Source organism: Lucilia sericata, unplaced genomic scaffold (genome assembly GCF_015586225.1).
Source record: "Lucilia sericata isolate MDLA Ls3-8-SP2 unplaced genomic scaffold, ASM1558622v1 Contig000190F_arrow, whole genome shotgun sequence".
Taxonomy (NCBI): domain Eukaryota; kingdom Metazoa; phylum Arthropoda; class Insecta; order Diptera; family Calliphoridae; genus Lucilia; species Lucilia sericata.
In genome coordinates, this window is record NW_023994218.1 from 176,383 (window position 1) to 453,728 (window position 277,346).

The window sequence follows — 277,346 nt, forward strand, 5'->3', positions numbered from 1 at the left end:
AAAGGCAGCTTATCATCGGCTCGTCCCCCATGCATACGTTCTGGCAATGTGACCCTCAAGTATGTGACTGAGGTCAAGTACTTGGGGATTACTATGAGCGAGAGGATGAACTTTTTGGTTCATCTTGTTCGTGTTAGAGACAAGCTTTCCGTCGTTGTGGGACAGATCAGACGCATCCTTAGGAGTGACTGGGGTCTCAGCAGACGTGCCGTTCGTATTATATACGAGGGGTTATTTGTTGCCTGTGCAACGTATGGCTCGTCGGTATGGTACGAGACGGTTATGTCAGTTGTAGGCAGAAACAAGGTCTTATCGTGCCAGAGAGTTGCTTTGCTTGGTTGCTTGCCTGTTTGCCGAACGGTCTCAACTGATGCTCTTCAGGTCTTGCTGGGTGTAGCACCCCTTGACTTGGAAGTAATACGTCGTGGTATTGCGTTTAAGATCAAGAAGGGACTACCACTTCTAGATCGGGATTGGCTTTCTGCTCCTGATGTGGTTGGAGGACCTAGAGACATCAAGGCACTGCTTTGGGAGTGTCTGATCACTAGGTGGCGGACGAGATGGACTAATAGTGACAAGGGGCGGGTAACGTATGGTTTCATACGTGACGTGACGTTCGTACAGGAACACCCATCCTTCAGCTTCGGCTTGAGTTTGGGTTTCATACTGACGGGACATGGCTCTCTTAATGCATTTTTGCATAAGAGAGGTCTGTCCGAAACAGCGGACTGTAGGTGTGGGACAGGTATAGAAGACGTGGGGCACGTGCTTACAGCGTGTCCCCTGTACAGTGACATTAGGGATTTAGCGAGTATGAATATTAATCGGACCGGAGATAATTGGGAGTACAGTAGGGCCTTAGAGGACGATAGGACAGTTGCTAGGTTGGGAGAATATGCTAGGCAGGTATTCAATAGGAGGAGGACTGACATTAGTGGAGGCAACCCCTAATGCGGTTACCCGTTGGTGGTGTTCCTTGCCAGGTGTCGTGCATCCTCGGCACGCTGGCTTGGCCTAGGTTGCACATAGGTATATGGCCGTTGGTTAGTTGTTTTTCGTTGTACGCAGTAGCTGCTTTCCTTCCCCAGCTTCGTTTTTGCTGTATTATTTTTGGATTTTCTCTCCCTGTCCGACTTTTTGTTGTTTTTGTTTTGTTTGTTTTTTTTTTTAGGACTTCAGCCACGTTGCCTCGCTGGTTTCTTCGTTGTCGTCGTTGTTATGTTTTCCATTTTCGTCGTTGCTTCCTTCGTTGAATCTTTCGGCTATCTTGGGTATCCGTGAGGGTGCTCTGTTCAGTGTTTTGTGTGTGCTGTCCTGCTGCTGGTGTTGAGAATATGACACAAAGTATCGCTCGTGAGGGCGGCTGTTTAATGTTGGTGCGTCTTGTGTACTTTCGCTGTATGTTATGTGTTGCTGTTAGCCACCAGTCAGGTCCTATTTGGAGGCCAACTGGTAGTAGTTTATTTTAAACTACGAAGTCCGACCGGAGACTTAAAATCTGGTACCACGGGATCCAGGAAGCCCCTGAAACTGGTTTTCAGCCTGGATGATGGTGCGGCCATTTATGGAGTATCGTGGTGGCTGTGGTTTAGACCCAAATCGCGGGAAGAGCGCAAGCTCGGTGTGGAGTTGCATTGCAACCGGGTGCCGTGACCCATAGATCGGTAGGAGTTTAGATAGTCTCCGCCCCAAACCAAGGGGGAGGTCATGTCCAAATGCATGACTTCAATTCTGGTACTCTTGCACATCCCGTCGTTATTGTACGGGTTGTGTAGGGGGGCGCTGGTCGACGCATTGTATTCACCCGGTGTTAAGAGCACCGTGAGCTTAGACCGTCAAGGTAGGCGCTCACGTTAAACACGGACAAATCTGTCCGTGGCCCGTGCATTCTCGGCACGCTGGCTTGGCCTAGTTTGCACATGGGTGTATGACCATTGGATAGTTGTTTTCGTCGTATGTTGTGAGCTGCTTTCCTTCCCCAGCTTCGTTTATTTGCTGCATTATTTTCGATTTTCTCTCCCTGTCCGACTTTTTGTTGTTTTGTTTGTTTTTAGAACGTCAGCCACGTTGCCTCGCTGTTTCATCGTTGTCATCGTTGTTATTTCTTCGTTTTTCGTTGTTGCTTTCGTTTTTCGGCTATCTTGGGTATCCGTTAGGGTGCTCTGTTTAGTGTTTTGTGCCGGTGTTGTGTCCTGCCGGTGTTGAGAATATGAGACAAAGTGTCGCTCGTGAGGGCGGCTTTTCAATGTTTGTGCGTCTTGTGTGCCTTTCGTTGTATGTTTTGTGTTGCTGCTAGCCACCAGTCAGGTCCTATTTGGAGGCCAACGGGTAGTAGTAGCCCCTGAAACTGGTTTTTCAGCCTGGATGATGGTGCGGCCATTTATGGAGTATCGTGGTGGCTGTGGTTTAGACCCAAATCGCGGGAAGAGCGCAAGCTCTTGACCCATAGATCGGTAGATCGGTAGGAGTTTAGATAGTCTCCGCCCCAAACCAAGGGGAAGGTCATGTCCAAATGCATGACTTCAATTCTGGTACTCTTGCACCTCCCGTCGTTATTGTACGGGTTGTGTAGGGGGGCGCTGGTCGATGCATTGTATTTACCCGGTGTTAAGAGCACCGTGAGCTTAGACCGTCAAGGTAGGCGCTCACGTTAAACACGGACAAATCTGCCCGCGGCCAGTGCCCCCTGGCATGTTTCCTTGATGACAGCTCCCATCTTGGTGTATTGCCATCCGGGGGTAACAAGGTGATAGGCCGGGACTATAAATTGGTGTTTACAATTTACAGCCTGGCCTAGTCCTTGCATAAATTGGAAAGAGGTCTAACCAGAGAACCACATAATCTGGTACTACGAGTTGTAGTGAACGATTCTAGATGACCGTAATAAATTCATATGCTACTAATTTGCTTATTATTGTTTATTTAATGACGGCCAAATACTGTCGAATTTACATTTATTGAAAATTATTTTATTTGTATTGTATTTCGTAACTTCATTGATTCGATAGAATCATCAATTTAGATTTGAAACCACCTTAATGTTTTAGTTATACAAAAGAGCTTTTACAACCTTTTTTAAATGTGTATGAGAATGATAGTATAAGAACATGTGTAGATTCAATGTTGCTGGAAACATGTAAGACTACAATACAAATGATATTTTGTCTACATTACATAGGGGTACAATAATTAATTAAATAAATGACAGGGAACATAAATTAAATTATATAGAATTAAACAATTTTATTTACACTAACTTAAATGCATTCTGATCTCTTTTATTTGTTTCTATGACACCTTAGTTTTTCTAAAAAAAAAACTAAGTTGTAAAGGTTTATTGTAAATTCGGCCGGTCATTTTAAAGTGTTGCCACTTTAAGGGAAAGTAGCGAATCACATTTAGTGATGTTACTAGCGATTTTATTCGTCCTCTTTATTAAAATATTTTCAATAACTTTACTTGTTTGAACACGAGTTTTGGAACTTCCTTTTTCTTTTCAATCTCAAAGACTTTCTACGTACTAAGAAAAACTCAAATACCAAATTCAAAGTAAATGAAGTAAAAATTTTTCTAATGATTAAGGTTATTTTAATTAACATAAATTAATGAATCATTATATCAAGGAAGTTCTTAATATTATAATATTTCCTATTTTGTTGGAAATTTTGTTTGAAATACTTTAAATTAAATAACCTCAACTTGGGTAAGTGAACAAAACTTGTTACAAATTAGGCATTGTACTTAGGTAATTCGTTTTTTTATATTTTTCAAAATAGTCGATTAAATCTAATAAATGGTGCATAATCTGATACTCCATATATTGTCCCAAGAAAACATCAATTTCACCGGCGATATATATTCTATCCAGAATATTTCGACAAAATTGTAGAACGTACCGGGGACAGACACGTGAAGTTTACGGATACCATAATTGAGTTCGAAAAAAAAAGGAAAGGAAAAAACCAACACCACCAACTGCCACGGAGTCTATCCTGTGAGCAGAGGCTCAATTTTGGGAATGTTCTAACTTCTAAATTGCAAAACTTCCTTACTTTCAAGTTCCTACATAATTTGGCGAATGAAAACGAATAATCAAAACTCATCATTGTAAACCATATCCTCTTAGGAAAATTAATGAAAACGAATCTCTCGAAAGTACAAAAAGTTATATCGTCAGTTGTTACCACCTCATTATACGTACATCATCAATTTAAGAAACTAATTAATATCAGTTTCACCAAATAATTATACATCATTAGCTGTCTAATTCATTTTTTTTATAATTTCCTTTTTAACAAATCACGCATTTTAAAGTTCCTCAAATAACTAAAACAAAATCTAAATTAAAAACTAAGATCAGAGCACTATAAATATGCAAGAACTATTATTATAATTACACTTCATTTATAAAGCATCAAACACCAGGTTGCATTGAAAACGAGGAGGCCTCAACGTCGTCGCTGCTTCAGTGGGTGAGTGAATTTAACACAATTAATTTCTTTAAGTGTAAAATATAGTATTCTTGCATATCATAAAATAAATGACATACATGCATGCAGTTTAATCAATGAATATCATTTCTTTTCTAATCAGTCATAAAATACTGGTACGTTTATACACCAAAAATTATAAAAAAAAATAAGCTAGGTGTCAAATTGTGGATTCTATTGCACATGATATTCACTGATAAATTTGTATGTTTGGTGGCAGGTAAAAGACAACAAGAATCATTTAATAGAAAACCTTATTCTCGTCGTTTATAATAATGAACACCTTAATCGTATAACAAACAAAAAAAAAACATACATGTGATTAAATAATTCTTGTTGTGAACAGATAAAAAAAATATTTAAAATCACTATCAATTATTATTAACTATTATTTATTAGTAACTATTCTTTAAACAAAATTTTTTTTAACATTTCATTTTTTTTGGTATTTTTGAAATCAAAAGAAAATTGTAAATTTTATATTATTGATTCATAATTGCGTAGGGAAAAGTTTATAAGAGCAAAGTATAAAGAAAACAAGAGAAGTGATGTTAAAGTATATCGATTATTGAACATCAAAAATTTTCTTAATCTGTTTTGATCTTTGATTCGTTCATACCTCTGATTACGACCCTGCTTATCTATAATTTAAAAAAAAGTAGTATTTAATATTAAATAGAATCGTAACCGTTAGCAAAATGTACGTATAATTCCTCCTGAATATTTTTTTTTATAAATTAAAGGAATTTAGTAAGGAGCAAGAACATTAGAAGAAAGTAATAAATAAAAAAATAGCCTTATTTAAAATAGAATATACATAAATATATAGATATAGCCATATATACAATTATAACATAAATTGTAAATCCAAAAATTATCTTAAAATGAAATCATATATTTATATTATATTTTCGATATATATCAGTACTTTCTTAATTCAGATTTATAACAAAATTTTTCATAAAAGCATTCTAAGAAATTACTGTAATTTATTCAGTCTACGAATCAAATATTTCTTTTTGTATAATTTACAACAAATATTTTTATTTTGAATAATTTTCTACAAAATTTTTAATAGAGTTTATATATATAAATATTAATGAAAATTGAATTAATAACTAATTTTGGAATTTGCAAAATGAATTGCTAAGATAATTTTGTCGTGTTTTCAATCATGAACTGAGTTATATTGGCTTAAGGATATATCAAATTGGGATCCTTTAAATATAATTTACACCCATAGGATCATAGGATCAGGGTGGGTTAAGAGGAGATGTTTCTGTACTACCATCTAGGAAACATATCTAGACATCTAACTAAATCAATCATGAAAACCGTTATATTTAACTAATCATTTTAGCATAGTAAGGGTGTTTTTTTTAACTATGTTATCTAGCCCATTTAGAGTAAATAAAATGTTCATAAGGGAGTCTTTATAAAACTTCGTAATGAGACTGAGACAAGGAGGAAGAGATCACGAATCCACCCGACCGGCTGCTAGCTAGTTATTATAGGCTCCCGCAGATCTTTTCAGCTTTCGCTCTTTATTAGAATTTTTGAATCTCCAAGGTTTGATAATTTCATTAAAAGCAAAAAAAAAAAATGTAGGAAACTTCTGAGTTTTACTACTATTTTTATGTTCGTGTACATTACAGAGTGGCCCGAGGGACTATATCCTGGCTGGTCAGTTGGTTGAGATTCCTTCGGGATCCACGTCGTGGCTGTGGTTTAAACCCAAATTCGCGGGTAGAGGATGCTTGGTTAAAAGACATACACGGTGAAATATAATTTTCAAGACACGTTTCTGTTATCGTTTCTAGATGCTGGAGCGGTACAAATTACAGAGCATGACTGTGGATTAATAAAATGTTGGATTTGAGCTGATAATGCAAATATTGGGATAGGTGGAGTTTTCTTGTGTTCTGATGTTTTCTGATATCTACTCTGATTCTATAAAGAAAATGGGGTAATTGGTGGATTTGACGGATGGAGTGATGGTGTAACGATGTGTTAGACTATAGTCTAGCAAGAGGGGGAAGATGGACGTGGTGCAAGGTCAATACTGCCCTTTCTTTAATTTATTGGCGATTTTCCATCATTGTTGAGTGCATGCTCAACTTATCACAGTGAGTCTTTGTGACCACTGAAATAAAGTCTTGTAAGTTAATATGATCCGTGTTTCGGACTACCAATTACGTACATCTAGGTGCTGTTCCCGGAACAACAGAGCCATAGGTCATTCACGGTTTGCTGGTTATCGAAGTATCAGGTTTTTTATTTTTAGGACCCAGAGATTATTTTTAAAGCATAAAAATTTTTTCGAACATTACTTCGAATTTTTGAACTTATGTTATTACGAATATTCGAACATAATGTCGTATTGTAACCAAGTAGATTTATGACTATCAAGTTTCAGCAATTTCGGCGTACGGGAACTGTATTTAACAGCTTTACAAATTTTCGAACATAAGTTCGAAATTTCAAAAAAAAAATTTAGTTTTTATGATCCAGAGATTATTTTAAAAGCATAAAAAATTTTTCGAACATTACTTCGAATTTTCGAACTTAATTTCGAACATAATATTGTATTTTCATCAGGGTACTCATCACTGAGAAATTTTCTGCAATTTCAAATTCGCGGGTAGAGGGTGCTTGGTTAAAAGACATACACGGTGAAATATAATTTTCAAGACACGTTTCTGTTATCGTTTCTAGATGCTGGAGCGGTACAAATTACAGAGCATGACTGTGGATTAATAAAATGTTGGATTTGAGCTGATAATGCAAATATTGGGATAGGTGGAGTTTTCTTGTGTTCTGATGTTTTCTGATATCTACTCTGATTCTATAAAGAAAATGGGGTAATTGGTGGATTTGACGGATGGAGTGATGGTGTAACGATGTGTTAGACTATAGTCTAGCAAGAGGGGGAAGATGGACGTGGTGCAAGGTCAATACTGCCCTTTCTTTAATTTATTGGCGATTTTCCATCATTGTTGAGTGCATGCTCAACTTATCACAGTGAGTCTTTGTGACCACTGAAATAAAGTCTTGTAAGTTAATATGATCCGTGTTTCGGACTACCAATTACGTACATCTAGGTGCTGTTCCCGAAACAACAGAGCCATAGTAGTGTGGTTGGGCGACATTATGTCTGGGTAAATTGAACTTGCTCATGCCACCTGTCTTTCCCCAACGTGACTACTATGGAAAAGATTAGATAGTTCGAGTACTTGAGCAAAGTGCTTGTACATGGACCGGACCATCCATGCACAAAAATTGCAAGCTGCGTGTAAGATACACAGATGGGCAGTTTATTTTTTTACTCAGTGATTGAAAAAGTACCACCGTGAGATGGGGCTACACGCCAGGTACTCACGTAAACCACTTCGACATACTTGCCCGTGGCCAATATCGAGCAGTCATCGGCGTAAGATATTATTTGGACGCCGTCCGGGGTGTTGGGAGTTTAGACATGTAGAAAATTAACAGGATCGGCGAAAGGACTCCACCTTGGGGTACTCCCTGTTTAATTCTACGAGATTTAGATCTCTTGTTCCTAAACTCCACAAATGACTGTCGTCCACACATGTAATTCACAAGCCATCTCTTGGTGTTGTCGGAGAGATCAGATTTGAAAATTACAATTAAACTGCATTAATATCAGGTCTATGGGCAGCAATTTGAGGTGTTAATGGCTGTGCGTTTATTTGTTCTTGTGGATGTTGTTGTGGCCTGTGTTGCTGTTGGGTTAGATGCTGTTGACGAGGAGGAGGTGTAATCATGCTCGATTGCGTCGATGTTGATGACGTTGAAAGGCTGCGTTGTCTATTGGTGCAACACGGGATAACGAAACTATCACTCCACTCCCCAAGATTATTTAGACCGCTGCAGTTACGGTTGACATCTTTCCTGAAGTGGACCCTCTCGTTGCAAACGGTGCACCTAACTGATGGTCTGTTAGAGAGCAGAACTCCGTGGCAAACAGAGTAGTACCATGGTCCTGGATTTTGTTCAACTCCATCGAGCGATTAAAAAATCGCTATAAGCCGGGAAATAAAATTGAAAATTATACAGAATTTTTATTATTAATATATTTTTATATCCATTAATATAATAAATAATTGTTTAAATAAATTGAGTAATAAATTAATTAAATAATTTATAATTTTTTCTATAAACAAGACTATAGGGTCATTCACGGTTTGCTGGTTATCGAAGTATCAGGTTTTTTATTTTTAGGACCCAGAGATTATTTTTAAAGCATAAAAATTTTTTCGAACATTACTTCGAATTTTTGAACTTATGTTATTACGAATATTCGAACATAATGTCGTATTGTAACCAAGTAGATTTATGACTATCAAGTTTCAGCAATTTCGGCGTACGGGAACTGTATTTAACAGCTTTACAAATTTTCGAACATAAGTTCGAAATTTCAAAAAAAAAATTTAGTTTTTATGATCCAGAGATTATTTTAAAAGCATAAAAAATTTTTCGAACATTACTTCGAATTTTCGAACTTAATTTCGAACATAATATTGTATTTTCATCAGGGTACTCATCACTGAGAAATTTTCTGCAATTTCGGTCTGGTTTTAACGGCTTTCAAAATTTTTCGAACATAGATTCTGTTTTTTTCGTGCTTTAAGCCTGGTACTCTGTTCGAAGTTGCGAAAAATTATGGTTTTTCATGCGAAAAATTTGATGTGCAACAAATGAAGTCTATCTCGCGATTTTGGAAAGTTTGTAGCTTTTATTGCTATGCATACTTTATGCATCATTGCTTTAAATACGTAAACAAAAACCATATGCTTTTTGAAAGCTGAAAATAAAATAAATCTTAATAATATAAACTATTCAGTGTTCTTTTATTTAACATGAATGAAAATACATTATTGACCGCTTGTGCAGTAAATTTATTGTTTTGTTTATCATTTTTTAACGATTTTGTAATTTTTTCATTTTTTCGGCTCGAGAAATAATAATTTTGGGAAAAACATTAAAATGTAATCAGCTGTTTGTTTTAATTTCGTGCGGAAGAAGTCCTGCTGATGTTATTTCGTAAGTTGGAAAACAAGGTTGCCAAATAAATTTCACAATGTTTTTCACAATAAGAACAGAGTACTGCTTTTGCGAAATTATTTCTCAAATATTTCATACCAAATATTTTACATGTAGTTTGACAGCATTTCGCACGAAATTTTGAACAGAGTACCTACACTGAAAATAATCCATGCCTAATATACACGAAAAATATTGTACATTGTACGAAATGCTTCGTGGTTTCGCACCACGAAATTCTTTCGTAATATATACGAAATTGTACGAAATATTTTAGTAAAATGCAAAATAATTTTATATAATTTTAGAAAAAAAAATTTGTTCATTTTACGATTTTTTAAAAGACATAAATATTTTAGTTCTTTTAAAATAATTATTGTAAATTTAGAAAAATATTGCGAATTAAAAAAAACACAAATTTTTTATGTTTTTTAAAAAAACATAAAAAATTAAAAATTACGTTTAATTTAACTCCCTTAAAATTACGACAATAACAAAAAAAATCGTAACAAAATAATTTTTTTGTGAAATCAAAAATAATTCTTGTATATTACTAAATAATCTTGTTACGAAAAAAAATTCGTTACTTTCGTTAAATTTTATATGTCTTTCTTAATATATACGAAAAAAGATATTACGACAGGTTTTCGTACTTTCGTAAAATTAGAAAAGGGGTTGATTAAACAATATTTCGTATTATACACGAAATTTTCATATATATTACGAAAAAAGTAGTTACGAATTTTTTTTCGTAAAGTTATGCATGGATTATTTTCAGTGTAGCTTTACTTTGAACTTTCGAATTTAGTTTCGAATATATCATTCGCTTAAAAATTAGTTTTTTGTGTATTATTATTTAAAAAAATTGTTTACCAACACTGAAAATAACCTGAAAACAAATAATTTCTATGCCAAGGGTAAGGGTTGGGCAAACTGGGTTATTTTTATACTCAGGTACTTTTTGAATTTTCTATAATATTGAACCTAGAAACATTAAATTAACAGCCTGTTTTTCTAAAACAATTTAGTTCTTCGCTTAAAAATTAGTTTTTTGTGTAATTTTATTTAAAAAAATTGTTTACCAACACTGAAAATAACCTGAAAACAAATAATTTATATGCCATGGGTAAGTGTTGGGTTATTTTTATACACAGGTACTTTTCGAATTTTCTATAATATTGAACCTGGAAACATGAAACTGCCTGTTTTTCTAAAACAATTTAGTTCTCACACGAACATTTCATTTTATTACGATCAATTTTAAAATTAGGTTTTTATAAAACATTCGAAAGTTTCCGTTTGAAAATGTTTAAAATGAAATGAACTTTTTCTATCGTAACAGAAAATTATTGCCGTATTTCATTTCTGAAATTTGAAATATTTTTTTCATGTTAGGTTAGGTTAGGTTATGTTGATAGGAGGATGTATACTACATCAAATCCGAAGAAATACACCTAGGCCACTATCGGGCCTGTTGTGCGCTCCAATTCAAGAAGAAGAAAAAAAAATTGTTCACTGAATGTATTATTTTTCCATGTTCAGAAACTCAGTTTCCTGGACGTAATTCCTAAGAATCTTCCAATCGGTTTTGGTTAAGAATGTTATTTCCGGAATAACATCACTTCCAAGATACTTGGATCTAATTTCGACGAATGCCTGACAATGGCAAAGAAAGTGCTCCAGAGTTTCACTGTCCTCTCCACATGCTCTACATTCGTCTGAATCCGCACGTCCAATTTTGTATAGATGTGCTCGTAATCCTGTGTGTCCACTCAGAATACGTACCATCATACTAACCTCAGACTTGCTCATTTTGAGAAGATTTCTCGTCTTGCTCTCATCAGGGTCACCCCATAGAATCTTTTTGGTTCTACCCACCATTTCATTATTCCAAGAGGCCTTATGGGATTCTCTCATCCATATTTTTAATTCAGCTTTTGTTGCGTCGAATGGTTTTGCGTTTGTCAGGTTAACTACATCGAGCTCCCTTCCCTTTAAAGCTATTACATTCGCCCTTTCGTTGCCGACTACTCCCGAGTGGCCTGGTACCCATATGATGTGAACCTTACCTCTGGGAGAGTATTCAGTTAAAGCTTTCTTACAATCCAATACGGTCTTAGATTTAATTCTATCACCTGATATCGCACAAATTGCCTTCTGGCTGTCGGTAAATATATTAAGCCCTGTGGGCGCCATATTTATTCTAATCCAATTTACACATTCCGTTATTGCTCGTACTTCTGTAAACGGTGGTATATTTCTGTTTCTGGGTCTTCAATATAGAACCCCAGGCCCACTTTGTCCCCTAATTTAGAGCCACCCGTGTATCAACGGATTACTACTGGTTCCGCTTGACCACGACATTCTATCTGGGATTAGCGTTTCAAAGTTTCCGACATATTCAGTGTCTGGTATGCGATCAGGCACGTCCGATGAATATGTATAACCTTCCAATGTGTCCAGTATACATTGATTACGTGTCCTATAACCGTTTTTGGCCAGTTCGCCTAAAGTAAAGAGCCGTTCGGCTGTAAGCGCCGCCTCATATCTTATATATGTTTCAATGGGTGGAATATCTAGCAACGTTTCCAGAGCTTTGGTTGAAGTAGTACACATGGCACCACTTATACCCAAGCAGCATGTACGCTGAACTCCCTGTAGTAGTTTGATATTACACTTTTTGTCCAAAGCAGTCCACCAGATTATTGAAGCATAAGCTAGAATTGGTCTAATTACACTTTTATAAAGCCAATTTGTCATAGCAGGACTAAGACCCCATTTCATGCCCATGGTTCTCCTACATATCGCCCAGCACCGATGTGCCTTGTTGATCCTATCCTCTATGTGGTGCCTCCATTTTAATTTCCGGTCAAGTATTACACCTAAGTACTTAACTTTGTCTGTCACCGGTATCTTCTTGCCCAGGAAGCAAGGTTCAGTATATGTAGAAACTTTTGTCTTTCTTGTGAAAAGACAGATTTCCGTCTTCGCCGGGTTAACATTGAGGCCTCTCGGTTGAGCCCAGCTCAAGGCCGTATTCAGAGCCTCATCAGCTCTTCTACACAAGTAATTTGGATCCTTTCCCTTTAAAAGTATTACGACATCGTCTGCATAGCAGACAGGTCTAAGTCCTTTCTCGGTTAGGGTCCTTAGGAGGCTATTAATAGTGGTAACCCAGACTAAAGGTGACAAAATGCTACCCAGTGGTATACCGCGAAATACCTTTTTCCTGATAGTTATATCGTACATCTGGCAGCTTATCCATCTGTTCCTTAGCATGTAGTTGATCCAGTTACGGAGCACCCGGTCAACATAAAACTGGTCTAGGGATTGGATAAGGGTATCAGTGTGCACGTTATTGAAAGCGCCTTCGATGTCAATGCATACCGCCAGTGTATACAGTTTGCTATCGAAAGATTCACCTATGTAGTGGACAACTTCGTTTAAAGCGGTTTCCACCGATCGTCCCTTTACATAAGCATGCTGCTTATATTTAAGGTCTTTGTATGGTATGCTGCTTTTAACCATGCTATCGACTATACGTTCCAAGGTTTTAAGTAGGAAGGACGTAAGACTTATCGGTCGATAGGTCTTAGGTGTCGCATAGCTAGGTTTCCCTGGTTTGGGTATAAATATTACCCTTGCATCTTGCCATTTAACTGGGGTATATGCCAATTTTAAGCATGCAGTGAATATCTGTGACAGATGTACGGAAACCAGTCCCGCCTCCATCTGCCAAAGTGCCGGGAAAATTCCATCCGGCCCTGCAGCTTTATAGGGAGCAAAGCTCTTGATTGCCCCTTTAACCATGTTAGTTATAATAACTATTTCCGTGTTACCCTCCCCTTCCTCCAATATCGGTTCATCTATGTTATTCGATATACCGGGTGGGAAATGAGAATCCATTACGAGTGTCATTGTCTCCTCCATATCCTCAAGCCTCCTGCCCGTGTCATCGATCATAGATTCCGGTTAGACATGAGTTTTGGATAGGAATTTTTTTATCTTCGATACGTCATTTACGCTATCTTCCTGTTCACAGAAAAGTTTCCAGGAGTCTCGTTTGGCTTTTCGAACGATTTTCTTATATTCACCAAGTTTATTACGATATTCATCCCAGTATACTGCGGTCTTTTTACGCCGTGCCCGGTTAAATAGTTTGCGAAGAGTCTTTCCAAGGTTCCGGATCTCCCCAGTTACCCAGGGTTTTTCCTGGGCAGATCTCCGCTCTCGCAGAGGGCAGCTGTCCTCGAACGATTCAACCAGGGCACTCCAATCCTGAATTTCGTTTATAAGCTCTTCTGAACATATAGTTATATCTAATACTTCTTCTCTGATTCTATTGACGAACGTAGCTTTATTACCTAAGTTCAATGTTATCAAGTCTTAAGTATTAAAGAAATCCATGAGGGCTTGTCCCCCGCGATTGGTGTTTGTACTACCCCAAGCTACATGGTGCGAGTTGGCATCACAACCTATTACAATTTTCTTATTTTTTCTTTGTGCCTCTTCAACCAGTTTCATCAGATCCGACGTTGGTGGTAGTGTCGAAAGGCAAGTAAATAGATGCAAGGAATATGTTGCCACGACCTTGCTTCAGGACCGTTACATCCGATGTTGATAATCCTGTTGAGAGGAGAAAACATAAGTTATTGTGACATAAGATACATGTTCTCGGGCGAGATCCTGTATCAGCGTAGAAAAGCTGGAAATTTACGTGATTTATTTTTTTCATGTAGTTATAAGGTATTTTGTGTTAACCCTAAAAAATAAACAATAATTTTACAAAAAAATTTTAAATATGAAAAAATGTTTTTTGAAAAACAACATGAAAATTGTTTGCAATGTGTCAAGAAATTTAAAGGTTTGTATTGCAAATTGCATTCAAGTTCAAGTGGCCACATATTATTTCGTATTTTGGTATCATTTTTGTTGTTTTTTGGGCAAACGAATGGTCTTTGCCTATCGTCTATTTTTGACATTTTCTTTGGTATATTGAAAAATAAAGCTCTTTCGTTGCCACTCACATGAAAATTTACAGCCTGTTTTTCTAAAACAATTTAGTTCTCACACGAACATTTCATTTTATTATGATCAAGTTTAAAATTAAGTTTTTATAAAACATTTGAACATTTTCGTTTAAAAATGTCTAAAATGAAATGAGCTTTATCTATCGTAATAGTACATTATTGCCTATGTATTTCATTTCTGAAATTTTAAATATTTTTTCATGTAGTAATAAGGTGTTTGGTGTTAACCCTAAAAATAAACAAAAATAAAATAATTTTACAAAAAAAATTGAAATCATAAAAAAATGCTTTTTTTAAAACAACATTAAAATTGTATGCAATGTCTCAAGAAATTTAAAGGTTTGTATTGCAAATTGCATTCACGTTCAAGTGGCCACATATTATTTCGTATTTTGGTATCATTTTTGTTGTTTTTTGGGCAAACGAATGGTCTTTGCCTATCGTCTATTTTTGACATTTTCTTTGGTATATTGAAAAATAAAGCTCTTTCGTTGCCACTCACATGAAAATTTACAGCCTGTTTTTCTAAAACAATTTAGTTCTCACACGAACATTTCATTTTATTATGATCAAGTTTAAAATTAAGTTTTTATAAAACATTTGAACATTTTCGTTTAAAAATGTCTAAAATGAAATGAGCTTTTTCTATCGTAATAGTACATTATTGCCTATGTATTTCATTTCTGAAATTTTAAATATTTTTTCATGTAGTAATAAGGTGTTTGGTGTTAACCCTAAAAATAAACAAAAATAAAATAATTTTACAAAAAAAAAATTGAAATTATAAAAAAATGCTTTTTTTAAAACAACATTAAAATTGTATGCAATGTCTCAAGAAATTTAAAGGTTTGTATTGCAAATTGCATTCACGTTCAAGTGGCCACATATTATTTCGTATTTTGGTATAATTTTCGTTGTTTTTTGGGCAAACGAAAGGCCTTTGCCTATCATCTGACATTTCTTTCGTTTAATACGAACAAATTCATTTTTTAAAAACCAAAAATATATGGAAAAATAAAGCTCTTTCCTCGCCACTCACATGAAAATTTATTTTTTCGTTACAAAAACGTAAAACCAATTTCGTTCGTTATTTTTAAGAACGAAGACAAATTTTAATTTTAGAAAAACGGGATGTTATTTTTTATACCCTTCACCTTCGTGAGAAGGGTATATATAAGTTTGTCATTCCGTTTGTAATTTCCAAAATATAATTTTCCGACCCTATAAAGAATATATATTCTGAATCCTTATAGATAGCGGAGTCGATTTAGCCATGTCCGTCTGTCTGTCTGTTGAAATCAGTTTTCTGAAGACCCCAGATATCTTCGGGATCCAAATCTTCAATAATTCTATCAGACATGCTTTCGAGAAGTTTCCTATTTAAAATCAGCAAAATCCGTCCATAAACAACGGAGATATAAGCAAAAATCCGAGACAACCTCTGAAAATTTCATAAAAAATAAACAACAACAACACTGCTTATTCATTGCCTTTGTATTTTGTTTTTGTTTTTTTGAGTATTTCGTTTCGTATGTTTGGATGGCTGTGTGTTTCATTGCCTTGTGTATATTGTTTTTGTTTTCTTGGTGTATTGAATTTCGTATGTTTGGATGTCTGTTGGTTTCATTGCGTTGTGTATTTTGTTTTTGTTTTTTCTGTATTTCGTTTTGTATGTTTGGATGTCTGTTGGTTTGCCTGCCTTGTGTATTTTGTTTTCTGTGTGTTTATTTCGTTTAGCGTTGTTGTTGTTCATTATGTTTTGCTATTGCTATAATAATGATATAGTCGGGAAAATGAAATATGTAAATTAAAATTTCATAAAATTTATTTTTTTTAAATACACTATGGTGAAGGGTATATAAGATTCGGCACAGCCGAATATAGCACTCTTACTTGTTCATTACAGAAACATAAAGCCAATTTCGTTCGTTATTTTTAAGAGCGAAGACATATTTTCATTTTATAAAAACAGGCTGTAAGTATATAGAGCTCGGATTAGGCGAGAACACATTAAAAGGGGACTTTTTGGTACTTTTTCGTTCTAGAAAAGGTACTTTTTGAATTTTCTATAGCATTGAACCTAGAAACATGAAATTAAGTATTTAGAGCCCGGATTAGGCCAGAACACATAAACGGGAACTTTTTGGTACTTTTTCGTTCTACTAAAGGTACTTTTTGAATTTTCTATAATATTGAACCCAGAAACAAGAAATTTAGCATGTAGGGCTTTGATTAGGTAAGAACCTATAAAAGGGGATTTTTTGGTACATTTTCGTTCTACAAAAGGTACTTTTTGAATTTTCCATAATATTGAACCTAGAAACATGAAATTAAGTATGTAGAACCCGGTTTAGGCGAGAACACATAAAAGGGGACTTTTTGGTACTTTTTCGTTCTACAGAAGGTACGTTTTGAATTTTCTATAATATTGAACCTAGAAACATGAAATTTGACACGAAGGGCCTTGGTTAGGTAATAACCTATAAAAGGGGACATTTTGGTACTTTTTCATTCTACAAAAGGTACTTTTTGAATTTTCTATAATATTGAACCTAGAAACATGAAATTAATTATGGTGGTAACACCCTTTATCAGAAAATAAACAAAGAACAGCATTTGACGCTGATTGATCTTAAATTTGGTTTGGAAGTATCAAATAATTATTTTGCCAAAATGACGTAAATTATTTGACTTTTGGTGTTCACATTGATGAACCCAGCGGTAAATAAAACAAAGTACTTAGATAATATTCGATGACATCAGTATGACGTTCTAAGCGAGCAATCTAAAGGTGGAAGTACACAACACGCGTTGAGGCGGCAACGCGTTTCACGCTTTTTAAACTTTTCGTGCTTTATAAGCGGCAAATTACGCATCACGCGTCATTTTGATCTCTCTTTTAATTTTTTTTAAGACTATTACTGTTTTAAAAATAAAAATTTTAAGTTTTTGTATATTTTTTAACATTATTCTTCTATTTTTGAAGAAATTTATTTCATTTTAGTTTATTCTTATTCTATAAACAACAAAATACAACCCTGATCAGCTGCCGACGCGTTACAAACTACAATATGTAACTTGTTAAATGAAAACACACTATTTCAACTTTTTTTGACAGAAGCCTATAACGCGTTGCCGCGTACAACGCGAGTTGTGTACTTTCACATTAAGTACTTAGAGTGCAATGTAAGCGTAATCCAACATATCATGCACTTTAATTATAACACCGTGTAACAGTCATTTTCACATAGAAAAAACTCTATGTGTACAGGAAACTGTGGACCATTAGTATTAACTCTGTGTACTCAGTTTTCATAATCAGCTCTTATCCTTCCGTAAAAGGACTTTAAAGTTTAAAGGACATACGATTTCAAAAGATGAAATTTCAAATTTATGTAAAAAAGTTGGTTTTAATATTAATATCAAATGAAGCTAAGAACCTCTGCTTCAAAATAATATGATTTATTTCAATACATCAGGATTAAAAAAGAAACGGAAGCTTAAAGAAAATTTGTCACAAAAGTAGTTAAAAAATTTTGTCTTTTTAAATTTAATTTCTTTTTCGATTTTTTCTCTAAGAGAGTCATATAAATAATATAGATAGAATGTGCAGATTCCCAGCTTTCATTTGATACCAATATTGGCTTCATACAATACATATAAATATTTTAAATATTCGTTTGAAATTGTAAGTCCTTAAAACTTTGAAGTCCTTTTATAAGGACATAAGAGCTGATTATAAAAATCGGGCTACGCAGAATTGCTATAAATGGAATCTAGTTTCACATGCATATCAACTTTTTCATGTGTGAAAGCTTTTTTCAAAATTGTTACAGGGTGTAATATAGATTACGATTTAAGCAGAGAGTTAGCTGCTTTTTTCATGTTGTTTTTTGTTTTTATTTCTTTAAAAAAAAACAGAACTAAAGTATCGTTTTATTTTTATTTTGTATACTACATGAAAAGAATATTTTTTTTTTTGTTTCAGTTTAAAGTTGATCTTTTGTAAATGAAGTTGTGTTTGATCTAAATGGCAGAAACGGATTTAAAAATTGGGGTAAATTTACTTCATACATTCTAATTTTAATACTGACAATTTCCTCTTGATTGTTTACAGGATCTGTAAAAGAATATTGCCTAAAGTTTCAAAAGAAAATTAAGATTCATTTCATTTATCTTCTTTAAAATTGTTTAATTATATTTTTATTGAATTAACTATAATACATGTTTATTATTTGATGATCATTTTTAAACAGGGACGTAACGGTTATATGAAAAATGACGAAAAGGTCTCATTTAAAATTAATAGTGATGGATTTAAAATAAGTGTTATAATTAAATATTATTATAAGATATATTTGACTTTGGTCATCGTAACCAATACCAGAGAAAAATATACTTTTATCGTTAAGAATAACATTTATCGTAACCAACAATTTTTTATTGGTTATATTTTTTCAAACATATTTGACAAAGTAAATAAAACGGCCAGTTTTGCAACAAATGTCTATTAATTTTTTAAATAAAATATAATTTAAATGGACCAAAAAATAGGATTTTGTATATTCTTCAACAAGTATTAAATTTGACGTATATTTTCTTAATTATTTATCCGATTTTAATCGTTTAGTCCCCAATATTTTATTTAAAATATTACATTTTTAACGTGAGGATGATGACATCAAAAAACGTCCTTTAGTCAAGGATATGTCAAAAAATTTACCTTCCATTTTCTTTATTCCTTCACATAAGATTGCTTATTGTGTACTCAACAATATATAAGATATAGAAATTTTGGAGAATTTCAAATTCCGTATTTACATGAAGAATGTGTGTACCGAATTTCATCGAAATCGGAGAGGGTAAAGTACAAAACCTGCTCGAAAATTTTTGAAATGCCCCTCTAGTTTATAGTCTAGTCTATAATCTATTCTATAGTCTAGTGACTAGACTATAGACAAGACTAGACATTCGACTAGACTCTAGTCTATAGTCTAGTCTAAAGTCTAGTCTAAAGTCTAGTCTATAGTCTTGTCGTCTTTTAATTTTTTATTTTTTAATTTTTTTAAGACTATTACTGTTTTAAAAATAAAAATTTTAAGTTTTTGTATATTTTTTAACATTTTTCTTCAATTTTTGAAGAAATTTATTTCATTTTAGTTTATTCTTATTCTATAAACAACAAAATACAACCCTGATCAGCTGCCGACGCGTTACAACCTACAATGTGTAACTTGTTAAATGAAAACACACTATTTCAACTTTTTTTGACAGACGCCTATAACGCGTTGCCGCGTACAACGCGAGTTGTGTACTTTCACATTAAGTACTTAGAGTGCAATGTATGCGTAATCCAACATATCATGCACTTTAATTATAACACCGTGTAACAGTCATTTTCACATAGAAAAAATTCTATGTGTACAGGAAACTGTGGACCATTAGTATTAACTCTGTGTACTCAGTTTTCATAATCAGCTCTTATCCTTCCGTAAAAGGACTTTAAAGTTTAAAGGACATACGATTTCAAAAGATGAAATTTCAAATTTATGTAAAAAAGTTGGTTTTAATATTAATATCAAATGAAGCTAAGAACCTCTGCTTCAAAATAATATGATTTATTTCAATACATCAGGATTAAAAAAGAAACGGAAGCTTAAAGAAAATTTGTCACAAAAGTAGTTAAAAAATTTTGTCTTTTTAAATTTAATTTCTTTTTCGATTTTTTCTCTAAGAGAGTCATATAAATAATATAGATAGAATGTGCAGATTCCCAGCTTTCATTTGATATCAATATTGGCTTCATACAATACATATAAATATTTTAAATATTCGTTTGAAATTGTAAGTCCTTAAAACTTTGAAGTCCTTTTATAAGGACATAAGAGCTGATTATAAAAATCAGTTTTTAAATAAACTTTCATAATTTTAAAATAAATATAAAAAAAAAAATATTTTTTCTATAACAAAATTGGAAGACATGGTACTTTAACTTAAAAATGCAAATAGGATTGTAATCTACATATGTACATTACATTCTTATTTGAAAGCGTTTATAGGCGTCTCATTAACTTCGATTAGAACTCCACACATTATGTAAAGCTACGTTCACACCTGAAAAATATTTGGTCCAAATATTTGTAATAAAATATTTTTGAAGTTGCGTCAAACAAACGCAATATTTATTTCATGTTCAGACTTGAACAAATATTTGGTGGTATTGTTTTATCAAAAAGTGCAAAAATAATTTGGTTCAAATACACACATGTTTTACAGCTACAGTATATCGTATAATTTCATGCTTAAAAAAAACAATTTACCAATTTGTTTTAATTTTAACTATTTTTATTAGGTTTAAAATTAAAAATATATAGTAAAATTGTATAATATTAATATAAAACACGATTGAAAAAACTTTGTTTGTCGAATCTGAACATAAAATATTTCATGTTAACAAACAGCAATGCGGACGATTTTCATAAAACAAATTTGATCAATTCACAATCAAGTTGTATATTGTACCTACTAAAGTGTAGTAACAGTGATTGTGAACAGATCTTTGCAGCAAGTCATAAGTTTATGTTTTCAATGAAAAAAAAAAAAAAACAATCAAAACAAATATACATAACAATGTCAAAAGATAAAAAAATCAAAAAAATATTAAATTAATTAAACATGCGAAATAAACCAAATTAATTTCTTTGAATTTTCAATGCTTTTATATCCTTTATTCCACATTTTAAACTAATAAATAAACAGTTTTTAATAAAATTTTACTTTTTTTGTTTTGGTAAACAGCTGTTTGTTTTTGATTTCAGTGCTACCACTTTATCGTTTTTTATGCTAAAATCGTTTGAATTTTTTGTTTATATGTCGAAATAAACAATTGGCAACACTAATCTTTCTTACAACATTCGAAAAACATATGAAAAATTGTCGTAGGAGTTGTATAGTGCTTTTGCGTAGAAAATACCAACAACATTGTTATGACTATTGTAGCAGCTGCTGACATACAACGCATACAGCGCTACAACATCGATTGTGAATTGAACAATTGATTTGCTGCCAAATAAATATTTTCTCATTGTTTCATCAATGTGAACACCACAAGTCAAATAATTTACATCATTTTGGCAAAATAATTATTTGATCTTGCAAACCAAATGTAAGATCAAACAGCGTCAAATAACAACTGTTCTTTGTTTATTTTCTGAAAAAGAGTGTTATTACCTCATACAAAAATGTCAATAGTCGCTAAAATGACTGGTTTTATTTTATTATACCCTACACCACTATAGTGGGGAGGGTATTATACGTTTGTGCTGATGTTTGTAACATTGGTCCTACACCCACCTTTAAGTATACCGATCGACTCAGAATCACATTTTGAGTCGATTAAGACATGTCCGTCCGTCCGTCTGTCCGGCTGGCTTGCTGTCCATGTAAACCTTGTGCGCAAGGTACAGGCCGCAATTTTCGAGATAATTTGATGAAATTTGGACCAAGCATGTTTTTGGCACAAGGACGGAGCCTATTGAAAATGGTTGAAATCGGTCCATTATTTCACCTAGCCCCCATACAACCGTACCTGCCGATTTGGGCTTTTTATGCCATAATTATGTCAAATATACTATTATCTCTCTAAAAATTGGCACAAATAAGTTTCATATAAGTATAAATGACACTGCAGATTTTCGTAATGATCAACCCTTATTTGACCCTAGCCCCCATACAAACCCCCCTTCAAAAAATGTCTTAAACGTCTAAAATTGACTTGTATCCATTTGTATCGCAATGAAACTCAACATAATTAACTATTATTTAAAAATATATCCTTTTCCCAAATTTAATGAGGATCGGCCCATGTTTGACCTATACTCCTATATAAAGCCTCATTTAGAAAATTTGTTTTTTATCAATAAATTGCTTAAATACTTTGGAATTAACGTAAAATTCAACATAAAAGTTTCTTTGTGAAAAATAAAAATTTTTAAAATATACTTATGGTGTAGGGTATTATATGGTCGGCCATGCCCGACTTTACTTGTTTTTTTATAAAATAGATATTTGAGACAAAGTAGTTATGACATTTAATAGAAATTTAAGCAGTTGCCTAAATTAAATATAATTATTATTTTTGTTGTTTATTTTGTTATTAATTGGTTGACAACAACATACTATATAGGGTAATTTCAAAAATTTTCGAACAAAAAAGTAGGATTTTGAATATTCTTCAACAAGTATTAAATTTGACGTATATTTTCTTAATTATTTATCCGATTTTAATCGTTTAGTCCCCAATATTTTATTTAAAATATTACATTTTTAACGTGAGAATGATGACATCAAAAAACGTCCTTTAGTCAAGGATATGTCAAAAAATTTACCTTCCATTTTCTTTATTCCTTCACATAAGATTGCTTATTGTGCACTCAACAATATATAAGATATAGAAATTTTGGAGAATTTCAAATTCCGTATTTACATGAAGAATGAGTGTACCGAATTTCATCGAAATCGGAGAGGGTAAAGTACAAAACCTGCTCGAAAATTTTTGAAATGCCCCTCTAGTTTATAGTCTAGTCTATAATCTATTCTATAGTCTAGTGACTAGACTATAGACAAGACTAGACATTCGACTAGACTCTAGTCTATAGTCTAGTCTAAAGTCTAGTCTATAATCTATCTAAAGTCTAGTCTATAGTCTTGTCGTCTTTTAATTTTTTATTTTTTAATTTTTTTAAGACTATTACTGTTTTAAAAATAAAAATTTTAAGTTTTTGTATATTTTTTAACATTTTTCTTCAATTTTTGAAGAAATTTATTTCATTTTAGTTTATTCTTATTCTATAAACAACAAAATACAACCCTGATCAGCTGCCGACGCGTTACAACCTACAATGTGTAACTTGTTAAATGAAAACACACTATTTCAACTTTTTTTGACAGACGCCTATAACGCGTTGCCGCGTACAACGCGAGTTGTGTACTTTCACATTAAGTACTTAGAGTGCAATGTATGCGTAATCCAACATATCATGCACTTTAATTATAACACCGTGTAACAGTCATTTTCACATAGAAAAAACTCTATGTGTACAGGAAACTGTGGACCATTAGTATTAACTCTGTGTACTCAGTTTTCATAATCAGCTCTTATCCTTCCGTAAAAGGACTTTAAAGTTTAAAGGACATACGATTTCAAAAGATGAAATTTCAAATTTATGTAAAAAAGTTGGTTTTAATATTAATATCAAATGAAGCTAAGAACCTCTGCTTCAAAATAATATGATTTATTTCAATACATCAGGATTAAAAAAGAAACGGAAGCTTAAAGAAAATTTGTCACAAAAGTAGTTAAAAAATTTTGTCTTTTTAAATTTAATTTCTTTTTCGATTTTTTCTCTAAGAGAGTCATATAAATAATATAGATAGAATGTGCAGATTCCCAGCTTTCATTTGATACCAATATTGGCTTCATACAATACATATAAATATTTTAAATATTCGTTTGAAATTGTAAGTCCTTAAAACTTTGAAGTCCTTTTATAAGGACATAAGAGCTGATTATAAAAATCGGGCTACGCAGAATTGCTATAAATGGAATCTAGTTTCACATGCATATCAACTTTTTCATGTGTGAAAGCTTTTTTCAAAATTGTTACAGGGTGTAATATATATTACGATTTAAGCAGAGAGTTAGCTGCTTTTTTCATGTTGTTTTTTGTTTTTATTTCTTTAAAAAAAAACAGAACTAAAGTATCGTTTTATTTTTATTTTGTATACTACATGAAAAGAATAATTTTTTTTTTGTTTCAGTTTAAAGTTGATCTTTTGTAAATGAAGTTGTGTTTGATCTAAATGGCAGAAACGGATTTAAAAATTGGGGTAAATTTACTTCACACATTCTAATTTTAATACTGACAATTTACTCTTGATTGTTTACAGGATCTGTAAAAGAATATTGCCTAAAGTTTCAAAAGAAAATTAAGATTCATTTCATTTATCTTCTTTAAAATTGTTTAATTATATTTTTATGGACTTAACTATAATACATGTTTATTATTTGATGATCATTTTTAAACAGGGACGTAACGGTTATATGAAAAATGACGAAAAGGTCTCATTTAAAATTAATAGTGATGGATTTAAAATAAGTGTTATAATTAAATATTATAAGATATATTTGACTTTGGTCATCGTAACCAATACCAGAGAAAAATATACTTTTATCGTTAAGAATAACAATTATCGTAACCAAAATTTTTTATTGGTTATATTTTTTTCAAATATATTTGACAAAGTAAATAAAACGGCCAGTTTTGCAACAAATGTCTATTAATTTTTTAAATAAAATATAATTTAAATGAATTTGCCTTTTAATTCCGTTAATATTTATATGGACCAAAAAATAAATTAAATAAATTTTGGTTATATATAACCAAAAAGATATTGGTTGCTAAATAACAGTTATTCATAACCAATAAAATATATTTCTTATGTTAATTGGTTACGGAGACCTAAATAATATAAATCATATAATAATAGTTAAAAAGTCCCTAATAAAATAAAGGGATTTTTTGCGTAACCTTTTCTTTCGAAAGAAAAAAATAACAATTATTTTCGTACCCAGTTTTTAAATAAACTTTCATAATTTTAAAATAAATATAAAAAAAAATATTTTTTCTATAACAAAATCGGAAGACATGGTACTTTAACTTAAAAATGCAAATAGGATTAATCTACATATGTACATTACATTCTTATTTGAAAGCGTTTATAGGCGTCTCATTAACTTCGATTAGAACTCCACACATTATGTAAAGCTACGTTCACACCTGAAAAATATTTGGTCCAAATATTTGTAATAAAATATTTTTGAAGTTGCGTCAAACAAACGCAATATTTATTTCATGTTCAGACTTGAACAAATATTTGGTGGTATTGTTTTATCAAAAAGTGCAAAAATAATTTGGTTCAAATACACACATGTTTTACAGCTACAGTATATCGTATAATTTCATGCTTAAAAAAAACAATTTACCAATTTGTTTTAATTTTAACTATTTTTATTAGGTTTAAAATTAAATTTATATAGTAAAATTGTATAATATTAATATAAAACACGATTGAAAAAACTTTGTTTGTCGAATCTGAACATAAAATATTTCATGTTAACAAACAGCAATGCGGACGATTTTCATAAAACAAATTGATTTGCTGCCAAATAAATATTTTCTCATTGTTTCATCAATGTGAACACCACAAGTCAAATAATTTACATAATTTTGACAAAATAATTATTTGATCTTGCAAACCAAATGTAAGATCAATCAGCGTCAAATAACAACTGTTCTTTGTTTATTTTCTGAAAAAGAGTGTTATTACCTCATACAAAAATGTCAATAGTCGCTAAAATGACTGGTTTTATTTTATTATACCCTACACCACTATAGTGGGGAGGGTATTATACGTTTGTGCTGATGTTTGTAACATTGGTCCTACACCCACCTTTAAGTATACCGATCGACTCAGAATCACAATTTGAGTCGATTAAGACATGTCCGTCCGTCCGTCTGTCCGGCTGGCTTGCTGTCCATGTAAACCTTGTGCGCAAGGTACAGGCCGCAATTTTCGAGATAATTTGATGAAATTTGGACCAAGCATGTTTTTGGCACAAGGACGGAGCCTATTGAAAATGGTTGAAATCGGTCCATTATTTCACCTAGCCCCCATACAACCGTACCTGCCGATTTGGGCTTTTTATGCCATAATTATGTCAAATATACTATTGTCTCTCTAAAAATTGGCACAAATAAGTTTCATATAAGTATAAATGACACTGCAGATTTTCGTAATGATCAACCCTTATTTGACCCTAGCCCCCATACAAACCCCCCTTCAAAAAATGTCTTAAACGTCTAAAATTGACTTGTAACCATTTGTATCGCAATGAAACTCAACATAATTAACTATTATTTAAAAATATATCCTTTTCCCAAATTTAATGACGATCGGCCCATGTTTGACCTATACTCCTATATAAAGCCTCATTTAGAAAATTTGTTTTTTATCAATAAATTGCTTAAATACTTTGGAATTAACGTAAAATTCAACATAAAAGTTTCTTTGTGAAAAATAAAAATTTTTAAAATATACTTATGGTGTAGGGTATTATATGGTCGGCCATGCCCGACTATACTTTCCTACTTGTTTTTTTATAAAATAGATATTTGAGACAAAGTAGTTATGACATTTAATAGAAATTTAAGCAGTTGCCTAAATTAAATATAATTATTATTTTTGTTGTTTATTTTGTTATTAATTGGTTGACAACAACATACTATATAGGTTAATTTCAAAAATTTTCGAACAAAAAAGTAGGATTTTGAATGTTCTTCAACAAGTATTAAATTTGACGTATATTTTCTTAATTATTTATCCGATCTTAATCGTTTAGTCCCCAATATTTTATTTAAAATATTACATTTTTAACGTGAGGATGATGACATCAAAAAGTCCTTTAGTCAAGGATATGTCAAAAAAATTACCTTCCATTTGTAACGACACGTTTTCGCTCTAGGCTGGGGTATACTCGCCGGTGCCAGGGGTCGGTACAAAAATCTATTTTTTTTGCGGGTTTGTGAAAAGTAAAGTGTGTACACAAACGATTTCAAAACACGTTATAAACTTTATTTTCTCTTAAATTATCTCTTAAGCGACTCTCTTTCTAGCAGATCGCTCTTCGCCACCGCAAATGTTTTGTAAACGGTCCAACCACCGTACAAACGATTTGGATGCTTAGCCGACAGTGCATCAATAGGCAAGGGCACCGAAGCGGTATAACCCCCAGACGCTCTTGCTTCTCGATAGCTCTGGGTGTAGGGCTACAAATATTATTAGGCAAGTACAACAAAGCGGTTTAACCACCAGATGTACCTGCTTCACAATATATCTCTGCTGTGCCGACAGAGTATTGATTAGCTAAAACAATGAATCGGTATAACCACCATGCGATCTAGCTTTTCAATTACTCTGTGTGTTGGGCTAGTGAAGATTATTAGGCAAGAACAACGAAGCGGTATAACCACCAGATATTCTTACTTCACAATCTTTCACCTCTTAAATCAAATCAATTGCAGGCGGTTCAACCACCTTACAATGATTTGGCTTATTGCCGACAGTGCCTTAATAAGCAAGTACAATGAAGCGGTTTAACCACCAGAAGTACCTGCTTCTTAATGACTCTGTGTTTAGGGCTAGTGAGTATTGCTAGGCGGGAACAACGAAGCGGTCTAACCACCAGATATTCCCGCTTCACAATATTTCACTCTATAAGATTAATCCAATGCAGGCGGTCTAACCACCAAACAATGATTAGTCTTACCTAAGCGAAAGCTGGGCGCAGACTGACTTTCTTAGAACAATGCTCTGCCCAAGGCGAATAGATTATAAGGTGAAGTCATTTCAACAGCTGATCATTTTTTGCTGCGTGTTTGTTTACATCCCGAAACTGTCAGAAATTGTTTGTTTGTTTGTTTACATCAAATTTTGACATTTATAAACTAAAATTGAAGATTGAAGTAAAAAGAAGTGTATATTTTTGTAAAAATAAATCAATTTTAATAAAAAAGTGTAAAAAAAAGTTAAAAAAGTGCCTTATGGATCAACGTTACCAAAAATACAATAAATTAAGTGCTAATATTTTCATAAAAAAACTATTTTTTTAATATGATGGTGGAGATATGGAATAGTAAATGTAATTGTGCTTCTAAATAAATTGTTAAAATATTGCGATATTTCCATGCTGCCTAACTCTATTTGTAAACTCGAATATTATTAATCGATATATTAAAGTTTGTTCAATTCCTATTCGTAACGACCATCACAAAAAGTGTAGAAACTGTCACAAACTAAAAATGCGTTGTGCTTTTTGCAAAAAAATGGTAGTTGGAGGGGATACTTCCTTCAAACTTCCAAAGCACAGTGGGGCAGAATGGAAATTTTTTGGAAATAAATCTGGCATTTCTAAACGGCTGATCCGATCGGGATAAAATTTGGCATGAGCGTAGCCAAGGAGTATTCGAGTTTAAGTTTTGAAGATGAACCCTGCAGATGCCCCAGGGACGGCGCTGTGGCGGCTCAAAGTGGGGTACCTACGACATGTAAAATTTTTAAACTCGTGCCATTTTTTTGTTTTTCACCCAAATACAAAGATTTTTATATTTTGTGAAAGCGCTCGACGAGATCTTGAAAAAACATGCTTAGACATACTACTTATCTCTTATAATATCCGAGTTATAGGCATTTAAAAATTTAGTGATACAAAATTTACCATACCTTGGTCCGCCTTTTTTTGAATACCGGGCGTAATTTTGGACCAAATGGACTTGTTAGTTAGACAACAAAATTTCCAATAATATACAAAAAATTTCAGATCAATATCGTTTACAGATCCAAAAATATACGTTTTTTAATTTAAAAATTCAAAAAATTTTAGATTTTTGGCGTTTTTTTGCCAAAAATGTGTCTTAACTCTTTTATTAATAAAATAAAATTTTCTTTAAGAACATATAACAATTTTATAGTTTTCTAAAAGGTATCTTTACGCAGAACGCTTTGGCGTAAAAAACTTGTCCTATTTTTTGAAAATGTTGCCACTGCGTCTTTCCGAATATGACCTATTTTTCATCAAAACTTCAACTTTGGGCGACATGTTCTAAAATCCCAAAGCTGGGATCAGAAAACTGAAAGCAGTTTTGGAAACCTCAATATGTTTTCTATTTACTCCAAAAGTATTTTCCCAGCCCTGAAAGAAATGTGGACCCTATGGGCAAAAAAGTAAAAAATCCCATTTTTGGGATTTTCATTCCTATTTTTGGGAATTGCGGGATGCCCTTTGACCTTTTCAATTTTTTTTTTGCATATTCTTATTTGAAATGACAAATTTAACAAGCGTTGAAAATTTCATTGAGTTTTGTTCATAAATAAAGATTTTGTCATATATTACATATTTGTTTAATTTCTAAAACTATGATTTATATCAAAATTTTAATAGGATCGCAGATAGCTACAACAATTTAGTCCATATTTATCCCTTAATATCATTTTTTAGTTAGATATGGAAATTCTCGACCCTTTACAAAAAATTTCAAGCCAATATCTCAATTACATTCAAAAATATGTTAATTTAAACCTGTGTCCTTTAATTTCATCTTTTTCATATTTTTATGACAGAACATACATTTGGTGTTGAATAAAATATTTGGACAATTTTTAAAAATTATTTAGTTAAATATTTTATTATAATATTGTATATACAATAAAAAAATTATAATTTTATTATGAGCCACGCACAACAACACCTAAATCACCCCACACAAATTACCTTTCCCGCCCACCGAAATATAAAACACAATTTAATACAATTCATCAGTTAGTATAATAGCTTTTTTTATTTGAACTGTTTATCTTAAACATAATACAATTAATTCTTACAACCTACTTATATAGTTAATTCCTAACACTACTTATTTTCTATAAAATAATCTGTCATATCGGTATACATATCCAGAAGGTAATATAAGTCCTTTAACCCTTTCGCTACAAGTTTTTATTGGCTGGTTCAAAAAATCTAATTTTTTGGATTTATGCTACTATTGACCCTAGAAACAATAATCAATAAAAAAATTTTAAAAATTTTTACCCCAAATGTGTTTTTTAGAATGTATCCATATGGATACAAATTTACTATAAGGGAAAGAAAAATGCAAAAATTTTATTAATTTGATATTAAAGTTTTTTTTATTTATTTTTTTATTTATAAACATAAGATACATTTTTGGTATAAAATAAAAATAAATAATTCATGCAGTTAAAAAACATAAATACAATTTTGATTAATACATAAAATATAATAAAATATAATAAAATATAATTTATTCCATCGATAAATAATGATAATCCTTAAAACAATTTCTGGATCCATTCGGTACACATAGAAGAACATCACACTTGGAACATTTATATCTTGTTTGACCCTTACAGTCCTTATATTTACATCTGCCTTTATCAGTCACATGTTCCGGCCAATGTTGGTTTCCGTCATATCGCACAGAATTTGCTGGAGTTATTTTTTGACTTTTACCGGATGTTGAAGGACTTACTGAAATATCATTTGAGCACGCTTTCGGACGCCCACGTTTACGAGAGCATGCTTGCTGATTGGATCGAGCAATGAGGCCATTTGCAACGTCATTGCGAAAGCTCAATAAGTCCATATATTTATTGTGTTCGTTGTCCTTTTTGTACTCTAACCAAGAGTTACAAATAGCCATATCAATGAAATGATCATAAATTTTTAGAGTCCACTTTGTAGATCTAATCGAAATTCTGTACAAAGACAGAAGGAAATCCATTTTGTCTACGCCACCCATATTTTTGTTGTACTCGGCTACTATTTTTGGCTGTGTTATTTTAATATTTTTTTTTTTCTACGACGGAAAATCGGCGCACTGAATTTAGGGGTTCAGAACCATGAATTGAAGACACTAGTTGAACAATTCCTCCGTCAAGCCACCTCAGAAGAAATATATTGTTCGACCGCTCTATGCGATAATCAAAACTTCCACGGCCTTCTTTTTTTTAAATCTTTTTCTGATTGTAGATCAATTTTTCCAAATCTATTTCCTCTTATGCACAGTGGGGCAGAATGGAAATTTTTGGAAATAAATCTGGCATTTCTAAACGGCTGATCCGATCGGGATAAAATTTGGCGTGAGCGTAGCCAAGGAGTATTCGAGTTTAAGTTTTGAAGATGAACCCTGCAGATGCCCCAGGGACGGCGCTGTGGCGGCTCAAAGTAGGGTACCTACGACATGTAAAATTTTTAAACTCGTGCCATTTTTTTGTTTTTCACCCAAATACAAAGATTTTTATATTTTGTGAAAGCGCTCGACGAGATCTTGAAAAAACATGCTTGGACATACTACTTATCTCTTATAATATCCGAGTTATAGGCATTTAAAAATTTAGTGATACAAAATTTACCATTCCTTGGTCCGCCTTTTTTTGAATACCGGGCGTAATTTTGGACCAAATGAACTTAATTTTTTCTTGTTAGTTAGACAACAAAATTTCCAATAATATACAAAAAATTTCAGATCAATATCATTTACAGATCCAAAAATATACGTTTTTTAATTTAAAAATTCAAAAAATTTTAGATTTTTGGCGTTTTTTTTGCCAAAAATGTGTCTTAACTCTTTTATTATTAAAATAAAATTTTCTTTAAGAACATATAACAATTTTATAGTTTTCTAAAAGGTATCTTTACGCAGAACGCTTTGGCGTAAAAAACTTGTCCTATTTTTTGAAAATGTTGCCACTGCGTAGTTCCGAATATGACCTATTTTTTATCAAAACTTCAACTTTGGGCGACATGTTCTAAAATCCCAAAGCTGGGATCAGAAAACTGAAAGCAGTTTTGGAAACCTCAATATGTTTTCTATTTACTCCAAAAGTATTTTCCCAGCCCTGAAAGAAATGTGGACCCTATGGGCAAAAAAGTAAAAAATCCCATTTTTGGGATTTTCATTCCTATTTTTGGGAATTGCGGGATGCCCTTTGACCTTTTCAATTTTTTTTTTGCATTTTCTTATTTAAAATGACAGCGTTGAAAATTTCATTGAGTTTTGTTCATAAATAAAGATTTTGTCATATATTACATATTTGTTTAATTTCTAAAACTATGATTTATATCAAAATTTTAATAGGATCGCAGATAGCTACAACAATTTAGTCCATATTTATCCCTTAATATCATTTTTTAGTTAGATATGGAAATTCTCGACCCTTTACAAAAAATTTCAAGCCAATATCTCAATTACATTCAAAAATATGTTCATTTAAACCTGTGTCCTTTAATTTCATCTTTTTCATATTTTATTATTAAGTATGACAGAACATATTTAAATCTTATATTTACCTATTTTCTATTTGCTTGCTTATCCTTATAATTGAAAGGTCCTATTATGCTTAAATTTTCTAAAATTTATAACTATTTTTTATCTAAATTTTTTTGACAGATCATTTCGTTCTGTTTCGTTTATGATCATGTAGGTAAAAATATACAGGTAATGATAATTTCGATTCATTCACTAATAAGAAATATCAATGACTGAATTACAGGATATAGTAATATAGTCCTAAATGTTAATAGGTAGACAATTTGTAATTTTTTACTTTGAAATACCTGTATCGGAAATGACAAGAATTGGTATATAAGTAAACTTCTTAGATTTTAAGTACCATATTTAATAAATCTACAATGAAGATTACATTAAAGTACGAAGAGTTGTGTTCCGTTTTATGGAGTGTATCTTCAAAAGGGCCAGAAAGAATTGAAGACATTTCAAATTATATAAAAACTACATATAGTAGAAAAGTAGACAAAACAGGCATATCAAAAATTGAAAACTTTTTAATGTAAAAAGTAAGTCTGTGGATGGAAATCAAAAGAAATTTCGATTAAAATTTTGTAGTTGGATGGAAACTACTACGGAAATCTCAACTTACAACACATCAACAGGAGCGCCTTGCAAGTCATACGAAGACATATGTTCAAGGTCAAAAAAAGAGGGTCACACAAAAACTTTTTTCAATCTCAAATGAGGAAATTGCTGATACATTTAACGAAATGCTGAAAAAGGAAAACTAACCTATGGATGTCGTACATATTGCAACTATTCTTCCTAATGCATCACCAAAACGACTTAAGCGAATTGTGGAAAGTATACCAACTCCAACATCATAATCAAATTTTACTGAAGAGGAAGCAATAGCCCTTATGTTGGAACTGGGTCTCAGTCGAAATAAGTACCAAATATTAAGGAAAGCTCTGCATGAAAAAGGACACAATATATTACCATCATACAAGGCGATCCAGGAAAAAAAAACTATCCTACTAAATCAACAAAAAATAATGAAGAATTGAAAGAACTGAGAGCTGCGGAAAAAAGCAGAATCCAAGAAGAATTTAAAGTTCAGATGGGATTAAACATCGACAAACCACTTTCAAGTTGCGGTAGTACAAATGACGGTAATACGGCGAGAAGGTTTTTTCGTGATTTTGAAATTACTTCAAAAATAACTGGAATCGACAAGGAGTTGCTTCGAAGAGTTAACACTATTTTAATGGCACTGAATAGTAAACATAAAATTAATGGAAATCGATTTGGGGAATACACATCTGAAATTTCTAAATTACTTGTATCTCTGTATCCATGGAGGGAACTAACACCAACAGTACACAAAGTATTATGTCATGGTCAAATAATAATTGAATCGAATATTCTTCCACTTGGAGAGTTAACAGAAGAAGCCCAGGAAGCGAGGAATCGAGATTTTAAGCATGTTCAACTATTCAGCTCAAGAAAATGCTCCAGGCAATCACAGAATGAAGATATTTTTAATAGTTTACTTCTATCTTCTGATCCTGTTCTTTCAACTATGCGAAAAAGATGGATTTGTTATGAAACTCTATCATCTCAAAACAAGGAAGATTTAAAGGACTTATATTACCTTCTGGATATGTATACCGATAAGACAGATTATTTTATAGAAAATAGGTAGTGTTAGGAATTAACTATATAAGTAGGTTGTAAGAATTAATTGTATTATGTTTAAGATAAACAGTTCAAATAAAAAAAGCTATTATACTAACTGATGATATTGTATTAAATTGTGTTTTATATTTCGGTGGGCGGGAAAGGTAATTTGTGTGGGGTGATTTAGGTGTTGTTGTGCGTGGCTCATAATAAAATTATAATTTTTTTTATTGTATATACAATATTATAATAAAATAATTAACTAAATAATTTTTAAAAATTGTCCAAATATTTTATTCAACACCAAATGTATGTTCTGTCATACTTAATACTAAAATATGAAAAAGATGAAATTAAAGGACACAGGTTTAAATGAACATATTTTTGAATGTAATTTAGATATTGGCTTGAAATTTTTTGTAAAGGGTCGAGAATTTCCATATCTAACTAAAAAATGATATTAAGGGATAAATATGGACTAAATTGTTGTAGCTATCTGCGATCCTATTAAAATTTTGATATAAATCATAGTTTTAGAAATTAAACAAATATGTAATATATGACAAAATCTTTATTTATGAACAAAACTCAATGAAATTTTCAACGCTTGTTAAATTTGTCATTTTAAATAAGAAAATGCAAAAAAAAATTGAAAAGGTCAAAGGGCATCCCGCAATTCCCAAAAATAGGAATGAAAATCCCAAAAATGGGATTTTTTACTTTTTTGCCCATAGGGTCCACATTTCTTTGAGGGCTGGGAAAATACTTTTGGAGTAAATAGAAAACATATTGAGGTTTCCAAAACTGCTTTCAGTTTTCTGATCCCAGCTTTGGGATTTTAGAACATGTCGCCCAAAGTGGAAGTTTTGATAAAAAATAGGTCATATTCGGAACTACGCAGTGGCAACATTTTCAAAAAATAGGACAAGTTTTTTACGCCAAAGCGTTCTGCGTAAAGATACCTTTTAGAAAACTATAAAATTGTTATATGTTCTGAAAGAAAATTTTATTTTAATAATAAAAGAGTTAAGACACATTTTTGGCAAAAAAACGCCAAAAATCTAAAAATTTTTGATTTTTTAAATTAAAAAACGTATATTTTTGGATCTGTAAATGATATTGATCTGAAATTTTTTGTATATTATTGGAAATTTTGTTGTCTAACTAACAAGAAAAAATTAAGTTCATTTGGTCCAAAATTACGCCCGGTATTCAAAAAAAGGCGGACCAAGGTAAATTTTGTATCACTAAATTTTTAAATGCCTATAACTCGGATATTATAAGAGATAAGTAGTATGTCCAAGCGAAAGCGTTCTGCGTAAAGATACCTTTTAGAAAACTATAAAATTGTTATATGTTCTGAAAGAAAATTTTATTTTAATAATAAAAGAGTTAAGACACATTTTTGGCAAAAAAACGCCAAAAATCTAAAAATTTTTGATTTTTTAAATTAAAAAACGTATATTTTTGGATCTGTAAATGATATTGATCTGAAATTTTTTGTATATTATTGGAAATTTTGTTGTCTAACTAACAAGAAAAAATTAAGTTCATTTGGTCCAAAATTACGCCCGGTATTCAAAAAAAGGCGGACCAAGGTAAATTTTGTATCACTAAATTTTTAAATGCCTATAACTCCGATATTATAAGAGATAAGTAGTATGTCCAAGCATGTTTTTTCAAGATCTCGTCGAGCGCTTTCACAAAATATAAAAATCTTTGTATTTGGGTGAAAAACAAAAAAATGGCACGAGTTTAAAAATTTTACATGTCGTAGGTACCCTACTTTGAGCCGCCACAGCGCCGTCCCTGGGGCATCTGCAGGGTTCATCTTCAAAACTTAAACTCGAATACTCCTTGACTACGCTCACGCCAAATTTTATCCCGATCGGATCAGCCGTTTAGAAATGCCAGATTTATTTCCAAAAAATTTCCATTCTGCCCCACTGTGAAACATTACGTTTATTATTATTTTTTAGCAAAATATTAATTTTAAGCAGTAAATTAGAATTCTTTTGTATTAAAAAAAGTAAAACTCTGATAATAATACAAAGTATTATTGAAAGTATTTTATTGAATTTATAATAGTTTTTGTATAATTTGTATAAATTTTCATTGATAATTTTTATTTTTAAAATTAATATAAAATAAACGTCAACGAATTTTTCATGCAAAATTAAACTGAAGTTCAAGTATGTTCAACTTTTTTACAGAAGTTAAATTAAATTTTTGTACAAAAAATGAAAGGAAAATATAAGATAGATAGATAGATAGATAGATAGATAGATAGATAGATAGATAGATATTTTTAGGAATTTGTAATTATTATACAAAAAATAACTTACCAAAGATAAAGCTAATCAAAACACTCGGTACAGTACACAGTGGGGCAGAATGGAAATTTTTTGGAAATAAATCTGGCATTTCTAAACGGCTGATCCGATCGGGATAAAATTTGGCGTGAGCGTAGCCAAGGAGTATTCGAGTTTAAGTTTTGAAGATGAACCCTGCAGATGCCCCAGGGACGGCGCTGTGGCGGCTCAAAGTAGGGTACCTACGACATGTAAAATTTTTAAACTCGTGCCATTTTTTTGTTTTTCACCCAAATACAAAGATTTTTATATTTTGTGAAAGCGCTCGACGAGATCTTGAAAAAACATGCTTGGACATACTACTTATCTCTTATAATATCCGAGTTATAGGCATTTAAAAATTTAGTGATACAAAATTTACCTTGGTCCGCCTTTTTTTGAATACCGGGCGTAATTTTGGACCAAATGAACTTAATTTTTTCTTGTTAGTTAGACAACAAAATTTCCAATAATATACAAAAAATTTCAGATCAATATCATTTACAGATCCAAAAATATACGTTTTTTAATTTAAAAAATCAAAAATTTTTAGATTTTTGGCGTTTTTTTGCCAAAAATGTGTCTTAACTCTTTTATTATTAAAATAAAATTTTCTTTCAGAACATATAACAATTTTATAGTTTTCTAAAAGGTATCTTTACGCAGAACGCTTTGGCGTAAAAAACTTGTCCTATTTTTTGAAAATGTTGCCACTGCGTAGTTCCGAATATGACCTATTTTTTATCAAAACTTCCACTTTGGGCGACATGTTCTAAAATCCCAAAGCTGGGATCAGAAAACTGAAAGCAGTTTTGGAAACCTCAATATGTTTTCTATTTACTCCAAAAGTATTTTCCCAGCCCTCAAAGAAATGTGGACCCTATGGGCAAAAAAGTAAAAAATCCCATTTTTGGGATTTTCATTCCTATTTTTGGGAATTGCGGGATGCCCTTTGACCTTTTCAATTTTTTTTTGCATTTTCTTATTTAAAATGACAAATTTAACAAGCGTTGAAAATTTCATTGAGTTTTGTTCATAAATAAAGATTTTGTCATATATTACATATTTGTTTAATTTCTAAAACTATGATTTATATCAAAATTTTAATAGGATCGCAGATAGCTACAACAATTTAGTCCATATTTATCCCTTAATATCATTTTTTAGTTAGATATGGAAATTCTCGACCCTTTACAAAAAATTTCAAGCCAATATCTAAATTACATTCAAAAATATGTTCATTTAAACCTGTGTCCTTTAATTTCATCTTTTTCATATTTTAGTATTAAGTATGACAGAACATACATTTGGTGTTGAATAAAATATTTGGACAATTTTTAAAAATTATTTAGTTAATTATTTTATTATAATATTGTATATACAATAAAAAAAATTATAATTTTATTATGAGCCACGCACAACAACACCTAAATCACCCCACACAAATTACCTTTCCCGCCCACCGAAATATAAAACACAATTTAATACAATATCATCAGTTAGTATAATAGCTTTTTTTATTTGAACTGTTTATCTTAAACATAATACAATTAATTCTTACAACCTACTTATATAGTTAATTCCTAACACTACCTATTTTCTATAAAATAATCTGTCTTATCGGTATACATATCCAGAAGGTAATATAAGTCCTTTAAATCTTCCTTGTTTTGAGATGATAGAGTTTCATAACAAATCCATCTTTTTCGCATAGTTGAAAGAACAGGATCAGAAGATAGAAGTAAACTATTAAAAATATCTTCATTCTGTGATTGCCTGGAGCATTTTCTTGAGCTGAATAGTTGAACATGCTTAAAATCTCGATTCCTCGCTTCCTGGGCTTCTTCTGTTAACTCTCCAAGTGGAAGAATATTCGATTCAATTATTATTTGACCATGACATAATACTTTGTGTACTGTTGGTGTTAGTTCCCTCCATGGATACAGAGATACAAGTAATTTAGAAATTTCAGATGTGTATTCCCCAAATCGATTTCCATTAATTTTATGTTTACTATTCAGTGCCATTAAAATAGTGTTAACTCTTCGAAGCAACTCCTTGTCGATTCCAGTTATTTTTGAAGTAATTTCAAAATCACGAAAAAACCTTCTCGCCGTATTACCGTCATTTGTACTACCGCAACTTGAAAGTGGTTTGTCGATGTTTAATCCCATCTGAACTTTAAATTCTTCTTGGATTCTGCTTTTTTCCGCAGCTCTCAGTTCTTTCAATTCTTCATTATTTTTTGTTGATTTAGTAGGATAGTTTTTTTTTCCTGGATCGCCTTGTATGATGGTAATATATTGTGTCCTTTTTCATGCAGAGCTTTCCTTAATATTTGGTACTTATTTCGACTGAGACCCAGTTCCAACATAAGGGCTATTGCTTCCTCTTCAGTAAAATTTGATTATGATGTTGGAGTTGGTATACTTTCCACAATTCGCTTAAGTCGTTTTGGTGATGCATTAGGAAGAATAGTTGCAATATGTACGACATCCATAGGTTAGTTTTCCTTTTTCAGCATTTCGTTAAATGTATCAGCAATTTCCTCATTTGAGATTGAAAAAAGTTTTTGTGTGACCCTCTTTTTTTGACCTTGAACATAAGTCTTCGTATGACTTGCAAGGCGCTCCTGTTGATGTGTTGTAAGTTGAGATTTCCGTAGTAGTTTCCATCCAACTACAAAATTTTAATCGAAATTTCTTTTGATTTCCATCCACAGACTTACTTTTTACATTAAAAAGTTTTCAATTTTTGATATGCCTGTTTTGTCTACTTTTCTACTATATGTAGTTTTTATATAATTTGAAATGTCTTCAATTCTTTCTGGCCCTTTTGAAGATACACTCCATAAAACGGAACACAACTCTTCGTACTTTAATGTAATCTTCATTGTAGATTTATTAAATATGGTACTTAAAATCTAAGAAGTTTACTTATATACCAATTCTTGTCATTTCCGATACAGGTATTTCAAAGTAAAAAATTACAAATTGTCTACCTATTAACATTTAGGACTATATTACTATATCCTGTAATTCAGTCATTGATATTTCTTATTAGTGAATGAATCGAAATTATCATTACCTGTATATTTTTACCTACATGATCATAAACGAAACAGAACGAAATGATCTGTCAAAAAAATTTAGATAAAAAATAGTTATAAATTTTAGAAAATTTAAGCATAATAGGACCTTTCAATTATAAGGATAAGCAAGCAAATAGAAAATAGGTAAATATAAGATTTAAATATGTTCTGTCATACTTAATAATAAAATATGAAAAAGATGAAATTAAAGGACACAGGTTTAAATGAACATATTTTTGAATGTAATTGAGATATTGGCTTGAAATTTTTTGTAAAGGGTCGAGAATTTCCATATCTAACTAAAAAATGATATTAAGGGATAAATATGGACTAAATTGTTGTAGCTATCTGCGATCCTATTAAAATTTTGATATAAATCATAGTTTTAGAAATTAAACAAATATGTAATATATGACAAAATCTTTATTTATGAACAAAACTCAATGAAATTTTCAACGCTGTCATTTTAAATAAGAAAATGCAAAAAAAAAATTGAAAAGGTCAAAGGGCATCACGCAATTCCCAAAAATAGGAATGAAAATCCCAAAAATGGGATTTTTTACTTTTTTGCCCATAGGGTCCACATTTCTTTCAGGGCTGGGAAAATACTTTTGGAGTAAATAGAAAACATATTGAGGTTTCCAAAACTGCTTTCAGTTTTCTGATCCCAGCTTTGGGATTTTAGAACATGTCGCCCAAAGTTGAAGTTTTGATAAAAAATAGGTCATATTCGGAACTACGCAGTGGCAACATTTTCAAAAAATAGGACAAGTTTTTTACGCCAAAGCGTTCTGCGTAAAGATACCTTTTAGAAAACTATAAAATTGTTATATGTTCTTAAAGAAAATTTTATTTTAATAATAAAAGAGTTAAGACACATTTTTGGCAAAAAAAACGCCAAAAATCTAAAATTTTTTGAATTTTTAAATTAAAAAACGTATATTTTTGGATCTGTAAATGATATTGATCTGAAATTTTTTGTATATTATTGGAAATTTTGTTGTCTAACTAACAAGAAAAAATTAAGTTCATTTGGTCCAAAATTACGCCCGGTATTCAAAAAAAGGCGGACCAAGGTATGGTAAATTTTGTATCACTAAATTTTTAAATGCCTATAACTCGGATATTATAAGAGATAAGTAGTATGTCCAAGCATGTTTTTTCAAGATCTCGTCGAGCGCTTTCACAAAATATAAAAATCTTTGTATTTGGGTGAAAAACAAAAAAATGGCACGAGTTTAAAAATTTTACATGTCGTAGGTACCCTACTTTGAGCCGCCACAGCGCCGTCCCTGGGGCATCTGCAGGGTTCATCTTCAAAACTTAAACTCGAATACTCCTTGGCTACGCTCACGCCAAATTTTATCCCGATCGGATCAGCCGTTTAGAAATGCCAGATTTATTTCCAAAAAATTTCCATTCTGCCCCACTGTGTGTTTATTTTTGTTGCACTTAACACAGACAGTATTTGGAAATGGAAAGCAAATCAAATACATCTACATATAAATAAAAATAAAAAAATAACTTTCATCTTCAGTTTAAAAAAAAAAAAAACAAATAATCTAATTGCTTGTCAAAATGTATTTTCTATGTATTATGAAAAATGTTGTTTTTAAAAAATTTGGATTATTTTCAATTTCTAATGGTTTGCCAAAGAAAATAACCGCGACAAATAAAGGAAAACACAATTTAAAATAAAAATCCGAAAGAAGACACCAAAAATAATTTGTATTTTGAAAAATAATAGAAATTAGAAAATTTTCAAACGCTCAAGACTTTTTATAATACAAAATACATTAGGGTTTCAGATTGCAATACATTTTCAAATAATACTTTGTATTAATACAAAATTAATGATTGTATCATAATACAATTTTCAAGTCTAAAAATAATTTGTATTGTGAATTTCAAAAATATTACTGATTTTTTTGGCATACGGTCGGTATTGATACATTTTTTAAAACAATTCAAAAAGTTTTCATTTTTAAACATATTCTGTATGTAGTGTAAAAAACGTTAAAAATAAAAACGAAATGTACATAATCAATTGAAAATTGGATAAAAAATATTGCAGATATTATAGTGTAAACATAAAAAGTATTTTTCAGATTTATTTTTTGAAAATCCGAATTATTTTCATAATATTTTAAATTTGAAGTGTGTTCTCAGTATCGTATTCTGAAACTTACTTTTGTCAAGTACAATAAAAAAAGTTTTTGAAATTTGCCAAACACCTCCAAAATCTTGAGATACAGGTAAAAAACGGGTTTTCGTACCTTTAAGGATTTATAAAAAAGAAGCTGAGGCCTTTACAATAACATACATACAGAAAAACGCAGCTTTGTTTTTAAATATTGTACTACCTTAATAAAATTGTTCGGACGTGTTTTTGGATCGCTCTTTATATAAACTCAAAATTAAGTTGTTTACTGATTATTAAAATTGTCTTGTTCAACTGATTTGAAATTATACGATTGTGAAATATTAGTGACATTGAAAGCAGTGCAAGAGCCACACTAAATAATAGTAAAATTCTTATAAAAAAGTTAAATTAATATATTTTGTTTTTGTAATATACATAAATCATCTACAACATACAATATTTTGCATCTCTTTAACATCTGATCTCATTAAACTACATATAGTAATATTTTTTACAACGTTGAAACATCTGATCTTAATTACATTCACTTACGTTTAAATACAACCAATATTGGTTTGTGACTTCACTAAGTAATTTTATTACCGCCATCTATTGGATTTTTCTTGATTCTATATTTTAATAACCCAACGAAACATTCGATTATAATTATTATCATGAACTGTCTAAATAAAAACTGTACCATTACTAGTGATGAAGAGAGGATGATAACCTGTTGGCTATGTCATGGTCTCTGCCATTTTAAGTGCAGTGGGCTACCTGTCCTTGTTGCGGAATCTCTTTTAAAACATAATGGACTTCATTGGTGCTGTACTGCCTGTAGAAAAATTGGTGTTAGTTTTTACCGTTTTTTTTTCAAGGAACCAAAACCCATTTTATGGAAATTCAAGACGAAGTTGCTAAACTATCTGACCGAATCTCTAAGTATGGGAAACTTTTCGAAGATTTTAATTCTTTAGATACTTTAAAATCTCCTGCTCAATCTTCCCCTAAAAGGCGAAAATCGTCAAGGAAAATCAAAGAGAAACAAGACGACCCTCAAACTGATAATAATAGTCCAGCTCAACAAAACAACCCTGATATAGCCACTACTTCTGCTACTACACGTCCTGCTGTTACACGCTCTGCTGTTACACCTTCTGCTGTTAAACCCACTGTTGCAAATCCCTTCGGTTCATCATTAATACAAATCCCAAACGCTAATGTTATCTATGGCCCCGAAATTGATGCTGCTTCATCTATACATAATAATCCTGCTCCTGTTATTTCTGATACATCCAATCAATTAAACCAACATAATCTAAACTATGCTGAAGTTGTTACGAATAACGGAATAAATCCTATTGTTAATAGAGAATTGAGAGTTATTCCACCGAAAAAAACATATCTTCATATCCCGTTTTGCATTTGATACTTCTGCCGAAGACATAAATTATTACATAAAATCCAAACTCAATCAAGATGCTGATATTAGTGTTTACAAATTTAATTATTCGCAAGCAAGGAGTATAACATCTTTCAAGATTACTGTTCCGTTTGATATTTTTAACTGTGTAGTTAATGCGTCATTCTGGCCAAACCACGTTCTAGTTCGGGAATACGAATACAATCAACGGTCAAATAATATTGCACACCTTCCACCTCGTCAAGTAATGAACCAAAAAAACTGATTAAAATTATTGATAACCAACTTTATATTATATATCAAAATGTGCGTGGATTAAAAACCAAATCGTCTAAGCTTTATCAAGATAGCTTTGGTTTCAACCATCATGTGTTCTGCTTTACTGAGACTTGGCTAAATAATACCTTTCTAAACTCAGAAATAATATGTGACAATTTTCAAGTTTATCGACGAGATAGATTTACAGTAACAACTGGTGGTGGAGTATTAATAGCTATCTCTAATAAATTTTCAGCCGAAGAAATAAAAATTAATTTACCCTCTAATATTGAGTTTATTGCAGTGATAATAAAACTTAACTCCATAAAAGTCTTCATTACATGTTCATACATACCTCCTCAATCAGACTTATCAATCTATCAACAACACATTGATGCAATAAAAATGGTGTCTCTTAAAACTAATACTAATGATTTAATGTTTGTTCTTGGTGATTTTAACTTACCACAAATAGCATGGCAATTTTCCACTGAATATAATAATTATGTACCCATAAGATCGGATGATATCAGTGATGATATTTTTAATAATTTCTCAAAATTATGTCTTTATCAAATTAACGGAATTTACAATATTTTTGGTAAACTGTTAGATCTGGTATTTGTAAATGAACCCAATGAATGTACAATAAATCGTGTTGAACCACTTACACTACCCGAAGATCGTTACCATCCCACAATTGAAATAAGCTGCAACATCCAGAATACTTATACTCACAATGATAAAAACACTGTCAAAAAAGATACACTATTTTGTTTTAAACGAGCTAACTACGTTGAATTTAACAACCTTCTAAAAAATACAAATTGGCTTAAATTGTTATCTACTCCAAACGGTCTGCCAAATTCTATTGATAAAATTATTGGAAAGTTTTATGAAACCTTGTATCAATATATGAGTGAGTGTATCCCGAAAAGTATACCTAATCCAAAATCTGGCCCACCCTGGTCTTCTAAAGAATTATCTTCCTTAAAAAATATGAAAAACAAACTCTATAAGAAATACAAAAAATCTGGCACGGCTCTTGATTATACTAAATACTCTCTCCTCAGGGCGAAATATAACTTGCTGAATGTTAAATTATACAATAATTATTTATATAAGATGAAACGAAATTTTGAACAGGATCCTCGATCATTTTTCACTTTTGTTAATTCAAAAAGGAAAACATGCGGGACCCCGAAAGTTATGAAGTATTTAAATAATGAGTCTAGTAATGAGTCGGAAATCAGCAATTTATTCGCGGATTATTTTGCCACTACTTACTCTAATTCCCAATACGATGATAGCACTATGCATCCACTTAATATTCAGTCAAATCAACAAATTTCATCATGTTTAATTGATACTACCCACATCGTTAAATGTTTAAAAAGTTTTAAATCATCATTCGCATATGGTCCGGATGGTATACCAAGCTGCATATTAATAAATTGCGCACATTCTCTGGCATTTCCTTTATCCATTTTGTTTAATAAATCGTTAAAATATGGTTATTTTCCTAGAATTTGGAAAAAATCTTTTATAATCCCTCTATTTAAGTCTGGAAACATATCAAATGTAATGAACTACAGAGGCATAGCTAAACTTAGCGCAATCCCAAAGCTGTTCGAAAAATGTATAACCGATTCACTGGTTCACCAAGTTTCTCCCCTATTGACACCCCTTCAACATGGTTTTCGCAAAGGATTCTCTGCTATGACAAATATTCTACAGCTAACAACTTTAGTTAATGAAGGATTTGTTAATGGTCAACATACCGATGTTATTTACACCGATTTTAGCAAAGCTTTTGACAAAGTAAATCACCTACTCTTGCTAAAAAAAATGGATGCTTTAGGATTTAAAGATAGTTATCTAAGCTGGTTTAAATCGTATCTATTATTTAGAAAACAATCCGTAAAATTTAAAACGTCAACCTCCAAAACTTTTTTGGTTACATCTGGTGTTCCTCAAGGAAGTCATCTTGGCCCAATTTTGTTCTTAATCTTCATCAACGATATGCCAAAAGCTATCAAATATTCTAAAATATTAATGTTTGCGGATGATGTAAAAATATTTTCAAGCTTTAAACATCCATCAGATCGTATTTACCTTCAGAACGACTTAGATAATTTCTACGTCTGGTGTAAGCAAAATTTAATGGATTTAAACTTAACAAAGTGCAAACACATACATTTTTCAAGAAAATTTGATACTAGCATTTTTTACACCATTAATGGCTCCAAATTGGATTCTGTTGACACCATTCTGGATCTCGGAATTTTGCTGGATGCAAAATTGACTTTTGTTCAACATATAACAATGATTGTTAATAAAGCCCGTAGCATTTTAGCCTTCATTAAACGATGGTCAAAAGAATTTAATGATCCATTTATAACTAAACGACTATTTGCTTCTCTTGTACGGCCGATATTGGAATATGGATCAGTCGTATGGGACCCGTATTACAATGTGCATATTGATCATATTGAATCTGTGCAAAAACAATTTTTATTATTTTGCTTAAAGAGCATATATGGGAACTATTCTGAACTGCCACCGTATGCAGCAAGACTTGCTTTGATAAATCTACCAACACTGAAAAGTCGCAGGACAATGCTTAATGTGTCATTTATGATAAATCTTCTAAATGGAACTGTATGTTCTGAATTTCTATTAAGTAAAATTTCTTTAAATGTTCCTCAACGTCAATTACGATTTAATAATCCATTATACGTCAAAACGTTTCGAACAAATTTCGCTATGGCAGATCCGTTTAGAAAGTTATGTTGCTGTTTTAACGAAATGTTTAACTTTGTTGATTTTTCTTTAAATGTTGATGTTATAAAAAGAAATATATTATATAATCTAAATAATTAACGTTATTCTATGTTTAAATTTAAATAATTTTATAAATTGTTAAATAGTCTGTAAGGAATATTTCCATAGACTAAAATAAATAAATAAATAAAAAAATAAATAAAAAAATAAAAAAAAATCCGTTAACAATTAAACAATTTTGTATTTAGAAAAAGATCAATAACTTTCTCTTTGTCTAACTTTGTGCCTTATGATTACGCAGGTCTTTGGCAAATTTCAAAAATAAATTCTTATAGCACTCGAAAAATAGTACCAGGTATTTCTATTTTTGTTTATATTGTCTCACTGTGTGTGCCCCTCCCGGCATGTTTCCTTGATGATAGAACCGCATCTTGGTGTATTGCAATCCGGGGGAAAACAGGTGTTACCAATACCTCTAGTCTGCCGGGACTATAACTGGTGAAGTCACTTCACTCCTCGGCTAGTCCTTGATATGATTTGAAATGGCGTCTAACCAGAGAACCACATCATCTGGTACTACGGGTGGCCAGTTGCCTGCAGGACTATGTCCTGGCTGATAAGTTGGTTGAGGTTCCTTCTTTGTCCAGATATGTTCAGAGTTAACTCTATTCATATCAGAATTACCACAGTGTGTCACTGTGAGTAAGAACAAAGTCTCGGCTTATTTGATGGATTCGTACTTCAGTCTACCGGTTACGACTTTAGGTGCTGTTGCCGACTCAACAGAGGCCATCCCATTGGCGTGGTTGTAAACGGAAGTGATGTGAAATGGGCCAACACGGCAGGCACTTCGACATTAAATGTCTCACTGAGTAATTGATTGCGATTAAAAATAATCTAAAATAATGCATTGACTTAAACATGATCAATTTAGGTAATCCCAAAACTACTCCCTTGTAAACATTATGGAAGTACATATGTAATGCCATGCTTATTTTTTTTTTTTTGGAAAATAACATGGTCCATAGCCTGCATTACATAGGACCATGTTGTGGATCATATACTCCCATAATTTTAGCAACGGAGTAGTTTTTGGATTACTCTGATGTAATGCATGGATGAATCCTGGTCCTCACCTAATGTTAAATGCAGTATGTTTTTTCCCATATATTTGGATTAGTTTTGTGCAGAGTAGCCTCAATTTTTACAGAGACATAGATTATAATTGCAAATATATGTTCAATATTGAACTCTATATTTGCACATCGTCGATAATATACAAAATCCTTTACAAAATCTGCTCTAACACTTAATATTCGTCAGATAACATTTTTAAAAGTATTTTTTTCACTTTTATCACTTCAATCAACTTAAATTTTCCTTGCTTTCTGTTTACGTTTCAGTTAGCTGTTTTTGACATTTTCGGTATAATTTAACAAAAACAAAAAGCGTGTTGTTTTTGTATTGTTGTATTTGTTGTAGAAATGACTTCACCTTATTAGTTGCATCATGGCTCTGCCTTTTATACAAATTCTACTACATTAGTTGTTGTTGTCTTAAATTATCATCTTAGTTGTAACTAATAGTAGCATCTTAACTTTTAGGGTTGTATTTTATAGTATGATCATTTATCCTTGCTTATGCTATCTACCAGTAGGTGGCGCAACTTATCAAATACGTTAATTTAAATAATACGTTAAATCAAACTAAACTTATATTCTATTTTAATCAAGACTTCGAATGTGATTTAATATCAATACAATAAATAATAAAGTAATAAAAATAAACAATAATAATAAAGTAACATTCAGTGTTATACTATAAAAATGTAATATAAAAACGAGGGACGACTTTTATTCCTTACATTCCCCTCCTTTCTTTGCCAAAAAAAGTTAATTTGTCCGTTGGGCTTGAATTTTTCCACTCTTGGCCACAATTATTCGGTATGTAATATCACCTATTTGGTAGAGGAATTTGTACCGTTGACCAAATTTTCGGGTTTTCTTCAGTTCAGCTAATTTGTCCTGTAGTTCTTGGGGTACCTCTTCTAAACCTTCGATTTTCTCGAAAACGCTAAGCTCGTTTAAACGTGTTGATGATGTTGATGGTCCTTCTTCACTTACAAGGCTCTGTGATGTGGTGTTCTCGTAACTGTCATCTTTACGGATGTTAGGGGGTGTACTAGTGGGTGTGTATGATGATGGAGATGTAGCTGGAGGTGGTGTTGGTAATGAAGGTGATGGTGATGATTTTGTTGATGAAGAAGGTGGTGATGGAGAAGAAAATTATGATGAAGAAGATGACGACGAAGAAGATGATGTTGAAGAAGATGATGTTGAAGAAGATGATGATGAAGAAGAAGATGATGTAGAAGAAGATGATGAAGAAGAAGGTGATGTAGAAGAAGATGATGAAGAAGAAGATTTTGTTGATGATAATAGAGATGGCTTTTCTATTATTGGTTGGTTTGTTGAAGTTAATTTATCGGTATTTATAAGTGGCGACTATTTGGGTGTAAAATATAGGATGTAGGTAGAATCTGATTTGGATGAGCTCTTCGAAGATAGATTTATGGACAACATATCTGGGGATGCAAATAAGCTGATGTAAGGGGTAGCAGGTGACGTCTGTTCGGCTGTAGTTTGGGACAATGTCGTCAAACACTCGAATTGGTTGCAAGTGTTGGTGGGAAGGGGTGATACTTCTATCCATGATGTATTTGATGATGGAGATATATCATTTTTTTGTGAACTTTGACAACAACCTTCAATTGGAACTTCAGTCTTTGGGTATTTCTGGCTTACCCAAAAACGATATGTGATTGTCCTTTGGAATCCAATATGACCACAAAAGTCATGGCATCGGCTGTCATCCACATCAATGGTGAACCATCCTCTTCCGTTACGTGGGGATGTACTATTTTTTGTTGGTGATGGTTGTCTTATATCGACAGTCGTATCAAACGCACCGAATGTTGATCTAAATGTTTCTTCCATCTCATCAAAGTCTATTGGGTTGGAGCTTAGTGGTGTTTCTACTCCGTCGTCACTGTTTGACTCAATGTCCTCATTATGGCTTGGGGGTGAATATCTCTCAAATGAATTTCTTCCTGGAGTTGGTGCTAGTTCGGCCTCGACGTAGGTTGGGCTGAACCACGGGATCTCATCAAATTCACTATCTTCGATCTCTTGGTTTGGAATCAAATTTTCAAAATTATTTCCTGGTGTAGGAGGCAGCATATCTTCCATCTCTTCTCGCGCTGGAGTGTTGGGGACGAATATAGATGGTACATCGTTCGCCTCTTCATCTGACAACAAGTCAATTGTGTCTCCGTCTCTAAGAAATGATGCAGTAGTTGGAAGTGTTTTTGTTATTGATGTTTTAATTGTGGAGTGTGACTTGGCTGCACTCAACCGATAAAAAGTGGTTGTTTTTCTTTGTGGTTTTGTATTGTTGTTGAATTTACTCTTTTTGCTGGTGGTTGGAATATCATCATCAATAAAGATCGCTCTTCTTCTTTTATTATTTTCTTCCTCAACTCTTTTGCGGAACTTTTGGGATGTCGCCTCGAATCTCTCTTCAGTATTCATTTTTTTCTTTATTATTTCTAGTTTTATTTCTGTAAAATAGTTAAACAGAAAATAAAATGTAATTAGTACTAAGAATTGTTAATTTACAAAAGGTTTAATTTCGCTTATGTGAACATTTCTTAAAGTTTTGTTTCTCAAATCTTCTATCTTCAGTATAACTGGTGATATAAAAGATTTCACAATATACGGGCCCCCAAACTTTGGAGCTAACTTTGCAGCAAAGCTGTCTACCGCTTTGGAAAGAGGATGTTACCTGATTAAAACAAGGTCGCCTATTTTTGGTTTCCATACACGCCTTCTCAAATTGTAATAACGCTTTTGATCTTCGGATGATCTGGCCAAATTTCTTCTTACAATTTCGAAAACTTCTTTCAATTCATCATGGCGTTCTTCTGGACTCAATCTGGTTGCACCTGTGCCAATCGTGACTTCGTCATATAATGTTTTAGGTAGCCTTGGCTCTCTTCCTTGGGTGATAAATGCTGGTGAATAACCGGTAGTGTCTGATACACTTGTGTCCATGGCTAGCATTATTTCTGGTAAAAGTTCATCCCATCTACTGTGGTTTTCACTCGAGAACTGAGCAATCATTGTTTTTATAGTACGATTCAGTGTTGCCAGAACTCCCTCAGAATAAAGTGCAAAATGACGGTCAAAAAAGTGCAAATTCGTTGAAAAAAGTGCTAAATTCAAATCAAGTTTTTAAAAGTCCATTAATCCATGTTTTCCCGTCTGTGCGGCTGGCTGTCCAGGTATAATGTACAGGTCGCAATTTTTCACATAATTCAACGAAAATGCAAAAGACTATTTCAAATTGGTCCATGATTTGACTTTGCCTATATAAATATCCCTTTACAAAATCGATGAGGGGTAATTTAAAAAAAATTCAAACAAAAAAGTAGAATTTTGAACATGACCCTCCCCGATTTCGATGAAATTCGGTACACACATTCTTCATGTAAATAAGGAATTTAAAGTTCTCCAAAATTTTCAAATTCGTTATCGATGTTTAAATTTCATTTTTTTTTTTTTTTGGATTTTTTTCAACAAGCATTAAATTTTACATCGTATATTTTCTGAACTGTTTATCCGATTTTAATCGTTTTAGTTCCCAATGAAAGCCTATGTCTTGTAGCTTGAAAATATTCAAGATATTTAAAAATTTAATGTTTTATTTGATGATGAACACAAAAAAGTTTAAGAATTTGAAACAAAAATTAAATTGTTTATGAACAAAAAATTAAAATTTTTTAAATTTGTATGGAAATGATGTGGATTATTTTACTAAAAGTTGATTTACTTGAGATCCCCTAATTGTCCCATTCTGAAATTTTTATATTTTATTGAAAACACTATAAGCAATCTTATGTAAAGGAATATAGAGATATCATTGATTAAAGGACGTTGTTTGATGTCATCATCCTTAAGCGACATGGCCACACATCAAATTTGTTGACTCAAACTGTAAATTTTTGATTGTGTTAGTAAAAAAAACTAACACCACATATATACATGAGAGTTTTTTCACTAACACAATTAAAAAATTTACCGTTTGAGTCAACAAATTAGAAACTAAAACGATAAATATTTTATCAAATTTAATGCTTCTTGAAAAAAAGTTTAAAAAATTTGAACTTTGAACCTTGATAAAATCTAAACCGTAATGAATTTTGAAATTTTGAAGAACTTTAAACTTCGTATTGATACAAAGAATGTGTGTACCAAGTTTTATCAAAATCGGAAAGGGTAAGGTACAAAACCTGTTCGAAAATTTGTTTAATGCCCCTAAGAATAAGTATATACATATATATGTATATTAATTAACTAATAACACTAGGTAACAGCGATTTTGTTTAGGATATAAAACCTATATGGTTTTCTTTGTTTAGGACGTCTAAGACCAGAAAAGGTATGTATTTAAAAAATCGAGGACGTCAAAATAAATCTAATAAATGAGCAAATCTTGGTCAAACGTCTTGTGTTGGTGCGTATGTAATATTCGGCATTCCTGAACTTTTACCTGTTTTTATATGTTCATACATGTTCATACATGTTCATACATTTTTATTTTATTGTATATTTTAAATTTTAATGATTTTTTTTTCAAAAAAATGTTTTTGGAAGATATTAGCCGTTTTAGCATGTAGTCACTACATTGTTAACAAAACAAAGCTCTTTTAGCTTATTTTTTCAAATATTTGTTACGATTATTGCATAATAATATTTAAAATAATTCACTTCTTAGTTTAATTTATAGTGTAAATTATAATTTACAATAAACATATACAAAAAGTTTTCGTGAGGATTTCTTAAAATTTCACATCTCAAAACTAAATTTTTGCAGTTCTCTAGAGAAATTAAACTTTAAAGTTCTTTAATTATAAAAAAGTGCAAAATAGAAGAAAAAATGCCAAAAATGCACTTTTAATGCTAAAAATTTGTAGCAAAAGGCGAAAAAGTGCTAAAAAGCATCTAGCACTTTTTTCTAAAAAATAAGTGCAGCCGACGAAAAAAAAGTGCTAGAATTGCACTTTAAATGCCGTTATGGCAACACTGGTACGATTGGCTCGTTCTGTTGGGTTCTCCTGAGGAGTATATGGTGCTGTAAACTGTTGTTGGATTCCTAGTTCATTTAATAAATGTTTTAAAATTCTGGAGGTAAACTGGGTGCCATTATCCGTGATTAGGATTTTCGGGACCCCATATCTTGCAAGTATCCGTTCACGAAATGCTTTAGTGACTCCTTCTGCTGTGGCCTTTCTCATTGGCACTAACTCTGTCCACTTAGAGAATTTATCGAAGAATACTAGTAACATTGTATTGCCGTGTTTAGTTCGTGGTAATGGACCTACGAAATCCGCGCAAATGACAGACCAGGGTTCGTCTGGTATTTTGGTTAACATTTCTCCGGCCGGCTTCTGTTGGTTTAGTTTATACCTTTGGCAGGACTGACAACGACGAACATAACGGACGACATCTCTGCTCAAGCCAGGCCAATAATAACGACTGGCAATGCGGTTAATAGTTTTCCTTATCCCCAAATGTCCAGCATCCAGCGTTCTGCAGGATGTGGGTACACATAACTTCCATGGATTGTCTTCGGTATTTGTTGAACTTCGTTGAAAACGTCTATATAGTTGATTATCAATTATAGTGTAATCCGGATATTTTGCTGAGTTTTGTTTTATCTTGTTGATAAGTTTCTGGATCCAATTACACTCCGGGGTTTTTGATTGTGTACAGTTTGCTATGTTGGCAGTTTCTATGGGGTGACGCGATAACGCATCTGCGACGACGTTATGTTTTCCCTTACGATATCGTACCGAAAAATTAAATTGTTGTAACTCGAGTGCCCATCGTGCTAATCTTCCTGTAGGACTTTCAATCGAATTAAGCCATTTGAGCGCCAGGTGGTCTGTAATTACAATAAATTTATACCCTTCAAGCTCGCATTTTTCTTATGCCCCAAATTATGGCCAAACATTATTTTTCTGTTGTTGAATAATTCTTTTCTGCTGCATTTAGATGGCGACTAGCATAAGCTATTACATGTTCTTCTCCGTTGACTTCTTGAGTTAGCACTGCACCTAGCCCATAATCACTCGCATCGGTTTGTAAACTAAAAGTTTTTGTAAAATCTGGACATGCTAAAACTGGTGTTTCTGTAAGTTTGGTTTTAAGTAATTCAAAAGACTGTTGCTGTTCAGTTTTCCACATCCAGTGTTTTCCTTTCTTAAGCAATTGTGTTAGGGGTTGAGATATTTTTGAAAAATCTGGCACAAATCTCCTGTACCATGAAGCCACTCCTAAAAATCGTCTCACATCTAGAATGTTCTTTGGTGTTGGTATTTGAGCAATTGCAGCTACTTTATCAGGATCAGTTTTTATTCCATCTACGCTCACAACATGTCCTAAATATTTTGTTTCACGTTTAAAAAATTTGCATTTATCCACATTTATTTTAAGGTTTGCTTTCCTTAATCTACGGAAAACTTCTCTTAAGTTTTGTAGATGCTCTGAAAGGGATTTACCAATCACAATAATATCGTCTAGATATGCAAATGCATGTGGTTCCATGTCAGCTCCTATTACGGTATCCAATGCTCGCTGAAAAGTTGCTGGTGCTGAATGCAAACCGAATGGCATCAATCGCCATTGGTATAATCCTCGACCTGGGACTGCAAACGCTGTATACTTTTTACTATTTTCATCCATCGGGATTTGCCAATATCCATTCTTAAGATCAAGACTGCTAATATACTTGGCATCACGTAATCGATTCAAAATACTATCAATACGGGGTAAAGGATATGCATCTGGTACTGACCTGAGGTTTAACTGTCTGAAATCCATACATGTTCTCCACGAACCGTCCTTCTTTTTAACTAGGGTAATTGGGAAGCTGTATGGGCTCTTGGATGCAACCTTGTGCGATCAAATGATTGATTTCCGCATCCACTATTTTCTGCATTGCTGGATTTCTAGAACCATAACTAATTTTTATTGGGCGAGGATCGGTAATAATAATTTTGTGTGTTGTGATTGTAGATAATCCATGCAGTTCTTGAAATTTAGGTAACTCAGTTTCTAAAAACGTGTTGATGTTTCGTTGGTCTTCTTCATTTATTACGGGATTTACATTTGATTCTCGGTCTGCTGCTTCATCTACTGTATTAAGTTTAGCATCTATTTTAGAACAATCTAAGGTTAAACCGGCCATTTGAATTTTGGTATCAAAAATACGTAAGAAATCCATTCCTATGATGACTTCTTCACTAGTTTCTGGCATTACCAGGAAACGACATTTTTTTTGTGAATTTTCCTAAGGTGACTTCAAACTCTACGGCTTTTGAGATTGTCTTGGTAGAACCATCTGCTAATATAACATCAATTTCTTCGTTGATATACAATGGTTTATTTGATACAGTTTTAACATAATCTTTTTGCATAAAACTTCTACTGGCTCCGGTATCAATTGTTGCTTTTAGTAATTTTCCATTAATATATAACGATGCGCTTAAACGGGTATCTTCACTATGTAAACTGGTTCTATTTGTTATGGGCTTCTTTCTTTGTTCTTCATTAGATATACTGGTTATACTTTTTGAGGGCTTCTTTCTTGGAGACTCGACCTCCCTCAATTCCGACGGCCTCCGGGTACGTTTCCCGAACGATTTCTCTCTTCATTAGGACAACTTGATGCAAAATGACCATAATTTCCACATCGATAACAATTATTTTGTTGTCCATGGCGTGTGTTGTTAGACATTATTCGTGGATTTTCAATTCGTGATGTTGAGGCCGTATTTGAGATACTCTCTAGGTCTTCCGCTAACGAAATCAATTCTGCTAATGATGAAAAATCTTTTCTCCGAATGTAAAGTTGTCAGTCTGGAAGGGCATTTCGAAATATTCTTTCTAGTTTTTGTTCCTCTGACAAATTTGCATGCCGCATCAAATTTTGAATAGCTAATACATAAGTTTTAAAGTTTTCCCTAGATCGTTGAACTCTCTTTCGAATTTCGTCCTCTAATTTTTCAAAATATCTTGCAGGGAGAAAGAATGATAAGAAGTCACTTTTAAAAGTGTTCCATACTTGCCAATGTTTATTATTGTTTCTGAACCATTTGAGGGCATTTTCTTGTAAGAATTCGGGCATAATTCTTGGTAACTGGTCTAATGGTATTTCATAGATTTCAGCGAGTTCTTCTATACGCTCGACAAATGCTATGGGCTCACGATCTCCATCGTATGAAAGGCCCCATTTTCTGACGTGCTCAATTAAATTTGGCTTAAATTCGTTTGATGTACGGGATGGAACTGGTACTGCAGCAGGTTGATGTATGTTCGCTGATTTATTTTCCATTTTAACTGGTGACGGTGTTGATACGTTTCTTGTGGTTGGTATTGATAGAGTATTCGACACATCATATTTTTCTTGAATCTCCAATAAACGTTGTATTCTATCAGCATCATGTTCACTGCGTTTTAACGCGTATGCCCAACTTGTTTTCAACATTTTTTTTTCTTTTTTTTTGGATATATATTTTTTTTCGTAAAGCGACACAATTGCTTCCTTTTTTCTATTTTACTTTTTTTTTTTTTTGGATGTCCACTTTTTTTAATGTTTCTCTATTTGTCTTTCACAATTTATTTTATTTTGACTCGTGTTTTATTTATTCTCATACACAGTTCTCTTTATATATTTTCACAGTCCCTGCTCGGGCGCCATTGTAACGACACGTTTTCGCTCTAGGCTGGGGTATACTCGCCGGTGACAGGGGTCGGTACAAAAATTTATATATTTATATATATACAATAACCACCAGACGCTCTTGCTTCTCGATAGCTCTGGGTGTAGGGCTACAAATATTATTAGGCAAGTACAACAAAGCGGTTTAACCACCAGATGTACCTGCTTCACAATATCTCTCTGCTGTGCCGACAGAGTATTGATTAGCTAAAACAATGAATCGGTATAACCACCATGCGATCTAGCTTTTCAATTACTCTGGGTGTTGGGCTAGTGAAGATTATTAGGCAAGAACAACGAAGCGGTATAACCACCAGATATTCTTACTTCACAATCTTTCACCTCTTAAATCAATTGCAGGCGGTTCAACCACCTTACAATGATTTGGCTTATTGCCGACAGAGCCTTAATAAGCAAGTACAACGAAGCGGTTTAACCACCAGAAGTACCTGCTTCTTAATGACTCTGTGTTTAGGGCTAGTGAGTATTGCTAGGCGGGAACAACGAAGCGGTCTAACCACCAGATATTCCTGCTTCACAATATTTCACTCTATAAGATTAATCCAATGCAGGCGGTCTAACCACCAAACAATGATTAGTCTTACCTAAGCGAAAGCTGGGCGCAGACTGACTTTCTTAGAACAATGCTCTGCCTTTTATACAATTTCTACTACATTAGTTGTTGTTGTCTTAAATTATCATCTTAGTTGTAACTAATAGTAGCATCTTAACTTTTAGGGTTGTATTTTATAGTATGATCATTTATCCTTGCTTATGCTATCTACCAGTAGGTGGCGCAACTTATCAAATACGTTAATTTAAATAATACGTTAAATCAAACTAAACTTATATTCTATTTTAATCAAGACTTCGAATGTGATTTAATATCAATACAATAAATAATAAAGTAATAAAAATGAACAATAATAATAAAGTAACATTCAGTGGTATACTATAAAAATGTAATATAAAAACGAGGGACGACTTTTATTCCTTACACTCAACAATATATAAGATATAGAAATTTTGGAGAATTTCAAATTCCGTATTTACATGAAGAATGTGTGTACCGAATTTCATCGAAATCGGAGAGGGTAAAGTATAAAACCTGCTCGAAAATTTTTGAAATGCCCCTCTAGTTTATAGTCTAGTCTATAATCTATTCTATAGTCTAGTGACTAGACTATAGACAAGACTATAGACTAGACATTAGACTAGACTCTAGTCTATAGTCTAGTCTAAAGTCTAGTCTATAGTCTAGTCTAAAGTCTAGTCTATAGTCTAGTCTAAAGTCTAGTCTATAGTCTTGTCTATAGTCTTGTCTATAATCTACTTTATAGTCTAGTCTATTGTCTAGTCTATAGTCTAGTATATAGTCTAGTATATAGTCTAGTCAATAGTCTAGTCTATAGTCTACACCATTTTTAAGTGAAATTGAGAACATAACGTATTAAATCGAGAAAAATCCACATGAAATTGAGAATTTCCATTTCATATTAAGAAAATTCCAATTAAAATTGTGATTTTCAATTTGATATTGAGAAAATTCTAAATCAAATTTAGATTTTTAATTTAAAATTGGGAAAAATCCAAATAAAATTGAGAATTTTACGTTGATGTTGAGAAAATTCTAAATTAAATTGAGAATTTAAAAAATGAGAAAATTTCAATTGAATTTGAGGTTTTCAGTTTCAAATTGAGAATATTCTAAATGAAAATACGAATTTCCATTTGAAATTTAGAAAAGTACAATTGAAATGGAGAATTTTAATAGAAATTGAGAAAATTCCAATTGAATTTGGGGAACTTTCGAATGAAATTGAGAAAATTACAAATGATTTTCAGAAAATTTTAATTTGCAAATAAATATATATGTACATATACAGTAGCGAGCACAAAATATGCAACGCGTGACCATATGATCTTCGATTTCGTCTGTTTCGAAATAACGGTAATGAATCCATCTCTTCTTTTTCCTGTTTATTCTCTTAACTCTGGGCTTCCAAACAAGCGAAATTTTGTTTCAATTTCTATTACGCAAAGTGAAATATTTTATATTTGCTGAAAAAAGTGAACTTTTTTCGCGAGCACAAAAAATGCAACACAATAAAATAACAGTAAATTTATGATTTTTATTGCGTTTTGAATGAAAGTTTCTTGAAGAAATTAAACAATACGAATATTATAATAGTAGTAATTATTATCTAATCAAAAAGAACTATTATTAAAGCTCTAGAGAATAAGAATCCATGCTTGAAATTGGTTCGTTCTTTTGAGTGAAAAATTTGGCGTAAATCGATATGAATCACGATTTCACTTCAGAAAAAGCATGGAAAGGGAACAGATAGTGGTTGTCTATGGAAAACTTTTAAAGACCACTTTTAAAGACCGTCAGGTGATTAAATTGTTTAAAATCGGCTCACGAAAGAAGATAGTGGACGTTGCTAGTTTCACAAAGGAGCATATGGGTGACTCTATTGGAGTTCACATTGCTCGCGGACGTTTTAATAAAGTGTAATTTGCTTGGAAAACATTTTACTAAGGAACCATTCATCAGTAGAGTCAAGAAAAACAAGCCCCGTTATTTTGCGAAACGTATCAGCATTGGTCAAGTGAACAGCGGGTTAAGGTCTTATGTGACGACGTGAGCAAATAAAATTTATTTGGCTCCGATACCATAAATTTCTTACTAGGTGGCCTAGACAAAGACAATATATTCGTCTAATAGTCACATATGTCGAAAAATCCATTTTGGAGTGGTTCAAGAAGCGAGATTTTCGCAATGAAATCACTGATTATATGTCAAGCATTTACAGTACCACCTGACCAATGCTTAACACATTTCTCAAACTCAAAGCGGTACTTTTTATTGACTCTACTAATCTGGGATTTCTTTGTGAATCATTTTCCAAGCAAATTACACTTTGTTAAACCTTCTGCGGGCAATTTGAACTCCAATAGAGTCACCCATATGCTCCTTTGTGAAACCAGCAACGTCCACTGACATCTTTCGTGAGGCGATTTTGAACAATTTAATCATGTGACGGTCTCTAAAAGTGGTAGTTTTCCAAAAATAACCACTATCTGTTACCTTTCCACGCTTTTTCTCAGGTGAAATCGTAATACAGATCGATTTACGTCAAATTTTTCACTCAAAAAACAAACCAATTTCAAGCATGAATTCTTATCCTATAGAGCTTTAATAATAGTTATTTTTTGATTAGATAATAATTACTACTATTATAATATTCGTATTGTTTAATTTCTTCAAGAAACTTTCATTCAAAACGCAATAAAAATCATAAATTTACTGTTATTTCATTGCATTGCATTTTTTGTGCTTGCGAAAAAAGTTCACTTTTTCCAGCAAATATAAAATATTTCACTTTGCGTAATAGAAATTGAAATAAAATGTCGCTTATTTGGAAGCTCTGAGTTAAGAGAATAAACAGCAAAAGAGATGGATTGATTACCGTTGTTTCGAATCAGACAAAATCAAAGATCATATGACCCCGCGTTGCAATTTTTGTGCTCGCTACTGTATATGTATGTATGTAGTGCAATACATACATACATACTTACATATACATCGCTTGAGTGGTATTCCTACATAGTATTCATGATAAACCAGCCATTGTTCCTCGACAATCGGGGGATTAACATTGGAATTTCTTTATTATTTCTTTTTAAAATGTGTTATATAAATAAAAGGTTCTCAATTTCATTTGAAATTTTCATAATTTCATTTAAAATTTTATCAATTTCATTTGAAACTTTCCCAATTTTAATTGGAGTTTTCTCAATTTAAATTCCAAAATTCTCAATGTGGGGAGCTTGAAGCCCCCACATGAATCAAATAGAAAAATTCGTATATCTGAGAAACTATTAGAGCTAGAATCTTCAAATTTTACATGAAGAACTTTGAAATTCATGTGAACATTTAGAGCATAAGGGACGGACTTTCAATGGGTGGCTTGGCACAACATATATAAATTAAATACAAAATTTCGTGCATCTTGGAAATTCTTCTATTATTAAAATTTTTTATAGATAGATAGAAATTGGCGATAGATAGAAACTGGCGAACTCGCAATAGTTTGCTTGACATCTCTCATATGTAACGTATTATAAATCTGGAAAACTATTGTGGTTAGAATATTCAAAATCGTTAAGTGGGATTTTTATTTATATACATATTCCTTCTAGGGTAGCAAAGCACACTGGGTATAGCTAGCATATTAATAATAAACAATTCTCAATAATTTTAAATTTTATAGATAATTTAATGAAAATAATTTATAATTTGGTTCTTTCCCAGCTTATAGCGATTATCGCTATAAACCGTTCCAAACAACCAAGGTTTTTCGCTACATTGACTATAATAAATAGCAACAACATGACAGTGCAGGTTCACCATCTGTCTCTTTTCCACTTGCACAAGGTATTGAAATGTAATTTGTATTTTTTTGTGATAAAATTTTATTGAAAAACAACATTAAATGAAATTTTAAAATAAATTGATGTTATTATTTAATGATAAATCTTTGTAGTAAATATAAACAGATCTATTTTTGGCTTTTGGTTTGGTTGCGCATTAACCGTTCTTCTTGTTATGTTCTTCTTTGCCTGGAAACAAAATCTTGTTTTTTCACTGTTTTATTCGTCAATTGTTTTAAGAATTTATTTGTTGTAGTGTGAACATCGGGCAAACAAATTTTCACTATTTGTACTAAATTGTGTTTGGCATTGCTTCTTCAAACAAAACGTCAAAACAGAAATACTCATTTTAAGCACATTATGAAATAAAAACGTATTTAATTTTTGGTTTTGGGCAGAAATTTCTATGAAATTGTAAAAAACTATTGTAATTTAATTAAATAATTTTTTTAACGTTAAACAAAAATGTTTCGTGTTTGGTGTTCACATTGTGTTCATATTGGGAAAATATTTGTAGGTTGACAAATAAAAATGTTTCACAAAATATTTTGATATTCTTTTGTTTGCTCTTCAAAAATATTTTGTGTGCACATTACAGCCAACAAATATTTGATAAAAAACGTCAAATATTTGATAGGTGTGAACGTAGCTTAAGTGAAATTTTAATTTGTCTTAATGATATTGTGGCTTACATTCTAAGCGAGAGCACATCGAAGAGGCAGCCTAGGACACTTTTATGTTAAATATAAGTGGAAGAATAAGTGAAAGCAACACCACTGACTGCCACGAAATATCACTTAAGCTACGTTCACAGCATCAAATATTTGACGTTTTTTATCAAATATTTGTTGGCTGTAATGTGAACATAAAATATTTTTGAAGAGCAAACAAAATATCAGCTGTTTTTCGTGAAACATTTTTATTTGTCAACCTACAATATGAACACAATGTGAACACCAATCACGAAACATTTTTGTTTAACGTTAAAAAATTATTTAATTAAATTACAATAGTTTTTTACAATTTCACAGAAATTTCTGCCTAAAAACAAAAAATTAAATACGTTTTTATTTCATAATGTGCTTAAAATGAGTATTTCTGTTTTGACGTTTTGTTTGAAGAAGCAATCCCAAACAAATTTTGTACAAATAGTGAAAATTTGTTTGCCCGATGTTCACACTACAACAAGTGGAAAAGAGACAGATGGTGAACCTGCACTGTCACGTTGTTGCTATTTAGTATGCGAACAATGTAGCGAAAAACCTTAGTTGTTTGGAACGGTTTATAGCGATTTAAAAAAATCGCTATAAGCTGGGAAAGAACCAAATTATAAATTATTTTCATTAAATTATCTATAAAATTTTAAATTATTGAGAATTGTTTATTATTAATATGCTAGCTATACCCAGTGTGCTTTGCTACCCTAGAAGGAATATGTATATAAATAAAAATCCCACTTAACGATTTTGAATATTCTAACCACAATAGTTTTCCAGATTTATAATACGTTACATATGAGAGATGTCAAGCAAACTATTGCGAGTTCGCCAGTTTCTATATATCGCCAATTTCTATCTATCTATAAAGAATTTGAATAATAGAAGAATTTCCAAGATGCACGAAATTTTGTATTTAATTTATATATGTTGTGCCAAGCCACCCATTGAAAGTCCGTCCCTTATGCTCTAAATGTTCACATGAATTTCAAAGTTCTTCATGTAAAATTTGAAGATTCTAGCTCTAATAGTTTCTCAAATATACGAATTTTTCTATTTGATTCATGTGGGAGCTTCAAGCTCTCCACATTGAGAATTTTGGAATTTAAATTGAGAAAACTCCAATTAAAATTGGGAAAGTTTCAAATGAAATTGATAAAATTTTAAATGAAATTAAGAAAATTTCAAATGAAATTGAAAAACTTTTATTTATATAACAGTCTGAATTTCCCGCTGATTAGGTTAAAAGTTCAGATCCCAGTATAAAGTATAAAAGGTTTCGCAGAATTTTTCGAAATGATTGTCAAAATGTTCAAATTTTAAGCTTTCACGGAACATTCATGTATTGCACTACATACATATATATGTACATATATATTTATTTGCAAATTAAAAATTAAAATTTTCTGAAAATCATTTGTACTTTTCTCAATTTCATTTGAAAGCTCCCCAAATTCAATTGGAATTTTCTCAATTTCAATTCAAATTCTCCATTTCAATTGTACTTGGAAACTGAAAACCTCAAATTCAATTGAAATTTTCTCATTTTTTTAAATTCTCAATCTAATTTAGAATTTTCTCAACATCAACGTAAAATTCTCAATTTTATTTGGATTTTTCCCAATTTTAAATTAAAAATATAAATTTGATTCAGAATTTTCTCAATTTCAAATTGAAAATCACAATTTTAATTGGAATTTTCTTAATATGAAATGGAAATTCTCAATTTCATGTGGATTTTTCTCGATTTAATACGTAATGTTCTCAATTTCACTTAAAAATGGTGTAGACTATAGACTAGACCAGGGGTCGGCAAACTATGGCTCGCGAGCCAAATGCGGCTCTTTGGATGTGGAGCTGTGGCTCTTTAGTTTCATACACACATTTTATTTATTTTATAAAAAAATATTTATATATTTAAAAATTTTTCGGAATCGGTTAACGAGCAGTGTATTAATACTAACAAAACAATTCGCAAAAGTTTCTACAATATACATACACAATTTTTTAACTTTGCTTAATCGTTCTGTACATGAACGAAACAAAAACATATACTTTTTGAGTGAGAAAAAAAAGAAAACAACACAATTAGCTTTTCGCTCATTTCCTTGCTTTTACAATCGTACATTTGAGAATAAATCCTCATTGAACCATTTGGAATTGGTATTGGATCTCTAGAAATGCAAAGTTTAAAAGCAAGTTGGAAGTGTTAGGTAAAAAGCCAACTAATAAATGAAAATTTAGAGTCATTTTTGAAACTTTTAACAACAAGTTATGATCCAATCTTTCTAAAGCCATACAAACCTATCACTCCCATTGAATTTGTTCCATGTACAAGTTAATATTGTAAGTACATTTTTAATTCTTTAAAGTGTTAATTGAAAAGTTCCTAAAAACAAACAAACTCCTACGAAGTGCAATTAAATAAGATGTAGAACATGATCATACATTCCGAAATTTTCATGTTTTTCCTTACAAAATTTGGTAATGAGATTTTGCATCCTATGAAACTTGTTTGTTTTGATTTTCATCACTTTACTTGTACTTTAGACTGTTGTATGCAGTGTGACCATTTTGGCATTTTTGCAGCTAGATTTAGCATTTTTATTTTGATTTAGCTGTAAAATTTTAATTTAGCATTTGGCATTTTATTTAGCATTTTTATAAAATATTTTTAGCATTTTCAGCTTTTTTTGCAATTATAGTATGTAAACGAAAAAAGACAAATTTTTGAAAAAAAGATTTATATTATAAATAGGTTTAACCGGAAAAAATCAGAATTAAATGTATACCCAAACACAAGCAACAAGAAATATGAGAAATGTAATAATTTACACTGTAATTCAAAATAATGCAAAAAGATTCATGAAGATAAATAACTTAAAATTACGCCAATACAAGTAAATACTTTAAAATGTTGTATTCTAAAATATTTTTCTTTTTTAAATTCGAGGTGATAGAAATAATTCAAGAGATTTCATATATTTTTACAAATACGTTCAGTACGAAACATATAATTTTGGAAAAGGCTGTGTATGACGGTTAATTAAGAAATTTTATTTTTTCCTATACGAAATAAAGAGGTTTTAATTTTTATCATCCTTCAGGAGTTCTTGTTAATTTATTGAAAATAAGTATTGAAAAAAAATCAATAATATATAATTAAGACTTTCTCATCCTACTTTTTGTTCTTTTTATTTTTACCAAATTTTTAGTAATTTCGTTGTCACGTTTTTTTTTAATTAAAAAAAAAATACATAAATTTCGAAAATATTATTGACAATTTATTCCAGAATTACAAACTTACGGATTTGAATATATCTCTCAATTTATTTCATACATTCTCATATATATTTTTCCGAAAAAAATCTTGGAAGTATGAGTTATAAACCTGACATCTATTCACCGAGATTTAAAATTATTTCAACGGAATTTTCAATATTTTTGTGACATGAAAACCATTTTTAAAGTGTTTTGAGGAAGACAAATAAAATTGTTTATATAAAAAAAGTAGCCCCTCATTTTATAAAACGAAACTTTCGTTAACGTAAAAAATTTGTATAAAGAATACAGGGAAATTTTTGAAAATATGAATTTTTTCCATAAAAATTTTTTTGAACGTTTGTCGTTTCGTTTTATAAAATGAGACCCTAAAACTAGAAATATTATACTTTTCCTTCCGAAAGCACATATAGGTTTTATACCATGAGCAACTAGTGTAATTAATAGAGTTTTAATGTAATTTTTGCATTCAGAAATATTTTAAAGTTAGAGACATTACATATTGCAAAATTTACAAAAATTTTGAAATAATTTTTAGCATTTCTGTTTATCTTAATACCACGGAACTTAATTTTTTACCCTACTCCACTATACTACGTTTGAGTATACTAATCGGTTAAGAATCATTTTCTGAATCTATTAAGCCATGTAAGTCTGACCGTCTAGTAGAGGTTGAAATTTTCAAAACAATAAGCACGTATGCTTTTTGATCCAATGACAAAACCTTTTAAAATGGTTAAAGTCCGTCCTTTATTTTACCTAGCCCCCATACATATACAAATGTATAAAGCCTTTCTCAGAAAATTAGTTTAAATATATCGGAACCAAGGTTCAATTCAACATAAATGCTTTATTACGAAAAATAAATCAAATTTTATACTCATATGGTCAACCACGGCAGAATATACTTTCTTACTTGATATAAATTACAATGAATTTCAGTTACAAATTAATATGAATTGTTCATAAAAACACTTAAAAAATTTTAGCATTTTTTTTGGCATTTTAAAATCAATTTAGCATTTTTTCTAGCATTATTTTGGATGGGATTTAGCCGCAACATTTTTTGAGACCTGGTCACACTGGTTGTATGTATTTTTGTTCTTATAAACTTGCAAAGTAAATTAATAAAGTAGCATCACTTGAACAGCTGACTATTTTTTTTAAACTAGATAAATGAAGCAAATTGTCAAAGTTTGTTTTGAAAATTGTTAACATTGTTTACGTCGCCATTTTTAAATTGTGTTTTGCTATTTGTTAAAATTTGTGAAAAGTTGAAAAAGTGAATTAAAAGTGGTTTTAAAGTAGTTTAAAAGTGTAATAAATTGTATAATATATAATAATATAATTAAATCGTTAATATTTTTAACTTAAAAGTAATATTTTTTATTTATGTTTTGTTCACATTGTTGTTCAAGGAAATTTTATTTTGACACAATCTTAAATTATTCCAAAAACAAAATACATGTGGTTGTTGTAGATGTTGTTGTACAACAAGAGATGTCGCTACTTTATTAATATACTTTGTAAACTTGTTTATGACGAATTTCACCACTACGCTAGTATTGCCTGTTTTGAGCGTTAAAGCATGGGGAGCTAATATGGGGGATAGGATCAATTATGAGCCGATCATCACCAAATTTGGTAAAGTTATTTTTGTTACTGTTTGTGTTGAATTTCGTCATAATACTGCTATTATTAATTCAGTTCTGATTGGTAAATTAAAATTTGGAAGATAGATTTTTGTTCTTATACAACTTGTTCTCATACAACTTGTTTATCTCGAATTTCGTCGCTATACTGCTACTGTTAACCGTCTTGTCTATACCCGACCAAAATTACGTACATCAATACGCAACATACCCGCGGGTATGTCATACAATTTATATGGCTATTTTATCTTTTTATACATTTCTAGTGTATAATTCAGATAAAAACTAATTTAATAAAACGTCTGTATATATAAATTAAATAGTTTTTGATTATAAACCATTAAATTTTAGCAATTCTTTTTAGAGTTTTCTTATTGCTTTCCTATTAACAAAAATATCGTATGCAAAAAACATAAAGAAAAACGCCTTCATAACGTATAATGTACATTATGCTGAATTTGTAAAATTTTGACTTCAAGAAGCTATTACTCAGTGACCGGGAAAGATAATTGAACAAAACTTTTTATATATTATTTATTAAGGTGTGTATAATCGACTAGCTTTAAAGAAATTGTGTTTGCTTTCGTAAGTAGGGAACTTTTTTGCAAAAAAATATTCCTAAGTCATGGTCAGAAATTAAAATTTTAAAATTTAAACTTAAATATTTTTGTTTATATGAGAATAAAATTATTATAATCAGCATAATTTTAACTAAGTCATATACAATAAAAAAAATTATTTCATCAAAATCGGCGCATATTATTTTTTTTCATAAGATACAAGAATATATATAATTCTAAAAATAAAACATAAAATTTATAATGAAACTTAATTTTTTTCCAATAACTGACATATAATTTGTATACATACCGGGGTATGTTGGGTATTGATACACAATGTAAAAATAGAAAATCGGTCATAAATCGGTTTAAAATATATATATCTAACTAATTTTTGGAAAATGTATAGAAAAATTTACTCTGAAAGCATAGTCCAAATTACAAGCCGATACGATATATAGATCTCGAGATATATCACTTCAAAAATGAAAAACATACCCGGGTGTGTGGGTATTGACATAACGGTTAAGTCAATTATGATCGTTAGAGTAATTTTTTTAAAGAGGCCTTATATTGGGGTTGGTCAATTACGGTTCGATGTTCGCAATACATCACATAAAAAAACTTGTGCAAAATTTTATCTCGATTGCTGCCTTATTAATATACATAACTATGACACTTTATACTGTATTATGGCAAATGCCTTTTAAATGATATCACTGTCGCCCCACTCTAATAAACTTTTATATCTTTATATAACAAGTGTTAAAAACGCATTCGAGTGACCCACAAAAATTCATTTGTAATGTTTTAATAAACAAACATTTTGTGGCTCTTTTAAAACCAATGTTTTGTAAACTGTAAGTTTTGGCTCTTCCGACTCAAAAGTTTGCCGACCCCTGGACTAGACTATTAACTAGACTATTGACTAGACTATATACTAGACTATAGATTAGACTATAAAGTAGAGTATAGACAAGACTTAAAATCGTATAAATAATTAAGAAAATATACGTCAAATTTAATACATGTTGAAAAAAATTCAAAATCCTACTTTTTTGTTCGAAAATTTTTTAAATTACCCTATATATAGTATGTTGTTGTTAATTCAATAACAAAATAAACAACAAAAATAATAATTATCTTTAATTTAGGCAATTGCTTAAATTTCTATTAAATGTCACAACTACTTTGTCTCAGATATCTATTTTATAAAAAAATAAAATAAAGCCAGCCATTTTAAGCCCCTTTCACACGAGCACACAAGTAATATGATCTGTCAAAATTTTGTGTAGAAGTTAACGGATGGGATCGTCTTAACGCAATATGTAATGAAACCATCACACATTGAGAGAAAATACGGATGGAAAATTTGACATTCGTATGGCACTCTTCATTTTTTGAAATGATTCAAAAAACAAGCAAGTCGCATTAGATCAGGGATGTATTTTTATGTTAACACATACAAAAAAAGTGAAACAGCTGTTCCATCTTACTTTGTTATTGTTTTATACCAATCGTGTAAACACAAAAAATTTAATCATACGACTTTTATTCTCTTTTTTGTCATACGGATGAAATTTCATTTTACTTTTTCATTGGACTTGTCGTACGTAAAGTGTGACCGTGTGAAGGGCCCTTTAGCGACTATTGACATTTATGTATGAGGTGATAACACTCTTTTTCAGAAAATAAACAAAGAACTGCTGTTATTTGACGCTGTTTGATCTTACATTTGGTTTGCAAGATCAAATAATTATTTTGCCAAAATGATGTAAATTATTTGACTTGTGGTGTTCACATTGATGAAACAATGAGAAAATACTTATTTGGCAGCAAATCAATTTGTTTTATGAAAATCGTTTGAATCAAATTATTTTTGCACTGTTTGATATAACAATACCATCAAATATTTGTTCAAGTCTGAACATGAAATTAATATTGCGTTTGTTTGATGCAACTTCAAAAATATTACAAATATTTGGACCAAATATTTTTCAAGTGTGAACATAGCTTTAGATAAGCGAGTACATGATGTGTATTTTTGCACAACAATGAGAAAATATTTATTTACCGGCAAATCAATTTGTTTTGTTAACATGATATATTTGATGTTCAGATTCGACAAATAAAGTTTTTTCAATATTATAGACTTTTATTATATAAAAGTTAAAATTAAAACAAATTGGTAAATTGTTTTTTTTCTTGCATGAAAATATACGATATACTGTGGCTCCAAAACACGTGTGTGTTTGAACCAAATTATTTTTGCACTGTTTGATAAAACAATGCGTTCAAATATTTGTTCAAGTAATAACATGCAATAAATTTTGCGTTTGTTTGACGCAACTTTAGAAATATTTTATAACAAATATTTGGACCAAATATTTTACAGGTCGGAACGTAGCTTAAGGAAAAAGTATAAGAATTATTTCAGAAAATTTCTGACAACAGATATGTCTGAAAAAATTGTTTACTGGGATTAGACTCGTCTGCACATTGCCGAAAGGGAATTTCAGTGTTACGACCAAAGAATACAAAGAAATTTGGGGCTTGTCAGTTGGTACCTAACTCTAAGAATGTATTGGTAGAATTTTTGTATTGTATTGGAGCTCCAACCACTTTCACCACTCTTTCCAAACATACGTACTTGCATAGAATCGTACATAAACATTTTAGTAAAAATAAATAACATTTAAATTTATACATTCGCAGATTTTTCAATTTATTTTGCCCATATCTGATGTAAACATTTAATAAATATATTTTATGGAATTTAAATCTCTTTTTTGGAAGAAAATAAGATTATTTTAAATAATTTTTTCATTTTCAATACCAAAATTTACAACTTTATTTTGTCAATTTCAACACACAAAAATTAATTGTCAAAAAAATTAAAAAATATATTTTTTTAGTTTGTGAAAAATAAAAATATTTCGGGCTGTTAAATGCGATAAAATTGTGTAAAAAAAATAAAAACACGTTACAGTATTTTTCGCTTATAGTCTCAACCCTTAATTGCACACAAATTGAGAACTATATTGCTGAAGTGATTATAAACAAAAATTTTTGTAGATGCCAGAATGAGCTTATAAAGAAAATCGTATATATTAATTTTTCGTGAATATAAAAAAAAATTAAATTCATGTTTATTAAAGAAATAAATATTATTTTTATAAATACATTACATTTAAAAAATCAATAATTTTAGTCTGTGTGTTAGCTTGGAGATGTTAGTTACAGTTGTATCTTCTATTTTTTTCAAATAAAAAAGTTTTAATTTATATCTTGCTCTAAGCAAAAATGTCGCAAAATATCTACTGCATTTAAAAATTTTTTAATCTTCTTCAACAAAAACTTCTTCATTTAGATCGTTAAAAGTTAATTTACGATACATTATTTTGTTGTAGTAGTTGTTTGCGATTTTGAAAACTAGTTTTGTATAAAAAATTTCGTGTGTGACAATATCGTAAAGTTTTTTCATATAACATGACTTTTAATAGCCACGGGTAGATGGTATGTATGTGAAAAGTGCTTATATCAAAAATGGACTATAAAGTAATCTTTTTATATGAAGTTGATCAACAGAGACATTTAAATCTAATAAAATTGACAATATAACTAATATGACTATAACAGTGATGGCTATAAACGAAAACTACTGTATATGTTTGTGAAAAAATCTCTTTCAAGTCCTATTATCCAGGTATTTTCTCGAAAAAGTTTTGAAGCATTGTGAGAAGAGAGGGAAATGTTATTGTTGTAAAACTATGTCGCACACTGTAGTGATTTCATATAACAAGTGGTCAAAAATAGAAGGAGTTATCATAGAATAACGAAATTTGGCACACATGTTTTAATTGACGAAAAAAATTTAAAATTTGGTCAATAAATCTTCAAGGATTCGTGTCCTTCCCATATATCCTGAAATTAGATATTACCATAACTGGGAGAAAAAAACTCATATCTTAATGAAATTTTTGTCCTTTTTCAAATAATCTAAAAAAAGCAAAAAAAAAAAAATAAAATATTCTTATCAAATCACTTATAAAGAGATAGATGAGTAATTAATTGACGAAATATAAGAAAATTTAAAATTTGGTCAATAAATCTTCAAGGATTCGTGTCTTTCCCATATATCCTGAAATTAGATATTGCCATAACTGGGAGAAAAAACTTATATCCTAATGAAATTTTGTACAGACTTTTGTTTTGATATACTTAATACAACCTCCAAATTTCGTTCAATTCAGACCAAGGATACGCCTACCTCAAAAATGTCCTTTTTCAAATACATAATCGAAAAAAGCAAAAAAAAAACTAAATTTTTTTATAGAATTACTTATAAAGAGATAGATGAGTAATTAAACACATTAAATTTTTTGTTCCCCACCTCCTATATATCCTTAATGAGGATTCCTTTTCAACCTTCAAGGATATCCTTTTCATTTGATCTGATCTGATGCTCATAACAAATAAAAAGTATTTATTTGTACTTGTAATGGCTTCCTAATAGAACTTTTGTTTAAAAAATTATCATTTCTAAAAGTGTAAATTTTAGTTTTTCCTACTATGTTTCCACTAGTATTATTCATATCAAATTTCTTACAAATTGTTCAATATTATGTAAGACATTATATGTATTTCTTTCCTTAAACTGCAGCCGCTTATAAAAAATATACCAAAAATATAATGATGTGGACAGAAAAAAATGTATATAAAACCCGTAAAAGCACTCAGAAGCAGTTGAAGTTTATATATGTTAAAACACATACTTATAGCAATAAAATATCAAAATATTTCGAAAGTGATATCGGGTGTTTTTTTATAATTCACTACAGAAGTTGACATTTGTATCGAAATCGTCGTTATACTTAGGAGGTATCCTTTATCTAACGGTATTTCGAGAAGGATCAATATTTTTAAACCAAAACAGTGTTACAATTATCGTTATATATATACCTTTCAATTGTATTACAAATATATTAGCTACAATAACTAAAAAACTACACAAAATTTTTAAATAATATTTTGCATTTGAATTAATAGGAGTGTTTTCTATACAAAAAGTAAAAAATAATAAAATTTCCTACATTGACTTTAACCATTTTTGGCCACGCTCGTGACAGTGTGTGTTGCAGTTCAACTTCTTTATATTCTCTGGTTAAATATTTGCCATCTATGGTGATAAAACAAATTAATTTATTTTAAAATTATTATGGTTTTGTTCTATGAATACAAAGCATTGCCACATTGAAATTAGCTAAATCCAACTATTTTTTTAGATCAATCATTTATTTATTTATTTATGCAGCCTTAAATATTTTGTGTGCTTTTTAAAAACTACAAAGGAAACTCTTTTCAAAACAGTTGAAATATTTTAAATCGGTTAAGAAAATTTTGAGATATAATTTTTTAGCCTGTCAAGTAAAAAAAGGCGTTTTTTCCAATATCTTTCGATTTTTAGGGTATATTGAAGATTCTTAAAATGGTAAAATTATCTACTCATCTAGGTCTATAAAAAAGCATTAAATCGCGTAACTGCCGCTCCACACTAGGAAACTTTTTTTGGAAACTTTTGATTTTGCGTGAGCGAGAAAAGAAAGAATATCATTCATCTCTGTCGCGGTACGGAGTTTCTCGTACTCGGAAACTTGTTTTGTTTTGTTATTCTTCTCATTCGTACAACAACAAATCAATGCAATTAATACGTAGTTTCTGAAACAGAGAATTAAGAAAATGTTTCTCAACAAAAGTTTCCTAGTGTGGACAAAGTCTAATGAGTGTTTTTGAGTGTCACACAGTAACTAAAATAATAATTTATATACATATATCAAAATAGTTTTCATCAGACTATGATCAGAATAGTCAGCTCAATTTCTTATACTCTTTTAAACTTTTGTACGAACTTCGGAAGAATGTCGGACATTTTATCAGACATTTATCCGATATCAATCAGACTTTTGTACGAACTGTCGGACATTTTATCAGACATTTATCCGATATCAATCAGACTTTTGTACGAACTGTCGGACATTTTATCAGACATTTGTCCGATATTAATCAGACTTTCTTATATTCGATTATTCTGAAAAATGTCTACGGGAAATTTAGAAATTCGTTAAAAATTCTGATAATGTATAAGAATTATTTTAGAAAATTTCTGACATCAGACATGTCTGAACAAATTGTTTACTGGGTATTAACAAGTCAATTTTTGATTTTTTTATTACTTTAAAGTTAAGAAGTTTTAGGTTAGTGCAAGTCATTATTGTTATACTAATAACTGTAAATGACATTTTTCAGTCAAATTTTCCAGAATATTGCTAATTTTAGTTGAAAAAATATGAAAAAGTATTATAAATTTTAGTCCTTTCATCATTTAAAAGGATATTCATGGATGTCCTTGAAACATTAGAAAATTGTCCTTCAGTCTCCTATATTGAAGCTGTCCAAATTAATCTATTATAAATATATAACAAGTTAGAGCGCTAAATTCGGCTATGTCGAATTATAAGTACCCTCCATCAGCAAGCTACTTTTTATTTTTTTAACTATCTAATTTTTAGATAACTTGACAAAATTTTTGTTTCCGTAGTGAGGGTACTAACATTTATGCATATGTCGAACAAAATTTTAATTAGGTCCGGAAAAAGTTATATTAATAGGCCAGTTCAAAAACATTTTAATAGAGTGATTTATCTATGCACAGTGGATGTTTTAAATCGCTCTCACGAGAAAATAACATTGTGAAAATAAACTCTTAATTAAAATATAAAAAAGATAAGTAACAGCGAATGGACGCTAATAAAATACATACTTTTAATATTAAAAATACATTTAAATCAAATAAATTGTCGTTTTTGTTAATGCAATTATTAACAATAACAAATTGTAGCAAAACAAAAAGTATAAAAAACAAAAAAAAAAATAATAACAAAACTTTAAATAAAGTGTAGTGTTTGTGCTATTGTGCATGAGTTTCCCTAACTCTCCAACAAGTGAAAGGAGGCTCAGTAGCAATGGAGAAAATGCATACTTTGTTATGAGCTCTCCATACAACAACAACAATAACTATGATCCAAAAATCATAAAAACTATTTAAGTTTAAGAACAACAACAAACGAGAGATCTCCTCTCTCAAGTGCGCCAAAACAAGAAAATTGTATGGAAGACAACGCAAAAGAAAAAATAGGAAAACAAACAAATGATACAATGGTTGATGAAAATAGTAATGCTAATGTGAACAATATCACAAATAATATCAATAATAATATTAACACTATAAAAACCATTAATGATAAGGAAGGTCACTCAAGCCCAATGTTAAAGAATACTGGTGTCATACCAAAAAACAAGCCAAATACATTGAGCTCGCATAAAACGGAAAAGACGCAAACGGGAATGGACCGTTATGTCACTTATACAAAACGTAAGTCCAGCCCTAGGACTTCAAAATTGGAACCAAATCCAAAACAGGCGAAAACAAATTCGGTAAATCAAAATCGTTTTGCACTCCTTGACAAGCAAGAAAGTGAAAAAGGAACCATCCATGCCTTTAAGAGACCACCTCCCTTCTATTCGCTCGAACCTACCACAAATCTATTGGTTAATAAGTTGTCCCAACTTGTAGGCAAAGAAAATGTCCACGTAGTCTCTCTACGCACAGGAAACATTCAGGAAACAAAAATACAGACTTATTCAGAAAAGTCTTTTAGAACAATAGTTGATAGTTTTGATTCTGATAAAAGAAATTATTACACATATCAACTAAAAAGTGCATAGGGTTTGGCAGTAGTTATCAAAGGTGTAGACAGCTCTGTACCTACTGATGACATTAAAAAGGCGCTAGAGACTGAAGGTTATGAAGTGAAGTCCATTCACAATATATTTATAAAGGACAAAATTCCTTAACCAATGTTTAGAGTTGAAATTACTTTTAACTCTTCACAATTGAAGAAAAAGGGTGATACTCATCCAATATATAGTTTAAGATATCTTCTTAATCGCAAAATAACTGTAGAGGAACCCATTACGAGCAGAGGTCCTCCTCAATGCCTAAATTGCCAAGAGTTCGGTCACACCAGAACTTTCTGCAAATTACCATCTGTTTGTGTGAGATGCGGAGACATTCATAAAAGCCAAGATTGTCCCCACCCAAAAACAGATAACAATAAAAGAAAATGCAGTAACTGCTAACTATCGCGGATGTCCAGTATATATACACATGCAACAATCAAATAAGGCCAGAAGACCTTTATATGCTCAATATAGAAGTATCACAAATAAAAGCAATCAGAATAAATCGTATGACCATACGACAAAAGAGGGTTCCGTTACCCAAATGAATGCAAAACAAACTTCTAGTGCCCAATATAGAAGTCGTACAAATAAAAATAATGAAAATTTGCAAACAAAGAATAAAAATAATACCACGTTATTTTCATATGCACATGCTTAAAAAGAGGGTGTACCCGCACTCGAAACAAATTCTCAAAGCTCTATTGAGAATCTAATTCAAACCATGAACAGTTTCATGGCAAATATGCAAAATATGTTTCAACAATTAATGCAGAATCAAGCATGCTCATGCAGATACTGCTAAATAAAAAATGAATTCCCCAAGAATTTGTTTTTGGAATGCTAACGGCGTTAGCCAACACAAGAATGAAGTAGAACAATTCCTGCTACTTCAGGAAATTGACGTACTACTCATCTCTGAAACACACTTTACCCTAAAGAATTGTTTCAGAATTAACGGATACTACACTTATGATACAAAACATCTTAGTTGCACAGCCTGTGGTGGAACATCCGTTTTAGTGAGAAAAAATATTAGACATTTCCCAATGCCAGAATACAAAAAGGACCATATCAAGGCCACCTCTATAAATATACCTGATAGCAGAGTTACAATATCTTCAATATATTATCCTTCTAGGTATAATGTTTATCGATAGCAGTTTCTCGATTACTTTAAAACTCTTGGCCCAAGATTCATAGCAGCTGGTGATTATAATGCCATATCTAGTGGCCAACCTACCTATTGGCCTACAGGCCTCTGATAAGATTCCCGATCTAATTGACTTTGCTGTATTCAAAAATATAAAACGAGAATTTATCTCAGTGATCCCTTTACTGGACCTCTCGTCAGACCACTCGCCTACAGTTTTAACGTTATTAGAAACCCCAAAGAAATTGGAAAACTATTGTTCTTGTTTCCCTAATAAGAAGACGAACTGGTTTAAGTATAAAATGTATGTTAGCTCACACTTGCCACAAAACATTTCATCGCAAAATGACCATGAAATACAATCCGCTGTCGATATATTTACGGATATCTTACAAGATGCTGTCAAAGTATCTACACCTCCAGTCACCTTGGGATACTACAAAAATTCGAAATGCCCTAGGAACATTGAGTCTCTAAATTAAGAAAAGAGATCAGTCAGACGTCAATGGCAACAATCGCGATCTCCAAACATTAAGGTTAAACTTAATCAGTGCAAAACAAGACTTCACATCGCCTTAAAAAATAATAAGGAATCTAATCTGAGAAATTATCTCAAAAACTTAGACCCTACTAAGAAAACAGAATATAGTCTCTGGAAAACTGTTAAACATATACAATATCCTATTGCATATGAGTCTCACATACGCCTCCAGAATAATCAATCGGCAAGAAATACGTCAGAAAAACTTGAAGCAAGTTAGAGTGCTAAATTCGGCTATGTCGAATTATAAGTACCCTCCACCAGCAAGTTACTTTTTTATTAACCCATTTAATCTTATTTTTAGATAACTTGACAAAATTTTTGTTTCCGTAGTGAGGGTACTAACATTTATGCATATGTCGAACAAAATTTTGATTAGGTCCGGAAAAAATTATATTAATAGGCCAGTTCAAAAACATTTTAATAGAGTGATTTATCTATGCACAGTGGATAGACGTGTTTTAAATCGCTCTCACGAGAAAATAACATTGTGAACATAAATTCTTAATTAAAATATAAAAAAAGATAAGTAACAGCGAATGGACGCTAATAAAATACATTCTTATATACATTTTTAATATTAAAAATACATTTAAATCAAATAAACTGTCGTTTTTGTTAATGCAATTATTAACAATAACAAATTGTAGCAAAACAAAAAGTATAAAAAACAAACAAAAAAATAATAACAACAAAACCTTAAATAAAGTGTAGTGTTTGTACTATTGTGCATGAGTTTCTCTAACTCTCCAACAAGTGAAAGGAGGCTCAGTAGCAATGGAAAAAATGCATACTTTGTTATGATCCAAAAAATCATAACAACTATTTAGGTTTAAGAACAACAACAAACGAGAGATCTCCTCTCTCAAGGGCGCCAAAACAAGAAAATTGTGTGGAAGACAACGCAAAAGAAAAAATAGAAAAACAAACAACTGATACAATGGTTGATGAAAATAGCAATGCTAATGTGAACAATATCACAAATAGTATCAATAATAATATTAACGCTATAAAAACCATTAATCACTCAAGCCCAATGTCAAAGAATACTGGTGCCATACGGAAAATATCCAAACGGGAATGGACCGTTATGTCGTTCGTTAGTCCAGCCCTAGGACTTCAAAATTGGAACCAAATCCAAAACAGGCGAAAACAAATTCGGTAAATCAAAACCTTTTTGCACTCCTTGACAACCAAGAAAGTGAAAAAGTACCATCCATGCCTTTAAAAGACCACACCCCACCTCCCCTCTATTTGCTCGAACCTACCACAAATCTATTGGTTAATAAGTTGTCCCAACTTGTAGGCAAAGAAAATGTCCACGTGGTCTCTCTAGGCAAAGGAAACATTCACGAAACAAAAATACAGACTTATTCAGAAAAGTCTTTTAGAAAAATAGTTGATAGTTTTGATTCTGAGAAAAGAAATTATTACACATACTTCTAATACTTCTAGTGCTCAATATAGATGTATCACAAATAAAAGCAATCAGAATAAATCGTATGCCCATACGACAAAAGAGGGTTCCGTTACCCAAATGAATGCAAAACAAACTTCTAGTGCCCAATATAGAAGTCTTACATATAAAAATAATGAAAATGTGCAAACAAAGAATGAAAATAATACCACGTTATTTTCATATGCACATGCTTTAAAAAAGGGTGTACCTGCACTCGAAACAAATTCTCAAAGCTCTATTGAGAATCTAATTCAAACCATGAACAGTTTCATGGCAAATATGCAAAATATGTTTCAACAATTAATGCAGTATCAAAACATGCTCATGAAGATCCTGCTAAATAAAAAATTAATTTGTTTTTGGAATGCTAACGGCGTTAGCCAACACAAGAATGAAGTAGAACAATTCCTGCTACTTCAGGAAATTGACGTACTACTCATCTCTGAAACACACTTTACCCAAAAGAATTGTTTCAGAATTAACGAATACTACACTTACGATACAAAACATCCAAGTGGCAGAGCCTGTGGTGGAACAGCCATTTTAGTGAGAAAAAATATTAGACATTTTCCAATGCCAGAATACAAAAAGGACCATATCCAGACCACCTCTATAAATATACCTGATAACAGAGTTACAATATCTTCAATATATTATCCTCCTAGGTATAATGTTAATCGAGAGCAGTTTCTCGATTACTTTAAAACTCTTGGGCAAGATTCATAGCAGCTAGTGATTATAATGCAAAACATATATTTTGGGGCTCTCGCCTCATTACTCCCAGAGGCAGACAATTGTTAGAAGCAATATCGCATAACAGACTAGATGCCATATCTAGTGGCCAACATACCTATTGGCCTACTGGACTCGATAAGATTCCCGATCTAATTGACTTTGCTCTCAATGTGTGATAGTTTCATTACATATTGCGTTTAGACGGTCCCATCCGTTCTCTTCTACAATAAATTTTGACAGATCATATTACTTGTGTGCTCGTGTGAAGGGTGCTTAAGCAGTTTGTGAACATTCGCAGGTAGTAATGTGATAATTTTGTGTATTTGCCCATCGAGCCAGACTTTATCGAAAGCTTGAGAAATATCTATGAATAATGCTGAGCAATATTGCTTGCTCTCGAAGGCCTTCCGAATAGGAGTAGTTATTCGATATACCTTTTCGATAGTGATGTGCTTTCTTGTGAAACCAAACTGATGGTCAGGAATAATGCAATTATCGTTAAGGTGTACTATAAGGCTTTCAAGCTATATCTTTTCAAAGAGTTTTGAGAATATAGACAACAGGCTAATGGGACGGTATGATGTAGCTTGAGTGACATCTATTCCCGGTTTTGGTATCATAGCAATTTCGGACTCTTTCCATGGGGTAAGGAAATATTCAATACTTAGCATCGAGTTAAAGATGAACAAAATATTTCTCAGTGCTGCATTGGGCAGGTTACTTATCATCGTGGTAGTAATTTTATCTATACCAGGTGATTTTCCTGCCTTTAGACCTTTGATTGTCGTCTTCACGGTAGAGAACCGGAATTTTATTGGGCGTGGAACCACATTATTTATAATGCTAGCACTAATAGAAGAATCTGTATCATTTTCAGTAGACACATTCTCCAAGTGATTGGCGAATGTTTCAAGTTTTTCTGACGCATTTTTTGCCGATTGACCATTCTGGAGGCGTATGGGTGACTCATATGCAATAGGGCATTGCATATTTTTAACAGTTTTCCAGAGACTATATTCTGTTTTCTTAGTAGGGTCTAAGTTTTTGAGATAATTTCTCAGATTAGATTCCCTTTTATTTTTTAAGGCAATGTGAAGTCTTCTTTGGCACTGATTAAGTTTAACCTTTATGTTTGGAGATCGCGATTGTTGCCATTGACGTCTGAGTGTTATCTTTTCTTTAATTAGAGACTCAATGTTCCTAGGACATTTCGAATTTTTGTAGTATCCCAAGGTGACTGGGGGTGTAGACACTTTGACAGCATTTTGTAAGATATCCGTAAATATATCGACAGCGTATTGCATTTCATGGTCATTTTTCAATGAAATGTTTTGTGGCAAGTGTGAGCTAACATACATTTTATACTTTAACCAGTTCGTCTTCTTATTAGGGAAACAAGAACAATAGTTTTCCAATTTATTTGGGGTTTCTAATAACGTTAAAACTGTAGGCGAGTGGTCTGACGAGAGGTCCAGTGAAGGGATCACTGAAATAAATTCTTGTTTTATATTTTTGATTACAGATGGAATTTGACAGTCGTATGGCTCTCTTCATTTTTTGAAATGATTAAAAAAACAAGCAAGTCGCATTAGATCAGGGATGTATTTTAATGTAAACACATACAAAAAAAGTGAAAGAGCCGTTTCCATCTTACTTTGTTACTGTTTTACACCAATCGTGTAAACACGAAAAATATAAATCATACGGATAGAATTTCATTTTACTTTTTCATTAGACTTGTGTGATCGTCTGAAGGGCCCTTTTAAAAATTACATATATGAAAGATCTTGTCAAATCAGATCAAAATATGTGATCTCTTCACGTCGAAAAATATCTGCTGGAGTACCCCAGGGGAGTATTCTAAGTCCGTGCCAACGAGCGCACTGACTTACACATCTACATTTGCGGATGATACCGATTTTGTAAGCATACATGATAACCCTTCAATAGCTTCTGAAAAACTCCAGTTTTACATCGGCGAATTGGAAAAGTGGCTGGACAAATGGAAAATAATGGTCAACGCAACAAAATGTACTCACGTTACATTTACTTTAAGACGAGAAAATTGTCCTCCCGCACAGATAAACAACATAAAAATTCCTGAACAAAGCCATGTGAGATATCTTGGTATCCACGTTGATCGCCGCTTAACATGGACTCACCACATGGAAGCCAAGGTTACACAAATAAAATTAAAGTCAGCCCAAATGTACTGGCTAATTGGACCACGGTCAGCTCTAGAATTGGAGTACGAAGTGCTTTTGTACAAAACAGTTATAAAACCGATATGGCTATACGGCATTCAACTGTGGGGAACAGCCTCCTCATCTAATGTTGAAAAATTACAAAGAAAGCAGTCAGCACTGTTAAGGTCAATAACAGGTGCCCCGTGGTACATTCGCAATAGTAATATTCATAGGGATCTCAATGTCCCCATAATACGCGAGGAGATCAAATTCTCTTGTTTAACCTACTTGTCGAAACTAATGGATCACCCGAATCCCCTTGCCAGGGAGTTGTTGTCATATGACTGAGAAGAACGGAAACATTGGATTTTGCCCGATAATCAAGTTGAAATTGCATTGGCAATAACAACGTTAGTTATAATTTAGGTTAAGATTTTAATACTTATTGTAAATTTCTACATAAGAAGTAAACCTTATATGGGAGCTAAGGCAACTTATGGACCGATCCGGGAAAAATCCGTATTTATATATACAAAATACTCATTTATATCGAATTTTATCCCGATAACTTTGATTGTCAATGTGCATTTTAGTAATTTTCGAAAATGGTCCTTATATAGGAGTTGTAACCAATTATGGACCGATCAGAAAAAAATATAATGATTTATGTGCAAAAAAAAAAAAAAATAAATCGAATTTTACTAAAAATTTTTGGGAAGTGGACTTTTTATAGGACCTATGACCATTTACGGACCTATCCGGAAACATTTCGTAGGGTGATTCATATGTACACAAAACATAATTGTGTTACATTTTATTAAGATAGCTTTATTCGATAATGAAATATGTGCGTTTAAGTAATTTTCGGAAGTGGGCCTTATATGGGAGCTATGACCAATAATGGACCGATCGGAAAAAAATTTCGTAGAATGATTTGTATGTACACAAAACATATTCAACTCGAATTTTATCACAATAGATTTATTTATCAATGAAATATGTGTGTTTAGGCAATTTTCGGAAGTGGACCCTATATGGGAGCTATGTCCAATTGTGAACCGATACAAATCTACGTTGGTAATATGATTTCTGTTCATATTATATTTGCATTTGATCCCTGAAAAAAATACTGTGTGACAAAATTCATCAAATATCTTTGGTAGTTTCTGAGAAAACTAAGAATTGGAAAAAAATTCATTTTTTCGAGGTAGTCTGACAATTTTTTTTCAGTAACAAACTGTTTAGGATAATAACAAATATTTCTGGTGAATTTGGTTGATTTCCTTTACATAGTTTTAACGTGAGCGTGCTTTACACAGACAGACTTTTTGATATTATGAGGGCGGCTTAGAACTTAGAAAGTCAATTTTGCTAATGTAAGCTGTATACACTTGTTGAATGACTATAGTTCATATTTAATTGTTGTGCCATTTATAAGTAAAGAATTACGTGGTCGCAATGTTTTGAAACCAAATTTATACAATTTTACAAAATATGCAGTTTTTTGGATAGAATATTTGCTCTTCGGCTATGTAAAATGTATAAATGAGAAAAAGTAGACATTGTAATTACACGTCGTTTGATGTATGTATATCTCCAAAATGTGCTCTAGAACGTATCACTGCGGGAGAAGCTTAAATATTAGAAAACAAACTTGAAAGTTTCGAAAAAAGGGCTTTTTCGCGAGGCACACTTACAGCGTAACTTCAATATACCCAAAATGTCGCGTGATCGAAATACTTTTAAATTTTACATGTTGAAATCATAAAGCCGCGATAAAATATTAGCATGCAAAGATCTTAGAACGAATACAAAAAAATTGCGAATTTTTCATTTTTTACTTTAGCGAATTTTCGCATTATAAACTAATTTTAAATTCTTAATTTTGTCAGTAACAAATCTTTATATAGAATGAATTGGTTTGCATCAAAAAAATTTAATCAAGGCCTTTCGTGGACTGAATACGCGGGGTTTCTTTCACAACATAAATCGATGAAGCACACCTAAGCCGCTAATTTAAATTGGGGACTTTATACATCAACCGGTAGCTGACAATGATGCTTATATAAAAATCAATAAGCCGTTTGAAAAAATGCACGTTTTAGCATTAAAAAAGTATAAAAAAGGTTATTGATGTAAATATATAATTTCAAAATTTCTCTTTAGAGGAAAATGCGGTGTTTCTTGAGTTACAAGATAATTCGACGAAGTACACCTAAACCGCTAATTAAATTTTTTATTTTTTTTTTTTTAATTTAGCAATTATGTAAAAATATTTCTGAATGCAAAAATTACATTAAATGTCTATGAATTACACTAGTTGCTCATGATATAAAACCTATATGGGTTTTTGGAAGGAAATGTTTGATATTTCGAGTTTTAGTTTTTTTATATAAACAATTTTATTTGTCTTCCTCAAAACACTAAAAATGGTTTTCATGTCACAAAAATATTTAAAATTCCGTTGAAATAATCTTAAATTTCGGTGAATAGATGTCAGGTTTATAACTCATACTTCCAAGATTTTTTCGAAAAAATATAAATGAGATTGTATGAAATGAATTATGAGGGATATAATAATAAAGCATTTATGTTGAATTGTTCCTTCTGAGAAAGGCTTTATATATTTGTATATGTATGGGGGCTAGGTAAAATAAAGGACGGACTTCAACCAATTTTTATAGGTTTTGTTATTGGACCAAAAAAGCATACGTGCCAAACATAATCAAATTGTTTGGAAAATTTCAACCTGTCAGACTTACATGGCTTAACCGATTCAGAAAATGATTCTTAGCCGATAAGTATACTCAAACGTAGAATAGTGGTGTAGGGTAAACAAATTAAGTTCCGTGTCATTAACATAAAACAACAGAAATGCTAAAAATTATTTAATTTTTTTTAAATTTAGCAATTATGTAAAAATATTTCTGAATGCAAAAATTACATTAAAACTCTATGAATTACACTAGTTGCTCATGATATAAAACCTATATGGGTTTTTGGAAGGAAAAGTTTGATATTTCGAGTTTTATTTTTTTATATAAACAATTTTATTTATCTTCCTCAAAACACTAAAAATGGTTTTCATGTTACAAAAATATTTAAAATTCCGTTGAAATAATCTTAAATTTCGGTGAATAGATGTCAGGTTTATAACTCATACTTCCAAGATTTTTTCGAAAAAAATGTAAATGAGAATGTATGAAATGAATTATGAGGGATATATTCAAATCCGTAAGTTTGTAATTCTGGACTAAATTGTGAATAATATTTTCAAAATTTATGTATTTTTTAATTTAACTAAAAATTTTGTAAAAATAAAAAGAATAGAAAGTAGAAAGTCCAAATTTTATATTATTTATTTTTTCAATGCTCATTTTCAATAAATTAACAAGAACCCCTGAAGGATGATGAAACCTCTCTTTTTCAAAATTTTGGCGTATAGGAAAAAAATAAAATTTGTTATTTAATCATCATACATAGTTTTTTCCAAAATTGTGTGTTTCATTCCATGAACAAACAAAAAGTATTAGTTTGTAAAATAGCGTTATTTACATATACTTATATTTGAAAATACTGAACGTATTTGTAAAAATATATGAAACCTCTTGAATTATTTCTATCACCTCAAATTATTTCCATTAACAAAGCATTGGGTTCCAGAAAAATATTTTAGAGTACAACATTTTAAAGTATTCACTTGTATTGGCGAAAATGCCAAATGCTAAATTAAAATTTTACAGCTAAATCAAAATAAAAAAATCTAAATCTAGCTGCAAAAATGCTAAAATGGTCACACTGGTTGTGACTTGAATTTTGTTTCTGAAATTTTGCACAGAGGCAGCTATTAATTATATCTATCTAATCATATTTAAAGAAAAGATACAACTTAAAAGTGTTGTAAAATGTTTATCGTCCCCTGTAATAGTTGTCTTCCAAATGATTTATACATACGTGCTTATTCGGCACCGTGTTAATATGTCAGGACAAAAAATTATAGAAATGGTATCTTAAAATGACCTAAATTTTCATTTTCGGTGGAAACATCATCAACTTCCATTTTTGGGCCACCCTAATGTATGTACATATTTTGATTATTTATAGAATATTTTATACATGTTCTGCCTTTTTCGTTATTTCAGGTATGAAACAATCATCTATTTTTAGTACAAGAAAAATGTAGAAAGCTAAAATTTTTCGTAATATATTTAGTACAATACTGATGTTAAAGAATTGTGGTGAAACAAATAAAACAAAATTAGAAAACTTATTTGTTCCTTATATTACTACATCAATACAAAATTAATCCTACTAAGTAAAGTATATATACTAGGTGTACATTATGCTTAATTCGTTTAAACCCGTAATCAATGTTATTTAAAATAATACACATTTTTATTTCATTGCATTCATTTAAAATTTATTTAATTTTTTGTAATTATTTACTTTTTTCATAAAATGAAACTTAAAGAAGTGAAGTGTCCGATGTACTTATATAGTTCTAAATAAAGTGAAAATTAACCCTGTCCCTAATTTTAAATCGATATTTACTAACATACATATGTACGTATGTACTTTTTTTACATTTGATTTAAACTTAATAATACATACCTATTTAAAAAAAACTAGCCCAAAAATTTAATTTCGAAAAAAAATAATAAGGTGTTTATGTTCGATTGGTTATAAAATTAAAGATAACATCTGAGAACTGGAACACGCTTTTATGTTGTCTTTTTTTAAATGTTTATATGTATTTATTTAAAAATTTTTAAGTTCAAAATTGGAAAACGGTTCTAATTAACCTTAATATATTGCTGTTAAACTATCTACTACTATGTTTTAACAAAATTGAATTTCATTTATTTTACAAACTAAAAAAACTTCAAACATTTAAGAAAATATGCACCATCTAAACTCGGATATCTTCAAATATATATTAATTTACTTATAATAATTATAAAATAATTATTTTATATAACGTAATTTATTGTTTATAATAAAATTTAAGGTTGTTAGTCACATCTATTTAGTATGTACTTTAATGGTACCCAAAAAGTACCGATTTTGTTTGGATGGAGCTTATTTTTTATTAGTGACTAACTGCTGTATTTATAAAAACTTAATTTAGGTTTATTAAACAATTTTAAGCAAAATTCAGGAAAATCGTATATCGAGCCTTCTTCAAGCCAACAATAAGATGATTTTTAAAAAATTTTCAGTACTTCTATGGAGTTAATTCTACTTCCTTTTCGCTTCTTTAGAAGTTCTTTTTTTGCTGGGTATTCCAAAAAAAAAGAAAAAAAAAAAAAAAATACAAGGAAAATAAGTAAAAATAAGAAAATGTGCAATAGTGATGTTTATTTTTGCGCAAAATATCCGTTATTCGGATACTTTTAATAATAATTAGAAATTATATGTTATATTTATATATTTGAACTAAATAAACATTTATTAGAGCCATATATACACACCTCGAAATATTATAAAGTACAAGAAAATTAGGAGCATGGCTTTACAACTAATTTATTTTTATACCCTTCACATTCGTGAGAAGGGTATAAATAAGTTTGTCATTCCGTTTGTAATTTCCAAAATATAATTTTCCGACCCTATAAAGTATATATGTATATTCTGAATCCTTATAGATAGCGGAGTCGATTAAGCCGTGTCCGTCTGTCTGTCTGTCTGTCTGTCTGTCTGTCTGTCCGTCTGTCTGTCTGTTGAAATCAGTTTTCTGAAGACCCCAGATATCTTTGGGATCCAAATCTTCAATAATTCTATCAGACATGTTTTCGAGAAGTTTCCTATTTAAAATTAGCAAAATCCGTCCATAAACAACGGAGATATAAGCAAAAATCCGAGACAACCTCTGAAAATTTCATAAAAAATAAGCAACAACAACACTGCTTATTCATTGCATTGTGTATTTTGTTTTTGTTTTTTTGATTATTTCGTTTTGTATGTTTGAATGGCTGTGTGTTTCATTGCCATGTGTATGTTGTTTCTTGGTGTATTCAGTTTCGTACGTTTGGATGGCTGTGTGTTTCAATGTCTTGTGTATATTGTTTTTGTTTCTTAGTGTATTCGTATATTTGGATGTCTGTTGGTTTCATTGCGTTGTGTATTTTGTTTTTGTTTTTTTGTGTACTTCGTTTCGTATGTTTGGATGTCTGTTGGTTTTACTGCCTTCTGTATTTAGTGTGTTTATTTCGTTTAGCGTTGTTGTTGTTTATTTTGTTTTGCTATTACTATAATAATGATATTGTCGTGAAAATGAAATAAATTTAAATTTTATAAAATTGATATTTTTTAAATACACTATGGTGAAGGGTATATAAGATTCGGCACAGCCGAATATAGCACTCTTACTTGTTCATATTCTTGTAACTAAATGAGGAGATGAATTTATTTTATAAACAAGTGAGAGTGTTATATTCGCCTGTGCCGAATCTCATATACCCACCAACAAACCGTATGCCTTAAAAGGAATGCTACCCTATAAACTTCAGGGTGACCAACTTTGGTTCATACAAAACATCTTTACATCGAATATCACTTCCCGACACTTTCCGCATGAAATTCGGTAGGAAGATTTACGTTCCTATAAATGTTTCTTATATAAAATTTCATAACTGTTCACGTATTTTTAAGTCAGCAAAGATCGTTAAAGTAATTTTCTTATGGACCGATCCTCAATACATTTGGTAGAGAGGTTTTAACTCGTATAAAAAATATGTGTGTCGAACTTCATCGCTTTTCTGTATTCTGTATTTTTAAGCCAGTAATGATCGTTTAATTAATTTTTTGAAGGGCTCCTTCGATGGGGAGTAGGGTCAATTATGGACCGATCCACATAAAGTTTGATAGAGAGATTTTGGCTTCATTGAAACTTATGTGTGTCGAATTTCATCACTATACTTTATTTTTAAGCCAGTAATGAGCGTTAAAGTCATATTCTGAAAGGGACCTTATATGGGGGGTAGGGTTAATTATGGACCGATCAACATAAAATTTGGTAGAGAAGTTTTTGATCTTAAGAGACTTACTTATGTCAAATTTCATTGTTATACTAGTATTTTTAAGTCAGTAATGAGCGTTTAACCAATTTTCTGAAGGGGGCCTTATATGGGGACTTGGGTCAATTATGGACCGATCCTCATAAAATTTGGTAGGGAGATTTTGGATCACATGAACAACTGTTTTTAGCGAAAATATCGCCATAAACCTCCTTAAACTGTTAAAAAGAAGCTATTTACATGCATATTAAGATCGCTGTCAATTTATACCCTATAATTATTTATGAACTTTTTAAATTATTTGTTGTTACATCGAATATTTTTATTCAAATAACTTGTACACATAATTTATGAAATAGTACATGTTGTACGTTATAAGTTGTGTATATTCTAGGGTGATCGACTCGATTTTTCAACCGGTTTTAAAACCGGTTTTTTCTGCTTTACCAGTGTCGGTTTTTTCTTAATGTTGATTTTTCGAATATCGAATAACCCGGTTTTTTCACTTTTTAAAAACCGGTTTCGAGTACTTTTATTTCCTTTGTATTCAAAGATTATTTAAATGAAATTTTTAAGTAAATAATAATACAGCTAAATTTTAAAAATATTTGAGTCGAGGAACTAGCGTATATTTTTCTAAAGCTCCTTTGGTTAAACTTTTTTGATTTTCCTAATTAATTAAAAAAATTTATTTGTAAAATTGATAACTGTTTGATAAAATTTTATCAATCTTAAGATTATATTCCAATTACAATAATTAATTTACGGCTGAAATTTTATGGAAGTGTTGGAATGCCTATGCAAATTTCATAAACAGGGCTTTTAAAATAAGCTAGGATTACATAGTACCTTATGTTTAACAGAAGTGTCCCACTTTTTTCCTAATTTTTATACCCACCATCAAAAAAGGTGGGGGGTATATTGATTTTGTCATTCCGTTTGTAACACATCGAAATATTGGTCATAGACCCATAAAAGTATATATATTCCGGGTCCTTATTAAATTCTAAGACGATCTAGCCATGTCCGTCCGTCTGTCTGTTGAAATCACGATAGGGACCACACGAGAGGAGCTAGACAGTTGAAATTTTGCATAAATATTCTCTATTGTTAAGGTTTGTTTGATATTGAAAATGGGCAATATCGGTCCACTTTTTCGGATAGCCCCCATACAAGTGGACCTCCAAAAAACAGCTTTAACGGGCATAACTGTTTTATAAGTAGGAGTATAGCGATGAAATTCGACATAAAGAAGTTTAATGTGAGCCAAAATCTTTCTACAAAATTTTTTGAGGATCGGCCTATAAATGACCCTACCTCCCATATAAGGTCCCCTTATGAAAATTACTTTAACACTCATTACTGGTCCCAAAATGCAAGTATAGCAATGAAATTCGGTATATGTATGTTTCTTACGAACCAAAATCTCTCTACCAATTTTTTTTAGGATCGGCCCATAAATGACCCTACCCCCTATATAAGGTCCCCTTTAGAAAATGACTTTAACACTCATTACTAGCCTAAAAATTCGAGTATAGCGATGAAATTCGGTATAAGTATGTTTCTTACGAACCAAAACCTTTTAACCAATTTTGTTTAGGATCGGCCCATAAATGACCCTACCCCCCATATAAGGTCCCCTCCTGAAAATGACTTAAGCACTCATTACTGGCCCTAAAATGCAAGTATAGCGATGAAATTCGACATAAATAAGTTTCATGTGAGCCAAAATTTTTCTACCAAATTTTTTCAGGATCGGTCCATAATTGACCCTACCCCCTATATAAGGTCCCCTTTAGAAAATTACTTTAACACTCATTACTGGTCCAAAAATGCGAGTATAGCGATGAAATTCGGTATAAGTAAGTTTCTTACGAATAAATAAATGATGCTATCCCCCATATAAGGTCCCCTTCTGAAAATGACTTTAGCGATCATTACTGGCTAAAAAATATGAATATAGCAATAAAATTTTACACAATTAAGTTCCTCGCGAGCCAAAATCTTTTTAATAACTTTTATGTGGATAGGTCCATAATTGGCCCTACTCTCCCTATTGGGTCCACTTCAGGAAATAGCTTAAACGCTCATTACTGTCTTAAAAATACGAGTAAAGCGATGAAATGCTACACACGTAAGTTTCTTACGAGCCAAAACCTCTGTACCAATTTTTTTGGATCGGCCCATAAATGACCCTTCCCCCATATAAGGTCCCCCTCTGCAAATAACTACAATGCTCATTACTGGCTTAAAAATATGAATGTGACGAAAATTGACGCACATAAGTTTAATGCGTGCCAAAATCTCTCCACCAAATTTAGGGAGGATCGGTCCATAATTTAATTTTCAGAAAATTACTTAAACGATCATTACTGGCTTAAAAATATAAGTTATGAAATACGGTTATGAAATTCGTCCGAATTTCATGCGGAATGTGTTGGTAATATACAAAAGGTTCCCTTCAGGAAAGAGTTTTGGTTAATAACTACGAGTGTTCCTTATTTAAAATACGAGTATAGCGCTGAAATTTTGCATAAACAAGTCCTATACATAATCTATGTACAAAATTTTATGAGTATCGGTTCATAATTGACGCTCACGGTTTAAGAATTGAAATAAAATATTTGTTTTTTTTTAAATTAATATTTTGGTAGTTCAAAAGAGCTCTGGCCATAATTGACTTAAGCCATATTCCAAATATCACCCTGATGTTTATAGGGGAGCATTCCTTTTACGGCATACGGTTTGATGGTGGGTATATGAGATTCGGCACAGCCGAATATAACACTCTTACTTGTTTTATATTAATGAAATAATGTAAATCAGATGACTAGATCTATAGTTATAATCTTTTAAACTGTTAAAATCATTTCGGGCCATGTTTTATTAATCAAATTTAAACATAAACATTAAGTTTTTCAAATTAAAATATATTTTTTTATTTATAATGAAAAACCGGTTAACCGGTTTTTTCTGAATTTGAAAAAAATCAACCGGTTTTTCTTAAATGTCAACTATTCGAACTATTCGAAAACCGGTTTTTGGAAAATGTCGAATAATCGATCACCCTAGTATATTCATTTTTCTTAAAAGTTCGTTTTTATTGTCAAAAATCCATTATAAAAAAATATGAAATTAAGAAAACCGAATCAACGAATATTTTCTCCTAATTGTACGCAACACTAACACATAAAATGACAGCCAAATTGTACAGTGCTGCCAAGTTAAACATTATCTGTTTATGAATATCACAATTTTATTAATGGTTTTTAAGGCTAAAGCGTTCTTTAACTATTGTGTGCATTAAAAGCAAAATAAGATTTTTTATAAATACAAGCGTAAATCTTTGGCTGTAAAGATGATTTAAAATAACACCTTTTCATAACCCCAAAGTGCATTGTATATGAGAATAGAAAATTTAAATATAAAAAATCAAGTGTGCTGTATTTTAATCAACAAAAAATATTTATTTATTGAAAAATATTCTTTGGAGCATTTGTACCTACAAAAGTTTTGATGAATTTTAAGCAAAATTTATGACAGTCATTTGCACTAATGAGTAACCATATAGTTGACCCTAATTTATTATATGAAGTCCAAGGCGAATAGATTACAAAGTGAAGTCGCAAGGCGAATTCAGATAAGGTGGTGGCAGTTCGGCAAGAAAATTTTTTATATAATTTGTTTGTTTTTACCCACTGATGTCAAAAACAAGAATTGCGGCGAATTCATTTAATGAAAATATTTTGTGAAATTTTTATATTTTATAAAAAATACACATAAAAATACTTAAATTTGTGAAGATAATATACCCTGAGTGGAATAATGTTTGTTCCAAATAAAAAATTCTACTCCGGCAGATTAATTTTACAAAACTAACGTTTTTGCCCAAAATTATGTAAAATTAATATTTTTGCGAAAAGTAAACATAAAAATGTGAAAATTTATGGAAAAAGTATACATATACCGAATGAAAGAATCTTTGTTGTGAATGGAAAATTCTACTCCGGTGGAGTAATTTTTAAGATTTACACGTTGTAGTCAGCTGCCGCCGGACAGATAAATACCTCATATCGGTTTTGTTGTAAAATGCGTTCCGGAACAGAATTTTATTAGTTGATCACATTATATACAGTGTAAATATAAAACAATTTATTAATTTTTCTTCTAGATCTCAAAATTTGACCATAATGTAGAAGACAGCTGCCTCCGGTCGGGTAAATACTTCATGTGGGTTTTTTATATAAAGTGTTCCTTATCTTAATTAGCGGAATTTTGATAACTATTTTGATACAAAAACATATTTTATAAATAATTCTTGGTTAAAAAGAATTACTATTTAGTCCCATGAATAAATTTGATATAACTATCCATTTTCATATTGAACTTCAAAAAATATGTGTTGAGAATATATAAACGGTGTTTACTGTACATGCAAAGTCAAAAAAGTTGTTTCTGGTGTTGATAGTGTATTGCAAAGTGTTTTATAATGAAATAAACATTAAGGAATAATTAAAAAACAAGGCCAATACACTTTTAATTAGAATCTAAGCAAATATTTTATGAAATAAGGATGTTTTCCTTTTAATCTTCATTTTTTGCAATTCTTCCTCACATACAATTTCTTCAATGTTTACATTTTTTGCTGTTTTTTTTCAAACGAGCGATGAAAACAGTCATACAGCTCATCTCACACACAAATCGATTTTTAATACATTTTTATTTTTTCTTTTGCTCTAAAATTTTACCTAATGGCGGAATTCAAAAAATGGTAAAAAAATTTAAACAAAACCATACGGTTCGAATTTACTTTTTTCACAGCTGTCAATGGTTTCTTATCTGGTTATCTGTGATTTACACCCTCAAAATGATTGTATTTTTGTGTATTTTTATTCAAATGTTCAAAAATGTTTTAACAAAAAAAAAAATAGAATTTGTTTTTAAATAAATCAAATTTGTACATTTTGCTTTGTTTTATGGATAAAATCATTGTTCAATTCATTCTAATCAATTGGAGTGTTTATTCGATCGACTCAAAAATGATTTTTTTGATTAGAAATAATACTCAAAAAGGTAACAATCAATGTGTGTGATTTATTGCTCAAATATTAATTAAAAACTTTGGGAGCTTTTTGAAACCATAGAGGAATGAAATTCGTTGGACATCTTTAGTAATCCCATTCACGATAACGCCCTTTCTGTCTGCTGCAACATTTTTTAAACATCTGGACTCTTAAATTGCAAAAATAACTATATTGCATAAAATTGCCAATATTTTTGTAATATTGAAGTCTATCCTTGCGCTTCGTCTATAATGTATACAAATCTTTACAAATTTGCTGTAGCACTTAATATTGGTCATTTGACATTTTTTAAAAGTAGTTTTTTATGTCCATATATCTTAAATTCACATTAATCAGTTCAATCATAACGTTCTGATTATATTAATTAATTTTTAGATGTTTTGATTTTATTCAAAACCATATTTTTTTCATTCAAATGTGTGAATAAAAAATTGTGTTTGGAAATACAATAATTCAACTTGTTTTTTTTTGGTTTTGATTTTTTTATACGAATGTGTTGTTTTGAAATATTTGAATTTGAATTTATTCAATATTGAATTTTTTTGAATGAACAAAACTGAATAAAAATTTTATTGTATGATTAAATCAGGAAAAAAATATTTTTTGCAGTTCTCTGACTGGTACGCTCTGATGTCAGAGTATGTTATTGTTTATATTTTTATATTTAAAAATGTCCGTTAAATCAGAGAAAAACTTCGTTAGTATTTTGAATAATTTATGTAAAAAATCTGAAAATACCAAGCATTTTGTAAACAAATATTGCTACGCATGTACCAACTTAATATAACAATAATATTGTTTCTATTAAATGTTAACAAATTAAATATTATTGTATTGTAGATAAAGCGATTAACTAAAAAAATCTGCTTCGGAACACTTTATATAAAAAACCTACATCAGGTACTTACCCGACCGGCGGCAGCTGTCTTCTATTATGGTCAAATGTTGAGATCTTAAAAAAATTGTTTTATATTTACACTGTGTATATAATGTGTTTAACTAACAAAATACTGTTCCGGAACGCTTTTTATAACAAAACCCATATGAGGTATTTACTGGGGTGATCGGTTTTAAAACCGCGGTTTTATGTTTTACCAGTGTCCGTTTTTTCTAAGTGTTGATTTTTTGAATATCGAATAACCATTGTTATACAACCATTGCATTGTATTCAAAGATTACTTTAATTAAATTTTGAAGTAAATAATAATAAATTTTAAAAATATTGGAGTCCAGGAACTAGAGTATATCTTTCTAACACACTTTTTATTAAACTTTTCTGATTTTCCTAATTAATTAATTAAAAACTAATTAATTCATTTGTAAAATTTATTGGAATTATATAATATATTTCAATTACAATAATTAATTTGCGGCTAAAATATTATGGAAGTGTTGGAATGCCTATGAAAATTGTCTAAACAGGGATTTTAGAATAAGCTAGGATTACATAGTTAATTATGTTTAACGGAAGTGTACCACTTTTATCAATTTTTTACATTAAAGTAATAATGTAAATTAGACTAGATCTAAATGTTCTATTGATAAAATTTAAACATAAACGTTATTTTTTTCAAATTAAAATAGGTTTTGTTATTTATAATGGAAAACCGGTTTTTTCTGAAATTTAAAAATGTCAACCGTTTTTTTAAATATCACCTATTCGAAAACCGGTTTTGGGAAAATGTCGAATAATCGATCACCCTAGTGTTTAGCCGTCAGGCGGCAATTAACTACAACATGTAAATCTTAAAAATTACTCCGGCGGAGTAAAAATTTCCATTTACAACAGAGATTCTTTCATTCGGTATATAATTTTTCCATAAATTTTATGTTTATTTTTCACAAAAATATTAATTTTACATAATTTTGGGCACAAACTTAAGTTCTGCAAAATTAATATGTCGGAGTAAAATTTTTCTTATGGCACAAACATTATTCCACTCACGGTATATTATCTGCACAAATTTTTATATTTTTATGTGTATATTTTATTATTGCCGAACTGCCACCACCTTATCTAAATTCGCCTTGTGTGGAGTTTAACAGCGTAGGTTTTGAGAGAGAATTTTTTTGTATGCAGCCTCAGGCTAAATTTCCATGGACAAAAAACAATCAGCTGTTGAAATGACTTCACCTTATTAGTTTCCCCATGTTATATATTAGGTTATTCGTCACCTATTTTTCATAAATGAGAGCGAAGACAGTCGTCACCAAGGCGAAACTAATAAGGTGAAATCATTTTAACAGCTGATTGTTTTTTTTTTCATGGAAATTTAGCCCGAAGTTGTCAAACTCCAAACCCGACGCTGTCAAACTACATATATAAAAAATTTCATGAATTCGCCGCAAAATGAAATGACCTTATAGTTTATTCGCCTTGGTGAAGTCATTTCATTTTACGAATTCATGAAATTTTTTATATATGGTGTTTAACAGAGTCGGTTTTGAGAGAGAGTTTTTTTATATGGCTAAATTTTCATGGACAAAAAAACAGTCAGCTATTGAAATGACTCCACCTTATTAGTTTCGCCATGGTCGTCACTTTACTGTATGAGTGAGGTTACGCTTGAAAATAGTTTTTTCCATAGTAATTTAGAATGTAGATATTTTACACATCTATTGGAGACACAATTGTTATTTTCCACTAAAGTTTAACCAGCTGGTTGTACACTATTTGAATGTTTTTGGTCATTTGCCACGAAAGTACTCTTCGTAATCGAGAGCGAAGACAGTTGCCATTTTACTATCCCCCGAGTAAACGAAAGAGGGGACACTTGAAAATAACTGAAGAATTGAAGGTGAAAAGAGAAATAAAAAACATGTTTTGTCCGAGTGTAAAGATAATGAACAGTTATACCAGTGTACACTAAACATGTATATGCAACCGAACAGCTGATAATTTTTTTGTTTATTAATTTCCCTACCTTCTCTGTCAAAATTTGTTTTTGTTTATTTGAAATTATTGTAATAAAATAAAATTTGAATAATAAAAAAAATTAAAAATGTTTAGTTTGTAAAAAAATTATATTGTTTACAAAAAAATACATTTCAACTGTCTTCCGCATTGCGCCCTTTGTTAGGTCCGCTGTCTTTAGCTAAACTTTATCCGTTTAGAACAGAACTTTAATGGCACATATCAGGTCATTCCAGATATCAACTATCCCCCGTATTACGCACGTTGCCAAGGCCGTTGTCGTTAGCAAAACTTTGGTAGCCACAAACACAACTTTATAGGCACAAATCAGGCCAATTCAGATATCAGCAATCATTAGTATTGCGCCCGTTGCCTGGTCCACTTTCATTAGTCCAACTTTGGTAGCTAAAGGTACAAATTTAGTGGCACAAATCAGGATATTCCAGATATTAAAAATTCTTGCTTTTTTGGGTCCTCTCAAGTCCTCTGTAACATTTACCAATAGGATCCATATACACAGCTTTATATAAGTACTAGCTATACCCAGTGTGCTTTGCCACCTTAAAAGCAATATGTATAAAAAAAACCCACTAAACGATTCTGAAGATTCTAACTACAATAGTTTTCCAGATTTACAATATGTTACATATGAGAGATGTCAAGCAAATTATTGCAAGTTCGCTTGTTTCTATCTATCCCCAATTTCTATCTATCTATGGAAAATTTTAAGAATATAAGAGTTTCCAAGATACACGAAATTTTGTTATTCTCTAAATGTTCCCATGAATGTCACATTTCTTCATGTAAAATTTTAAGATTCTAGCTCTAAAAGTTTCTCAGTGGGGGCTTCAAGCTCCCCTGATGAAAGCCCGCACTTTTTCACCAAAACGTTCAGATGTATATTAAAATAATTTGTGCAAAATTTTAAGAATCAAGTTCTATTAGTTTCCCATATGGGAGGTGCAAAGTTCCCCTTTGAAAGTCCGCCCGTTACACTCTAAATGTTCAGATGAATGTCAAAAGTCTTCAAGTAAAATTTGAAGATTCTAGCTCTAATAGCTTCTCAGATAGGCTTCAAGACCCCCTAGATGAAAGTCCGCTTTTTTCCTCCAAAATGTTCAGATGAATATTTAAGTTCTTCGTGCAAAATTTGAAGAATTTAGTTCTATTAGTTTCCCAGATAAACGAATTTTTGTATTTAATTAATATGGGAGGTGCCGCTCCCCTCATGGGACTACCTATTTACCAATTTTTTACCCAAAATGTTTAAATGGATGCTAAAGTTATTCGTACAAAATTTTAAGATTCTAACTGTAATAGTTTCCAAGATAAACGAATTTTTGTATTTGATATATATGGGAAGTGCCACGCCCCCTAATGCTAGTCAGCCTACTTTTTGTCCTAAATAATCATATTGACACTAAGTGGCTCCGACAAAATTTGAGGACTATAACTGTTATATTATCTCAAATATACGCATTTCATATTTTCTTAATATGGGTGTGGCATCCCGCCCACTTGGAATTTCAAAATAAAAAGTAGCCCATTACCTATTCCTGACATGCAGACATACGCTGTGAAAATCGGTTCAGACGTTTAGTAGTCTATAACGTTCAAACATACAAACACACATTCATTTTTATATATATAGACTAGCTATATAGACTAGCTATATAGTGTGCTTTGCTACCCTAAAAGGAATATGTATAAATAAAAATCCCACTTAACGATTTTGTGGGCTTCAAGCTCCCCACATGAAAGTCCAAAATGTTCAGATGAATACTAAACTAATTTGTGCAAAATTTTATAAATCAAGTTCCATTAGTTTCCCAGATAAACGAAGTTTTATATTAATTGCATATGGGAGGTGCCAAGTTCTCCATTGAAAGTCTGCCCGTTATGCTCTAAATGTTCACATGAATTTCAAAGTTCTTCATGTAAAATTTGAATATTCTAGCTCCAATAGTTTCTCAGATATGCGAATTTTTCCATTTGATTCATATGAGGGCTTCAAGAAAGTATACGGATTTAATATTTTCTTAATATGGGCGTGGCTCCTCGCCCACTTGGAATTTCAAAATAAAAAGTAGCCTATTACCTATTCCAGACATACAGGAATATGCTGTGAAAATTTGAATAAAATTGGTTCAGCCGTTTAGAAGTCTATAACGTTCAAACATATAAAATTAAGAATGTTTTTAAAAGAGTAATAACAAAATATTTTTATTTATTTTGTCATTGAGCTCATACAAGTACAAAAACAAAATACATGTTGTTTTTGTATTGTTGTAGTAATGCATATACATGTTTAGTGTACCCTGAATTATACTATTTCCACAAAGTATAGGTGTCAAATTTGACAGTTCAAATTTTGTGCAAAATTTTAAAAAGTTTTAATTGTAATCTTGTGTTTTATTAATATATATATATATATATATATATATATATATATATATATATATATATATATATATATATATATATATATATATATATATATATATATATATATATATATATATATATATATATATATATATATATATATATATACATATATATATATATATATATATATATATATATATATAAAATATATCTTGGGGTTTTTCTATTTAAGACATGAGAAAACTTATTTCTACAAATATTTGATCAATTAAAAAAGTATTAATATAAAAGTAGATGGTGGAGGGTATTTAAGATTCGGCTCAGCCGAATATAGCACTCTAACTTGTTGTTAAGTAACAAGGATAAGAAAGAATGAAGAAATTATTTTTGAGAATGAAGCCTTCATGGGCGCACTGTCGATTGATCCTCGTTGGAGGATCCACAAATGTTCACAATTGTTGAAAAGAACAAAGCAAATCCAAACCAGAGTTATATGCCATCTCACAGTGGACTACAGGCAACTTTTTGTAAATAAATTCTTTTCCTAGGCCAATTGGACTATTTTTAGTGTATTCTTAGCTACTAAAACCAAATCCGATATCTGTTTTTTTCTATCACCCACCATTTTCTCGCAAAATGGCACCGAATATTTTGTATCACGGACATTTTATACATATAATTATTTACATTTAAGTGTTAATTTCGAATTTTTTCGATTTAATCATAAATATATTTGTCCTAAGTATTATTTAAATCGGTTGAAAATAAAATAATATTTCACTATAGTCCGCAAACTGTTCACATGTATTTCAGTGTTGCTCGTGCAAGATTTGAGGATCCCAGACATACGAATTTTTGTATTTATTTCATATGGGGGGGGACCATATGATATACGAAGTTTAGTAATGACTTTATATGGAGGATGACACGCCCACTCTTTCTTATCCGCCCATTATTGCTCAAAATTTTTATATTGACACTAAAGTCTATAAATGTAATGAAAAATAATATTTATTTACTTAATAAACATGAATTTTATTTTTTTTTAATATTCCCGAAAAATTAATGTATACGATTTTCTTTATAAGCACATTGTGGCATATACAAACAATTTTGTTTATAATCACTTTAGCGATACCCAGCAAAAATGAAACGAAGTACTTCCAAAAGAATAACATTTATCACCACTTCAAAAGTAGCACTTAGTGATTTTTTACCTTCTGAGGAAGAGCTGAAGAAGTGATGATTTTAACACAGGCTGTCATAGGAGGGATGTCCTTTTTATTTGATTCCGAATTCACTACTACTCAAGAAGTAATTTTTATGCTCCTTTTTGGAAGTTATTGAAATTGTAGTATTATAGAATAAAACTAATTTGACCTAAATAATATTAACATTAATAAGAGTAATACTATGTTCACATATTCATGTTTTTAACGTGTTTTTGGAAAAACAAAATAAGTTTAAACAAAACCGTTCACATATTAAATTATCGTGTTTTTTGCTTTGAAATGTTTTTCCGATTAAAAATATTACTTTTAAAAACAAATAAAATCATTTAAATTACACTGAATTGAATACTTTAAAACAATTATTTATAAAATTAAAACATTTTATTATCGTTTAAACAACAAAATTAATTTTTTTTGTAAATTTATTTTTTGGTTTTGACATTACTCTTTGTTCTAGCTGTGTTCATTAAACATAAGTACGGAAAAAATCATTCCTGTTTTGAAAAACATTAAGTGTTTTATAATTAAACACGTCGAATGAGATGTTTTTGAACTTCTAACTAGTCGAATTTGAAGTGTTTTTGAAAGAACATAATGCGTTTCAAAAAACTCGAATATGTGAACGTAGTATAATATACACAATTAATACAAAAGCCCAAAAATAAAATTTTTTATCTCATAAAAATGTAAGAACAAAAAATATATCTTCAACATTGAAAAAATAGAATTATTTTCGCATCTTCGGAAGTCTTTAAACATCACTTCCTCAGAAGGTAAAAAATCACTAAGTGCTACTTTTGAAGTGGTGATAAATGTTATTCTTTTGGAAGTACTTCGTTTCATTTTTGCTGGGTATCGCTAAAGTGATTATAAACAAAATTGTTTGTATATGCCACAATGTGCTTATAAAGAAAATCGTATATATTAATTTTTCGGGAATATTAAAAAAAAATAAAATTCATGTTTATTAAGTAAATAAATATTATTTTTCATTACATTTATAGACTTTAGTGTCAATATAAAAATTTTGAGCAATAATGGGCGGATAAGAAAGAGTGGGCGTGTCATCCTCCATATAAAGTCATTACTAAACTTCGTATATCATATGGTCCCCCCCCCATATGAAATAAATACAAAAATTCGTATGTCTGGGATCCTCAAATCTTGCACGAGCAACACTGAAATACATGTGAACAGTTTGCGGACTATAGTGAAATATTATTTTATTTTCAACCGATTTAAATAATACTTAGGACAAATATATTTATGATTAAATCGAAAAAATTCGAAATTAACACTTAAATGTAAGTAATTATATGTATAAAATGTCCGTGATACAAAATATTCGGTGCCATTTTGCGAGAAAATGGTGGGTGATAGAAAAAAACAAATATCGGATTTGGTTTTAGTAGCTAAGAATACACTAAAAATAGTCCAATTGGCCTAGGAAAAGAATTTATTTACAAAAAGTTGCCTGTAGTCCACTGTGAGATGGCATATAACTCTGGTTTGGATTTGCTTTGTTCTTTTCAACAATTGTGAACATTTGTGGATCCTCCAACGAGGATCAATCGACAGTGCGCCCATGAAGGCTTCATTCTCAAAAATAATTTCTTCATTCTTTCTTATCCTTGTTACTTAACAACAAGTTAGAGTGCTATATTCGGCTGAGCCGAATCTTAAATACCCTCCACCATCTACTTTTATATTAATAATTTTTTAATTGATCAAATATTTGTAGAAATAAGTTTTCTCATGTCTTAAATAGAAAAACCCCAAGATTTAAACAGCTTAAATCTGTTAGAATTCCAAGATTTGTTGAACATTACAAACCCCATTTTCATTTATATTTTTATATAATGACCATATGACCAATTATACACCGATCGTAAAATATCCTTAAAGCAAAATTTCTGTACATAAAAGCTATATTTCAGTCAAATTTTGTATCTATATTGTAATCTAGTAATAAGTAATGTGTGTTCAAGTGATTTTCTGAAGAGAATCTTGAAATAGAATTTTTGTATACCAAACTAATATTTGTGCCAAATTTTGTATCAATAGCTTTATTTGGTAATGAGTAATGTGCTTTTAAGAGATTTTCGTAAAAGGACCTTGTATGGGAGCTATGACCAATTATGTATATAAAGACAAAATTTCAAAATTCTGTATCTGACGAATTTCAAAATATAAACAGATTTGTGCATGACTTTTATTTAAAAAAAAACAAATTTTCCTTCAGATAATGTGCAGAGTTCTCGCAAAGTTTTCTCACAAAAGTACTGAAATTGGGAACAAAATGACCGAGCAAAAAATATCAGAAAATATGCAGATTATTCTTATTTGTCTGAAGTTACAAAAACAACTCTCTTCGGATTCTTTTTATTTCATTTATTTTAATTCTCTTTTTATTTTAGATTTTAAGAAATCAACCTTTTTATACCCTCCACCACCATCAGTGGTGATAGAGGGTATATATAACCTTGTCATTCCGTGTGTAACACCGAGAAATATTCATCTGAGACCCAACAAAGTATATATATTCTGGGTCCTTATGAAATTCTGAGTCGATTTAGCTATGTCCATCTGTCTGTGTAAAACACGCTCACGTTAAAACGAAGCAATATAATTTAACCAAATTCACCCAAAATATTCATTATTATCTGGTACAGATTGGTATTGAAAATGAGCAAAATCGGTTCACATCGGGAAAAGTTATGAATCAAAATTTAAAACTACTCCGAAAAAATAAATGTGTAAAATTTTTTCGAAACTATGCCAGATAATTTCATGAAAGTCATCATACATTCGTTTCTATACAAGATCTTGATTCCTGCTGAAAATTGCCAGAATCGGTCCATAATTTCATATACCTCCCATACAAAAGTACATATTTCCGGAAAATAAGTTTTTCGTTAATAACTTCCGTCAGAATGTTGATATCTTTACAAAATTTTACAAATTAAAATCTTATGTCAGTCGAATTCATTGAGAGAAAAAATGTTCTGGATCGGTCCATAATTGGTCATAGCTCCCATACAAGGTCCCTTCCCGAAAATTACTTAAACGCACATAACTCATTACTAAATCAAGATATCCATATAAAATTTGGTATAATTATTGCTCACATATACAGAAATATTACTATGAAATTTTTTTCCGATCGGTCCATAATTGGTCATAGCTCCCATACAAGGTCCCCTCCCGAAAATCACTTAAACGCACATAACTCATTACTAAATTAAGATATCTATATTTTGGTACAAGTATTGCTCACATATACAGAAATATTATTATGGAAGTTTTTTCCGATCGGTCCATAATTGGTCATAGCTCCCATACAAGATCACCTCCCGAAAATCACTTAAACGCACATAACTCATTACAAAATATTGATATCCATACATTTAGCAAAAATATTGCTCTTATATACATAAATTACACTATAAAATTGTTTTGCAATCGGTCCAAATTTGGTCATAGCTCTCATACTAGGTCCCCTCCAGAAAATCACTTAAATGCACAATATTCATTGCCAAATAATGATATAGATACAGAATTTTGAAATTTTGTCTTTATATACATAATTGGTCATAGCTCCCATACAAGGTCCTTTTACGAAAATCTCTTAAACGCACATTACTCATTACCAAATAAAGCTATTGATACAAAATTTGGCACAAATATTAGTTTGGTTTACAAAAATTATATTTCAAGATTCGTGATTTTCTGAAGTGCCTCTTCAGAAAATCACTTGAACACACATTACTTATTACTAGATTACGATATAGATACAAAAATACATGCACATTATTAAATATCGTTAATGCATATCTAAGGGCGCTATAAAAATATAAAAGAAAATGGGGTTTGTAATGTTCAACAAATCTTGGAATTCTAACAGATTTAAGCTGTTTAAATCTTGGGGTTTTTCTATTTAAGACATGAGAAAACTTATTTCTACAAATATTTGATCAATTAAAAAAGTATTAATATAAAAGTAGATGGTGGAGGGTATTTAAGATTCGGCTCAGCCGAATATAGCACTCTAACTTGTTATCATAATGACCACATCAGGGCTTTTATGGCTCCTTTAAAATGCGTCATTGTGAAACCTTTTTCCTATCCTCTGGCCACTAATTTCTTGTGATATTGGTGTTATATATTGATTATTGTTGAACTGTTTGATGACGAAGGTATAGCACTGGTCAGTTTCATTAACAGTAATCAATTATAAGAACACTATATCATAGGAAATAGACAATTGATTTGAATCTCTTCTTGTATCGTAATGGCGATTCGCTTTCGCATCGACTTTTGCAACATACGCGGGTTGAGAGCGAATTTTTTCTCTGTATATGCTCACGTTTGTCTCCATCAGCCGGATGTTTTCGCCTTATGTGAATCACAGGTATATGAGAATGCTGATCCACAGAATTTTTATATACCTGGGTATCACCTTCTATCGCTTTTGAACTTCCTTTGGGGCATTGCAATGTACGTTCGCAATGAAGTTGTGTACCAGTGCCAGCAACCATTAGGCACAAATGATACCGAATTTAGCTGTCTCTGGGTTAAATTCAAAATCAGGACACACTATTTGCAATGCTACCATATTGAACTTCGACGCCCTTTCCGATTCAATACTGAAGATTCTTAAGAGTTGTCCGAACAGTGAAATTGTAGTTGCTGGTGATTTCAATGTTCACAACTCATCATGGCTTCGCCATTCAAGTCATATAGTAGCATATAGGCGAAAGGGATTGTCAAAGACCTAAGTCCCCTGTCAAAAACCTAACTGGTGAGAATGTATTTGTAGAAGCACAAAAATAAACACAGTTGTTCAAAAGGTACTAAATAATAAATATATTTTTGATGAATGAAAATATTAGTTAATTAACTTTTTTCAGAAGATATTTCATCTTAAAACATATTTTAAACACGTCTTTTTGTTATTTTTTCTGCACTAATGGAAAAAAAGTATTTGAAATACTTTTTTCATTTTCAATAGGAAAATTTACAACTTTTCTTTTTTCAGTTTTAATTAAAATAAAATGTCAAAGAATAAAAAATATTTTTTTTCGTTTGTAAAATATAAATTATTTTCGGGGTTTTGAATACATTAAAAGTGTGGCAAAAAATAATAAATATTAAGTTTAAGTGATAAGAAAAACTATTAAGTGCTAATATCCTCGCAATTTCGCGAAGAAAATTTGAAGTTTTGTTAGTGCGTTTAGTTCTCTCAAGTGTGTTTTATTCTCTCAGAACTCGTCTGTGTGAAGAGAATAATAAATTTTGTTTGACAACGCCTTCAGTTTCGCCTATATCCCTACTATATGATTCAAGCCATACAACTCCGGAAGGCCAATATGTTGAGTTATTTGCCGCGCACAACCACCTTGCGCAATTAGTGAATGAACCAACACATATTTCATGTGTTGAGGGGCACCAAAATAATACCCTCGACCTCTTTCTCACCTCACATCCTGATAAGTATGAAGTGGATATTCTTGAACCTCTCGGAAATTCGGATCACTGCACCATCTCCGCCTCCTTTCCGCTTTCTGAACTTCGTAACGTTTCAAAAACAGCTCCGAAACGTTTAATTTTTATTTACGAAAAAGCTCGCTGGGCTCAGCTCAACGAATTCTATAGGCAATTCAATTGGAAACTTTGTTTCCTAGACAACAAAATATTATTATGCTGGGAATGAAAACATTCATTCCAACAAAAAAATCGTCGATTAGGCCTAGGCAAAAGTCTTGATTTAATCAGAAGTGCAAAAATGCATCAGATCCAGAGGGGAAGCTTTCAGAATTTGGCGTAATAACAAAAACGTCCAAACTGCTGCTGCGCAAAAAGGCGAAGTCTTCGTGTGCCAGAGTGCTTAGACGCCAAAAAGCTCTACACGAGCAGCGCCTTCGGGCTAGGGTTCTTGCTGCTCCTAGGGGCAGAAAACCTTTTGGTCGTTCGTTAAAAGTGTAAAGGATAATGCTAGTTCTTCAATTCCGACGCTTTTCAAGGACGACCAAACATTCACTGACCCGGTTGATAAAGCTAACCTTTTAGCTGAGTTATTCGCAAACAATTCTTGCTTGCCGGTTAGCGATCAACCACTGCCCGAGCTCGAAAAGTTTCAGTAACTATGCCAAATATATTCTTTCGAGCGCGTGCCGTTAAAAAGGTTCTAACAGATCTCAACATTAACAAGTCTCCTGGACCAGATGGCATACCGGCACTGGTCTTGAAGCAGTGTTCTTCGACGCTAGCTCGTCCATTAGCTAATCTTTCAGCATTCTATACCATGCCGGAAAATTTCCTGCATGCTTGAATATTGCTAATGTAACGCCAATTCCTAAAAACGGAGAGGTTAATAATCCTGAAAATTACCGTCCAATAGCAATTTGTTCAGCACTTTCTAAAGTTATGGAAAGTATGGTCAATTTCCATCTTGCCAAGTATTTAGAGACCAACAATTTACTTAACGACCGCCAGTATGGCTTTCGTAGAGGTCGCTCTACGGGATACTTACTAGCCTTCCTGTCGGAGAAATGGTGTCATTCCATTCACAATTTTGGCGAAAGTAAAGTGGTGGCTCTAGATATTTCAAAGGCGTTTGATAGAGTGTGGCATGGTGCACTTGTATAAAAACTAATTGCATTTGGTGTCGGTAACAACTTCTCTCGATTTATTTCGAGCTTTCTCAGAGATCGTACTATACGAGTTTTTATAGATGGGATCTCATCAAGCGAGTTCAAGAATAATTCAGGGGTACCGCAAGGCTCCGTTCTTTCCCCTACCCTATTTCTTATCTTTATAAATGGCCTTCTATGTCAAACTTCCAACTCTATCTACTCTTTTGCGGATGACAGCAGTATCTGCATTCTTATTCATTCAATCATAGGCCAAGCCCTCTAGAGATTGGGGCAATGAAGCGCAATATGAATGAATCGCTTAATCACGACTTGATAAAAATCTCCGAATGGGGTCGTGTTAACAGAGTCGATTTTAACGCCCGTAAGACTCAATGTAGTTTTTTAACACATAAACGCTTGGTAGATATTGTTGTTCCATCTATATACATATATATGGGTGGTGTAAATATTAAGGAATCAGAAACTCTTGATGTTCTGGGAATGAAAATTCAGTGCGATGTCCGCTGGACTAAAGACATTTTTCAAGCGTCGAAAGAAGCATTCAAGTGTCTCGGTTTTTTAAAACGGTGTAAGACATACTTAACTCCATCTGATATTCGAAGTCTATTTTGGAGCTACTCGACCGCGTACAGGAGAGGGCGAAGGAACTTATCGGTGACAGTAGGGTTTCCAACTCTATTGATTCACTGGAGCACCGTCGCAATGTGGGGTATATTTCACTGTTCTATCGATACTACAATGGAATGTGTTCCTTTGAAATTAGGGAACTTGTTCCCGATACCCGTATATTTTTGCGTAACATACGTCTTTCTTCAAGAACAGACCCATTTGTGGTAGATTGGCCAGTGGACCGCACAACACATTACAGGGAAAATTCATTCTTCAGCCGCACTCTTCGTATGTGGAATAAACTTCCTGCGGAGGTATTCCCTGCCACTTTCGATATAAGAAGATTTAAATCAAATGTCCACAAACACTACTCCCTCTATCCTCCTTCCCACAACCTATTTTCCTAGTTCCAACACAATGCTTCGCATAAGTAGGGGTCATCCCCTGAGTGCTGGTCCAATAAAAAAAAAGTTAATAAACGTGGTAAGCTCAAAATGCGTTGCCAATAGTGAGATAACCACGTTTGTTAACATTTAGACAACGTATGTGCATAAAGTTTAGATTTCGACAACGAATTGTTGCAATGTTGACAAAGTTGCGTGGTCTACATTACATGTTGTTGTTGTATGTATGTATATACTTGACAATGGATGTTATTGAAAAATTTGGTGTTAATTTGGTACCAGGCGTGTATATTTATTTTTTCCTCTGTGTATAAATTATTATTAAAATTAATATGGTTTACATATTAACATAATAATTTATATATGTAAATAGTTTTCATCATACGTTGATCAGAATAGTCAGGCCATTTTTTTAACCTTGATCAGACTTTTGTCTGAACTGTCGTCATTTTATCAGACATTTATCCGACATCTATCACACTTTCTTATACTTGATCTGACTTTTGTACGAACTGTCGGATATTTTATCAGACATTTATCCGACATCTATCAGACTTTCTTATATTTGATCAGACTTTCGTACGAAATGTCGAAAGAATGTCACACGTGGTATCAATCATTTGTCCGACTTCAATCAGATTTGTCGAAAATTCCTTCAGAATTTCCCCAGGAATTTACATCAGATTTCCTACCGAATTCTGACCGACAACTCTGCACTTTTTTCTGAATTTCCTTAGACAAAGAGTTCTGAATTCCGAGCAACCTTTCATACGATTTTCGTAACGAATTCTGACGGAATTCGGATACGAAATCGGCAATTTGTGCTGACTGTCGGTACGAATTCGGCAAAAATTGTTTAGTGGGTACAGTGTTACCATATGTCAAGTTTTCCCTTTTTTTGCAAGTTTTTTGAGATTCAAAAAAGTTTTCAAGTTTTATTCCAATAAAAAAAGTTTTTTGAAAATTTATACAGTTTTTCAGTTTTTATTTTATTTAATCAATAAATAAGTTTAAAATAAAAAAACAATGCTTACCATTAACAAAATAATATTTTATACCATTAATATTCGAGATATTCCTAAAAACTGAAAAAAAAAAAAAATTTACCGGTGTTGATGACCTTAATCCCTTAGAATAGACGTTAAGGACACAATGCACTTCGACCATATTGTAGAGATTTTGTGCAGCCCATTGGTTCACCATACTAGGCCAAATTCGCGCATGAAGATAAATGGATTAATCGGTGAGTGTTTGAAGATATCATCTGGGTCTGGGTAAGACAAAATCTTCGTGTTTCGAGTTCCCAATGACGGGTAGTTACAAAAGTTCAGAGGTTTCCTCTTGTAGTACACAGAATCTACATAGATTCATCATGACATTTCAAGTGTAAATTTATGGTGTCTAAGACCACAATATCCAGTAATTCCTTGCTAGTGATGTTAAGGAAAAGTTCTGTACCAATTATCATTAAGCTATTTTAAATTCCTCAATTTGCTAATTTTTTCACTAATTTTTCTTGGGTATTTTGTAATTTTAGTACAAAAAAAGTTTTTTTGTTGAAAAAAAGTTTTTTTCATAAAAATAAAAAGTTTTCTTCAAAAAATATATGGCAACACTGAGTGGGTAGGCTGTATACACTTTTTGAATGTCTATAGCAGCGTTGCGCGTTCATATTGTTCATATTACGAAGATTTTCGGCAATTCACACGTACACTACCCGATTGTAAACAAAACTCATAGCAAGAGCGTAAAAATGCAAAAAATTATCTTCAGTTGATTAACAGCATTCAACAATGTAGGTTGATGTCGCTTTGTTTCAAAAATTGCAAAAACAACTTGTAAAAACAACAACACAATTTGTAAACAAGAGAATTAGTTGCAAAAAACACGTACACTCCAAAAAAATTTACTAATGCATAAGAATGAAAACACATAAAAACAGTATTTTTAATACTTTTTTTTTTACAAATTTTAAATAAAAAACTTTATCTTTGTGAAGAAATATATATTTTTCTTTTCTTTGAATATGTTTTATCTGTAAAATTTACTATTTTACTTGTTATGAAATTTGATCATAACAAGCGTAATTAGGCAATATTTTTTCTAAGTGTTTTTTAGTATTTTCTCACCACTACAATAACAGTTTTTTAGCGTCTCACTTTCTGCGCTTGGCTGGTCTATAGTCAATATTTAATTGTTGCGCTATTTATAAATAAAGAATATCTTCAATAATGTCGCTAGGTAAACCAAATTTAGGTTTTCAAAATTTATATAATTTAAATTTCCACGTTTAAACTAGCTTATAGGGAAAGGGATTCTGTATAGAATATAGCACTCTAGCACTAAAAATGTATGTTACGTTAAATTAATCACTTATACATATATTCCCTTTTCAGAATGTCTAATCGTCATAGAAGAACTCGAATTTATGGAGCCAATTATGACATCGGAGAAAGTTATTACAAAAAACAACTCAATGATTTAGACAACAAAACTACATGTAACAGGTTTGTATTCTTGTATGTTAGTAGGTGTGTTTAAGAACTTTCCAGTAAAAAATATACAGTACCTTTTTGATATCATAAAAAGTACGCGAACTCCAATTTTTAAGTTTCTGTTTATAAACAAAGCAATGCCCCTTTTGCTGAAATCTCAAGCGCTAAGAAATAATCAAACAAGTAATTTTACGAATATTAAATGTGATTTATTTTCAATAATAACTATTATCAAATTATCTTGAAATTTGCGACCTGTAGCGAGCGCATACGGTTTACATGGACACATAGATGGACATAGCTTAATCGAATCGGAAAGTGATTCTGAACCGACTGGAATAATTTAAGATGGGTATAAGACAAATATATTGAGTGTTACAAACATCAGAACAATCGAATAGTACCCTCTCCATATAGTGTTGTAGGGTATAAAAATTGGCTTGTTTTAGGATTTATATGGGGCCGCACAGTGGACCATTTCACAAGATCTGTAGCTTTTGATTTGATCGGAATTTTTGAAACCGTTTCTTGGTAGGTGAGACATTGGGCTTCTTAGTGTTATAACATGTTATTTTTTTGTTTCTTATGTAATGTCCCAGTAAACAATTTTTTCAGACATGTCTGATGTCAGAAATTTTCTGAAATAATTCTTATACTTATCAGAATTTTTATCGAATTTCTAAATTTCCTTTAGACAGTTTACAGAATAGTCGGCAAACTGTTTGTTAGACTTTTCTGCACTGTCGAAAGGGAATTTCAGTGTTACGAAGATTATGAGACTAATCTGCACATTGGCGGAGGACAATTTGTTTTTTTATTCCTATATTATTTTTTAGACATAAAGGAGAATAGTCTCTACATTTTCTGAAGTAAAATATAAAATGGCTTAAGAATTATATCCGATAAATGTGCACATAAGAGAATTGATTTGTAACTTCGTCAGACAATTAAGCAAATAATATAAATTTCCTTTAGATATTTAACAGAATAGTCAGAATTTTCTGATATTTTTTGCTTCGTCATTTTGTTCCCATTTTCAGTACTTTTGTAAGAAAACTTTGCGACAACTCTGCACATTATCTGGAGGAAATTTTGTTTTTTTAATAAAAATCATTATATTTTGAAATTCGTCAACTGTACTTTAAAAGGGAATTTAATTTTTATTTCCTTTTATTATCACAGTTGGTCTTCGGAAATCAAGTAAACAACATCGGCTTATGTGATGATTATTGTTTAAATTTCTTTAAACTTTGTTAATACACAAAAATTACATAACTTTTTATGGTTTAATTTTATAACTTTAAATATATGTATATATAGTGAACTCTATTTTCATATATAATATGAAATATAATTTTAAAAATAATCTATAAGTTTATATTATTTATTAATGTACCCTTAAGAAGTCATGAATAATGGAAGCTTATAAATTATTATTAAAATTAATAAAATCAAACCATAATAAATTATATATATGGAAATAGTTTTCATCAGACGTTGATCAGAATAGTCACGCCATTTTCTTATACTTGATCAGACTTTTGTACGAACTATCGAACTGTCGAAAGAATGTCACACATGGTATCAGACATTTGTCCGACTTCAATGAGATATGTCGAAAATTCTTTCAGAATTTCCCCAGGAATTTATATCAGATTTCATACCGAATTCTGACCGACAACTCTGCACATTTTTTCGAATTTCCTCAGACAAAGATTAACAATTAAGTGCCAAATATTGAAAGAATTTTATTGAGTTAAAAAATTATTTTTTTGATAGATATCCCACTCGCATCCCATTATGGGACTATAAAGCCTTTCAAGGAAATTGTAAAAGCATTCTTTTAAGCAAAAAAAGGACAATTTTGACAAAAATTTAGAAAAATTAAAAAAAAAATTGAAAAGAGTGAAGAAATAGCTATCTGAACTCCTTTGAACATTCATTTCAATAATGTCTAACTTTGACCCCCTCTAAGTCCGGCAGTTCTTGACCGATAGAGCTGAAAGTTTGTGGCAGGCCTATTATCCCATAGTACTAACATTGGTGCAAATTGCCTCCAAAACGGAAGACATCGATTTTTAAATTCTCCATATACATATGTAAATGCAAATTAGATTTTAATTAAAAAATGTACGTTATAAATAAAAAGTAAAACGTAATACATACAATATAAACATACGACTTTTTCATTACAAATTTGTGTCTGACCTACTATCCAATAGTAATAACCTTAGTGAAAAATTCGTCAAAATCGATGTTTTGAGTTGAGTCACTTGACAAGAAATTCCAATCAAACAATTTTAGTACATAAATATTTCTTCTAAATAAACCTGATTTCACATTCTAGAAGTTGTTTAGCTTTTTTGTCTAATTCAATAGAAGTACTTTTCCATTTTTGTTGAATATTGGCCATGTATGGACCTGAATTGCACAACAAAATAGTGATAAGGTCTTCATCGGTGTGGAAACTATAATCGAATTCAGCGGTTATAATTACAGGCAAACGTATTTGTATATTTAATTTTAATAAGTAGCTGCCGTACCCCTTGCTAGTCCATATGCATATCTACTACGGTGATCAATTATTCGATATTTTCCAAATACCTGTTTTCGAATAGTTCGAATATTTGACAATTGAAAAAACCGGTTGTTATTGTTCAAATGTAGTTTAGTCCCTGGTACCAACATTTGTCAAACTTTTTTGGTATGAATTATTATTCACTTCAAAATTTAATTTAAGTTTCCGTTGAATGCAAAGCAAAAATAAAAGTATTCGAACCCTGTTTTTAAAGTAAAAATACGAGGTTATTCGATATTCGAAAAATCAACATTGAGAAAAAATCGACAGTAGTAAAACAAAAAAAAAAAATAAATGGTTTTAAAACCGGTTGGGAAACCAAGCCAATCACCCTAATATCTACTCCTAAATATTTATATGGATATCAATGTTCATCATGCAATATTTGAGTATTGCACTGGTTTCAAATCGATTTTTTTGGCATAAATTAAAATAATCATGTCAGAGCTTTTAATTTCGGTACATTTAATTGCTATGGTATATAAATAAGTAAATTAAAAATAATATTGTTAATTGGACCACGCCCACCCCCTACGCCCACTAAAATGGAAGCATCTAAACTGATATTATTAATTTCATTGCATTTACATAGATTATAGAGAAAATAAAATTAGATAAAAAAGCTTGAGCTCTTCGGATCCTGCCCAGTTTTAAAATATAGACATATAGACAGACAGACGGGTAGTCAGACGGATATGGCTTGATCGACTCCGCTATCTATAAGGATCCAGAATATATATACTTTATAGGTTCTGAAAATTATATTGTAGTTTAACAATATAGTACTTTTTCATAATGACAATCATTTTAAATTTTCCATAAAACGACAGCCAAATGTCCACAACCAAAAAACTGGTAATTTTAGTGTGTAAATTCCAATTAATCTGGATTTTTTGTTCAGATACATTCCCTGTAAGTACATACATATTTATGATACTAACCTAGTTGTTTCATATATTTCATTATATATTTTTAAATGGGTTTTTAAAAAATTATTTGTATTTTTTAATCAAACACTTAATAATAATCCTGTCTGTTCTGTAAACCGAATCCGAGTAAATTTCTCGTTTAAAAACGAGCTCTCATAATTTTTCTCGTTTTAAAACCGAGTACACAAATCTAGTCGAAAGTAAATCGAATTTAATTTTATTCTAATAAAAGAAATAATAATTTTTTGCATTTTTTAATACAATTGTAACTTAATATAAATGCTATGGGAATTTTAAACACTTTTTTATTTAAATATGTTTATTTTTCTGAGTTTTGCGTTCAAATAAAAATTCGATTTGCAGAACACCAAATTCGGTTTTGAAAACGAATCGATTTACAGAACAGACATGAATATTAAATATTATGAAAACGAATATGTATTCTTTAACATCTAGTTCAAAAGAATTTTCATAAGTATCAAAATCAAACCCAGTTTTCCCGTCATCCATAGACAAATCGAAGCATTAATGAAAAATTGTGATAAATTAAAATTACAATTGTGGGAATTTGCTGAAAAATACTGGCGATATATAAATATACGCTCAAAATACATACTTGGACGAACACTTCCACATGTCAACTTCCATGCAAAACTCAACTTTTGGTCCACGGAACTTACAGGTTATGTTGACATTACAACACAACACAACCACAATATCAAAAATTACGACAAGGACTCAACAAAAATAAAATTCAAAAATATATCATAAAACTACTATTCTTGGGCTGCATTTTCCATTTTTTAATTACTTTATAACTTTATTTTTTAAGGTTAGTTCATTATACAATTATAACACTGTTTTAACACTTATTTAAGATTCAACTCTGAAAGCTTAAGGTGGTATTAGACGACATGTATTTTATATATGCACTGTCAAAATTTCCATCTGCAAAAGTTGTACATATCGTTTGATACATATGAAACATTGCATGTGTAAAATACATGTGGAAATACATATGTAATTTTTTCGATTAGAGCATTTTCTATTTTCCTATGACAAATATAAACAAAACAGCTGTTTTGCTTTGAAATACAATTTTTTGAAAAAAGTAAATTAAAGAAAATGAATAAAGAACATGAAAATAAGTATTTTTTATAATTTATAATTTTAACATTTATTTACACATTAAAAAGACAGCTTTGATTACATTATAGGTTATGTCATACGGAAAAACACAGGCAGGTGTGATAGCAAAAATTATGAATCGTATGTAAAATAACAATTTTGACATACATTCGGAATTACATATGGATAAAAAAAGTGACAGTACATATGTAAAATACATGTCGTCTAATACTACCTTTAGCAGACCGGTAGTGTTACCAACTATTTTTATACCCTTCACCTTCGTGAGAAGGGTATATATAAGTTTGTCATTCCGTTTGTAATTTCTATAATATAATTTTCCGACCCCATAAAGTATATATATTCTGGATCCTTATAGGTAGCGGAGTTGATTAAGCTATGTCCGTCTGTCTGTCTGTCCGTCTGTGTGTTTGTTGAAATCAGTTTTTAGAGGACCCCAGATATCGGCGAGATCCGAATCTTCAATAATTCTGTTAGACATGCTTTCGAGAAGATCGCTATTTAAAATCTGCAAAATCGGTCCATAAATACCGGAGATATGAGCAAAAATCCGAGACAACCTCTGAAAATTTCATAAAAAAGACAAATTTTTTCATAAGCAACAACAACAACACTGCTTATTCATTGAGTATTTCGTTTCATACGTCCGTCCAGTTAGCAACGAAAAATAGCAACCACAGAGAAAATTTTGGGAATTAAGTGGCAACACCACAGGGGAAAAATATATTGCTTAGCTAATAAAAAATACCATGGAAAACTCAATGGAAAGAGATGGGAAACACAAAATGGAATCAAGACTATATATAGTCTTGGAACTATAGTTCCTTGTAAAATTAGATTCCTCTAAAAATCGTTGCTGGTGAACTGTAATCGTTGCTGGTGAACTGTATAGGATCTAGCGAGTGTCGCGCCAAAAACTCCTTGGAATATGGTAGGAGACATGGTAAGGATTGAAAAAATCCTTCCGTGCAAAAAATCGGTAGAGCAGATCCTTGGAAAATTGGCTTCCTCCAAAATGGTCAGTAAAATCGTTGCTGGTAAATTATATAGGATCTAGCGAGTGTCGCGCCAAAAACTCCTTGGAATATGGTAGGAGACATGGTAACGATTGAACAAATCCTTCCGTGCAAAAAATCCGTAGAGCAGATCCTTGGAAAATTGGCTTCTTCCAAAATGGTCAGTAAAATCGTTGCTAGTAAACTATATAGGATCTAGCGAGTGTCACGCCAAAAACTCCTTGGAATATGGTAGGAGACATGGTAAGGATTGAAAAAATCCTTCCGTGCAAAAAATCGGTAGAGCAGATCCTTGGAAAATTGGCTTCTTCCAAAATGGTCAGTAAAATCGTTGCTGGTGAACTATATAGGATCTAGCGAATGTCGCGCCAAAAACTCCTTGGAATATGGTAGGAGACATGGTAAGAATCCATCCGTGCAAAAAATCGGTAGAGCAGATCCTTGGAAAATTGGCTTCCTCCAAAATGGTCAGTAAAATCGTTGCTGGTGAACTGTATAGGATCTAGCGAGTGTCGCGCCAAAAACTCCTTGGAATATGGTAGGAGACATGGTAGGGATTGAAAAAATCCTTCCGTGCAAAAAATCCGTAGAGCAGATCCTTGGAAAATTGGCTTCTTCCAAAATGGTCAGTAAAATCGTTGCTAGTAAACTATATAGGATCTAGCGAGTGTCACGCCAAAAACTCCTTGGAATATGGTAGGAGACATGGTAAGGATTGAAAAAATCCTTCCGTGCAAAAAATCGGTAGAGCAGATCCTTGGAAAATTGGCTTCTTCCAAAATGGTCAGTAAAATCGTTGCTAGTAAACTATATAGGATCTAGCGAGTGTCACGCCAAAAACTCCTTGGAATATGGTAGGAGACATGGTAAGGATTAAAAAAATCCTTCCGTGCAAAAAATCGGTAGAGCAGATCCTTGGAAAATTGGCTTCCTCCAAAATGGTCAGTAAAATCGTTGCTGGTGAACTGTATAGGATCTAGCGAGTGTCGCGCCAAAAACTCCTTGGAATATGGTAGGAGACATGGTAAGGATTGAAAAAATCCTTCCGTGCAAAAAATCCGTAGAGCAGATGCTTGGAAAATTGGCTTCTTCCAAAATGGTCAGTAAAATCGTTGCTAGTAAACTATATAGGATCTAGCGAGTGTCACGCCAAAAACTCCTTGGAATATGGTAGGAGACATGGTAAGGATTAAAAAAATCCTTCCGTGCAAAAAATCGGCACGGATGGAAAATTGGCTTCATCCAAAATGGTCAGTAAAATCGTTGCTAGTAAACTATATAGGATCTAGCGAGTGTCGCGCCAAAAACTCCTTGGAATATGGTAGGAGACATGGTAAGGATTAAAAAAATCCTTCCGTGCAAAAAATCGGTAGAGCAGATCCTTGGAAAATTGGCTTCATCCAAAATGGTCAGTAAAATCGTTGCTAGTAAACTGTATAGGATCTAGCGAGTGTCGCGCCAAAAATTCCTTGGAATATGGTAGGAGAAATGGTAAGGATTAAAAAAATCCTTCCGTGCAAAAAATCGGTAGAGCAGATCCTTGGAAAATTGACTTCATCCAAAATGGTCAGTAAAATCGTTGCTAGTAAACTATATAGGATCTAGCGAGCAGAGCAGATCCTTGGAAAATTGGCTTCCTCCAAAATGGTCAGTAAAATCGTTGCTGGTAAACTGTATAGGATCTAGCGAGTGTCGCGCCAAAAACTCCTTGGAATATGGTAGGAGACATGGTAAGGATTAAAAAATCCTTCCGTGCAAAAAATCGGTAGAGCAGATCCTTGGAAAATTGGCTTCCTCCAAAATGGTCAGTAAAATCGTTGCTAGTAAACTATATAGGATCTAGCGAGTGTCGCGCCAAAAACTCCTTGGAATATGGTAGGAGACATGGTAAGGATTGAAAAAATCCTTCCGTGCAAAAAATCGGTAGAGCAGATCCTTGGAAAATTAGCTTCCTCCAAAATGGTCAGTAAAATCGTTGCTGGTAAACTATATAGGATCTAGCGAGTGTCGCGCCAAAAACTCCTTGGAATATGATAGGAGACATTGTTAGGTAAATCCTTCCTAGAAAAAAATCGGTAGAGTAGATCCTTGGAAAATTAGATTCCTCCAAAATGGTCAGTAAAATTGTTGCTGGTAAATTATACAGGTTCTAAGAAGTGTCGCGCAAAATACTCCTTGGAATATGGATTAAAAGTATTAAGGATTAAAAAATCCTTCCGTGCAATATATCTACCGACTAGATACTTGGGAAGGTGGAAAGTCGATAAGTTAAAATTGTAAAAGTCAAAGAGTCGACTTTTCATGCACATACTGCAAAACGTCGAAAGTCGATGTTTTATTTTAATTATGGAAGCTGCAGCGTCGTATTTTTTAGTATAAGTTAAGAAAAAACAGAGTTGCATTACTAAAAGTAATTAGATTTTGAGTAGATTTTGCCGAAATCTACTTACGAAGTATATTTTGTTTGCTAAGGGAAATCTAGTTAAAATCAAATAGATTTGGTTCGAAATCTCATAAATGCTAGATTTCATAGTGGTGTAATTGGGCTATTACACTTATATTTTTTGACATTAAAGAAGGTTTAATCTTCACCTTCGTGAGAAGAATATATATAAGTTTGTCATTCCGTTTGTAAATTCCGAAATATAACTCTCCGGCCCTATAAAGTATATATATTCTGAATCCTTATAGATAGCGGAGTCGATTAAGCCATGTCCGTCTGTCTGTCTGTCGAAATCAGTTTTCTGAAGACCCCACATATCTTCTGGATACAAATCTTCAATAATTCTATCAGACATGCAACAACGGAGATATAAGTAAAAACCCGAGACAACCTCTGAAAATTTCTAAAAAAGAAAATTTTTTCATGCTTTGATAAATAAGCAACAACACTGCTTATTCATTGCGTTGTGTATTTTGTTTTTTTGATTATTTCGTTTCGTATGTTTGAATGGCTGTGTGTTTCATTGCCATGTGTATGTTGTGTTTGTTTCTTGGTATATTCAGTTTCGTATGTTTGGATGGCTGTGTGTTTCATTGCCTTGTGTATATTGTTTTTGTTTCTTGGTGTATTCGTATGTTTGGATGTCTGTGTGTTTCATTGCCTTGTGTATATTGTTTTTGTTTTCTTGGTGTATTCAGTTTCGTATGTTTGGATGTCTGTTTGTTTCATTGCGTTGTGTATTTTGTTTTTATTTTTTGTGTACTTCGTTTCGTATGTTTGGATGTCTGTTTGTTTCATTGCCTTGTATATATTGTTTTTGTTTTCTTGATGTATTCAGTTTCTTATATTTGGATGTCTGTTTGTTTTACTGCCTTGTGTATGTTGTTTTTTTTGTGTTTATTTCGTTTAGCGTTGTTGTTGTTCATTTTGTTTTGCTATTGCTATAATAATGATATAGTCGGAAAAATAAAATTAAATAAAATGTTATAAAATTTATATTTTTTAAATACACTATGGTGAAGGGTATATAAGATTCAGCACAGCCGAATATAACACTCTTACTTGTTTTTTCTAATATTTTGTTTGACAAATTAGAAAAAAATATGAGGTATATTTCATTTATATTAAATAATTGCATTAACATTTTTTTAAGTCAACTTTTCATTAATGTTTTCCTATTATTAAATTTTGTCGATATTTTGATATTTGTCTTTTTTCTTGTAAAGCGTCGTATTTTTTAAGAATTATTTAGAATAAACAGAGCTCTACTAAAAACCACTAGATTTGCTCAAAACTCATAGATTTGTCGAATATTGACATGGGGTAATGTGGATTTAGACAAAACTAGTTGAAATCATGTAGATTTGCCATACATTTCTGACATATCCAAATCTACTTAATACTCTATTTATAGCGAAATCTAGTACTTATGAGATTTCGAGCAAACCTAGTTGATTTTAACTAGATTTCCCATTCAAAACAAAATCTTCTTCATTAGTAGATTTTGGCAAAATCTAGTAAAAATAAAAATGCAACTCTGATTTTTCCTAAATAATACTAAAAAAATACACAAGAAAAAAGAGAAAAACAAAACAAACAAAGAAAAATCAAAATGTCGACAAAATTTTAATAAATTGGAAAACATGAATGAAAAGATAATTTAAAATAGAAGGTAATGTATATTTAAATATCTATTTTTTATTCTAAATGAAATTCAAGTAAATTTTCCATATTTCCTTCTAATTTTTCATATTAAACACAATTTGGAGAAATATTAGAAAAAATTAAATCTTCCTAAATGTCAAAAATACGAAGTGTAAACAGTAAAGATTTGAAGAAAGATTTCGATCGAAATCTACTAGATTTCGATGTAGTGTAAATGGGGTATGATCTACTAGATTTCATTTATATGCAACTCTGTGTTGTGTCTCGGATAAAGAAATACAATTATAGGCTATCCATTTAAATTGAATGTTTTTGTCGAAAAATTACATTTATTTTCGAAATAAAAAATAAAAAATTATAAATTGGTGTCATTTAAGAAATAAATCTATATACTATTCAGTGGAAACACCTTGAAGGCAAATCTAGTAGATTTCTATCCAGTGGAAACATAGCATTAGACTTCGATCCAAATCTAGATTTTTCCATAAAAAAATTTAGTTCGAAATTTTATCTGGTAGTTTTTAGTAGTATTAAAAAAGGCAAAAATCAAAATATCGACAAAATTTAATAATAGGAAAACATTAATGAAAAGTTGATTTAAAAACAAGTAAGAGTGCTATATTCGGCTGTGCCGAATCTTATATACCCTTCACCACAGTGTATTTAAAAAATATCAATTCTATAAAATTTTAATTTATTTCATTTTCCCGTTAATATCATTATTATAGCAATAGCAAAACGAACAACAATGCTAAACGAAATAAACACACAAAAAAACAAATACACATGGCAGTAAAACCAACAGACATCCAAACATACGAAACGAAATACACAAAAAACAAAAACAAAATACACAAGGCAATTAAACCAACAGACATCCAAATATACGAAACTGAATACACCAAAAAAAACAAAAACAATATACACAAGGCAATGAAACATACGAAACGAAATACTCAAAAAAAAAAGCAAAAACAAAATACATGAAACCAACTGACATCCAAACATACGAAACTGAATGCACCAAGAAACAAAAACAATATACACAAGGCAATGAAACACACAGCCATCCAAACATATGAAACGAAATACTCAATGAATAAGCAGTGTTGTTGTTCCTTATATCAATACATGAAAAAAATTGTCTTTTTTATGAAATCTTCAGAGGTTGTCTCGGATTTTTGCTCATATCTCCGGTATTTATGGACTGACTTTGCTGATTTTAAATAGCGATCTTCCCGAAAGCATGTCTAACAGAATTATTGAAGATTCGGATCTCGCCGATATCTGGGGTCCTCTAAAAACTGATTTCAACAAACATACAGACAGAGAGACGGACAGACAGACAGACATGGCTTAAGCGACTTCGCTATCTATAAGGATCCAGAATATATACTTTATAGGGTCGGAAAATTATATTATAGAAATTACAAACGGAATGACAAACTTATATATACCCTTCTCACGAAGGTGAAGGGTATAAAAAAGTTAATGCAATTATTTAATATAAATGAAATATATCTCATATTTTTTTTCAAATTTTTTATGTCAAACAAAATATGGAGAAATATTAGGAAAAATTTAACTTTTTTTAATGTCAAAAAATATTAAGTGTAATAGCCCATTTACACCACTATGAAATCTAGTACTTATGAGATTTCGAGACAAATCTATTTGATTTTAACTAGATTTCCCATACCAAACAAAATATACTTCGTAAGTAGATTTCGTTGGTTGCAACTCTGTTTTTTCGTAATACTAAAAAATACGACGCTGCAGCTTCCATAATTAAAATAAAACATCGACTTTCGACGTTTTGCAGTATGTGCATGAAAAGTCAACTCTTCGACTTTTACAATTTTCACTTATCGACTTTCCACCTTCCCAAGTATCTAGTCGGTAGATATATTGCACGGAAGGATTTTTTGATCCTTAATACTTTTAATCCATATTCCAAGGAGTATTTTGCGCGACACATCTTAGAACCTGTATAATTTACCAGCAACAATTTTACTGACCTTTTTGGAGGAATCTAATTTTCCAAGGATCTACTCTACCGATTTTTTTCTAGGAAGGATTTACCTAACAATGTCTCCTACCATATTCCAAGGAGTTTTTGGCGCGACACTCGCTAGATCCTATATAGTTTACCAGCAACGATTTTACTGACCATTTTGGAGGAAGCCAATTTTCCAAGGATCTGCTCTACCGATTTTTTGCACGGAAGGATTTTTTCAATCCTTACCATGTCTCCTACCATATTCCAAGGAGTTTTTGGCGCGACACTCGCTAGATCCTATATAGTTCACCAGCAACGATTTTACTGACCATTTTGGAAGAAGCCAATTTTCCAAGGATCTGCTCTACCGATTTTTTGCACGGAAGGATTTTTTCAATCCTTACCATGTCTCCTACCATAATCCAAGGAATTTTGGCGCGACACTCGCTAGATCCTATATAGTTTACCAGCAACGATTTTACTGACCATTTTGGAGGAAGCCCATTTTCCAAGGATCTGCTCTACCGATTTTTTACACGGAAGGATTTTTTCAATCCTTACCATGTCTCCTACCATATTCCAAGGAGTTTTTGGCGCGACACTCGCTAGATCCTATACAGTTCACCAGCAACGATTACAGTTCACCAGCAACGATTTTTAGAGGAATCTAATTTTACAAGGAACTATAGTTCCAAGACTATATATAGTCTTGATTCCATTTTGTGTTTCCCATCTCTTTCCATTCAGTTTTCCATGGTATTTTTTATTAGCTAAGCAATATATTTTTCCCCTGTGGTGTTGCCACTTAATTCCCAAAATTTTCTCTGCCGTTGCTAGTTTTCGTTGCTAACTGGACGGACGTTCGTTTCATATGTTTGGATGGCTGTGTGTTTCATTGCCTTGCGTATATTGTTTTTGTTTCTTGGTGCATTCAGTTTCGTATGTTTGGATGTCTGTTGGTTTCATTGCGTTGAGTATTTTGTTTTTGCTTTTTTTATTAGTTTTTCGTTTCGTATGTTTCATTGCCTTGTGTATATTGTTTTTGTTTTTTGGTGTATTCAGTTTCGTATGTTTGGATGTCTGTTGGTTTCATTACGTTGTGTATTTTGTTTTTGTTTTTTGTGTATTTCGTTTCGTATGTTTGGATATCTATTGGTTTTATTGCCTTGTGTATTTTGTTTTTTTGTGTGTTTATTTCGTTTAGCGTTCTTGTTGTTCGTTTTGCTATTGCCATAATAATGATATAAACGGGAAAATGAAATAAATTAAAATTTTATAGAATTGAATTTTTTTAAATACACTGTGGTGAAGGGTATATAAGATTCAGCACAGCCGAATATAGCACTCTTACTTGTTTAAAGTATATTTTCTGTATGACTTGGATTCAACTTTATCACAGCGAACAGAGTGATCAAACATGAACTATCACAGCATTTTGCTTACTTTTCAATTTTTTTAGTAAATTTTTAATTTTTAAATGATTATAACATTTTAGTTCTAAAAGATTTTAAAGTGAAATAAATTTTGTAAAATTATTTGACTTCCAAACTATTAATTTTATGTATATGTGCTGTAGTCCTAACCCTCCCTACACGTGTATACCTCATTATATATCCGCCGGTGTGCACCAGAGCAATTTTTCTGACCCAAAACCTGTTATTTTGTGAGAAATTTTTTGAATAAAACTTTTGAAATGTGTGTGTTTGTTTGTATTTTTATTTATGGCCTATAAACTGATAACCGTTAAGCCGATTTTCTTAAAATTTTCACAGTATTGAAATTTTCAATGGGCGAGGTGCACCTCCCATATGAATTAAAAACTGAAATTTTCTTACAAGATAAAAGTTAAAAAAATATTTTCTGACAAGTAGGAAAGTATAGTCGGGCATGGCCGACTATATGATACCCTACACCATGAGTATATTTTAAAAATTATTTTTTTTTTTATAAAGAAACTTTTATGTTGAATTCTACCTTAATTTCCATGTATTTATATGGGAGCTAGGGTCAAATATGGGCCGATCCTCATCAAATTGGGAGGAGGGATGTATTTTGTTTCTTTCCGTTAATTTTATACCCACAACAATGTTTTTTTATGTATATGTTTTTCTCATACTGAGAACCAAAGCAGGTAAAACTAAACTAATTTAAAAATGTATTGGACAGACTTAAGATACCACTGGGATGGAAAACTATTACTAGGTATCTCATATCACATAGGACTAAAGAACAACTCCTGGGCGTTCCGGAAAACAGACAGTAGCTCAGGGGAGAAACAAGTCCTAGCAGTGTACGAATGTCCACCATGTTTTAGAAGTCTTGTTGAGAGGTGTCGGCGATTAATAAATCCAAGTTCGATGTAGGCGAAAATGTTATGGAACTACTGCCCAAAGAAGAAGTAGAGAGTATCAAAGAAGTACTGAAAAAAAATGCCAGCCAATAGACAACTACAAAGAGCTGTTTCAGTTGGCATTGATATATCTTCTTGACGGAAAATATGTATGCATCAGATCTCCAGGTTCAGTACATCATGCCCGGTGGATGGCATGGTACCTGAAAAGTGAAAGTGATTCTGAGTCGATCGGTATACTTTAAAGATGGATGGATGTAGGACCAATATTTTCCCCACTATAGTGGTGTAGGGTATAAAAATTAATGTCTGTTTGTATGTTTGTTTGTTTGTTTGGACTTTATGGACAGCTAAATGGCTGGACCGATTTTTCTGAAATTTTCGCAATGTCTTCTTGTATGTCTGGAAGGAACTATAGGCTCCTTTTTACTTCAAAATTTCAAGTGGGCGAGGAGCCCACATACAAAATAAGTATTAGAGTCTTAAAATTTTTTACGGAGAACTTTGACTTCCATGAGAATATTTGTGAAAAGCCTATGTGACCATAATGTCCAATTTTGACCCTCTGTAAGTCCGGCAGTTTTGGACCGACAGCGCTGAATATTTGTGTCTGTGTCTAACCTTCGATTTAGTCAAAATCGGTTTTTTGATTTGGGTCAAATGATATGAAATTGTCCATTTGTAAAAAAGTTAATTGCACTGAATTTCATCAGGTTTGTTAGATAATTGTGGATATTCAACTCATTTTCCGAAGGTCCCTTTGTATGGGAGCTAGTTTCAAATGAGGCCCGATCATTACGAAAATCGACAGTATATTTATACAACATAAAACTAAGTTTTGAAAATTTTTATAGAGATACTAGAACATTTAACAAAATTATGAGGTTAAAGGCATTATTAAAATTGAAATGTTATTTTAAAGGTGGTAAAATCAACGGTGAAATTCATGGAGAAGAATGCTTTGAAAATCGAATTTTAACATTTATATGATTTCACACTACAAACCCATTATTTTGTCCAGACCTTGCCAGTTCTCATTATTCCGGAGACGCAATTAAAATAAAAAACAAGTAAGAAAGTATAGTCGGTCGTGGCCGACCACATGATACCCTACACCAGTTATGAATATTAAATGTGATTTATGTTTCTTAATAAAGAATTATATCAATGTAACATTGGACCGAAAACTAATTTTCTGCAAGAGGGTTTATATGGGGGCTTATGTACCAAATTTCATCGAATTATATTATATACTACCTTGCACACAAGGTTTACACGGACAGCCAGCCAGACGGACTCAGAAAATGATTCTAAGCCGATTGGTATTCTTTAAGGTGGGTATAGAACGAGTATTTTTGGGTGTTACAAACATCAGCACAAACCCAATATACATACCCTCCCCACACCACTAAAGTGGTGTAGGGTATAAAAAAATGACTTTGTATTAAAGGAAAATAATCCCTCAAATTAGCCATTATTACGCCCGATAATCAAATATTAGTGAATTATAAGCGGATTTTTAAAGAAAATAAGAATAGCAGTGTCAACTTTAGAATATCTTATACTGTTTACCTGTGTCTCAAATAATCTATTCTTTAATTTTACAGAAGTTGCGAATATTGACCGTTTTTCCCTCTAGACTTAAACTTTAAGATATAAAAATGCATTCTGGAAAAAATTCGGGAAATAGGACTATTAACTAGTGGCAACGTGGGTCTGAAGTGCAAAATGGTTTTTGCAAAAATTTGACCACTTAATTTATATTTTCAGATTTTAACAGCAAATAATTGAAATTTATGTTGAACTAGCTATACCCAGTGTGCTTTGCTGCTCTAAAAACAATATAAATAAAAAACCCACTTTAAGACTTTTAACGATTCTAGTTGTAATGGTTTCAATATACGTTTTTTGTGTTTACTTCATGTTGGAGATGCCTCGCCATATATTACAAGTTCGCTAGTATTCACATGAATGTCAAAATTCTTCGTGAAAAATTTGAGGATTCTAACTCGAATAATTTTCCATATGGGAGATACCACGCCCCTATTGCTAGTCCACAAATTTGTTACACATGGATGACATGGATGTTAGAATTGTTCGTGCAAAATTTTAGGATTTTAGCTCTAATAGCTTTTTTCAGATATATTAATTTTTGTATTTAATGTATATGAAGGGTTCCAAGCCCCCCCTAATGAATGTCCGCTTCGTCAGATAAATAAATTGTGTTTAATTCATGTGGAAGGTGCAACGTGCCTTATTGTTAGTCCGCCAATTTATTACGCAAATATTCACATTTATGCCAAAGTTGTTCTTGAAAAATTTGAGGATTTTATCTCTAACAGTTTCTTTGATATACTAAAGTCTACCAAGCCCCCCTAATGAAAGTCCGCCAGTTTTTCCTCCACATGTTCACATGAATGTTAAAGTTCTTCGTTCAATATTTGAAGATTCTAGCTCTAATTGTTTTATTTAATTCATATGGGAGGTGCCTCGCCCCGTATTGCCCGTCCGCCCATTTGTTGTCCTAAATATTCATGTTGATACCAAAGTAGCTCCGAAAAAATTTGAGGACTATAACTGTGAGATTTTATCTTCATTAGATAACGTAAACCGTATTTGGGATATAGTCATAAATGGGAAACTCTTCAGACGGTAATTTTAAAATTCCAGTTTCAAACTTTTAACAAGTTTGTTAAGCAAATTTTAAAATTTTGTGAAAATTTGCATGTGACTTGTGGTTTATTGCCCAGGGAATAAAATAGTAAAGAAATGACAGATTAGCGTTACCTTCTATTTGAATTTTGAGGATTTCAGAAAAAAATATGGAATATTATTTTGTTTTCAATCGATTTAAATGAAACTTATGAAAAATATATAATGAGGACCTTTATTTATGATGACATCGAAAAATCTAAATTAACCCTTAAACGTAAATATATTTTCATAATTATCTATATAAAATGTCCGTAATATGTATGTATATGAATTAAATATTCAGTGCCATTTTGCGAGAAAATTGTTGCTGATAGATAATAGTAGATATCAGATTCGGTTTCAGAAGCTAAAAATACATTAAAATTAGTCGAATTGGTTTCAACAGTTTTTACAAACATTGATTTCGTTGGCACGTGTGTAAAAATTATTAACTGTCCTGTCTGTTCTGTAAACAGAATCCGAGTTTTTTCGTTTAAAAACGAATTCCCATAATTTTTCTCGTTTTAAAACCGAGTACACATATCTAGTCGAAAGTAAATCTATTTTAATTTTATTAAATTAAATTAAATAATTGTTTTTTGCGTTTATAATTTTGTAACTTAATATACATAAATGCTATGTGCATTTTAAACTCTTTTTCATTTAAAATATGATTGTTTTTCTGAATTTTACGTTCAAATAAAAATTCGATTTGCAGAACACCAAATTCGGGTTTAAAAGTTTCTCGGTTTTGAAACCGAATCGATATACAGAACAGACAGGTATTTTTATTTATCTCACTCAATAATAGTGACAGTGCAATTTAAAATTTTTAACTAAAAATATTTTACAAATAGTTAAAATATTTGTTTAATACTTACACCAAGTTGACACGGACAGTTGAATTACTTAATTCGGCCCCTGAATTACAATAGCCAATTACCCGTTTCCACGACACATTCGTACAGTAGGACCTTGATTATCCGTGTTCGATTATCCGGCAACATCAATTATCCGGGATGGTTAAAATAATTTTTTTTGCATCGACTTAATTTTATGTTGGATTGATTTACATTTTTCTGTATCGTTCAACCGTGATTACCTCTATTATCCGTGATTATAAGAAAATTATATTATTTTTTAACAACCTTAGAACAAATCGAAAAGGGGAATTCTCTTGAAACGAAAATACAAAATTGAAAAAGAAGAGCAAACAACATTACATGATTATTTTTAGAAATTACATAACATGGAATCCTTATCCACTGTTTACTTTTTTCTGAGAAAATTATTATTTTTTATATTTTCGAAACATATATGAATATAAAATTCTTGAATTTTTTAGTTTTTGTATAAATGTGCACATAATCATTTATTAATTAATAAAAATTTATATTAAAAAACAAGCCGGTCCCGACCATCACCATCCCAAAATCGAGGTCCCATTGTAATTCATTATGACAGTTCATCGCCATGTAGTTTTTTCATTCATTATTTTGTTATTTTTCGGAATACATGTCGCACACGCAGTACAAAAGTGACTCAACTCAAATATTTTTTTAGAAAAGAGAACAAGTTTTTTCTTCAATAGTTAACAACAACAAAATGCACTCATATTTGTTTAGAGATAAAGGAGTAGCACATTTTAAGGCTTAAAGAAAATAAAAACGCCAACATAATATTTTGATTTGTCTCTCTTTTGTACTGGGTGTGTGATGTGTGGTACGATATAAAAAATACTGTTACATTATTTTAACAAATTAAGTAATAAAATTTTCTATTTATTTGTATTTTTTGTAATTTTCTTTTTTATTTGTCTACAACAAATGAAAACAAATAGCAGATTATGATAAATATAAGGTAGGTAGGTTCATAGAAGGATATATACTACATCAAATCCGAAGTAATACACCTAGGCCACTATTGGGCCTATTGGGCGCTCCTTATCATGAAAAAAAAACAAAGGGAACTGAATGAATTATTTTTCAGTGTTCAGAAAATCAGTTTCCTGAACGTAATTCCTAAGAATCTTTCAATCAGTGTTAGTCAGCAATGTTATTTCCGGAATAACATCACTTTCAAGATACTTGGATCTAACTTCGACGAATGCCTGGCAGTGGCAAAGAATGTGCTCCAGAGTTTCACTGTCCTCTCCACATGCTCTACATTCATCTGAATCCGCACGTCCAATTTTGCTGAGATGTGCTCGTAATCCTATGTGTGACTTGCTCATTTTGAGGAGATTTTTCGTCTTGCTCTCATCAGGGACACCCCATAGGACCTTCGTGGTTCTACCCACTGTTTCATTATTCCAAGAGGCCTTATGGGACTCTCTCACCCATATTTTTAGTTCAGCTTTTGTTACGTCGAATTGTTTTGCGTTTGTCAGGTTAACAGCCTCGAGCTCCCTTCCCTTTAAAGCTATTACATTCGCCCTTTTGTTACCGACTACTCCCGAGTGGGCTGGTATCCATATGATGCAAACCTTACCTCTATTCAGTTAAAGCTTTCTTACAATCCAATACTGTCTTAGATATAGTTCTATCGCCTGATATCGCCCTACACAGAACAAATTATCAGTAGTTTATTTTCAATTAACATGTTTTTCTCTTTCTTTAGTTTTAATTTAAGCAATTTTTTATTTGTCTTAATTATCTCGTTGTTTAAAACCTAAGTTTACAAATTTGATTAAATTTTTAATTGATTCAATTAGTTTTTTAATTGATTGAAAAAAATTTTCTGGCCAACTTTTTTATTTTAACTTTTTTTAAATATTTTATTTTGATTTCTTATGCTAACAATGTTTATAATTCTTAAATAGTCAATACGATTTTAGGCATATAATATTCAAGTTTCCTGACGTTTTATAAAACACTTAATATGTTCAAATTTGATAATAAAGTGATATTTTTTGTAAATGCTCAAAGCATTGTTAAAGGTCAAGCATTCCTTTAACATTGTGAGTAATCAGTTAATAATTTGATTGTTTTAATCATCAACTTAATTGGTTTTTAATACATTTTCTACCAAACAAACTAATTCATTTGATTAATAAATTAATAAAAATTAGATTTTATTTTTATTAAATATTTAATTTATACAATTAATGAATTAATCAATTTTAAATTTTGTCTCAATTATTGATATTAATTGTTCTGATTAATTCGTTATTTGGAAAAAAAAATTATTTTTTTTTACAAATTTGATAACTGATATCATCATTTTGGAGATAGGTGCAAAACTTGCTTGATACAATTATTTTGATAATTGAAACATATTTTTAGTTTTTTCTGTGTAATTGCCTTCTGGATGTCGCATTCCGTTATTGATCGTACTTCTGCCTGGATGCTTGTGTTATGATTTGGTAAACGGTGGTATATTTCTGTTTCTGCGTCTTCAATATAGAACCCCAGCCCCACTTTGTCCCCCAATTTAGAGCCATACGTGTAACAACGGATTCCTAATGGTATTTGCTCTAATGTTCCGCTTAACCAAGACATTCTATCTGGGATCAGCGTTTCAAAGTTTCCGACATATTCTATGTCTAGTATACGATCAGGCACGTCCGATGATTTTGTATAAACCCTACACCATGAGTATATTTTAAAAATTATTTTTTTTTTTATAAAGAAACTTTTATGTTGAATTCTACCTTAATTTCCATGTATTTATATGGGAGCTAGGGTCAAATATGGGCCGATCCTCATCAAATTGTGAGGAGGGATGTATTTTGTTTCTTTCCGTTAATTTTATACCCACAACAATGTTTTTTTATGTATATGTTTTTCTCATACTGAGAACCAAAGCAGGTAAAACTAAACTAATTTAAAAATGTATTGGACAGACTTAAGATACCACTGGGATGGAAAACTATTACCAGGTATCTCATATCACATAGGACTAAAGAACAACTCCTGGGCGTTCCGGAAAACAGACAGTAGCTCAGGGGAGAAACAAGTCCTAGCAGTGTACGAATGTCCACCATGTTTTAGAAGTCTTGTTGAGAGGTGTCGGCGATTAATAAATCCAAGTTCGATGTAGGCGAAAATGTTATGGAACTACTGCCCAAAGAAGAAGTAGAGAGTATCAAAGAAGTACTGAAAAAAAATGCCAGCCAATAGACAACTACAAAGAGCTGTTTCAGTTGGCATTGATATATCTTCTTGACGGAAAATATGTATGCATCAGATCTCCAGGTTCAGTACATCATGCCCGGTGGATGGCATGGTACCTGAAAAGTGAAAGTGATTCTGAGTCGATCGGTATACTTTAAAGATGGATGGATGTAGGACCAATATTTTCCCCACTATAGTGGTGTAGGGTATAAAAATTAATGTCTGTTTGTATGTTTGTTTGTTTGTTTGGACTTTATGGACAGCTAAATGGCTGGACCGATTTTTCTGAAATTTTCGCAATGTCTTCTTGTATGTCTGGAAGGAACTATAGGCTCCTTTTTACTTCAAAATTTCAAGTGGGCGAGGAGCCCACATACAAAATAAGTATTAGAGTCTTAAAATTTTTGACGGAGAACTTTGACTTCCATGAGAATATTTGTGAAAAGCCTATGTGACCATAATGTCCAATTTTGACCCTCTGTAAGTCCGGCAGTTTTGGACCGACAGCGCTGAATATTTGTGTCTGTGTCTAACCTTTGATTTAGTCAAAATCGGTTTTTTGATTTGGGTCAAATGATATGAAATTGTCCATTTGTAAAAAAGTTAATTGCACTGAATTTCATCAGGTTTGTTAGATAATTGTGGATATTCAACTCATTTTCCGAAGGTCCCTTTGTATGGGAGCTAGTTTCAAATGAGGCCCGATCATTACGAAAATCGACAGTATATTTATACAACATAAAACTAAGTTTTGAAAATTTTTATAGAGATACTAGAACATTTAACAAAATTATGAGGTTAAAGGCATTATTAAAATTGAAATGTTATTTTAAAGGTGGTAAAATCAACGGTGAAATTCATGGAGAAGAATGCTTTGAAAATCGAATTTTAACATTTATATGATTTCACACTACAAACCCATTATTTTGTCCAGACCTTGCCAGTTCTCATTATTCCGGAGACGCAATTAAAATAAAAAACAAGTAAGAAAGTATAGTCGGTCGTGGCCGACCATATGATACCCTACACCAGTTATGAATATTAAATGTGATTTATGTTTCTTAATAAAGAATTATATCAATGTAACATTGGACCGAAAACTAATTTTCTGCAAGAGGGTTTATATGGGGGCTTATGTACCAAATTTCATCGAATTATATTATATACTACCTTGCACACAAGGTTTACACGGATAGCCAGCCAGACGGACTCAGAAAATGATTCTAAGCCGATTGGTATTCTTTAAGGTGGGTATAGAACGAGTATTTTTGGGTGTTACAAACATCAGCACAAACCCAATATACATACCCTCCCCATACCACTAAAGTGGTGTAGGGTATAAAAAAATGACTTTGTATTAAAGGAAAATAATCCCTCAAATTAGCCATTATTACGCCCGATATTCAAATATTAGTGAATTATAAGCGGATTTTTAAAGAAAATAAGAATAGCAGTGTCAACTTTAGAATATATTATACTGTTTACCTGTGTCTCAAATAATCTATTCTTTAATTTTACAGAAGTTGCGAATATTGACCGTTTTTCCCTCTAGACTTAAACTTTAAGATATAAAAATGCATTCTGGAAAAAATTCGGGAAATAGGACTATTAACTAGTGGCAACGTGGGTCTGAAGTGCAAAATGGTTTTTGCAAAAATTTGACCACTTAATTTATATTTTCAGATTTTAACAGCAAATAATTGAAATTTATGTTGAACTAGCTATACCCAGTGTGCTTTGCTGCTCTAAAAACAATATAAATAAAAAACCCACTTTAAGACTTTTAACGATTCTAGTTGTAATGGTTTCAATATACGTTTTTTGTGTTTACTTCATGTTGGAGATGCCTCGCCATATATTACAAGTTCGCTAGTATTCACATGAATGTCAAAATTCTTCGTGAAAAATTTGAGGATTCTAACTCGAATAATTTTCCATATGGGAGATACCACGCCCCTATTGCTAGTCCACAAATTTGTTACACATGGATGACATGGATGTTAGAATTGTTCGTGCAAAATTTTAGGATTTTAGCTCTAATAGCTTTTTTCAGATATATTAATTTTTGTATTTAATGTATATGAAAGGTTCCAAGCCCCCCCTAATGAATGTCCGCTTCGTCAGATAAATAAATTGTGTTTAATTCATGTGGAAGGTGCAACGTGCCTTATTGTTAGTCCGCCAATTTATTACGCAAATATTCACATTTATGCCAAAGTTGTTCTTGAAAAATTTGAGGATTTTATCTCTAACAGTTTCTTTGATATACTAAAGTCTACCAAGCCCCCCTAATGAAAGTCCGCCAGTTTTTCCTCCACATGTTCACATGAATGTTAAAGTTCTTCGTTCAATATTTGAAGATTCTAGCTCTAATTGTTTTATTTAATTCATATGGGAGGTGCCTCGCCCCGTATTGCCCGTCCGCCCATTTGTTGTCCTAAATATTCATGTTGATACCAAAGTAGCTCCGAAAAAATTTGAGGACTATAACTGTGAGATTTTATCTTCATTAGATAACGTAAACCGTATTTGGGATATAGTCATAAATGGGAAACTCTTCAGACGGTAATTTTAAAATTCCAGTTTCAAACTTTTAACAAGTTTGTTAAGCAAATTTTAAAATTTTGTGAAAATTTGCATGTGACTTGTGGTTTATTGCCCAGGGAATAAAATAGTAAAGAAATGACAGATTAGCGTTACCTTCTATTTGAATTTTGAGGATTTCAGAAAAAAATATGGAATATTATTTTGTTTTCAATCGATTTAAATGAAACTTATGAAAAATATATAATGAGGACCTTTATTTATGATGACATCGAAAAATCTAAATTAACCCTTAAACGTAAATATATTTTAATAATTATCTATATAAAATGTCCGTAATATGTATGTATATGAATTAAATATTCAGTGCCATTTTGCGAGAAAATTGTTGCTGATAGATAATAGTAGATATCAGATTCGGTTTCAGAAGCTAAAAATACATTAAAATTAGTCGAATTGGTTTCAACAGTTTTTACAAACATTGATTTCGTTGGCACGTGTGTAAAAATTATTAACTGTCCTGTCTGTTCTGTAAACAGAATCCGAGTTTTTTCGTTTAAAAACGAATTCCCATAATTTTTCTCGTTTTAAAACCGAGTACACATATCTAGTCGAAAGTAAATCTATTTTAATTTTATTAAATTAAATTAAATAATTGTTTTTTGCGTTTATAATTTTGTAACTTAATATACATAAATGCTATGTGCATTTTAAACTCTTTTTCATTTAAAATATGATTGTTTTTCTGAATTTTACGTTCAAATAAAAATTCGATTTGCAGAACACCAAATTCGGGTTTAAAAGTTTCTCGGTTTTGAAACCGAATCGATATACAGAACAGACAGGTATTTTTATTTATCTCACTCAATAATAGTGACAGTGCAATTTAAAATTTTTAACTAAAAATATTTTACAAATAGTTAAAATATTTGTTTAATACTTACACCAAGTTGACACGGACAGTTGAATTACTTAATTCGGCCCCTGAATTACAATAGCCAATTACCCGTTTCCACGACACATTCGTACAGTAGGACCTTGATTATCCGTGTTCGATTATCCGGCAACATCAATTATCCGGGATGGTTAAAATAATTTTTTTTGCATCGACTTAATTTTATGTTGGATTGATTTACATTTTTCTGTATCGTTCAACCGTGATTACCTCTATTATCCGTGATTATAAGAAAATTATATTATTTTTTAACAACCTTAGAACAAATCGAAAAGGGGAATTCTCTTGAAACGAAAATACAAAATTGAAAAAGAAGAGCAAACAACATTACATGATTATTTTTAGAAATTACATAACATGGAATCCTTATCCACTGTTTACTTTTTTCTGAGAAAATTATTATTTTTTATATTTTCGAAACATATATGAATATAAAATTCTTGAATTTTTTAGTTTTTGTATAAATGTGCACATAATCATTTATTAATTAATAAAAATTTATATTAAAAAACAAGCCGGTCCCGACCATCACCATCCCAAAATCGAGGTCCCATTGTAATTCATTATGACAGTTCATCGCCATGTAGTTTTTTCATTCATTATTTTGTTATTTTTCGGAATACATGTCGCACACGCAGTACAAAAGTGACTCAACTCAAATATTTTTTTAGAAAAGAGAACAAGTTTTTTCTTCAATAGTTAACAACAACAAAATGCACTCATATTTGTTTAGAGATAAAGGAGTAGCACATTTTAAGGCTTAAAGAAAATAAAAACGCCAACATAATATTTTGATTTGTCTCTCTTTTGTACTGGGTGTGTGATGTGTGGTACGATATAAAAAATACTGTTACATTATTTTAACAAATTAAGTAATAAAATTTTCTATTTATTTGTATTTTTTGTAATTTTCTTTTTTATTTGTCTACAACAAATGAAAACAAATAGCAGATTATGATAAATATAAGGTAGGTAGGTTCATAGAAGGATATATACTACATCAAATCCGAAGTAATACACCTAGGCCACTATTGGGCCTATTGGGCGCTCCTTATCATGAAAAAAAAACAAAGGGAACTGAATGAATTATTTTTCAGTGTTCAGAAAATCAGTTTCCTGAACGTAATTCCTAAGAATCTTTCAATCAGTGTTAGTCAGCAATGTTATTTCCGGAATAACATCACTTTCAAGATACTTGGATCTAACTTCGACGAATGCCTGGCAGTAGCAAAGAATGTGCTCCAGAGTTTCACTGTCCTCTCCACATGCTCTACATTCATCTGAATCCGCACGTCCAATTTTGCTGAGATGTGCTCGTAATCCTATGTGTGACTTGCTCATTTTGAGGAGATTTTTCGTCTTGCTCTCATCAGGGACACCCCATAGGACCTTCGTGGTTCTACCCACTGTTTCATTATTCCAAGAGGCCTTATGGGACTCTCTCACCCATATTTTTAGTTCAGCTTTTGTTACGTCGAATTGTTTTGCGTTTGTCAGGTTAACAGCCTCGAGCTCCCTTCCCTTTAAAGCTATTACATTCGCCCTTTTGTTACCGACTACTCCCGAGTGGGCTGGTATCCATATGATGCAAACCTTACCTCTATTCAGTTAAAGCTTTCTTACAATCCAATACTGTCTTAGATATAGTTCTATCGCCTGATATCGCCCTACACAGAACAAATTATCAGTAGTTTATTTTCAATTAACATGTTTTTCTCTTTCTTTAGTTTTAATTTAAGCAATTTTTTATTTGTCTTAATTATCTCGTTGTTTAAAACCTAAGTTTACAAATTTGATTAAATTTTTAATTGATTCAATTAGTTTTTTAATTGATTGAAAAAAATTTTCTGGCCAACTTTTTTATTTTAACTTTTTTTAAATATTTTATTTTGATTTCTTATGCTAACAATGTTTATAATTCTTAAATAGTCAATACGATTTTAGGCATATAATATTCAAGTTTCCTGACGTTTTATAAAACACTTAATATGTTCAAATTTGATAATAAAGTGATATTTTTTGTAAATGCTCAAAGAATTGTTAAAGGTCAAGCATTCCTTTAACATTGTGAGTAATCAGTTAATAATTTGATTGTTTTAATCATCAACTTAATTGGTTTTTAATACATTTTCTACCAAACAAACTAATTCATTTGATTAATAAATTAATAAAAATTAGATTTTATTTTTATTAAATATTTAATTTATACAATTAATGAATTAATCAATTTTAAATTTTGTCTCAGTTATTGATATTAATTGTTCTGATTAATTCGTTATTTGGAAAAAAAAATTATTTTTTATTTTTTTTTACAAATTTGATAACTGATATCATCATTTTGGTGATAGGTGCAAAACTTGCTTGATACAATTATTTTGATAATTGAAACATATTTTTAGTTTTTTCTGTGTAATTGCCTTCTGGATGTCGCATTCCGTTATTGATCGTACTTCTGCCTGGATGCTTGTGTTATGATTTGGTAAACGGTGGTATATTTCTGTTTCTGCGTCTTCAATATAGAACCCCAGCCCCACTTTGTCCCCCAATTTAGAGCCATACGTGTAACAACGGATTCCTAATGGTATTTGCTCTAATGTTCCGCTTAACCAAGACATTCTGTCTGGGATTAGCGTTTCAAAGTTTCCGACATATTCTATGTCTAGTATACGATCAGGCACGTCCGATGATTTTGTATAAACTTCCAATGTGTCCAGTATACATTAATGACGTGTCCTATAACCGCTTTTCCCAGTTCGCCTAAAGTAAAGAGGGTCCTTAGGAGGCTATTAATCGTGGTAACCCAGAGTAAAGGTGACAAAATGCCACCCTGTTGCATACCGCGAAATACCTTTTTCCTTATAGTTATATCGTATATCTCGCAGTTTATCCATCTGTTCCTTAGTATGTGGTTGATCCAGTTTGGAGCACCCGGTGAACATAAAACTGGTCTAGGGATTGGATAAGAGTATCAGTGTGCACGTTATTGAAGGCCGAAACTTTATCGGCCTTTGTGCCTCTTTGACCAGTTTCATCAGCTTCGACGTTGGTGGTAGTGTCGAAGAATCGAAAGGCAGGTAAACTGATGCCACAACCTTGCTTCAGCACCGTTGCATCCGATGTGGATAATCCTGTTGAGAGGAGAAAGCATAAGTGATTTAATGCAGAAACTTTGTTGTGAATCGTCCATGGTCCTGGATTAAAGCTATATGTATCTTACCTGTGTTAATTTTAGCCATCAGAGCGTTGGTAGCCGTCTCACTCCGATGGAGGTTTATTTGGATAACCTCAATCATTGTCATCCATTTAAACTGTCTTCCAGCGAGTTAGTGATCACATCCCCGCTCGTTGGATTTGACTCCTCCGGGTAACCTGAAGTGGCTATTGATGCAGTGGGTACCATTGATGGCACTACGGTGTCCTTATCAGGCATAGGAAAAGCTGTATTTTTAATCGAGACTTTCCCAATTTAGGACAGCACTGCTGTTCTGTCTTCTGGCGAGTGAGTGATTTCCTCCTCGCTTTTAGGATTTGACTCCTCAAAATTACCAGTACTTGCTAATGATGCTTTGGGTGCCGTCTTAGGTGTTTTAGTGTCCTTATCGGGGCCGGTTTTGACATCCCTTTCAATCGGCACCTCCCCTTCTTCTTTTGGCGAGTTAGTGGTAGCTTCCTCGCTTTTAGGATTCGACTCCTTAACGTTATCAATAGTTGCTACTGATGCCGTGGTCTTAGGTATTTTAGTGTCCTTTTCGAGGCTTGTTGTAACAGCCCTTCCAATCGCCACCTTCCCAATTTTGAATATGACAGCTTTAGAGGCGAAGTAAGCCCTACCTTTATTCTTGGCAAGACCAGCCATAGATTTCTTGTCGATACCTATTACAAATAAAGTTCCCTCAGGTTCTTCTTTCCTGTAAAAGACATTTTTCCATTTTTCCACGGCCAGCTCAGCATTTTGACCACTAAGAATTTCTAGTATACGTTCATTACCCAGTTTACTGCCTCATCCTTTTATGTAGACAGTGGACTTTAAGAGCACTGGAAGCTCGCTCTTCTTTGCCAGTCCCAGCTTAGCGCCGTTCAAGAGAGGAGGGATACTTTCCACCAAGTTCTTTAGGGTGCTAACACATTGGTGAGATGCCAACCTCATCAACATCAAGTCCATGCTGAACTCGCAGCACACGCTCTCTATTGGTTGTTTGTCCTTTGTCCTTTGTCCACTATCTTATTGTTCACCAGATCTTCTACCTTACTCTGTTGGTCTATTGGAATTTTGCCTGTCGGATTACCGGCATCGTAAACTGCATAGCAGAGATCGTCCCGGTGTCTTCTTCTGGCAACTTTAGCGTAAGATGGCGGCTCTTTTCCTTTTCGACTGTCTAGCCTCTCTTTCCTCGAGCATCTTTTTCAACTTCCTCCTTTGTGCTCCAGATAGTCTTTTTTTTAGTAATAGGTAGTTTAGCTATGCTATCACTCACCTGTTTAACCATTTGGTCTACTTCATCCTTTTTGGGATTTGCTATAATGGCGTTGTTATTTTCATCTGAGGATTCAGAGTCGGAACCCTCACCTATATTAAAAGGCTGAAGTAGCTTAGAGCTCTCTCCGAGTACATCCTTCTCTTTCACCCCTACGTTTTTGCCAATGGCATGCTGTACACTTGACGCATTGCACGCCACGGAGGCCAAGGTACTCACCTCCGTAGCAGTATTTTGCTCACGATTCCAGGATGACGACGACACGTGACTCGCAATTGGATCAGCACTTGCCGCCGGTACTGGGTTATTTAGGCCCTGCACCGTAACATTCATCTTTTTATTTTTATTTTCCATGTTGTTTTTTTTTTGTTGTAAAATTAACAAAAAAAAAACAAAAAAATGTCTTCTCATTCTTTTGCATTCAATAAGTATGTGTATGTAGAAAAATATTTAGATTTTTTAGTTGTTAGGCATGAATTGTGCCTGTGTTTTTGTCATAACGATTTATTTTAATGATGTTTTATTTTGCGTTGTCCTTTTTTTGTGGTTATCTTTAAGTTAATTGAGCATAAACCTAGCGTTCTAATCCCATGATATATCTTTGAATCAGTAACCGAGATATATTCAATTATATATAAACTTCCGGAGGCCCATAACTTCCGGACCCTAATAGAACGGATAACTTTTTGTCCTTTGTTGAAGTCACAAGGAAAAGTAATATCATGTGGTATAAACAAATTTTTAAAATCAGCTGGATTTGGACGCTAGATTTATGCCCTATTTCGGTGTGGATCAAAATTTTTTTGTTTGCACAACAACAAAACAAAGAAATTTTTTACAAAAAAAAAAAAGAAAAATAAGCACGACTTACATTGAAAAAAAAAAAACATAACAGAAACAAGTACCGAGCAAAAAAACAGAAATAAACATATGTACGTGTATTCTTATATGTAAGAATGTATGTAGGCAAGAGCATAATATATTTTTAAATTCTGTGATAGAGAACAAGGGAATGTTTTTTGTTTTCCCTTCATACTTATCCAACGCATCATAAAAAACACAAAATTATTGTTCTACCAGTCTTTGCACATATTCTTATTTTATTCTTTCATGCAAAAACACGAACACTCTCAACATTTTACATTTATTTATCAACAGATCTATAAAACAATTTTAGATTTCATTTTGGATTGTTAGCGCAAAATAAAATTTTATGCTCTTTCAGTTGTGAGATTTTTACAAAAATTGTATTTCTCAAAAATGTCCATGTGCATGAAATAAAGTTTTTCTTATTATCTCACTATTGTACGAAAATAAAAAACATTACTAACAGTATCAAGCAAGAATGAATAAAGCAAACATAAATTTTTGTTTCGTTTTGTACACGAATGGAACATAACATAACAAAATTTATTTCTTTTTTTCATGAGCGTGAGGAATAAGTGAATGAATATTTGGTACCCTGGCAAAAGGTATAAATCATCCGACTTTTATTCTCTTTTTAAAAATATGTATGCAATTTCATTTGATTTCATAGTCTTAAAGCACTATTAGATAAGCGAGTACATAATGGGTATTTTTATTTTTTATTCTAATTTTCTGTTTTGATTCTTGCTTTGTCTTAAAATTTTTTACGTAAAAATGTTTAAGTAAATGAAGAACCAAATATTGAAAAAATCTTATTCTTGAGTTTAAAAATATTATAAAGCGCTTAAGGAAAATTGTATAAGCTTTCATTTGAGCAAAAAAGGCTCCATTTTGAAAAAAATTAAACCAATTTAAAATTTTTTTGGAAGCAATGAAGAAATATCTATATTCTTTGTACAATTTAACATTGAGGCCTCTCCGTTGAGCCCAGCTCCTTTCCCATTAAAATTACTACGACATAGCCTGCATAGCAGACAGGTCTAAGGCCTTTATCAGTTAGGGTCCTTAGGAGGCCATTAATCGTGGTAACCCAGAGTAAAGGAAACAAAATGCCACCCTGTGGTATGTAGGTATAACTGTCCTTTTTCCGGACAGTTATACCTACATCTGCAGCTTATCCATCTGTTTTTAGCAAGTAGTTGATCCAGTTACGGAGCACCCAGTCAACATAAAACTGGTCTAGGGATTGGATAAGAGTATCAGCGTGCACGTTATTGAAAGCGCTTTCGATGTCAATGCATACTGACAGTGTATACAGTTTGCTTTCCGGTTGCACATGAGTTTTGAATAGAAATTTTTTATCTTTGATAGGTCATTTACGCTATCTGCCTGATTACAGAAAAGTTTCCGCTCTAACAGAGGGCAACTGTCCTCAAACGATTCAACCAGGACACTTGTGACCATTTCTACTTTGGCGTCTATGTTGTTCTCTTTATTTCGATATTGGAAAGTGTCCTGACATAAACGGTTCTTTAGTAAGATCCCGAACATTGTCCAATTAGTTTTAGACTTATTCCGAAACCTTACCGGCTTTGGTGGCGGCAGTAGTATATTGAATCTTATGTACCGATAGTCAGAAAATGAGTGCTCGTCCGAAACTCTCCAATCCTGAATTTCTTTTATAAGGTCTTCTGAACATATAGTTATATATAATACTTCTTCTCTGATTCTATTGACGAAGGTAGCTTTATTACCTAAGTTCAATGTGATCAAGTCTTTAGTATTAAGGAAATCCATAAGGGATTGTCCCCTGCGATTGGTGTTTGTACTACCCCAAGCTACATGGTGGGAATTTGTATCACAACCTATTACAATTTTCTTATTTTTCCTTTGTGCCTCTTCGACCAGTTTCATCAGATCCGACGTTGGTGGTATTGTCGGAGAATCGAAGGGCAGGTAAACAGATGCAAGGTATATGTTGCCACGATGTTGCATCCGAAGTTGATAAATCTGTTTAGACGAAAAAACATAAGTTCTTGTGAAATAAGTTACATGTTCTCGGGAGACCCCGTATCAGCGTAGAAAAATTGGAATTTTACGCGATTTAATCCAGAAACATTGTTGCGAATGGTCCAAGGTTCCTGGATTAAATATGAATCTTACCTGTGTTAATTTTAGCCATCAAAGAGTTGGTAGTCGTCTCGCTCCGATGGAGGTTCATTTAGATAACCTCAATCGTGGTCATCTATTAAACTGTCTTCCAGCCAGTTGGTTTTCACCTTTGGATTTGACTCCTCCGGGTAACCTGAAGTGGCTATTAATTCAGTGATTACTATTGATGGCACTGCGGTGTGCTTGTCTGGCATAAGAATAGCAGTATTTTTAATCGACACCAATTGTGGAAAGCACTGCTGTTCTGTCTTCTGACAAGTGAGTGATTCTTCTCAATATTATCAGTACTGGCTAATGATCTTTTGGGTACCGTCTTAGGTGACGACCTGATTCTCTTTCCTCAGATCTTGTGAGAGAGTCTGAATTTTCCTTTGGAGTGTTGTGGGATTGACTAACTATGATTTCCTGAAGCATTTTTTTTAACTTCCTCCTCTGTGCTCCAGAAAATCCTTTCTTAGTAATAGGTAGTTTAGCTATGCTATCACTCACCTCTTTCTCCATTTGCTCTAATTCATCCTTTTTGGGATTTGCTATAATGGTGTTTTTATTATCATCTCAGGATTCAGAGTCGGAACCCTCATCTATATTTAAAGGCTGAGGTAGCTTAGAGCTCTCTCCGACAACATCCTTCTCTTTCACACCAATGTTTTTGCCAATGGCTGTACACTTGACGCATTGTCTGCCACGGAGGCCTAGCTACCAACCTCCGTAGTAGTCGTTTGCTTACGATTGCAGGATGACCACGACAAGTGACTTGCGAGTAGATCAACACTTGCCGCGGTACTGGTTTTTTTAGGCCCTGCACCGTAACTTTTATATTTTTATTTTCCATGTTTGTTTTTTCCAGTTTTTTTATCCGCTGGGAATATAATACTCCCAGGTGGTGGACAATCTGCCCTCCCTCAGCTTGAGTGAAACTAAAGCTATCCGCCACCCGGGGACGCGCTCAGTATGAAAACCTCCTCTGAGGTTAGTATGATGGTACGTATTCTTAGTGGACACACAGGATTACGAGTATATCTATACAAAATTGGACGTCCAGATTCAGACGAATGTAGAGCATGTGGAGAGGATAGGGAAACTCTGGAGCACTTTCTTTTCCTGACTAATACTGATTGAAAAATTATTAGGAATTACGTCCAGAAAACTGAGTTTCTGAACATTGAAAAATAATACATTCAGCGAACAATTGTTTTTCCATGAAAAGGGTCGATAGTGGCCTAGGTGTATTTCTTCGGATTTGATGTAGTATATATCCTCATATCAACCTAACCTAATAATTTTGTTTAAAATTTGTTCTTGTAATTTAGTGATTTTTTTTCTTTTATTAGGAATATTAACACATCCGTTGGCTTTGATACCCTGAACGACAATAAAACAAGTCCAAAAGTCAGTTTTATGTGTTCTGATTCGGAGTATAATGGTAAATATATGAGCTAATAAAAACTTTAATTGTTAAGTTTCTTTTTGATATTCTTCAATTTTAGATATATACACTATGGATATAACTATTGACATATTTTGCAAATATGCAAGATGGCATAGCAAAGTCAAATAGAGCATTAAAAGATATAAATATTGTTAAAAAAGTTCACGCACCAAATGTCTGTTTATTAAAATCAGTTTTTTGAAGGCCACATATATCTTCGGAATCTAAATTTTAGATTATTTTATTAGATATACTCTTAAAAATTTCCCTGTGTAAAATCAGTAAAATCGATCTATAAGTATCGAAGATATTATCAAAACAAATAAGATCAACAAATTTCAACTTGTTTGTTGCGGGAGTGTTGTGTTTCTTATTATTTTTTTATGGACTTTTTGATTATGGGATGTACAATTTTATATTTGCAAAAACATCAAAAAGTCTAATGTAAGTATATACCTATACATTTCCACCGAAAAGTCTGCCTTTGTCACATCATGTCGGTGGAAATACTTGTATTTAAAATAAAAAAATTAAAAACTTGAACAAAAAATTTGGTTTATATGTATTACAAATTGGCGTTGGTGCGTGATGTTTTTGATTCCAAATGACATAAAAAAATTATTTTCACTAATTATATAACATTGGCCATCACGTGGTGGTATGCCAAAAATTTCGCCAAATTAGTTATATCCCTAATGTACACCCTAGATTTGGAAATTCTCTTTTTATTTCAGATTTTAAGAAATCAATCATTTTTTATTTTATTTTTAAGTCAAAGATATTCGGCTGTATTTATAAAAACTTATTTTAGGTTTATTAAACAATTTTAGGCAAAATTCAGGAAAATCGTATTCATAAACGTCAAATAGTTTAAAACACCTTTAATAAACCATTGACAAATATAAGCATTCTATTGTAAACAATAAGTTGATTTTTAAAATTTGTTTCACAGATAAAGCTTTTTTCGGTAATTTTAGGTTGATAGCGAAAACTAATTATGGTTTCTTTTAAAATAAAATCTAAAAATTCTAATTTTAACATTTACAAATTTTTATATGAAATCCCAGTAAAATTTTAAACGTTTATAATTTGACAATATTCTAATTTTCCAGTACTATTTTTAGGCAATTTTGAAATGCCCGTCTGTCAACCAAATGATGGACAAAATCAATTGATTTGCATTTTCCAAAGTTTCTTGGTTAAATATAATGCCATAAAGTAATTAATCATGTGAATTATATTGGTTAGTTTTATACAAAATATATTCGCCGGCGTTAAAACTTAGTCAAATATCAAAAAATTACAAGGAAAATAAGTAAAAATAAGAAAATTTGCAATAGTTATGTTTATTTTGTCTCAAAATATCCGTTATTCGGATACTTTTAATAATAATTAGAAATTATATGTTATTTTTATACATCTGAACTAAATAAACATTTATTAATACTGTATATATGGGATTCTCTTTTTAATTTAGATTTTGGGGTTCGAAAAAATTATGAAAATTTTTAATAGCACATCAACGATATTTTGTGTGGACAATGTCTAACATCTTAGAAGTACAATTATCTTCTCGTGAATAATTTTTAGCAAAAGCCGCCAATGTTATTGCGGTATAAAGTTAAAAGTTTAAAAAAATGCCCAAAATAATGTTTTTACCTAAGACTCAAAAATATAAGCGTGGATATAACACACAACGAAGGACTCAAAATACAAATTAATATAAAACAAATATTTCAAATAGTTATGGATAAATTCGATTTTTAAGCGTTTTTTCTACCTCTTCAAAAAATATTTTTTTTGTAAAGTACACTTTTTTTATAGACTATTTAACATGATGAATTAATACATTAATTTACAACCATTAACTAAAAAATTATGCATTTATGTTTGATAGATTAAAGATATATTATATATCTTTAATCTAAATCAAAATCTATAAGCCGTTATATTTTTCGAACGGCTTATAGATTTTGCTATAGACCTCATTAATAGCAACCTAAAATAACATAATTTTATTAATTTTAATTAGCAGGAAGGGTGTGCTTCATTAGTTTTTTCTTGTAAGAAAAACAATGCGTTTTCTGCACACGAGAAACTTTGATGCTAATATTTTTGTGGTTAGCCAATAACTGCTTGTTTATAATTATCTCTTGCTTCCATTTCTGAATTTAAATGAGTAAATAATATAAAAACCGTTAAAATGAAAATCTATATAAAGTTTGTAAATAAATTTCTTACTGTTTTCTAACGGCTTATCGATTTCGGTATTATGTAGCTTCTTTGTCACCCACCGATTAATTTTTATACCCACCATCAAAAAAGATGGGGGGTATATTGATTTTGTCATTCCGTGTGTAACACATCGAAATGTCGGTCATAGACCCCCAAAAGTATATATATTCTGAAATCACGATAGGGTCTACATAGACAGCTGAAATTTTGCATAAATATGTCATATTGATAAGGATAAGGATATTGAAATGGGCAATATCGGTCCACGTTTTCGGATAGACTCATACAAGTGGTCCCCCAGAAAACAGTTTTAACGGTCATAACCAGGGAAACCAAAATATGCAAATGCATGTTTTTTGTGGTGCGTCGTATGGGCTCATGGATAAGGTATTTACACGTTTCAGATCAATTTAAGAATTTTGGCATCGATTTGTTAGAGCATATTTTTGCATATTTTACCCATAAGAGCATAATTTTGCATGATTTGACTTTTTTAGCATATTTAAGGCATATTTTCGAGTTTTTAGAGCATATTTTACTCTTTTAGTGCATATTTTGATGTTTTCGCTTTTTTTTCGTTTTTGTACATTTTTAATTTTCTTTTCAAAACTTTATTGAAAAAAAATAAAATGTTATTTTTTATTTTTTTTTTTTAATTTTTAGCCTATTTTACAATTTTGAAAAAAAAATTTCGTTTTTAGAACTTGAAAACTGCAAAAAATACATTAGTCTCATGAAAACCAATGTTATAGTTTTTTGTTCAATAAAGCATTACATTTTAAATCGGACATAAAACCGATTACTTTTGATTTCATGAGACCAATCCATTTTTATAGTTCAAAAAACTAATTATTGGAATTTATGACAACACCGATTAAAATGTCAGTTTAAAAGCTATGAATACAATTGGAAGAAATGTGTCAAACTTTGTCGTTTGAAATTTGTTTTTTGGGGACCAAATGGTTTCATGTTATTTATTGGTTATCTGAACGTAAAACGGAATTCTATTAAACTAGTTCTTCAAACTGAGATGAAACATTTATAAAAAATCTTGTAGGATATAGAATATGACATTAAACATTTATTATTTCATTACAATTTCAGTCTTTTTAAGCTTTTCAATGTTAAAAAATAATTATAAATTTCATTTTCGGAGCATATATTTTAAATTTTAAGAGCATATTTTGAGTTTTTTACGGCATATTTAAAGCACTTAAAACACTTTTTTTAGAGCATGTTTTCGGTTTCCCTGGTCATAACTGTCTAAAAAGTACGAGTATAGCGATAAAATTCGACATAAGTTTTATATTAGCCAAAATCTCTATACCAAATTTTATCAGGATCGGTCCATAATTGACCCTACCTCCCATATAAGGTCCCTTTCAGAAAACTACTTTAACGCTCATTATTGGCTTAAAAACACAAGTATAGCTATGAAATTCGAAATGAGTAAGTTTCTTACGATCCAACACCTCTTTACTGCCTTTTATGAGAATCGGGTCATAATTGATCCTACCCTCCATATAAGGTCCCTTTCAGAAAATTACTTTAAGGTCCCCTTTAGAAAATTACTTGGCTTATTGTATAGCGATGAAATTCGACACAAATAAGTTCCTCGCGAGCCGAAATATCTATAAAAAATTTTATGTGGATCGGTCCATAATTGACCATTATGAGAATCGGTATATGATTGACCCTACCCTCATATAAGATCCCCTTCAGACAAAATTTAGTGAGGATAGGTCCATAATTGGGCCGATACTTAAGCGATCACTGCTGGCTTAAAAATTCGAGTTATGAAATTCTACATAAGAAACTTTTATACGAATGTTAATCTTGCTACCGAATTTCATGCGGAATGCGTCGGTAACTCACCCTACCTCTCATATAAACCCCCTTCATAAAATTACTTTAACTCTAATTACTGGCATAAAATTGGGAGTTCAGCGATGATATTCAATGTAAACAAGTTTTATATGAACCAAAATCGGTATACAAAAAGTTATGAGGTTCGGTCAATAATTGACCCTACCCCTCATATAAGGACCTTTTCTAAAATCGACATAAAATAATTTATACCAGGGACCGTAACCGTTATGATTTTTACAATAAAACTCAGAAAATAATAATTATTTTGGATTTTTATTTTTTTTGGTGGAAATAATAATTATTTTCTGATTTTTATTTTTTTGGGCAGAAATAAAAATCAAAAAATTATTTTTATTTTTTTTTTGGTAGTAATAATAATTATTTTTTGATTTTTATATTTTTGGCAGAAATAAAAATCATTAAGGTAATATCATTTTGGTTTATTCATTTGTTTGTTAATTTGCTTGATATTTTTCTTTGCTTATTTGTTTATTTGATCTTAGATAGTTTCTTTGTTTGTTCGTTAGTTTGTTTATTTGTTCGTTCGTCAGTGTCTTTGTTTGTCCGTTTAATTGTTTGTTCGTTAGTCTGTCTGTCTGTTTGTTTATTTGTTTGTTCATTATTTTATTTTAATATAAAATAATATAACATATAGATATATTTAGTTATACATTTTATTATTTATAAAATTGTTTCTTTATTTGTTTTTTTTTTGTATCAAGCTAAAATACGAATTGCGTATAAAGAAGAAGAGCTATACTTTTTTTTTTTTGTAATTATACATTTTCAATTAGCTAAATAAGACAATGTGTCCTAAAATAAACATGTATTTTATATTTTGTGTACTTATAACAAAAAAATAAACAAACAATTTTATAAATAATAAAATGTATAACTAAATAAATCTGTATTTTATATTATTTCATCTTAAAATAAAATAATGAACAAACAAATAAACAAACAGACAGACTAACGAACAAACAATTAAACAAACAAACAAAGACACTGACGAACGAACAATGATTTTTATTTCTGCTAAAAATATAAAAATCAAAAAATAATTATTATTTCTGCCAAAAAAAAAATAAAAATCATTTTTTGATTTTTATTTCTGCCCAAAAAAATAAAAATCAGAAAATAATTATTATTTTTTGCCAAAAAAATAAAAATCAAAAATTTAAAAAGCATAGTGTTTTATAAAAATATAGCTCAAAACAATAAAAATGGTATCTTTAAAGTTGTTCTCCTATAATTTCTTATATTTGATTTTTTTCTTTAAAAATTCTAAGATAATAATTATTTACGATCCCTGATTTATACTTATGAACATAATTCTTCATTCCGAATTTAATGAGGATTGATCTATAACTGACCCTAAAAGGTTCCCTTCAGGAAAGTGTTTATTAAAATACGAGTTTTCCTTATTTAAAAATACGAGTATAGCGATGAAATTTTACATAAACAAGTTCTATACAAAACAAAATCTATGTACAAAATTTTATGAGTTTATGTTCATAATTAACGCATATAATGTCCCCCTCAGAAAATTAATCATACGCCAATGGTTTGGTAGGTTGATAGGAGGATGTATAGTATATCATGAAATATACCTAGGCCACTATCGGGCCTGTTGTGCGCTCCTTTTCATGAAAAAACGCCAATGGTTTAAATATTGAAAAAAATATTTTGTTTTTTAAAAAATTTATATTTTGTAAGTTCAAAAGAACTTGACTTAAGCCATATTCCAAATATCGCCCTGATATTTATAGGCATACTGTTTGATGGTGGGTATATGAGATTCGGCACAGCCGAATATAACACTCTTACTTGTTAGTGTTAGCAATTTTAATTAGCGGTTTAGGTCTGCTTCGTCGAATTATCATGCAACACAAGAAACACCGCTTTTTTGCGAAAGAGATATTTTGATGAAATTTCTTTTGTAGTTAACATACCCCTTCTTATCTACAATGAACTGTTTTTTTTCATTTCTAAATTTAAATGAATTAGGTTAGGTTAATTTAAATTTAAAAAAAAAAAACAAGTTAGAGTGCTATATTCGGCTCTGCCGAATCTTAAATACACTCCACCAGCAAGCTACTTTTCATTGAGACCCATTTAACTATCTAATTTTTAGATAACTTGGCGAAATTTTTGTTTCCTTATTGAGGGTACTAACATTTATGCATATGTCAAACTAATTTTAATTATGTCGAGAAATATGTATGTATATTAATAGGCCAGTTTGAAAACATTTTAATATAATGATATATCTGTGCACAGAACATACTCATTTTGAATTTTATCCGGATATAAGCATTTAATTACGAATTAAGTGATATTAAGTGATTTTCAGAAGTATACCTTATATGGGAGCTAAGACAACCTATGGACCGATCCGGAAGAAAAAAATCCGTAGAATGATTTATGTATACAAAATAAACATTTATGTCGAATTTTATCCCGATAACTTTGATTATCAAGTGCATTTGAGTAATTTTCGGAAATGGACCTTATATGGGAGTTGTGACCAATTTTCAACCGATAAAAAAAATTTTGTATAATGATTTAGTATAATGATTACTACAATAGATTTATTAATTAATGAAATATTTGCGTTTAGGTGATTCTCGGAAGTGGACTTTATATGTATAGGAGCTATGACCTTACACAAAACATATTTGTGTCGAATTTTATCAAGATACCTTTATTTGATAATGAAATATGTGCGTTTAAGTGTTTTTTTTGAAGTGGACCTTATATAGGAGCTACTACAATATATGGATCAATCCGGAAAAAATTTGGTAGAATGATTTATATGCTCACAAAACATATTCAAGTCGTACTTCATCCCGATAGCCTTATTATTCAAAGAAATATATGCGTTTAAGTGATTTTCGTATGTGGACCCTCTATGGGAGCCTATCCGGAAAAAATTTCGTAGAGTGATTCATATAAAGACAATACATATTTGTGTCGAATTTTATCAAGATAACTTTATTTAACAATGAAATATGTGCGATTAAGTAATTTTCGTAAGTGGGACTTATATGGGAGCTATCACCAATAATGGACCGATCCGGGGAAAAAGTGGTAGAATGGTTTATATGTACACATTACATATTCAAGTCGAATTTTATCTTTATAGCTTTAGAATTTAATGAAATATATTCGTTTAATTGATTTTCGGAAGTGGACCTTATATGGGGGATATGACCTATTATGAGCCTATCCGGAAAAAATTTCGTAGAGTGACTCATATAAAGACAAAACATATTTGTGTCGAATTTTATCAAGATAGCTTTATTTGACAATGAAATATGTGCTTTTAAGTGATTTTCGGAAGTGGGCCTTATATGGGAGCTATGACCAATAATGAACCGATCCGTAAAAAATTTGGTGGAATGATTTTAATGTACACAAAACATATTTTTGTCCAATTTCATCCCGATAACTTTAGAATTCAATGAAATATATGCGTTTAAGTGATTTTCGGAAGTGGACCTTATATGGGAGCTATGACCAATTATGGGCCTATTCGGAAAAAATTTAGTAGAGTAATTCATATTTAGACAAAATCTATTTATGTCGAATTTTATCACGATAGCTTTATTTGACAATGAAATATGTGTTTTTAAGTGATTTTCGGAAGTGGGCCTTATATGGGAGCTATGACCAATAATGGACCGATCCGTAAAAAAAAATTGTAAAATGATTTGTATGTATACAAAACATATTTGTGTCGAATTTTATCCCAATAGCTTTATAATTCATTGAAATATATGCGTTTAAGTGATTTTCGGAAGTGGACCTTATATGGGAGCTATGACCAATTATTGGCCTATCCGGAAAAAATTTCGTAGAGTGATTCATATTTAGACTGAGCTATGACCAATAATGGACCGATCCGTAAAAAATTTGGTAGAATGATTTGTATGTATACAAAACATATTTAACTCGACTTTTATCACAATAGCTTTACTCATCAAAGAAATATGTGCGTTTAGGTGATTTTCGGAAGTGGACCTTATATGAGAGCTATGACCAATTGTGGACCGACTGAGATCTGCGTTGATAGTATGATTTCTGTTCATATTATATTTGCATGTACAAAATTTTGTGTTGATACCGATGTATTTGAGGGAGTTATTAACGATAAACTAATTTCCGGGAATATATACCTTTGTATGGGGGCTATGGGAAATATTGGATCGATTGTAAAGATTTTGAACATAATTGATTACTGCCCTGAAAAAATAATGTGTGACAAAATTCATCGAAATATCTTTGGTAGTTTCCGAGAAAACTTCAAAAGAATTATGTAAAAACCGTAATTTTTTTCGAGGTAGTCTGATATCCGATTTTCCTGATTTTCAATACCAAACTGCTTAGGACAATAATGAATATTCTTAGTGAATTTGGCTGATTTCTTTTGCTTAGTTTTAACGTGAGCGTGTTTTAACCAGACAGACGGACAGACGGACATAGCTAAATCGACTCAGAATTTCATAAGGATTAAGAATATATGTATATACTTTGTTAGGGCTCAGGTGAATATTTCTAGGTGTTACACACGGAATGACAAACTTATATATACCCTCTATCACCACTGATGGTGGTGGAGGGTATAAAAATTATTTATTTACATGAATGAACTTTTTTATCGATTTTCTTAATATAGTCAGCTACCGGTTAATATATAATCCCAGCAAAATTAAAACGAAGTACTTCCAAAAAATTAACATTTATCACCACTTCAAAGGTAGCACTAAGTAAATTTTTTAACCTTCTGTTGATGATATATTTTTGTTCTTACATTTTTATGAGAAAAAAATGTTATTTTTGGGCTTTTGTATTAAATGTGTCTATTACCCTTATTAATGTTAATATTATTTAGGTCAAATAAGTTGTATTCTATAAAACTACAATTTCAATTCCAAATAATTTCCAAAAAAGAGCATAAAAATTACTTCTTAAAAATGACTTCAGATGTAGTGAATTTGGAATCAAATAAAAAGGACATCCCCCCTATGATAAGCCTGTGTTAAAATCATCACTTCTTCAGGTCTTTTTCAGTACTTCCACGGAGTAAATTCTACTTCTTTCTCGCTTCTTTGGAAGTTCTTTTTTTGCTGGGAATGTCCCAAATTTAAATTAGCGGCTTATATGTGCTTCATCCATTTTTATTGTGAAAGAAACGCCGCGTATTTAGTCCACGAAAGGCCGTGATTATTTTTTTTTTATGCAAACCAATTCTTTCTATATAAAGATTGATTACTGATAAAATACAGAATTTAAAATTTGTTTATAATGCGAAAATTCTCTAAAGTAACAAATGAATAGTTTGCAATTCTTTTGTATTCGCTCTACCATCTTTGCATCCTAGTATTTTATAGCGGCATCATGATTTCAACATGTAAAACATGCATATTGAAGTTACGCAGTTAGTATGCTTCGCAAAAACGCCCTTTCTTCGCAACTTTCATGTTTATTTTTCCAATATTTAAGCTTCTCCCACAGTGATATCTTCAAAACTTTGCGACCACGTAACTATTTACTTATAATTGGCACAACAATTAAATATGGACTATAATCATCCAACAAGTGTATACAGCCTACATTAGAAGAATTGACTTTCTCATTTGTAAGCCGTCCTCATAATAATCAAAAGTTGTAGAAAAACCTGGTTGGTTTCAATCAGTTTTTTGAGAAATTTAAACTTTAACAGTCTTATGCAAAAAAAAACCTTATTATGACCTTAAAGTGTACATTAGTTAACAACGACTTTTAGCTTAATAATCCATTATTAAAGAAGTATATGCAAAAACAGTATTTTAACTAAAATACATTTTAATGTTTTTTTAGATTTGATGCCTGCAATACTTTTTTCTGTCAATATTTTCATAATGTTGTCTATGAGCGATTATTAGTTCATTTGGTATTCGTGTCTAATATTATTTTTTTATGCTTTTATATAAAATAATTGTTTTTAATATCATAAAAATGGGGTTGTATTTGTTTATTTAAAAAAACAACGTATAAATCAAATAAAACAACTAATGTAATTGCAATATTATATTTTGATTAAAGAAAGTAATCGAGTAACGTTTTCTTTAAATTTGCATTGATATTTTACACATCACTAAACTATTTTATAAACAAAATTTATATTTTTGGCAAAAAGAAAAGATAAAATATGGAGACAAAGCCTGAAAATAAAAGGAAAAGTGTATCCATATTGTTTTTTATTTATTTATTTTTTTATAATTTTTTTAAAAAATTAACACAACAATATTTTGCACAAAACGTCAACAGTTATAAATCGTAATAAAATAATGACATTTGACTTTAATATAGGTTTAAAATACGGTTGAACCATTATTAACTTTCGTACATTTAACAATGGTTTACTACAGGTATTTTAAGCTAATTATCGTTTTTGGATATACTTTTATCGAATTTAGCTTAACAACGGTTAGTAAGCATGTTGTAAGTTTTTTTGCATAAGACTGTAAATATTTAGGGATGTAGTTATTTTGTATACAAACAATTTTACTGGTCTTCCTCACAACTCTGTAACAATGGATTCCTATCACAAAAATATTAAAAATTACGTTGCAATAATCTTAAATCTTGGTGAATAAATGCAATTTTTATCACACACACTTCCAAGAGTTTTTCGGAAAAGTATATGTGGGAATGTAAGAAATGAACTATGAGGGGTAAATTCAGATCCGTAAGTTTGTAATTCAGGAATAAAATGTCAATAATTTTTTCAAATATTATTTTTTTTTTTTATTTAAATCCAAAATCCAAAAATCCATTCTCATTTTCAAATATTTTTCCATCACTACTGAAGAAGGATGCTTAACAAAAACCACGCTATCTCAAAATTTCGACGTATAGGAAAAAAAATAAAAATTGTTAATTAACAACCGGACATAGCACTTTCTAAAAATATATGCTTCATTCCATGAGCAAACAAAAAATATTAATTTGTAAACTAGTGTAATTGTCTTTCTGTTAATCCAAGCAAAACTAAGGCGATGCTATTTGGTGATAATTGTGTTAATAACTACTCTATTTTTTATACCCCCCACCACCATCAGTGGTGATAGAGGGTATATATAACTTTGTCATTCCGTGTGTAACACCGAGAAATATTCATCTGAGACCCAACAAAGTATATATATTCTGGGTCCTTATGAAATTCTGAGTCGATTTAGCTATGTTCGTCTGTCCGTCCGTCTGTCTGTCTGTCTGTCTGTGTAAAACACGCTCACGTTAAAACAAAGCAATATAATTTAACCAAATTCACCCAAAATATTAATTATTATCCGGTACAGTTTGGTATTGAAAATGAGCCAAATCGGTTCACATCGGGAAAAGTTATGAATCAAAATTTAAAACTACTCCGAAAAAATAAGCATTTTTTACACATTCTGATGTAATTTTCTCGAAAACTATGCCAGATAACTTCATGAAAGTCATCATACATTCGTTTCTATACAAGATCTTGATTCCTGCTGAAAATTGCCAGAATCGGTCCATAATTTCATATAATTTCATATTTTACAAATTAAAATCTTATGTCAGTCGAATTCATTGAGAGAAAAAATTTTCTGGATCGGTCCATAATTGGTCATAGCTCCCATACAAGGTCCCTTCCCGAAAATTACTTAAACGCACATAACTCATTACTAAATCAAGATATCCATATAAAATTTGGTATAATTATTGCTCACATATACAGAAATATTACTATGAATTTTTTTTCCGATCGGTCCATAATTGGTCATAGCTCCCATACAAGGTCCCCTACCGAAAATCACTTAAACACACATAACTCATTACTAAATTAAAATATCTATATAAAGTTTGGTACAAGTATAGCTCTCACATATAGAAATATTACTATGAATTTTTTTCCGATCGGTCCATAATTGGTCATAGCTCCCGTACAAGGTCCCCTTCCGAAAATCACTTAAACGCACATAACTCATTACTAAATTAAGATATCTATATTTTGGTACAAGTATTGCTCACATATACAGAAATATTATTATGGAAGTTTTTTCCGATCGGTCCATAATTGATCATAGCTCCCATACAAGATCACCTCCCGAAAATCACTTAAACGCACATAACTCATTACAAAATATTTATATCCATACATTTAGCACAAATATTGCTCTTATATACATAAATTACACTATAAAATTGTTTTGCAATCGGTCCAAATTTGGTCATAGCTCTCATACTAGGTCCCCTCCAGAAAATCACTTAAATGCACAATATTCATTGACAAATAATGATATAGATACAGAATTTTGAAATTTTGTCTTTATATACATAATTGGTCATAGCTCCCATACAAGGTCCTTTTACGAAAATCTCTTAAACGCACATTACTCATTACCAAATAAAGCTATTGATACAAAATTTGGCACAAATATTAGTTTGGTATACAAAAATTATATTTCAAGATTCGTGATTTTCTGAAGTGCCTCTTCAGAAAATCACTTGAACACACATTACTTATTACTAGATTACGATATAGATACAAAATTTGACTGAAATATAGCTTTTATGTACCGAAATTTTGCTTTAAGGATATTTTACGATCGGTCTATAATTGGTCATATCTCCCATACTAGGTCCTGCCCCTAAAAATAATTTGTGTAGAACAAAATTATATATATAAAAATATAAAAGAAAATGGGGTTTGTAATGTTCAACAAATCTTGGAATTCTAACAAATTTAAGCTGTTTAAATCTTGAGGTTTTTCTATTTAAGACATGAGAAAACTTATTTCTACAAATATTTGATCAATTAAAAAAGTATTAATATAAAAGTAGATGGTGGAGGGTATTTAAGATTCGGCTCAGCCGAATATAGCACTCTAACTTGTTAATATTAAAAATATATATATAAGTATATATAATTAGAGTCCATTCGCTGTTACTTATCTTTTTTATATTTTAATTAAGAATTTATGTTCACAATATTATTTTCTCGACTTAGCGATTTAAACACGTCTATGAGATCAAAATGTTGGCTTTAAAATAATGAATGAGAAGACTATATGAAGTCTTAACTTAGTATTTTTTAGGTTGTGAAAACGGAATTGACTATGTGTTAATAATTATTTCCATTAAAACTAATTTAGTTGTTTTACAACTTTTATTAGTAATATGTGAAAAATGTGCATGAATCCTTTTAGTAGAAGAAACAAAGTCCTCCTAGAATATCTCTTGCGAAAAGGCAATGAGAAATTAATACTAATATTAATTAATGAGAAATTAATATTAATATCAATATATTAATTAATATCAATATCGCATCTTTATGATATGCAGGCGCGGATCCAGCTCAAGTGATTGGGGGGGGGGATACTTTTTTTTCGCTCTGTATATATTTTGGTAGTGATGATTTTACTTGATTTTGATGACTATACGCAATTTTTGATATGAGAATCGAAACTTTTTGAATATTTTGTATAAGCTTTTAGTTAAAATTTCAAAAATTCTCGATTTTTACTATTTATCCGTTTAATCGTTTTAGTCGCTAATAAAAGCCTATATCTTGTAGTTTAATATTACTATATTATTAAAATATTATAGTTTTAATACAAGGATAATTATATATTCAAAAATGTCCTTGAGTGAAAAATATCTCAAAAAACGTGCTTTCCATATTTTGTTTTCTTTCACCAAAAGTAACTTATAGTGTCATGAGCAAACTAAAAAAATTAACAATTAAGAGTGTTATATTCGACTATGCCGAATCTTATATACCCAACATCAAATCACTGCCATATAAATAAATAAATTTTGAATATTTTATTATTATATATCGATATTAATGAGAACATCAGGGTAATATTTGAAATAGGTCTATTAATGGGGGTTCAACTATTGACAGTGCTCTTTCGAATTCTTGTTTATTTAAATTTTCATAAATCTACTTGTATTTTTAAGCCAGTAATGAACATTAAAGTCATTTTCTCAAAGGGGGGTTGGGTTAATTACGGACCGATCCTCATAAAATATGGTAGAGAGATTTTAGCTTAAAATTAGTTTATGTAGAATTGCATTGCGGTATTCGTATTTTCTGCCAGTTAAAGTCATTTTCTTAAGGGGACCTTATATGAGGCGTAAGATTAATTATGAACCTTAAATCTCGTAGAACGATTTTTATTTATACAAATCATATTTATGTATAATTTCCAACCAGTAATGAGCGTTGTAGTCATTATCGGAGGGGGAATTTATATGGGGTGGGGTAATTATGGACAATTATAGAGCGATCCTATTTTGTAGAGAGATTTTGGCTCGTATAAAACTTACTTCTGTGAAATTTCATCGCTATAATCGTATTTTTAAGCCAGTAATGAGCGTTAAAGTAATTTTATGGAAGGGACCTTATGTGGGGGTAGGGTCAATTATGGACCGATCCACACAAAGTTTGGTGGAAATGTTTTGGCTCCTAAGATACTTTCTTATGTCAAATTTCTTTGCTATACTCGTATTGGACCGATCCACATAAAATTTGATGGAAATGTTTTGGCTATACTAACTTACGTCAAATTTCTTTGCTATACTCGTATTTTTACACAGAAAAAACTTAAAATATGTTTCAATTATCAAAATAATTGTATCAAGCAAGTTTTGCACCTATCACCAAAATGATGATATCAATTATCAAATTTGTAAAAAAAATAAAAGAATACTTTTTTTCCAAATAACGAATTAATCAGAACAATTAATATCAATAATTGAGACAAAATTTAAAATTGATTAATTCATTAATTGTATAAATTAAATATTTAATAAAAATAAAATCTAATTTTTATTACTTTATTAATCAAATGAATTAGTTTGTTTGGTAGAAAATGTATTAAAAACCAATTAAGTTGATGATTAAAACAATGAAATTATTAACTGATTACTCACAATGTTAAAGGAATGCTTGACTTTTAACAATGCTTTGAGCATTTACAAAAAATATCACTTTATTATTAAATTTGAACATATTAAGTGTTTTATAAAATGTCAGGAAACTTGAATATTATATGCCTAAAATCGTATTGACTATTTAAGAATTATAAACATTGTTAGCATAAGAAATCAAAAAAAAAAATATTTAAAAAAAGTTAAAATAGAAAAGTTGGCCAGAAAATTTTTTTCAATCAATTAAAAAACTAATTGAATCAATTAAATATTTAATCAAATTTGTACACTTAGGTTTTAAACAACGAGATAATTAAGACAAATAAAAAATTGCTTAAATTAAAACTAAAGAAAGAGAAAAACATGTTAATTGAAAATAAACTACTGATAATTTTTTCTGTGTACACCAATAATGAGCGTTAAAGTCATTTTCTGAAAGGGACCTTATATGGGGGGTAGGGTCAATTATAAACCGATCCACATAAAATTTAGTGGAGAGATATTAGCTCGCATGAAACTTATGTGTGTCGAATTTCATCACTATATTCTTATTTTTAAGCCAGTAATCAGCTTTTAGTCATTTTCTAAAGGGGAACTTATATGGGGGGTAGGGCCAATTATGGTCCTATGTCCGTCATAATTCAGAATTTTATTTCATATGTCAAAAAACTGACTTATGCGAAATTTTGTGGCATTTGCTTCATAAACAAGGAATTTGTGAATGTTTATTAATTATACAATATTCCGGGGGGGGGTACATTTGTATGGGGGCTATGTGAAATCGTTGACCGATTTTGCTCATTTTCAATACCATTTCTGATCAATAAGAAATATTTTGGGAAATTTTCATCTCAATATTTTTTTTTGTGGACGCTATCGTGCGAACAACAGACAGACGGACGGACATAGCTAGATCGTCTTAGAATCTTACGAGGTCCCAGAATATATATACTTTATGGGGTCTGCGAACAATATTTCGATGTGTTACACACGGAATGACAAAATCAATATACCCCCATCTTTTTTGATGATGGGTATACAAATTTATATGTTTGAGGTAATAAATATTCATTTTTTTTTAATTTTCAGACCTTTATGTATGGAAATAAAGTGGATTATTTTACTAAAAGTTGATTTACTTGAGAACCCCTCATAGTCCCATTCTGAAATTTTTATATGTTATTAAGAACACTTTAAAGCTTTTTTGGGTGTAGGAATAAAGAAAATGGAAGATACCTTTTTTGAGATATCCTTGATTGAAGGACATTTTTCAATATCATTATTCTTATGTTAAAACTATAATATTTTGAATAAAAAATTGGTCAAGCTAAATGAGATACTCTTTTATTGGGGTATAAAACGACTAAAATCGGATAAATAGTTTAGAAAATATATGATGTCAAATTCAATGCTTATTGAAAAAAATCTTAAAAAATGTGAACTTTGAACCTCAACAAAATCTAAACCGTAATGAATTTTTTACCGTATTTTTTTTATACAAAGAATGTCTGTACCAAGTTTCATCAAAATCGGAAAGGGTAGGGTACAAAATCCGAACGAAAAATTTTGAAATGCGCCGATATATAATAACGTCATTATTTTTTGTGTTCATCAAAGAATTCAAAATTATTAAATTTTTATGGAAATGAAGTGGTTTATTTTACTAAAAGTTGATTTACATGAGACCCCCTCATTTTCCCGATCCCATTTTTTATATATTTTGTTGAGTACACTATAAACTGTTTTTGGTGAAGAAATAAAGAAAATGGAAGATACTGTTTTTAAGATATATTTGGCTCAAGGACATTTTTTAATATCATTATCCTTATTTTAAAACCACATTATTTTAACAAGGTTTTTTTAACTACTTAGTTTAGAAAATATACCATGTCAAAATTAATGCTTGTTGAATAAAAAATCTTTAAAAATATTAACTTTTAACATCGATAAAATCTAAACCGTAAAGTATTTTGAAATATTGTAGAACTTTAAATTTCGTATTTATACGAAGAATGAATGTACCGAATTTCATTGAAATCCGAGAGGGTCATGTTGAAAATCTCACTTTTTCGAATTTTGTTCATAGACAACAGTTTTTCAAAATTTATTTCAAATGGTCTTTAGCGACTGGGCTTTTTACAAGCTTTAATTTAAGATGCTTTGATAGAGCGTTCAAATTTTATAACTCATTTTTGGACCAATCCAGGAGAAACTAGATGAAAATGCAAATGTTTTGCATTTTAAATGTTTTTTATTTCCTTTTAGTATATTTAAAGTATTTTTAGAAAATTCGAAAATTTAGATATTTTTAATGACTAAAAAGTTTGGCATGAAAACAATGATGATAATTTTTATAGCTAAGCTATTGTGATAAGATTTGAGTTGAATATGTTTTGTGCACATATAAATCATTCCACCAAATTTTTTTTGGATCGGTCCATGATTGGTAATAGCTCCCATATGAGACATACTACCGAAAATCACTTAAACGCACATATTCAATTGTCAAATAAAGCTATCTCGATAAAATTCGACACAAATATGTTTTGTCTATAAATGAATCACTCTACAAAATTTTTTCCGGATAGGTCCGTAACTGGTCATAGCTCCCATGTAAGGTCATAGCTCCTATATAAGGTGCTTTATGCACCATCATCATTCTACCAAACTTTTTCGGGATCGGTCCATATTTGGTAATAGCTCCCATATAAGGTCCACTTCAAAAAATCACTTTAACGCCCATATTTTATTATCAAATAAAGCTATCTTGATAAAAATCGACACAAATATGTTTTGTCTAAATATGAATCACTCTACGAAGTTTTTCCGGAGATGGCCGCAATTGGTCATAGCTCATAAAGTCCACTTCCGAAAATCACTTAAACGCAGATATTTCATTAATTAATAAATATATAGGAGTAAAATTTCACTTGATTTTTTGCTTTTTTTAATATAAATAATTATAAGAATTTTTTTCCTGATCGGTGCATAATTGGTCACAACTCCCATATAAGCACCATTTCCGAAAATTACTTCAATGCACATTGACAATCAAAGTTATCGGGCTAAATTCGACATAAATGTGTATTTATTATATATAAATCGTTATACGGAATTTTACTTCTGAAAATCAGTTAATACCAATTAATTCATTATTAAATGATTATATCCAGATAAAATTCGACATGAGTGTGTTTTGTGTATAGGTAAATCTTTCTGTTAAAATGTTTTCGAACCGGCCTATTAATATAAATTTTTCTGGACCTAACCAAAAATTAGTTCCACATATGCATACATAAATGTTAGTACCCTCACTACGGAAACAAAATTTTTGTCAAGTTATCTAAAAATTAGATAGTTCAATGGTTGCTATATCTATAATTACTGCTACCAATCTGAAGGTAGTAGTAGTAATAGTAAATGATTTGCTGCTAGTTTTGGAACATTTTTTAACTACAAAAGTAGTTATTTTTGTTACTACAGCTACTCGTAGTCTAGTTATTTAAACACTGGTTGTTAGTAAATACAGTACTAGAAATGTTCAAATTTTATTTGATTTATCAAAAAATAAAATTAAAAATTTTAAAATTTGTATGGAAGTAAAATGGATTAGTTTACTAAAATTAGATATTCTATGGATCCCTTCATGGTCCAATTCTGATTTTTTTATATGTTGTTGTTGATATTATAAACAAATTTTAGTAAAGGAATAATGAAAATGGGAGATACCTTTTTTTAAGATATCCTTGACTCTAGGAAATTTTTTGATATAATTATCCTTATTTTAAAACCAAAACAGTCTAAAATGATTAAAATCGGATAAATATATTAGAATATATACACTATCGGACAAAATAAAGTGCAAAAGTACTCATGTTATATTCTTTCAGCGAAAAATCTGTTAAATGATTACTGAATATGGAATTTTTTAAAATTCATTTAGTTTATATGCAATGCTACAAAAATTACAATAAAACAAAATCATTCCACATAAAATTTTTCTGTATAACATCCAAAATTAAAGTAAATTCACCTTTTTGTCGGACAAAATAAAGTGTAAATTTTATATATCATTATTTAAATTTTTTGTATATCAAAATTTTTTATATATTTTGGTTCTGATTTGAATATCTGGATCTACTTAAGCCATTTTTTTAATTTTTTTACCATTATTATTCGCAATCGCCTTCCCTTCCCCTTGCTTTCCCCCATACGATTATTTTCAAATGAAATCCGTTTTTGTTCGCTATTTCAGCAGAATTTTTTATCAATTGTGGTCAAAAATTAATCTATTGGATTTAGGGCGATGGTCTGAGTAGGTCATTCCAATTTTTCAGTGTTTTTTTTTCTTACAGTAATGTTTTTAACCTTTGTCGTGTGTTTGAAGTCATAAATCTGTTGAGGCATTAAGTGTCCCAAATCCATTTTTACGGCATTTATTTATTATTATTATTAAAATTATTAAATACGCTCGTGAATTGCTCAATTGTTATTGTTTACTCCATCTTCACTAAGATTCCCGCTCCTAAGGTTGAATAATGTACCAATACCGATAGCCCCCCACCATAATGTTTAAAACCTGGGGTATTGTTTTTAAAATATTGTATATTGAAGGGTTTAACTCACACTCATTGTCGACATTTTAAAATTTTCGGTACAAATTAGGACTCATCTGACTATCTACGCAAATTTGAGGTAAAAAATACAAAATTAAATACTAAAACCGAACAAAAATTTCCATGCTTTTAAATGTGTTGGTGAAAGATTGAACGTATGGGTCAGTTGACTCTTCGTATGTGTTTAATTTTTAATGTTAGCTGTGGGGAACCTAGGGGAAATTTATTCAAAAAGCTCTAGTGAACACTATGTGAGCATATTACAGTCAAATCTTAAGATCAGTGCCTTCGAAATGGACTTGGTCAACTTTATATCTCGGAAAGATAATAAGCTTAAGCGCTTGATAAAGTTAAAAAATAGCATTACTGTAGGAAAGAACACTGAAAATTTAAATAAGTTGCTCAGAGCACCGCCCTAAATCCAATAGATTAATTTTGGACCACAATTGATCAAAAAATTCCGATGAAATAGTGATCAAAAACGGATTTCTTTTGAAAATAATCATATGCGAAAAGCAAGGGGAAGGAAAGGCGATTGCGAATAACAATGGTGAACAAAATTACCAAAATGGCTTAAGTAGATCCAGATATTCAAATCAGAACCAAAATAGATAAAAATTTTTGATATACAAGAAATTTAAATAATGATATATAAAATTTACACTTTATTTTGTCCGACAAAAAAATTGAATTTACTTTTATTTTAGAAGTTTTACAGAAAAATTGTAATTACAATAATTTAGTTTTATTGTTATTATTGTAGCGTTGTATATTAACTAAATGATTACTTTTGCACTTTATTTTGTCCGATAGTGTACAACAAAGAATAATAAGAAGTTGGACTATGACATTGTTTTACAACAATAACATATCCCTCTCCACATAGACGAGTTTTGTGTGAATTCAACACACTGGTGAAAATCCGTCTCTCTCATAACACTTCAAAACTTTTTCGCGAAAATATGAAGATAATTTCACTCCTTGCACATTTTCTTACACAACACATTTTTAATAACCCGAAATAGTTTTAGTTTTTGTAAACGAAAAATATATTTTTTAATTTTTATACCCTTCACCTTCGTGAGAAGGGTATATATAAGTTTGTCATTCCGTTTGTAATTTCTATAATATAATTTTCCGACCCTATAAAGTATATATATTCTGGATCCTTATAGATAGCGGAGTCGATTTAGCCATGTCCGTCTGTCCGTCTGTCTGTGTGTATGTTGAAATCAGTTTTCAGAAGACCCCAGATATCTGCGAGATCCGAATTTTCAATAATTCTATCGGAAATACGGTCGAATAGAACGCTATTTAAAATCGGCCCATAAATAACGAAGATATGAGTAAAAATCCGAGACCACCTCTGAAAATTTCATCAAAAATTTACTTTTTTCGTGCATGCTTATACAAAACAATAAACAAACAAAAACAAAACACAGTATCAAACGGTAAATTTTTTTGTTATTGTAATTCTTGTTTATAAACACAAAGCAAAGAATGAACATCACGTTACGTTGTTATTGGCTAGAAACATGAAATTAAATATGTAGAGCCTGGATTAGGCGAGAACACACTAAAGGGCACTTTTTGGTACTTTTTCGTTCTACAAAAGGTACTTTTTGAATTTTCTATAATATTGAACCTAGAAACATGAAATTTAGCATGTAGGACCTTGACTAAGTAGGAACCTATAAAAAGGGATTTTTTGGTACTTTTTCGTTATACAAAAGGTACTCTTTGAATTTTCTATAATATTGAACCTAGAAACATGGTATTAAATATGTAGAGCCCGGATTATGCCAGAGCACATAAAAGGGGACTTTTTGGTACTTTTTCGTTCTACAAAAGGTACTTTTTGAATTTTCTATAATATTGAACCTAGAAACATGAAATTAAGTATGTAGAGCCCGGATTAGGCCAGAACACATAAAAGTGGACTTTTTGGTACTTTTTCATTCTACAAAAGGTACTTTTTGAATTTTCTATAATATTGAACATAGAAACATGAAATTTAGCATGTAGGGCCTTGACTAGGTAAGAACCTATAAAAGGGGACTTTTTGGTACTTTTTCGTTTTACAAAAGGTACTTTTTGAAATTTCTATAATATTGAACCTAGAAATATGAAACTAAGCATGAAGAGCCCGGATTAAATTAGAACGTATAAAATTGGATACAATTGGTATTTTTTGATTTTTTTGAAATAAAATTCGTACTGACTGTTTTTTTAACACATCATGGTGAAGGGTATATAAGATTCGGCACAGTCGAATATAGTACTATTACTTGTTTGACAATTAATTTTTGAGGAATTTAAATAAAACTAGAAAAAACGAAGTTGTAAATTTGAGTATTGAAAATTGGAAATAAATTTATAATATACATAATATTTTGCAAATAGGGGAATAAACAAATTGAAAAATGTATTTATTAAATGTTTACAGATTTAATGTGCAATAAAAAGATTAAAAAATCTGTAAAAGTACAAATATAAATGTTTTATATTTTTCCTAAAAATTTTAAGTACGTTTTTATGCAATTATGTAGGTTTGGAATTAGTCTGACAAGCCCCAATTTCTTTATATTCTTTGATATACAATATCAAATTTAATCCTTTTTAGAAAAACTGTTAGAAACATGAACTTTGAACTCCGATAAAATCAAAATCGTAACGAATTTGGAAATTTTGGAGAACTTAAAATGTTTGTATGTATAAAAAGAATGTGTGTACCGAATTTCATCAAAATCAGAGAGGATCATGCTCAAAATTTTTTGATATTACATATGAGAAAATTTTACTGAAAAAGCTAAGTTTAAAATGCCTATAAATTAACGATACGACTTAACTTTTTAAAACCCTTTGGGGAATTGGATCTATTAATTGTCTACTTTCATTTCCCGTTGGTCTTGTTCGGGAAAGATTCGAAGACCCAAAATTTTTTGAATAGTGTTATCCATACATACAAATTGAAATGTTTTATACAAACTGAAATCTATTTTCTAATGAATTTTCTAGAATTTGTGAAAAATGTAACTCGACTTTTTTAAAAGAAACTTTGACGGCCGAACCGAACCATTTTTTTTAAGTTGCCTTCTTTTGAAAATATTTAGTGAACAGTTTTCGATTTTAAAATAAAATAGGCTTGCAGTTTCTATTATTAAAGTATAAAATCCCGTTATGTCGTAGTCAAATTTAAACTAGCGATAACATAAAAAATTGCCAAATGAATTTTTCACTCTCCAAAAAAGTATCGCACAATGTTAATAAATAATTACAATTTTTTTTAAAAATTACTTTACGTTTTTTATTTTCTTTAAAACTTTCAGATAAAGCTCTTAGACTACCACGTGTAAATACTAAATTTAGTGATTTTGAGGATGAGGATCATAAAACCTTTCCAAAACAGCTTACTGAACATAAACATTTTAGTGATTATGGTAAGTTAATTTTGTTGTGAAATGCTTAATTTTGAATCTATGTTGATCACTTTGTGCTTATTTGTATTGGTACTAATCGCACTATTATACCAATCATGGCTTTTAAAGATATATTCAGATTGTTAAAATATTTTTAGATTCTTTTTGCTGAAGATATACATATTTCATCTACCACATTTATAATAATTTCCTTTTACTGTGATAATTTCTAAACTAAAGGTATGTTCAACAACTAAAAGTTCTATGTTTCACACAGTAGTAAAACGACATGTCAAAATGAAAAGTATAATGGTGTAGATACAAAATGTAATAAAATCTACGGAAAATACGGTTGAAAGTCGTATGTTTTTTTTTTTAAATTGTTTAAAAAATTTCAAAACGATTTTTAGTTGTTCAGAGTTTTGTTTTTATTTAAACACAAAAAAAATTAATTTAAAATAAAAATTTATGTTTTTTCTTTGATTTTTTTTTTGAATTGAAGTTTCATTTAACTCGTTGTTAAGCCTGTCCCTGCCAGGCACGAAAAATTAAACCTGCTTTGCAGAAAAAAAACCAAAAAAATTATTTTCAAAATCAAAGAATAATATGAAAATACAAGACAAATAAACTTAACAATTATTTAACGAAATAGTACAAAATTTTTATGTTAAAATTTTGTTTAATATTTTTTCTTTTTATAGCCCAGCAAAATTTGTCGAAGTGCTATAATCTTAAATACCTTCAACCTTAAACTGGTTGCATAAAATATAAAATTTTATGAATTGATTCAAATTTACTTTAATCCTTTATTTTCTGGCTCAAGAAAAAATTAAAAAACTTAAAACCCTAATTTTTTCGATGTTGTAAGAAATTCTTACTTAATGAACCGAATTTCCTGATAATTATCAGAAACAAATTACGAATTTCAAACAAAACAGACAATTTTAAACGAAAAAGTGGGAAATAATAATGTAATTTCGAATGTAAACCAAAAAATTTGTTAAAAACGGTATCTTCGAATTTCAGTAAGGAAAATCGACATCTTTTATTTTCTCCAGACAAACAGGACCACCCCAATACGTAACGACTACTATAGAGGATTTCGACAATATTCTTTATGAACTTTGAGGATTATTAATAAAAATACAATACATAAACAATTTATCTAAGTAAAAACTATTTTAAGGAAATTAAAATTTTTGCAAATTTTCAATAATTTTTATTTATAAAATCTATTGAAACAAACAAAATAAAATTAATTTTTTTGTCTGTGGAAAACTCGTTATGGTTTTGTCCGATTCTCCCTTAATTTCATCGAAAGTTTTCTATTTAGTATTCTACAAAAGTTCAAAATATAATGGCAGATATAAGTCTACAGTTTTGCAAGTTTCAATACTTTTTATTTTGATTTTTCAAAAGCATTAACATTTTTAAAAAGTAAACTTTCCGAAATTTCCTTTTTCTTTTTCCTATTTTCGTTTTTCAATTTCCTTTTTTCTTTATTTTTTTTTCCGTTTTGGCGGAGGGGGGGTTGAAATTTCCCTTTTTGGTCGAATTATTCGGCATGATCGGTGGGAAAATAAATTTTTTGGGACATTTACTTTTTAACTCCGGTGTATTTAGAATACCGGCTTCGCTAAATCAAGCCTTATAATGATAAATGGACTATTTGTAATCCATGGACTATATGCCACTTTTCTCATGGACATTGAGACTCTTATGAAAGTGTAATAACCTCCATGGACACTATGAAACTGTTTGGTTTGCCATAACGTCCATGGACATTATGACCAGCCACCATAAAATAAAGTTGTTTTTAACTTTCAAGTGATATTCTATGGTAAATATACAAATTATTTCCAACAAACATATTTTTTAATTTAAGTAAATGTGTATAACTTAACTTTAAAAAATTTTTTTACAATAAAGTGATAAAGATTAAAACATGAAATTTTTTCAGTCAGAAACTCCATATTATTCAATTTAACATATATATTTTTTTTTAAATTCACTATGAAAAATAAGGATATTAAAGGATTAAAATTTTAAAGGACATTTTTTTCTGTTTTTTATTCTAACATTTTAAAATTATTTCATTCGTAAGAATACTGTTATTCTCCTCTTTCATTCGATACCCATATTGACCTACTAGACCAAACCAAATTTAAGCTAAATATAATTATACTTACTCTTCCTTTCAAACTTTAAAGTCCTTTTAAAGGAAGAAACGATCAGAAAATAAACAAGTTAGAGTGCTATATTCGGCTGAGCCGAATCTTAAATACCCTCCACCAGCTACTTTTATATTAATACTTTTCAAATTTTTGTAGAAATAAGTTTTCTCGTGTCTTAAATAGAAAAAAGATTTAAACAGCTTAAATATATTACAATTCCAAGATTAATTGAGCATTACAAACGCCATTTTCTTTATATTTTTATAGCGCTTAGCGAAATTGAGTAATTTGCATGTATGCATGTGTGTGAAAGATTTAAGGATTTTCAAAATACATATATATAATTTTGTTCTACACAAATTGTATGGGAGCTATGATAATGCAACTAGTTAAATACGGTTAAAGCGCTTTTAGGGGCAGGACCTAGTATGGGAGATATGTCCAATTATAGACTGATCGTAAAAAATTCTTTAAGCAAAATTTCTGTAAATAAAAGCTATATTTCAGTCAAATTTTGTATCTATATCGTAATTTAGTAATAAGAAATGTGTGTTCAAGTGATTTTCTGAAGGGAACCTTGTATGGGACCGACCGCACCCATGTTATGAACCGATCTGGAAAAAATCTTGAAATAGAATTTTTGAATACAAAACAAATATTTGTGCCAAATTTTGTATCAATAGCTTTATTTTGTAATGAGTAATGTGCGTTTAAGAGATTTTCGTACAAGGACCGTGTATGGGAGCTATGACCAATTATGTATATGAAGACAAAATTTCAAAATTCTGTATCTATATTATTATTTGGTAATAAATATTGTGCATTTAAGTGATTTTCTTGAGGGGACCTAGTATGAGAGCTATGACGAAATATGGACCGATCGTAAAACAATTTTATAGTGTAATTTATGTACATAAGAGCAATATTTTTGCTAAATGTATGGATATCAATATTTGGTAATGAATTATGTGCGTTTAAGTGATTTTCGAGAGGGAACCTTGTATGGGAGCTATGACCAAGGATGGGCCGATAGTGAAAAAATTTTTAAAATAACATTTACGTGTACAAAATAGTATTTATGCCAAATATTTTATAGGTATAATTATTTGGTAATGAGTTATGTGCGTTTAAGAGTTTTTCCGAAAGGGACCTTGTATGGGAGCTATGATCAACTATGGACCGATAGGAAAACAATTTCGCAGTAACCCTGCAAACAATTGCTATCTAAATAATATCCATAACGTAACAACGTGTAGGTAAAAATATCTAAAAAATATCTAGTATTGCACAATTTGAAAGGAAGAAAAGTGACCGCGTTGGTAAGAAACTGTTCCTCCTGTTTAATACTTACTTAGTGAGTCGATTTCGTTTCAGTTTTAAGTCACTTTTTTATAGCATAAAAGTGCGTAAAATTAGTAAAATTTCCAGTTTTGCCATAGCAATAGGGAAACTGGAAATTTATCTAATTTTACACTATTTTATGTAGTAAAAGCGACTTTATAATACATTTTCTTTATTTCTCTTACTTTATGAATAATTTAAAATTGTTTATACTCACTAATCTCTCACTTATGTTTATTATATATTAAATTTATTTTTTATATATTAAATTTTAAATGAAATCATTACAAAATTTCACAATGTGTTACTATTCACACAGCAGATCACTATAAACTTAATATATTTACTGAAATATACAAACAGTTTTTCTTTTAAATTTTGAGAGCAAAAATAATTCTGCCTTAAATTATCTTGTTAGTGTATTAAAAAGTGTTCTTTTTATTCTATCTAATTATTATCATTTACGTTTCTTTTTGGTATATTAGATCGAACTTAAATTTTACAAAAATGGGATAAAAATTAGAAAATAATGTATTTTGTTTTTGTAAATATTTTTATTTAGCACTGAGAAACATGAAGTTGAGCCTAAATAGTGTAAATTTAGTTCATTTATCCAAAATTAAACTCAAATTTGCTGGCAGGGAATATTTCTCTGTGTATGAGAAATACTTGTGCCAAATTTTATATGAATATCATAATTTAGTAATGAGTTATGTGCGTTTAAGTGATTTTCAGGAGAGGCCTTGTATGGGAGCTATGACCAGTTATGGACCGATCGGAAAAAAATTTCTCAGTAATATTTCTCTGCATATAAGCAATACTTGTACCAAATTGTATTGTATATTTTAATTTTGTAATGAGTTATATGCGTTTAAGTAATTTTCGGGAGGGGACCTTGTATGGGAGCTATGACCAATTATGGACCGATCGGAAAAAACTTTCACAGTAACATTTCTATGCATATGGGCAATACTTATACCAAATTCCATATGGATATCTTAATTTAGTAATGAGTTATGTGCGTTTAAGTGATTTTCGGAAGGGGACCTTGTATTGGAGCTATGACCAATTATGGACCGATCGGAAAAAAATTTCATAGTAATATTTCTGTATGTGAGAGCAATACTTGTACCAAATTTTATATGGATATCTTAATTTAGTAATGAATTATGTGCGTTTAAGAGATTTTCGGGAGGAGACCTTGTATGGGAGCTATATCCAATTATGGACCGATCCAAAAATTTTTTCTCTGAATGAATTCTATTGACATAAGATATTAATTTGTAAATTTTTGTGAAAAAATCCATTTTCCGGGAATATGTAATTTTGTATGGGAGGTATATGAAATTGTGGACCGATTATAGCAATTTTCAGCAGGTATCTTGTGTAGAAACGAATGTATGGTGATTTTCATGGAATTATCTTGCATAGTTTTCGAGTAAATTACATCAGAATGTGTAAAAAATGCTTATTTTTTCGAGGTTCTTTTAAATTGTGGTGCATAACTTTTCCCAGTGTGAACCGAATTTGCCCATTTTCAATATCAAACAATTTAGGAAAATGAAGAACATTTTGGGTGAATTTGGTTAAATTCTATTGCTTCGTTTTATCGTGAGCGTGTTTTACACAGACAGACGGACATAGCTAAATCGACTCAGAATTTGATAAGGACCCAGAATATATACTTTGTTGGGTCTCAGATGAATATTTCTTGGTGTTACACAGAATATATACCCTCTATCACCACTGATGGTGGTGTAGGGTATAAAAACCAAAAATGTAGTATAACTATATTAAATTAATTTATTTTAGCACAAATTTCAATAAAGTGTCGAAAAAGTGCACTGAATACGGTAATGCACAAAGAATTTCAATACATTTCATAATTAATCAAATGGAAAAATTCTCAATACTAATTGATTCGATTTTTTATGTAGGAAAGTACCAAAATATTAAAAAACAAAATAATTAAAATTGGTTTTAACATTGTTTTATTTATTTGTTTTGTCCCGCTGTACCCATCCGAGTACAGCCCAAAAATCACATTTCCAAAATTTAAAAATTTTTTGTTTTTAAATTTTATTTTAAATTAATCTTAATTGATTTTAAGATGGTTGGGATCTAATGGGTTAAATTCATCAAATGGGTTGTATTCTTCACTGGCACTACTGTTATACAATTTCCCTTAACCAAAAATGTTGTCTGGTACATTCTCCAGTAATTAGCTGTATTAATCAATTCTCTTTTCATGAGTTTCTTGGAAATATTTGAAAAAGTAATAAAAAAATCTAAATGTGAACTGATTTTATTATAAATATTATCACCTACAAGCCTTCTAAATTCTTTACCAAAAAGGACATAAACATCCTTAAAATATAATTTAGATATATGAAAAAATATGCATGGGTAGTCCCTAGGCTTGCCAGACGTACTGTTTTCAGCAGTACGCGTACTTTTTTTTAGTAATTGTACTTTTAACTGCATAACCCCTAAAGAAGTACGCAATTGTACTTCTTTTTAGTATTTGTACTTCTTTTTGTACTTTTTTTTGTATTTTACCATAATTTTATAGGTATAAATATGACCATAGACAATTATTCTACTCATAGAATCGCTATTTAAGGACTTAATAGATAATACTCATCCATTTGATATGAGGTTTGGATGCCTTTGTCATGTATTAAATAATACATTTATTAAACATTTGATTTAGACAGCAATGTAATGAAAGTTTTTAATGAATTTTCGAAATAAAAAAAATTTTAAATCTGAAGGACATGTTTGAATGTTAAAATGGTCTGTAATGCTCCGTCATGTACCATTCGATGACTTTATCCATCCCCGCTGTGGAACGATTTAAAGAAAAACTAATTTTTCGTAAATGAAGTATCTGAGGAAGTTGGAAGAAAGTTATTGACTTGTAATAATTGATTGATTGACTTGTAAATATTGATATCAGAATAAAATAGTATGGGTTTTTAGAACGTTTTTCTATCAACGATATTTCAGTAATATGTAACAATTTGTTACTATATTCCGTTCGCGTACTTTACAAAATTTGCAACGAGAGAGTATGAGAATGATAAATATGACAGTTCGTTGATAGAGAATTTTTTACTGGATATTTTTTCTCCAGTAAAAGATATCAAACATATGAATGTTCACAACAAATTATTGATATTTGAAAATGTAAACAAACCAAACAAAACAAAAATTTGGTGAATTCGACATTTTTTAAAGAAAAAATATAAATTAATTACACACGAATATTAAAAAATGATTTGTAATTGGATTAATTATAAATTTATTTCTCATGAATTAGTTTTCAATTGAGTTTGTTGTGAAAAATCATAACAACCTAGAACAATTTAATTGAATTTTTTAAAAATAAACAATTGTACTTTTTTCTACTCAATTGTACTGCTTTTTTAACTACGATGTACGTTTTTTGTTGATTTCAAATCTGGCAAGCCTAGTAGTCCCATTGTACCCAAGCGAGTACACCAATATTTAAGCTTATAAAAATAAACTTAAAAATACATTTTTAATAATTTTTTAACAAAATCCTAATGTGCTGATCTGTTTACTTTAGTTTTCAGTAAAATTCTAATCCATTCAAATCAAAGAGAAAAAGTTTGACATCAAATTGCAATGAAAGGTGCGAAAAATCGAAAAATTTAAAAACTCTGTTGACAAAAAAAATATTTAAAATTTACCGTTATGTTTTTATGATTTCATAATTTACATGCTAAAGTAATATTCCAAAAATCAAATTTTACAAAAAAAACTCAGTAATATGGATAATCTTGAATTATAAAACCGGTTGTTTTTTGTACCCAAGCGAGTACAGTGGGAACGAATGGGTTAAGTATGTAGTTTCCAACGTATATGGTTTTGCTTATGTGTGCAACAATTTTTCCCAATTTTTTGTACGGTGTAATCCAGCGGTTCCCACCGTTTTTTACTTCGCGGACCCCTTGAGGAATTTATTTAATTTCACGGACCCCCATACATATTTTGATATCTTATTGTTATAAATAACACTGTGATACAAAAGTGAAGAAAAATAAAATGCAGGCGTTCTCATATACCAATTCTATTTCGTTATAGTCCATAGAGTACGAATATATTTTTAGTTTTCCCCTATCACTTCGTTAACTTACTTTTTAAGAGCAAAAGATGCGAAAAAGAGCCATTTTTGAAGTTTTAAATTTGAAAAATCATAAGTTTAGTAGTAGTTTTCATCCGATTTTCAAATCCGATATTTTTTTTAATGATACAAGTGTTGCCGTTTAAGTAAAGAAACTCACACTTTTTTAAAAAAATTTCATTTTCATCATGCTCTACTTTGACCTTGAGGCAGTGAGTTCATCTTTTATTACTTTCCTGAAGAATCACATAAAGGAAGGTTTCTAAAACTTGTTATTTCATAAAAATCTATGAAAAACTGGATGATTTATGCCAATTTTTCTAATAGCATGTTCCTCGAATTTTTGGTTTTCTCCATACAAATTAATTTTTGTATAAAAATGTTTATAAACATTTTTTAAACTTGTTACAAAGAAAACCAGAAACATGAACGTTTTTGTATGGAAGAAATATGCTATATTTTTATAAAACTTAGCACAACTCATAACCTTTTTCATCGATTATCATAAATTGACCATCATTGGAAACCCAACTTAATGTGCCTTTTTTCAAATGTAATAAAAGTTAAGTTACTGCTTCATGGCCAACGTAGAGCAGTATGAAAATTAAAAATTGTGAAAAAATGTGAGTTTTTTTACTTAAAAGGCCGTAACCAAGACATTAATCATAAATTTTGGATTTATTTTTTTGGGTTGAAAGACAACACTTGTATCTTTAAAACAAAATATCCAATTTGAAAATCGGTTGCAAACTACCATAAATATATTTTTTTAAAGTTAAAACTTCAAAAATAGCTCTTTTTCACATCTTTTGCTCTTAAAAAGGAACTAAACGAAGTGATCGGGAAAAATTAAAAATATATTCCTACTCTATGGACTATAACGAAATGGAATTGGTATATGAGAACCCCTGCATTTTTTTGCTGTATCACTGTGTAATTGTTCGTCCGAAAATTGTCTTAGTCCTGGTCCATAAACCCTATAAAATATTCCCGTACATTGAGATCGGAGATGTTTTCAATTGCATGGTTTTAAATATAGAATGACTTCTAACATGATGTTTAATTTTATGATCGTGAGAGCTTTCATGTTCATTTCTCGTCAAGGTATAGAAAAGGTTTCTTTATCAAGTATTGTCGACATGTGCTTAAAGAGTCATGTTTCTAAATTTTTTTGCGATTGCATAGGAGTGAGCTGAGTATGTAAGCTAAGTTTTCGAGAAAATATGTGAAAGTTAGACTTCTTCGATGTTGTTGCGGAATGCGTTACCCACATAAAATATGACCTGAACTCTTTGCGAATGTACTGTGAATTTGGATCTTAATTTTGAATTTTAAAATACCTACGAATTATTTTACTGCGTGGTTTTGACTATTTACGCAAAACGCTATGAATTTTCTGATGTTGATTTAATAATATTGGACAACAAAATGAAGTTAAAATCTGTGTATCACGTCGGAATGGAATATTTATATTTAAAATTAACTAGATTAACACTTTTGCTTACAATTTAAAAAAATATTATGAAATGTGACCTAACCTGGGATACCAGTATCAGTATTTAATTCTAAGGCAAATCATTATCCGTCTGCTATAAAAACATTTATTTCGATACATATACATTTATAAAAATTACAAATCACGTAATACTTTACTTTATAAAAGTGAAACAATAAATTTGTAAGGCCTAGCTTCATCCTGATAAACGACCGAAACAATAAAATTCAAAGAGTCACCAACAAATCTGGGATTATTGAATAAAAATTGTGTATTTTAGTATTTATGACAAATTTGGAGATATTTTTAATATTTTCTAACATATAGATAATATTTTTTATTCATGATTTTTTTCGTTCGTCTTCGCGGACCCCCTAGGATTTTGCTACGGACCACTAGGGGTCCGCGGACCCCCTTTTGGGAACCGTTGGTGTAATCAATATCAAAAAAATATAATAAAAATTTTGGGTAAAGTTTATTAATATATTTTACACAAACAGACGAACAGGGAATGAACAGGCGAACATAGCTAAATCGACTTAGAATTCCATAAGAATGCATATATACATACATATGTATATAATACGAACGAAATTACAAACGTATTGTATATACCCGTTCCGCTGATGGCGATGGAGGGTATATTAATAGATTTTTCGAATATACATACATATTAGGCTTCGTTTCAAAAAATAAAATGTTTCCCGTTTTTGTGATATCATAACTTTTTAGAAGGTTTTTGTATCAGTAATTACTATGCTGTAATAATTTTTTCAAAATTCCAACTCCTTCCTCTGCATATCTGAGGCGGAAACCACTGATTTTGAGCAATATTTTTTACAGAGCAGAAACTGTACAATTTATAGGAAATCATGCTTTAATAATTGATTTTATAGGAAAATCAATAAGAATGAGCTTATTTTCACACTTTTATAATGCTTCAAAAGTGCATTCAGTATTATCCAAAGATGCACTATTTCAAAAAATGTTTTTCTTTGTGCATAATCAAAGTATGCTTTTTGCTGAGACAAATGGTGCAAAAACAAAAATTTTATCATTTACTCTTTAGATGTGATGAGACTTTAAATTTTCAGATTTTAAACTTTACAACGCTATATTTCGAAAACCACGAAAGTTATAAGGCTCAAAATTTGTCATTATACAAGTTATATATGGAACATTAATTGGATGGAGTTTTATTAAATTCAGAGATGATGATGAAAAACACCATTGTTTGATGGGAAATTATTAAACCACAAGCCAACCATTAGTAGCATATAGGCGAAAGGGATTGTCAAAGACCTAAGTCCCCTGTCAAAAACCTAACTGGTGAGAATGTTTTAGTACAAGCACGAAAATAAACACAGTTGTTCAAAAGGTACTAAATAATAAATGTATATTTGATACGTTATTTTTTGTATGTTATTACTGGGAGTTCATATACTAGTGAATGAAAATATTAGTTAATTAATTTTTTTCAGAAGATATTTCATCTTAAAACAAATTATAAACACGTCGTTTTGTTATTTTTTTCTGCACTAATGGAAACAGAAAAAAAGTATGTGAAATACTTTTTTCATTTTCAATACGAAAATTTACAACTTTTCTTTTTTCAGTTTTAAATAAAATGAAATGTCAAAGAATAAAAAATATTTTTTTTTCGTTTGTAAAATATAAATTATTTTCGGATTTTTAAATACATTAAAAGTGTGGCAAAAAATAATAAATATTAAGTTTAAGTGATAAGTAAAATTATTAAGTGCTAATATCCTCGCAATTTCGCGAAGAAAATTTGAAGTTTTGTGAGTACGTTTAGTTCTCTCAAGTGAGTTTTATTCTCTCAGATCTCGTCTGTGTGAAGAGAATAACAAATTTTGTTTGACAACCCCTTCAGTTTCGCCTATATCCCTACTATATGAAGCCAACATTATAACCACCATAACTCCTAAAGTGATTACAATAAATTAAATATTTTAACACTATTTTTTTTAACTGCATTGAATATTATATTTACGAATGGTGAAATCAGGTCTTGAATTTTTTTTTAATTGCATTTTTTCTTTTGCTCTTATGCATTTATAGTGCATCTAAGTTCTGTCAAATTCAGTTTATATATCTTAAATTTTCCTGTAGAATAGTATACTAAAATCAGATTTGAAATATGTACAGCAGTTTTCGGACTATAAAAAAATCTCGCCCAAAATCGGTATTTTGGCCGCAGATATGCAGATGAAGGAGTTGAAATTTTAACAAAATAATTACGCCAATATTATGTGATATCATAAAATATATGATATCACAATTTCAAAATATTGCGTGAAGCCCAATACATATATAGAAATCAATTTGTTTTGAAGATAGAGAATAATAAGAAAAAAACTAGTTTTGTGTGGAAATTTTTAAGTTTTAATTATTTATGACAACAGTGTTATCAGAACAGCTGATCGTTTTTTGCTATTATGTTCATTTTTCGCCGTAGTGTATAATTAATGTCAAACTTTGTTTACATTTTGTAAATGTCAAACTTTGTTTTCATTTTGTTAATGTCAAACTGGTTTCATTTTGTATATGTGAATTTTGTGATTAAAGTGAAAATGTGTGATTAGGGCATATTTTTGTGTTTTTAATCTTTAAAAGTTAAAACATCAAAATAAATTATAAACAGATTCAAATTTATAAACATTTTTTGTTTAATATAAATTCGCTTTGATTTATTTGTCAGCTGTTTTTGAAATTTTTCCCTTACAGCAAATTCGCCTTCAAGTGCAGGCACAATGTCAAACTACATATAAAAAAAATATAACCAATTCGCTTGGTATTCTGAATTCGCCGACGACACTACCTTATAATTAATATATCTTGCATAAGGTCTACTAAGATTCATACCGGCGAAGTTCAGTCACAAAGTCACTTTTGACATTTAAAAAAGTCTAAAATCAGCCTTTTTTTAATTTTGAAATTGTTTGGTGAGAAGAGGTATATAAAATACAGCTAAAAAAATCATTGAAATCGTTTTGTGCGAAAGAGAGGGAAATAGTTTTTTGCTCGTGACGCCTCTGTATACCCTGTGGTTCAGTTGTTAATTCTCTGTTCCAACCATAACACCACTGCCCTTTTTCAACTAATATTTTTCATGGACAAATATCAAGGCGAATTCCCATAAGGTGGTGTTATTCAATCAGCTGATTATTTTTTTCTTCACTTGACTGGTAAGCACTGATGACAGTGTTTGTTATTGTTTACATTTTTATTTTTAAAAATTTCCGTTAAAATAGAGAAAAACTTCGTTAGTATTTTGAAAAATGTATATAAAAAATCTTAAAATAACAAACATTTTGTAAACAAATATTTTTCTTATATAAATAATGAATAATTGGTACGCATGTACCAACTTAATATAACAATAATATTTTTTCTATTAAATGTTAACAAATTAAACAATTTTGCTTTATGTTTACACTTTGTAGATAAAGCGATTAACTAAAAAAATTCTGTTCCGGAACACTTGATATAAAAAACCCACATGAGGTATTTATCCGACCGGCGGCAGCTGTCTTCTATGTTATGGCCAAATTTTGAGATCTAAAAAATATAATGTGATTAACTAACAAAATTCTGTTCCGGAACGCTTTTTATAACAAAACCCATAGAGGTATTTACCCGTCCGGCGGCTGCTGACTACAATGTGTAAATCTTAAAAATTACTCCGCCGGAGTAGAATTTTCCATTTACAACAAAGACTCTTTCATTCGGTATATAATTTTTCCATAAATTTTAAAATTTTTATGTTTTTTTTTTCACAAAAGTATTAATTTTACATAATTTTGGGCACATACTTAAGTTTTCATTTGGAACAAACTTAATTCCACTCTTCACAAATTTTATATTTTTATGTGTACATATTTTTTATAAAATATAAAAATTTCACAAAATATTTTCATTAAATGAATTCGCCGCAATTATTCTTTTTGACATCAGTGCGTAACCCGTGTCTATATTAGACAAATATTTATTATGCTAAACGTCAAATTGTTATCATAATAAAAAATTAGCAGGTACAGACGGCATTTATTAGCGTTATAACGCCGTTATGACAGTGTTGTCTAAACAATTGTTTAGACAAAGTTGTCATGATAACAAACGTCATTTTATTGTAAGATTTGTTTAGAATTTTGTTTTTGTGCAATTAAAATTGATTTTTAACATTAGTTTTAGTGAAATTAGTGTTTATTTATAAAATTTGTATTTAATTTTAATTGTTTTTATAAAATATAGCATTATCTCAATAAAATTATCTGTGAGTTGTCGTGATAAAATCAGCGTTTTGTTACCCCTATGTATTACCATACACAAAAAACTTACAATTTTTCTGCCGACGTTTTGTCAAGTGCCGTGATAAATATTTGTCTAATATAGACACGGGTTAACAAACAAATGCAAATTACAGGGAAAATTTTGTTGTTGCCGAACTGTCACCACCTTATGTGAATTCGCCTTGGACAAATATCATGCTACTCAGTGTTGCCATAACGGCATTTAATGTGTAATTCTAGCACTTTTCGTCGGCTGCATTAGATGCTTTTTAGCACTTTTTCGTCTTTTGCTAGATAATTTTAGCATTAAAAGTACATTTTTGGCACTTTTTCATTTATTTTGCACTTGTTATAATTAAAGAACTTTAAAATTTATTTTCTTTTAAGAACTACAAAAATTTCGTTTCTATATGTTTTGTAAACATTTTAAGGAATTCGCACGAAAACTGTATATAAGTATGCAATACAATGAAAAGGTTAACCACGACTGAAAAATAAAACCCTTATAACTTTTGCATTTTTGAAGATAATTCAACAAAATTTGGAGTATGAGCTTTTGTTACACCAAAGACCAAGGTTGTTAATTTTTGAAATCGGTCCATTATTATATCTAGCCGCTATACAAACGTACCCGCAAATATCGCTTTTTAGCTCATAATTCTGTTAATTATAAAACTATCCCTTTAAAAATCTGCAGATATAAAATGTATATAAGCCTAAACCATTATCATAGCATCTCGACCTCGCTTGACTCTAGTTTTATACAAAGTTTAATTAAAAAAAAGTTTTATATGAATATCCCACAAATTGTATCAGGACTGTTCCATATTTGACCCTAGTCGCCATATACCCTGCAAAAATTGTTCGAGTACAATATCCTTTGTAACGTTGTTAAACAAATTTCAAAATTTTTAGGAGATCCTATGGGGATTTAATGACAATAGATAAGGATATTAAACAGTAAAGAATTAGATCAAAATTCTTATAGTTAGCAGCACCTGCGATTTGAACTCGGCGGATTTCGGGAAAATTGAATTTTTTGTAATATTAAAGAGAATACGTAGTAATTCTTTACTAATCTACATTTTATATAAAGTATTTTCAGAATATTATAGTCCAGATAATATAAAATGTGTATTCCAAGTTTTATTAAAATCAAACATTCCTAACCCATAAACTGTGGAGTTCAAAAGTCAAATTTTGCAATATTTGGGAATTCTTAATGTACTATATTTTTGACTATGGAGTCAACTTGAGGTGAACTTAAGTTTTTATACTTAATATAAAATTTTTTGTTTTATTTTTGTTATTCCTCTAATTATATAGAGCATTATTCAAATAGATAGTGTTTTTTCGAATTTTTGAACATTGATGTTAAACTGTTCCCAAGTGTCTCAAAGGTTTAATTTACCTTTTTTCACAGTATTTTAATTGTCGGACTATATGCCATAAATTCCAGTTATATTTGCTTAATATGAATTACTACGTATTCTCTAAAATAATACAAAAAAATGCGATTTTCCGGAAATCCGCCGATTTATCTAATTCTTTTACCGTTTGATATCCTTATCTATTGTCCATTAATCCCCATGAGATCTCCTAGGCATTTTGAATTCTAAAGAACAATTCTAGAGGGGGACGGGGAAAATTTGCAACTTCGTTTTTTTGGAGCACTCTAATGTATAAAGGGTAGTCATGTCCGACTGCACGTTCCTACTCCTTTTTATTATACCCTACACCACCATAATGGGGAGAGTATTATGCATTTGTGCAGATTTTTGTAACGCACAAAGTATACGGCTTAATCAATTTTTAAAAACTTGATTTGAATTTTGGAATTGTTCGGTTAATTTTGTTTAATTTTTTTCCCAAAACTTTTTAAAAATACCACAATTCTATAACATGAACGTTTTTTTTGAAAAAAATTAAATTTAATAGTGGGTACTAAGTACTGAATACCAAAAATTACTATATACGTATGTATATGATGAATAGGTTTGTAGCTCAACAACAATTACCTTAATTTGCTCAATATTACAAACAGATGGTAACTCAACTGTAATTTATTTTATAAAAAGTTTATAAAACAAAATTTCCATAAAAAAATTTAATTTATAAACCTTTTATAAATTAAATATTTGTTTATGAATAAGGTCTAAAATATATATTACATTTTTACAAATTTTTTATTATAAAAATAATATGTTTCACTCCAACTAATTTCATAAAAACGTCTTAGTCGACAACATTGGCTGAATTCTAAGCCGGTTAATTCGGAGCCGGCGCGACTTAAAAAAAAATTCGCTTAGCGGCTAGCCGACAGCCGCGCTGATACGGCTTGCTTATCTGGAGTAAGCAACTGTCTTTTACACAAACCAGAATGAAAATTTCTATGGGAAGATCATTAGCTTGCAAATGATAAAACGACTAGTTAGTGGTGGGTATGACGTCGATCTATGACCTGAGAGGCTGTAGGTTCAAATCCTTATTGTTTGAAATATTTTATTTATTTTTTGTATGGGTGGTATATACAATTGTGGACCGATTTTTAACAAAATTGGTCCGGGTTATGTTAGTTATGAAAATGGATCCCACAAATGCTCCAGGGGCGGCACTATGGGGGCTCAAAGTACCTTCGACATGTAAAATATTTAAACATGTGCCATTTAAAAATTTGGTCTTACCTTAGCCCACTCTTTTCAAATATAGAACGAAATTTTGAACCGAATGGATTTAAATTTGAGTTAGTTAGACCACTAAATTATCAAAAACATACCAAAAGTTTCAGGGCAATAGCATTTATGGATCCAAAAATAAACGATTTTCACATTAAAAATTCAAGTACCTATGGAAGATTTATGCCATTTTTTGGAGCGAAAAGTGCCTACACTCTTTTTATACCCTCCACCACCATCAGTGGTGATAGAAGGTATATATAACTTTGTCATTCCGTGTGTAACACCAAGAAATATTAATCTGAGACCCAAAAGAGTATATATATGTTGGATTAGGACATTAACTGATCTTACGCTAACCCTACATTGCAATTATGACATTGACTGACGATACGGTAACCCTATACACTTTGACATTTTACAAACGAAAAGGAATGTCAATAAAACATTTTGGAAAAGACTGACAGAGATTAATTAACAGACAGACAAGAGAGAATAAAAGTAGAAGCAAAAGATGCTAGATGTAAAGTAGTGAACAGTCGCTGTGTAAAATTAAAACTAAATACCTAAACTAAACTTAATTATAACTTAATACCTATAAGTGAACTGAATTAATAATAAATGAATTCAAAATAAAAACTATCGGTGTTTGTGTTTCATTAAAAACAAAGGCAAAGCCAAAAAAGACACCACAACTTGGGGGCTCAACCCAAAGAAAAAAAAAAAAAAACAATTTAAACCTGTGAAACTGTGTAGTTAAATGAAGAAAAAATCAAATAAGCACTCTAATATTGCCTTCGAATAGAGTGTATAACTTTCCTTTAAAATAAAAATTGTATATTTTGCTGAAACGAAAAAAAACAGTTATAAATAAAGTAGACAAAAATTTAAAATATTTGACTGTCTACATGAAAAAAAAAATGTGTGGAAAAAACAACCGTTAAAAAGTGTGTAAAAAATATTTAACAACAACAATTGGAGACTCTAGAAAAAAACATCGAATTCAAAAAAAAGGAGACAGAAACTGCATTAAAAGTTGTTTGAGTGTTGCTGGATGAATATCGCTCTGTTCCGATGAAGCAGAGACTGCGTATTGAAGCAGAACTAACTACACAGGCAAGCTAGATGGTGACGCAGAGAGAAGTACCAGCTACTCGTTGTGATTAACTTTTGAAGCAGGTGGTTGGTGAGAAGCAGCGGCAGAATTTTTGGAGAAGCAGCAGAGGGTATGAAAATAAAATAATATAGAGGACAAAGGGTATAGGAAAACAAAAAATATATAGCCACTGAGCATATTTTTTTGAGTTGTTTTAAATGTGGCGAAAAAGGGCATTTAGCTAGTGAATGCAATAAGACTGAAATAAAATGCTTCAAGTGCAAAGGCTTTGGCACAAATCATTCAATTGCACAGCAAACGACAAGAACGAGAAATTTGACGACAAAAACAAGAAGAAGAGAAGTGAAAACAACAACATTCATACGTTAGCTGATGATATTGCCTCGGCATCGAGAAGAATTTTTACTGACATCGAGCTTTTTGGAAAGAAAATATCCGCAATAGTCGATACGGGTAGTGATATAAGCGTCCTTCGGTATGACACCCTTATGATTTTGAGCGATGTAGAATTGAAATCTAAATTTAAAATTTTAACTGGCATAGGTGGCAAGACTATTAAAACTTTAGGAAGTTTCAAAGCGCGTACAAAATTAGATGCTGTGGATATAGAGATAGAATTTCACGTGGCTAAAGAGAGTGACATTTTGTACTCCGCAGTTATAGGAAACGATGTCTTATCCCAGGTTGACTTGATTGTTGATGCTAAGGGAGCCAAATTTCGGAACAAGATTTCAGAGTGGTCATTATGTAGAGATGTGGATAATGTTACTGGCAGTAGCTCAAAATGTGAGAACCGAAATACGATGGAAATCAAACCAATTGTTGAGGATAATATTGCTGGTTGTAGCTCAAAATGTGAGAACCGAAATACGATGGAAATCAATCCAATTGTTGAGGAACAAAACGTTTATGATGTGACTATCGAAAACTCAACGAGAAAATAATCCGAGATAATTTCCCCATGGCGCTTATTGACGACGTTATACAAAGGTTAAAGGGTGCTAAAGTATTTACAACTTTAGATTTACGCAACGGATTTTTTCACGTTCCTATTGAGGAAAATTCTCAGAAATACACTGCTTTTGTGACGAGTAAGGGTCAATATGAATTTAAATTCGTACCATTCGGTATATCGAACTCCCCAGCGGTATTCTGTAGATATATTGCTTCTGTCTTTCGCGACTTGATGAATGACGGCACAATAGTCGTTTACATGGATGACATTGTCATACCATCGGAAGACGAAGATGAAGGCGCAGCAAAGTTGAAAAAAGTTTTAAAAGTAGCACAAGAAAACGGATTAAATATTAAGTGGTCAAAATGCCAATTTTTGAAAAGAAACATCAATTTCTTGGGCTATATTTTCGAAAACTCGACAGTTTCACCGTCGATTGAGAAAACCCGAGCTGTAATAAATTACCCTTTACCGACGAATGTGAAAGCCTTACAAAGATTTTTGGGTCATACTTCTTATTTGCGACGATTTATTCCAGACTACGCATCAATAGCGAGACCGTTGTCAAACTTGTTGCAAAAAGACACAAAATTTAAAATGGGAGACGAAGAAATTTTAGCGTTTGAACAATTGAGAAATTCGATGATAAACCCTCCAGTTTTAAAAATTTTTGACCCCAAATCCACAACAGAAATTCATACGGATGCCAGTATACACGGTTACGGTGCAGTTTTATTGCAAAAAGATGAGGACTCGCAATTCCATCCCGTGGAATACATGAGCCGAAAGACTACTCCGACGGAACAAAAGTACCACTCATACGAGCTGGAAGTTTTAGCTGTTATTGAAGCTCTTAAAAAATGGAGAATTTTCGTGCTGGGAATACCGATAAAAATCATTACTGACTGCAACGCTTTTGCACTAACAATGCGTAAACAGGATGTACCACCACGAGTATCGAGATGGGCTCTTTTTCTACAAGAATTCGATTACAAGATAGAGCATAGATCAGGATCGAAAATGAAGCACGTAGACGCTTTAAGTCGTTTGACATGTTTGATGATAGAGGATTCGTTGGGTCATCGACTAAAACAGGCGCAACTACAAGATGAATGGATTAAAGCAATTCGGAAAATACTAGAAACCGGTCCATGCGAGGATTATTTCATGAAATACGATATACTACACAAAGATCCTAATAACGAATTATTAGTAGTACCGAGTTCAATGGAACAAGAGATAATCCACTAGGACACTTTGCTAGTCGAAAGACGCAAGAGCTATTGCAAAAAACATATTATATTCCGAATTTGACGAGCAAAGTTGATCGCGTTGTGAAAAGTTGTGTCGAATGTCTAGTATCCGAAGCAAAAAGAGGACGCAAGGAAGGATTTCTTAGTCCAATTGACAAGGCCGATAAGCCGCTATTGACGTATCACCTCGACCACGTAGGACCTATGGAATCCACTCGTAAGCAATACAACTATATATTAGTCGTTGTCGACGCCATTTCCAAATTTGTTTGGCTGTATCCCACTAAGAGCACAGGCACAAATGAGGTTATAGACCGCCTATCAAAACAGGCAATAACATTTTGCAACCCTAGAAGAATAATAACGGATAGAGGTACTGCTTTTACTTCCAACCAATTTAATGAATATTGTACATCACAGGACATACAACACCTTTTAATCGCCACAGGAGTACCGAGAGGAAATGGCCAGGTCGAAAGATTAAATAACATAGTAGTTACCATGTTGACAAAATTGTGTCAAGAAAAGCCAGAAAACTGGTACAAACACGTTGGTCAAGTTCAACAAGTTTTAAATAGCACGCCACCTAGAAGCATCAAATTCGCACCATTCAAGCTGTTAACTGGATTAGACATGAAGAGAAATGATACCTCAGAAATTCGCGAGTTACTTAACAGCTTAAATATTGAAGAGCTGGACAACAATCGAGACAATATCAGAGAAGAAGCTAAAGAAAACATCCTCAAGATACAACAAGAAAACCGTAGAGAATACAATCGTAAAAGAATCTCCGAAACTGTATACGATGTCAACCAATTGGTAGCCATTAAGCGAACTCAATTCGGTACGGGTATGAAATTAAAACCCAAGTATCTAGGACCATACAAAATCGCAAGGAAGTTGAACCACGGTCGTTACGAAGTTCATGAAGTAGGAAGCTTTGAGGGACCGACAGAGACGACGACAGTAGTTGAATTTATGAAGCCATGGGAGGGACATTCGAGGGCGAATGTAGGTTCAGGACGGCCGGTTGTGGGATTAGGACATTAACTGATCTTACGCTAACCCTACATTGCAATTATGACATTGACTGACGATACGGTAACCCTATACACTTTGACATTTTACAAACGAAAAGGAATGTCAATAAAACATTTTGGAAAAGACTGACAGAGATTAATTAATAGAAAGACAAGAGAGAATAAAAGTAGAAGCAAAAGATGCTAGATGTAAAGTAGTGAACAGTCGCTGTGTAAAATTAAAACTAAATACCTAAACTAAACATAATTATAACTTAATACCTATAAGTGAACTGAATTAATAATAAATGAATTCAAAATAAAAACTATCGGTGTTTGTGTTTCATTAAAAACAAAGGCAAAGCCAAAAAAGACACCACATATATATATATTCTGGGTCCTTATCAAATTCTGTGGCGATTTAGCTATCTGTCCGTCTGTCTGTGTAGAACACGCTCACGTTAAAACTAAGATAAGGGAATCAACCAAATTCGCCAGAAATATTTGCTATTATCCTCAGCAGTTTGGTATTGATTTATTTTATTTTGTCTCCGCAATCTATCTTGGAATCCCAATATTAATCTTCGTCGACTGGCACTTATTAAACTCCCTACTCAAAAAAGTAGAAGAATATGCTGGAACATTTCATTCATTGTTAATTTATTGAATGGTTGAACAAATTCGGAACTCCTACTTCGAAAAATCGAATCCATAATTCCAACAAAGTCCAACAAGAAATTATATTCCTCTAAAAATCCAATATTTCCGTACAAACTATGCCAACTTTGACCCGATGCGAAGAATGTGTGTTGAATTTAATAATCTATACGATTTTATTGACTTTTCGACTAATCCTACATAGAAAAAATTATCGGTAGTTTATTTTCAATTAACATGTTTTCCTCTTTCTTTAATTTTAATTTAAACAATTTTATATTTGTCTTAAGGGTGATGGCACTCGGGGGAGTTTTCCAGTTTTTTCCTACCGAGAGCGTCCCCGGGTGGCGGATAGGGGGTGGTGATGGACCATCTGTCCTCTCCCAGCTTTAATTTCACTTAAGCTGAGGGAGGGCAGATTGTCCACCACCTGGGAATATTATATTCCCCGCGGACCAAAAAAACTGGAAAAAACAAATATGGAAAATAAAAATAAAAAGATAAAAGTTACGGTGCAGGGCCTAAATAACCCAGTACCGGCGGCAAGTGTTGATCTACTCGCGAGTCACGTGTCGTCGTCATCCTGCAATCGTGAGCAAAATACTACTACGGAGGTGGGTACCTTGGCCTCCGTGGCGGACAATGCGTCAAGTGTACAGCATGCCGCTGGCAAAAATATAGGGGTGAAAGAGAAGGATGTACTCGGAGAGAGCTCTAAGCTACCTCAGCCTTTAAATATAGGTGAGGGTTCCGACTCTGAATCCTCAGATGATAATAATAATAATACCATTATAGCAAATCCCAAAAAGGATGAAGTAGATCAAATGGTGAAAGAGGTGAGTGATAGCATAGCTAAACTACCTATTACTAAGAAAAGACTTTCTGGAGCACAGAGGAGGAAGTTGAAAAAGATGCTTCAGGAAATCATAGTTAGTCAATCCCACGACACTCCAAAGGAAAAATCGGACTCTCTCACAAGATCTGCGGCAAAAAGGATCAGGTCTCCCGAGGAGTTGACAACTGAGAATAAACCTAAGAAGAAAAAGAGCTCCCCGTCTTCAAATACACAGTCGAAGCCAAGCCATACTTCACTCAAAGGAATCTCAAGTGAGAATCCTGCGAGTAAGGGTGACAACGCCAAGCCAGATATTCCGAAGACGAACACGTCGCCGAAATCAACCTCGAAGGTAAGGGAATCTCAAAAGAAGCCCCGAAAAACGAGGAAGGAGAAGCTAGACGGAGGTAAAGGAAAAGAGCCGCCATCTTACGCCAAAGTTGCCAGAAGTAGGCACCGGGACGATCTCTGCTATGCAGTTTACGATGCCGGTAATCCGACAGGCAAAATTCCAATAGACCAACAGAGTAAAATAGAAGACCTGGTCAACAATAAGATTGTGGACCATGCAATCGCTTCAAAGGGCAAACAACCAATAGAGAGCGAGAGCTGCGAGTTCAGCATGGGCGTGATGTTGATGAGGTTGGCATCTCACCAATGTGTTAGCACCCTAAAGAACTTGGTGGAAAGTATCCCTCCTCCCTGGGACGGCGCTAGGCTGGGACTGGCAAAGAAGAGCGAGCTTCCGGTGCTAATAAAGTCCACTGTCTACATAAAAGGATGGGGCAGTAAACTGGCTAATGAACGTATACTGGAAATTCTTGGAGGTCAGAATGCTGAGCTGGCCGTGGAAAAATGGGATGTCTTTTACAGGAAAGAAGAACCTGAGGGAACTTTATTTGTAATAGGTATCGACCAGAAATCTATGACTAGTCTTGCCAAGAATAAAGGTAGGGCTTACTTCGCCTCTAAATCTGTCATATTCAAAATTGGGAAGGTGCCGATTGTAAGGGCTGTTACAACTAGCCTCGAAAAGGACACTAAAAAACCTAAGACCACAGCATCAGTATCCACTACTGATAACGTTGAGGAGTCAAATCCTAAAATCGAGGAATTTACCATTAACTCGCCAGAAGAAAGTGTAGTTGCCCTTTCCAAAATTGGGAAGGCGCCGATTGAAAAGGCTGTCAAAACCAGCAAGGTCGTGGCAACATATTCCTTGCATCTATTTACCTGCCTTTCGATTCTCCGACACTACCACCAACGTCGGATCTGATGAAACTGGTTGAAGAGACACAAAAAAAAATAAGAAAATTGTAATAGGTTGTGATGCCAACTCGCACCATGTAGCTTGGGGTAGTACAAACACCAATCGCAGGGGACAAGCCCTCATGGATTTCCTTAATACTAAAGACTTGATAACATTGAACTTAGGTAAAAAAGCTACCTTCGTCAATAGAATCAGAGAAGAAGTATTAGATATAACTATATGTTCAGAAGAGCTTATAAACGAAATTCAGGATTGGAGAGTTTCGGACGAGCACTCCTTTTCTGATCATCGGTACATAAGATTCAAAATACTAAGGCCACCACCAAAGCCGATAAAGTTTCGGAATAAGTCTAAAACTAATTGGACAATGTTCGGGACCTTACTAAAGAACCGTTTAGGTCAGGACACTTTTCAATGTCGAAATAAAGAGGATATAGATGCCAAAGTGGAAACGTTCACAAGTGCCCTGGTGCCCTCCCTATAAAGCTGCAGGGCCGGATGGAATTTTCCCGGCACTTTTGCAGATGGAGGCGGGACTGGTTTCCGTACATCTGTCACAGATATTCACTGTATGCTTAAAATTGGCATATACCCCAGTTAAATGGCAAGATGCAAGGGTAATATTTATACCCAAACCAGGGAAACCTAGCTATGCGACACCTAAGTCCTATCGACCGATAAGTCTTACGTCCTTCCTACTTAAAACCTTGGATGGTTAAAAGCAGCATACCATACAAAGACCTTAAATATAAGCAGCATGCTTATGTAAAGGGACGATCGGTGGAAACCGCTTTAAATGAAGTTGTCCACTACATAGGTGAATCTTTCGATAGCAAACTGTATACATTGGCGGTATGCATTGACATCGAAGGCGCTTTCAATAACGTGCACACTGATACCCTTATCCAATCCCTAGACCAGTTTTATGTTGACCGGGTGCTCCGTAACTGGATCAATTACATGCTAAGGAACAGATGGATAAGCTGCGAGATGTACGATATAACTACCAGGAAAAAGGTATTTCGCGGTATACCACAGGGTGGCATCTTGTCACCTTTACTCTGGGTTACCACTATTAATAGCCTCCTAAGGACCCTAACCGAGAAAGGACTTAGACCTGTCTGCTATGCAGACGATGTCGTAATACTTTTAAAGGGAAAGGATCCAAATTACTTGTGTAGAAGAGCTGAGGAAGCTCTGAATACGGCCTTGAGCTGGGCTCAACCGAGAGGCCTCAATGTTAACCCGGCGAAGACGGAAATCTGTCTTTTCACAAGAAAGACAAAAATTTCTACATATACTGAACCTTGCTTCCTGGGCAAGAAGATACCGGTGACAGACAAAGTTAAGTACTTAGGTGTAATACTTGACCGGAAATTAAAATGGAGGCACCACATAGAGGATAGGATCAACAAGGCACATCTGTGCTGGGCGATATGTAGAAGAACCATAGGCATGAAATGGGGTCTTAGTCCTACTATGACAAATTGGCTTTATAAAAGTGTAATTAGACCAATTCTAGCTTATGCTTCAATAATCTGGTGGACTGCTTTGGACAAAAAGTGTAATATCAAACTACTACAGGGAGTTCAGCGTACATGCTGCTTGAGTATAAGTGGTGCCATGCGTACTACTTCAACCAAGGCTCTGGAAACGTTGCTAGATATTCCACCCATTGAAACATATATAAGATATGAGGCGGCGCTTACAGCCGAACGGCTCTTTACTTTAGGCGAACTGGCCAAAAACGGTTATAGGACACGTCATCAATGTATACTGGACACATTGGAAGGTTATACACATTCATCGGACGTGCCCGATCGCATACCAGACACTGAATATGTCGGAAACTTTGAAACGCTAATCCCAGATAGAATGTCTTGGTCAAGCGGAACATTAGAGCAAATACCAGTAGGAATCCGTTGATACACGGATGGCTCTAAATTAGGGGACAAAGTGGGCCTGGGGTTCTATATTGAAGACCCAGAAACAGAAATATACCACCGTTTAACTAATCATAACACAAGCTTCCAGGCAGAAGTACGAGCAATAACGGAATGTGTAAATTGGATTAGAATAAATATGGCGCCCACAGGGCTTAATATATTTACCGACAGCCAGAAGGCAATTTGTGCGATATCAGGTGATAGAATTAAATCTAAGACCGTATTGGATTGTAAGAAAGCTTTAACTGAATACTCTCCCAGAGGTAAGGTTCACATCATATGGGTACCAGGCCACTCGGGAGTAGTCGGCAACGAAAGGGCGAATGTAATAGCTTTAAAGGGAAGGGAGCTCGATGTAGTTAACCTGACAAACGCAAAACCATTCGACGCAACAAAAGCTGAATTAAAAATATGGATGAGAGAATCCCATAAGGCCTCTTGGAATAATGAAACGGTGGGTAGAACCACAAAGATTCTATGGGGTGACCCTGATGAGAGCAAGACGAGAAATCTTCTCAAAATGAGCAAGTCTGAGGTTAGTATGATGGTTCGTATTCTGAGTGGACACACAGAATTACGAGCACACCTATACAAAATTGGACGTGCGGATTCAGACGAATGTAGAGCATGTGGGGAGGACAGTGAAACCCTGGAGCACTTTCTTTGCCACTGCCAGGCATTCGTCGAAGTTAGATCCAAGTATCTTGGAAGTGATGTTATTCCGGAAATAACATTCTTAACCAACACCGATTGGAAGATTCTTAGGAATTACGTCCAGGAAACTGAGTTTCTGAACATGGAAAAATAATACAGTCAGTGAACAATTTTTTTTTTTTTTTTTTTTCTTTCTTGAATTGGAGCGCACAACAGGCCCGATAGTGGCCTAGGTGTATTTCTTCGGATTTGATGTAGTATACATCCTCCTATCAACCTAACCTAACCTAAGGGTGATGGCAACACGTCAAAATTTGGTCAAAACTTGTTTATGTGTTAGCTATTTATTCCAGCAATCATTGAGGAAGAAGAAGCATAAATTTCATTTTTATTTAGATTTTGCGACGGCAACAAAATTTTTTTATCGCATGGTGATAAAAAAATTTATGAAAAAATTTTATGCGTTATGTGTCTATACTGTTACACATACAATTTTTACCATTATTATAAATGTAATTTCTACTGTAAAAAACAATTATTCATTTTTTTAAATTATTTTCTTATTAATTAAAAAATGTTTTATTAAAAAACTGGACATTTTTCTTGGCATATTTCAAGTAAAATTTGGTACAGAGCCTTTAAATAAATTCGATTATGATTTTTTTTATCCATATTTCATTTACCTTGCGGCATAAAATGTAATGTTGTCTCACCAAAAACTAAATAAAAACAAGTAAGAAAGTATAGTCGGGCGTGGCCGACCATATGATACCCTACACCAGTTATGAATATTAAATGTGATTTATTTTTCATAATAAAGCATTTATCTTCAATATTCCCTTGTTCCGATACATTTAAGCAATTTATGGATGAAAATCTAATTTTCTGAAAGAGGCTTTATATGGGGGCTAGGGGCAAATATGGACCAAGCCCGATAAAATTTTGTGAATATATTTATATTTACATAATATTTTATTGTGCTAAATTTCATCGCGATATTTGTGTTTATAAGTTAATTTGGGACATTCAAGTAATTTTCTGAAGGGAACTTTGTATGGGAGCTAGGGTCAAATGGGGCCCGATCTTTATGAAATTTGGCAGGGTCATCCAGACTTCTATAAAACTTAGTTGTGCCGCATCGATATATCTGTAAATTTAACAAAATTATGAGCTCAAAAGCCCTTTTCGGGGGGTTCTGTTCTATGGGGGCTAGGTGAAATAATGGACCGATTTCAACCATTTTCAATAGGCTTCGTCCTTGGGTCAAATAAAACGTGCGTGCCAAATTTCATCCAATTATCTTGAAAATTGCGACCTGTACCTTGCGCACAAGATTTACATGGACAGCCAGCCAGCCTGCCAGACGGACGGACGGACGGACGGACATAGCTTAATCGACTCAGAAAACGATTCTAAGCCGATTGGTATACTTTAAGGTCTAGGACGAATATTTTTGTATGTTACAAACATCAGCACAAATCCAATATACCCTCCCCACTAAAGTGGTGTAGGGTATAATGAATTTATGCTTCTTCTTCTTCTTCAATGTATGCTTCTTCTGCTTCAATTTCAGTTGAAAATTAAAAGTGTTTTGATTTTCATCAAACCACTAACACAATCAAAAAAATTCCTGTGTGTGTAAATTTGTTTGATCATTGCCATCACCCTTTAATTATCTCGTTGTTTAAAACCTAAGTTTACAAATTTGATTAAATTTTAATTGATTAAATTATTTTTTTAATTGATTGAAAATACATTTCTGACCAACTTTTCTATTTTATTTTTTTAATATTTTATTCTGATTTCTTATGCTAATAATGTTTATAATTCTTAAATAGTCAATTAGATTTTAGGCATATAATATTCCAGTTTCTTGACAATTTATAAAACAATTTATATGTTCAAATTTGATAATAACGTGTTATTTTTTGTAAATGCTCAAAGCATTGACACAAATATATTTTCTCTATAAATTTTCTCCGGATAGGTCCGTAACTGGTTATAGCTCCCATATAAGGTCATAGCTCCCATATAAGGTGCATATAGATCATTCCACCAAATTTTTTCCGGATCGGTCCATATTTGGTAATAGCTGCCATATAAAGTCCACTTCAAAAAATCACTTTAACGCACATATTTCATTATCAAATGAAGCTATCGTGATAAAATTCGACACAAATATTTTGTCTAAATATGAATCACTCTACGAAGTTTTTCCGGAGATGGCCTTAATTGGTCATAGCTAATATATAAAGTCCACTTCCGAAAATCACTTAAACGCAGATATTTCATTAATTAATAAATTTATAGGAGTAAAATTCCACTTGATTTGTTGCTTTTTTTTAATATAAATAATATGTACGAAGTTTTTCCGGAGATGGCCTTAATTGGTCATAGCTCCTATATAAAGTCTACTTCCGAAAATCAGATATTTCATTAATTAATAAATTTATAGGAGTAAAATTCCACTTGATTTGTTGTTTTTTTTTAATATAAATAATATGTATGTATGTATCTATGTATGTATGTATGTATGTATGTATGTATGTATGTATGTATGTATGTATGTATGTATGTTGTATGTATGTGATGTATGTATGTATGTATGTATGTTATGTATGTATGTATGTATGTATGTATGTAGTTGTATTGTATGTATGTGTATGTATGTCTGTATTTGTCTGTCTTCTGTCGTCTGTCTGTCTGTCTGTGTATGTATGTATGTCTGTCTTTATGTCTGTATGTGTTGTCTGTCTGTCTGTCTTCGTTGTCTGTATGTCTGTTGTTGTCTGGCTGTATGTCTGTCTGTATGTTGTCTGTATGTCTGATTTTGTATGTATGTATGTATGTATGTATGTTGTATGGTATGTTGTTCTTGTATATTCACTCCTACGACTTTTTCATATGCTTTTCGAATGTTGTAAGAAAGTTATTCTTGTCAATTGTATATTTCAGCATATAAATACTAAATTCAATCGATCACTACTACTACAATCGATCACTACTACTACGAATCACTACTACAGTAGATATTTTGCAACATTTTTGCTTAGAGCATATATAATTGAAATTTTTTATTTGAAAAAATAGAAGATACAACTGTAACCAACATTCTCAAGCTAAAACTGACTAAAATTATTGATTTTTTTTAAAGAATTTAACAATATATTTTAATGTAATGAGTTTATGAAAATATTTCTTTAATAAACATGAATTTAAAATTTTTTTATATTCACAAATAATGAAAATATATAATATTTTCTTTGTAAGCACATTGTGGCATATACAAAAAAATTTATTTCTAATCACTTAAGCGATATAGTCCTCAATTTGTGTACAATTAAGGGTTGTGACTATAAGCGAAAAGTACTGTAAATCAAAATGTTTAGTTATTGGTAAACCCGTTCACACCAGTTATGCATCATCTAATGTTAATATAATAATAAATAATCAACCTATTGAAATTGTTAACAGTGCTAAGAATCTTGGTATTTCATATATTCAACAGTAATCTTTCATGGTCTGATCATATTAATTATATTTGTGTACGTACCTTCTCCATGATCCGGTCTCTGTGACACTCTCAACATTGTACCCCATTGATTATTCGTATCTTGCTTGGTAAAACGTATAATACACAGAGGAAAAAAATATAGACGCCTGGTACCAAATTGACACAAAATGTTTCAATAACATCCACTGTCAAGTATATACATACATACAACAACAACTTGTAATGTAGACCACGCAATTTTGTCAAAATTGCAACAATTCGTTGTCGCAATCTAAACTTTATGCACATCCGTTGTCTAAATATTAACAAACGTGGTAAGCTCTCTATTGACAACGCATTTTGAGCTTACCACGTTTGTTAACTTTTAGACAACAAATGTGAATAAAGTTTAGATTGCGACAACGAATTGTTTACATGTTGTTGTTATATGTATGTATATACTTGACAAAGGATGTTATTGAAAAATTTGGTGTTGATTTGGTACCAGGCGTGTATATTTATTTTTCCCTCTGTGTACCAATTTTGCTATATGGTTGTAAACTTTTCGCTAGCTGTGACGTTGTGAGTTCAAGAAAACTAAATGTTACATTTAATAATATAGTATTTGGATTGGAACGTTCTGATCACATCTCAGAATTTTCTTCTAAACTCTATGGAACAAGCTTGAATAACTTACTAAAACCTCGTCTAAAGATCTAACAGAGGCAAAAGATTAATTGTCTTCAAACACCGCAGTCTCATTTCAAAATGGCACTTTTTTACATTCGCTATTCCGGATAATTATTAAATTGTTCTCGAATTAACTTATCTAATATTCATGATTTTAAATATGATTAAATGTACACCTTTTATGCTTGATTATACTTTTGTTATTAGTCTCATAATTGTTAAACAATTTATTATCTCTAAAATTTTGAACAACGTTCTTACATAATTTAAATTAATATTTTATGCCATTATTGTATTACATTTAATGAGTTCTGTACGGTAATATAATGATATATAATAATAATGTAATAAAGTAAACTTGGCATAAAGTAAATATTTAGAAATGATTTTTTTGATAAAAATTTAATATGCCTAGAAAGATAAGACTTTTGTCTATATAACGCTATCATTAGTTATCCCATTTTTATTGTATAGGCCTTTAGATGATATAGCAAAGTTTATGTTTTTATGTATATTATTCTACAAATTTTTTTATTATTTTTTGTACGAATCTACCATTTAAATTTCTAAAAATTTTCTTTTTCGATACCAAATATACTATTGTTATGTATGAAAAGGTGTTATTGTTATGTATGAAAAGGTGTTATTTATTAACGACATTTTAAACTGCTATTTTTTTTTATCGATATTTATATTTTTTGCAATTTTTAAAAGTAAAAAAGTACAATTTGGCCACTAATGGCTTCTAAGCGACCATATTCCAAAGATACTCTGAAATCTTCTCAATAACACCAAAATTAAAATGTTTGCCTCTTTTTGCCTCTTCGTTATTTAGGCTCACTTTTCTAACACTCCATGATATGAAAATATTTACATTTTATTTAAAATCTAATTATTGAATGCGAAATGAATTGATTTAAATAATCAGTAAAATAGTAGAATAGTATGTGTTGTAGGGGCACGGCACATCCCTAAAGGAATAAAATACAAGAAATCTCCAATTTTGCTCAGGCAACATTGAAATATGTGTTTTTCTTTTCCCGGACCCTTTCATTTCCTGGGAAAACGGGATTAATTTTTAAAAATTCCCGGGGAATTCCCTCCTAAAAGAAAATATGAATTTGTTCTAATATATACGTTATTTACATTTTTTTAAGATGTTTGTAGTTAGATACAAATAAATAATTAATAAAAATCAAATGAAAAAGTATGTAAATCGACACGATTTCTAATGTACAAGCCTAAAATATTATGAATGTGTGCTAATGTTTGCAATGAATGGAAATATTGGCCGTATACCTATAGTAAGGTATACCAATGGGTTTTGTCTGTTTGCGCCAATTTTAAAGATCAATTCCAAAAAATCTGTGTTTTAATTGTATGTAATTTGTTTCCTAGTTTTTAGCACTTTTTAATATTATTACTTAATGTACTTATTTAAAAAAAATTTTAAAAATGTCCCATAAACTAAGGAAAATTATTCCCTGGAATTCCCGTATAATTTTTCTGACATTTGGTGAACAGTGAAAAACACTAGTATTAGTGCTACACTAAGCTACTTGGTGTGAGTTGGTATTACAGGTTACTATTATTATCCTACCTTATCTTTGTTTATGTGAATATAGCCAATAATTTGATTAAACCGTAATTTGCAATATTTTTCACCATCTAATATCAAAAATTTTTAACAATTTCAGAAAATGAATTTTTAAATGGAACATCGAAACCCAAAGTGACTGACGTTAATGTAGACAATGCTGTTTCGCGTTGTCGTAAAGATTTGGCTGAAGATTTAAATCGTTCATTTCTCAAATATTCATTTGCAAATGAGAGCACTCCAATGGATTTTGAAAAAAAGGTAAGATTTTTTAGCTTTTATAAAATAAAACTCCGTTTATTTGAAACCGTTTTGGTGGTTAGCTAACAATTGGCTCTATTAGAATCGAGAATGAAAAATACGATTTATGTATGTATGTATGTATGTATGTATGTATGTATGTATGTATGTATGTATGTATGTATGTATGTATGTATGTATGTATGTATGTATGTATGTATGTATGTATGTATGTATGTATGTATGTATGTATGTATGTATGTATGTATGTATGTATGTATGTATGTATGTATGTATGTATGTATGTATGTATGTATGTATGTATGTATGTATGTATGTATGTATGTATGTATGTATGTATGTATGTATGTATGTATGTATGTATGTATGTATGTATGTATGTATGTATGTATGTATGTATGTATGTATGTATGTATGTATGTATGTATGTATGTATGTATATATGTATGTATGTATGTATGTATGTATGTATGTATGTATGTATGTATGTGCGTGTGTATGTATGTATGTACACTATCGGACAAAATAAAGTGCAAAATTACTCATGCTATATACTTTTAGCGAAAAACCGGTTAAATGATTATTGAATATGGACAGTGTGACCAGGTCTCGATGGCTAAACCCCATCCAAAATAATGCTAGAAAAAATGCTAAATTAATTTTAAAATGCCAAAAAAAATCAAAAAATTAAAGTATGAAAGTATATTCTGCCGTGGTTGACCGTATGATAAACTACCTCAGATATGAGTATAAAATGTAATAAAGCATTTCTGTTGAATTGTACTTTGGTTCCGATATATTTAAACTAATTTTCTGTGAAAGGCTTTATACATTTGTATATCGTCACCTGAAACGCAAACGGCAATCAATCGATTTTATTGTTGATTCTAATATATTGCATCAAATCAAATGTTCACAAACAAAATTGGACTCCTCAAAACAAAACTTGCGATTTTATATATCAAAAAACAAAAGGAAGGTAAAAATTCCAATTTATCCATTTTTCTTTACGCCATTGTCAACTACCATAACAAATGATAGGTTTAATATTAAACAATTTGTTTATTGAATAGCAAGAAATCGCGTTGATAGAAACAAACTTTTCAACTTAAATAGTTGTTTGCTTCCCCTGTAAAATTTTATAATTTCAAGGCAAGGATTTTCATGCAATAAATAATGAAAAATATACGCGTATTTAAGAAATTTTAATAGATATTTAGTTTTTGACAACAAATATATAGGTTCTTGATGACAGAGGCGCCGCTTTATGTACTCTAATATCAATTTAACAGAATCACGATCTCGTGTCAAGTGACCCAACTCAAAAAATAGATTTTTTTTTAATTTTAAAAATTTGTAATACAAAAAAAAAACAATTTATATTCGAAAAATTATAAAATATGCTATAAAAATGTTAGAAATATGCAAAATATATGCATTTCAAAGCAAAATGTGCAAAATGCAACAACAAATCAATGCCATTTTGATGCAAATTCTTTGGTTCGAAAAGAAAACTACTTAAAAGTTATTTTGAGTTACTGACATACATTTGCATACAAATCCTTGCCCTGATTATTATAAATAATTATTTGTCTAATAAATTTATTAAAAGTATTCATATGTACATTTATTTTTAACGCCTTTTGAAAATATTCTCTGTGTATAATTTCATAAGGAAAGCAAATAAACTAAATTGTTTTTCTTTTGTGTTTAGTTCAGACTTAGGCGAAGAGCCACTTTAAGAGCTCTTTGGTTTTCCCTCATTCACACGTACGTACGTCATTCTCTTAATTTTTAAGTTTTTTGATTGAGATACACACAGAGAAATATCTGATGTTAAACATGAAGATAAGTTCCTGTTTGGCGAATTTTATTTTTTCTGTGTGAATGTTATAAATAATGGAAATTTTAAAAAAGTTTTATTATCGACATAAACTCCTAAACATATGTAATATACGCTACTCTGTTATTTCCAGAAATATAAGCCGATTTTAGTTAATGTCCTGTTAACATTTTCACTTAAATGACATATAGAAAATCCATATGAGTGCAAAACATCTTGGAGGATATTTTTATACACTTAACAATCTATTATTTTTTAAATTTCATAAAATCTTCCATTATTTATTTAGTTTTAACTAGAAGGAGTAAATATTACGGTTCACCTTATATCTTAAATTGCAAATAAATGCGTTGCCGATGGCAATGCACAATAATAATAGTTAATGCTTCAGTTTTTTTCAACATATATTCATACAAAATAATAAATGTAACGTTTTTTGTAATTTTATATAGAGTACACTGTAAAGTAGTACACACTACATACAACACTAAAAAATTTTACAAACTTTTCTTTCAGTGCAAAGAATGCAAAAAAAAAACTGAAGTGGTGTTAATGAGACAAGAAAATTTTACGCTCTGCCGATGTCGGGTTTAGTTTGTTTTGTTGCTGAGAAATTCGTATTGCGTGTGTATAAGTGAGAATAACACAATGCCAAGGCAAGGGCATGTTTGGTCACCGTTGGTTTAGATGAAGTCCCAAAAGGCGTGCGACATTTTTTGTTGGTGTTAAAGGTTAAATTAGCTGTATTTTTTGTAATATCGCGTTGCATCTTTTCGGATTTATTAACTAATTTAATTAATGTATATTTTGAAACATAACCGAATTTTTAACGCGTTATAGCGCAATTCAAAAAAACTCCACATTGGACTTTTTGGAAATAGTTTTTATATTGAAATATTCTTCCAATTTTATGTGCAGATTTTAAGATTTCTTTCGAAATTTGGGTTTAGGGACTTTAAGGGGTATATTTGACCAATTATAACACCATGCAGCGGATGATAGCATTACATCCACAACATCAGCGATATTTGCCTTTTAAAACGTAATCTGTCTAAATTAGCGGACATATTGACCAAAAATTAAGAATTTGTGACGGTAATATAAAAACTGGTATACAGCATCATCGAAACAATATAAATAAAGAACTAAAAGTCGCGGTCCTAATGAGATAGTGAAAGTCAAAGGTCATAAGTTCGCCGTATGACATTTGATGTTATTACAACTTTTGTTGTAGAGTAAGGTAGAAGATCTGGTAAACAATAAGATAGTGGACCATGCAATCGCTTCAAAGGGCAAACAACAATAGAGAGCGCGAGCTGCCAGTTCAGCATGGGCGTGATGTTGATGAGGTTGGAATCTCACCAAAAGAAGATGCAGCTGCCCTTTCCAAAATTGGGGAGGCGCCGAATGAAAGGGATGTCAAAACCGCCCAGTTAAGGACACTACAACACCTAAGACGGTACCCAAAGGATCATTAGCAAGTACTGGTAATTTTGAGGAGTCAAATCCTAAAAGCGAGGAGGAAATCACTCACTCTCCAGAAGACAGAACAGTAGTGCTGTCCAAAATTGGGAAAGTGTCGATTAAAAAGACTGCTCTTGCTATGCCTGATAAGGACACCGTAGTGCCATGAATGGTACCCACTGTATCAATTGCCACTTCAGGTTACCCGGAGGAGTCAAATCCAACGAGCGGGGATGTGATCACTAACTCGCTGGAAGACAGTTTAAATGGATGACAATGATTGATGTTATCCAAATAAACCTCCATCGGAGCGAGACGGCTACCAATGCTCTGATAGCTAAAATTAACACAGGTTAGATACATATAGCTTTAATCCAGGAACCTTGGACGATTCGCAACAAGGTTTCTGGATTAAATCACGTAAATTTCCAACTCTTCTACGCTGAAAACATAAGTCACAAGAACTTATGTTTTCTCCTCTCAACAGGATTTTCCACATCGGATGCAACGGTGCTGAAGCAAGGTCGTGGCAACATATACCTTGCATCTGTTTACCTGCCTTTCGATTCTCCGACACTACCACCAACGTCGGAGCTGATGAAACTGGTCGAAGAGGCACAAAGGAAAAATAAGAAAATTGTAATAAGTTGTGATGACAACTCCCACCATGTAGCTTGGGGTATTACAAACACCAATCGCAGGGGACAAGCCCTTATGGATTTCCTTAATACTAAAGACTTGATCAAATCGAACTTAGGTAATAAAGCTACCTTCGACAATAGAATCAGAAAAGAAGTATTAGATATAACTACATGTTCAGAAGAGCTTATAAACGAAGTTCAGGATTGGAGAGTTTCGGACGAGCACTCCTTTTCTGACCATCGCTACATAAGATTCAAAATACTACGGCCGCCACCAAAGCCGATAAAGTTCCGGAATAAGTCTAAAACTAATTGGACAATGTTCGGGACCTTACTAAAGAACCGTTTATGTCGGGACACTTTAAAATGTCGAAATAAAGAGGATATAGATGCCAAAGTGGAAACGTTTACAAGTGCCCTGGTTGAATCGTTTAAGGACAGCTGCCCTCTGCGAGAGCAGAGATCTGCCCAGGAGAAACCCTGGGTAACCGGGGAGATCCGGAACCTTGGTAATACTCTTCGCAAACTATTTAACCGGACACGGCGTAAAAAGACCGTAGTATACTGGGATGAGTATCGTAGTAAACTTGGTGAATATAACAAAATTGTTCGTAAAGCCAAACGAGACTCCTGGAAACTTTTCTGTGAACAGGTAGACATCGTAAATGACGTATCGGAGATAAAAAAATTATCCAAAACTCATGTCCAACCGGAATCTATGGTCGATGATACAGGCAGGAGGCTGGAGGATATGGAGGAGACAATGAAACTCCTAATGGACTCTCATTTCCCACCCGGTATATCGAATAACATAGATGAACCGATATTGAAGGAAGGGGAGGCTGACACGGAAATTGTAATTACATCTGATATGGTTAAAGGGGCAATCAAGAGCTTCGCTCCCTATAAAGCCGCAGGACCGGATTGCATTTTCCCGGTTCTCTTACAGATGGAGGCGGGACTCGTTTCAGATATTCACTGCATGCTTGAAATTCACATATACCCCCCTTAAATGGCAGGATGCAAGGGTAATATTTATACCCAAACCAGGGAAACCTAGCTATTCGACACCTAAGTCTTACCTATAAGTCTTACGTCCTTCCTACTTAAAACCTTGGAGCGGATAGTCGATAGTATAGTTAAAAGCAGTATACCCGACAAAGACCTAAAATTTAAGCAGCATGCTTATGTAAAGGGACGATCGGTGGAAACCTCTTTAAACGAAGTTGTCCACTACATAGGTGCCTCCTTTGATAGCACACTATATACGCTGGCGGTATGCATTGACTTCGAAGACGTCTTCAATAACGTGCACACTGATATCCAATCCCTAGACCAGTTTTATGTTGACCGTGTGCTCCGCAACTGGATAAACCATATGCTAAGGAACGGATGGATTAGCTGCGGGATGAACGATATAACTATCAGGAAAAAGGTATTTTGCGGTATACCACAGGATGGCATTTTGTCACCTTTACTATAGATTACCACGATCAATAGCCTTCTAAGGACCCTAACCGAGAAAGGACTTAGACCTGTCGTAAAACTTTTAAAGGGAAAGGATCCAAATTACTTGTGTAGAAGAGCTGAGGAGGCTCTGAATATGGCCTTAAGCTGGGCTCAACCGAGAGGCCTCAATGTTAACCCGGCAAAAACGGAAATCTTTCTTTTCACGAGAAAGACAAACATTTTTACGTATACTGAACCTTGCTTCCTGGGCAAGAAGATACCAGTGACAGACAAAGTTAAGTAATTAGGTGTAATCCTCGACCGGAAATTAAAATGGAGACACCACATAGAGGATAGGATCAACAAGGCACATCGGTGCTGGGCGATATGTAGGAAAACTATAGGCATGAAATGGGCTCTTAGTCCTACTATGACAAATTGGCTTTATAAAAGTGTAATTAGACCAATTAGACTAAAAGTGCAATATCAAACTACTACAGGGAGTTCAGCGTAATGGTGCCATGTGTACTACTTCAACCAAGGCTCTGGAAACGTTGTTAGATATTCCACCCATTGAAACTCTTTACTTTAGGCTAACTGGCCAAAAGCGGTTATAGGATACGTCATCAATGTATACTGGACACAGTGGAAGGTTATACACAATCATCGGACGTGCATGATCGTATACCATACACAGAATATGTCGGAAATTTTTAAACGCTGATTCCAGATAGAATGTCGTGGTCAAGCGGAACATTAGAGCAAATACCAGTAGGAATCCGTTAATACACGGATGGCTCTAGATTGGGGGACAAAGTGGGGCTGGGGTTCTATATTGAAGACCCAGAAACAGAAATATAACACCGTTTACCAAATCATAACATAAGCTTCCAGGCAGAAGTATGAGCAATAACGGAATGCGTTAATTGGATTAGAATAAATATGGTGCCCACAGCGCTTAATATATTTACCGATAGCCAGAAGGCAATTAGGGCGATATCAAGCGATAAAATTAAATCTATGACCATATTGGATTGTAAGAAAGCTTTAACTGAATACAGAGGTAAGGTTCACATCATATGGGAACCAGCCCACTCGGGAGTAGTCAGTAACGAAAGGGCGAATGTAATAGATTTAAAGGGTAGGGGCTCGAGGCAGTTAACATGACAAATGCGAAACCTTTCGACGCAACAAAATCTGAACTAAAAATATGGATGAGAGAATCCCATAAGGCCTCTTGAAATAATGAAACAGTGGGTAGAACCACGAAGATCCTATGGGGTGACCCTGATGAGAGCAAGACGAAAAATCTCCTCAAAATGAGCAAGTCTAAAGTTAGTATGATGGTACGTATTCTGAGTGGACACACAGGATTACGTGCACATCTCAGCAAAAATTGGACGTGCGGATTCAGACGAATGTAGAGCATGTGGGGAGGACAGTGAAACCCTGGAGCACTTTCTTTGCCACTGCCAGGCATTCGTCGAAGTTAGATCCAAGTATCTTGGAAGTGATGTTATTCCGGAAATAACATTCCTGACTAACACTGATTGGAAGATTCTTAGGAATTACGTTAAGAAAACTGAGTTTATGAACGCTGAAAAATAATTCATTCAGTTCCCTGTGTTTTTTTATGATAAGGAGCGCACAACAGGGCCGATAGTGGCCTAGGTGTATTTTTTCGGATTTGATGTATTATACATCCTCCTATCATCCTAGGTAGGTACCTACAACTTTTGTAGAGAATATAATTTCCAATATTTTGGTAAAGATTATTTTCGCGAATCATCAGTTGTTTTCGAATTATTTTGTTTTCCTTAGCTGTGTTACTTAAAATATCAATTAGATTTATACTTATAGAGATATTTTGATTACTATTCTTGCATAAATTAGCTGAAAATACATATTTATTCTTCGAATTTCGACTTATTAGCACTGCATCTGTCTATGAAAAATTTCAAATAGGTTGCAATTATATATAATTAATTTGGTGGGCTTAATCTACCAAATATGTAGATTAGTCCCACAAAATTTTATAAAAATCGGTATGCGAAATACAACAAGTAAGTTTTTTCATATAAGTACCGCAAGTGTTTTAAATTAAGAGTACCATAGAAATATTAAAGGAAGGACGGACGAGATTGAATCGACCTATAAAGTGATTTTAAGTTGATTTAATATACCAAAGGGCGGGAGATGATCCATTAGTTACGGTATTATATTAACTTGTGTAAATAATATAATATTATGGCGATTTTAGGATTTAAGTCAATATAATTTGAAATGCATAGGACTATTTGTTGGAGCATTTAATATATGGAAATCACATAGGTACTTTTGCTAAATCCTAAACCAATTAAGATATCGATAAATGTTTTTGTACACATAAGTATAACCAGTAAATCTACAATTTGCAACAATAAAAAAAATTCGAAAAAATCCACATAGTACTAAAATTCAAAACAGGGACGATATATTTTTTATAATTTATACAAATTTGACGAAATTACACCCAATTGATAAATAAAATATGAGTTTAGCTGAGAAATATTGTTAGTTATATAGTTATTTATTTAATTATTTATATTTTTATACAAACAACTAAACCTAAACAAGCAAATTATTGAAATGTTTTTTTTGAATTAAATGAAATTTAAATAAAATTCAAAATATTGCGAGTAGCAACACTGAGTCATGCATTAGAGTGATCGCATACGATCTCCACTCCTTGAGTGCAGAATAAAAATAAAGCAACTGGCAAAAATACGAACGCGTAACAAAAGGGACAAAAAGAAAACCCCTCAAATTACGATTCGTGTGTCTTTTGCTACTTTAATTTCTTCTTTACCCCCTTTGCCAACAAACTAGTGTCACATGGCTCGTGTCGCACTTGGTGTCCCCTCAGCTAAAAATGCTCTTAGTGTTTTAAGATAAAATATTTGTTGATTAGATTTTCTTAATTTCATATTTTTGTTTATATGTAATAGATTTTTGACAATAAAAACGAAATTTTAAGAAAAATAAATATAAACATATATTTTTTTAATTTTATTTATTCTTTATTGAATCTTTTTTATATAGAAATTTACAATCTGGCAAAATCCAATGTATCCGTTCTTCTCAGTCTATGACCCTCAAATGACAGAAACTCCCTGGCAAGGGGATTTGGGTGATCCATTAGTTTCGACAAGTAGATTAAACAAGAGAATTTGATCTCCTCGCATATTATGGGGACATTAAGATCCCTATGAATATTACTATTGCGAATGTACCACGGGGCACCTGTTATTGACCTTAACAGTGCTGACTGCTTTCTTTGTAATTTTTCAACATTAGATGAGGAGGCTGTTCCCCACAGTTGAATGCCCTATAGCCATATCGATTTTACAACTGTTTTGTACAACAGCACTTTATACTCCAAGTCTAGAGCTGACCGTGGTCCAATTAGCCAGTACATTTGAGCTGACTTTAATTTATTTGTGTAACCTTGGCTTGTGAGTCCATCTTAAGCGGCGATCAAGGTGGATACCAAGATATCTAACATCTGTACGGAAGGACAATTTTCCCGTCTTAAAGTAAATTTAACGTGGGTACATTTTGTTGCATTGACCTTTATTTTCCATTTGTCCATCCACTTTTCCAATTAGCCGATGTAAAACTGGAGTTGTTTCGAAGCTATTGAAGGGTTATCATGTATGCTTACAAAAACGGTGTCATCCGCAAATGTAGATGTGTGCGTCAGTGCGCACGTTGGAATATCTGAAGTATATAAAATATATAGGAATGGACCTAGAATACTTCCCTGGGGTAGTCCAGCAGATATTTTAAAACTGTAGTGGTCTGACGAAAGGTCCAGTGAAGGGATCACTAAAATAAATTCTCGTTTTATATTTTTGATTACAGCAATGTCAGTTAGATCGGGAATCTTATTGAGGTCTGTAGGCCAATAGGTAGGTTGGCCACTAGATATGGCATCTAGTCTGTTATGCGATATTGCTTCTAGCAATTGTCTGCCTTTGGGAGTAATGAGGCGATAGCCCCAAAATCTATGTTTTGCATTATAATCACCAGCTGCTATGAATTTTGGGCCAAGAGTTTTAAAGTAATCGAGAAACTGCTCGCGATTAACATTATACCTAGGAGGATAATATATTGAAGATGTTGTAACTCTGCAATCAGGTATATTTATAGAGGTGGCCTGGATATGGTCCTTTTTGTATTCTGGCATGGGGAAATGTCTAATATTTTTTCTCTCTAAAATGGCTGTTCCACCACAGGCTCTGCCACTTGGACGTTTTGTATCGTAAGTGTAGTATCCGTTAATTCTGAAACAATTCTTTGGGGTAAAATGTGTTTCAGAGACGAGTAGTACGTCAATTTCCTGAAGTAGCAGGAATTGTTCTACTTCATTCTTGTGTTGGCTAAGACCGTTAGCATTCCAAAAACATAGATATATGGCTATAATTAATTTTCATTTAGTTCAGATGTATAAATATAACATATAATTTCTAATTATATATAAAAGTATAACGGATATTTTGCCACAAATTAAACATCACTGCTGCACATTTTCTTGTTTTTAGTTATTTTCCTTGTAATTTTTGATAAATTTTTGAAAATATTGATAATTTTCTTTGATATTTGACTAATTTTAACGCCGGCGAATATATTTTAGATTAGTATAACAACCTTTATATATAAAAATGAATGTGTGTTTGTTTGTATGTTTGAAGGTTATAGACTACTAAACGGCTGAACCAATTTTATTCAAATTTTCACAGCATATTCCTGTATGTCTGGAATAGGTAATAGGCTACTTTTTATTTTGAAATTCCAAGTGGGCGAAGAGCCACGCCCATATTAAGAAAATATTAAATTCGTAGAGTTCTAATATTTTGTCGGAGCAACTTTAGTGTCAATAAGATTATTTAGGACAAAAAGTATATAATTTAAATACAAAAATTCGTTTATCTTGGAAACTATTCCAGTTAGAATCTTAAAATGCACGAATAACTTTAACATCCATTTAAACATTTTGGGTAATAAATTTGCGGACTACCCATGAGGGGAGCGGCACCTCCCGTATTAATTAAATACAAAAATTCGTTTATCTAGGAAACTAGTGAAACTAAATTCTTCAAATTTTGCACGAAGAACTTGAAGCCCCCACATGAATCAAATAGAAAAATTCTTATATCGTATATCATGAAGAACTTTGACATTCATGTGAATATTTAGAGCATAACGGGCGGACTTTCAATGGGTGGTTTGGCACAACATACATATGACATATTGGAAACTCTTATATTATTCAAATTTTTCATAGATAGATAGAACTTGGTGAGAAATAGAAACCTGCAATAATTTGCTTGGCATCTCTCATATGTAACATATTATAAATCTAGAAAACTATTGTAGATAGAATCTTCAAAATCGTTAGGTGGGTTTTTTATTTATACATATTGCTTTTAGGGTAGCAAAGCACACTGGGTATAGCTAGTAATCGATATAATTTACATGATTAATTACTTTATGGCATTATATCCCAGTAAAAACTTAACTCCCAAAGTAAGTAGGATTCAAAGGAAAGACTACTTCCTTTTCTATTACAAGAATTACTTATTTTTGTTCGTGATATTACAAAAGAAATCCTTTATTTCTTGGCTGCTAATAAGTTGTTTTGTAAGTTGAGCTATTTGTAGAACAATTTATGAAAAAATAAAAGGTCGACACTTACAGGGGTTGAACTTGGAACCTCCCGTCCGCCAGTTCGCCACACTCTCTCTCTACACCACCGCTTATGTGTTTTATTGTGCGTAATGCGCCATAAAAATGACCTGTAACAGTACTTCTCTTTCTTACTTTATTCTTTTACGCACATTCCTTAACGCTGGTTTACGCAAGGTCAGTTTTTGCTCTACTTTTAAATTTGTGGTGGTGAGAAGAGAACGCAATATCATTATTATTTCGCTCATGTAAATTCAAAAGGTTGACAATGTATGTATGTAAATTTATTAACTTTGCGCCTGTTCTTTCCCCAGTTGGGCTTGTCTTTAAGACATCCTCAACGATGGGTACACGACAATGTAAAGTCCTGGAAGACAAATGTAGGACAGCCGGAACAAATCGTCAACGACATTTTCGAACAAGTGTCGCGAAAATCGTGGCCGACTAGATGAGAGACAATGTCGCTCAGTTTGTCCTTCACCCAAAAATATAGATTAATTCCACCATTTTATCATCAACGACTATATAAGCCACAATATCATCCACTTTGTCGTGAACGATTATATGGGCGACAAGATCATCCACTTTGTCGTCAACGATTATATGGGCTTTGTCGTTAACGACTAAATAAGCGACAATATCGTCCACTTTGTTGTCAACGATTATATGGGCGAAAATGTCCTCAGCTTTGTAATTAACGACTATATTGATGATAGTATCATTCACTTTGGCGTCAACGATTACATGAGTGACAATGTCCTAAGCTTTGTCGTTCACTTTATTTTTTAAAAGAAAATGTTTTAAGTTGAATAAAAATATTTTAAAATATCACATTTAATTCAAAAACAATATTTATTTCATTTGAATACATTTTTAAAAACATATTAATTGTTATAAAAAGGGTTATTGAGAATTATTTGAATTTTCTTTATTGTATTGTCTAGCTTTTTCCTTATTGTAAGTATTCTTGATTCTACGAAAGATACCTCTTAAATCTTTTATAAATTCCTCGTAGGTATATCCCTCTTTTTTTGCGGATTCTGTTTAAAAAATATGAATTTTAAAAAGTTATAGATATGTTTTTTTATTGCCAAGTAATATGTCTTAAAAATACTCACCATATAAAGCTTTGAGTACATTTCCGTATTTATTATTAAATTAAATATATTTTGATAACACTTTTAATTTCACTTTTAAACACTTTAAAACACTCTTACTTATGCAACTGTTCGCACTCAAATGAGTTTTTACTTTTCTATTTTGCCCTTTTTTCAAATGGCAGTTATTTTACCGTTATTATACATTTTTTTTTGGCAATCACACTGCATAGAAACATTGACTCTCATCAAATAGAATTAAATAGGGGACAACTTGCAAGACAATGTCGCTCATCTTGCCGTCAGTATAGTCCAATATAAGACAACATCCAAGACATTGTCGCTCATATCATCATCGTGTGTATTTGTTAGAAGAAAATATTTAAGATTAGTCGCTCATACTGTCGTCAATAGAGTTATTTAAAAGACATCGTTGAAGACATATTATCTTAAACTGTCAGTAATATAATTAATAGAGAGAAGTATATACGAGTTTATTCTCTCAATAGCTTATATAGATGACGATTTTAAAGACATTGTCTTCTATGGTGTCTTCATAAAAAAAGCCCAGAAGACAACGCTTAAGAATTTATCGATCATATAGTCGTCAACAGAGTAAGTTACATGACAATATTCTAGACCTTGTCGCCCATCTTTTCATTATTTCTGTTTGATACAGGACTATTTTGAAGGCGTTGTCTTACTTCTTGTCTTTGACATCGTTTATAGAAGAATATATTAAAGACACAGTTGCTCATCTCGTCTTTAATAGGATTTAAAAGACGACAACGAACAGGTCTTTGTCGCTAATCTTGTCGTTAACGAAGATTTCTTACACATTGTCGTTTAGCCAACTTCAGCGATAGGGGACAAATTCGAAAATGTCTTGCATGAATCGTCGAAGACAATGTCGTCTACGATCATTTTTCCAACTGGGTCATTATTATAAGATCATTGTGAGTATGTAATAATAAATTATAGAACCCTGTTAGCCATGTCTTCAAGACATCATCGATGTTGCGTACAGGACAGTGTTAAATCATAAATGTCTTGTTGGCGACAGCCGGAGCAAATCACTGACGACTTTTTCGAACAAAGGGCACTTTTGTCGTGTCCGACAATATGAGCGACATTACCTGCATATTGTCGTTGACGAACAGATAAGTAACAATGTGGTTAAACTTGTCATCGACGAATATATAAACGAATTTTTTGCTACCTTGTCATTGACGACTGATTAGCAACAGTATCCTTCCATAGTATCGTCGGTGACAGTATAGTGGAAACAACAATAACATGATCATCGACGACAATTTGGGCGACAAAATACTTACATTTTCACCAAATAATTTCTTTTTGTAAAAATTAATATATATTAAGAGTTTTATATATTTTTTATTGATTTCAATATAAATACACATACATATGTATGTATATATAGAAAAATTAATAGAATTTATATATAAAAGAATATACATATGGGGCATTTCACGTCAAGTGAACCAACTTTTGAAATCGATGTCTTCCGATCGCGATGAAAATTGCACCATAGTTAGTTTTATTGGATAGTAATTCAGACACAATTTTTCAACAAGATCGCTCGTGAACTTTCTAAGTTAGAGGCGGTCAAAATTTGACATTTTGGCCATGCAGGTGTTTTTTCTCATCCATGTAACTTATTACCTATTGTTCTTAGCAAAATGTGTCCCAAATAGTTTAGATAGCTATTTATGCAATCTTTCGAAAAAAAAAATTAAAAAAATTTAATAAAATATTTTTGATTTTTTTTTTTTAAATCAAAAACATTTTTGACTTTTTTTCAAAATGGGCCCATTTTTTTTTTTTTTTTTTAGAAAGCTTAAGTCTTTTCCTAAGCGGCCTACATGGTCGCTTAGTGGGATGCGAGTGGGATATCTATCAAAAAAAATATTTTGTAACTCAAGATTTAAAGTTTTTGAATTTTTTTGCAAAATCAAAAACTTTGTTGACTTGTTTTAAAAAAATGGACCCATTTTTTAATTTTTTTTTTGCTCAGAAGAAAACTTATGTGTTTTCCTTTAACACCCTTTTTGTCGCTTAGTGGGATGCGAGTGGGATATCTATAAAAAAATGTTTTGTAACTCAAGACATATAATTTTTTACTTTTTTTTGAAAAATCAAAAACTTTTTTGACTTTTTTTCCAAAATGGACTCTTTTTTTATTATTTTTTTTTTCTCAAAAGAAAGCTTAGGTCTTTTCCTTTAAAACCTTTTTGGTCGCTTAGTGGGATGCGAGTGGGATACCTATAAAAAAATATTTTGTAACTCAAGATTTAAAATTTTTGAATTTTTTTGCAAAATCAAAAACTTTGTGACTTTTTTTTAAAAAAATGGACCCATTTTTTAATTTTTTTTGCTCAGAAGAAAGCTTATGTGTTTTCCTTTAACACCCTTTTTGTCGCTTAGTGGGATGCAAGTGGGATATCTATAAAAAAAATGTTTCGTAACTCAAGACATACAATTTTTTACTTTTTTTTGAAAAATCAAAAACTTTTTTGACTTTTTTTTCCAAAATGGACTCTTTTTTTATTAATTTTTTTTCTCAAAAGAAAGCTTAGGTCTTTTCCTTTAAAACCTTTTTTGTCGCTTAGTGGGATGCGAGTGGGATATCTATCAAAATAAATGTTTTGTAACTCAAGACAAATGTTTTTAAATTGATTTTTTTCATATTTGTGTGTAAGTGTTTCTAAAACCTTAAAAATAAAAACCACAACAACTGACCGATAATAGCCACTGGAGGGGTGCAATATGAGGCCGATCGCTATTAATTTTCCACCCCCAAAATTTGTCTGAGTTTTGTATCTTACGGCTTTTTTAGTCAATCCTAGAGGTAGTTTTCAGCGCACGTGATTTTCATTGTTAAAATATCAGGTGCTGAATATAATAACGCCAAGAAAGGATTGACCAAAAAAAGCAGCTAATAAAGGTGACAAATAAGGAGGATAAAAGTATGGATATTTGAAAATTTAAAAACTTCATAAATTAAGTGTAAAAATAGTTATTATATAAATTGATCTATTGTGATTAAGATTAAATTTTACTAAATTATTCATCTTTTTATTATTATTATTATTATTATTATTATTATTATTATTATTATTATTATTATTATTATTATTATTATTAAATTAATTCTTATTACAAATAAATAACAAAATTAAATTATTCAACATTTCCATAGAAAAAAAGTGATTTTTATTCCTGAGGTTAACATATTATGGGTATTACAGTATCGAGGCTATGAAATTTTAGTTGGGTATGTTACATACCATCGGAAAGGCTAATGTGTCTAGTTTTAAGGTTTACACACAAATATGAAAAAAATCAATTTAAAAACATTTGTCTTGAGTTACAAAACATTTATTTTGATAGATATCCCACTCGCATCCCACTAAGCGACAAAAAAGGTTTTAAAGGAAAAGACCTAAGCTTTCTTTTGAGAAAAAAAATTAATAAAAAAGAGTCCATTTTGGAAAAAAAAAGTCAAAAAAGTTTTTGATTTTTCAAAAAAAAGTAAAAAATTGTATGTCTTGAGTTACAAAACGTTTTTTTTTTTAGATATCCCACTTGCATCCCACTAAGCGACAAAAAGGGTGTTAAAGGAAAACACATAAGCTTTCTTCTGAGCAAAAAAAATTAAAAAATGGGTCCATTTTTTTAAAAAAAGTCACAAAGTTTTTGATTTTGCAAAAAAATTCAAAAATTTTAAATCTTGAGTTACAAAATATTTTTTTATAGGTATCCCACTCGCATCCCACTAAGCGACCAAAAAGGTTTTAAAGGAAAAGACCTAAGCTTTCTTTTGAGAAAAAAAAAAAAATAATAAAAAAAGAGTCCATTTTGGAAAAAAAGTCAAAAAAGTTTTTGATTTTTCAAAAAAAAGTAAAAAATTATATGTCTTGAGTTACAAAACATTTTTTTGATAGATATCCCACTCGCATCCCACTAAGCGCCAAAAAGGGTGTTAAAGGAAAACACATAAATTTTCTTCTGAGCAAAAAAAAAAAATTAAAAAATGGGTCCATTTTTTTAAAACAAGTCAACAAAGTTTTTGATTTTGCAAAAAAATTCAAAAACTTTAAATCTTGAGTTACAAAATATTTTTTTTTGATAGATATCCCACTCGCATCCCACTAAGCGACCATGTAGGCCGCTTAGGAAAAGACTTAAGCTTTCTAAAAAAAAAAAAAAAAAAAATGGGCCCATTTTGAAAAAAAGTCAAAAATGTTTTTGATTTAAAAAAAAAAAAATCAAAAATATTTTATTAAATTTTTTTAATTTTTTTTTCGAAAGATTGCATAAATAGCTATCTAAACTATTTGGGACACATTTTGCTAAGAACAATAGGTAATAAGTTACATGGATGAGAAAAAAAACCTGCATGGCCAAAATGTCAAATTTTGACCGCCTCTAACTTAGAAAGTTCACGAGCGATCTTGTTGAAAAATTGTGTCTGAATTACTATCCAATAGAACTAACTATGGTGCAAATTTCATCGCGATCGGAAGACATCGATTTCAAAAGTTGGTTCACTTGACGTGAAATGCCCCATATGTATATGTAATATATTTATTTAAACAATAAAATAAAAATTAATACATATGTATAATAAAATAAAATTAATTTGAACATTTCATCAGGTTTTGTTTTTAAAGAATTTGTATCAAAACTAACTTCAGGAAAATATGGTTTTATGGCAAAATATCATCATTTTCTTCATTATCTTCGATTTTCTTTCTTGAATTTGATCTATTTATTGTATTCTTGAAGCGATGCAACGATAAACGCAGATCCTTTATAAATGTATCATAGGTGTATCCCTCTGATTTAGTTGATTCTGTAATAAAATTATTGTTATTATTCATACTATTAGAACTCTTTTTAAATATTCCCGCTTTTTACGCGCTATTTCCCGACGCAATGATTTTGGCATATTATTTTCTATACTTTTAACAAGTATTATATATTATTATATAAATATATTGTACACTTACCTCTATAATAGTTATTAAATAATTAATATTATTTATTTTCAACACAAAACACTTGAATACAACCTTTCACTGGCACTTTAAAAACACGAATGAATGATTTATAGTCTCTTTTTATATTTGTTTTGTTGTAAGACGTTAAAGAACAGTTATTTAAAATTTTTTCATAGAAAAAACTAAAAAAATGTATTGACAACAACATCTAATTCTAAGTGAGGATAGAAACCAGTGTGACCAGGTCTCAAAAAATGTTTCGGCTAAATCCCATCCAAAATAATGCTAGAAAAAATGCTAAATTGATTTTAAAAAGCAAAAAAAAAAAAATGCTAAAATTTTTTAAGTGTTTTTATGAACAATTCATATTAATTTGTAACTGAAATTCATTGTAATTTATATCAAGTAAGAAAGTATATTCTGCCGTGGTTAACCATATGAGTATAAAATTTGATTTATTTTTCGTAATAAAGCATTTATGTTAAATTGAACCTTGGTTCCGATATATTTTAACTAATTTTCTGAGAAAGGCTTTATACATTTGTATATGTATGGGGGCTAGGTAAAATAAAGGACGGACTTTAACCATTTTTAAAAGGTTATGTCATTGGATCAAAAAGCATACGTGCTTATTATTTTGAAAATTTCAACCTCTACTAGACGGTCAGACTTACATGGCTTAATCGATTCAGAAAATGATTCTTAACCGATTAGTATACTCAAACGTAGTATAGTGGAGTAGGGTAAAAAATTAAATTCCGTGGTATTAAAATAAACAGAAATGCTAAAAATTATTTCAAAGTTTTTGTAAATTTAGCAATATGTAATGTCTCTAACTTTAAAATATTTCTGAATGCAAAAATTACATTAAAACTCTATTAATTACACTAGTTGCTCATGGTATAAAACCTATATGTGTTTTCGAAAGGAAAAGTATAATATTTCTAGTTTTACTTTTTTTATATAAACAATTCTATTTGTCTTCCTCAAAACACTTTAAAAATGGTTTTCATGTCACAAAAATATTGAAAATTCCGTTGAAATAATTTTAAATATCGGTGAATAGATGTCAGGTTTATAACTCATACTTCCAAGATTTTTTCGGAAAAATATATATGAGAATGTATGAAATGAATTGAGAGATATATTCAAATCCGTAAGTTTGTAATTCTGGAATAAATTGTCAATAATATTTTCGAAATTTATGTATTTTTTTTTATTAAAAAAAAAACGTGACAACAAAATTACTAAAAATTTGGTAAAAATAAAAAGAACAGAAAGTAGGATGAGAAAGTCTTAATTATATATTATTGATTTTTTTCAATAAATTAACAAGAACTCCTGAAGAATGATAAAAATTAAAACCTCTTTATTTCGTATAGGAAAAAATAAAATTTGTTAATTAACCGTCATACATAACCTTTTCCAAAATTATATGTTTCATTCCGGGAGCAAACAAAAAGTATTAGTTTGTAAAATAGCGTACTGAACGTATTTGTAAAAATATATGAAATCTCTTGAATTATTTCTATCACCTCGAATTTAAAAAAGTATTGGGTTCCAGAAAAATATTTTAGAATACAACATTTTAAAGTATTCACTTGTATTGGCGTAATTTTCAGTTATTTATCTTAATGAATCTTTTTGCATTATTTTGAATTACAGTGTAAATTATTACATTTCTCATATTTCTTGTTGCTTGTGTTTGGGTAGACATTTAATTCTGATTTTTTCCGGTTAAACCTATTTCCAATATAAATAAATCTTTTTTGCAAAAATTTGTCTTTTTTTGTTTATATACTAAAATTGCAAAAAAAGCTAAAAATATTTTATAAAAATGCTAAATAAAATGCCAAATGCTAAATTAAAATTTTACAGCTAAATCAAAATAAAAAATGCTAAATCTAGCTGCAAAAATTCCAAAATGGTCACACTGATAGAAACACGACAAATTTTTACAAATGTTGTCTTTGTTGTCCTCAATAAATATTCTTTGAATCAAAAACTTAATGACACTGTCGCTCATTTCGTCGTCAATATAGTTTGAAACATGACAACACACATGAAGTTGTCGATAAGTTTTTCTTTAAAGATGGTTAAATAAAGACAAGTTCAAGACATTGTCGCTCATCTTGTCGTAAATGTAACCTCAAACACGACAATTTTCATGCGATTGTCGATCATACTGTCCTCAATAATATCTTATTCACGACAAATAAAAAAAAATTGTCATTATGCTGTCTACTATTAAGCTCAAAACACGGCAAATTGGAGGACTTTGTTATTAAAGTTGTCTTAAATTGCATTTTATACAGGACAAATTTGGAAAATTCCTGCAGACATCATCGATGCAGACGTCGTCAATAACGATCTGGCCAACTGGGAAATGTCACACATATGTATATACATATTTATGTATGTATGAAAAATTCACATGTACATACATGTCTATGTATTTAAAAAAATATACATACATACAATCATACATTTTTGTTATTTTAACCTTTCACAATGTAAAACTACAAAAACAAAATTTTATGATTTCATGTCCCCTCTCCGCATCTTATCTTTTATTTGCTCTCCTGTTACAAATTTCTAAGATACCTATAACTTCCTTCATTATTTTATCCTACAATAGTCATTTCATAGACACTACGACGTTTCTTGCTTTATATGTCTTAAGGGCCCTTCAGACGATCACACTTTACGTACGACAAGTGTAATGAAAAAGTAAAATGAAATTCCATCCGTATGGCAAAAAGAGAATTAAAGTCGTATGATTTATATTTTTTATGTTTACACGATTGGTATAAAACAATAACAAAGTAAGATGAGACAGCTGTTTCACTTTTTTTGTATGTGTTTACATTAAAATACATCCCTGATCAAATGCGACTTGCTTGTTTTTTTAAACCTTTCAAAAAATGAAGAGAACCATACGACTGTCAAATTTCCCATCCGTATTCTCACTCAATGTGTGATGATTTTAGACGATCCCATCCGTTCTCTTCTACACAAAATTTTGACAGATCATATTACTTGTGTGCTCGTGTGAAGGGGGCTTTATTATCCTGTTACAAACAATACGTATAAAATTATAAATAACAATTTTCTGCATTTTTGAATGGATTTTTTTACAACTTAAGGTGATATTAGACGACATGTATTTTACATATTTACTGTCACTTTTTTTTATCCATATGCTATCACACCTGTCTGTGTTTTTCCGTATGACATAACCTATAAATGTAATCACAGCTGTCTTTTTAATGTGTAAAAATTGTTAAAATTATAAATTAGTTTATTAAAAATTAAAAAATACTTACTTTTTAATGTTCTTTATTCATTTTCTTTAATTTACTTTTTTCAAAAAATTTTATTTCAAAGCAAAACAGCTGTTTTGTTTATTAAACGAAAATAGAGCACGCTCTAATCGAAAAAATTACATATGTATTTCCACATGTATTTTACATATGCAATGTTTCATATGTACAACTTTTACAGATGGAAATTTTGACAGTACATATGTAAAATACATGTCGTCTAATACCACCTTTACATTTTACATATACATATGTATGTGCATACATATTTCCTGTAAAAATCTAGATCGTTTTTTCTAAACATACACTTTTTAATGCAACTAACACATTTTTTTGTTATCTTGATACAATCAACACGAATAAATACAAATTTTACATTTAATATCCACAAAAAATAATTAATACCTACTCACAAATGAAATTGTCATTTCATGTACATACATATTTTCTAATTAAATAAATTTTTCTAATTATATTAAATTATATTTATATTTTGTAGTAAAAATATTACAACGTCATAGCAGCGACTATCGTTTTATTTAGTATTTTCGTCGTCACATATATGCTCTGCTTGTGCACATTTCAAGTTCGTACATTTTTGCCTGCATGGCTTAAATATTTTTGACTTTGAATAATTTGTGTAGGAAAATATTTTGATATTACAGGCAAGCAATATAAAATATATGTATGTAGGCATTTTAAATATGTTAGCGAGTTGCTGTGAAATATATTGCGTATGAAAAAATTTTATATTTGTATGTAAGCTGCAATATGCAATAGCTTGTATGGGAAAATATTTTTCGCAAAAATACTACAAATATTTTAAATGGAAGCAATTAAATACATTATTTAGATAAAATATGTTTACATTTTAATATTGCATACGTATGCATATGAGAAAATGTGCATTTTGGTTAATAATATATTAGTAATTTTAATCTATGGTTTTTATATACAAATGCTATTTTCTTTTCTGTTTTATTGCTTTGTTTGTATGTTTTTTTTTGGATTTTAACTACAAAGTAATCCCCATATTCATAAATGCTTAATAAAGTTGTTGATGGTTTATTTTTGGAATTTTGTATAGTAAATGTGCGTAATAAACCTAAAATAAGCGATTAATATCTTTATGAATACGTGGGTGAGTCAGTAAAAAAGTAGTTCATAGTAGCCATAGTAAGCGAAGTTTTTCCTGGGATTTAACCACCAAACTTTTAAAAAGGCAAAATGATTTTGTCCATCATTTGGTTGACAGACGGACATTTCCAAATTGTCTAAAAATAGTGCTGGTCATATAGTCAAATACATATTCAAAGCATATTCATGCTTTAATCCAATAATGCCTATATTTGAGTTTTTTCCCAAAATATAATCGTTTAAAAATTTTCTGGGATTTTATTTACAAATTTGTAAACGTTAAAATTAGAATTTTTAGATTTTAATTTAAAAGAAACTATAATTAGTTTTCGCTATAAACCTAAAATTACCGAAAAAGCTTTTTCTGAGAAAAAAAGTTGTTAAAAATCATCTTATTGTTTGCTATTTGAATACGTTTATCGTGAATTTTGACTAAAATTGTTTAATAAACCTAACTAAGTTTCGTTTACACATACACGAAATCTCGTAGATTTAATTTGAAATAGTTTTACAAATCTATACCGTTTACACTTACTATTTTTGACATATAAGAAGATTTAATTTTTTCTAATATTTCTTGAAATTTTGTTTGATATGAAAAATAAGAAGAAAATTTATTAAAATTTTATTTATAATAAAAAATAGATATTTAAATATAACATTATCTTTTATTTTAAATTAACTTTTTATTCACGTTTTTCACTTTATTTTATTTTTTTGTTTGTTTCTTGAGCAGCGTCGTATTTTTTAGTATTGTTTAAAAAACTATTAGATTTTGAGTAGATTTTAACGAAATCTAGTTACGAAGTTGATTTGGTTTTGTATGGGAAATCTAGTTAAAATCAACTAGATTTGTCTCGAAATCTCATAAGTACTAGATTTTGTTGCAGTGTAAACGGGCTATTAGAAATATTTAAGATAACTTTAAAAGAAAAAAATTTTTTGTTTCCTAAAAACGTAGCAAAAAATGGTCGTTTTGGAATTTTTTAAATTGAAATGATTTTATAACTTTGGTTTCAGCCATGATTTTTAAGTAGTTGTTGTAGTCCAATAAAAAAATAGAAAATCTGGGAGTAGGTTAGTTTAATGCGAATATCTTTTAAGCTATGAGATTTGTTATAGTTCTCGATTAGGAGATTCTACATACATATGTAGGAATTTTTTTATATCGGAACACGAACGGGGAAATAGAATCGCTTTAAAAATTTGATACACACGAGGTATCCTACTTTGCGGACCCCTGACTAGGGTATCCAATTATTCGGGTTTTTGTATTATTCGGTTTATTCGACAATTAATTATTTGAGGTTTTATGTTAACCGGTTAATAATCAGGTAATTCAAAATTATTCGGTTAATCAAATGAAAGGGAACTGGATGTTTTTTATAAGTTTTATTGCTCTTTTATAATATTTTTCTTGTTTGAAAGGAGGATGTAAATATATACATACATCAAATCCGAAGAAATACACCTAAGCCTCTATCGGGCCTGTTGTGCGTTAGAAATACTTAAGAAACACAAAAGTATTCCTCAAAACTGGTTGTACACAGAGGGAAAATAAATATACATGCCTGATACCAAATTAAGTTAACAAACGTGGTAAGCTCTAAATGCGTTGCCAATAGTGAGCTTAACTCGTTTGTTAACATTTAGACAACGGATGTGCATAAAGTTTAGATTGCGGCAACTAATTGTTGCAATGTTGACAAAGTTGCGTGGTCTACATTACATGTTGTTGTTGTATGTATGTATATACTTGACAATGGATATTATTAAAACAATTTGTATCAATTTGGTACCAGGCATGTATATATTTTTTCCTCTGTTTAGAAATAAAGACGATATCATTATTTCTAAGATTGCTGTTCATGAAGCTGAAGTGTTTCTGTACGAATTGGTAAATTATGTGATAGGTAATTCTAAAAATAGGTAAATCAGAACAAATTTTTAAAATGTTTCAGAAGAATTGATATAAATATAATCAAATGAATTTTCTTCATTATTCAAAAAAATAAAGTACTAAATAAAGGTAGAAAATTAATTATAAAGATATGTATTGAATTTTATATATACATAATTTTTACCGTTAAATAGTAAGTTTTTATTAATCGGTTAATTAATACAAATTGTTCGGTTTATCCGTTATTCGAAATTGATTAACCGATCGACGGTTGGTCACCTCGGGTACCATGATAAAAGTGTAATCTAGATAATATTATTAAATTAATAAAACTTATTATTAACCGATTTTATCTACTTTATTTCAGGCTGTTTCGAGTGTGTCCGTTCGTTCCAAATATGTTTACGATAATGTTTCTATAAAGGAAAAAGCTGAAGATGATTACGAAGCATCACGTAGAGTAAATGCAACAAAGGCACGTCTACATGATTTAGAGGAAGAAATTACGAGTATGACTAATAAACAAAACGAACGCGAGAAACGAAAACAAAACTTAAAGAAAATATTGTCGCTGTCTTCGAATAATGAAAATGTTGAATAATTGATTGTTTATGTAATCTCTGAATCTTTTAATTAAATAAAATATCGAATTGATGTTGCTTCGCTTGAAATATTTCTCTAAAATATTGGGGTTTGAAAAATATAAACAAAATTGCTTTTTGGGGGTTTTCAATAAAATATGGGTTTAAATCATAACTTTTTCAGTGAGAAATTAAGATCGACAAAATAATGAAACTCTTCAAATCAGAGACTGAAAATAACGGGTCCACTTTGTTTTCATAAGGTTAATTGCTGTGATCACCATTTATAATAGTGTTTTTGCAGTTTATCACTGAGAGAAACCTTTATGTTCGATTTTTTTGATAAATGGTTGAGAGAAACCGAAAAGAAAAACAAAATAACTCGCTACAATTGATTTTTATTTTGTAAACATTTTTGAAAAGGTCTGTTTATGATTTTTATTTTTAAAAGCAAAACAATAAATCGCAAATGTAAATACACGATTAGGACACACATACACACATAGCAGACAACAACAATATACTCTTCCACTCTCATATAAGCAAGAGAAAAAAGGAATACAAAAACCAAGTTCTCAGCCAAAAACATAAGTAACAAAACAAAACAATAGTTGTAAAGGTTATACTAAACCATTTAAGTAAAAATCATTTTATAACTGTTATTCTGAGTGATTTATTTTAAAAAACAAAAATAAATCACAATTCAATCACTTTGGTTATGTGTCCCAGTTATTTTCAGTCTCTGCTTTAAAGTCTAATATGGAGCATAGGCATAAATAGCTATATTAGAACAAATTTAAGCGAAAATTGGTGGTTATTAACCAATTGTATACAATTAAGATGACTTATATACCACAACTTTTGGTTTTTGGAAGGACTTGTCGATCTCGCGAAAGTTGTTTAGAACTAATTTCCAGCGTGAGGGTTTTTGCTTCAAAGCAGCGTTTGCTACTGCTCGAAATAATAAATCAGTTTTAATAAATATATTTTTTCTTTCCTACTGCAATTTTCCATTTTCTTGCTGTGAAATTACGAAAACTCGGACCTTTAAATACAGTAATTCCTTGCAAACCCTATGGATAACAGAATGACAAAAACACATGTCTGATAAGGAAATCATCCTTTGCGTAGTCCTTTAATCAAATTTAAAAATGCTTATAAGGTAGCACCCTAGAAAAAATGTAGTTACTAAAAACGCGCAGAATTACGCAATTTCGGGTAAAGTCAAACTAGTTCACAACATTTCAGGTATTTCTTCTTATTTCGGGTTTAACAATCGTTAACATTTTCTTAAAAGCATTTAATAGCATTACAACATGTTGAATGAACTCCTTATTGGAACAAACTGGTACAATATATTTACGTACTATAAGATGTTGAGCAACTGACTGAAGTCTTTTACAATAAATTAAATTCATTCTTGGATTTATGTGTTCCAAAACTAATTTCTACAAAGATATCTGGCCCACCATGGAATAATAAACAGCTGGTTCAAGCAAAAAATAGGAAGAACAAATTCTATAAAAAATTTAAACAAACTGGTTCTCATCATTATTACCTCAAGTACTCCGTTTGTCGAGCTGAATACACTCTGCTCAATAAATCATGTTACAATAATTATATAAACAAAGTGAAATATAATTTTAAAAGTAATCCTAAATCGTTTTTCCAATTTGTCAATTCCAAAAAACAGTCAACTGGCTTCCGCTCATCTAAGGAGTTTCAACAAAATGAATCTAGTGATGATACAGTTATAAGCAACATATTTTTTCTCAACACCTTATGATGATTCAACCTATAATGATTCTGTATATACAATTGAACGATGTTTCTAATTTAATTAAAGAATTAAGGAAACTAAAATTTTCGCATAATTTTGGTCCTGATAAAATCTCTAGCAGTATTTTAATTAACTGTGCTGACAATATTGCTATTCCTCTTACGTATTTGTTTGCCCAGCATTTGGAAGGATAATAAAAGTATTGTCCCATTATTTAAATCAGCAAAGCCTTTGATAATGTCAACCATTTGCTTTTGAGAAAGAAACTTTGTCTATTGGGGTTTTCCGAATGTACTCTAAAGTGGATTTTTTTTTAGATCTGGGTATTTTACTGGACTCCAAGTTAAATTTTATATCACACATAACAATGTTAGCAAATACAACCAGGATTTATAAAACGGTGGGCTAAGGAGTTCAATGATCCGTATGCCACTAAATCTCTTTACACATCCCTTGTAAGGCCTATCCTAGAATACGGATCTGTAATATGGGACCCTATAAATAAATAATATTCAGACGTTATTGAATCTGTACAAAAGCAGTTCCTGCTCTTTTGTCTTCGTGGATTAAACTTCAAGCCAATAAATCTGCCCTGATGTTCTGCTAGGCTGGAATTGATAAAACTTCCAACCCTTAAGAGCCGAAGATCAATGTTAAATATATCATTTATTTTCAACATAATCAATGGAAATGTAAGCTGCGTTTTCTAATCCAAAATATTTCATTTAATTTACCTCGTCGTCCATCACATCATTTCGTTCCCTTATCGTTGAAATTTTTTAAAGCGAACTACGCCAAAGCTGATTCAGTGAGAAAACAACATAATTGCTTTTTTAAATTCATAATTTTTTAAATGTTTTCTATTATTGTATATTTAAATACCCTCCACCAGCTACTTTTATATTAATATTGTTTTAATTGATCAAATATTTGTAGAAATAAGTTTTCTCATGTCCTAAATAGAAAAACCGCAAGATTTAAACAGTTGAAATCTGTTACAATTGCAAGATTTATTGAACATTACAAACTCCTATATTTTTATAGCGCCCTAAGATATGCTTTAGCGATATTTAATAAATTGCATGTATGCAGTGTGTGAATAATATATATAATATTGTTCTACACAAATTGATAATGCAACTAGTTTTTATGCCAAATTTTTATGGATATCACTATTTGGTAATGAGTTATGCGCGTTTAAGTGATTTTCGGGAGAGGACCTTGTATGGGAGCTATGAACAAATATGGGCCGATTGTGAAAAAAAAAAATTTTAAATAACATTTCTGTACACAAAAATAGTATTTATGCCAAATTTTTTATGGATCTCACTATTTGGTAATGAGTAATGTGCGTTTAATTGATTTTCGGGAGAGGACCTTGTATGGGAGCTATTACCAATTATGGACCAATTGGAAAAAAATTTAACAGTAACATTTGTGTATATAAGAGCAATACTTGTACCAAATTTTATATGGATTTATTAATTTAGTAATGAGTTATTTGCGTTTAAGAGATTTTCGGGGGAGGACCTTGTATGGGAGCTATGACCAATTATGGACCGATCGGAAAAAATTTCACAGTAATATCTATATAAAAATGAATGTGTGTTTGTATGTATGTATGTATGTATGTATGTATGTATGTATGTATGTATGTATGTATGTATGTATGTATGTATGTATGTATGTATGTATGTATGTATGTATGTATGTATGTATGTATGTATGTATGTATGTATGTATGTATGTATGTATGTATGTATGTATGTATGTATGTATGTATGTATGTATGTATGTATGTATGTATGTATGTATGTATGTATGTATGTATGTATGTATGTATGTATGTATGTATGTATGTATGTATGTATGTATGTATGTATGTATGTATGTATGTATGTATGTATGTATGTATGTATGTATGTATGTATGTATGTATGTATGTATGTATGTATGTATGTATGTATGTATGTATGTATGTATGTATGTATGTATGTATGTATGTATGTATGTATGTATGTATGTATGTATGTATGTATGGATGTATGTATGTATGTATGTATGTATGTATGTATGTGTGTATGTATGTATGTAAGTTTGTACTTTATAGACAGCTAAATGGCTGAACCGATTTCCTTGAAATTTTCAGAGTGTCTTCGGCTATGTCCGGAAGGAACTATCTTTTGTTTTGGAATTTCAAGTAGGCGAGGTGCCAGGCCCACCTACAAAATAAGTATTAAAAGTCGCATATCTCAGAAATTGCAACAGCAAGAGTCCTCAAATTTTGTATGAACAACTTTGACATTCATATGAACACATGTTGACAAAATGGGCAGCATAGCTACAGTGTGCGTGGCACCTCCCATATAAAGAAAATCTTAAATTAGTATATATGAGAAAATATAACAGCTAGAGTCCTCAAATTTTTTCGGAGCCACGTTTGATATTTAAAGTATTTTATTAATTAATAATAGTAAGACATCCTCTTCTTTTCTTTATATTGGCCAGTTGTAGTCGTTGCTTCGATTAAGTTGTTCATTAATTTCTTAACTGTTAATCGAGTACCATTACAAAGACGTAGTGGATCAATATTTCGCAATAAAATAATTGGAACGCCAATTTTCAACTTCAATTCGTGGGGATACATTGACGACATCATCATTATTTGTAACAGTATCGATGGATTTATATGTTTTTAAATTACCATCGATTCTATTCAAAATAATATTATTGATACAATTAACGTCAATGTTTTTGGGTGCCAGTAAAGCACGCTCACATAACCACTGCCTATTTTTGAAATTACGTTGAAGATTTGGAAAAACACAATTTATTAACTCTTCCTTTGATTGTGTGATCCTGCAAAAGTTAGAGGGAAACTTTACACAATTTGTGGTTGGCTCAATTGGCATTTTTCCATTTCCTAAATCCAGCAATTGTTTTGCAAAACCTGAAGTTGAATCATCATTTTGCAACTGTACACGCATGTTTGTTGTTAATTTTAACGTGTGAACATGTTGCCAGAGATATGATGATTTCAGGCAAGCATTGAGTTCATCAGCCGGTGCGAAAATCACCCGCTAAAAGAATTAATACACCTCCAAATAAATTAGAATTACTTCTCATGTCCTTTAAAGTGCGATCAAGCGCTTCTAAGGATTTTTTGTGGGCCATGGTGCATTCATCCCACACTATTAGTTTATATGTTTGCAGGATTTTACCCATTGAAGAATTTTTCTTAGCATTACATGCATAATCTTCAGAAAATTGTGTTTTCAACGGTAATTTGAGTGCATAATGCGCAGTTCTGCCTCCATCTAAAAGAGTTGCTGCAATACCTGATGACGCAATGGCTAAAGCAATATTCTTTTGTGATCGAACTTTAGCTAAAATTAATGAGATAAGAAAGGTTTTTCCGGTTCCTCCTGGCGCAACAACGAAATAAAATCCTCCTTGTAAGAAATAATTATTAAGAAATAATATATGTATATAAATATCATTAATTAATAAAATACTTTAAATATCAAACTTTCTTTATCTTATTACTTTATGGTTTTGGATAGTGACAAACAAATATTAATAAAATTTTTATAAACAAAAAATGTATATGAATATATTTTGAAAATTTTTTATTTTATATCGACAGGAGTAGCAAAGCACGCCGGGTTTTAGCTAGTATACATATATAACTTATTATGGTTTAATTTTATTAATTTTAATAAACATTTATACACAGAAGGAAAAATAAATAAACACGCCTGGTACCAAATTAACTCCAAATTTTTCAATAACATCAATTGTCAAGTATATACATACATACAACAACAACATGTAATGTAGATCACGCAACTTTGTTAACATTGCACATATGTATGTACGTTGTCTAAATGTTAACAAACTAAAGGAAATTTATATTATTCGCTTAATTGTCTGACGAAGTTACAAAAACAATTCTCTTCATATTATGTGCAGATTTATCGGATATAATTCTTAAGCCATTTTATATTTTAGGTAGGTAGGTAGGTTGATAGGTGGATGTATACTACATCAAATCCGAAGAAATACACGTAGGCCACTATCGGGCCTGTTGTGCGCTCCTTATCATAAAAAAAATTAAAAAGGGAACTGAATGAATTATTTTTCAGTGATTCATAAACTCAGTTTCCTGAACGTAATTCCGAAGAATCTTCCAATCAGTGTTAGTCAGGAATGTTATTTCCGGAATAACATCACTTCCAAGATATTTGGATCTAACTTCGACGAATGCCTGGCAGTGACAAAGAAAGTGCTCCAGAGTTTCACTGTCCTTTCCACATGCTCTACATTCGTCTGAATCCGCACGTCGTAATCCTGTGTGTCCACTCAGAATACGTACCATCATACTAACTTCAGACTTGCTCATTTTGAGGAGATTTTTCGTCTTGCTCTCATCAGGGTCATCCCATAGGATCTTCGTGCTTTACCCACTGTTTCATTATTCCAAGAGGCCTTATGGGATTCTCTCACCATATTTTTAGTTCAGATTTTGTTGCGTCGAATGGTTTCGCGTTTGTCAGGTTAACTGCCTCGAGCTCCCTTCCCTTTAAATCTATTACATTCGCCATTTTGTTACCGACTACTCCCGAGTGGGCTGGTACCCATATGATGTGAACCTTACCTCTGGGAGAGTATTCAGTTAAAGCTTTCTTACAATCCAATACGGTCTTCGATATAGTTCTATCGCCTGATATTGCCTTTTGGATATCGGTAAATATATTAAGCGCTGTGGGCGCCATATTTATTTTAATCCAATTTACGCATTCCGTTATTGCTAGTACTTCTGCCTGGAAGCTTGTGTTATGATTTGGTAAACGGTGGTACATTTCTGTTTCTGGGTCTTCAATATAGAACCACAGCCCCACAGCATGTACGCTGAACTCCCTGTAGTAGTTTGATATTGCACTTTTTGTCTAAAGGAGTCCACCAGATTATTGAAGCATAAGCTAGAATTGGTCTAATTACACTTTTTTAAAGCCAATTTGTCATAGTAGGACTAAGACCCCATTTCATGCCTATAGTTCTCCTACATATCGCCCAGCACTGATGTGCCTTGTTGATCCTATCCTCTATGTGACCTCTCGGTTGAGCCCAGCTCTAGGCCGTATTCAGTTTGCAGACAGGTCTAAGACCTTTCTCGGTTAGGGTCCTTAGGAGGTTATTAATCGTGGTAAGCCAGAGCAAAGGTGACAAAATGCCACGCTGTGGTATACCGCGAAATACCTTTTTTCCAGTTACGGAGCACACGGTCAACATAAAACTGGTCTAGGGATTGGATAAGAGTATCAGTGTGCACGTTATTGAAGGCGCTTTCGATGTCAATGCATACCGCCGGTGTATATAGTTTGCTATCAAAGGATGCACCTATGTAGTAGGCAACTTCGTTTAAAGCGGTTTATACCGATCGTTCCTTTATATAAACATGCTGTTTAAATTTTAGGTCTTTGTCGGGTATACTGCTTTTAACCATACTATCGACTATCCGCTCCAAGGTTTTAAGTAGGAAGGACGTAAAACTTATCGATCGGTAAGACTAAGGTGTCGAATAGCTAGGTTTACCTGGTTTAGGTATAAATATTACCCTTGCATCCTGCCATTTAAGGAGGGTATATGTGAATTTCAAGCATGCAGTGAATATCTGAGACAGATTTACGGAAACCAGTTCCGCCTCCATCTGTAAGAGTGCCAGGAAAATGCCATCCGGTCCTGCAGCTTTATAGGGAGCGAAGCTCTTGATTGCCCCTTTAACCATATCAGATGTAATTACAATTTCCATGTCAGCCTCCCCTTCCTCCCATATCGGTTCATCTATGTTATTCGATATACCGGGTGGAAAATGAGAGTCAATTAGGAGTTTCATTGTCTCCTCTATATCCTCCAGCCTCCTGCCCGTATCATCGACCATAGATTCCGTTTGGACATGAGTTTTGGATAGGAATTTTTTTATCTTCTATACGTCCTATAGTTCCTATAGTTCCCAGGAGTCTCTATTCGGTTTTACGAACAATTTTCTTATATTCACCAAGTTTACTACGATACTCATCCCAGTATACTACGGTCTTTTTACGCCGTGCCCAGTTAAATAGTTTGCGAAGAGTCTTACCAAGGTTCCGGATCTCCCCGGTTACCCAGGGTTTCTCCTGGGCAGATTTCCGCTCTCGCAGAGGGCAGCTGTCCTCGAACGATTCAACGAAGGCACTTGTGAGCATTTCTACTTTGGCGTCTATGTCCTCTTTATTTCGACATTGAAAAGTGTGCTGACATAAACGGTTCTTTAGTAAGGAACCGAACATTGTCCAATTAGTTTTAGACTTATTCCGGAACTTTATCGGCTTTGGTGGCGGCCGTAGTATTTTGAAACTTATGTACCGATGGTCAGAAAAGGAGTGCTCATCCGAAACTCTCCAATCCTGAATTTCGTTTATAAGCTCTTATGAACATATTGTTATATCTAATACTTCTTTTCTGATTCTATTGACGAAGGTAGCTTTATTGCCTAAGTTCAATGTGATCAAGTCATTAGTATTAAGGAAATCCATAAGGGCTTGTCCCCTGCGATTGGTGTTTGTACTACCCCAAGCTATATGGTAGGAGTTGGCATCATAACCTATTACAATTTTCTTATTTTTCCTTTGTGCATGTTATATGTTGCCACGACCTTGCTTCAGCACCGTTGCATCCGATGTGGATAATCCTTTGTCTTGTGACATAAAATACATGTTCTCGGTCGAGACCCTGTATCAGTGTAGAAAAGTTGGGAATTTACGTGATTTAATCCAGAAACCTAGTTACGAATCGTCCAAGATTCCAGGATTAAAGCTATATATATCTCACCTGTGTTAATTTTAGCCATCAGAGCGTTAGTAGACGTCTCGCTCCGATGGAGGTTTATTTGGATAACCTCAATCATTGTCATCCATTTAAACTGTCTTCCAGCGAGTTAGTGATCACATACCCGCTCGTTGGATTTGACTCCTCCGGGTAACCTGAACTGGCTATTGAGTGATTTCCTCCTCGCTTTTAGGATTTGACTTCTGAAAATTACCAGTACTTGCTAATGATGCTTTGGGTACCGTCTTAGGTGTTGTAGTGTCCTTATCGGGGCCGGTTTTGACATCCCTTTCAATCGGCGCCTCCCCAATTTTGGAAAGGGCAGCTGCACCTTCTTTTAGCGAGTTAGTGGTAGCTTCCTTTTAGGATTTGACTCCTTAACGTTATCAGTAGTTGCTACTAATGCTGTGGTCTTAAGTATTTTGTGTCCTTTTTGAGGCTTGTTGTAACAGCGCTTTTAATCGGCACCTTCCCAATTTTGAATATGACAGCTTTAGGGACGAAGTAAGCCCTACATTTATTCTTGGCAAGACTAGCAATAGATTTCTGGTCGATACCTATTACAAATAAAGTTCCCTCAGGTTCTTCTTTCCTGTAAAGACATCCCATATTTCCACGGCCAGCTCATCATTTTGACCACCAAGAATTTCCAGTATAAGTTCATTAGCAAGTTTACTGCCCCATCCTTTTATGCAGACAGTGGACTTTAAGAGCACCGGAAGCTCGCTATTCTTTGTCAGTCCCAGCTTAGCGCCATCCCAGGGAGATCTTTCCACCAAGTTCTTTAGGGTGCTAACACATTGGTGAGATGCCAACCTCATCAACATCACGCCCATGCTGAACTCGCAGCTCACGCTCTCTATTGGTTGTTTGTCCTTTGAAGCGATTGCATGGTCCACTATCTTATTGTTCACTAGATCTTCTCCTTACTCTGTAGGTCTATTGGAATTTTGCCTGTCGGATTACCGGCATCGTAAACTGCATAACAGAGATTGTCCCGGTGTCTTCTTCTGGCAATTTTGGCGTAAGGTAGCGGCTCTTTTCCTTTTCCACTGTCTAGCCTTTCTTTCCTCGCTTTTCGGGGCTTCTTTTGAGATACCCATACCTTCGAGGTTGATTTCGCCGACGTGATCGTCATCGGAATATCTATCTTGGCGTTGTCACCCTTACTCGCAGGATTCTGACTTGAGGTTCCTTTGAGTGAAGTATGACTTGGCTTCGGCTGTGTATTAGAAGACGGGGAGCTCTTTTTCTTCTTAGGTTTATTCTCAGTTGTCAACTCTTCGGGAGACCTGATCCTCTTTGCCTCAGATCTTGTGAGAGAGTCCGATTTTTCCTTTGGAGTGTCGTTGGATTGACTAACTATGATTTAATGAAACATCTTTTTCAACTCCCTCCTCTGTGCTCCAGATTGTCTTTTCTTAGTAATAGGTAGTTTAGCTATGCTATCATTCACCTGTTACACCATTTGCTCCACTTCATCCTTTTTGGGATTTGCTATAATGGTGTTGTTATTATCATCTGAGGATTCAGAGTTAGAGCTTAGAGCTCTCTCCGAGTACATCATTCTATTTCACCCCCATGTCTTTGCCACTGGCATGCTGTACACTTGACGCATTGTCCGCCACGGAGGCCAAGGTACCCACCTCCGTAGTAGTATTTTGCTTATTGTTATTTTTGTTATTTAGGCCCTGCACCGTAACTTTCTTTTTTTTATTTTCCATGTTGTTTTTTTTCCAGTTTTTTGGTCCGCGGGGAATATAATATTCCCAGGTGGTTTACAATCTGCCCTCCCTCAGCTTGAGTCAAACTAAAACTGGGGTAGGACAGATGGTCCATCACCACCCCCTATCCGCTACCCGGAGACGCGTTCGGTAGGAGAAACGGAGAAACTCCTCCGAGAGTTTTAGAAAATGTACAGACTATACTCCTTTATGTCTAAAAAATAATATAGGAATAAAAAAACAAAATGTCCTCTGCCAATGTGCAGATTAGTCTCATAATTGTCGTAACACTGAAATTCCCTTTCCACAATGTGCAGACAAGTCTGATGTTAATCGTTTAATACTTCAGAAAATGTGCAGAAATGTCTAATATACAGTTTGTCGATTATTATGTAAAATGTCTAAAGGAAATTTAGAAATTCGTTAAAAATTCTGATAAAGTATAAGAATTATTTCAGAAAATTTCTGACATCAGACATGTCTGTAAAAATTGTTTACTGGGGAGTTATTCACTTTTTGTAAATTTTAGTATTTTTAAAAAATATCGGTATTGACGTTATCGGTATTTTGGCTTATTCGGTACTTGTATTTTAGCGTTATCGATATTTTAACTTATTTCGGTATTGATATTTTAGCGTTATCGCTATTTTAGCTTATTTCGGTATCGGTATTTAAGCGGTAACGGTAGTAGTGCTGAAAAGGTATTTTAGCGGTAACAATAGCTTAGCGATAACGGTTGCCAACCTTGCGCAAAAATTCATTGCGAATTTGAATATATTGGTAATAAGATGATATCAAACAAATAACTTATATTCACTGTTCCAAAATTTGAATTTCGCACAGGAAAACTGATAGTTTGAATTATAGTGCAGTGGTATATACATAAAATAAAAATTTAAATTTATATCTTATTTCATTAATTTTCAAACGACATTAAGCCCTTTAAAGACAAATTTGTAACATAAATTATTGGCAATACAATAAAATTCATTCTTATCTTTTTAATAATTAGAATATAAAAATACAGTATAGAACTTAAAATTAAGCTAAGCCACCGCAAAGATACAAGAATAAATATATATTTATACCCTACACCAAAGAATTAATAAGAAATGAAACTGTTGTCAAAAGTACCTAAGTCTATTGTCATCTGGTACCTAACTCTAAGAATGTGTTAGTAGAATTCTCAAATCAACATAGTTGCAAAAAATCGTATTGAAAAATATTGAAAAAAAATATTACATTTCAATTTATACTTTGAAAGGTTTCTTAAGATATTTTCCACATATTTTATCTACAAACATTTTATAAACACGTCTATTTGTTTTTTAATCTATAATATTGAAAAAAAAAAAAATTATTTCTTTGAAATATCTTTTTCGTTTACCATACGAAAATTTACAACATTGTTTTTTTTAGTTTTAATTTCAACCAACAAAAATTCAATGTCAAAAAATAAAAAATATTTTTTTTTTTTCGTTTGTAAAAAGTATATTATTTTCGGGCTATTAAATGTGTTTAAAATGTGCAAAAAAATTATAAAATATAATGTTAAGTGATAAAAAATATTTCGAAGTGCTATTATCCTCAAATTTTCGCGAAAAAGTTTTGAAGTTTGGAGAGAGAATAAAATTATTACATATGTGTTGGATTTACACAGCACTCGTCTGTGAGAAGAGCGTAATGTTATTGTTGTAAAAAAATGACAGCGTTTCACTTCTTGTTTATTCTTTGCCCTACACCACCATAGTAGGGAGGGTGTTATACGTTTGTGCTGATGTTTGTAACGCACAAAAATATTGGTCCTACACCCACCTTAAAGTATACCGATCGACTCAATACCACTTTCTAAGTCGGACATTTGTTCATAATTATGTTAAATATTGTAGTATCTTTACAAAAATCGGCAAAACTTAGTTTTATATACGTCTTAATAATACTCCCGATTTTCGTAATAATAATTCATATTTTTAACATACTTAGTGGTGTAGCGTATCATATGGTCTGCCATGCCCGACTATACATTCCTACTAGTTTTTTGTTATTATTTACATTTTAAAACTTATAACCAGGGAAACCGAAAACATGCTCTAAAAAAGTGTTTAAGCGCATTAAATATGCCGTAAAAAACTCAAAATATACTCTTGAAATTTAAAAAATATGCTCTAAAAATAAAATTTTTCATTATTTTTTCACACTGAAAAGCTCAAAAAGACAGAAATTGTAATGAAATAATAAATGTTTAGTGTCATATTTAATCCTACAAAATTTTTTATAATTGATTCATCTCATAGTTTGAAGAACTAGTTTAATAGAATTCCGTTTTACGTTCAGATAACCAATAAATAACATGAAACCATTTGGACCCCAAAAAACATATTTCAAACGACAAAGTTTGACACATTTCTTCCAATTGTATTCATAGCTTCTAAACGGACATTTTAATCGGTGTTGTCATAAATTCCAATAATTAGTTTTTTAAACTATATAAATGGGTTGGTCTCATGAAATCAAAAGTAATCGGTTTTATGTCTGATTTAAAATGTAATGCTTTATTGAACAAAAAACTATAACATTGGTTTTCATGAGACTAATGTATTTTTTGCAGTTTTTAAGTTCTACAAACGAAATTTAATTTTTCAAAAAAAATAAAAAATTTGCTAAAAAATTAAAAATAAAAAAATTAAATTTTATTTTTTTTAAATAAAGTTTTGCACTAAAAGAGTAAAATATGCTCTAAAAACTCGAAAATATGCCTTAAATATGCTAAAAAAGTCAAATCATGCAAAATTATGCTCTTATGGGTAAAATATGCAAAAATATGCTCTAACAAATCGATGCCAAAATTCTTAAATTGGTCTGAAACGTGTAAATATCTTATCCATGAGTCCATACGACGCACCACAAAAAACATGCATTTGCATATTTTGGTTTCCCTGCTTATAACTAATCCTGCGCAGCCAATGTGGTTAGTAAATAAACATAGAATATGTACATACATATCATAGCTTTTCTATAAAATATAATTTAATTTTTATTTTCCTTAATTTAGTAAATTCACTGGTATTTCAATAAAAATATTTGGTAATGTGACGTATAAAGAGCTTTTTCTGTAGTTCTTTTTAGGAAACTAAAAAGAGATCTAACTGCATCTGTATTCTCTTACTATTAAGCCTTACTGAGAAGCAGGAAATAAGCGAATACCAATGATATTCGCCCCTGCCTTGGCGCTGTAGTAAATGTTTTATGTTAGTTATTTCTATTTATAACATTTGTATATATCATTGCTTCTCTATAAAATATAATTTAATTCTTATTTTCCTTAATTTAGTAAATTCACTGGTATTTCAATAAAAATATTTGGTAATGTGATGTATAAAGAGTTTTTTCTGTAGTTCTTTTTAGTAAACTAAAAAGAGATCTAACTGCATCTGCATTCGCTTACTATTAAGCCTTACTGAGAAGCAGGAAATAAGCGAAGGCATATTAAAATCTAAAATTGTCTTGAGAATTTGATTCAATTAAAAAGCTTGCTCCGAGTCCAAACTAAAAAAGTTCGTAAATTTAATGTTGTTATGTAGACTTGTATATTAATTTTTTTATTGTTTGTAGAAATTTCAACACCACTTTATTGTATGTATTCAAATCTAATTAAATAAAAAAATATAAATTTATAAAATTTTTAAACTTGATTTGGAGTTAATAATCTTTTGAAACCAGGAGCTTTGCCTACTACAATTGACATTGAAATTCTTTTTTATTGTGAATACCTGATGTACCACAGTTGTTTTCGGTTCGAGTCTTAATCGCAAGCAGAGCCATAGCAATAAATAAGTAAAAAAGAAATTGTAAGTACAATAACATGAATTCTTCAACTTCACAGGGTCAACCACAAATTCTACACGATAACAATACAATTGATGTCAGCTGTTCGGAAATCTGCCAAATTTGCCATCAACTTCCAACTAACGACATTGTTAAGTGTAATAACTGCCGCTTGCCGTTTCACCTAAAATGTGCCAATAAAACAAGTACTAATGAGTCCTGGACTTGTAACAAATGTTCTACTTTTGAACCACCAATGTCACCCATATCTGTTTGTAGCCAAAATAGTCATGTTTCAGATTCTTCTAGACCAGTGTTGCCCATACACATACTGTTACACATTAATTTGTATTGGTAAAGCAGCAGAGAACAAAATGTAACCCAAAATAAAACTGTACTAATAAAATGACTGCAAACTAAAAAGTATATTCTAACTGTCAAATTGATATTATGGATTTTGACAGACAGCGTACATTAAAGTTCATATATAAAAAACTATCAGCTGTGCTCTCTCGTTCAGTTGAGAGATAATCAACTAACACATGCTCAAATAAGAAAATACATAAGTAAGCTTTTAGTGTAGGTGAGTCAACGCAACGTCAGCAGAAATTTCTTGGCCTATCTCACGTGATAGGGAATCGCGATTTTGGGTAACAATGATCTAGACTAATAAATAGTAAAAGGCGTTTAAAATCACACCGTTTTGTACATCAGTGTCTTTAGCACATTCCATTCGTCAGTGGCTGAACGATCAATCTGATCCAAATGTACAAAATTCAGTACCACCTTCATCTAAAAACAATAATACAGTCAATGAAAATGTCGAAAATTTTCCAAACGAAACCTTTGATTTATCACAAAAGTCAACACAACATACAACAATGAATGAGAACATAGAATTAAATGCGACCTACACACATCAACCCATCGTAGCAACCACTTGTTCATCCGCTAATAACAACAACATGTTTCATAACCCAATTTTACCATCAACTTCATTATTTTCTAATAACTACACATTTAATAATCCATGTAACCAATCCGTTGGCAATCCTAGTAACCCACAACACCACAGCAGTTCAATTCCTGTGCAGCATTCTCAAAGGTTGGCAGATCATCCACAATTTTACACAACACCAACATTTATTGCTGATCAATTTGCAAACACCCAACCAAACCTTACATCACAACAAATTAACGCCAGACAAACGGTGCCAAAGGAGCTGCCAATTTTCTCAGGAAATCCCGAAGAATGGCCTCTATTTAGTTCTACTTATGACTGGTCAACTTCTGATGCGGACTGAAAGATGACGAAAACTTAGTAAGGCTCCAAAAATCTCTTTGTGGTGATGCCTTAAGATCAGTACAACATATTTTGATACATCCAAGTTGTGTACCAGCAGCACTCGCAACGTTAAAACTTCTGTGTGGTCAGCCAGAAAAAAATGCTGAATTCTATATAAAATAAAATTCCTTCCACCTGTAAGTACAAAAAAATTAGAATCCATTACCAGTTTTCCCGTCGAAGTAAAGAGCCTGAAAACAATAATAGAAGCTTGTGACCTTCATGAAGAATTAAATTGTTCCACCCTTTTACAAGATTTATTGATTAAAATTCCACTAGAATTGCAATTTAGTTGGGGTACATATAAAACGAATTTGATGAAACAAAACAAAAACCAAATCTGTCAGAATTTACAGAGTGGCTTTTTGACGTCGGCGTATCTGCCAGCATTATTAACATAGCAGCAAGCAATAGTTTACCTACAGAACATTTCCCTTCAAACATTTAAAAGACAAAACTTTGCGCATCACCCCAGACGCCACGTCAGAAACACTTCTGGACGATTGTCAGACGAGAACGCACATTTTACAAAAACAAAATACATTGATTTCGAATTTTCGTCTTCTAGAAATATACTTTTAAGTTACTTCCGGATGATAGTTAGAAAAGTGCATCCATTTTGCTTAAACAAAAACCATGTCTGTTGAATTTTGTTCATCTGGAAGTATACGTTTTAGTGACTTCTGTATGAGAGTTGGGTGAGAACACACATTTTACAATAACAAAATACATTGTTTCCTAATTTGTATCTTCTTGATTTGTATGTTTATGTCACTTCTGGAAGACAGTTTGAAGAGTGTTCACATTAATGTTGTATTTTATTCATCTGGAAGTGTGGATTGTAGTCACTTCTGTACAATTGTCAGACAAGATCACACATTTTACAAAAACAAAATACATTGATTTCTAGTTTTCGCCGTCTGGAAGTATACTTTTAGGTTACTTCCGGATGATAGTAAGAAGAGTACAAAAACAAAAAAATATAAATACTCCATTTTTTAGCGTGAACGTGAAAAAAAAATAAAAATAATGCAGAAATTTTGCTAAGTTCAGTGATGTTTTGTGTTTTGTTCAGTCATGTTCAGTTTTAATTATTCATTGTAAAACTTAAATGAGTTATTGAATTTAATGTTCATAGAAAAATAGTGTAATTAAAATATTGTGAGTCTTAAGTAATAAAAAACAATATGACAGTGTTGTGTTAAAAATCAACTGTTAATAAACATTTAATTGGCGAAGTTTATTAAATATATACCAAAAAGTATAAGGGAGTATTATATAAATAAAATTAAAAAGTAAGTTGTCATATTTTACATTAAAATACTATTTTAGGAATATGTTAACAACTCTAAACGGCTTCCATTTCCATTATTGTTAAAAAAGTCTAATATGTTTAATTAAAAATGTTTTTATATTAAATGTCGACTCTTTCTTAATTCGTTTAGGAGGTATAAGCATTTAAAGACTTTTTCAAGTTGTACATTTCGGCTTTCATTTGATGAACATTGCATTTTTAACCTATTTAGATTTATTTGAGTTAAATCTTAACTTTCAATATTTTTTAAACTATTTGCGCGTTTAGGTCTGGAATCATTATATTGAAATTAATATTACTGTTTTATACATAAATTATTTTTTGACTTGGGTCACTCGACACGAAATTGCCCATATAAGATATTTTATATTGAAATCAGATAGTTTTAAACCCACATTTTTTAAATAAATGCAATTTTATTAATTTTCATATAGCTTTGGATTTAATTATTCTAGTTATAGGTACTTTTTTAGTTATTAACACTAGGTCTTTCTATGACCTATCATATGATACTAATATTCTTAATATTGAGCAAATAACTTATATTCACTGTTCCAAAATTTGAATTTCGCACAGGAAAACTGATAGTTTGAATTATAGTGCAGTGGTATATACATAAAATAAAAATTTAAATTTATATCTTATTTCATTAATTTTCAAACGACATTAAGCCCTTTAAAGACAAATTTGTAACATAAATTATTGGCAATACAATAAAATCCATTCTTATCTTTTTAATAATTAGAATATAAAAATACAGTATAGAACTTAAAATTAAGCTAAGCCACCGCAAAGATACAAGAATAAATATATATTTATACCCTACACCAAAGAATTAATAAGAAATGAAACTGTTGTCAAAAGTACCTAAGTCTATTGTCATCTGGTACCTAACTCTAAGAATGTGTTAGTAGAATTCTCAAATCAACATAGTTGCAAAAAATCGTATTGAAAAATATTGAAAAAAAATATTACATTTCAATTTATACTTTGAAAGGTTTCTTAAGATATTTTCCACATATTTTATCTACAAACATTTTATAAACACGTCTATTTGTTTTTTAATCTATAATATTGAAAAAAAAAATTATTTCTTTGAAATATCTTTTTCGTTTACCATACGAAAATTTACAACATTGTTTTTTTTTAGTTTTAATTTCAACCAACAAAAATTCAATGTCAAAAAATAAAAAATATTTTTTTTTCGTTTGTAAAAAGTATATTATTTTCGGGCTATTAAATGTGTTTAAATTGTGCAAAAAAATTATAAAATATAATGTTAAGTGATAAAAAATATTTCGAAGTGCTATTATCCTCAAATTTTCGCGAAAAAGTTTTGAAGTTTGGAGAGAGAATAAAATTATTACATATGTGTTGGATTTACACAGCACCCGTCTGTGAGAAGAGCGTAATGTTATTGTTGTAAAAAAATGACAGCGTTTCACTTCTTGTTTATTCTTTGCCCTACACCACCATAGTAGGGAGGGTGTTATACGTTTGTGCTGATGTTTGTAACGCACAAAAATATTGGTCCTACACCCACCTTAAAGTATACCGATCGACTCAATACCACTTTCTAAGTCGGACATTTGTTCATAATTATGTTAAATATTGTAGTATCTTTACAAAAATCGGCAAAACTTAGTTTTATATACGTCTTAATAATACTCCCAATTTTCGTAATTATCGGGCTTTATTTGGCCCTAGCCCCCTTACAAAGTCCCCTTCAGAAAATGACTTGAAAGTCAATAATTCACTAATAAACACTTTTATCACGATTAAATCGAGCATACATAACTCTAATGTAAACGTAAAGCCATGTACCAAAATTTATAAGGATAGGCCCATATTTACCCTTTGTTATTAAAAATAATTCATATTTTTAACATACTTAGTGGTGTAGCGTATCATATGGTCGGCCATGCCCGACTATACATTCCTACTAGTTTTTTGTTATTATTTACATTTTAAAACTTATAACCAGGGAAACCGAAAACATGCTCTAAAAAAGTGTTTAAGCGCATTAAATATGCCGTAAAAAACTCAAAATATACTCTTGAAATTTAAAAAATATGCTCTAAAAATAAAATTTTTCATTATTTTTTCACATTGAAAAGCTCAAAAAGACAGAAATTGTAATGAAATAATAAATGTTTAGTGTCATATTTCATCCTACAAAATTTTTTATAATTGATTCATCTCATAGTTTGAAGAACTAGTTTAATAGAATTCCGTTTTACGTTCAGATAACCAATAAATAACATGAAACCATTTGGACCCCAAAAAACATTTTTCAAACGACAAAGTTTGACACATTTCTTCCAATTGTATTCATAGCTTCTAAACTGACATTTTAATCGGTGTTGTCATAAATTCCAATAATTAGTTTTTTAAACTATAAAAATGGATTGGTCTCATGAAATCAAAAGTAATCGGTTTTATGTCTGATTTAAAATGTAATGCTTTATTGAACAAAAAACTATAACATTGGTTTTCATGAGACTAATGTATTTTTTGCAGTTTTTAAGTTCTACAAACGAAATTTAATTTTTCAAAAAAAAATAAAAAATTTGCTAAAAAATTAAAAATAAAAAAATTAAATTTTATTTTTTTTAAATAAAGTTTTGAAAATGTACAAAAACGAAAAAAAGGGAAAACATCAAAATATGCACTAAAAGAGTAAAATATGCTCTAAAAACTCGAAAATATGCCTTAAATATGCTAAAAAAGTCAAATCATGCAAAATTATGCTCTTATGGGTAAAATATGCAAAAATATGCTCTAACAAATCGATGCCAAAATTCTTAAATTGGTCTGAAACGTGTAAATATCTTATCCATGAGTCCATACGACGCACCACAAAAAACATGCATTTGCATATTTTGGTTTCCCTGCTTATAACTAATCCTGCGCAGCCAATGTGGTTAGTAAATAAACATAGAATATGTACATACATATCATTGCTTTTCTATAAAATATAATTTAATTTTTATTTTCCTTAATTTAGTAAATTCACTGGTATTTCAATAAAAATATTTGGTAATGTGACGCATAAAGAGTTTTTTCTGTAGTTCCTTTTAGGAAATTAAAAAGAGATCTAACTGCATCTGTATTCTCTTACTATTAAGCCTTACTGAGAAGCAGGAAATAAGCGAATACCAATGATATTCGCCCCTGCCTTGGCGCTGTAGTAAATGTTTTATGTTAGTTATTTCTATTTATAACATTTGTATATATCATTGCTTCTCTATAAAATATAATTTAATTCTTATTTTCCTTAATTTAGTAAATTTACTGGTATTTCAATAAAAATATTTGGTAATGTGATGTATAAAGAGTTTTTTCTGTAGTTCTTTTTAGGAAACTAAACAGAGATCTAACTGCATCTGTATTCGCTTACTATTAAGCCTTACTGAGAAGCAGGAAATAAGCGAAGGCATATTAAAATCTAAATATTTGGTAATGTGATGTATAAAGAGTTTTTTCTGTAGTTCTTTTTAGGAAACTAAAAAGAGATCTAACTGCATCTGTATTCGCTTACTATTAAGCCTTACTGAGAAGCAGGAAATAAGCGAAGGCATATTAAAATCTAAAATTGTCTTGAGAATTTGATTCAATTAAAAAGCTTGCTCCGAGTCCAAACTAAAAAAGTTCGTAAATTTAATGTTGTTATGTAGACTTGTATATTAATTTTTTTATTGTTTGTAGAAATTTCAACACCACTTTATTGTATGTATTCAAATCTAATTAAATAAAAAAATATAAATTTATAAAATTTTCAAACTTGATTTGGTGTTAATAATCTTTTGAAACCAGGAGCTTTGCCTACTACAATTGACATTGAAATTCTTTTTTATTGTGAATACCTGATGTACCACAGTTGTTTTCGGTTCGAGTCTTAATCGCAAGCAGAGCCATAGCAATAAATAAGTAAAAAAGAAATTGTAAGTACAATAACATGAATTCTTCAACTTCACAGGGTCAACCACAAATTCTACACGATAACAATACAATTGATGTCAGCTGTTCGGAAATCTGCCAAATTTGCCATCAACTTCCAACTAACGACATTGTTAAGTGTAATAACTGCCGCTTGCCGTTTCACCTAAAATGTGCCAATAAAACAAGTACTAATGAGTCCTGGACTTGTAATAAATGTTCAACTTTTGAACCACCAATGTCACCCATATCTGTTTGTAGCCAAAATAGTCATGTTTCAGATTCTTCTAGACCAGTGTTGCCCATACACATACTGTTACACATTAATTTGTATTGGTAAAGCAGCAGAGAACAAAATGTAACCCAAAATAAAACTGTACTAATAAAATGACTGCAAACTAAAAAGTATATTCTAACTGTCAAATTGATATTATGGATTTTGACAGACAGCGTACATTAAAGTTCATATATAAAAAACTATCAGCTGTGCTCTCTCGTTCAGTTGAGAGATAATCAACTAACACATGCTCAAATAAGAAAATACATAAGTAAGCTTTTAGTGTAGGTGAGTCAACGCAATGTCAGCAGAAATTTCTTGGCCTATCTCGCGTGATAGGGAATCGCGATTTTGGGTAACAATGATCTAGACTAATAAATAGTAAAAGGCGTTTAAAATCACACCGTTTTGTACATCAGTGTCTTTAGCACATTCCATTCGTCAGTGGCTGAACGATCAACCTGATCCAAATGTACAAAATTCAGTACCACCTTCATCTAAAAACAATACAGTCAATGAAAATGTCGAAAATTTTCCAAACGAAACCTTTGATTTATCACAAAAGTCAACACAACATACAACAATGAATGAGAACATAGAATTAAATGCGACCTACACACATCAACCCATCGTAGCAACCACTTGTTCATCCGCTAATAACAACAACATGTTTCATAACCCAATTTTACCATCAACTTCATTATTTTCTAATAACTACACATTTAATAATCCATGTAACCAATCCGTTGGCAATCCTAGTAACCCACAACACCACAGCAGTTCAATTCCTGTGCAGCATTCTCAAAGGTTGGCAGATCATCCACAATTTTACACAACACCAACATTTATTGCTGATCAATTTGCAAACACCCAACCAAACCTTACATCACAACAAATTAACGCCAGACAAACGGTGCCAAAGGAGCTGCCAATTTTCTCAGGAAATCCCGAAGAATGGCCTCTATTTAGTTCTACTTATGACTGGTCAACTTCTGATGCGGACTGAAAGATGACGAAAACTTAGTAAGGCTCCAAAAATCTCTTTGTGGTGATGCCTTAAGATCAGTACAACATATTTTGATACATCCAAGTTGTGTACCAGCAGCACTCGCAACGTTAAAACTTCTGTGTGGTCAGCCAGAAAAAAATGCTGAATTCTATATAAAATAAAATTCCTTCCACCTGTAAGTACAAAAAAATTAGAATCCATTACCAGTTTTCCCGTCGAAGTAAAGAGCCTGAAAACAATAATAGAAGCTTGTGACCTTCATGAAGAATTAAATTGTTCCACCCTTTTACAAGATTTATTGATTAAAATTCCACTAGAATTGCAATTTAGTTGGGGTACATATAAAACGAATTTGATGAAACAAAACAAAAACCAAATCTGTCAGAATTTACAGAGTGGCTTTTTGACGTCGGCGTATCTGCCAGCATTATTAACATAGCAGCAAGCAATAGTTTACCTACAGAACATTTCCCTTCAAACATTTAAAAGACAAAACTTTGCGCATCACCCCAGACGCCACGTCAGAAACACTTCTGGACGATTGTCAGACGAGAACGCACATTTTACAAAAACAAAATACATTGATTTCGAATTTTCGTCTTCTAGAAATATACTTTTAAGTTACTTCCGGATGATAGTTAGAAAAGTGCATCCATTTTGCTTAAACAAAAACCATGTCTGTTGAATTTTGTTCATCTGGAAGTATACGTTTTAGTGACTTCTGTATGAGAGTTGGGTGAGAACACACATTTTACAATAACAAAATACATTGTTTCCTAATTTGTATCTTCTTGATTTGTATGTTTATGTCACTTCTGGAAGACAGTTTGAAGAGTGTTCACATTAATGTTGTATTTTATTCATCTGGAAGTGTGGATTGTAGTCACTTCTGTACAATTGTCAGACAAGATCACACATTTTACAAAAACAAAATACATTGATTTCTAGTTTTCGCCGTCTGGAAGTATACTTTTAGGTTACTTCCGGATGATAGTAAGAAGAGTACAAAAACAAAAAAATATAAATACTCCATTTTTTAGCGTGAACGTGAAAAAGAAATAAAAATAATGCAGAAATTTTGCTAAGTTCAGTGATGTTTTGTGTTTTGTTCAGTCATGTTCAGTTTTAATTATTCATTGTAAAACTTAAATGAGTTATTGAATTTAATGTTCATAGAAAAATAGTGTAATTAAAATATTGTGAGTCTTAAGTAATAAAAAACAATATGACAGTGTTGTGTTAAAAATCAACTGTTAATAAACATTTAATTGGCGAAGTTTATTAAATATATACCAAAAAGTATAAGGGAGTATTATATAAATAAAATTAAAAAGTAAGTTGTCATATTTTACATTAAAATACTATTTTAGGAATATGTTAACAACTCTAAACGGCTTCCATTTCCATTATTGTTAAAAAAGTCTAATATGTTTAATTAAAAATGTTTTTATATTAAATGTCGACTCTTTCTTAATTCGTTTAGGAGGTATAAGCATTTAAAGACTTTTTCAAGTTGTACATTTCGGCTTTCATTTGATGAACATTGCATTTTTAACCTATTTAGATTTATTTGAGTTAAATCTTAACTTTCAATATTTTTTAAACTATTTGCGCGTTTAGGTCTGGAATCATTATATTGAAATTAATATTACTGTTTTATACATAAATTATTTTTTGACTTGGGTCACTCGACACGAAATTGCCCATATAAGATATTTAATATTGAAATCAGATAGTTTTAAACCCACATTTTTTAAATAAATGCAATTTTATTAATTTTCATATAGCTTTGGATTTAATTATTCTAATTATAGGTACTTTTTTAGTTATTAACACCAGGTCTTTCTATGACCTATCATATGATACTAATATTCTTAATATTGAGCATGCCGTTCCCAAGATATTGAACCTAAGTAGATAGTTTTTGAACGTGTATAACTCTTTAATTAGAAAAGTGCAAACAAAAAATAGTATTGCAATATTAGTGTCAAAAGCAATATCCCGTTTAGGGTCGTTAACCCATTAGAAGTCACCGTACTCAACTGAGTACAGTTGTATTTTTACGTGTATCCCAGCAAAACTAACGAAACAGCAAACGTTGTACCCTTATTTAGTTTCAAAACAACAATAAAAAGAGCTGCAGAAAAATAATTTATACTTAGTTTCTGTTGATTATGCAGAATTATCAGTTTATATTGTGAGTCGAATACATTGTGTGGTTTAGTAAAATATTTTGTAAATATTTGAAACAATTTTAAAATTTGTTTGGTAATTATGCATTATTTTTATAAAAATAATAACAACGAAACATACAGGATTCAAAAAATACTTAGAAATAAGAAAATAAAAAAAATAGAAAGGTATAAAGTTGGCTGTACTCGTTTGAGTACAATGACAGTATCCATTAGTAAGAATATTTAATTCTTTTGTTAGATTTAAAATATGAGCGATATACGTTTTACGGTCCAGCAGAGTTACAAAGGGCTTCAAGAGGCCGTTGATAGCATTTTCGCTGATAGTGAAGACGAAGAAATTGATATGGCTATCATACCACCTAATCCGAGTATACTAAACAGCGAAGATGAAGGTGTTGAGTATGATATGACTTCATCAGCCCTACCGCAAGATATTCCTGGGACAATTGATGTTTTTGCAAATCTTCTCCTCGATCTTAAAAAATTAGGATACCGTGCAACTGGAACTGTCAGGGAAAACTGAACCAGAAAGTGTCCTTTGACTACCAGGAAGGAAATGAAGAAGCAGGATCGAGCTGCATATGACTACATGTTCGATAAAGAAAATTGTATTTTGTTGGTAAGATGGAAAAATAATAGTTAGTGTTTGCACAATGGGAACCAACTATGACACAATTGAAACGTTAGGAATCCTTAAGCGTTGGTGCAAAGAAACCACAATAAAAGAATGACTGGGGTTTATGATCTCGATCAATCCATCTCTTTGTATAGGATTGCTGTTCATGATAAGAAGTGGTGGTGGGTTTTATTTACATAAATGCTTTTGATATGACAATTTCTAACGCTTGGAGGCTACATGTAATGTGCAGTGAGAGTCCCATGGATCAACTTTTGTTTCCCGAAACATTTCACGTTATTATATCCGCCAAGGTGGACAAAAGAAATCATGGAAGTCTATGCCAATAGCTGAAGGTTTACGTCAAGATGGAGCTAGGCACTATCCCACAAAAAGAGAATAACAGTTGCGGTGCGTAATTTTCCATGCCAGAGTACGTTGGTAGTGCAAAAAATGTTTTAAAACACTTTGTGTCGAAAAATAATGTCTCGAAAAATTTTATACTTAAGAAGTCAGTGTACTCATTTGAGTACACCCCCTAAAACTCGCTTTCAATAAAAAATTTTTAAAATTTTCTTTCATTTTATGATTTTTTATGCTTGTTTTTATTAATAAATAAATCTAAAATCAAAAACTTAAAGCCGGTTTTCATTTGACCTCTAATGGGTTAAGGTGTTTCTATCGTTAGTGACTGTAAATAATTTTAAAAATAATCCATGACTTAGTAATTTCAGATCTTTATAGACAGTTTAATTCCAAGTTATTGAAAAAATGTTCATGAAAGGTAATGTTTTTATTGATTCAAAACAATAAATAAATAAATTAATTAATTTTTAATTATTTTATTGTTTTTAGAAAGCAGTAGCTAATATTGTACCCCCTATTAAAATACTTCTAACCGAATTAAAATATAAAAATGGGATCTGGTAAGTTATATATGTCTTATTTCATCACGTGGTTCCATTAAAAATGTCGATTATTTGCAGAAAATGTAAAAAATGGATCTGACCGTTTAAATTTTGGTGGTAAATGTAGAATAGAATAGAATCTTTATTTTCATATTAAGTTGTTTACAATAAATATTTTTATAAACATATTATATTTTAGAAATAAAGATAAAAACAGCATGGTTTATAAGAAAAACCGTCAGCTGTAAATACAATGTCATAGTTAGTAGTTAAATTCATTTATTAATATTGCCCTATACTTTATAGCACATTTTACATAGTTATAAAGGCTAACCCAAAAAATATCTTCACCATTTAGTACTTGAATAAGTTCTGTATCCGTTAATATTACTTTACCAAAACCGTGTATTCGAATATAGTTAAATATGGGACACCTTGCAATAAAATGACGAGTTGTTTCAACTTCATTTAAATTGCATAAGGAGCATAACCTTGATGTTTCCTCTCTATACTGATTTCCATTTAATGGCAGTAGATCAGCTCTTGCCTTTAGTATATAACTTATTTGCTCCTGACTGTAGGCTTCATTACAATAACTTTGACCTTTGTGCAACTTCAAAAACTTGTAGATTCTTTGTTGACTATTAGTTGCTTTTAGTACGTGATCATGATGAATTGCAGTTTTCATGGCCTCAATAATATTTATGCAGTTATCATTCCATGTTATTTTATTTCGTTCTAAGCTCAAAAGTGAAATATTAAGTTCTTGCATTTTTTGTTTCATATCTTTAAACCAGAATATATTTCTTGATATAATGATATTAGATAATTTGTGTGGTAATCTTTCAGTATCATAGTCAAACAAGGTTTTTGAGATATATTGTAAATGCAGACAGTATGTGTAAATATGGCCAGCTTGCTGTGAAGTTTCTAGTGCTATCACATAGTTGGGTGTATTATTGGGTAGTTTCAGAATACGTTTCGTGAAGTACCTTTGTAATTTATCAATCTCTTCAAAAAAAGTGTTTCCTCATACCTGCGCTCCATAACTTTGTATCGATCTACACACTGCCAAGAAAAATTTCCATTTAGCTTTTAATGACACGTTTCTATTTCCCACAAAATTTTTCCATGTTAAATTTGTACAAACTTTGGCCGCATCGTTTTTTTGGATTATATGTTTGGAATATGACATTTCAGGAGTCAAAATTATTCCCAAATATTTGTATTCTGATACTATTTTTACAGTTTGTCCATTAAAATTCCATACTTCTTTTGCACTGGTTCTTCCACTTTTTCTAAATATCATTATTTCCGATTTGCTAAGGTTTACCTCCATCCCCCACAGATGACAATATTCTTCTAAATTTTTTATCATTTGTTGTAAGACTTCAACTTCTTCTGCCAATATTACTTGTCATCAGCATACATAAGTAATCGAATATTTATACCATCCACTGTTAAACCTCCCTTGAGTGAGTCGTGTAAATCAATTAAATATAGAGCAAACAATAGCGGTGATAACAGACATCCTTGTTTTACTCCAGTTTTCGTATCAAAATAATTTGAAAGTTCCTCTCCATTCGAAATAGCTGATTTTGTATTTTGGTAGATTTGTTCAATACAATTGACCATTTTTGTCGATATTCCCATTTGATGAAGTTTGAATATTAATAACTTCCGTGGAACGCGATCAAAAGCAGCTTTAAAGTCCACAAAGAAAGCGTATACTTTTCGATTTTCTTCAAATTTTATGTTTACAATTGCTGTAAGGTTATAAATATTATCAATAGTTGAATATTTTCTTCGTTGAATATTTTCTTCTTTTCTGGTAAATGTATTGAACATAAGAGAATCCTATTTTTATTGCTTCCTAAAGTATAACAGGTAATTTCAGTAAATACAAAAGTATGTATATTCAATATTAATTATAAGATTATTTTGGTTTATTTCGTTGAAGGATTAATGCGTTCCAAAATATAACTCTTACAATTTCATGGATTAATCATAAAATTGATGAAGAACTACAAAAATATTTTAGAATCCAGCGTTTTACAATTTTTGGAAGTATACCAGTCAGCAGTTGGAATATTAATACAGATTTCCTGAAAATTATCTTATTATAAGGTAATAATTCGAAATTTTTGATACATATGTACATTAGACCGACTCACTCTGTATTGAAAGCAAAAACGTGTTTTTGTTACCCCTCTCAAAATTTACCTTGCTTTGTTTTATGATGATTCCCAAAATATTTTAAGTGACCGTTCGTGAGCTGGAAAGGTATTTTGAAATAATTTTTTTTTTTAAATTTTTGTTTATTTTGAAACAAAATATCCAATACGGGGTATCGTTTAAAAGGTATGTTAAAGTCGCGTCCAATGATGTATTAATCATAAATAACCGTTTGCTTATAATTGACATATTCCAAAATATTTAAAATTGTTAGGTTTTTCACTAAGAAAAATGAAATGTATGCACAATTTTGCAAATTTTGCGCACCACTAGACTTGGCTTCAAAAACCTTTCAAATGATACCACATACTATATATTGTTTAAGAAATGCTGTATAATTTAAAACAAAATAACTAAAAAGGGACTTTTTTGTAACCGGTTCAGCTCACGAACGGCCATCGATAGACTAGAAATATTTTGGGAACCATTATAAAACATAACAAAGATTTTTTGAAGCTGGATAAAATATTGAATTTAACATGAATAATCGTGTTCCCATACGATATTTTCTTTAAAACTGTAAAGCTCACGAATGGACAACACTTAACCGAAAATATTTTGGGTAACATCATATTACGTAACAGCGAATATTATGAGGGGGGTAATTCAAGCACCATTTTTTGTGAGTCGGTCTAATGTACATATATTACTTTTTTTAGATTAGTTGTTAAATCTATTATATTTTCTACTATTTTAATTTCAATTAATTCAATAAAAACTATAAAATTTCATTTTATTTAGATTTATTTTTATAGATTTTATTTTGGTGAGTATACAAATAGAAGAAGAGAAAACTCATCTTCTAGAAGACGAGAATACTCATCTTCTAGAAGAAGAGAAAACTCATCTTCTAGAAGATAAGATAGGAACACTTCTAGAGGATACTAGGTAGTCACTTCAAGAAGTGACTTCCTAGTCACATCTAGAAGAGTCTTTGGCATTACCTTACTTCCAAGAGTCATCTAGATGTTTCTTCTGCGGGTCTTCCAGAAGTATCTTCCAAGTTACTCTTAGACGTTCCCCAGCTCGGCATCAGTTCTTCCCGACTAGTGACAAGAATTCTTATACTTCCGCAACATCGCTGGCGAGCTTTTAGCACGTTTGGAAGTTTCACACGGGTAACTTCCGCAATAGAAAATGTTTGTAGGGTTCTCTCTTAATAAACAAAAAAACGCATACATACACACACTCTGAACAATGGCAAAAAAACCCTACAAACATTTTCTATTGCGGAAGTTACCCGTATGAAACTTCCAAACGTGTTAAAAGCTCGCCAGCGATGTTGCGGAAGTATAAGAATTCTTGTCACCAGTCGGGAAGAACTGATGCCGAGCTGGGGAACGTCTAAGAGTAACGTGGAAGATACTTCTGGAAGACCCGCAGAAGAAACTTCTAGATGACTCTTGGAAGTAAGGTATTGCAAAAGACTCTTCTAGATGTGACTAGGAAGTCACTTCTTGAAGTGACTACCTAGTATCATCTAGAAGTGTTCCTATCTTATCTTCTAGTAGATGAGTTTTCTCTTCTTCTAGAAGATGAGTATTCTCGTCTTCTAGAGGATGAGTATTCTCGTCTTCTAGAAGATGAGTTTTCTCTTCTTCTATTTGTATACTCACCAAAATAAAATCTATAAAAATAAATCTAAATAAAATGAAATTTTATAGTTTTTATTGAAATAATTGAAATTAAAATAGTAGAAAAAATAATTGATTTAACAACTAATCTAAAAAAAGTAATATATGTACATTAGACGGGCTCACAAAAAATGGTGCTTGAGTTACCCCCCTCAAAATATTCGCTGTTATGTAATATGATGATTCTTCATGTTAAATTCAATATTTTACCCAGCTTCAAAAAATCTTTGTTATGTTTTATAATGGTTCCCAAAATATTTCTATCGATGGCCGTTCGTGAGCTGAACCGGTTACAAAAAAGTCCCTTTTTAGTTATTTTGTTTTAAATTATACAGCAGTTCTTAATCAATATATACAGTATGTGGTATCATTTGAAAGGTTTTTTGAAGTCTAGTGGTGCGCAAAATTGTACATACATTTTATTTTTTCTTAGTGAAAAACCTAACATTTTAAATATTTTGGAATATGACAATTATAAACAGACGGTTATTTATGATTAATACATCATAGGACGCGGCTTTAAAATACCTTTAAAACGATACCCCGTATTGGATATTTTGTTGCAAAACAAACAAAAATTAAAAAAATAATAATTCCAAAATATCTTTTATTGATTTGGTCCAGCTCACGAACGGTCATCGCTAGACTTAAAATATTTTGGGAATTTTGAGAGGGGTAACAAAAACACGTTTTTGCTTTCCATACAGAGTGAGCCGGTCTAATGTACATATGTATCAAAAATTTAGAATTATTACCTTATAATAAGATAATTTTCAGGAATTGTAAAACGTTGGACTCTAAAATATTTTTGTAGTTCTTCATAAATTTTATGATCAATCCATCAAATTGTAAGAGTTATATTTTGGAACACATTAATCCTTCAATGAAATAAACAAAAATAATGTTATAATTAATATTGAATATATGTACATAAGTACTTTTGTATTTGTTGAAATTACCTGTTACACTTTAGGAAGCAATAAAAATAGGATTCTCTTATGATCAATACATTTCCCACCAAAGTTTAAACGGTCAGATCCATTTTTTACATTTTCTGCAAATAATCGACATTTTTAATGGAACCGCGTGATGAAATAAGACATATATAACTTACCAGATCCCTTTTTTATATTTTAATTCAGTTAGAAGTATTTTAATAGGGGGTACAATATTAGCTACTGCTTTCTAAAAAAAATAAAATAATTAAAAATTAATTAATTAATTTATTTATTGTTTTGAATCAATAAAAACATTACCTTTCGTGAACATTTTTTAAATAACTTGGAACTAAACCGTCTATAAAGATCTGAAATTACTAAGTCATGGATCATTTTTAAAATTATTTACAATCACTAACGATAGAAACACCTTAACGACCCTAAACAGGATATTGCTTTTGACACTAATACTGCAATACTATTTTTTGTTTGCTTTCTTCTAATTAAGGAGTTATACACGTTCAAAAACTGTCTACTTAGGTTCAATATATTGGGAATGGCATGTTCAATATTAATAATATTAGTATCATATAAAGGTCATAGAAAGACCTGGTGTTAATAACTAAAAAGTACCTATAATTAAAATAATTAAATCCAAAGCTATATGAAAATTAATAGAATTGTATTTATTTAAAAAAGGTGGTTTTAAAAATATCTGATTTTAATATTAAATATCTTATATAGGCAATTTCGTGTCGAGTGACCCAAGTCAAAAAATAATTTATGTATGTATAAAACAGTAGTATTAATTTGAATATAATGATTCCAGCTAGCCTTTAAATACTTAAGTAAAATTTTAATGTATTTTTTTTTTTTTTTTTGTTACGATAATGAAATACAAATAAAATTTTAGCTCAAAGTGATCATACGTAATCTAGAAAGAGGACCTAAACGCGCAAATAGTTTAAAAAATATTGAAAGTTAAGATTTAACTCAAATAAATCTAAATAGGTTAAACATATTAGAACTTCGTTTAAAAATTATGGAAATGGAAGCCGTTTAGAGTTGTTAACTTATTCCTAAAATAGTATTTTAATGTAAAATATGACAACTTACTTTTTAATTTTATTTATATAATCCTTGAAGATAATTACTTTTTGGTATATATTTAATAAACTTCACCAATTAACAAAACCTTCTTAAATGTTTATTAACAGTTGACTTTTAACATAACACTATCATATTGTTTTTTATTACTTAAGATTCACAATATATTAATTACACTATTTTTCTATGAATATTATGAATATTATTCAATAACTCATTTAAGTTTTACAATGAATAATTAAAACTGAACATGACTGGACAAAACACAAAACATCACTGAACTTAGCAAAATTTCTGCATTATTTATTTTTATTTTTTTCGCGTTCTGGCTAAAAATGGAGTATTTATATTTTTTTGTTTTTGTACTCTTCTTACTATCATCCGGAAGTAACCTAAAAGTATACTTCCAGACGGCGAAAATTAGAAATCAATGTATTTTGTTTTTGTAAAATGTGCGCTCTCGTCTGACAATCGTCTAGAAGTGACTACAATCCACGCTTCCAGATGAATAAAATACAACATTAATGTGAACACTCTTCAAACTGTCTCCCAGAAGTGACATAAACATACAAATCAAGAAGATACAAATTAGGAAACAATGTATTTTGTTATTGTAAAATGTGTGTTCTCACCCAACTCTCATACAGAAGTCACTAAAACATATACTTCCAGATAAAAAAAATTCAACAGTCATGGTTTTTTGTTTAAGCAAAATGGATGCACTCTTCTAACTATCATCCGGAAGTAACTTAAAAGTATATTTCTAGAAGATGAAAATTCGAAATCAATGTATTTTGTTTTTGTAAAATGTGCGTTCTCGTCTGACAATCGTCCAGAAGTGTTTCTGACGTGGCGTCTGGGATGATTCGCAATGGTTTTGTCTTCTAAATGTTTGAAGGGAATGTTTAGTCTGCAACAACAACTGCGAAAGTGTTTCTGCCTGCGAGAAGTTTTTAGCAGCTGATCGTAACGAAAGATGGAGAATGTAAACTCTGTAAGTTATGTTTACGTAAACATTATGGGTTCTGTAAAAGTAATAATGTGTGTGGCGTAGAAAACTGCTTGATATGACATCATTCACTTTTACATAAATCAGAGGGTATGTTCAGAGAAGTTGAAATGTTAAACCAAAATAATGCCAATGTAAGTCAAACTCATAATTTTAATGCACATCGTAGTACGTTTAATCAGGTGTTATTCAAAATTATGCCAATAATAATATTCGGCCAAAACAATAAATGTATACAACCATTTGCCTTTATTGATGAAGGTTCGTCTGTAAGCCTTATCGATGAAAAACTAATAAATGAAGTAGATTTCGATGGTGAGATAGAACCTTTATGTTTAAAATGGACTAATAATACGCAAAGAAATGAAGAATCATCTAAAAAATTTTCAATTAAACTGGTCCAAATAAAAAAATACATATTGCAGAAGTTCGTGCTGTGTAATGGACGTTTATGTCCTTTATTTAAAACCAAATATTTTGCTATGAAAAAAATAGGAAACAAGACTTACATTCATATAAGAACGTCACTTTTTTTTTTTTCCAATAATCCATATTGTATTTGGTTGTTGACCTTTTGGTATTTGTTGAACATTTTTCTGCTCACAGTGCAGAGCACTAATGGAAAACTTATTTATTATTGATTTGTGCACAATTATTATTATATTATTATTTTAGTATAAATTTTAAAATTCATATAATTTTTGTTAATTTTCAAAAGACACTTTGTTTATTTATGATCTTTACGATCATATGGTTTTTAACATACTGTTTTGTTTTGATTTTCTTGTTTTGATTTATGCATGAGAATTATTAATGAATGAGTATAAGAGTTTTTGTCTGAGCTAAATGTGGTCAGGGTTCGGAAAACTATTTGTGGAAACTAAATCTTAAAATACTCAAACAGTGGGTAAATAACTTGTTTTGGAGGAAATTTTTTTTGAGATTATAAAATTTTAAACATTAAAAAGTTATATCCAAATGCAACATGAACTTTTATCATCATGTTGTTTTAGAATATTTCATGCACTTCCTTATCATCAGTCTGCATGATGACTGAACCATTCAACAGCAATATTTAATTGAGTCTTGACTAAATATAGTCTAATTATAGTGGCAACATAATATACTGATTTTATGGCAACCTAATATAATTAATTGACAATTAATTGACATTTAATGTCAAATTTTTTCTAAATTTTATAAACATTAAGTTTCTTGGTCAGAAGAAAATTTATAGAAGATCCTTTTCCTGTATATCTTTGAACTGAAGACATCAAATTTTCAGATAGTCGGAAAAAAATCTTAAAATTTTCCAAGTCATCAAAGTATAATTTTATACTTTTTCTTAAAATTTTTCATCGAAAAACTAGAATTTATACTCCATCAGGTAAATTTTGCCAATTTTTAGATTTTTTATTTCATTTAATAAATTTCATATAATAGGAAAAGGTTTCTGCCACGATTTTCTCCAATTTTACTTGGCACCTTAAATTTATTGGACTCAACCCACTTAATCCAACTCAATCAGTGAATTGGATTAATCTTGCTTTGGAATCCCTTTATAGTAAATGAAATTTACAAAGGTAATTAAAATTCCAATTCTTTCATGCAGATAAATTATATCTAAAACCTCATTTTTTAATCTCCACCAGTTACCAGTAACAATCACTCATTTTTGCATTCCGAACACAATTCCCATACCTGGCGAGGGAATCCTCTTCCAGGGGATTTCTTAAATGAGTCACCAGAACGATCTCTAGCCGGAGATTGCGCAATGCTAGTGTTCTCTTTTCATTTAACTCCAACATAAACTCATCAGGCAGCTCTAAAATCCTCTTGAAACAACAACAACAATATTAATAAAACCACCACCAAAAATCATCAAACTCCGCAAATTCTCAAAAACTCAAAATAAATAGTTCTCTTGCAAAAATAATAAATCCCTAACAGTTCAATCAAACCAAAAGTTAAAGAAAAGTGCAAAACCAAATCAAGAAGAATTAAACAAAACAGTGGTTCCGAAACATGTAAAAGAGCATAAAACCCAGTGATTCCCAAAATGTTATTGTCAAAGGAGATTTATTAATTAACTATTTTTTTTAGAGTGTTAAAATAGATGAATGTATTTATATTAATTGAAAAGAAAATTCGTAAAGAAATAAGAAAATGCATAGAATTTGGAAAATTTAAGAAAATTTAAAAATTTAAGAAATTTCAAGAATAATAATGTTCCAAAAAGGTTAATCCGTGAAAAAAAAATTAAAACAATGAAAAGAAATAAAATTGTGTACCCTATTGCCTGATTTTAAACTTACCCTAATATCACAGAAAATATAAATTAACAGTTAAAATGTGTAAAAATTTAAAAGTTTAATATCAAAAATTTATAGAATTTCTCAAAACACATATTTTTTCCTTTAAATGCTAAAATCTACCCAAAACAAACTAAATGCCCTAAAAAAATGTAAAAATAATTAAACCAATAAAAAAAAAAAAAAAAAAAAAACAATTAATCCATTTAAAAAGTCGAAACAAAACCCCAAAAGCAAGAAAATTTCCAAATTTTTTTAAACATTTTATCCTAACATCAAAACAGCAACCCGTTCATGGAAAAGGCCTTTTGCAGAATGCTTGGTGAGTGAAAATTAATCCTTTTGTTTATTTTCTTGCTTTCTTATTAAAGCAAACAAACAACCAAACGCTGAGAACTTATTAAAGATCGTTCGAACATGCAACCAAACAAGTTGTAATCTAATTCCATTATTTACAACCGAAATTAAAAGAGCGTCAAACCTTTCTTGACCTAGATTTGAATGCAACCTAAAGTACATATCCACACAAACCTATGATAAATGAACAGCTGTTCGAACAAAAGTTCAATGAACTTTAATAAGATTTACTTTGTTTCTTTGTTTGCTTTCTTTAAAAAAAAAAATGCACCATGGGTAGAAAAAGAATAAATAATAATACTTTTGAGAAAATTTAAATGAGAAAAATTAGATTATTTTTTTAAAATACAAAAAATTTGATAATATTTATTTAAAATTTAATTTATAATTTATTAACTCTAAAGAAAAAAAAAATTAATTTGTTTTTTTTTATGTAATTATATTGTTAGATTTGTTACTAAAAAAAATTTATACCTTTGTTAAACATTGTTAATTGGTAAACTCCTAAAAAAATTTTTTTAATTTTTTTATAGTATAATGTTATTATTTCTATAATTAGTTTCCTAATATTAATAAGACGTTAATATGAAATTTGAATTTTAATAAACATTGTGTAACATTTAAAATTTAAAAATTTAATTATCTACAATGCAAAATTTGTTTCGGAATAAATATTTCACAATGAATGTGTAAAATTGTAAAGTTTTGGTCTTCTTATTTGTTTGTAATGTGAGAATATTTTAATTAAATTTAGTTTAGGGGTTCTAGAAAACAAATATATGCCACTAGAACTAAGGATGGAGAGGGTTTTGAGGCATGTGTATCCTACAACATCAGGATCGCATAAATAAATTTTTGGTAATATTAAAGAAAATCAACTAGACTTTAGAGTAAAGTTTTAATATGACTAGATAAAGGGGTTTTGTTTGTTTTTTCTTCTAGTTATTAATTCGTTTCATTCAATGATATATAAATGTTAGTATTTTGAGAGTCTATAATAATAGAGCATGTAATAAGCCTTGATTGTTAAGGAATTAGGACACGAACTCCCCCACCCGACTCCTAGCTAGCTAATCAATGGCTCTCATCGTCCTAGTTTCTTAACATTCATTCACCGGAAATCAGAGTATAAAACTGTCATTAGTAAACAGAGCTTTGTTTAGAACTCTTATTGTGTATTTTGATTTCCTGGCTTTAGTCAGAATAAATTTTGATATTAGTTTAGTTTTCTAGCCATATCAATTTTATGTTCTTTCTAAAGATATAAAAAAAAAATAATCTTGTAGATTCTATGAGATTTCAAATTGATTCATTACATAAAATGGCGCCCAACGTGGGGCCCGAAGGAATAGCTCGGTTCTTTCTGGCTCGAATTTTTTGTTTAAATTTTTTAGATTTCAAATTTTTATAATTTTGAAAGGTTTTTTTTTATGTCTTAAACTTGTTGAAGAATATCTATTGAAACTTTACAGGAAATTAGCTATTTGAGGTTTTAGCGGTTCGAATATGCTAACCGTTTGGTAGAAAGTAGTCATTTCTTTCTCTTGTTTAAACTAATTTATACATTTCATAATTGTATAGCTCGTTATTAGTTTAAAATATTTTGGTTTTGAAATCCGATTGATAGCACATATTTTAATCAATGGAAATCATAAATATGCTGCCTGCAATTTATGACCTTGAGAAAATATGATATACCAATAGGAGATTTTGTATATAGCTAGTGGAATCAATTCCAAAATGTATTAAACATAATATAAGCTCCATAGACAAGTCTTGTTTTTCCTAATAGTTGATTTTTTTTTTATTTGCCAAAGTAAATATATCTCACATGTAAACATTTAGAAGACCATAATAATCTATAAATTATTTTGATAATCTTTGATTTGGAAACCGAATCATTTATACATAGCATAATTCTGACATTGTTTTGAATTTTTTTGTTTTTCCGTATAGAAGAAAATTAATCAACATTTTCATTTTCAGTTTGTTTATATTTATTTCTATTCTTTTCAATTAATATAAGTATCTTATTAATTGGGTAAATTTAAATTAATATCTAAATTTTCCGTAATAATAATACCTCTTAATATTTGAATTTATATTCCTTTTTATAACAAATCTACATTTTAAAAACTAATTATTTCTTAAAAAAAAAATAAACATATAGTTTGGAATATACATTTTAGTAAATTTTTTCTTTTAGCTTTTAGTAAAGTGATTTTATTAAAATCCATTTAAAATCCAACTGAACTTCCATTTGTTTTGTTATGAGAAAATTTTGTAGAGGAAAAAGTTCTTCTTCAAAAGAATCACAATTCTTATAATTTATCTAATTTAAATTAAAATTTTATATATTTTTTTTTCAAATCACAAATAAGATTTCCAGTTTCTTCACTAGATTTATTTTAGCAAAATATTTTCTTGAGTTAAAATACACTCAATTAGAATTACTTAATATTTTTTTTATATTACTATATTCGGATTTGTTTAGACTTTTCTTTGATAAATTTTTTTAATATGGCAACCGATCCAACATTTCCTCAAGGTGGAATACCACCACCATTGCCTTCGGCACCAGTTGTTATAGAGCCGTCTGTTTGCCAAATTTGTAAGAAAACAATGGAAGAAGGTCAAGAATGTTTGATTCTAAATCTTTGTAGCCACGCTTTTCATGGTTTATGTATAGAAACCCATTTAGAAACCTCATCCGAATGCCCCACTTGTAAACGTAATTGCCAATTATCAGAGCTGAGAAAACTTGTAATACAACCAAAAGGTACATTAGCAAGGTCTACTGGTACCAAACCGAGAGGTGCACTAGCACGTCATTATCAGACTAGAAGTGTCAGTAGAAATTTAACGCAAGACAATGTTGAATCTAATCCTAATGCTTATAATGTTGATGAACCGGTAAGAGCTCCAGAAACCAATACTCCTAATGTTTCAATTGAAAATGTAATAACACAAAATGATAATCAGGCAAGTGTTAGTAATAATGGGATAGATTATCAGGAAATCAATAGACTTATTGAACAAAACCTAACAAGACTTTTATCCAATATGAATTTCGTTCCAAATACCAATCCAGAATTACCACAAAACCCACAAAGAGCTTCAAGTCTTAATAACTCTAATATTCATATATTTGATCAGCCCAATGCACATATTTTAGATTCCCCTTTGCCACCCAATTCAACTGGTAACTCCTACCATAGCACTTTGAATGCTGACAAAATCTCATTAATCATCAAAAATTGGAATGTTACATTTGACGGGACTTCTAATGGACTAAACATTCAAGAATTTTTATACAGAATCAGAACCTTAACTAAAGATTATTTTAACAATGACTTCACCATAATTTGTCGCAATTTACACATTTTATTAACTGGAAAGGCTAGAGAATGGTACTGGCGATATCACAAACGTGTTGATACTATAGAATGGAACGAATTTTGTGAAGCCATAAGATGCCAATATAGGGAATTTAAATCTTCATTCGATATAAGAGAAGAAATTCGCAACAGGAAACAAAAACCTGGCGAAAGTTTTGATTCATTCTACGAATCAGTTTCTACAATAATAGACAAACTTCCGACTCCTATGTCAGAATTAGAGCTGATTGAAATTTTGGCTAGAAATTTGCGACCAGACATTAGACAAGACCTTTTATATGTTCCAGTCCATTCGATACCACATTTGAGAAAACTGGTCCAAATGAGGGAAAATTTTTTGTCAGAAGAGCATGTTCGAAAGAATTTTGCCTCTAGAATGCCAAATGCAACATATCCTCGACGCTTAGCTGAACTTTCATCAGATGAGATTTCGGAAACAACCCAATCTACTGATGAAATAAATTCCGAAATATCTATAAACGCAATTCAAAATGTGGAATTCAATGGTAAATGCTGGAATTGCGATGGAATTGGCCACCATTGGCATGATTGTTTGCATGATAGGACTATTTTTTGCTACGGTTGTGGTGAAAAAGGAGTCTATAAGCCCAACTGCTTAAAATGTGCCAATAGAAAACAATCGTTTTCAAAAAACTTAAAAACTCCTTTTCCCAAAGACAGCAAATAATAAACGCACATTTTCCCTATCAAACCCTGAATATATCTGATGAAAAGCCCGGCAAAACTATATTGGACAAAGACTTGTATTACGAATATGATAATATTGAAATTCGGCGTAAAGGCCATGACGAACAAACTGAAAGGTGGGGTAAAATCTATAATGACCAAACTAAACCTGATATTGAACCTGGCAAAACTGAACTGGATAATGATGTGGACAAAGAATTTGATAAAATTGAACTTCGACAAAACAACAATGATAAACAAAACATTTATGAAGACGACACTAGCAAAACTATACTTGAGAAAGATATTAATTATGAATTTGGAAAGGTTGAAATTCGGCGAAAAGTCCATGATACAAATAAAATCTATGTAGAACCTAAATCTGTAGCTCCTCATCCCCGTTTACCTTACCATAAAAGATGGCAAATTTATCAGGAAAAGAGAAATCAAATTTTCAATGTTTCTTCTCTTTCTGTGCCTCTATCAAAGAAAACCAAACGATCTACATTACGTTTACGGAAATTTTATAAGCTTAAAAAAGTTTGTAGGAAATTTTTGATTTCAACTATAGTTACCGATAAAAGTGACATGAGATACTATGCTAAAGTTTCATTTTTAAATTTGCAAGAATATGGTTTATTAGATACAGGCGCTAATATAAGCTGCATTGGAGCAGATTTGGCAAAACACGATTATTCCAAATTTCCAAATTTTAATAAATGCAAATCTTATGTTAAAACAGCAGATGGCAAATCGCAAATAGTTATAGGTTGGTTGGATGCAGATATTCTGTTTAAAAACATTACAAAAACATTGAAACTATTCATAATTCCGTCAATCTCTCAACGCTTAATTTTAGGATTAGACTTTTGGCGTCGGTTTAACCTCTGCCCAGATTTCATCGGGTCTACTAATGTCATTGCTTTAAATAACTCTACAATCAGTCCTTCAGAGTTAAATAGTATGACTGATGTGTTGACAGATTTTGCCAAATCTAGTTCCTCGATAGACGAAAATTTCTATCCGTTAAGTAATGAACAGAGAACTCAATTAGACTCGATAATCAAATTATTTCCAAATTTTGATAAGCAAGGCTTAGGAAGGACTAAACTAATCCAACATAAGATTGAGGTAGGAAACGCTACTCCAGTAAAACAGAGATTCTATCCTGTTTCTCCGGCAGTAGAAAAACTTATGTTTGGAGAAATAGATAGAATGCTAGGTCTTGGGGTCATTGAACCTTCTTCATCTCCGTGGAGTTCGCCTATGAGGCTAGTAGTCAAGCCTAATAAGGTTCGGTTATGTTTAGACGCAAGAAAACTAAATCTGGTTACGAAAAAGGACGCATATCCGCTTCCAAATATAGGAGGAATCTTTGCTAGATTGCCCAAGGCAAATATTATAACAAAACTTGACCTTAAAGACGCGTACTGGCAAATTGGCCTTGACGAAAATTCTAAACATTTAACTGCTTTTACCGTTCCTGGACGCCCTCTGTACCAGTTTGTGGTCATGCCCTTCGGGCTATGTAACGCGCCACAAACTATGTGTAGATTAATAGACGAGCTCATTCCCCCAGACTTAAAAAATTGCGTTTTTGGCTATCTTGATGATATAATCATTGTTTCTGAGGATTTTGAATCCCATATTGAGGTCCTGGTGAGATTAGCATCTCAATTTCGAAGAGCAAAGTTAACACTTAATGTAGCGAAAAGCAAATTCTGCGTAACTAAGGTGAATTATTTAGGTTTTGTTATAGGAGATGGTGGAGTCACAACTGATCCTGAAAAAATCAGTGCGATTGTCAACTGGCCTGTTCCTAAAAACCTAAAGCAAGTGAGAGGATTCCTTGGATTGGCGGGATGGTATCGCAGGTTTATAAAAAACTTTTCCTCAGAAGTCAGCCCGATTACCGATGTCTTGAGCACAAAGAAGAGATTTACATGGACACCTGAAGCTCAAGTTGCCTTTGAAAAAGTCAAAAATCTGCTCACAACCGCACCTGTCCTTACAAATCCTGACTTCTCCCAAAAGTTTTTCCTGCACTGTGATGCGAGTGATTATGGCATTGGCGCAGTTCTGGTGCAATTGGATGCCCAAGGTGAAGAAAAGCCCATTGCATACATGAGTAAGAAGCTTAATGCAGCGCAGCGTAATTACTCCGTTACAGAGCGGGAATGCTTGGCGGCAATGGAAGCCATAAAAAAGTTCAGATGCTATTTGGAGATGCAGGAATTTGAGGTTGTGACAGATCACTCTAGCCTGTTATGGTTAATGAAACAATCAGATTTAAGCGGTCGACTGGCCAGATGGGTTTTTAAACTACAACCGTATAAATTCACCATAAGTCATAGGAAAGGAAAAGAGCATATTGTACCCGATGTATTGTCAAGATTACCAAACGAGGAAATAAACGCTTTAGAAATTGTCGAGCCCCAAATTGATTTAAATTCACCCTACTTTGAAGATCAAGATTATATGGATTTAAAAGCAAAAGTATCTGAAAACCAAAATAAATACCCTGATGTAAAGATCGATGATAAGTATGTATATATTCGCACCGAACATTACACTGGCATAGAAGATCAAGAGAACTTGTCATGGAAGTTATGGATACCTTTTCGACTTCGTGAAGAAACAATTAAGAAAGCTCATGAATTGCCCACGACTTCACATGGTGGTATAGTAAAAACACTTGATTTATTACGAAGACATTTTTACTGGCCTGGATTAATAAGAGATGTAAGAAACTATGTTAGAAATTGCGATGTATGCAAGTCGACAAAAGCTCCAAACTTTATCATGAAACCGCCTATGGGTAAACATGTAATCTCTGAAAGACCTTTCCAGCGGTTATACGTCGATCTATTGGGACCTTATCCAAGGAGTAAAACTGGTTATATCGGATTGTTGATCGTGCTTGACCACTTAACCAAATTTCACTGGCTATGTCCTCTGAGGAAATTCACATCGATCAACATACAAAATTATTTAGAGCAAAACATTTTCCATACGTACGGTGTTCCAGAGGTCGTAGTCAGTGATAATGGTAATCAATTTAAGGCAAATGAATTGAATGCTTTTTTTACTAAATATGGCATTAAACATATATACACTGCATACTATTCCCCCCAATCTAATGCGTCGGAAAGAGTTAATCGCTCACTAATTGCGGGAATAAGAGCCTACCTTAAAAATGACCATCGACTTTGGGATGAGCAGCTGACTGCTATAAGTTGTGCTCTACGCAACTCCTACCATCAAGCCATAAATAGTTCACCCTATCATGCACTTTTTGGTTTCGACATGATAACACACGCTTCTTCCTACGAATTGCTTCGAAAGCTACAACTACTTGACTTAATTTACAGCTCATTAGAAAGAACTTAAGGAAATATATAAAAGAAGCCTATGACAAGAACACAAAACAATACAATTTAAGAACTAGACCTCAAACATTTTCCATAAATCAAGAAGTTTTTCGGCGAAATTTTTCACAGAGCAATATGGAAAAGAATTTTAATGCCAAATTGTCGCCTTTATTCGTTAAAGCAAGAATTCGTGAAAAACTAGGAAATCACTATTACGTCCTAGAAGATCTACAGGGTAAACTAGTAGGAACATATCATGGTAAAGACATTCGGCCATAAACCCTATTTTCTATTTATTTTTGTTAAGTATAACTTCAAAAATATCTAGTTTTGTAATGGACGTTTATGTCCTTTATTTAAAACCAAATATTTTGCTATGAAAAAAATAGGAAACAAGACTTACATTCATATAAGAACGTCACTTTTTTTTTTTCCAATAATCCATATTGTATTTGGTTGTTGACCTTTTGGTATTTGTTGAACATTTTTCTGCTCACAGTGCAGAGCACTAATGGAAAACTTATTTATTATTGATTTGTGCACAATTATTATTATATTATTATTTTAGTATAAATTTTAAAATTCATATAATTTTTGTTAATTTTCAAAAGACACTTTGTTTATTTATGATCTTTACGATCATATGGTTTTTAACATACTGTTTTGTTTTGATTTTCTTGTTTTGATTTATGCATGAGAATTATTAATGAATGAGTATAAGAGTTTTTGTCTGAGCTAAATGTGGTCAGGGTTCGGAAAACTATTTGTGGAAACTAAATCTTAAAATACTCAAACAGTGGGTAAATAACTTGTTTTGGAGGAAATTTTTTTTGAGATTATAAAATTTTAAACATTAAAAAGTTATATCCAAATGCAACATGAACTTTTATCATCATGTTGTTTTAGAATATTTCATGCACTTCCTTATCATCAGTCTGCATGATGACTGAACCATTCAACAGCAATATTTAATTGAGTCTTGACTAAATATAGTCTAATTATAGTGGCAACATAATATACTGATTTTATGGCAACCTAATATAATTAATTGACAATTAATTGACATTTAATGTCAAATTTTTTCTAAATTTTATAAACATTAAGTTTCTTGGTCAGAAGAAAATTTATAGAAGATCCTTTTCCTGTATATCTTTGAACTGAAGACATCAAATTTTCAGATAGTCGGAAAAAAATCTTAAAATTTTCCAAGTCATCAAAGTATAATTTTATACTTTTTCTTAAAATTTTTCATCGAAAAACTAGAATTTATACTCCATCAGGTAAATTTTGCCAATTTTTAGATTTTTTATTTCATTTAATAAATTTCATATAATAGGAAAAGGTTTCTGCCACGATTTTCTCCAATTTTACTTGGCACCTTAAATTTATTGGACTCAACCCACTTAATCCAACTCAATCAGTGAATTGGATTAATCTTGCTTTGGAATCCCTTTATAGTAAATGAAATTTACAAAGGTAATTAAAATTCCAATTCTTTCATGCAGATAAATTATATCTAAAACCTCATTTTTTAATCTCCACCAGTTACCAGTAACAATCACTCATTTTTGCATTCCGAACACAATTCCCATACCTGGCGAGGGAATCCTCTTCCAGGGGATTTCTTAAATGAGTCACCAGAACGATCTCTAGCCGGAGATTGCGCAATGCTAGTGTTCTCTTTTCATTTAACTCCAACATAAACTCATCAGGCAGCTCTAAAATCCTCTTGAAACAACAACAACAATATTAATAAAACCACCACCAAAAATCATCAAACTCCGCAAATTCTCAAAAACTCAAAATAAATAGTTCTCTTGCAAAAATAATAAATCCCTAACAGTTCAATCAAATCAAAAGTTAAAGAAAAGTGCAAAACCAAATCAAGAAGAATTAAACAAAACAGTGGTTCCGAAACATGTAAAAGAGCATAAAACCCAGTGATTCCCAAAATGTTATTGTCAAAGGAGATTTATTAATTAACTATTTTTTTTAGAGTGTTAAAATAGATGAATGTATTTATATTAATTGAAAAGAAAATTCGTAAAGAAATAAGAAAATGCATAGAATTTGGAAAATTTAAGAAAATTTAAAAATTTAAGAAATTTCAAGAATAATAATGTTCCAAAAAGGTTAATCCGTGAAAAAAAAATTAAAACAATGAAAAGAAATAAAATTGTGTACCCTATTGCCTGATTTTAAACTTACCCTAATATCACAGAAAATATAAATTAACAGTTAAAATGTGTAAAAATTTAAAAGTTTAATATCAAAAATTTATAGAATTTCTCAAAACACATATTTTTTCCTTTAAATGCTAAAATCTACCCAAAACAAACTAAATGCCCTAAAAAAATGTAAAAATAATTAAACCAATAAAAAAAAAAAAAAAAAAAAAACAATTAATCCATTTAAAAAGTCGAAACAAAACCCCAAAAGCAAGAAAATTTCCAAATTTTTTTAAACATTTTATCCTAACATCAAAACAGCAACCCGTTCATGGAAAAGGCCTTTTGCAGAATGCTTGGTGAGTGAAAATTAATCCTTTTGTTTATTTTCTTGCTTTCTTATTAAAGCAAACAAACAACCAAACGCTGAGAACTTATTAAAGATCGTTCGAACATGCAACCAAACAAGTTGTAATCTAATTCCATTATTTACAACCGAAATTAAAAGAGCGTCAAACCTTTCTTGACCTAGATTTGAATGCAACCTAAAGTACATATCCACACAAACCTATGATAAATGAACAGCTGTTCGAACAAAAGTTCAATGAACTTTAATAAGATTTACTTTGTTTCTTTGTTTGCTTTCTTTAAAAAAAAAATGCACCATGGGTAGAAAAAGAATAAATAATAATACTTTTGAGAAAATTTAAATGAGAAAAATTAGATTATTTTTTTAAAATACAAAAAATTTGATAATATTTATTTAAAATTTAATTTATAATTTATTAACTCTAAAGAAAAAAAAAATTAATTTGTTTTTTTTTTATGTAATTATATTGTTAGATTTGTTACTAAAAAAAATTTATACCTTTGTTAAACATTGTTAATTGGTAAACTCCTAAAAAAATTTTTTTAATTTTTTTATAGTATAATGTTATTATTTCTATAATTAGTTTCCTAATATTAATAAGACGTTAATATGAAATTTGAATTTTAATAAACATTGTGTAACATTTAAAATTTAAAAATTTAATTATCTACAATGCAAAATTTGTTTCGGAATAAATATTTCACAATGAATGTGTAAAATTGTAAAGTTTTGGTCTTCTTATTTGTTTGTAATGTGAGAATATTTTAATTAAATTTAGTTTAGGGGTTCTAGAAAACAAATATATGCCACTAGAACTAAGGATGGAGAGGGTTTTGAGGCATGTGTATCCTACAACATCAGGATCGCATAAATAAATTTTTGGTAATATTAAAGAAAATCAACTAGACTTTAGAGTAAAGTTTTAATATGACTAGATAAAGGGGTTTTGTTTGTTTTTTCTTCTAGTTATTAATTCGTTTCATTCAATGATATATAAATGTTAGTATTTTGAGAGTCTATAATAATAGAGCATGTAATAAGCCTTGATTGTTAAGGAATTAGGACACGAACTCCCCCACCCGACTCCTAGCTAGCTAATCAATGGCTCTCATCGTCCTAGTTTCTTAACATTCATTCACCGGAAATCAGAGTATAAAACTGTCATTAGTAAACAGAGCTTTGTTTAGAACTCTTATTGTGTATTTTGATTTCCTGGCTTTAGTCAGAATAAATTTTGATATTAGTTTAGTTTTCTAGCCATATCAATTTTATGTTCTTTCTAAAGATATAAAAAAAAAATAATCTTGTAGATTCTATGAGATTTCAAATTGATTCATTACAGCTGTTAGGCATTTATCTTTGCCATCCCAAAGATTACACAATCTTGAGCGAACAATTTTCTTATTTGAAGGGTTTGCCAATCGAAAATTATAAAAATGCCATACCCGAAGTTTTAATAGGGTTAAATAATCATAAGTTATGTACATCAAATTGTGTCAAAGAAGGAAGTAAAGGTGGACCTACTGCTGTGCGAACCCGTTTGGGATGGGTTTTATGTGGAGATATGAGCAATGAAAGTTGTAAAGATAATTTTACTTGTGTTCACACCTGCAATTGCAATGATTCGAAATTAAATATTTTAGTTAAACAATTTTATGCAATAGAAACCGCCAGAATTACTGGGATGCCAAATATTCTTGGCAAGGAAGATCAACGAGCCATTGACATTTTAAACAAGTTTACAGTACAAAAACCGAACGGTCATTATGAGACTGCATTGTTATGGCATTGTGATGATATATCTTCCTGAAAGCTATGCTATGGCAAGAAATAGACTCATTTGCGTGGAGAAAACTCCCAAGTATACTTTTTAAATTTCGCCAGATACTTTTTCAACAGATTCTTCGAGCGAAGCCGTTAAATTAGCCACCGAAGTTCATTACCTTCATAGCTTAGCTGGTTTTAATCTTAGAAACTGGGTGTCAAACAGCAATGTCGTTTTAGAAAACATGAATGCAAATAAAAATAATGGAAAGAGCCAAAATATCGGAAATGACCAAGATTCAGAAAAGGTTTTGGGTATATTCTGGAAATCAAACAACGATACTATAACCTTTAAAATTTCACCTTCAATTTTAAGCAGCGACCTTTTTCTTGGAAGAAAGGAGCCCACTAAAAGACAAATACTAAAAATACTTATGAGCGTTTATGATCCTCTAGTGTTAATTGGACATTTCTTAATGTTTCTAAAAATAACTTTTCAAGAGATATGGAGAAGTGGAGTAGAATGGGATGAGCCTATATTAGCTACCCAATCTCAAAAATTGAAAAGGTGGTTATCGTTATTACCTAAAATAAAAGACATAAATATTCCCAGATGTTATTTACGATATATGCCCAAATATTCCAATGCCTCCCTTGAGCTTCATATATTCGTGGATGCAAGCGAAAACGGTTACGCTGCTGTTGCATATTTAAGAGTTACTTCTGCTGAAAATATAGTTTTATCATTGATTGGTTCTAAAACTCGTGTAGCACCTTTAAAGTTAGCGTCAATGCCAATGCTAGAACTGACGGCAGCGCTTATTGGATCACGTTTTTTCAAAAAATATAATAGAAAATCATACCATTAAAATTAACAAAAAATTATTTTGGTCAGATTCAAGAACGGGTTTGAGCTGGATTCGTTCTGAACATAGAAAATACCATCAATTCGTTGGCGTTCACGTAAGTGAAATTCTGGTTCTATCTGAAATAAAAGAATGGCGATGGATCCCAGGAAAAATCAATGTTGCAGATGATGCTATTAAATGGACAACAAATCCCAACTTATCTGAATCCAGTAGATGGCTTAATGGTCCAGATTTTTTAAAGTTTTCCGAGGACTTATGGCCTGTTGATAAAAAAGACGACGTATGTACCGAAATAGAAATCAAACACGCTAGTCTTTCTATGGAAGTGGTGCCAACATTTATAAATTTTAAACGTTTTTCTAAATGGTGCAGATTATTAAGAACTATTGCATATGTTATTAAATTTTATGAGTTTATAAAAAGTAAACTAAAAAAACTCAATTGGAGAAAGAACTTACTCAAAATGAACTCAAAATTGCAGAGATCGTGATACTAAGAATAATTCAATCCGAATATTTTTGTGATGAAATTAAAACATTCAAAGATGGAAAGGCAATCTTAAAATCAAGTCCGCTTTATAAGCTTTCACCGTTTTTAGACGAGGATCAGATTTTACGGATAAGCGGGCGAATCGATAATGCTAACATACCTCAAGAAATGAAAACTCCAGCCATCCTACCAAAATATAGTTACGTAAGAGAACTTTTAATTTTACATTTCCACTACAAATTTTATCATATAAATAATCATATAAATATGAAATTCGTCAAAAGTATTACAGACCTAAACTAAGAACAGTTTCAAATGGCAAATGTGTAAAATAAAAAATGCCGATCCACGAATGCCACAAATGGCAAAACTGCCTCGGCTTTCTGCTTATGTTGCCCCGTTTACATTTGTAGGACTTGATTATTTTGGTCCGTTGTTTGTAGTGGTTAATAGACACAAAGAGAAAAGATATGGAGCACTTTTTACTTGCCTAACTATTAGGGCAGTGCATCGAGATTATCCATTCCCTTAATATGAGTTTATGCATCATGGCTATTAGAAACTTTACTGCTAGAAGAGGAACACCTAGGGAGTATTTTACAATGGTACCAACTTTGTTGGTGCTGATCGCAAATAAATTGCAATAAGACTTGAAAGATGTTGATACAAATGCACTGATTCGAACTTTTACAACCTCTACTACGAAATGGAATTTTAATCCACCAGCTTCAGCCCATATGGGGGAGCATGGGAGCGAATGGTGAGATCAGTAAAATGTGTTTTATACAAAATCTCTAATACAAGGTGCCCAAATGACGAAGTCTTATGAAGTATGATGGCAGAGATCGAAACCGTAATAAATTCTCGCCCACTAACATATATCCCCATTGAAAACGAAAATATGGAAGCTCTCACTCCGAACCATTTTTTGGTGGGAAGTTCAAGTGGTCTAAAGCCATTGGCATTATATGAAGATACGGGAGTCGTATTACAGCAAAGTTATTTTGCTTCTCAACTGTTTGCTCAAAAGTTTTGGAAAAGATGGGTGGCTGAGTACTTGCCTACATTGACATGTCGATCCAAATGGCACGAAAAAGTAAAACCATTGGCGGTCGGAGATCTTGTGATTGTGGTTGACCCTATGAGTCCAAGGAACGTTTGGCCTAGAGGAAAAATTATTGAGGTGTCCAAAGCTGATGATGGCCAAGTAAGAAAAGCCAAAGTAATGACATCATTCAGTATTTTAGAGAGGCCGGCTATGAAGTTAGCGCTATTAGACGTGGCTCAGAGGATGGAGCAAGTCTGCGAAAATTTCTTGTCATAAAGAGGGGGAATGTTACCACCACTGCCTTCGCGCTGTAGTAAATGTTTTATGTTAGTTATTTCTATTTATAACATTTGTATAATATGGCAACTCCTATCTCTTGTCAATATAATAAAAGATTGTCAAAAGAAAAATAATTTTCCAGGCGGTAAATGCAAGCAAATAAGAAGATAGATAAAATATAAATTATATTCTGAAGGCATATTAAAATCTAAAATTGTCTTGAGAAGTTGATTCAATTAAAAAGCTTGCTCCGAGTCCAAACTAAAAAAGTTCGTAAATTTAATGTTGTTATGTAGAATTGTATATTAATTTTTTCATTGTTTGTAGGAATTTCAACACCAATTTATTGTATTCAAATCTAATTAAATAAAAAATATAAATTTATCTTTTGGATGAAGCTTTGCCTACTACAATTGACAATAGGAGTAATTTTATAATGTAAGCTGAAAAAAATGTAAAGCTTACTACTATCACTTATAGAGAAGTAGGTTGTAAGTGAAGTATTTAAATAATTTTTATACCCTACACCACTATAGTGGAAAGTCCATGTAAACGTTGTTATCAAAGTACAGGCCGCAATTTTCAAGATAATTTGATTAAATGTGGAATACACTTTTGTTTTGACGAAGCCTATTGAAAATGGTTAAAATCGGTCCATATAGAATAGAATATTTATGAAAAAATAAAAAGTCGGCACAGACTGGTGTTGAACTCAGTACTTTCCATCTGCCAGTTGAATGCTCCACTCACTACACCACTGCTTAGTTGTTTTAGTGTGCGTCAAATAATAGTTTTCACACACAAAGACTATTTTCTCTTTGTCGAAAAATAGACATTTGATATTGTGTGCACAAAAAAACAGAAAAAGTAACTGTTTTATTTTTGTTTGTTTCTTTATTTTGATTTTTTTAGACTTTAACTACAAAGAAAGACTTTACCTGCAAAGATTTTGCTGGGTAATTCGAACATTTTCGAATTAATAGCGGGTTCTCGCGAAATCTCACCTGTCCACAGAAAAAGTAAATTTTTTAAAATTTATGAAATTTTTCTTTAAAATTTTGTTTATTTTGAGCAAACTGAAAATTTTATTATACCCTTCACCTTCGTGAGAAGGGTATATAAAAGTTTGTTATCCGTTTTGTAATTTCCAAAATATAATTTTCCGACCCCACAAAGTATATATATTCTGAAACCTTATAGATAGCAGAGTCGATTAAACCATGTCCGTCTGTCTGTTGATCTATCTGTCTGTTGAAATCAGTTATCTGAAGACCCCAGATATCTTCGGGATCCAAATCTTCAATAATTCTATCAGACATGCTTTCGAGAAGTTTTCTATTTAAAATCAGCAAAATCCGTTCATAAACAACGGAGATATAAGCAAAAATCCGAGACAACCTCTGAAAATTTCATAAAAAATAAACAACAACAACACTACTTATTCATTGCCTTTGTATTTTGTTTTTGTTTTTTTGAGTATTTCGTTTCGTATGTTTGGATGGCTGTGTGTTTCACTGCATTGTGTATATTGTTTTTGTTTCTTGGTGCATTCAATTTCGTATGTTTGGATGGGTGTGTGTTTCATTGCCTTGTGTTTATTGTTTTTGTTTTCTTGTTGTATTGAATTAAGTATGTTTGGATGTCTGTTGGTTTCATTGCGTTGTGTATTTTGTTTTTTTTTTTTTTGTATTTCGTTTCGTTTGTTTGGATGTTGGTTTTACTGCCTTGTGTATTTTGGTTGGTTTTACTACCTTGTGTATTTTGTTTTTTGTGTGTTTATATCGTTTAGCGTTGTTGTTGTTCATTATGTTTTGCTATTGCTATGATAATGATATAGTCGGGAAAATTAATTTTTAAATACACTGTTGTGAAGGATATATAAGATTCGGCACAGCCGAATATAGCACTCTTACTTGTTATACCCTACACCACTTTAGTGGGGAAGGTATATTGGGTTTGTGCTGATGTTTGTAACGCACAATAATATTGTTCTTCTACCCACCTTAAAGTATACCAATCGGCTCAGAATCATTTTCTGAGTCGATTTAGCTATGTCCGTCCGTCTGTCCGTCCGTCCATGTAAACCTTGTAATCAAACTACAGGTCGCAATTTTGAAGATAATTAAATGAAATTTGGTACGTGATCTTCTATTGTCCCAGGGACGAAGCCTGTTCAAAATGGTTAAGATCGGTCGATTATTTCACCTAGCCCCCATACAACTGAACCCCCCAATAGGGCTTGTAATCCTTGTAGACCTATGTAGACTTGTATATTAATTTTTTCATTGTTTGTAGGAATTTCAACACCAATTTATTGTATTCAAATCTAATTAAATAAAAAATATAAATTTATCTTTTGGAAGAAGCTTTGCCTACTACAATTGACAATAGGAGTAATTTTATAATGTAAGCTGAAAAAAATGTAAAGCTTACTACTATCACTTATAGAGAAGTAGGTTGTAAGTGAAGTATTTAAATAATTTTTATACCCTACACCACTATAGTGGAAAGTCCATGTAAACGTTGTTATCAAAGTACAGGCCGCAATTTTCAAGATAATTTGATTAAATGTGGAATACACTTTTGTTTTGACGAAGCCTATTGAAAATGGTTAAAATCGGTCCATATAGAATAGAATATTTATGAAAAAATAAAAAGTCGACACAGACTGGTGTTGAACTCAGTACTTTCCATCTGCCAGTTGAATGCTCCACTCACTACACCACTGCTTAGTTGTTTTAGTGTGCGTCAAATAATAGTTTTCACACACAAAGACTATTTTATTTTCTCTTTGTCTAAAAATAGACATTTGATATCGTGTGCACAAAAAAACAGAAAAAGTAACTGTTTTATTTTTGTTTGATTCTTTATTTTGATTTTTTTAGACTTTACCTACAAAGAAAGACTTTACCTGCAAAGATTTTGCTGGTTAATTCGAACATTTTCGAATTAATAGCGGGTTCTCGCGAAATCTCACCTGTCCACAGAAAAAGTAAATTTTTTAAAATTTATGAAATTTTTCTTTAAAATTTTGTTTATTTTGAGCAAACTGAAAATTTTATTATACCCTTCACCTTCGTGAGAAGGGTATATAAAAGTTTGTTATCCGTTTGTAATTTCCAAAATATAATTTTCCGACCCCACAAAGTATATATATTCTGAATCCTTATAGATAGCGGAGTCGATTAAACCATGTCCGTCTGTCTGTTCATCTGTCTGTCTGTTGAAATCAGTTTTCTGAAGACCCCAGATATCTTAGGGATCCAAATCTTCAATAATTCTATCAGACAAGTTTTCTACTTAAAATCAGCAAAATCCGTTCATAAACAACGGAGATATAAACAAAAATCCGAGACAACCTCTGAAAATTTCATAAAAAATAAACAACAACAACACTACTTATTCATTGCCTTTGTATTTTGTTTTTTTGAGTATTTCGTTTCGTATGTTTGAATGGCTGTGTGTTTCACTGCATTGTGTATATTGTTTTTGTTTCTTGGTGCATTCAATTTCGTGTGTTTAGATGGCTGTGCAGAGATACAAGCCGATGGGAAATGAACGACGGCGGCGGCGCAACCATTTTGGGTCGTCGGCGGCGGCTTATTACAGAAAATATCGGCGGCGGCTAAATTGTCGGCTCAATTTAACTTTTTCTTTAGAAATTGACCTTATAAGGTTTATTATATTGGAAAATCTTTGTATAATAGTCTGTTACATAGAAACCTGTCTCTATATAAGTTTTTTTCTGCAGAAAATGGACATTTATAGTAGTTTTCACTATTTTAATATTAGCACAATATTGTATGGCAACTCTTTTCAATTTGCCATAAGAATTTAAAATAGTGGCAACACCGTTCAATTTGGTGAAATTATGTTCTGAAATACATGTGTGATTCTAATCTTTATCAGCGGCTACGTTTAAGCCGGCTTAGCTTTTGAGCCGAAAGAAGTCGGCGGCGGCGCGGCTTGCAAAATATTTCCGGCGGCCAGCCGCCGCTGATTTGAGCCGTCTCGGCTAGTATCTCTGTGTGTTTCATTGCCTTGTGTTTATTGTTTTTGTTTTCTTGTTGTATTGAATTTCGTATGTTTGGATGTCTGTTGGTTTCATTGCGTTGTGTATTTGTTTTTATACCCTTCACCTTCGTGAGAAGGGTATATATAAGTTTGTCATTCCGTTTGTAATTTCTATAATATAATTTTCCGACCCTATAAAGTATATATATTCTGGATCCTTATAGATATCGAAGTCGATTAAGCCATGTCCGTCTGTCTGTCTGTCCGTCTGTCTGTCTGTCCGTCTGTCTGTCTGTCCGTCTGTCTGTCTGTTGAAATCAGTTTTTAGAGGACCCCAGATATCGGCGAGATCCGAATCTTCAATAATTCTGTTAGACATGCTTTCGAGAAGATCGCTATTTAAAATCAGCAAAATCGGTCCATAAATGACGGAGATATAAGCAAAAATCCGAGACAACCTCTGAAAATTTCATTAAAAAAGACAATTTTTTCATGCTTTGATTAATAAGCAACAACAACAACACTGCTTATTCATTGAGTATTTCGTTTCACATGTTTGGATGGCTGTGTGTTTCATTGGCATGTGTATATTGTTTTTGTTTCTTGCTGTATTCAGTTTCGTATGTTTGGATGTCTGTTGGTTTGATTGCGTTGTGTATTTTGTTTTTTTTTTTTTTCGAGTATTTCGTTTTGTATGTTTGGATGGCTGTGTGTTTCATTGCCTTGTGTATATTGTTTTTGTTTGTTGGTGTACAGTTTCGTATGTTTGATGTCTGTTGGTTTTACTGCCTTGTGTATTTTGTTTTTTGAGTGTTTATTTCGTTTAGCGTTGTTGTTGTTCATTTTGTTTTGCTATTGCTATAATAATGATATAATTGGGAAAATTAAATAGGTACATAAATTTAAATTTTATAAAATTTATACATATTTTTTAAATACACTATGGTGAAGGGTATATAAGATTCGGTACAGCCGAATATAGCACTCTTACTTGTTTTTTTTTTGTATTTCATTTCGTATGTTTGGATGTTGGTTTTACTGCCTTGTGTATTTTGGTTGGTTTAACTACCTTGTGTATTTTGTTTTTTGTGTGTTTATATCGTTTAGCGTTGTTGTTGTTCATTATGTTTTGCTATTGCTATAATAATGATATAGTCGGGAAAATTAATTTTTAAATACACTGTTGTGAAGGGTATATAAGATTCGGCACAGCGGAATATAGCACTCTTACTTGTTATACCCTACACCACTTTAGTGGGGAGGGTATATTGGGTTTGTGCTGATGTTTGTAACGCACAATAACATTGGTCCTATACCCACCTTAAAGTATACCAATCGGCTCAGAATCACTTTCTGAGTCCATGTAAACCTTGTAATCAAACTACAGGTCGCAATTTTGAAGATAATTAAATGAAATTTGGTACATTTGTCCCAGGGACGAAGCCTATTGAAAATGGTTAAGATCGGTCCATTATTTCACCTAGCCCCCATACAACTGAACCCCCCAATAGGGCTTGTAATCCTTGTAATCAAACTACTGGTCG

At 31.3% G+C, this 277,346-nt stretch overlaps 1 protein-coding gene across 5 annotated transcripts; it reads left to right on the top strand.

Moving 5' to 3' along the window:
- Positions 1-84,758: 84,758 nt before the first annotated feature.
- On the top strand, positions 84,759-222,043 carry LOC119601789. 5 transcript variants are annotated; one of them, XM_037952928.1, is made up of 6 exons: positions 84,759-84,920; positions 109,305-109,415; positions 142,686-142,777; positions 165,783-165,893; positions 197,607-197,767; positions 221,740-222,043. In XM_037952928.1, exons 2-6 carry the CDS (start codon positions 109,306-109,308, stop codon positions 221,971-221,973), a joined length of 708 nt encoding a protein of 235 aa, XP_037808856.1. In that variant the 5' UTR covers positions 84,759-84,920; position 109,305; the 3' UTR covers positions 221,974-222,043. The 5 variants fall into 5 exon arrangements, with proteins under 5 accessions (XP_037808856.1, XP_037808857.1, XP_037808859.1 ...); XM_037952929.1 differs by having other exon boundaries at positions 84,779-84,925; XM_037952931.1 differs by having other exon boundaries at positions 84,797-84,968.
- Positions 222,044-277,346: the final 55,303 nt, after the last annotated feature.

Coding starts and splice junctions, on each gene's coding strand:
- LOC119601789 (XM_037952928.1), top strand. CDS start 109,306: ATGTCTAATCGTCATAGAAGAACTCGAATTTATGGAGCCAATTATGAC. Junction 165,894..197,606: donor TAAACATTTTAGTGATTATG/GTAAGTTAATTT, acceptor TAACAATTTCAG/AAAATGAATTTTTAAATGGA. Junction 197,768..221,739: donor CAATGGATTTTGAAAAAAAG/GTAAGATTTTTT, acceptor ACTTTATTTCAG/GCTGTTTCGAGTGTGTCCGT.